The sequence below is a fragment of the Lissotriton vulgaris genome, chromosome 9, assembly GCF_964263255.1.
Source record: "Lissotriton vulgaris chromosome 9, aLisVul1.2, whole genome shotgun sequence".
In the NCBI taxonomy this organism is placed as follows: Eukaryota; Metazoa; Chordata; class Amphibia; order Caudata; family Salamandridae; genus Lissotriton; species Lissotriton vulgaris.
Window position 1 is genome coordinate 356,002,677 of NC_141697.1, and position 288,358 is coordinate 356,291,034.

A 288,358-nucleotide genomic window follows, 5' to 3' on the forward strand; every position below is an offset into this window, starting at 1 on the left:
TTTGGGGCCAACACCGGCTGTAACTTTTAATTCGACTGAGGAAAGGGACTGAGGAGTGGGACTGCGAGGACCACCAGTCTGTGCGCATCATCATCCAGCGCACCTGGGTCCTCTTCCAGCCCCCTTGACCTGTGGCTTTTAACGGCTCACGGCCCGCGCTTCGCGGGAGCCGCTCGCAGCCGTGATTTCCTGCTGCCACTTCTCCCATGTGTTTTCTTCTTTTTTAACAAGGACTCTTGCCTCGTCTTCCTGCCGATTTGGGGCCAAAACCTGCTGTAACTTTTAATTCGACAGAGGAGTGGGACTGCGAGGACCAGCAGTCTGTGCGCATCATCATCCAGCGCACCTGGGTCCTCTTCCCGCCCCGTGCCTTCTATATAACACTTGACACTCCTGCGGTACGTGGGACTCGCGCGGGACGAAGAACGAGGCGAAGCCAGGGCAAAGGGCGGGCCGTCTGAGGCCGTCCAAGGTCGGTCGAGGCCGGGCTGGGCCTTTGCCTTTTGATTTCAGGTTTTGTTCCCACATTGTATTACTATATATTTTATATACATTTAGAGCTTTTTCCCATTACAAGTGTTATTGAAAATTGTTGATTGGTAGTCATGGCCTTACGATCAGGGAAAAGTAGAATGGTTAATGTAAATACTAATGCAGGTATGGTTACAGGCACTTTGGATCAGTTTTTTAAATGGGCTACTGGAATTCTAGTGAAGGAAATAGCTTTTGCAGAAAAGCGTTTGTCGATAGATATTTTAATAGGCAAGTGGTCTTCTCTGGGTGTGATCGGGTCTGCCGTAACACCGGCCCACTCTAGCGACCCGGTTGTTCTTGTAGATACTAGCCCAATTCCTTGTTCTTTGGAGGAGGAGCCGGCTGGTTTTTCTACCGGCTCCATGTTTAGCTCAACCCCACTCAGTCTTCCTTCTAGTGGCTTGAGCCACAGAACATCTACACCAACCCCTCCAACCCCTCTTACTCAGACGGAACAAGATCAGGTGTTGAGAAGAGTAAATAAGAAATGTACTGCAGCTCATAAACATGTAAAAAAATAAGAGAGGGGGAGGCAAGAAGATGGGCGGTGGCATAAGACTTGCAAAAACTCCAGCCTGTGATCCTCCACAGGGTGTAGTTCAGTCTCTTATTTTAAATTATGTATTAATTAATACTGATCCACCTCTGATTCAACAGAACTCTAATGAGGATCTTCTTGCCAAAATGGAAACATTAGTTAGGTCTCTAATATTGCCCCTGATCAACCAAACGAAATTAATCAAAGAAAAACTAGATCAGTTAGATTTAATAGCAAAGGTGAACACTTCAACACTTGATGCACTAATTAAGAGCACAAAAAGCAAAGATGTCAGACCCCCTTCCACTGTATTCTCAGGAAATGTTAAACCTCCTAAAGCCGCTCCCATGGCCCAGAATATCCATTTAGCTACAAGGGAAAAAGTTGCGGCAAGTAGGAAGGCCCAAGGCACTGAGGTAGTTACGGTGGTTGCCCCTAAACAGGCTCCAAATCTAAAACAAGTGGTCAAACAGCCTTTGAGTAATGTATCTCAGGGTAAAGGAGTGCAAAGAAAGAGGCTTCCGTTTGTAAATCTACCCCCGGAATCCATGCCTCTGACTATTATCCCAACAGGGGTACTGGAAATTAACTTAGATTATCAAGAATCAGATAGGGAACTGAAGAATAAAGTTATTTTTTGGCTTAGTAAGAATAGGAGACTACCTCCGGGCTCAAACTCGGGGATCTTAGGAGTAAGGCGAATGGCATGGTTGGGCCATAGCACCAAGGATCTCGAGGGAGATTGCATAATCGTCAATTTTAGAAACACATGGGTTGTAGACCACATACGCAGGGAGCCAAGGTTTGCCAGATTAGGTGATAATCAATCGTTAGGTTTAGATTATTTTTATCCATATATGATTCCTAACTTACCTTGTCTACCACAGAACTTTGGCAGGGATAGACCCACTGGTGCCAACAGATTGTATTGGGTTGTACAGTATCTACCACTAAGAAATAGGTTTGACCCACTCATGGGAATGGAGGGGGTGGATTGACTCCGGAACGCCTGCAATTCCAATAGTGGGATCGAAGACAAATATAGGGATAGGGCTGTCAGCCAAATGAGGCAAATCCCAGATGAAGTAGCTGGAATCTGGGTAGAGACAGTTAGTAACATACATTTATCTCCTAATCCATTGACTGTCTCTATAGCAGCGGCTAGGGGAGAGAGAGACGGGGCTGAACAAATAGAAATGGCGCCCTTGGATCTAGATATTTCTCATATAGTGTCAATCAGGGTGGGAGAGTTAATACCAGACAGGCAGAATCGGCACCTTTGGATTCAGATTTTGAGCCGAAAGTAACAGCATCCCTGGGGGAAGCAGATGGTTTGGTTGAGGATTGTTCTTTCCGCTGATCTCATGGAACATACCTGGTCTTGCCCGGAGGCTAGAGGATCCGGTGTGGTTAAAATTTGTCGAATCTTTTGATATAATCTGCCTCCAGGAGACCTGGAGCAGAGGGGACCATAGTTTGGATGGTTACCAAATGTTTAATGTTCATGCTAAAGCCTCACATGCTGGAAGAGCCAAGGGTGGTCTTAGGACAGCTATCTCTGTGAAGTACAATATGATAAAAACTGTTACATTGGTGGAATCCCCTTTGTACCAAATGCTTATGATCAAGGATTTGTTTCCAGTGCCTCTGCTTTTAATTAATTGGTATTACAATATATTTGATGCCCATGAAACATCGGTTATTGGGAAATTACTGGAAGAAATTGTCAAAGTAACTAATATTGTATTCCCTCTTTTTGTCATGTGGGTGGGTGATTTTAATTGTACTTTGTGTAAATTTAGTGGAACTGGAGTTTGTACCTTGGTAGATTTAAATGACCAGCCACTGGCTCATTTTAAACACTCAAAACAAGGGGATGCTTTGAATAACATCATTATGATTAATGAACTTTTTGTCCTGGAAATGTCTAATTTCTCAAGACCCTTGGGCATACCTACCTTCCAAGGTACAGGGGGCCAGATGAGCATAATTGATTTTGCTATGGTCTCTAGTAGGTACACTCACCTTGTAAATGATTTTGAGATTGAAGTGAACCTTGCTAGTGACCATAACCCTTTAATTTTAAGCTTGAGTCCTGTTCTTGAGAGAGTTCAGACCCTGGAACACCCAATAAAATTTAGCCAGAATCAGGGCGTTACCATAAAGTGGGATAAGGTAGACGCAAGGCAATTGGAGGTGGAAGTTTTTAAAGCAAACTAATTAAGGATAGATGCTTGCCTAACCGCCACTAATGAGCTGGATGTAATAATTGGGAATTTCGAGGCCCTTTTAGGCAATGTAGCATCTCACCTATTAAAAACTGTGGGTGGAAAAAAAGAAAATGGATGTAAATGGTTTGATGCAGAATGTTCCAAAGCACAAACCAGACTAACGAAGGCTCTACACCAAATGCCACGGGATAGAGAGCTGGTTAGAAAGTCAGGGAATCTTTACAGAGACGCCATTAATAGGCGAAAATTAGAGTTAAAGAAAAAGGCATGGGAAGATTTAGGAAAAGCCTCAGAACTTAAGGATAGTAGGCTTTTCTTGGAGTTAATAAACAGCCCATTCCTTAAGAGTGACGAAAAGGGCAAAATGTTGGTGCATATACCAGGGGATACCTGGGAAGTACATTATGGAAGAATTTTTAACCCAAAAGGGGTGACGCTGTCAACTCCAAACGAGGGGGCGAGAGATTTCAACATGGAGTCAGCCCGAATGCTTAGCCTTTCGCTCACCATCCCAGAGGTAGAGGAAGCTCTTAAGAAGGGTACCCTACTAAAGGCCCCAGGGCCGGATTCGGTTCCTCTGGATCTTTTTAAATACAACGTTGAGGTGTGGGCACCACTTTTATTAGGTTTATTCAGAGCAGTTGTGGTAGGGCGTATTCCGTCCTCCTGGCAAGAGGCTGTAGTGGTACCAATATTTAAAAAGGGGGACAAAGCTGATCCGTGCTGCTACAGACCGATATTGTTAATAGATGCGTCCTGTAAGCTGATGGGAAGGGTGATATTGGCACGCCTGGAAACCTGGGTTGAGTCATCAGGTATTATTGTGGACTCCCACTATGGATTTAGGAGGGGTAAAGGCACCACAGAGCAGTGCCTTAATTTGGCCTTAATTATGGGTAAGAACATCAAGGCCAAGCGTGGTTGTATCCATTTGGCCTTCATGGACTTATCCAGTGTCTTCAACACTGTCTGTGGAGAGAAATTGTGGCAGATGATGGAGACCATGGGGTTTGAAGAACCGTTGGTCACCCTCCTACGCAGACTGCATGCCTCCACAAGGATCCGATTTGGCCCAGGTGGGGAGAAGACAAAGCTTATCCCATCGACTGAAGGTGTGCGCCAGGGATGTATCCTAGCTCCCTTTTTGTTCCTGGTGTACACCAACGGTTTGGAAAGCTATCTGTTGGAAAGTTGTGTAGACTTCCCCGAGGTTAATGGTAAACAGATACCAATGTTGTCTTATGCAGATGACACGGTGTTAATGACCCTAGCCGCCAATAGCATGCAAACATGTTTGAATGCTTTTGACGCCTTTATGCAAGGATTATATTTAAGGGTCAACTTCACAAAGTCTTTTGCCATGGTCTGCGGCCCTAAAGGGGTAAAATCTCGTAGGTATATGGTGAATGACTCAATTATTGTGAAAGTCGATAATTTTAATTATATGGGGAATTTATTTAATAAAACTCTGAGTTGGGATCCTCTAATATCAGCCGGTGTTCAAAAGGCTACGCAATCTATAGAGGCCCTTTTCCATTTCTCAAGTAAACTGGGTCAAAAGCCGGCTGCAGAACAAATTTTTTTATATAAAGCAAAATGCATTCCTTTTGCAACTTATGGCGCGGGAGTGTGGGGAATACAAAACTGCAACAAAGTCCAAGTCATGGAAAATAAATTCATAAAGCGCCTTTTATCTGTTCCATCTGGCACTTCAAATAGCTTTTGTCATACTGAGGTGGGTCTGGAATTTGTGAGTGATACTATCTATGTCTCACCTTTGCTGCTATGGAGCAAGGTTTGGAGGTCTGATGAAATGAAACTCACTCTATGGAGATTCCATGGCTATTATATGTAAGGGAAACCTTTCACAAGATTGGATTGGGACACATATACCTAAATCCCGAAACTGTTGGCAGGGAGACCAAACTATCAATTAGGGACGCCTTCCGTACCAGGTTAGGTATGTTAAGAAATAGTGAACATGCAATATATGAAGGGGGTAAGCTGAAACAGCAGCCTTAGCTATCATATAATATGCATGCCCAATGGCGTTTTTACTTGACAAGGTTTCGCCTTGGTACGTTGCATTTTCTTTTTGCTTTTCCAAAGCAAGCAGGGTGGTGTGAGAGACTTCCCACTTGCCCCTGTAATAACAAAGTTTCACAAAATACTCTGCACCTCATTCTTTTTTGTAATTTGTATAAAGATCCAAGAAATCGGTTCCTTAAGCCTGTTTTGTTAACTCTTGGTTCCCGCTATTACAAAAAGGGTTATGAATACTTATTATCTTTATCAACTCCAGCCATATGTAGTGCTGTGCTTAGCTTTATTAGACTAGCGCTCACTATAAGAAATCGATATTGAACAGCCTTATCGGATACTAACGATTATTATCTGACATACATCTAGCAGGTTTTTGTATATATTGGTATTCAAATGGAATGCACATGCAATTTACAATAATTTTTGTTTACATATATGACCCTTTCATAATGAATGTATTGTAAATTCAAACTGGATATATAATATGTATTTTGGATGTTAATATAACTGTATGGCTTCTTTTTTGTTTTAATTATATGTGTAATGTCCTTACTTAATCTGTTTATACTTTTATGATTCTATTTTTTGAATCGAAATAAAGTTCTTTGACTAACTGACATCACCATCAACAGCAGGCCTTTATTTAAATTGTACATGTTTTCCCATCGACCAGGGGAAAACCTCCCCTGCATTGAAGATATTATGGAAATCATTTCTTTCAATGTGGGGCTTCATTGTCCCCAAATCTTCCTCAGAGACTTCAACCTACAATGGAATGACTTGAAAGACCCGGTAGCGTCCACTCTAACAACCTTCTTGCAGACCTTAGTTAATGCAAATATGTGATAGTCCCACCGACATTCTGGGCTCGATCCTGGGCCTTATTATAGCTAAATCCAATGCTATTCAATTGGTATTGATTGCCCCGTGTGACTTGTCCGATCATCGTTATATCTCCTTTCACATCATTGAACCCAGGTCAAGAAAAGATCACAAGACAAGAATCCCTGGCTCTGGAAACGATCTCTCTGAAGCAAAAAAATTAATGACCTGATCTCCCTCTGCAAGAACACCTTGTTGCCACCAATTGACATGTCCGAGTTACAGGACCTCACGGAACATTATAACAGTTCTATAGTGAGTATTTTAGACTCTGTTGCCCCCTTACAACTTAAAAGAAAGTCCTCCAAAGACTTCAAACCTTGGTTCAACAATAGTTTTACATTCAGAGAGACTCAATCTGAGACTTGCTGAACGATTCTGGAGAGGATCCTCATCCCCGGAACACCTCCTGCTCCTGAGATCTAGAAGACGCTCTTACAACAAACATATCAGGAGGGCAAAATTAACTTCTTCAGAAGCCTATTAGATAATGCCAGAAACAGACCAAAAAAACTTTTTGAATTGATCAAACTTCAATCCAACTATCAACACACCCTCCCGCTATCTCAGGCACTTACACAGCCAACCTGTGAAGAGTTTCCCTCTTTCTTCCTTGAAAAGACAAGCTCTACTAGGCAAAGAACCGCTGCCTGCTATAAGTGTCTCACCCCAAAATAACTCCTGCTGGAGCCAACTCACTCCACCTCATCCTCTGCCTGAGGTAGGTCTCTCATCTAAAAATAACACCTGCTGGAGCCAATTCACTCCATATGATGAATTCTCTATTCTCTATTCTCAACCTGCTCACTACTTTGAAACCCTCAAACCACTTCAGTTACCTTTTACCCTCAATTTTTTTCAATGATATGAATGGGTCCTTAGTTCCTCTCTGAACCAAAATAGTAAATGCCTCCCTACGTCAAATGTGATCCCTAACTTTCTAAAGTCAGGATAGGTTACGCTCATTCTCAAAAAAACACTGCGGACCAAGAGGTACTTAATAACTTTTGTCCTATCACTTGCATTTCAACTCTAGCGAAGCTCCTTGAGAATTGTGTTCTTGTCCAACTATGTAACCACATTGATCAATTCCAGCTTTTAGATCAATTCCAATTGGATTTTCGTCGGGGTCATAGCACTGAAACGGCTATTACACACATAGTCGATGACACCCTACAAATGCTCGATCGGAATAAAGCCTGCCTTCTAATCTTCCTTGACTTATCTTCAGCGTTTCATACGATCAAGCATGACAACCTTCTTGATTTACTGGAATGAAGGATGGTTCTCTCTGGCCGTGTATTAAATTGATTTGCCTCCCTTCTTAACAAAACGCAAAGATTTAAAGTCAATCATTCACTCTCTAACTCTTTGCCTTCCATTCTAGGGGTCCCCTCAGGGATCTGCACTCTCTCCTACACTCTTCAACTTGTTCATGGAGCCTCTAATGGAATTACAAAATTCATCCAACATTCACTATCCCATGTATGCTGATGACACTCAACTGTACCCAAAAATCTCCTTCCCAGACGTCAACAATTCACTCAACCCAACCCTACCCAGTTAAAACTCAACACTGGCTAACTTCCCAACATCTTAAGCTTAACTCCTCCAGTACTTGAACCACCTAACAGCTGTACCCCACACATCATTGACTCTTCAAGGTCTCTTGGAATTATACTTGGCAAGTCACTGAGCGTGCAGGAACACATTAGCTAAGCCACCAAAGGTGCCAACTACCACATGAGTATTCTAAGAAAAATAGGACCCTTCCTCCTTCTGGACGACTTCAAGTTTGCTGTCCAATCTCTAATATTTCCAGGCTAGATTATGGCTGTGCAACACTCTGTGGGCTACTCAGCTAGAAGTTGGTTCTGCTCAGGGCGTCCCTGAACTCAGCGACAAGGCTCAACACAGGTTCCAGACAAATAGCCACATCACACCGGTGCTGAAACCCTTAAACTTGCTGCCTTCGGAGGTTAGGATTCATCTCAAGATTGTGTGCTTAATTCACAATGCCATTCACTTCAAAACCCCTCTGTACCTAGCCCAAAAACTGGAGCTTTGTGGTGGGAGCCGATCTGCTAGAAGTTCCTGCACTCTGCTGCTAAAACCTAAAAAATTACATAATTAGAAAACTTGTAATCGAGTGTTCTCAGGTATTGCCCTAAGAATCTTGAACTCCATTTCTCCGCACATCAGCCTGACTCCCTCTACGGCACCTTTCAAAAAAGAAGTGAAAGCTCTTTGGATGAAAGCCCTTGTTTGATGGCACCTACCCCCATCAGGTACCTCTTGTGGTTGTTTCCGCTACTGGCGGCTTTTCTCCTTCTCCACGGACTTCCTCGCCCTAATTAACGCTACTTCATAGTTTTTGGGGTGGGGGGATCCACAGGGGGGCCTATGCTTTTGACTATGTCTGGGGCTTTGGTTTGTGCTCAGCCCCTCTGCTGCACTTATATGCTCTTCTATTTCCTTTTGCGTCGGTATATTTTATTGCTCCTCTATCTTTTCCAGTATCTTGCTTCTCCCTGATGTTGTTTTTTATCTGCAACTTTGTTTGTACCTCAATCATCTGTAAAGCGATCTGATACCCGCTTGGGTCACGTCCGCGCTATATAACACTTTATATAAACAAGTACAGATATGTCAGTAATACTGACTTATCTGTAACTCATTGCGACATGATGTGCCGTACTGTAAATACAGCACATCAATAGTGTTGCAACGGAGGGCGTACTGAGAAGTGCTTTGTTGCAGCGATTCAACGCTTATCAAGAATAATTCCAGAAATCTTTTCGAAGAGGTTCACACCTGTGTGCTTTCTAGAGGTTAGGGGATCTCCCCTAAGCGCATTCCTACCTATATATATATATTTCTTCTGATTTGATTGGTGATAACGGGATGCCCAGCCTCAAGGGTTGGGGCTCGGTTCTAGATGCCTCCACAAATCTTTTCCACACAAAATCTTTTCATCAGAAGTGTCAGCGAAAAAGAGCCACTCCAGACCGGCGGAATCAAATTGTTTGCTTTATTTATATATTTAGATATAGATAGTATTTTCCATATTTCCCGGTTTGCTTTTATATATGAGTGTTTATATCACTGCTTTTTGTGCGATAACAACACCCAAACATGTCAAATACATATTTGTGCAAGGGCAGTGAAAATAAATATGGCCCTATAACACGTGATTTAGAGCAATTTTACTAATAAACACGCAGCGCACATTTGACCCCTTGCATTCTGTTTTTTCCTAAATACATTTGATAAAACAAATACAGATGAAACAATACTATGGTATAAATCATATATGCTGATGTGCAGAATATAATATGCTATTTATTATCTTTGAGGAGGGAGAGGGGCATCATGACTCACCTTAGACTTCGTCTCTCATGTCATGCCCCCTCCCCCCACTCGACATTACATAATAAATGGTATATCACACATACATATATATTTATATATCCACGAAAAAGGCTTCCCAATTTGAGTAAGCCAACTCAGAGAATATGCTTCTTATCAACAAGGGTTGCATGTTGATGGATTCTGATGCAAGCAGTCCAATCTTTACTTTTTACCCAATTTGGTGGTGCCATTGTTTGATGTTTATGCAGGTAAAGTCCACAGTGGGATGATGGGAAGTTGAAAACTGGTTCTGTAGGATTAAGTGACCCCTACGTTTTGAAATCCTCTGCTCCACTCAGTTCTCCAGTACCTGGATCCGTGGGGCGGGCTTTCCTCGCAAACGTGTCTGTGTGACAGTGCTCATTTTCATATACCTGGGAGGATTCACTGCCATATGGTCGCATCATGGATCAATCTGTAAGGGTGAGCCTCTTAGGTGTGCTTATAAGTTCTTTGAGAGCAGCAATGTTATTGTGAATGTGTTTTCTTTTTACCAATACTGAAAGAAATAAGAACAGCTTGTTTATGCATCCATTTAACTTTTAAAAATGTGTTTAGAGGAGCTAAATGTTCTGCAAATACAGTCAGTTCTGTGAATGGTAGAAAAATAGATAGATGGATAGAAGAACAAGAAGAGCCTAAAAAGTCACAGACAACACAAATTGTGCATTTTCTGCATAAATGGTTTATTTTGATTATTTTGAAACTGTATTGGTCATTTATGTCTTCATTTTGCTTAATTTTGCCCAGTGAACCGGGTACTTCTTCTGGTACTCTTTTTGTAAATATAGAAGTTTCATTTCAGACATTGAGCTAATATTACTTTTAATATTAGGAAGATCAACATTTTCTGATACTGAAAAGTAACTAAGGTTTAATGTAAATATGTTTAAAATGCTTTAATGGAAGTAGTTTTACACAATTGTAAATAATAGAAGAATATGAACATCTCCTAAATACATTTCCAGTGGAACTCTTTGCAAGACAAATCAATCGTTTCAGCTCCGTGGGCGATGTCCAATTCTTCTAAACATGTGCATAGGTAATGGTTGTGATCATTATAAAACAATGTCCGGAGTTGGTGATAGAAGAATGCTCAGCAGCATAATACATTGAGGGTGGGTTCTAGCCACATTCACTGTTCCATTGGATTGACCACTCTGCCTATGAAGAGTATAGAGTTCAGTACTTCTTCTATGATCATGAAGATAAATGGACGATCCACTCTTATAGTAGTGGGCAACGCATGGCCTATTATTTCTGAACCTGTGATGACTGAAGCCTCAGTTCCTTTCTCATTCACTTCAATCACTGCTCTTTGTGTAACCTGAAGGACAAGGGAAGAGAATTTCAAAGTTAGAGGATGACATTCTCAAACATTTCACTGTAGCTGTTTTAGGGCTGTTATCAGGTAAGTAGTTTTGGTCAGCATTTATAAGAAGTGTCTGTGTTATGAACAGTCTTGTGTAAACTGATCAGTGGTATTTTAATTTTTGGGGGTTAAAAGCTGTTGGAGGTATTTTCGTTTTCCTCACACATGGGTGCACAGGAAATTGTATTAACTGGTGACCTGGGAAATTATTAAACAATAAAATAGTAAAGATTCAGTCATGATCCTAAACAGTCCAAATGTTTAAGGGAATCAATATGACTATCTCAGTGACAATTTCCCCCCTGACATGCTCTCCTCTGTGCACAACTATCTGTCAGGGCAGCAATGTGAACCCTTCTGGAGGGACTGACAGAAAGCGGATTTTATTAAATGACCAGAGGCTATCATTGTGCATCATTCCTTTAATGCAACTTCAAGCAGCAATTTTAAAGTTAATACATCACAAAGCAAAGCTCTAGACTGCTCATTGGTTACATTGGCAACAAGAGTAGATAGATATGCCTCTTTTAAATGCAGCTTCAAGCAGATAAGTTCTGTTTTTCATTGCTCTATATACTTTCTTGTCAATGTTGCATTGTATTGTGTTTAATCATAATTATACCTTATATTATAGCTATACCATTTTCTGCTATCTGTGGTGACCTCTCCTTCCTTTCACTTACATATTCCCTGCTGCTCAACCAGGATGAGTGTTGGAATGTGTGGTGATGTCATGGAATGAATGGTTGCTTGGTTACCTGTGGAGTGCCAGTTGGTGGATGCAGGCTGAGCAGCAGAGAGACTGCTCCTGGTGGGGCTAACATTTACCATCTTACTTCCAATTTCATCTTACTTGGAACTGAATTATTAAATTACATTCTTGGAACCTACTACTTGGCTACTTTTGAACTTCTTTTACCTACAACACTATCATTATTTTCTGTTTAACCTTTTTACTTTGCTGTTTATTAGTATTTTGGGCTTCTGCTGCTCCCAACAGACCTCGGGGCTCCTCTTGCCTCCACCAAGCTTTCTACACTCTTTTGGAAGAGAGACGCCACTTTCCCTTTCCGATTTCTGTTTTTCTTTCACTTTTTTTCCTGACTACAAGAGTTTATAATTCATTGTGGTCCGAGTGCAGCCTTGCTCACGGTCCAATTTACAGTGCACCAACCGCGTCAGGAAACCTTTCTTCTCCGGTTTCATCCCGGTTCCTCCTTTCGGCCCATACGGTCTACTCCGCTTTTCGGGCCTTTGTAAAGCCAGGGTCTCTCCTATTTTAGAGGACAGTCCCATAGCGAGCACAGAGTGACGCGCTTTGCTTCCTTGACAAAGCGTGCTTAGGGGAGGTGCCCTGAAGGCATCTTCTTTCAATATTTACACTGCGTTGCCTAGCAACGCATACTCCTATTGCATACAGCTGATCGCTCGCGCTGTCTCTTGACGGTTGAGACGCTAGCGATCAGCTAAGTCAGATTTTAGTTTGGAAAGAGATTAGGCATAAAACAATTAATACTACTGCATTATTAGATTTAATACTGATCTTTTAATAGAATTACTTTAATACTTTTCTGAGGACTTCTATTTTGAAGACTACTGTAACAGAATTACATATTAACGTTCATTAAGCAGTCTATATTATCTAATGAAGCGACTAAACACTTGGAGCATACATTTTGTTCTACTATTTACCCAATAACTATAATAATAATAATTGGGTTAACACCCTTTTCAAGGACTTAACCCCCTGTGATTATATTTTTTACGTTGAATCAGACGATTCACAAGCCCAGGCCCCTACACCCAACCCTAATGAGGAAATTATTAAAACAAATGTACAAAAAGAAATGTGCTCATGCATGTGGGAGACTGTAAGTCAAATTGAAGCTGGAAAAAGACCTCTACCTGAATCGACTAACCACACTACTCTCCATGGAGTGCATATTGACAATTTAACCAAATGTGGGAGTTAAAGATCAACAAAAAGCAACAATTTAGATAAGGATAGCATATTGAGCACACTGGGAGGTCCAAGCACCTCAAACTTATTGGGAGGCTTACGCACCTAACACCCTCAAGGAGGACTAAGTGCCGCAAACACTAAGGGAGGCCTACCTGCCCCAAAAATATCTGGTGTCCATAGAAGCACAACCTATCCGGACACCCTAAGTGGTTCACTTTCTCCAAGTGCTCTATCTGACTCCCACTTAATTGATGATGATCAAGGAACAACAGAATCCCTAGACAAATACATCCTTGATCTGGATCAGGATGATAATGACCCCGATTTTTCTCTCTTAGAGGATGAACTCCCCTCTTCCTCTAAGGAAATGTTCTCCCCTTATAATATTCAACACCCTAGGAGTTCCCAATGGTGGCTCAAAACCATGTGGACAAGTTTATCAAGAGGTGGATAAGACACTCCCTTGAAAGAAACGCAAGGAATATCCTTAAAGCTGAATGCTCAAGACCTATGGTCCAAGATAAAATTTGTCTCACTCCAAACCTGGACCCTGAACTTATTACGTTCTTATTTAAACTGGACAGGGACCCTAGGAAGGGGATGGAGCACTCCCTCAAAACCTGCCAAGACTGCATGCTCGGTATGCTAGGTCCCTTGTGCAGAATGATTGATTTATTTGAAGAGAACCATATTTACGGCTGTTCATCAAACATCAATGTGTTGAGGAGTTGGAGCCAGAGGACACTAATCCTCCTCAGCAACGCTACTGCAACAATTAACTCCGAAAGAAGGAAAGTTGTTTTATCAAAAATTGACCCTAAACTCTATGACATTGCCGAAAAGGAGCCCTCTGTCGACCCAAACGGACTGCTTTTTTGGGATGAGATGATCAAGGGACTAGGCAAATACATGGCAACATTCACTATACTGGATAAGGCACAAACTAACATGGGCAGAGTTTTCAACCCAAGTGTTTTTACCAGGGACGGCAAAAGGGGTCGCTCTACCAGCCGTCCCTACCAAAGACCCTTCTACAGACAATGGCGTTTTGGCTGTCCCTATCCGTCCAATCCTAACTTCTACCCTCAGAGAGGAAGACCCTTCTATTCAGGAGGCTTCAGAACCAGAGGTCAGAACTCCTCAAATCCTCCAAGTAAGTAACTTTCCACCTCATCCTTCCTTTTCAATGGGGAAAGTGGTGGCTTGTCTAAAACTCTTTTAGCACACCTGGAAACAAATTATACAAGACCCTTGGGTTCTACAGACTGTCCAGGGTTTCAAAATATATTTTATAGAAAAACCCAAACAAGTTACAACACCCAGAGTGCTAACCCAAGAACAACATAGCAGAGGAAATAAACTCAATGTTGGTGAAGGGAGCAATTGTAGAGGTCCCCTGGGAATGCCGAAATTTCCTGAACAATATTTTCCTGGTGGAGAAGAAGGACAAAGGGTGGAGACTGGTAATAAATCTCAGAAAATTTAATACATGCTCACCTATAGATACTTCAAGATGGAAGGTATTAACTCCTCAGGGACATGCTTTTAGCAAAAGACTGGTTAGTGAAATTAGACTTAAAGGACGCCTACTTTGCAATTCAAATGGCTCAGGAATCCCAGTCCTTCCTCCAATTTGCTTGGAACAATCACCTATACCAGTTCCAAGCTCTTCCCTTCGGTCTATCCTCTGCCCCCTGGTGCTTCACCAAAGTTATGAAGCCCATTACATCAGTTCAAAGGGAAAGAAGTATCCACCTTACAATCTATCTAGACGACATTCTCCTCATGTCTTAAGACCATTCTCAAATTCTAAAAACTTAATAGAGAGTACAGGTTTTATTATAAACAAAGAAAAATCAATCATGACTTCCTCGAGGTCTCTAGAGTTCCTTGGCTTCACAGTGCACACTGTGAAGTTTATGCTGCTATTTCCCCCCAAAAATATATCCAAGATTCAAAAGGAGATATGTCATGTCCTCTCATTGTCAATCCAAGCTATTTTCCCTGGTCCTTTACACTATCGGGCCCTTCAAAGGCTGAAAGGCAGAGCTCTACAGTCTGATGTTTGGTAAGGAGACAAAATTTGCCTAGATTTGGAAGCTAAGACAGAACTGACCTGGTGGTTAGAAAATCTGGACACATGGAATGGCAAAGCAAAATTTAGCATTTCCCCGGACTTTTTCCTGGAATCAGATGCCAGCCTTCATGGCTGGGGTGCTTGCTGTCAGAATCAAAACACAGGAGGCTCCTGGTTCTATTTGGAGAGTACGAACCACATACATTTATGGAAGTTAACCACAGGCTTTATGCCCTTATGAGTTTCAAGCAATCGCTTCAACCGAGGTCGGTCATTCTCAAGATGGACAACATGTCATCCGTAGCGTACATAAATCGCCTAGGGGGCACCAAGTCACCAGACCTCTCCAACCTAGCAAAAAAGCTATACATTTTCTGCCTAGAACACAAAATATTGTTAAGAGCAGTATACCTTCCAGTATAAAACAATGTTTGAGCAGACCAGAAATTCCAGATTCCGAGTAGATCAGACCGACACAAAAGTGTTCAAATAAACTAGATGACCTTTGGGGTCCCTTAGAAGTAGACCTCTTTGCGAGCAGACTGACCTGCCAACTATGCAAATACTTAAGCTGGATGCCAGACCAGGGTGCTCTGGCAGTGAATGCCTTCCTTCAACCTTGGAAAGGAATTTGGGGATATGCTTTTCCCCCCTTTGCAATGATCCAACGTGCCCTGCAGAAATTGAGAACGGAACAATGTACAATAATACTTATAACACCCTTTTGGCCATTCCAATCTAGGTTTCCAATGAACTTGGAATTAACTTACAAAATACCCTTTCTTCTCCCAGCTTCACCAGACCTCCAAAGAGGCATAGACAGTTTCGAACATCCCCTTCTTCAGAACAGGACTTTGAACCTTCTTGCCTGGAAAGTGTTAGGCGAGCCAATAAAATCTCTGACCTCTCTGCGCAGGCTTCTTTTCTCCTACAAGGAACCTGGGCCGCCAGGACACACTATAGAAACAACAGTATCTGGAAAAGATGGGTTGGTTGGTGGTTGGAAAGAAACCTGGATTCTGTGGCGGCTCATATCGTACATGTAGCCAATTTTCTTGTAGAACAATTTGAAAGAGGTCTTACTTATAGATCGATTAACTGCTATAGATGAGCCATTTCTGCAGGTCATTCCCTTTTAAGTGGTAAATCTATTGGTAAGAATTCTATAATATGCAGAGTTATGAAAAACATCAGGCTTAAAAGACCTCCTAAACCTAAATACGAAACACTAAAATTATTACTTGACCTTTTTTGTAACTGGCTCAATATTAATCTGCTAGATAATAAAAAACCTTATGTTAAACTGGCTTATCTCCTATGTCTAATATCTTGCTGTAGGGTTTCAGATGTCAAAGCACTGGAAATAACCAATAGATCATATGACGCCTTTGGTGTCAGATTTGAAGTGGTGAAAAGAACTAAAACCATGTCTGGCATAATTTTTTACCCTAGGTTTGATGCTTTCCCAAAGTTATGCGTTGTAGACTTTATGAAGGCTTTATGAAGGAGTATGATGCAAGGATGAACAAACATTGCACTGCTGGTGTAAACCATCTTTTTATTTCCTTTGTTAAACCCTTCAAATCCGTCTCCTCTTCCTCTATAGCTAGATGGGTTAAACTAGCTAGCTCTTTGGAGTGTTGACCTCCAAAGATTTAAAGCTCATTCTTTAAGAGGCGCTATTGCTAGCCAATCTTTTTTGGAAAGGACGTAAGTTAGATGATATTCTTAAGACGGCCGACAGGTCCAGTCCTATACCTTTGCAAATGAATACTGCAAACCTGTAGAACTGTAGTGTACTGCTCAGCTAGGATGTATGACGTGAGTGAATGTGGAATGTTAGAATGTTGGATGGATGTGTTCAGTTGCTGAATGGGCTGAGCAGGACTAGGACCGCTCCTGGTGGGGCTCTCTTCATCTATACTAAAATAAATACTACATCATTTTAATTACTAAGAATGGACTTGTTTGTGTTCATTACATTGGCGACGATTTGGAAACGCCCTGCGCGTCAACTTTCAAGCTACCTCTACTTTCAACCATTCAGAAGCAGCAGCTCAACTCTCCTGGCACTACGAGCCGCACCAGTGACCTATCACCGGTCGCCCTCAACTCCAATAGTGCCACTTTCTACTCCTACAGATTCTGCTACCTCCCAGCTTGCCCACAACACCTGCCTGCATACCAGCTACTGCGACACCGATCGTCCTCTTCTGATGCCGTGTCTGCCGTGCTGTGTTTTCGCTGTTTCTACAGCTGTATAGCGCGAAAGGAGAATCTCAAAATCGGCAAGTTTAATGTCTTTTTGATGTGACAGCTTCTGTAGGAACCGCTTCTCAGGTGAGCCCACCCTCCTTTCAAAGTGACTGCCAGAGTGTCCCTTTTGCCTACTGCGACACCTTTTCCTCAAAGGCAACAGAGTTACTTAGGGCGTCTGATACTCAACCTTAACACTATCATGTGAGCACTGTCATTTTATTTTTATTTTATTTATTATTTTCCTCATGTTTGTCTACTTTATGGTAGTTAAACTGCCCTGCCAAATTCGAACTGCGCTGGAGCTCCACACCGAGCGCACGCTCTCAGCGCATGCAGCCTCACCTGTGTCTCATGCCACCCATCTTCTCCTATGACGTGGGTCAGTTTTCCTCACACCGAGCCATCTAGTCATCCTTCTCTATGACGTGTCAGCTTTCCTTCATTATGAATACTTTGCAGCTGATTTGAAGCACGCTGATTCCAAGAGCCACCCGGCATCTTTTACGTCGGCGCACAGCCATTTTGATTGGCATTTCACATCATTTCCTGTGCAGGCTATCCTTCCACCCACGTCATTTCAACATTCTCTATACAGCGATAGCCACACGTTATTTTTGTTTTGGCTATCGAATTTCAGCATTTTCTACAGCGATAGGCACGCTTTGTTTTAGACTTGCCTATCGCATTTCAGTGTCATCGTTACAGCGATAGGCACGCTTTCACTATTTTTCCAGCCAAGCATTCTACAGAACTTTGGCTTTCCTACCATTTACATATCGATCTTTATCAAGACCATCGGATCGTCTTATTAAACCTTTCACAGGTACTGTTTCATTTATTTATTTTTGTGCCATCACATGGATTTTGAGACAAGTCGTCTTCCTTGGAAACTCTCCTCATTACGTCGATCTGATGTTTCTCTAAATACAGTTCTTTATGTTTCAACACTGCCACCTAGCGGTTATTTTTCACCTCTGCACCTTCACAAGGATTACAGTTTTTCTCCGTTTTAATACAGTCTTTTCAGTGTTTCATTCCTCAGACCACGGTGACTACTTTATTTGTTTTATTTCATTATTTTCATTCCTCATTTTTAGCAGAGTGTCACCATGTTTTTGTGTACCATGCCCTTTACATTCTGCTATGTTAATTATCATCCATGATCAAAATGTGTACTTAATTGTATTTTTACTATTTTGTTTACATCATATTCACTTTCATATACATGTAATATTTACATCTTTTTTTTTTACTACTATGTTCTTTGCATTTTAACTTTTGCAAGTCACTGATTGTGATTCTTCATTATTTTTAAGTGAATTTCATTTCACTACATTTCAGCATGCACTTTTCCAGTTACACATGCTTATTCTTTCATGTGGTCATACTGCACATCCATTTTCAGCATGCATTTTTCCAGTTGCACATGCTTATTCTTTCATGTGGTCATACTCCACATCCTTTGTCAGCAACTTTTTGTTGCGTTCTCTCACAGTACCTCGCAGTACCCTTTTCACACTCCCTTTGCATGGGATTCATTACAGTTCGTATTTCACCTCATGTTTGCGATTATAACTGTTTTGTGGTTTCACTTTTTCAAGAATCCACCCAGGTGTATCTCACACACCTTCTTACATCTTTTCTTTCCATTTTCTCCTATTTTCACTTTTCATTTTCTCGTCACCTCCACATTGGTCTGGCCAACCGGTGTGCTCTGGTGGTGTTTTACTTTGTCTGTTTTTCATTATTCTTACCTTTGTGTCACCATTGTTGCGCAAGTCTCATCTTTCTTCACTTGTTTACCTTTACACCACTTTTCCTTTTTACCTTGCAACACTTTCATCTTATTCGCATCTGTTCTCTCTATAAGGGGGAAGAAGGGTTGGTTCCACTCATTTACATGTTTCAAAATGTATTTTTCATTTCTTCCCTTCAAGATGTTCCCTTCATTTCTTCCCTTCAAGATGTTTCTCGAAGAAATTTTGCTTGTAATTTATTGTACCAAGTTTTCCCTTCTCTTTCTAAAGAAGGGAGAAGATGTAGTGTACTGCTCAGCCAGGATGTATGACGTGAGTGAATGTGGAATGTTAGAATGTTGGATGGATGTGTTCAGTTGCTGAATGGGCTGAGCAGGACTAGGACCGCTCCTGGTGGGGCTCTCTCTTCATCTATACTAAAATAAATACTACATCATTTTAATTACTAAGAATGGACTTGTTTGTGTTCATTACAAGAACATATTTCTGATTTAGTTTTACTAGACTATCAACATGCATAATGGTAGCCTCCGGTCTTGTAATGAAATTGCAATTCTTCTCCTATTACCATGACCAGAGAATCTGGATTTCATTAAAGGCATGGAGGCTAACATTATCCCAACCCTCCCTTCCCGGGAGTGATCTCTTATTATATCATGTTATTAATTTATTGTCATTTACTTTATTGCATTTCTTTGAACATCAGAATTTTAAAAAAGAAAAAAAAGGGATGTATAATGAGGAAACATCCCAGTTATTCAATACCCTTAATTATCTACCTTTTCATATGGCTTATTAGTGCAATTTTTAATAATTTTTCCTTTTTCAGCTAATTCAACGTAATTGGTTCCTCCACAAGATGCAGGATCTCACCTGGAGTTCTGAGATTTCCTCATCTTCCCTCCTAGAAAGTCTTGGCATCATACCTTTTGTTCCTTTGGATTTCATCAGTTCCTAAAGAAGAAGCTTATCTTTTTCATAATACTTGAACTCTGACTTTCATTGCATTTAAAAGAGGCAGCTCTATCTAGCCTTGTTGCCAATGTAACCTATGAGTATTCTAGAGCTTTGCTTTGTGATGTATTAACTTTAAAATGGCTGCTTGAAGTTGCATTAAAGGAATAATGCATAATGTTAGCCTCTGTGTCTTTAATGAAACCCAGACTCTCTGATCATGGTAATAGGAGAATCGCAATTCCCTAAGAAACATTATTGCACACTTGCTGAGCTAAACAGGCAGTAGCATTCTATATGTATGAGTCGGCAAGTAAAATGTAGGTTGTGCATTCTCAACTGAAGTGCTACCTCAGGTACTTTGATGTGATGCATGAAAAAGAAGTAGTGTCTCCTCTTATGCAAGACTCCCCAGTACTTCCAAGAGCCAGCTCTGCTCGAAGATGAGCATAGCGGACATAAATCCGACCTCTAGCCATTTCCAGGCCAATAAGTGAATGCTATTCCCTTTTTTGCAATCCACAAAAAGTCACCGTCTATGAATGCAATTTGGCCACATTATGCACTCAACTACAGACATAGAGTAGATTTGATGTCACCATCCATAGGTTACCTCATGCATTTCTTAATGAAACTAAATACACATCTATTCAGAGAGCCACAACACCTGCATAAGTACCTACATATCACCAGATGTAAGGGGTATTAGGTCATCCCGTTGGGTTTCTCGTGTTGTTCAGTGCTCTGTTGCTCCCTAGCCATATTTGTGCTATGCCAGTACCTTTACATACTAGATACTAGACGTGTGAATATGGCACACAACTGCAATATGTGGGAGGATGTTTATCTTTCAATAATCATTGGGCAAAATATAACTAAAACCCCACACAATTTTCATTTCTTCTTGTTGCTTGAATCATGGCTTCTGATTCCAATTTTAAGGCTATTGATCTCTCAGTCTCATAGATTACACCAGATTTAGAATGAAAAATCCCCATTCATGGTTTGGGGTTTACTTCTTGATAGTCTAGTTAAGGTGTACCAGCAATTCATTTGTTGTTACAATGTTCATTATTGTGGGAAGAACAGTTCTAATATAGTGAATAACTGCATATAGATTAGTTGATGTATTATTTGTGCAGATGCTCAGTCCCAAACACTTCTCAGCGGTCTTCATTACACTTGGTGGTACTGTTTGTCACAGTGTTTGCTTCCCCTTTGCCTCACCCGTGCTCTTCTTAACTTTCCTATAGCCTTTGTTCCTCTCTCTTTGCCAATCACACAATGAATCTGTCCTGCCTATTACTGGTTTGTTTTGAAGAAGATAATTTCATTTACAAAGTGCCTGTTGGCTTATATTCCATCTTTTTCTCTCTCATTTTACAACTAGTATTTTGATGTGGCCATAAGCATATATACATATATAGACCTTCTTCTTTGAGAACGAATTACGCTGCAAAAAGTGAGATTAATTGAGGTCTGCACCTGGATTGATTCCGCCCTCCATTGGCGGAACAGGACTGTTGAATATATATATATATATATATATATATATATATATATATATATATATATATATATATATATATTTGGAAATAATAGCATGTGCATTCTTTAAATGTGCTTTTGTTTACGTTTTATATATATATATAGCACCGTACAAGTGAGCAATACAACATATGTTTCTGGGTTGGTTTAAATGGGTGACAGTATACGCAATGTGACAGCCATCTTTGAACTGTAGAAAATACCATTTCAAGATGTCCAACTGCCACTATTGGCTTAGCCAATTTGAACAGAGTTTATCAAGCATTTACGAAGCCAATAACAGCAAACAACAGGCATTGGCAAAGTCAGACCAATAGGCTTTGCCCATGCTTGTTTTACTCTGGCGATAGTGAGCTAATGAATGACTGAATTTTATACTCTGACTCACCATATCTCTGATATGTAAAGAAGGATGTATGACTTTCAAAGCCTGCATACATTGCTGCATGATATTTTTAGTTAATCAAATAACAGTTATAAAAAAACTTGTAATTTTCCTATTTATACTGGCTGCTATTATCAAAATTCATCAAATGACATAATTGCTATAGATGTATATAAAATGCAGGAGCTTTGATTTGCTTCAAGCAATCAGAAACACATTATTTAAAGCAAATCTTTTGCAAAAACGTATATTTATCCTCGGGTAATACCAACACAAACTACTTATTTTCCAGGCAACTTCTCCAAAAAGATAATTTTGAAATAAAAATCACTGAAAAACAGTTGTATTAATCATGACCCATAGATGAAATTGTGTCAGACAAACTTTACGATTTCTTGTAGATGTGAAGTTTTTCAACTAGCTCGTGGAATTTCAGTTTGCACAACTCTGGCTACATTCTTATGCATCCGAAGCAAGATCTTGCTTTATGGGAGACATTGAAATTGGTATTTTGAGGGTGAAATGTGGTGATATGGATATTCCAGAGAAGGGGAGTGGTTAGAGAAACTATAAAGCAAAACCTAAAAGGCTAACTGCCGGGTGTAAATTAAATATCAGGGTCCAGATTTACTAAAATTTGGTGTAACGCAGCAAGACAACATGATGTGCTGCATCAAACGGAGAGAGCAGGAATGTGTTATATTCATTAATATATGGCACATTCCTGCTCTCTTTGCACTGGTGCTCTATGTGCTACCTTGTACTAACGCAGGCACCCTTGTGCCATGGTGCAAGGGGGCTTGCATTCTCAGCAGGATTGTTGCAGGAAGGGACACCTTCATACCCAAAACAATCCTTGGATGCATTTTCATCTTTCTATGTGTACTGCAGAATGTATTACACATAGAACGAGGAAATACCAAGCAGGAATAAAGCTATTTCACTTTGATATGTCTCTGTAGGGATGGCGTACTGTTTTGACACATTCCCAGATTTACTAGTCTTAGTAAATCTGGTAAAGCAGTTGATGGAGCGGACTTTCAGATTTATTTCTAAAAAGTTCGTGGCAAATGAAACTCTCGTGATTTTTATTTTTACTAATGTATGTTGCATGATTTATATGTTTACTGACTCAACCTAGATTAATATACACCATCATGAACACGTGGGTTTAATCATTTGTGCTCTTGTTATGTTTGTCCTTTTGCTTTGAATAATACATTTACTTTGTCTCATGTTTGTTATTTGCTAACTGCAGCCGTTTTGGAAATAATAGCATGTGCATTCTTTAAATGTGCTTTTGTTTACGTTTTGTCGTCTCATGTGAATGTGTTTGTTTCTTTGTTTGTATGCAAAACTAGGTAACATAGCTAATGGGTTAAATTTAGTGGAAAGGGTGGGTAACAGAATAATTATTATTTCTTGAATTAATTATTATCTTGTGTTTCTTTGCATACTAGACACCCTCATTGCATTGCATGCAAAAGGCTTGAGGCCTACTTCTAAAATGGATGACAGAAAAGCCTGACCAGAGTGAGCCTTGCACAGCTACGCAGGAATGAAAAAATTATATCTTTCTACATTAATTCTTGGACAGAGGCTTGCAAACAAAGGCTGTGTGGAAGTTTAGGATATTTGGTTCAATTTGTTCCTTGGTCAAGGCTGTACTTGTCATTCGGCAGCGGAAAGACAGAAAAGCATGAGCGGACGAAGGAAGTTTTTGCTTTAGTTAAATGTTACTTTCTTCGGAAGCTGCCGGTGTCATACTCATGAACAATAGTACTTTTGAAAGTGACTCTGGCTATGTGAGAGACGGATGATGACCGCATCGAAAGACATTTAACAGCCAATGAGATTCAATTCTTCTCGAATATTTGTATTCTTTTAGTTAGTTTCAGATAGCAAAATACTATAAGAATTGCCCCCTTGCTAAGAGCACTGTTCGATCGATCCTGTGCTCCAGAGATGCTGCCAGTTTTCCCTTCCACATAAGACTTTATAATTTTGCTTACTTACAGGTCTCTTCTTTAGCTAAGTTAGGGAAATAGGCTATGGAGAAATAAATAAAAAACTGTTTGAACTCTTCTCATGCTGATGTTTGGTTCATTGAATTTCCATGACCTTTTGTGCCACTAATGATATATGATTGAAAATAAAATTGCTAATAAAAGTTTAAGCTTTCTTTATGAAATAAAATTAATAAAATGGATTTTTGAAATGACAAGCTGGCCTTGATCGTTTCTTTGTGTTACCATTAGTTAATCCATTGCCTTTATATGTGACTTAATTAATGTATATGTTAGATTTAAATAATTAGGTCATATGATTCAGTAGGTCAAAAATATAAATCTTTGCTAAGAATGGGCCTAGTGATAGATTTATAAATAATGGTGAGTATCTTGGTGTAGGGATTATATATGAGACTGAATTTCTTTAGACCCGCTGGATCAATTCTCTGGTAGCAGAGTTCGATTACTATGGTAACATACATGTTACATGGTAATTACATAGGATACATGTATAATACATGTTAAGTTTTGTCTACATGTTATATGTTTGTTGTTGGGTTTTTCCAGCAGTGTGAAAAAACCTATGAGACGGCCGATAGAGTAGTGTGACAGGTGAAGTTACACAGTTCATTTGTTCCATTTCAAAATAGTGGTACAGAATTATCACTAAGTGTTGTGGTCGTACAACACAAGTTTAGGGATTTAGGTATGACAGATTGCATGAATAGTGAGGATTAACTATGAAATCGTAACATTGAAGTATAGGGACTTGGAGCCCGTTTTAAAACTCAATGAAAAAAGAGTAGTAGGATTTTTCCGAACTTGTGTGAAGGGTAAGATAGCTTTTTCTTACTGGCGTAAGCAGGGATTCATTGGTTGGTTAAAGTCCAACTGAAGAATTCATGTGTGTATGGATAGGTTTCTTTTTGTATGAATACTGAAAACTTGTTTTAAATTAAAATAGCGTCGTCTATTTCATGTGAGTGGAATTTCTGAATGCTTGGTAAAACTATCACTTTGTTAGCGAATTGGACAAATGGTTTGTTTTATGTAGTTATTAACTGAATCTTTTCGAAAGGGATTGTTTAAAATGGCGCTGTAAAAATATTTTGTAAGGGAGGGGTAAGTTTACGGAGTGACACTGACAAGCGCAGCTTCTCTGCAGCTGCGTTGTACGTCACAGGGTTTGCACTGTGATTGGCTGACATACGTCATAGCGAGCGCACTGATTGGTTCACGTGATCAAGTTGAGCTGTTAGCTGATTGGTTGTTTCTGAAAACTAGGTTCTCATTGGTTGAGCAAGGTGGTGATGTAGCTTAACCTCATTGGATTGTTGGTGAGTTTCGCGCACGGATTGGTTGGAGTTGCTCCAACAAAGAAATTATTTACGATCTTTTTCGAAGCTTACAAACTCATTTTAAATCATGAGTTATTGGTATAAAGAAGAGAAAAAGCCTTCATGGGTTCAGAAAATGAAAAATTTATTTACTCCCGACAAGAAAATTAAAACGCGCGGTGGAAAATTACTTCATAAGTATAAAACACCTGCGGCATATATGGAAGGAGAATATGGTTATCATACTGTTCTCTGGTTTGAAAATTGGATGCAATATACAAGGGATGATGGAGTTTTAGCCTGGCCGGTGGATGGGTCATTTAATGTTAAAGTTTTAGGAAATTTGAGAGATAAAATGATGGCTCTTTCACCAAGACCCAGACCCACTCAATTTGAAGCATTAGTTGAATGGGAAATTGAAATGATGGAGCTGAAGCGAGAAAATTGGGGAACACCAAGAAGTTTATATAAAGAAACTCATCAGGAAAAAGTACATCGTTGGAGGATAGGAGATATGCAGGAAGGATTATATCCAGTATTAGAAATGGTTTTAGAATCTGATCAAACGAGTTCTCAAGAGAAAGGCAAATTAGAAGCGGGTCGCAATCTTCAGGAGATCGATATGACGGATAGGGAGCATGCAATGGGGAAAATACACACGTTGCTTTTGCCCAACTCGGTTATACCGAGGGATGCCCCACCTCTCCTCAAACTAGCGATAATTTATTGGCGAAAGGCATTAAAGTATACGTCCCCTGGGTCGACTTATGCACCCACGATCCCGCTCTTGGGCATCACGCTGGCCACGGGAACTCTAACGGCGGACTCGCTGGAGCAATGGCATGACGCAGGAGTGTCACATGTAGGTGACCTGTTTGCAGAAGAGCACCTGTTGTCCTTTGAAGACTTTAGAACCACCCATGGAGTCCCTGGAGGCACCTTCCTCCTACACGCTGGCCTTCGCCACTATATCGCACACAAGTGGTCCCCTGAGAGCCAAGAGCCAGCTACAAACCCTCTCATCATAATGCACTACCTGATGGGCACGGGCGCCCACCTGACAAGGTGGCTCACTGCTAGTATTAAGAGGGGAAGGGCATTTGATTTGTCACTACTTCGGGCAGCATGGGAGGGAGACATTGGTAGGCCCCTGCGAGACAGAGAGTGGGAACGTATCCTTCAGTTTCCCAAAAAAGTAGCTAGGAACCCCAAGATTAAGTTTATTCAATTGATGCTACTACATAGAGCCTACCTGACCGCATACATATGATGTTCCCTGATGCGAAAAGCAATTGCCCCCGATGCGACACCGAGGACGCATCACTGACGCACATGCTTTGGCAATGCCCCAAACTAGGATATTACTGGACCACGGTTCATGATTCGCTCAAGAGAGCGGGCGCTCTGTCCCGATCTCCTACACTGGAATGCACATTACTGGGGTTGGGGCCCTCACAACGCACCAGAACCGTGGCGGCACGTTTCTCGGACCTGGCCCTGTTGCTGGCGAAGCGTGCCATCACGATGAGATGGAAGTCACCCAAACCTCCCAACCCTGAACTGTGGAAACGGAGGTAGTGCGATGGGGTAAGGCGGGGGGAGAGGCTCTGCAGCGGGAGAATACAGAGGCCTGAGGAAAACGCCAATCTCACTGGACTGGATTACCACTCTGGGTATGTTTCAAACTGGGGACGATGGGGAGGACGGGGATACATGTGCCTCGCCAAATGTAGGATAAATGTGTACTTAGCCAGACTGTCATGCACTGGCACTGACTGTGGTGCGCTATGGTGAAGTGCGAGGAACCCCAAATCACTGTACTTGCCTCGTTCCACCTGTGTGTACAGACAGATGAAGCTATATGTTGTAATGCCGTAAGTGGCCCGGTCTACTGATCATTCAGTCATATGTTGTTGTGAGAGTGTCGGGTGGGTTGGTTGAGGGTGGAGGGAGGGATAGCATTGACCGGGGTTTGTCTATCGTGTGACGGTTATTGTCATCAACAAAATGAAAAATCAAGATAACTATGCAATTATATGTTCTAAGCGCACACATGAATGTATTACCCTGTTTCCTACTGGGACTGGAAATTTCTGTAACTGCTTTACCTACTATGCTAATAAACAGATTTTCAAAAAAAAAAAAAGGCAAATTAGATCAAGAATTTGATGCAGTTTTAGAGGACATGTTAAACAGTCCTCCGCCGTATCAGCAACCAGGTTGCTCACATTCAACTCCAAGAAGTTTTTCAGGTGTTTCTCCTTCTGCACCTAGGGAGGAAGTTGAGGAGTCACCCAGATTCATGAGATTACCTGATAGAGAAAGGTCGAGAAGCAAAACAAGGTCCCCAAGAGAAAATTCGAATTCTAGAAATAATGTTCAGAAAAATGATAAAATGACTTTGCCTGGTATTCCAAATATAACAGATTATCTGAAGGCAAAAGGAGAATTAATTCAACAATTGACAAAAGGCATGGAAGCAGTGAGAGTACCAGTTACAATTGGTCCTGTTGTGCCAGTTTTTGATGAAAATAAAACAAGGCAGTCGCTAATAGCAAATCCTTTGAATGTGGAAATTCAGAAAGTTGCTGAAAATTTTTATTCTGAATTCACAGAAATTCATAAAGATAAAACAATGCCAAATGTAACTTTAAATCAAAGTTTGTCAAATGTCACACCATCGGTTGCAGAATCAGATTCTGGCTCTGTAAATAGAACAGAGTTAACACAAATTCCTGAATCAAGACAGCTTGATATTGCTAAATTAAAAGCAGATTTAGAGGAAATGATTATTGGCACAATTGGTACTGATTGTTTGAAACAATATCAGAATGATGAATTGCTTTTTATATGTAAAAGCATTGAGTGGAAAACAAAGAATAAATATGATCAGTTTGAAGAGGTGGCTGCTGAATTGGAAATAGATTTAACTCGTCAAAAACAATTACAAAAGCATTACAGAGTGGATTTTTCTGAAAGGGACATAGAAAATCTTAATACTACAGGAAGAATAACTCACATAAAAGAATTAATTGTGCTCCTGAAAAGATTAGGTGACTTAAGTAAATGGAGAGTTTAATGGACAAAGAAAATAGAAGGAGAAAAGAAGGACAGGGGAGAAGTTTTTGGTGAATTTCCAATGAGAGAAATAGCTGGTGGAGGTTATGTTCATGTTCCATGGACAAGACAGGATATATTATTATTTACAAATGATTTTCCCAGACTCAGAGAAAAGCCAGTGGAATGGTATCGTCAGGTAGACAGGTTTATTAAGGTTTCCAAAGTTCTGTGGATTGATCTCGATGGCTTCTTTGACATTGTTGTCCCGTCAGATCTCTGGACAGAATGCAAAATTTCTGTGGGCTGGTCGAAAGAAGAACCACAAAGGCATAGAGTAACAGGCGCTCCTTCAGACACTGTCATTAAATTATTATGACAAAGTAATTGTTTGGTTAAAAGGAAAAATTCCTGCAAAGGAAGTGGATTGGGTTAAAATTGACAGAACTAATCAGGGGCCAAAAGAATCAGTTCACTCTTATTATGAAAGATTACTTCTGGTATTTAAACAATACAGTGGCTATGGAAAATTAAGTGAAAGTGACAGGAGTCACTTCATTTATAGATTTGTTTATGGCCTGAGGCCTGAAATAGGGGACATGATTAGGACAGGAATTGTAGGCTGGCAAGCTCTTTCAGTTGATGACATCCTGAGAAAGGCAAAATACTGCAGTGATAAAATAGATGCTAAACAGAAGAAACTCAAGGAAAAGGCAATGTGGGCACAAATGAAAGTAGCTGAGCAACAGATAGCAGCTTTAGAAAATACAGTTTTTCAGCAGAATCAGAATCCTGGCAAGTTTAAGGGAAATTTTACGAATAAGCCAAAATTTAATATAAACATTGAGGAATTGAAACAAAAGCTACCCTGTTTTAATTGCGGGGAAATTGGACACTGGAAGCGAGAGTGTAAAAATCTGCCCAGAAATTTAAAGAATTCATCATTAAATCCACTGATGCAGAATGATATAAATCAGCAGCAACAGCTTCAGCGACAGTTAAATGAAATAAGTCAGCAGCAACAGCTATAGCGACAGTTAGTGAATCAGCAACAGAATCAATTCATTCAGCAAGGCCAAATTCCACAGCCACCTTTGCCAAATTGCAGCAATTCACAGAGATACAATCCGGAAACAGGTTTCTGCGGAGCTGAACAGGTAAAAAGATCACAAAATGTGTCGAATGTTTCTCAACAATTCTGGTTTAAAGAAAATGAGAGCAGTGATTCGTAAGATTTTTCATGACGGTGCCTGAGAGGGGAAGAAGAGTGTGTAATTGGAGCCACTCTTGAGGTAGATCAGTCAGGTCCATTTGTAAATGGTAAAGTGAATGATAAAGATATCACTTTCCTTGTGGACACTGGTGCTACCCGTTCTAATGTTAGATCAGTGGAAATTGAAAATCTTCCTCTCTCGGGTGACACGATCCAGGTTGTTAGTGTAGCTAACCAGCATATTAAAACTACTTTGACAAATTCTGTAAATGTAGAAATATGAAACTACAAAGACAAACACAGATTTATTGTCTGTGACAGCAGTCCTGTTAACCTATTAGGTAGGGATCTGTTGTGCAAGATAAATTGCAAAATATACTGTTCGCCTGAAGGTATTGAGCTACAGACTCTAAAAGAAGATGGTCTGTATAAATTGACATTATTAATGTTTCCTGCTTTTGATAAAAATAATTTGTCAGAGGAACTGAAAGAAACAGTGAATCCAAAAATTTGGGATTTGACAGGTGATGAAATGGGTTTAATGAAACATGTTGACCCTGTTAAAATTACCGTGAGGCAGGGAATAGATTTTTCAAATGTTCCTCAGTACAAAATGAAACCTGAAACAATTGGGTTGGTTAGGGTCATCACCTAAAGAAATTCCCGGGGACCTAGTTCTAGTCAAATTTAGGGACAGGCACACAGCCCCCTACTTACGATCCTCCCAGCCCCACTATAATGACGGCTCCATCTCCGTTTGGGATCTGCATGATTTTTATCCGAGTACCCCTCCTATCCCCCCACCAAGACTAACAGCCCTACACAAACATTTGCTAGGTAGGGGTACCATCAATTCTCCTACCCCTATTAGATCAGCTCTTGCTATTAGAAACCGATAGTGAATGTTTATGAAAATCAGCATTATGTAAATATGTACCGTGGTTTTATTGTAGCTTGTGTTTTTATAATGATGTATACTTTTATGATTTCTTTGTGGAATCGAAATAAAGTTATTTGATGAATTTGATGATGAGTAATTCCTGTTATTGAAAAATTCATTAAGCAAGGAGTTTTAAAAGAAATTGAGAGCAGCCCATGTAATTCACCGATTATGGGTATTAAAAAGCCAAATGGAACGTATAGAATAGTTCAGGACCTGAAAAGAATTAATAAAATAGTTGTTCCTTGATGTCCAGTTGTTCCAAATCCAGCAGTAATTCTATATCAGATTCCTCATGATGCAGAATGGTACACGGTCATTGACCTGTGCAATGCATTCTTTACAGTTCCTTTGCATCCAGATAGCCAGCAAATTTTTGCATTTCGGTTCCAGGATCGAATATTAGCATGGTGTCGTATTCCTCAGGGGTATACAGAGAGTCCATCCATTTCTAATCAGTTGTTAAAAAAGTCCCTGGAAGATCTAAAATTGCCTGGAGAATCAACATTACTTCAATATATTGATGACCTTCTTGTCGCAGGTAAAACATGAGAAAACTGTGTGACTGACACTATTACGCTTCTGAATCGTATGGCAGATGAAGGGCATAAAGTGTCGCCTGTAAAACTTCAGTTTTGCAAGCAAGAGGTTAAATACCTAGGTCACAGGATTGCAAAAGGCATCAGACAAGTGACAATTGAAAGAATAAAAATGATTCGAGCAATACATCCACCAACAACTCAGAGACAGATCAGAATGTTTCTAGGAATGGTTGGTTATTGTCGCCAATGGATTTGTGGTTTTTCAGTTATTGCAAAACCATTACAAAGATTAACAAAGGCGGACATTAAGGATCCAATTGTTTTGACAAAAACAGAACTAGAGGCTTTTGAAAAGTTAAAGAAAAGCCTTTGTGAAGCACCTGCACTGGGCATGCCAGATTATGACAAAGAATTTGAACTGTATTGCAGTGAAAGAGAAGGTTGTGCTTTATCAGTTCCCATACAGAAGCATGGAAACATGAGAAAACCCATAGCTTACTTTTCAGCTGTCCTAGATCCTGTTGCAAAGGCTTTGCCAGGTTGCTTAAAAGCAGTGGCTGCAACAAGTGTAAGTCTTGAGCAAAGTGAAGTAATCATAATGGGATTTCCTGTAAAGGTATATGTACCTCATTCTGTTGAAACACTTCTTACTAGAAGTAAAACACAGCACCTGTCTAGAAATAGATTAACGAAATATGAAAAAGTTATTCTGGGATCAGATAATATATCTATTGCGAGATGTTTGAATCTCAATCCAGCCACACTTTTGCCAGATGTAACTCCTGGTGATGATGATGATGTAGAACATCAATGTCTGGATGTTCTAGAATATTGCACTAAACCCAGGAAGGACATTAAAGATGTACCTTTACTAGAATCAGATAGTGTTTATTTTGTGGATGGCTCATGTTTAAGAACAGATGAAGGCATCCTAAGAGCAGCATATGCAATCTGTACAGTTTCTGAAATAGCTGAAGGTTCAACTCTTGAAGGAATTCGTTCTGCACAAATAGCAGAATTGGTTGCTTTAATTCGTGCCTGTGAAAGAGCTAAAGGGAAAAAAGTTACCATAGTGACTGATAGTCAGTATGGATATGGAGTGGTCCATGATTACGGACAGCTCTGGTCTCAAAGAGGTTATTTAACATCTGCAGGGACTCCAATTAGAAATGCAAAATTGATTAAAAGATTAATTGATGGAATTCAATTGCCGGAGAAAATAGCAGTAGTTAAATGTGATGCGCATAAAAAGGGTTAAGATTACATCACTAAAGGAAATGCATTTGCAGATGAGACTGCACGTTACTGTGCAAAGAACAATCTTTCACTTAATCGGGAAAAGAACAATGAGCATGTAATGAATTCTCTCATGCTAATATATGTGGTAGAAACATAGAGGCTGAAGATGAGGAGAAAAATACTTGGCTCAAGGAAGATTGCAGACAGCGAGTGGAAGATGGAATTTGGGTTTACAAAGATGGAAGACCTGTTATGCCTAATTGTATGATTGCTGACATGGCACGATGTAGCATGGACCAGGTCACTTAGGTAGAGACACAATGATTAGACAATTCAGAGAGACTTGGTATAATCCAAAATGCAGGGTCATTGCAGAGTCACTTTGCCAACTTTGTTTGATCTGTCAGCAAATCAATCCAAACAGAAAGACTGTGGTGAGCATGGGAACCATAGGTCAGGAGGGTGGTCCTTTCACCAGATTGCAGATGGATTTCATTGACATGCCTCAACATAATAAGCTCAGATATGTGTTGGTAATTGTCTGTTTGTTTTCAAGATGGGTTGAAGCTTTCCCAACTCGTCACAATGATTCAATCACTGTGGCAAAGTTGCTTTTGAGGGAAATCATACCTAGATATGGTTTTCCAGTGTCTATTGAAAGTGATCGCGGAAGACATTTTGAAAACAGACTAATTGAACTGATTTGTGAAGCATTTGGCATCAAACAGAAACTGCATTGTGCATACAGACCAGAAGCATCAGGTGTTGTTCAGCAGATTAATGGAAAAATTAAAAACAGAATTTCAAAAATGTGTCTAGCTACAGGAATTAAGTGGACGGACGCTCTTCCACTTGTTTTGATGTCAATAAGAAGCACTCTAGATAAGAAAACAGGTCTTAGCCCTCATGATATACTTATGGGAAGAGTAATGAGACAGGCTCATGTTCCAGTTGGAAAGTTGCTAGCAATAAAAAGACAGTGCAATTTTAGACTACTGTAAGCAACTCTCTGACGTGGTAACCTCTGTATTCCATCAGGTGGGAACAGATGTGATTTCAAAGGAAAAGGAACAAGCTCATGATCTTTTGCCGGGAGACTGGGTGAGAACAAAGGTTCATTGAAGAAGGAACTGTTTGGTACCCAGGTGGCAGAAAGCAAGGCAAGTAATTCTGGTAACAACTAATGCTGTTAAATGCAAGGGCTTGAAAAGATGGCTGCATCTTAGTCATACCATTCGTGTACCTGCACCAGATAATCCTGAAGACAGTGACGAAACTTCATCAGATTCAGATTCTGAAGAAGAAGAAAATCCTGAAAATCCAGATTCTGAAGATCGACACAGAAGTCGACATCTGGAGGAATCAGAAGCAAGACAAGGATCTAATGAGAAAGATCTAGACATCGTTGTCGTTGATTCGGATAATGATGAAGATGGTCTAGAGAAAAGAACTGAAGAAGAAACCGTGTCAGAAGAGATTCAAGATCAGGAGAGTATTGAAAAGCAGATTGAAAGCTCTGAAAGCAGAAACGGAAATTCTGATACTGGGAAGCTAGAAGTAATTCCGGAGGAAGAAGAAGAAGATGAATTACCAAGTACCAGCTACAGAGATGTTGTTCCTAACGGAGTGAAACTGCCAAGGAATGAGGTTCCTAGATACAGTATTGAAATATCTGAAACTGACTCAGAAGACAGTGATGAAGAATCAGAAATAAGAAGATTCAGAAAAAGGGCTTGGAAAGCTGAAAGTAATGAAGTAGAGCCGAAAAAGAAACTCTTGAGAAAAGGTGATGTTTGGCCCAAAGAAAATTTAAAATTCAAATTGATCAACAAGTCAAAAGATCAAGTAAACAAAATTTCAAGTCAAAAAGGTGAAACAGACAAACAAGATCAAGTTGGAAAGAAAATTGAGGTAATAAACAGAAAAAGTAAAAGACCATTGAAACCTAATCAAAAGTATAAATCTCCAGAGTGGGCCTATATAATTATCCCACCGATAGTTGAAGTAAGCAGCAGTAGTCAGGAAGATTTGGAAGAAAACAGTGACAATGATTGAAGTTTAAATTTCAGTTAAGATTAGATTGATTTTATTTCTGGCATAAGGCTGAAGAAATTGTGTTAGGTGACACAAGGTCGAAGAAATTGTGTTAGCTGATTACTTTTTATGGACGTAAGGTCGAAGAAAAGCTGTTAGAAGGTTCTCTTAAAAAATATTTTAAGAGGAGGGTAGTATATTTTACATTATTTTACATATTTTTAAATTTTTTTGTTTAATTGAGTAAAATGCCTAATGCTGATAACTCTAGGTGTGCTATTCTTAGAAGATGCTGTAAAATGTCTTCTATTTGTGTTATTATGATTATTTTAGTTTGGTTAATTTTAGCAGTAATTTTTCCTTTTGGAATTGATAAAGAGCATTTTAGAGCAAATATAACAAGTAAAGCTGAATCAAAACAAGTTAATCATGATGTAGTAGGCAAAACTAATAGAATCATTGAGCATAAACCAGATGTCCATCAGGACAGATCAGTTGGGGATTTTTCTACTAACTCATTTTCCAGACTTCTTTCAGAATATGTTAGAGTCATGGACGTTAAAGACTGTCATGTGTGTGTTAAGCTTCCTACTTCTGTTTCTGAAGGGGTTAAGTACAATATGCTTCCCCTAACATATGGGATTACCTGTAGTGTTATATCAAGCTTGTTCTATCAAACTGGTCGTCTGGAATATTATTATTCAGACTATGACGAGACTTTTGCAAATTTGAAGGTTGTGAGCAGTCTGAACAAAGTTAAGACTGCCAAACAAATGAGAGAATTCTTTCTGGTTACTAATGAATTAACGTATGAGCATGCATTTAAGAATTTATTTAACTTGCAAAATGAGAGATGAAGAAAAATCATTTCTTGATCTGGTTGAGGAGAGGAGGGCAATTTATAAGAGGAATGAAATGTTGAAACAGACTAAGTCGAAGTTTTGGCAGATAGAGGACGAAAAACTTAATGGAGAAAACAGATTTGCTGCCATCCATATTGATGAACCAGTTAGTGGAAAGCTTTTTATCAGAAGAGATAATACACTATATGATAATTATTTTGGTGGTGCAAGTCAATGTAAAGATACTTATCGAATTATTGGGGGTTGGGGATTTAAAGGTGGCAAAGACCCAATTTTTCCAGGAATTTATTTTGTCTGTGGAAATAAGGCATATTTTAGTCTTCCTGACCATTGGTATGGCACATGTTACCTTGGTCTTGTTTTTCCAAAAATGTTCCATGTTGACAGAAACAATGAAGGATCATTCGAAATTGGCAAACACCTGAATAGAATGAAAAGGGAAAGTTTTTCAGAAATCATGGAAGATATATTTGGTGCAATCATTTCTATGGTGGGAATCACCCTAAATAAAGATGAGAAAAGTTTCCACAATTGTTGATAGATTGTCCACTGATACAGCAAGTGGTTTCCAGTTGGTCAACACAGAGCTTATTGCTACCAGAAGCATGGTTATGCAAAACCGGCTTGCCCTTGATATCCTTTTAGCAAAAGAGGGAGGAGTCTGTGGGATTTTGCATGTTCAGCACTGCTGTGCATATATCCCAGATAAAAGCCAGAATATTGAATCTTTAATTAAGAATATTACAAAATTTCACACTGAAATAGAACCTATGGAAGATGACAGTTTTTCTGAACGTTTGGCAAAAATATTTGGGGCAATTAAGGAATGGTTCGCTGACATTGGCAGTTCAATTATTGGCAAAGTACTCTATCCTGTTATAGTTATTGTTATAGTGACACTTCTGTTGAAAATCAGTTGCACGATTCACAAAAGAAAGAAGCATATGAGGGAAAAGAAGAGAATTTATAAGCTCAAAAAGGCTCAAGAGAAGGAGATTGAAATGGATGAGTTCCGTAGGACTCAAAATGAAAGACCCAGACAGAGACAGACTGATGAGACAGGAGTTTCGACTTACTAATACTGAGAGAACTCATTATATGGCATTTATAAAAGTAAAAATGTTAGTATACATTTTTGTGAGTTTTGTTTGGTGATTTTTAAAATCACCAGAGGAGGGAGTTGATGGAGCGGACTTTCAGATTTATTTCTAAAAAGTTTGTGGCAAATGAAACTCTCGTGATTTTTATTTTTACTAATGTATGTTGCATGATTTATATGTTTACTGACTCAACCTAGATTAATATACACCATCATGAACACGTGGGTTTAATCATTTGTGCTCTTGTTATGTTTGTCGTTTTGCTTTGAATAATACATTTACTTTGTCTCATGTTTGTTATTTACTAACTGCAGCCGTTTTGGAAATAATAGCATGTGCAGTCTTTAAATGTGCTTTTGTTTACGTTTTCTCGTCTCATGTGAATGTGTTTGTTTATTTGTTTGTATGCAAAACTAAGTAAAATAGCTAATGGGTTAAATTTAGTGGAAAGGGTGGGTAACAGAATAATTATTATTTCTTGAATTAATTATTGTCTTGTGTTTCTTTGCATACTAGACACCCTCATTGCATTGCATGCAAAAGGCTTGAGGCCTACTTCTAAAATGGATGACAGAAAAGCCTGACCAGAGTGAGCCTTGCACAGCTACGCAGGAATGAAAAAATTATATCTTTCTACATTAATTCTTGGAGAGAGGCTTGCAAACAAAGGCTGTGTGGAAGTTTAGGATATTTGGTTCACTTTGTTCCTTGGTCAAGGCCGTACTTGTCGTTCGGCAGCGGAAAGATGGAAAAGCATGAGCGGACGAAGGAAGTTTTTGCTTTAGTTAAATGTTACTTTCTTCGGAAGCTGCCGGTGTCATACTCATGAACAATAGTACTTTTGAAAGTGATTCTGGCTATGTGAGAGATGGATGATGACCGCATCGAAAGACATTTAACAGCCAATGAGATTCAATTCTGCTCGAATATTTGTATTCTTTTAGTTAGTTTTAGATGGGAAAATACTATAAGAATTGCCCCCTTGCTAAGAGCACTGTTCGATCGATCCTGTGCTCCAGAGACGCTGCCAGTTTTCCCTTTCACGTAAGACTTTATAATTTTGCTTACTTACAGGTCTCTTCTTTAGCTAAGTTAGGGCAATAGGCTACGGAGATATAAATAAATAACTGTTTGAACTCTTCTCATGCTGATGTTTGGCTTATTGAATTTCCATGACCTTTTGTGCCACTAATGATTTATGATTGAAAATAAAATTGCTAATAAAAGTTTAAGCTTTCTTTATAAAATAAAATTAATAAAATGGATTTTTGAAATGACAAGCTGGCCTTGATCGTTTCTTTGCGTTACCATTAGTTAATCCATTGCCTTTATATGTGACTTAATTATTGTATATGTTAGATTTAAATAATTAGGTCATATGATTCAGTAGGTCAAAAATATAAATCTTTGCTAAGAATGGGCCTAGTGATAGATTTATAAATAATGGTGAGTATCTTGGTGTAGGGATTATATATGAGACTGAATTTCTTTAGACCCGCTGGATCACACTACATACCATGGGTGGATTTGTTGGAACACCCACACTGCATGCAGAGTAACACAAGGCACAGACTTGCTTTCCCTTGAGTTATTCCAGATTGAGTAAACCATATAAGTTGGATTTACATGGCTTAGTATATCTGAAATAAGGGCTTGTGTTGCCTCGTGTCGCCTTGCGTGATGCTGTGGTCTTTGGACTATATCAGGCCAAACAATCCTTCCCTGAGTAAGAGCATTTACAAAAGCTGACTAGTGTCCGGCAGTGTGTTGGCTTTTGAAGACTGAGCTCTATCTTGCTCAATGGGGCTTGACAGGTCAACCAACAAGAAAAGGTTTTGTAAAATGATAAAGCCAATGGGAGTATGTTGGAAATGGTAGGCCTGCTGAAATTGTTTAGGGGCCAGGCAACTTGGTTGAGAAAGGAAGATAGGCAAGTTGATGTGTGCTTGAATGAGGCTGGAAGTATGGTATGAGCAAAAGAATCAGGGATTCCTCAGATTGCATGTGTGGGGAATCAGCCAGAGCTTTTGAATTGATGGTAGGGTCCACCACCACAATTCGTCAGGCTTCAATCAAGTTGGAGGAAAGGAAAGAGGCCGGCCCACAGTGGAGGTCATTGACTCATCTGCACTACTACTGATCCCGACAACAACTACCCTTATGGTAAACTGCCTCTACCTACTCTGTGGTACAAAAGGGGGTGGTGATGGACAGAGCATCTGAATCAATCAAACACTCACACCCAGTCAAAAGATCTGGGTTTATTCCATCACCGTTCTTTAACCCACTCTGCCAACCCAGTTCAGACATGGCTATATGCAAATCAGTCTGACCCTGTGCCTCATGGGAACAGTCCAGCCCGAACTGCCAAGCCATGTCTTCCCTGGACCGGAAACAAGCTTCCGAGGACCGGTTTCTGGCATTCCAGCCGTCTTCAGCCCGGCTTGCTTGAATCCAGTGACAAAGTGAGCAAGGGGTAGCAGAGTGGGCTAAAGAACGGTGATGGATTAAACACAGATCTTTTGACTGGGTGTGAGTGTTTGATTGATTCAGAAGCTCCGTCCATCACCACCCCCTTTTCTACCTACTCTGTGGCACAATCCTCATCAAGATGACAATTTCCTCTCTTTTAATTTAGATTTTGTAGCTCTGATTAAAATACATACACTTGGTCAATTTGGTGTAGAACAGTACATATGGGATAATATAGTTGACTCTGTGACTAAATAATAAAAGTTCGAGGAACAAGACAGTGGGTGTAATAATCATTTCACGTGATCTAATAAAAATACATAGTAATTCCCACATTGGGTGCTCATAGAAATAGATGTCAATATTTTCATTTTGTGAATTAGTGGTTAAACAAATGCACAATGTGAATATCATTTATATCTATTGTACGAAGAAGCCAATGTTCTGTAATTTTGTGGTCAAAATTACTCACAAATGTTCTACCTTTAGCCAGGGCTACAGCCCGAACGGCTGAACGGAATTACACCAAATTTGGCAAAAAGGTAGACTTTGTTTCGCAGATTTTGCTTTTTGTTAAATGGTGTAAATGCGATCATTAGTTCCTGAGAAAATCAAAAGTAAAATCATAGTAATATCTAGAGACGAAGTACCGTACTCTGTACCTTCTCGAGCACGAGCTGCATGGTCATTGGCTGTCAACTGTCTGTCAACACTCCAAACCAGGAAGTGTTGGCAGCCATCTTGTGCCTTGGTAAGTGCGGTGTGTGCATAACTGTATATGCAAGTAAATGGATGTTTGTTACTTTGCATGTGTGAATATTTGTGTGAGTAACTTTATGGATGAGTGTCGGTGTGTAAGAGGATGTATACCTGTATGAGTACATATGATGAGTGAGTACATGTATGAATGACTGTATAGGACTGTTGGTGAATGAGTGGATGTGTGTGTAGATCTTGGAATTACTGAATAGGTTGTTGTAACTAGTATTGGTATGTCCATTGTTTTGAAAATGTTAATTTCTAATTTTGAGTGTGTGTATCAAAGGTTATATTAGGGTGAGAGGAGGTCAGCCACTCTATCACAAGGATGATGTCATCAGTGATGTCACTGACCATGTCGTGAGTGATGTTATATGTGACGTCATCAGCAGTGCATTGCGGGGGGTGAGTTATATTTAGCTGAACTAACTATAACGGGGGAATTTCTATGGTTTTGTACGAGTGAAATGTCCAACTAACTAGAACGCCCCTGAAACCTATGGTTTTTTCAGTGAATTTCTAAGGTTTTTCAAATGCTAATTTCTAACTATTACATGCCTGAAACCTATGTTTTTTCAGTGAATTTCAAAGGTTTTTTTAAATGCTAGTTTCTAAATATGCCTACAGAGGTAGGACATGTGAAGAAAGAAGAAAAAAAGCACAGAAAGAAAAAAAAGAAATGCAGAAAGAAGCAACACAAGCCATCAAAGACGAAGAAAAGTGCAGGAAGAAGGAGAGATGTACAGAAAGAACCAACAGAGGAGAAGAAAGTCCTCCTGTGCCCACAACTTTTTCAGACGGGTACTGGTGGTAACTGAATCTGATTAACCAGGCCTAGAGCCAGTGCTATCCTAAAAGACACTTAGAATACAGTGAAAACACCTACATGCACTAGGGAACCCTCTGAATACCATGACCTCCTCTGTAAGACCCTAGTAAATAGGGCAGGGGATTAAAACTAGCTCTTAAAATGCGCCACAGGGTGCGTTTGCATACTGGTGAAGGGAGGGTGGGCCTTCGGTGACATGTGTGCAAACACGCCCTGTGGCCGTTTTAATTTGGGGGATAAAGTCCCCTTGAATCCTGAGTGTCCCTTGGGTCCAACTAGCCCACCATGTATCTCCAGTAAGCGCCACAGAGCTGCATTGCAGAGAGGTGTAAAAAGGGGCACGGCCTGTAACACCTCTCTGCAACGCAACACAGTGGCACTTACTGGAAGCACCTGGTGGGCTAGTTAGCCCCCAGGGGCCCTCAGGATTGAAGGGAAATTATTTCCCCAACTTAAAACGTGCCACAGGGCGTGTTTGCACATGTCACCTCAGGCCCTGCCCCCTCCCTTCCCCCCTGTGGCCGTTTTAAGTTGGAGATTAAGTCACCTTGAATCCTGAGTGTCCCGAGGGTACAACTAGCCCACTAGGTACCTCCAGTAAGCGCCACAGAGGTGCAATGCAGAGAGGTGTAAAAAGGGGCGTGGCCTCTGAACACCTCTCTGCAACGCAGCTACCTGGCGCATATCGGAGGTACCTGGTAGACTAGTTGGCCTCCAGGGACCCTCAGTATTCAAGGGGAATTAATTCCCCAACTTACAACTCACCAGGGGGGCGCGTTTGCACAGTGGTGAAGGAAGGGGACGGGCCTGAGGTGACATGTGTGCAAACACACCCTGTGGTGCTTTTTAAGTTGGTGAATTAATTCCTCTTCAATTCTGAGGGTCCCTGGGGGCCATCCAGCCCACCAGGTACCTCCAGTATTCACCAGGGAGCTGCGTTGCAGAGAGGTGTTCAGAGGTCACGCTACTTTTTACACCACTCTGTAACACAGCTCTGTGGCGCTTACTCGAGGTACCTGGTGGGCTAGTTGGCCCACCAATGCATCAGGCAATGATTCCAATTTTGTATTAGCATGTAGCATGTTTTTAATATCTATGAAGGTGAAACACTATATGTTAGACCTGGCATCAATGGCGTGGGTCTCCCTTCTATTTGTTTGCTGTTGCCTCCTGTGTTTTTGCACTTTTTTTTGCTGTTCTAGATGCTTTGTAATCCCTATTGTAAATTGTGTAATGGATTAGTGACTTATTTGATTTACTTGTCAGACCCTAGTACAGTGCTCCATGTGTGCTCAGGGCCTGTAAATCATATGCTGCTGGTGGGCTTGCAGCACTGGTTGTGCCACCCAATATAAGCAGCTTGTTAACTATGGCTAAGGCCTGCCATTGCAGAGCCTGTGCGCAGTCTGGGACTGCCATGTCGACTTGGCAAGTGCACCCACTTGCCAGTCCCTAAACCTTCCCTTTTCTACATGTTAGTCATCCCTATGGGCAGGGTGCATTGTATATAAAAGGTAGGACTTGCCCTGATGTGTGTGGCATGTCCTGATAGTGAATTACAGCCAATTTCGTGTTTCACTATTGCAAGGCTATAAACAAAACAGGTGATGGACCGAATGTGGATCAATGTCACCTGTTGTGTTTGCATATTCCGCCCTAAGTGCGCTGGGGATACCCAGACGTGGGTCCCAGGCACTCCACACCACTGGAGTCAAGCTAGCCGGGCTGATGAGAGGTGTTACCTCGAAACCGGTCCGGTCCTCGGATGCTTGATTCCGTTCTGGGAAGGACATGGCTTTTGTAGTTCGGACTGGACTGTTCCCATGGGGCACAGGGTCAGAGCTGATTTGCATATCGCCATTGTCTAACCCAGGGTGGTGTGGAGTGCAAAATAACAATGGATTTGGGCCCAGATCTTTGGACTGGGTTGAGTGTGTGACATTGATCCACATTCGGTCCATCACCTGTTGTGTTTGCATATTCCGTCCTAAGTGCGCTGGGGATGCCCAGACGTGGGTCCCAGGCACTCCACACCACTGGAGTCAAGCTAGCCGGGCTGATGAGAGGTGTTACCTCGAAACCGGTCCGGTCCTCGGATGCTTGATTCCGTTCTGGGAAGGACATGGCATTTGTAGTTCAGACTGGACTGTTCCCATGGGGCACAGGGTCAGAGCTGATTTGCATATCGCCATTGTCTAACCCAGGGTGGTGTGGAGTGCAAAATAACGATGGATTTGGGCCCAGATCTTTGGACTGGGTTGAGTGTGTGACATTGATCCACATTCGGTCCATCACCTGTTGTGTTTGCATATTCCGACCTAAGTGCGCTGGGGATGCCCAGACATGGGTCCCAGGCACTCCACACCACTGAAGTCAAGCTAGCCGGGCTGATGAGAGGTGTTACCTCGAAACCGGTCCGGTCCTCGGATGCTTGATTCCGTTCTGGGAAGGACATGGCTTTTGTAGTTCGGACTGGACTGTTCCCATGGGGCACAGGGTCAGAGCTGATTTGCATATCGCCATTGTCTAACCCAGGGTGGTGTGGAGTGCAAAATAACGATGGATTTGGGCCCAGATCTTTGGACTGGGTTGAGTGTGTGACATTGATCCACATTCGGTCCATCACCTGTTGTGTTTGCATATTCCGCCCTAAGTGCGCTGGGGATGCCCAGACGTGGGTCCCAGGCACTCCACACCACTGGAGTCAAGCTAGCCGGGCTGATGAGAGGTGTTACCTCGAAACCGGTCCGGTCCTCGGATGCTTGATTCCGTTCTGGGAAGGACATGGCTTATGTAGTTCGGACTGGACGGTTCCCATGGGGCACAGGGTCAGAGCTGATTTGCATTTCGCCATTGTCTAACCCAGGGTGGTGTGGAGTGCAAAATAACGATGGATTTGGGCCCAGATCTTTGGACTGGGTTGAGTGTGTGACATTGATCCACATTCGGTCCATCACCTGTTGTGTTTGCATATTCCGCCCTAAGTGCGCTGGGGATGCCCAGACGTGGGTCCCAGGCACTCCACACCACTGGAGTCAAGCTAGCCGGGCTGATGAGAGGTGTTACCTCGAAACCGGTCCGGTCTTTGGATGCTTGGTTCTGTTCTGGGAAGGACATGGATTTTGTAGTTCGGACTGGACTGTTCCCATGGGGCACAGGGTCAGAGCTGATTTGCATATCGCCATTGTCTAACCCAGGGTGGTGTGGAGTGCAAAATAATGATGGATTTGGGCCCAGATCTTTGGACTGGGTTGAGTGTGTGACATTGATCCACATTCGGTCCATCCCCTGTTGTGTTTGCATATTCCGCCCTAAGTGCGCTGGGGATGCCCAGACGTGGGTCCCAGGCACTCCACACCACTGGAGTCAAGCTAGCCGGGCTGATGAGAGGTGTTACCTCGAAACCGGTCCGGTCCTCGGATGCTTGATTCCGTTCTGGGAAGGACATGGCTTTTGTAGTTCGGACTGGACTGTTCCCATGGGGCACAGGGTCAGAGCTGATTTGCATATCGCCATTGTCTAACCCAGGGTGGTGTGGAGTGCAAAATAACGATGGATTTGGGCCCAGATCTTTGGACTGGGTTGAGTGTGTGACATTGATCCACATTCGGTCCATCACCTGTTGTGTTTGCATATTCCGCCCTAAGTGCGCTGGGGATGCCCAGACGTGGGTCCCAGGCACTCCACACCACTGGAGTCAAGCTAGCCGGGCTGATGAGAGGTGTTACCTTGAAACCGGTCCGGTCCTCGGATGCTTGATTCCATTCTGGGAAGGACATGGCTTTTGTAGTTCGGACTGGACTGTTCCCACGGGGCACAGGGTCAGAGCTGATTTGCATATCGCCATTGTCTAACCCAGGGTGGTGTGGAGTGCAAAATAACGATGGATTTGGGCCCAAATCTTTGGACTGGGTTGAGTGTGTGACATTGATCCACATTCGGTCCATCACCTGTTGTGTTTGCATATTCCGCCCTAAGTGCGCTGGGGATGCCCAGACGTGGGTCCCAGGCACTCCACACCACTTGAGTCAAGCTAGCCGGGCTGATGAGAGGTGTTACCTCGAAACCGGTCCGGTCCTCGGATGCTTGATTCCGTTCTGGGAAGGACATGGCTTTTGTAGTTCGGACTGGACTGTTCCCATGGGGCACAGGGTCAGAGCTGATTTGCATATCGCCATTGTCTAACCCAGGGTGGTGTGGAGTGCAAAATAACAATGGATTTGGGCCCAGATCTTTGGACTGGGTTGAGTGTGTGACATTGATCCACATTCGGTCCATCACCTGTTGTGTTTGCATATTCCGCCCTAAGTACGCTGGGGATGCCCAGACGTGGGTCCCAGGCACTCCACACCACTGGAGTCAAGCTAGCCGGGCTGATGAGAGGTGTTACCTCGAAACCGGTCCGGTCCTCTGATGTTTGATTCCGTTCTGGGAAGGACATGGCTTTTGTAGTTCGGACTGGACTGTTCCCATGGGGCACAGGGTCAGAGCTGATTTGCATATCGCCATTGTCTAACCCAGGGTGGTGTGGAGTGCAAAATATCAATGGATTTGGGCCCAGATCTTTGGACTGGGTTGAGTGTGTGACATTGATCCACATTCGGTCCATCACCTGTTGTGTTTGCATATTACGACCGAAGTGCGCTGGGGATGCCCAGACGTGGGTCCCAGGCACTCCACACCACTGGAGTCAAGCTAGCTGGGCTGATGAGAGGTGTTACCTCGAAACCGGTCCGGTCCTCGGATGCTTGATTCCGTTCTGGGAAGGACATGGCTTTTGTAGTTCGGACTGGACTGTTCCCATGGGGCACAGGGTCAGAGCTGATTTGCATATCGCCATTGTCTAACCCAGGGTGGTGTGGAGTGCAAAATAACGATGGATTTGGGCCCAGATCTTTGGACTGGGTTGAGTGTGTGACATTGATCCACATTCGGTCCATCACCTGTTGTGTTTGCATATTCCGTCCTAAGTGCGCTGGGGATGCCCAGACGTGGGTCCCAGGCACTCCACACCACTGTAGTCAAGCTAGCCGGGCTGATGAGAGGTGTTACCTCGAAACCGGTCCGGTCCTCGGATGCTTGATTCCGTTCTGGGAAGGACATGGCTTTTGTAGTTCGGACTGGACTTTTCCCATGGGGCACAGGGTCAGAGCTGATTTGCATATTGCCATTGTCTAACCCAGGGTGGTGTGGAGTGCAAAATAACGATGGATTTGGGCCCAGATCTTTGGACTGGGTTGAGTGTGTGACATTGATCCACATTCGGTCCATCACCTGTTGTGTTTGCATGTTCCGCCCTAAGTGCGCTGGGGATGCCCAGACGTGGGTCCCAGGCACTCCACACCACTGGAGTCAAGCTAGCCGGGCTGATGAGAGGTGTTACCTCGAAACCGGTCCGGTCCTCGGATGTTTGATTCCGTTCTGGGAAGGACATGGCTTTTGTAGTTCGGACTGGACTGTTCCCATGGGGCACAGGGTCAGAGCTGATTTGCATATCGCCATTGTCTAACCCAGGGTGGTGTGGAGTGCAAAATAACGATGGATTTGGACCCAGATCTTTGAACTGGGTTGAGTGTGTGACATTGATCCACATTCGGTCCATCACCTCTTGTGTTTGCATATTCCGACCTAAGTGCGCTGGGGATGCCCAGACGTGGGTCCCAGGCACTCCACACCACTGAAGTCAAGCTAGCCGGGCTGATGAGAGGTGTTACCTCGAAACCGGTCCGGTCCTCGGATGCTTGATTCCGTTCTGGGAAGGACATGGCTTTTGTAGTTCGGACTGGACTGTTCCCATGGGGCACAGGGTCAGAGCTGATTTGCATATCGCCATTGTCTAACCCAGGGTGGTGTGGAGTGCAAAATAACAATGGATTTGGGCCCAGATCTTTGGACTGGGTTGAGTGTGTGACATTGATCCACATTCGGTCCATCACCTGTTGTGTTTGCATATACCTCCCTAAGTGCGCTGGGGATGCCCAGACGTGGGTCCCAGGCACTCCACACCACTGGAGTCAAGCTAGCCGGGCTGATGAGAGGTGTTACCTCGAAACCGGTCCGGTCCTCGGATGCTTGATTCCGTTCTGGGAAGGACATGGCTTATGTAGTTCGGACTGGACTGTTCCCATGGGGCACAGGGTCAGAGCTGATTTGCATATCGCCATTGTCTAACCCAGGGTGGTGTGGAGTGCAAAATAACGATGGATTTGGGCCCAGATCTTTGGACTGGGTTGAGTGTGTGACATTGATCCACATTCGGTCCATCACCTGTTGTGTTTGCATATTCCGCCCTAAGTGCGCTGGGGATGCCCAGACGTGGGTCCCAGGCACTCCACACCACTGGAGTCAAGCTAGCCGGGCTGATGAGAGGTGTTACCTCGAAACCGGTCCGGTCTTTGGATGCTTGGTTCTGTTCTGGGAAGGACATGGATTTTGTAGTTCGGACTGGACTGTTCCCATGGGGCACAGGGTCAGAGCTGATTTGCATATCGCCATTGTCTAACCCAGGGTGGTGTGGAGTGCAAAATAATGATGGATTTGGGCCCAGATCTTTGGACTGGGTTGAGTGTGTGACATTGATCCACAGTCGGTCCATCACCTGTTGTGTTTGCATATTCCGCCCTAAGTGCGCTGGGGATGCCCAGACGTGGGTCCCAGGCACTCCACACCACTGGAGTCAAGCTAGCCGGGCTGATGAGAGGTGTTACCTCGAAACCGGTCTGGTCCTCGGATGCTTGATTCCGTTCTGGGAAGGACATGGCTTTTGTAGTTCGGACTGGACTGTTCCCATGGGGCACAGGGTCAGAGCTGATTTGCATATCGCCATTGTCTAACCCAGGGTGGTGTGGAGTGCAAAATAACGATGGATTTGGGCCCAGATCTTTGGACTGGGTTGAGTGTGTGACATTGATCCACATTCGGTCCATCACCTGTTGTGTTTGCATATTCCGCCCTAAGTGCGCTGGGGATGCCCAGACGTGGGTCCCAGGCACTCCACACCACTGGAGTCAAGCTAGCCGGGCTGATGAGAGGTGTTACCTTGAAACCGGTCCGGTCCTCGGATGCTTGATTCCGTTCTGGGAAGGACATGGCTTTTGTAGTTCGGACTGGACTGTTCCCACGGGGCACAGGGTCAGAGCTGATTTGCATATCGCCATTGTCTAACCCAGGGTGGTGTGGAGTGCAAAATAACGATGGATTTGGGCCCAGATCTTTGGACTGGGTTGAGTGTGTGACATTGATCCACATTCGGTCCATCACCTGTTGTGTTTGCATATTCTGCCCTAAGTGCGCTGGGGATGCCCAGACGTGGGTCCCAGGCACTCCACACCACTTGAGTCAAGCTAGCCGGGCTGATGAGAGGTGTTACCTCGAAACCGGTCCGGTCCTCGGATGCTTGATTCCGTTCTGGGAAGGACATGGCTTTTGTAGTTCGGACTGGACTGTTCCCATGGGGCACAGGGTCAGAGCTGATTTGCATATCGCCATTGTCTAACCCAGGGTGGTGTGGAGTGCAAAATAACAATGGATTTGGGCCCAGATCTTTGGACTGGGTTGAGTGTGTGACATTGATCCACATTCGGTCCATCACCTGTTGTGTTTGCATATTCCGCCCTAAGTACGCTGGGGATGCCCAGACGTGGGTCCCAGGCACTCCACACCACTGGAGTCAAGCTAGCCGGGCTGATGAGAGGTGTTACCTCGAAACCGGTCCGGTCCTCTGATGTTTGATTCCGTTCTGGGAAGGACATGGCTTTTGTAGTTCGGACTGGACTGTTCCCATGGGGCACAGGGTCAGAGCTGATTTGCATATCGCCATTGTCTAACCCAGGGTGGTGTGGAGTGCAAAATATCAATGGATTTGGGCCCAGATCTTTGGACTGGGTTGAGTGTGTGACATTGATCCACATTCGGTCCATCACCTGTTGTGTTTGCATATTCCGACCGAAGTGCGCTGGGGATGCCCAGACGTGGGTCCCAGGCACTCCACACCACTGGAGTCAAGCTAGCTGGGCTGATGAGAGGTGTTACCTCGAAACCGGTCCGGTCCTCGGATGCTTGATTCCGTTCTGGGAAGGACATGGCTTTTGTAGTTCGGACTGGACTGTTCCCATGGGGCACAGGGTCAGAGCTGATTTGCATATCGCCATTGTCTAACCCAGGGTGGTGTGGAGTGCAAAATAACGATGGATTTGGGCCCAGATCTTTGGACTGGGTTGAGTGTGTGACATTGATCCACATTCGGTCCATCACCTGTTGTGTTTGCATATTCCGCCCTAAGTGCGCTGGGGATGCCCAGACGTGGGTCCCAGGCACTCCACACCACTGGAGTCAAGCTAGCCAGGCTGATGAGAGGTGTTACCTCGAAACCGGTCCGGTCCTCGGATGCTTGATTCCGTTCTGGGAAGGACATGGCTTTTGTAGTTCGGACTGGACCGTTCCCATGGGGCACAGGGTCAGAGCTGATTTGCATATCGCCATTGTCTAACCCAGGGTGGTGTGGAGTGCAAAATAACGATGGATTTGGGCCCAGATCTTTGGACTGGGTTCAGTGTGTGACATTGATCCACATTGGGTCCATCACCTGATTTGTTTGCATATTCCGCCCTAAGTGCGCTGGGGATGCCCAGACGTGGGTCCCAGGCACTCCACACCACTGGAGTCAAGCTAGCCGGGCTGATGAGAGGTGTTACCTCGAAACCGGTCCGGTCCTCGGATGCTTCATTCCGTTCTGGGAAGGACATGGCTTTTGTAGTTCGGACTGGACTGTTCCCATGGGGCACAGGGTCAGAGTTGATTTGCATATCGCCATTGTCTAACCCAGGGTGGTGTGGAGTGCAAAATAACGATGGATTTGGGCCCAGATCTTTGGACTGGGTTGAGTGTGTGACATTGATCCACATTCGGTCCATCACCTGTTGTGTTTGCATATTCCGCCCTAAGTGCGCTGGGGATGCCCAGACGTGGGTCCCAGGCACTCCACACCACTGGAGTCAAGCTAGCCGGGCTGATGAGAGGTGTTACCTCGAAACCGGTCCGGTCCTCGGATGCTTGATTCCATTCTGGGAAGGACATGGCTTTTGTAGTTTGGACTGGACTGTTCCCATGGGGCACAGGGTCAGAGCTGATTTGCATATCGCCATTGTCTAACCCAGGGTGGTGTGGAGTGCAAAATAACGATGGATTTGGGCCCAGATCTTTGGACTAGGTTGAGTGTGTGACATTGATCCACATTCGGTCCATCACCTGTTGTGTTTGCATATCCCGCCCTAAGTGCGCTGGGGATGCCCAGACGTGGGTCCCAGGCACTCCACACCAGTGGAGTCAAGCTAGCCGGGCTGATGAGAGGTGTTACCTCGAAACCGGTCCGGTCCTCGGATGTTTGATTCCGTTCTGGGAAGGACATGGCTTTTGTAGTTCGGACTGGACTGTTCCCATGGGGCACAGGGTCAGAGCTGATTTGCATATCGCCTTTGTCTAACCCAGGGTGGTGTGGAGTGCAAAATATCGATGGATTTGGGCCCAGATCTTTGGACTGGGTTGAGTGTGTGACATTGATCCACATTCGGTCCATCACCTGTTGTGTTTGCATATTCCGACCTAAGTGCGCTGGGGATGGCCAGACGTGGGTCCCAGGCACTCCACACCACTGAAGTCAAGCTAGCCGGGCTGATGAGAGGTGTTACCTCGAAACCGGTCCGGTCCTCGGATGCTTGATTCCGTTCTGGGAAGGACATGGCTTTTGTAGTTCGGACTGGACTGTTCCCATGGGGCACAGGGTCAGAGCTGATTTGCATATCGCCATTGTCTAACCCAGGGTGGTGTGGAGTGCAAAATAACGATGGATTTGGGCCCAGATCTTTGGACTGGGTTGAGTGTGTGACATTGATCCACATTCAGTCCATCACCTGTTGTGTTTGCATATTCTGCCCTAAGTGCGCTGGGGATGCCCAGACGTGGGTCCCAGGCACTCCACACCACTGGAGTCAAGCTAGCGGGGCTGATGAGAGGTGTTACCTCGAAACCGGTCCGGTCCTCGGATGCTTCATTCCGTTCTGGGAAGGACATGGCTTTTGTAGTTCGGACTGGACTGTTCCCATGGGGCACAGGGTCAGAGCGGATTTGCATATCGCCATTGTCTAACCCAGGGTGGTGTGGAGTGCAAAATAACAATGGATTTGGGCCCAGATCTTTGGACTGGGTTGAGTGTGTGACATTGATCCACATTCGGTCCATCACCTGTTGTGTTTGCATATTCCGCCCTAAGTGCGCTGGGGATGCCCAGACGTGGGTCCCAGGCACTCCACACCACTGGAGTCAAGCTAGCCGGGCTGATGAGAGGTGTTACCTCGAAACCGGTCCGGTCCTCGGATGTTTGATTCCGTTCTGGGAAGGACATGGCTTTTGTAGTTCGGACTGGACTGTTCCCATGGGGCACAGGGTCAGAGCTGATTTGCATATCGCCATTGTCTAACCCAGGGTGGTGTGGAGTGCAAAATATCGATGGATTTGGGCCCAGATCTTTGGACTGGGTTGAGTGTGTGACATTGATCCACATTCGGGCCATCACCTGTTGTGTTTGCATATTCCGACCTAAGTGCGCTGGGGATGCCCAGACGTGGGTCCCAGGCACTCCACACCACTGGAGTCAAGCTAGCCGGGCTGATGAGAGGTGTTACCTCGAAACCGGTCCGGTCCTCGGATGCTTGATTCCGTTCTGGGAAGGACATGGCTTTTGTAGTTCGGACTGGACTGTTCCCATGGGGCACAGGGTCAGAGCTGATTTGCATATCGCCATTGTCTAACCCAGGGTGGTGTGGAGTGCAAAATAACGATGGATTTGGGCCCAGATCTTTGGACTGGGTTGAGTGTGTGACATTGATCCACATTCGGTCCATCACCTGTTGTGTTTGCATATTCCGCCCTAAGTGCGCTGGGGATGCCCAGACGTGGGTCCCAGGCACTCCACACCACTGGAGTCAAGCTAGCCGGGCTGATGAAAGGTGTTACCTCGAAACCGGTCCGGTCCTCGGATGCTTGATTCCGTTCTGGGAAGGACATGGCTTTTGTAGTTCGGACTGGACTGTTCCCATGGGGCACAGGGTCAGAGCTGATTTGCATATCGCCATTGTCTAACCCAGGGTGGTGTGGAGTGCAAAATAACGATGGATTTGGGCCCAGATCTTTGGACTGGGTTGAGTGAGTGACATTGATCCACATTCGGTCCATCTCCTGTTGTGTTTGCATATTCCGCCCTAAGTGCGCTGGGGATGCCCAGACGTGGGTCCCAGGCACTCCACACCACTGGAGTCAAGCTAGCCGGGCTGATGAGAGGTGTTACCTCGAAACCGGTCCGGTCCTCGGATGTTTGATTCCGTTCTGGGAAGGACATGGCTTTTGTAGTTCGGACTGGACTGTTCCCATGGGGCACAGGGTCAGAGCTGATTTGCATATCGCCATTGTCTAACCCAGGGTGGTGTGGGGTGCAAAATATCGATGGATTTGGGCCCAGATCTTTGGACTGGGTTGAGTGTGTGACATTGATCCACATTCGGTCCATCACCTGTTGTGTTTGCATATTCCGACCTAAGTGCGCTGGGGATGCCCAGACGTGGGTCCCAGGCACTCCACACCACTGGAGTCAAGCTAGCCGGGCTGATGAGAGGTGTTACCTCGAAACCGGTCCGGTCCTTGGATGCTTGATTCCGTTCTGAGAAGGACATGGCTTTTGTAGTTCGGACTGGACTGTTCCCATGGGGCACAGGGTCAGAGCTGATTTGCATATCGCCATTGTCTAACCCAGGGTGGTGTGGAGTGCAAAATAACGATGGATTTGGGCCCAGATCTTTGGACTGGGTTGAGTGTGTGACATTGATCCACATTCGGTCCATCACCTGTTGTGTTTGCATATTCCGCCCTAAGTGCACTGGGGATGCCCAGACGTGGGTCCCAGGCACTCCACACCACTGGGGTCAAGCTAGCCGGGCTGATGAGAGGTGTTACCTCGAAACCGGTCCGGTCCTCGGATGTTTGATTCCGTTCTGGGAAGGACATGGCTTTTGTAGTTCGGACTGGACTGTTCCCATGGGGCATAGGGTCAGAGCTGATTTGCATATCGCCATTGTCTAACCCAGGGTGGTGTGGAGTGCAAAATATCGATGGATTTGGGCCCAGATCTTTGGACTGGGTTGAGTGTGTGACATTGATCCACATTCGGTCCATCTCCTGTTGTGTTTGCATATTCCGCCCTAAGTGCGCTGGGGATGCCCAGACGTGGGTCCCAGGCACTCCACACCACTGGGGTCAAGCTAGCCGGGCTGATGAGAGGTGTTACCTTGAAACCGGTCCGGTCCTCGGATGTTTGATTCCGTTCTGGGAAGGACATGGCTTTTGTAGTTCGGACTGGACTGTTCCCATGGGGCATAGGGTCAGAGCTGATTTGCATATCGCCATTGTCTAACCCAGGGTGGTGTGGAGTGCAAAATATCGATGGATTTGGGCCCAGATCTTTGGACTGGGTTGAGTGTGTGACATTGATCCACATTCGGTCCATCACCTGTTGTGTTTGCATATTCCGACCTAAGTGCGCTGGGGATGCCCAGACGTGGGTCCCAGGCACTCCACACCACTGGAGTCAAGCTAGCAGGGATGATGAGAGGTGTTACCTCGAAACCGGTCCGGTCCTCGGATGCTTGATTCCGTTCTGTGAAGGACATGGCTTTTGTAGTTCGGACTGGACTGTTCCCATGGGGCACAGGGTCAGAGCTGATTTGCATATCGCCATTGTCTAACCCAGGGTGGTGTGGAGTGCAAAATAACGATGGATTTGGGCCCAGATCTTTGGACTGGGTTGAGTGTGTGACATTGATCCACATTCGGTCCATCAACTGTTGTGTTTGCATATTCCGACCTAAGTGCGCTGGGGATGCCCAGACGTGGGTCCCAGGCACTCCACACCACTGGAGTCAAGCTAGCCGGGCTGATGAGAGGTGTTACCTCGAAACCGGTCCGGTCCTCGGATGCTTGATTCCGTTCTGGGAAGGACATGGCTTTTGTAGTTCGGACTGGACTGTTCCCATGGGGCACAGGGTCAGAGCTGATTTGCATATCGCCATTGTCTAACCCAGGGTGGTGTGGAGTGCAAAATAACGATGGATTTGGGCCCAGATCTTTGGACTGGGTTGAGTGTGTGACATTGATCCACATTCGGTCCATCACCTGTTGTGTTTGCATATTCCGCCCTAAGTGCGCTGGGGATGCCCAGACGTGGGTCCCAGGCACTCCACACCACTGGAGTCAAGCTAGCCGGGCTGATGAGAGGTGTTACCTCGAAACCGGTCCGGTCCTCGGATGCTTGATTCCGTTCTGGGAAGGACATGGCTTATGTAGTTCGGACTGGACTGTTCCCATGGGGCACAGGGTCAGAGCTGATTTGCATATCGCCATTGTCTAACCCAGGGTGGTGTGGAGTGCAAAATAACGATGGATTTGGGCCCAGATCTTTGGACTGGGTTGAGTGTGTGACATTGATCCACATTCGGTCCATCACCTGTTGTGTTTGCATATTCCGCCCTAAGTGCGCTGGGGATGCCCAGACGTGGGTCCCAGGCACTCCACACCACTGGAGTCAAGCTAGCCGGGCTGATGAGAGGTGTTACCTCGAAACCGGTCCGGTCTTTGGATGCTTGGTTCTGTTCTGGGAAGGACATGGATTTTGTAGTTCGGACTGGACTGTTCCCATGGGGCACAGGGTCAGAGCTGATTTGCATATTGCCATTGTCTAACCCAGGGTGGTGTGGAGTGCAAAATAATGATGGATTTGGGCCCAGATCTTTGGACTGGGTTGAGTGTGTGACATTGATCCACATTCGGTCCATCACCTGTTGTGTTTGCATATTCCGCCCTAAGTGCGCTGGGGATGCCCAGAGGTGGGTCCCAGGCACTCCACACCACTGGAGTCAAGCTAGCCGGGCTGATGAGAGGTGTTACCTCGAAACCGGTCCGGTCCTCGGATGCTTGATTCCGTTCTGGGAAGGACATGGCTTTTGTAGTTCGGACTGGACTGTTCCCATGGGGCACAGGGTCAGAGCTGATTTGCATATCGCCATTGTCTAACCCAGGGTGGTGTGGAGTGCAAAATAACGATGGATTTGGGCCCAGATCTTTGGACTGGGTTGAGTGTGTGACATTGATCCACATTCGGTCCATCACCTGTTGTGTTTGCATATTCCGCCCTAAGTGCGCTGGGGATGCCCAGACGTGGGTCCCAGGCACTCCACACCACTGGAGTCAAGCTAGCCGGGCTGATGAGAGGTGTTACCTTGAAACCGGTCCGGTCCTCGGATGCTTGATTGCATTCTGGGAAGGACATGGCTTTTGTAGTTCGGACTGGACTGTTCCCACGGGGCACAGGGTCAGAGCTGATTTGCATATCGCCATTGTCTAACCCAGGGTGGTGTGGAGTGCAAAATAACGATGGATTTGGGCCCAGATCTTTGGACTGGGTTGAGTGTGTGACATTGATCCACATTCGGTCCATCACCTGTTGTGTTTGCATATTCCGCCCTAAGTGCGCTGGGGATGCCCAGACGTGGGTCCCAGGCACTCCACACCACTTGAGTCAAGCTAGCCGGGCTGATGAGAGGTGTTACCTCGAAACCGGTCCGGTCCTCGGATGCTTGATTCCGTTCTGGGAAGGACATGGCTTTTGTAGTTCGGACTGGACTGTTCCCATGGGGCACAGGGTCAGAGCTGATTTGCATATCGCCATTGTCTAACCCAGGGTGGTGTGGAGTGCAAAATAACAATGGATTTGGGCCCAGATCTTTGGACTGGGTTGAGTGTGTGACATTGATCCACATTCGGTCCATCACCTGTTGTGTTTGCATATTCCGCCCTAAGTACGCTGGGGATGCCCAGACGTGGGTCCCAGGCACTCCACACCACTGGAGTCAAGCTAGCCGGGCTGATGAGAGGTGTTACCTCGAAACCGGTCCGGTCCTCTGATGTTTGATTCCGTTCTGGGAAGGACATGGCTTTTGTAGTTCGGACTGGACTGTTCCCATGGGGCACAGGGTCAGAGCTGATTTGCATATCGCCATTGTCTAACCCAGGGTGGTGTGGAGTGCAAAATATCAATGGATTTGGGCCCAGATCTTTGGACTGGGTTGAGTGTGTGACATTGATCCACATTCGGTCCATCACCTGTTGTGTTTGCATATTACGACCGAAGTGCGCTGGGGATGCCCAGACGTGGGTCCCAGGCACTCCACACCACTGGAGTCAAGCTAGCTGGGCTGATGAGAGGTGTTACCTCGAAACCGGTCCGGTCCTCGGATGCTTGATTCCGTTCTGGGAAGGACATGGCTTTTGTAGTTCGGACTGGACTGTTCCCATGGGGCACAGGGTCAGAGCTGATTTGCATATCGCCATTGTCTAACCCAGGGTGGTGTGGAGTGCAAAATAACGATGGATTTGGGCCCAGATCTTTGGACTGGGTTGAGTGTGTGACATTGATCCACATTCGGTCCATCACCTGTTGTGTTTGCATATTCCGTCCTAAGTGCGCTGGGGATGCCCAGACGTGGGTCCCAGGCACTCCACACCACTGTAGTCAAGCTAGCCGGGCTGATGAGAGGTGTTACCTCGAAACCGGTCCGGTCCTCGGATGCTTGATTCCGTTCTGGGAAGGACATGGCTTTTGTAGTTCGGACTGGACTTTTCCCATGGGGCACAGGGTCAGAGCTGATTTGCATATTGCCATTGTCTAACCCAGGGTGGTGTGGAGTGCAAAATAACGATGGATTTGGGCCCAGATCTTTGGACTGGTTTGAGTGTGTGACATTGATCCACATTCGGTCCATCACCTGTTGTGTTTGCATGTTCCGCCCTAAGTGCGCTGGGGATGCCCAGACGTGGGTCCCAGGCACTCCACACCACTGGAGTCAAGCTAGCCGGGCTGATGAGAGGTGTTACCTCGAAACCGGTCCGGTCCTCGGATGTTTGATTCCGTTCTGGGAAGGACATGGCTTTTGTAGTTCGGACTGGACTGTTCCCATGGGGCACAGGGTCAGAGCTGATTTGCATATCGCCATTGTCTAACCCAGGGTGGTGTGGAGTGCAAAATAACGATGGATTTGGACCCAGATCTTTGGACTGGGTTGAGTGTGTGACATTGATCCACATTCGGTCCATCACCTCTTGTGTTTGCATATTCCGACCTAAGTGCGCTGGGGATGCCCAGACGTGGGTCCCAGGCACTCCACACCACTGAAGTCAAGCTAGCCGGGCTGATGAGAGGTGTTACCTCGAAACCGGTCCGGTCCTCGGATGCTTGATTCCGTTCTGGGAAGGACATGGCTTTTGTAGTTCGGACTGGACTGTTCCCATGGGGCACAGGGTCAGAGCTGATTTGCATATCGCCATTGTCTAACCCAGGGTGGTGTGGAGTGCAAAATAACGATGGATTTGGGCCCAGATCTTTGGACTGGGTTGAGTGTGTGACATTGATCCACATTCGGTCCATCACCTGTTGTGTTTGCATATACCGCCCTAAGTGCGCTGGGGATGCCCAGACGTGGGTCCCAGGCACTCCACACCACTGGAGTCAAGCTAGCCGGGCTGATGAGAGGTGTTACCTCGAAACCGGTCCGGTCCTCGGATGCTTGATTCCGTTCTGGGAAGGACATGGCTTATGTAGTTCGGACTGGACTGTTCCCATGGGGCACAGGGTCAGAGCTGATTTGCATATCGCCATTGTCTAACCCAGGGTGGTGTGGAGTGCAAAATAACGATGGATTTGGGCCCAGATCTTTGGACTGGGTTGAGTGTGTGACATTGATCCACATTCGGTCCATCACCTGTTGTGTTTGCATATTCCGCCCTAAGTGCGCTGGGGATGCCCAGACGTGGGTCCCAGGCACTCCACACCACTGGAGTCAAGCTAGCCGGGCTGATGAGAGGTGTTACCTCGAAACCGGTCCGGTCTTTGGATGCTTGGTTCTGTTCTGGGAAGGACATGGATTTTGTAGTTCGGACTGGACTGTTCCCATGGGGCACAGGGTCAGAGCTGATTTGCATATCGCCATTGTCTAACCCAGGGTGGTGTGGAGTGCAAAATAATGATGGATTTGGGCCCAGATCTTTGGACTGGGTTGAGTGTGTGACATTGATCCACAGTCGGTCCATCACCTGTTGTGTTTGCATATTCCGCCCTAAGTGCGCTGGGGATGCCCAGACGTGGGTCCCAGGCACTCCACACCACTGGAGTCAAGCTAGCCGGGCTGATGAGAGGTGTTACCTCGAAACCGGTCCGGTCCTCGGATGCTTGATTCCGTTCTGGGAAGGACATGGCTTTTGTAGTTCGGACTGGACTGTTCCCATGGGGCACAGGGTCAGAGCTGATTTGCATATCGCCATTGTCTAACCCAGGGTGGTGTGGAGTGCAAAATAACGATGGATTTGGGCCCAGATCTTTGGACTGGGTTGAGTGTGTGACATTGATCCACATTCGGTCCATCACCTGTTGTGTTTGCATATTCCGCCCTAAGTGCGCTGGGGATGCCCAGACGTGGGTCCCAGGCACTCCACACCACTGGAGTCAAGCTAGCCGGGCTGATGAGAGGTGTTACCTTGAAACCGGTCCGGTCCTCGGATGCTTGATTCCGTTCTGGGAAGGACATGGCTTTTGTAGTTCGGACTGGACTGTTCCCACGGGGCACAGGGTCAGAGCTGATTTGCATATCGCCATTGTCTAACCCAGGGTGGTGTGGAGTGCAAAATAACGATGGATTTGGGCCCAGATCTTTGGACTGGGTTGAGTGTGTGACATTGATCCACATTCGGTCCATCACCTGTTGTGTTTGCATATTCCGCCCTAAGTGCGCTGGGGATGCCCAGACGTGGGTCCCAGGCACTCCACACCACTTGAGTCAAGCTAGCCGGGCTGATGAGAGGTGTTACCTCGAAACTGGTCCGGTCCTCGGATGCTTGATTCCGTTCTGGGAAGGACATGGCTTTTGTAGTTCGGACTGGACTGTTCCCATGGGGCACAGGGTCAGAGCTGATTTGCATATCGCCATTGTCTAACCCAGGGTGGTGTGGAGTGCAAAATAACAATGGATTTGGGCCCAGATCTTTGGACTGGGTTGAGTGTGTGACATTGATCCACATTCGGTCCATCACCTGTTGTGTTTGCATATTCCGCCCTAAGTACGCTGGGGATGCCCAGACGTGGGTCCCAGGCACTCCACACCACTGGAGTCAAGCTAGCCGGGCTGATGAGAGGTGTTACCTCGAAACCGGTCCGGTCCTCTGATGTTTGATTCCGTTCTGGGAAGGACATGGCTTTTGTAGTTCGGACTGGACTGTTCCCATGGGGCACAGGGTCAGAGCTGATTTGCATATCGCCATTGTCTAACCCAGGGTGGTGTGGAGTGCAAAATATCAATGGATTTGGGCCCAGATCTTTGGACTGGGTTGAGTGTGTGACATTGATCCACATTCGGTCCATCACCTGTTGTGTTTGCATATTCCGACCGAAGTGCGCTGGGGATGCCCAGACGTGGGTCCCAGGCACTCCACACCACTGGAGTCAAGCTAGCTGGGCTGATGAGAGGTGTTACCTCGAAACCGGTCCGGTCCTCGGATGCTTGATTCCGTTCTGGGAAGGACATGGCTTTTGTAGTTCGGACTGGACTGTTCCCATGGGGCACAGGGTCAGAGCTGATTTGCATATCGCCATTGTCTAACCCAGGGTGGTGTGGAGTGCAAAATAACGATGGATTTGGGCCCAGATCTTTGGACTGGGTTGAGTGTGTGACATTGATCCACATTCGGTCCATCACCTGTTGTGTTTGCATATTCCGCCCTAAGTGCGCTGGGGATGCCCAGACGTGGGTCCCAGGCACTCCACACCACTGGAGTCAAGCTAGCCGGGCTGATGAGAGGTGTTACCTCGAAACCGGTCCGGTCCTCGGATGCTTGATTACGTTCTGGGAAGGACATGGCTTTTGTAGTTCGGACTGGACCGTTCCCATGGGGCACAGGGTCAGAGCTGATTTGCATATCGCCATTGTCTAACCCAGGGTGGTGTGGAGTGCAAAATAACGATGGATTTGGGCCCAGATCTTTGGACTGGGTTCAGTGTGTGACATTGATCCACATTGGGTCCATCACCTGATTTGTTTGCATATTCCGCCCTAAGTGCGCTGGGGATGCCCAGACGTGGGTCCCAGGCACTCCACACCACTGGAGTCAAGCTAGCCGGGCTGATGAGAGGTGTTACCTCGAAACCGGTCCGGTCCTCGGATGCTTCATTCCGTTCTGGGAAGGACATGGCTTTTGTAGTTCGGACTGGACTGTTCCCATGGGGCACAGGGTCAGAGTTGATTTGCATATCGCCATTGTCTAACCCAGGGTGGTGTGGAGTGCAAAATAACGATGGATTTGGGCCCAGATCTTTGGACTGGGTTGAGTGTGTGACATTGATCCACATTCGGTCCATCACCTGTTGTGTTTGCATATTCCGCCCTAAGTGCGCTGGGGATGCCCAGACGTGGGTCCCAGGCACTCCACACCACTGGAGTCAAGCTAGCCGGGCTGATGAGAGGTGTTACCTCGAAACCGGTCCGGTCCTCGGATGCTTGATTCCGTTCTGGGAAGGACATGGCTTTTGTAGTTTGGACTGGACTGTTCCCATGGGGCACAGGGTCAGAGCTGATTTGCATATCGCCATTGTCTAACCCAGGGTGGTGTGGAGTGCAAAATAACGATGGATTTGGGCCCAGATCTTTGGACTGGGTTGAGTGTGTGACATTGATCCACATTCGGTCCATCACCTGTTGTGTTTGCATATCCCGCCCTAAGTGCGCTGGGGATGCCCAGACGTGGGTCCCAGGCACTCCACACCACTGGAGTCAAGCTAGCCGGGCTGATGAGAGGTGTTACCTCGAAACCGGTCCGGTCCTCGGATGTTTGATTCCGTTCTGGGAAGGACATGGCTTTTGTAGTTCGGACTGGACTGTTCCCATGGGGCACAGGGTCAGAGCTGATTTGCATATCGCCATTGTCTAACCCAGGGTGGTGTGGAGTGCAAAATAACGATGGATTTGGGCCCAGATCTTTGGACTGGGTTGAGTGTGTGACATTGATCCACATTCGGTCCATCACCTGTTGTGTTTGCATATTCCGCCCTAAGTGCGCTGGGGATGCCCAGACGTGGGTCCCAGGCACTCCACACCACTGGAGTCAAGCTAGCCGGGCTGATGAGAGGTGTTACCTCGAAACCGGTCCGGTCCTCGGATGCTTGATTCCGTTCTGGGAAGGACATGGCTTTTGTAGTTCGGACTGGACTGTTCCCATGGGGCACAGGGTCAGAGCTGATTTGCATATCGCCATTGTCTAACCCAGGGTGGTGTGGAGTGCAAAATAACGATGGATTTGGGCCCAGATCTTTGGACTGGGTTGAGTGTGTGACATTGATCCACATTCGGTCCATCACCTGTTGTGTTTGCATATTCCGCCCTAAGTACGCTGGGGATGCCCAGACGTGGGTCCCAGGCACTCCACACCACTGGAGTCAAGCTAGCCGGGCTGATGAGAGGTGTTACCTCGAAACCGGTCCGGTCCTCGGATGTTTGATTCCGTTCTGGGAAGGACATGGCTTTTGTAGTTCGGACTGGACTGTTCCCATGGGGCACAGGGTCAGAGCTGATTTGCATATTGCCATTGTCTAACCCAGGGTGGTGTGGAGTGCAAAATATCGATGGATTTGGGCCCAGATCTTTGGACTGGGTTGAGTGTGTGACATTGATCCACATTCGGTCCATCACCTGTTGTGTTTGCATATTCCGACCTAAGTGCGCTGGGGATGCCCAGACGTGGGTCCCAGGCACTCCACACCACTGGAGTCAAGCTAGCCGGGCTGATGAGAGGTGTTACCTCGAAACCGGTCCGGTCCTCGGATGCTTGATTCCGTTCTGGGAAGGACATGGCTTTTGTAGTTCGGACTGGACTGTTCCCATGGGGCACAGGGTCAGAGCTGATTTGCATATCGCCATTGTCTAACCCAGGGTGGTGTGGAGTGCAAAATAACGATGGATTTGGGCCCAGATCTTTGGACTGGGTTGAGTGTGTGACATTGATCCACATTCGGTCCATCACCTGTTGTGTTTGCATATTCCGCCCTAAGTGCGCTGGGGATGCCCAGACGTGGGTCCCAGGCACTCCACACCACTGGAGTCAAGCTAGCCGGGCTGATGAGAGGTGTTACCTCGAAACCGGTCCGGTCCTCGGATGCTTGATTCCGTTCTGGGAAGGACATGGCTTTTGTAGTTCGGACTGGACCGTTCCCATGGGGCACAGGGTCAGAGCTGATTTGCATATCGCCATTGTCTAACCCAGGGTGGTGTGGAGTGCAAAATAACGATGGATTTGGGCCCAGATCTTGGGACTGGGTTCAGTGTGTGACATTGATCCACATTGGGTCCATCCCCTGTTGTGTTTGCATATTCCGCCCTAAGTGCGCTGGGGATGCCCAGACGTGGGTCCCAGGCACTCCACACCACTGGAGTCAAGCTAGCCGGGCTGATGAGAGGTGTTACCTCGAAACCGGTCCGGTCCTCGGATGCTTGATTCCGTTCTGGGAAGGACATGGCTTTTGTAGTTCGGACTGGACTGTTCCCATGGGGCACAGGGTCAGAGCTGATTTGCATATCGCCATTGTCTAACCCAGGGTGGTGTGGAGTGCAAAATAACGATGGATTTGGGCCCAGATCTTGGGACTGGGTTCAGTGTGTGACATTGATCCACATTGGGTCCATCCCCTGTTGTGTTTGCATATTCCGCCCTAAGTGCGCTGGGGATGCCCAGACGTGGGTCCCAGGCACTCCACACCACTGGAGTCAAGCTAGCCGGGCTGATGAGAGGTGTTACCTCGAAACCGGTCCGGTCCTCGGATGCTTGATTCCGTTCTGGGAAGGACATGGCTTTTGTAGTTCGGACTGGACTGTTCCCATGGGGCACAGGGTCAGAGCTGATTTGCATATCGCAATTGTCTAACCCAGGGTGGTGTGGAGTGCAAAATAACGATGGATTTGGGCCCAGATCTTTGGACTGGGTTGAGTGTGTGATATTGATCCACATTCGGTCCATCACCTGTTGTGTTTGCATATTCCGCCCTAAGTGCGCTGGGGATGCCCAGACGTGGGTCCCAGGCACTCCACACCACTGGAGTCAAGCTAGCCGGGCTGATGAGAGGTGTTACCTCGAAACCGGTCCGGTCCTCGGATGCTTGATTCCGTTCTGGGAAGGACATGGCTTTTGTAGTTCGGACTGGACTGTTCCCATGGGGCACAGGGTCAGAGCTGATTTGCATATCGCCATTGTCTAACCCAGGGTGGTGTGGAGTGCAAAATAACGATGGATTTGGGCCCAGATCTTTGGACTGGGTTGAGTGAGTGACATTGATCCACATTCGGTCCATCTCCTGTTGTGTTTGCATATTCCGCCCTAAGTGCGCTGGGGATGCCCAGACGTGGGTCCCAGGCACTCCACACCACTGGAGTCAAGCTAGCCGGGCTGATGAGAGGTGTTACCTCGAAACCGGTCCGGTCCTCGGATGTTTGATTCCGTTCTGGGAAGGACATGGCTTTTGTAGTTCGGACTGGACTGTTCCCATGGGGCACAGGGTCAGAGCTGATTTGCATATCGCCATTGTCTAACCCAGGGTGGTGTGGAGTGCAAAATATCGATGGATTTGGGCCCAGATCTTTGGACTGGGTTGAGTGTGTGACATTGATCCACATTCGGTCCATCACCTGTTGTGTTTGCATATTCCGACCTAAGTGCGCTGGGGATGCCCAGACGTGGGTCCCAGGCACTCCACACCACTGGAGTCAAGCTAGCCGGGCTGATGAGAGGTGTTACCTCGAAACCGGTCCGGTCCTCGGATGCTTGATTCCGTTCTGGGAAGGACATGGCTTTTGTAGTTCGGACTGGACTGTTCCCATGGGGCACAGGGTCAGAGCTGATTTGCATATCGCCATTGTCTAACCCAGGGTGGTGTGGAGTGCAAAATAACGATGGATTTGGGCCCAGATCTTTGGACTGGGTTGAGTGTGTGACATTGATCCACATTCGGTCCATCAACTGTTGTGTTTGCATATTCCGCCCTAAGTGCGCTGGGGATGCCCAGACGTGGGTCCCAGGCACTCCACACCACTGGAGTCAAGCTAGCCGGGCTGATGAGAGGTGTTACCTCGAAACCGGTCCGGTCCTCGGATGTTTGATTCCGTTCTGGGAAGGACATGGCTTTTGTAGTTCGGACTGGACTGTTCCCATGGGGCACAGGGTCAGAGCTGATTTGCATATCGCCATTGTCTAACCCAGGGTGGTGTGGAGTGCAAAATATCGATGGATTTGGGCCCAGATCTTTGGACTGGGTTGAGTGTGTGACATTGATCCACATTCGGTCCATCACCTGTTGTGTTTGCATATTCCGACCTAAGTGCGCTGGGGATGCCCAGACGTGGGTCCCAGGCACTCCACACCACTGGAGTCAAGCTAGCCGGGCTGATGAGAGGTGTTACCTCGAAACCGGTCCGGTCCTCGGATGCTTGATTCCGTTCTGGGAAGGACATGGCTTTTGTAGTTCGGACTGGACTGTTCCCATGGGGCACAGGGTCAGAGCTGATTTGCATATCGCCATTGTCTAACCCAGGGTGGTGTGGAGTGCAAAATAACGATGGATTTGGGCCCAGATCTTTGGACTGGGTTGAGTGTGTGACATTGATCCACATTCGGTCCATCAACTGTTGTGTTTGCATATTCCGCCCTGAGTGCGCTGGGGATGCCCAGACGTGGGTCCCGGGCACTCCACACCACTGGAGTCAAGCTAGCCGGGCTGATGAGAGGTGTTACCTCGAAACCGGTCCGGTCCTCGGATGCTTGATTCCGTTCTGGGAAGGACATGGCTTTTGTAGTTCGGACTGGACTGTTCCCATGGGGCACAGGGTCAGAGCTGATTTGTATATCGCCATTGTCTAACCCAGGGTGGTGTGGAGTGCAAAATAACGATGGATTTGGGCCCAGATCTTTGGACTGGGTTGAGTGTGTGACATTGATCCACATTCGGTCCATCACCTGTTGTGTTTGCATATTCCGCCCTAAGTGCGCTGGGGATGCCCAGACGTGGGTCCCAGGCACTCCACACCACTGGGGTCAAGCTAGCCGGGCTGATGAGAGGTGTTACCTCGAAACCGGTCCGGTCCTCGGATGTTTGATTCCGTTCTGGGAAGGACATGGCTTTTGTAGTTCGGACTGGACTGTTCCCATGGGGCATAGGTTCAGAGCTGATTTGCATATCGCCATTTTCCAACCCAGGGTGGTGTGCAGTGCAAAATATCGATGGATTTGGGCCCAGATCTTTGGACTGGGTTGAGTGTGTGACATTGATCCACATTCGGTCCATCACCTGTTGTGTTTGCATATTCCGACCTAAGTGCGCTAGGGATGCCCAGACGTGGGTCCCAGGCACTCCACACCACTGGAGTCAAGCTAGCAGGGCTGATGAGAGGCGTTACCTCGAAACCGGTCCGGTCCTCGGATGCTTGATTCCGTTCTGGGAAGGACATGGCTTTTGTAGTTTGGACTGGACCGTTCCCATGGGGCACTGGGTCAGAGCTGATTTGCATATCGCCATTGTCTAACCCAGGGTGGTGTGGAGTGCAAAATAACGATGGATTTGGGCCCAGATCTTTGGACTGGGTTGAGTGTGTGACATTGATCCACATTCGGTCCATCAACTGTTGTGTTTGCATATTCCGCCCTAAGTGCGCTGGGGATGCCCAGACGTGGGTCCCAGGCACTCCACACCACTGGAGTCAAGCTAGCCGGGCTGATGAGAGGTGTTACCTCGAAACCGGTCCGGTCCTCGGATGCTTGATTCCGTTCTGGGAAGGACATGGCTTTTGTAGTTCGGACTGGACTGTTCCCATGGGGCACAGGGTCAGAGCTGATTTGCATATCGCCATTGTCTAACCCAGGGTGGTGTGGAGTGCAAAATAACGATGGATTTGGGCCCAGATCTTTGGACTGGGTTGACTCTGTGACATTGATCCACATTCGGTCCATCACCTGTTGTGCTTGCATATTCCGCCCTAAGTGCGCTGGGGATGCCCAGACGTGGGTCCCAGGCACTCCACACCACTGGAGTCAAGCTAGCCGGGCTGATGAGAGGTGTTACCTCGAAACCGGTCCGGTCCTCGGATGCTTGATTCCGTTCTGGGAAGGACATGGCTTTTGTAGTTCGGACTGGACTGTTCCCATGGGGCACAGGGTCAGAGCTGATTTGCATATCGCCATTGTCTAACCCAGGGTGGTGTGGAGTGCAAAATAACGATGGATTTGGGCCCAGATCTTTGGACTGGGTTGAGTGTGTGACATTGATCCACATTCGGTCCATCACCTGTTGTGTTTGCATATTCCGCCCTAAGTGCGCTGGGGATGCCCAGACGTGGGTCCCAGGCACTCCACACCACTGGAGTCAAGCTAGCAGGGCTGATGAGAGGCGTTACCTCGAAACCGGTCCGGTCCTCGGATGCTTGATTCCGTTCTGGGAAGGACATGGCTTTTGTAGTTTGGACTGGACCGTTCCCATGGGGCACTGGGTCAGAGCTGATTTGCATATCGCCATTGTCTAACCCAGGGTGGTGTCGAGTGCAAAATAACGATGGATTTGGGCCCAGATCTTTGGACTGGGTTGAGTGTGTGACATTGATCCACATTCGGTCCATCAACTGTTGTGTTTGCATATTCCGCCCTAAGTGCGCTGGGGATGCCCAGACGTGGGTCCCAGGCACTCCACACCACTGGAGTCAAGCTAGCCGGGCTGATGAGAGGTGTTACCTCGAAACCGGTCCGGTCCTCGGATGCTTGATTCCGTTCTGGGAAGGACATGGCTTTTGTAGTTCGGACTGGACTGTTCCCATGGGGCACAGGGTCAGAGCTGATTTGCATATCGCCATTGTCTAACCCAGGGTGGTGTGGAGTGCAAAATAACGATGGATTTGGGCCCAGATCTTTGGACTGGGTTGACTCTGTGACATTGATCCACATTCGGTCCATCACCTGTTGTGTTTGCATATTCCGCCCTAAGTGCGCTGGGGATGCCCAGACGTGGGTCCCAGGCACTCCACACCACTGGAGTCAAGCTAGCCGGGCTGATGAGAGGTGTTACCTCGAAACCGGTCCGGTCCTCGGATGCTTGATTCCGTTCTGGGAAGGACATGGCTTTTGTAGTTCGGACTGGACTGTTCCCATGGGGCACAGGGTCAGAGCTGATTTGCATATCGCCATTGTCTAACCCAGGGTGGTGTGGAGTGCAAAATAACGATGGATTTGGGCCCAGATCTTTGGACTGGGTTGAGTGTGTGACATTGATCCACATTCGGTCCATCACCTGTTGTGTTTGCATATTCCGCCCTAAGTGCGCTGGGGATGCCCAGACGTGGGTCCCAGGCACTCCACACCACTGGAGTCAAGCTAGCCGGGCTGATGAGAGGTGTTACCTCGAAACCGGTCCGGTCCTCGGATGCTTGACTCCGTTCTGGGAAGGACATGGCTTTTGTAGTTCGGACTGGACTGTTCCCATGGGGCACAGGGTCAGAGCTGATTTGCATATCGCCATTGTCTAACCCAGGGTGGTGTGGAGTGCAAAATAACGATGGATTTGGGCCCAGATCTTTGGACTGGGTTGAGTGTGTGACATTGATCCACATTCGGTCCATCACCTGTTGTGTTTGCAATTTCAGCTACCTGGGCCAGGTCTGCTCTCAAACAATGCTGTCTCCACCTCCTGCCAGGACAGAACTGGTTTTGACTAGGTACAGACACTCTCTGCCTTCAGAGAACAAAGGATTTTGCAGTATAAATATTGGGGCCCAGACCCCAGAACTTTAGATTACTTCCGGGAATCAAGACAAACCTTTGCCAAGGAGAAGAACCTTTGAAGCTGAAGGAGGAGACTGCCCCTGCGATAGTGACTGTTTGGGGTTGGCCTGCAGTTGTTACTTTATTGCCAAGGAAAGGAGAAAAGGAACTTTGTGTGTACTTTAATCATCTTGAGGAAGATCTCCAAGGGCTTGAAGTTGAGCTTGCCTCATGTTCTGAAGTTTCAGGGCCACAAAGAACCTCCCTGAATTCCCTTGCCGCAGCTGTTCGCCGTTGCATCACTGATGAAGCGTTTCGCACCACCGGAGAAGCGTGCCACCGCCGCAGAGGTTGCCGTCGCATCACCGGAGAATTGTGTTGCAGGGCCTGTCGCGGCTCCAAAGTTCATCTATTTGGCCGCACAGCCGTAGGGCGTGCACGCATCACATCCACGTTGTCGCATCGCATCAAAGACGCCATATTGTTGCATTACACTGGATAGTCGCATCGCAGCGCCATCTTGTCGCATCATAACCGGAACGCAGTAAGAAACCGACGCATCACCTACTCTCCGGTAAGGAACCGACGCATCACCTCCCCTTGGCTGCAGTAAGGTATCACAACATTACCTCCCCGAAGCAAGGAACCGACGCATCACCTTCCCTGCGACCTTTTTGTTTGGTTTGCGTGACGCATCCAAGGTACTTTGGGAGTAAAGTGTTGCATTTACCATCTACATTAAACTAAGTCATTTCTAGCATTTTAAAGCCCTTTTTTGATTACTGTATTGTGGATTTTTGTCGTTTGGTCTTGTGTGAAGTCTAGTAAAGATTACTTATATTTCTAAACTGGTGTGGTGTCCATTTGTAGTATTTTCACTGTGTTACTGTATGTGTTCACAAATGCTTTCACACTGCCTCCGAGACAAGCCTGTCTGCTCGTGTCAAGCTACCAAAGGGTTGAGCAGGGATTATTCAGGAGTGTATCCCCCTTTCCCTGACTAGAAGCAAACATACCCAAAGGTGCAAACCATTGCCAACTAGAGAACCCCATTTCTAACACTATATATTTAAAGAAAAAAATGGCGCTTACCAGATTGAAAAAGGCAGTCGTTACAGCCAAAACGCGTCTCTCCTGGTAGATGGGTCATGTGAGACCAATTGCAATAAAGAAGCCTTATATATCCCTGCAATCCTCTTATGCGTGATCTTTTCCTTTTAGAGCAGGGATTGTTGTGTTATATTACTAAAACATCGCCGGTTGATGTTTTTCACGCACCACCAGTTGTTCTGGGCAGTCGAAATAAACTTTGAGGAGAAGTATGTGACTGTTTTACCGGCTTGCCCCCAGACCTAACATCGGGATGAGTAATAGAAGGCGTGGATGGCAAGGGAGACGGAGACTCAGCGTGGGGAAATCTTCCGATTTTCAGCATTGGAACAGAGTTTTTCCAAATATATATCCAAATATATATCCAATATTTCCTATATATATATATATATATATATATATATATATATATTCAATGAAAAAACCATAGGTTATAGGCCATATATAGTTAGGAATTAGCATTTACAAAACCTTATTTTACTCGCATAAAACCATTGAAATTCCATATATAGTTAGCTAACTATAAGCGCTAACTATATATCGCGCACCCGCAATCCACTGCTGATGATGTCACATATTACATCATTCATGACATGGTCAGTGACATCACTGATGACATCACTGATTACAACATCCAGTGACTGTATGTTTCTGTAAAGTTAAAATATGTTTCACATATTGAAGAATGAGTGGATGTATAAGTGTCTGGATGAAGAATTTAGTAGGTGCATGACTGACTGTATGAGTGAGTGATTAAATGTGTCTCACTGAGTACATGGGTTAGTGACTAAACTGTCTTAATTCGTGCATCAGTATGTTTGTTGTTGTGTAAGCTGCTGCATGTGTTGATCAGTAGCTATAAGAGTAGCCATATGGGTTATTGATTGGTTGCCCAAATATTTGAATGGGAGGCTGAGTGTGTGTGTGGGTGGCTGGGAGGTGCGTGACTCTGTGCATAGATGTGTAAGCAGTTGATTCACTAGGAGTATGAGTTCAAGAGTGCATGTGGAAACAGCTATATGAGCGGTTGACTGTGCATGGGTGTGTTGGTGAGTGAATGGATTTCTCATTGCTACATGTGCAAGTAAGTACGTATGTAAAACACAATACATGTGAGAGTTGAGATATATAAATAACTGAACATAAGAGCCAGTGAATGTGTGAGTGGCTGTATCGATCACTGTGAGCTTGTATCAGGGATTATATAAGAGAGTAAATATGTGTTATTATATGTTTGAATAAGTAAGATGTGTATAACTGTATAGTTGAGGAAATGGAGGTGTGATTGATTCTTTGCATGACTGACTAGGTGTGTGAGTAAGTCCATGGATGAGTGACAGTCTGTGAGTGTCTGTTTATACTGAGTGTATGTAAGGTTATATTAGAGTCTGAAGAGGTTCATTGTATTATCACATGAGTGATGTGATCAGTGATGACAAATGAGATGTCATCAGTGATGTCATTTGAGTTGTCATCAGTGATGTCATTTGAGATGTCATCATTGATATCATTTGAGTTGTCATCAGTGATGTCATTTGAGATGTCATCAGTGATGTCATCAGTGATGTCACTGACCATGTCATGAATGATGTAATATGTGACATCATCAGCAGTGGATTGCGGGTGCGCGATATATAGTTAGCGCTTATAGTTAGCTAACTATATATGGAATTTCAATGGTTTTATGCGAGTAAAATAAGGTTTTGTAAATGCTAATTCCTAACTATATATGGCCTATAACCTATGGTTTTTTCATTGAATTTTCAAGGTTTTGTAAATGCAAATTCCTAACTATATATCCACTATAACCTATGGTTTTTTCTGTGAATTTCATTGGTTTTTTAATAGCAAATATGAAAAGCTTTAAAATGTCAAGTACGTGATAGATAAAAACATTTTCGTATTTATGCACGCTGATGTGCTTTGAACGCTGCCCCCCCCCCCTCCCCTCTTTTGCCTTTGTTAGTACTCTCTCTTTGCAGATACAGAAGGGTAGTTAACGCAGGCCTTTACCCCCGTTGTAATCCGTCGTACCTCCTTGTCTCTCCATTTGATTGATTGTTGTCCAAGCATTTACTGTTTTAGAATTGGTTCTCTTTGGATCATTCTCTATTTACAAACAAGCACAAAGTCGCAATACTCTGTTTAGTCTTTGCAGATAGTGAAAAATCGTGTAAAAAAATAAAAGTAATCGAGCAAAATCAGTAGGCCACTAATTGGATCTCTTTTTGACCTCGCTAAAATAGAAATATTAGGAACAACCCTTCTTGAGAAATACGAAAATAGTGAGATGAACTGAGCTCCACACCATGAGGGCTGCAAGACAGCTCGGCTCCATCACCCATCCCGCACAAAATAATGACAAACCCTATGCAAATATTAAAAATATAGACAACACACCAGCAAAGAAATAGGGTAAAACATTTTATTAAAAAACTATTTACATAACGTTGGTTTATAAGATGATGTCAGTAGTGGACCGATGTGTGAATAGATCGAAAACAGCACAAGGCTCCAAGATCCGGATAGCAAGCTCCTGGATGTTGGGTGCCATAGTTTAGAGTTCTGAATTTCAGCCTTTTTCAATGCCTGTGCTTTGTTGAATGAAAATGGCGGCTTGACACAAAGCTGACTCAAGCGTTGTTACTGATGCTATGCAGACCAAAACTGGTTTTCAGTTTGTACATTTTTCTAGATTTTTCAATCCAAGTTTGGTTGACTTTGTAGAACGATGGCTTCAGATTTTCAACATACGGTGTGGTGGCGCTGACTGGGAGGGGGCGCTTCGCTCCTGCCCCCTCCCCAAGTAAGATTTTCATACGTGAAAGTACGTTAATGGTTTTGGTCCCCGAGATGCTTCGATGTCACTACCATTCTCAAATAGCATAAGTTCTGGATGTTGGGTGCCATAGTTAAAAGTTCTGAGCAGCGCTTGTAACACTGTCTGAAGCTTATTTCCTCCTACTGCAGCTTCACTATTCTCAAAGTAAGTGAGTGTCGTTTGTGGACCTGACTGCATTAGAAAACAATATGATATGTTACCTTCCTAAACAGCTTGACGGAGGCCCCTGAGGGGCGCTGTGATGGCCATGGACTCGGAGAAGACGCTTGGCTCCGACACCCTCCCCAAGTCTTATAGCACTGGTGTAGCCTGAGATCGCCCCCGACATAGGCGGCCGGCTCCCGGGATCCGGCGGTACTTTTTGCCTTTTGATGACTCTTCAATTCTGGACCTTGTCCCACAATCCGTTTGACCTGAAGACAAGCTGTAGTGAGGCGCCCCTTTATCGTTTTAGTTGCCATTCCGCCCGCTTTTGCTACACTGTGCCTCTTCCGCCATTCAGCTGTTTTCCGCCCGCTCTTGCGACTACAGCGTCTCGCTCACCATGTAGTTGAGATGCGCCCGCTCTAGCGGTGCAGCGATAGGCGGCTGCCACAGGACTCTCAAAATGGCGGCCGGCTCTTCGGTTTTGGGCCTGGTCCACTAAAATGGCCCTGGGACACCTTGGAACTCGAACTCTTGTCTGCTAGGGCTTGGATCCCATTCTCGAAAAGCGTCCCCTCAGCCGTGAAGATTCTACAAAAGTCATGGGGGCCTCCGACTCCCGCAGGCTTCTGGTGGGGAGCGGCTGCCATGATTGCTCGTGGAATGGCCACGACGGAGCTACGAGATGGTAGTGGTCTCATGCTGACGCCAGCTTTAGTCTGAAACATCCAGAAACACTGTAGACTACCAATTCGATCAGTTCCGGTAGCGCCCCAACATGACCCGGAAGAGAAGAACTTGCCCTCCCCTCTTTGACTGATGGTTCTTGTTGCCTGTCCCCTCTGTTGTCATTTAACAGAACTTTTTGGACTGCTGAAAGGGGTTGTGTTCTGAACGCTGGTTGGTGGAGACATTTAGACTATATTCTTGACCTACGTTGTCGCGTAATGCGTTTTATGACACGCCGCGTTAGCGCACCCGGAAGTGATCCGAGGCGCGGCGCGCAGCGCGTAACGTAAGCATAACAGGTCATGTGACTTGTTAATAAAACTTTTCATTGGTTCATTTTACTTTTGTTATTTAATGATGAAAAGCTTGGTCATATGACCTAAAAATTACGCTTTTTATTATTTTCGAACAATATTTTTTTTTCAAACATATGTTATAATATTCCAGGCTAATGTACTTTCCCGGAAAATTTACAACTGTCTGGCAAGTAAAATATATTCCTTTTTCGAGAAAAAGGGCGTTTCTTCCTTCCATGACGGAGCCGTTGAGTAAAAGAGATTCGGCCTGCTGTCTTAGTCGCCGATGCGCCTGATTATCAGATTCTTATCGATCACTTTATGTTGCAGACATGAAAAACACAACTGCCCTTGACCATTTATCTTTACTGCGTTCCTACATATTATACCTTTTATCCGTCATGTAATTGGACTGCTTTATTTCACTTGCCTTTTACTGATTCGAAAACAGTCACTAAAAGTAAAAACTTTACAAATGAAAATACTACTACCGTGTTTTGTTTTAAAAACCTTTATTGTGAAAATGTCAGTATACAAATACGGGCCTATAACCACGTGGGCCGGCCACGGAGCAAACTCAAATCGTATATGATGAGGAGACATTTACACTGTAGAAGAACGTAACGAGCGGGCCATTAGGTGACAAGAACAAAGGTGTCTAACAGTTGCGGAATCGGTGGACGTACATTTTGTAATTAAAATACGACAGGGCCACTTACAATAACATTTTCTAGATATACATTTGCGGGCAAAGAGTTACGAGTCCCATTTATACCGGCGCCATTTTGGGCGAGGCCGGGCAGGTCCAAGATATAGTCAAAATGTCTCCACCAACCATCGGCCAGACCAGAACCCCTTTCGGCCCTTTATGCTACAAGATGGTGTCTTCCATTCAGAAAATATTGGTGGCAGCATTTTGAAAGGAAACAGAAACAGCCGTTCTCCTAGTGAGTTTCACATTGTTACATTTAGGAAGAATGTTGAAGAGTAGTATGTGGAAAATCTGAAGCCATTTTTCTACAAACTCTCAATCAGACTTGGATGGAAAAAAAAACCTGAAGAATGTACAAACTGAAAACCAATTTTTGTCTGTATAGCACCAACAGTAACGCTTGAGTCAGCTTTGTGTCAAGCCGCCATTTTCATTCAATCAATAGCGTCCCCCTGCACACATTCAGGGACCTGGTCGTGTCTTTAGATGAAACGCATTGTAGGAAAAGAAGCAGAAAGGAAAAGGAAAAAAGTTCCGCCGGACCTAGTGAAGCTGCAGCAGGTGCAAATAAGCTTCAGACAGTCTTACAAGCACTGCTCAGAACTCTCAACTGAGGCACTCAACATCCAGGACTTGCCATTCGGATCTTAGCGCCTTGTATTTTTGTTTTGTTCTTGATGGAGGGGAAACAACAAAAAACAGGCATTGAAAACGGCTCAACTGGAGCAAAAAAAAAATTACTTCTTGGGTGCATTAGGGCATTTATGATTTTCGAATGCCGTATTCATCAGGTTGATGCTCATGTTGCCATAGGACAGCATAGCACCACAGTGTATACAAGTTAACTTCATATGTTCAGATGAGGCAGGTGGCATATTTAGCATTCACCTTCTTTGATCCAGGAGGGATGGAGAAAAACTGCCAGATGAAACTTGAAACTTGGCCATCCAGATCTCGGCGCGTTCGACTCACTGTACCGCAACAGTGACCGCAACTCAGCTGGACACGCCGTCTTTCGGCGCAGCATTGTAGGATGGCCACACCAGTGCGGCAATTTGCTAGACACCACCTCGGTGCCATCCGGATCTCGGCGCGTTCGAGTCACTGTACCGCAACAGTGACCGCAATTCAGCTGGACACGCCGTCTTTCGGCGCAGCATTGTAGGATGGCCACACCAGTGCGGCAATTTGCTGGACACCACCTCGGTGCCATCCGGATCTCGGTGCGTTCGAGTCACTGTACCGCAACAGTGACCGCAACTCAGCTGGACACGCCGTCTTTCGGCGCAGCATTGTAGGATGGCCACACCAGTGCGGCAATTTGCTGGACACCACCTCGGTGCCATCCGGATCTCGACGCGTTGTGCTGCCTTCGGCCTATTCGCACATCGGTCCGCTACTGACAGTGACCGCAACTCAGCTGGACACGCCGTCTTTCGGCGCAGCATTGTAGGATGGCCACACCAGTGCGGCAATTTGCTGGACACCACATCGGTGCCATCCGCATCTCGACGCGTTGTGCTGCCTTCGGCCTATTCGCACATCGGTCCGCTACTGACAGTGACCGCAACTCAGCTGGACACGCCGTCTTTCGGCGCAGCATTGTAGGATGGCCACACCAGTGCGGCAATTTGCTGGACACCACCTCGGTGCCATCCGGATCTCGACGCGTTGTGCTGCCTTCGGCCTATTCGCACATCGGTCCGCTACTGACGCCGCCTCACGTGCCAACGGATTTTCTACGCTTTTTGTAGCCCTATGCCGCAGAACAGGTCATGTGACTTGTTTATAAAACTTTTCATTGGTTCATTTTACTTTTGGTTTCCTAAAGATGGAAGGCTTGGTCATATGACCTAAAAATAACACTTTTCATTGGTTTAGAACATTTTTTTTCCCAAACGATGAAAGCCCCACCTTGTTTCTGGATCATTCAGACTGAAGCTGGCGTCAGCATGAGAGCACCACCATCTCGTGGCTCCGTCGTGGTCATTCCGCGAGCAATCATGGCAGCCGCTCCCCACCGGAAGCCTGCGGGAGTCGGGGGCCCCCAAGACTTTTATACAATCTTCACGGCTGAGGGGACGCTTTTCGAGAATGGAGCCCAAGCCCTAGCAGGCAAGCGTCCGACTTCCAAGGTGTCCCAGGGCCATTTCAGTGGACCAGGCCCAAAACCGAAGAGCCGTCCGCCATTTTGACAGCCATGTGGCAGCCGCCTATCGCTGCACTGCAAGAGTGGGAGCAACTCCACAACATGGTGAGCGAGACGCTGTGGCCGCAAGAGCGAGCGCAACTCAGCTAGATGGCCGCCACCTGGGGAGGCCCGTTCACGCCGCCTCCCCCCCCCCCCCCCCCCCCCGGGCCGCCGCACGCCAATTTTCGGAGCAGCATTGTAGGATACCAAAACCAGTGCGGCAGTTTACTGGACATCACCTGGGTGCCTGTCGTACATGTTGTGTCAGCCATGTGACACTGGACACAGACCGCTACTGACGAGGCCTCCCCCCGCACCACCCGGGACGCCCCACGCTGTTTTTCTGTGCTGCATTGTAGGATCCCTAAACCAGTGCGGCACCCAGGCGACATCACCTGGGTGCCGTCCAGAACTCTGCACGTTGTGCTGCCTTGGGACTATTCGCACAACAGACCGCTACTGACGAGGCCTCCCCCCGCCCCACCCGGGACGCCCCACGCCAATTTTCGGAGCAGCATTGTAGGATCCCTAAACCAGTGCGGCACCCAGGCGACATCACCTGGGTGCCGTCCAGAACTCTGCACGTTGTGCTGCCTTGGGACTATTCGCACAAAAGACAGCTTCTAACCATTGTTGCTTTTTGTGTTAATAAATGTTTAAATGTTTTTAGTTTTTGTTCTGTTCATTATCGTTAAAAGTTAATAAAGTTTTATAACCTTACTTTGTTGGAGTGTTATCTATTTTTTGAAAAACGGGTGAATGGGGCCTTGAATCGGGTTATTGTCATGTGTGGGCTTTGGAAGTGTGCTGCTGCAGGATCGGACATTTCAAACTCAAATGCACGTTCTTTTTCTTACCTTTCCGAAGCATGGAGCGCAATAGCAAGCAGAGAAAGGGTGATGCACGTGTTGAACACTACCTGACCTGGCAAGTTGCTGGCAGTGCCCCCCCGCCCGCTCCTGAAAGAGGGCACACACACACCGCCGCCCCGAGTACTTCAGAAATCTTTAAAAGACCATGCGCTTGTTCATGAGGCTTAAATGGTTTATCACCTCTTCTAGAACCCCTACATCGACCCTCTGACGTTTCATGGAAAAATTACCATGTAACACAATACCAAGCCCTATCAGCTGAAACCCCCAAGGAATCGTGGGGCATATTAGCAAGGGGGTTTATCTCCGCTTTTTTGGCTTTAAAAACCATGAAAGCGGAGATAAAATTATTTCCCTATTATCAAGCTGTCGCTAACACCAGTTAGTGACACCTAAAAGGAGATAGCGACCATCTTGGGCCCGGCTTTGCATGTCAGTGATACTTATCACTAATGACATGCAAAGTGGCGTGCCAAGATGTTAGCGACTGGAAACAGTCCCTAACATCGCTACCTTCTATTACCAACTTTTGGAGATATTCGCACTAAGCGCGAATATCTCCAAAAGCTAACACCTGCCCTGAGCAGGTCTTAGCCATGTTATCCAATGGGAGGTGGATAACATGGCTAAGAGCATTAGGTCGATAATACATGAATATCGCTGACTTTTCTGCGATAATAGCAAGGTTTATCTGCGATAAAAATCGCCGATGTGCGGCGATAATTTTTGTCTCTAAACAAGTTATAGACAAAAATTATCGCTAGTTGTTAGTAATATGCCCCCGGGTTTTTGCTTGCAGAAATCGGGAGGCGGGAGACTAGCACTGAAATCAGTACTCACACGCCTGAATCAGGAGAATTGGCATGTCTGAATTCTCTACAGCTGGGGCCATAAACTACATCCGCAGGGGTAGGTGATAGCCTGGGACCAGCCTGGCATCTAAAATGGCTGCCGTGCACGACAAAATTGTGGCATTCGAAAAAAGGCAAGATGGCGCAGCCGCTGGAAGAGATATATCAACATATATCAGCCTCCTCAGCCACCCTCAGGAAACATAGGGGATTAGGATATGTCTCCCGCACCCCCTTATACCTAGTACTTTAATTAACGAAGCACAAAATGGCGAATTCCCGTTTCGCTACCAGTTTGCGGCCCAGTTCGCGGCCCGTGAAGCGCTTCTACCGTGAAAAATCATTTTTTTTTTATTTTCCCCACGGGACCCTTTAATAACCCCAACAACATTCCTAGGGGGTCAAGAGGGGGATACCTTGCCCCCTTTCATTAAATTCCCCCTTAGTTTTTCACCTTTTCTTCTCTCTCGATCCTACCGAGAGACAAGATGGCGGCCGCTCCGGACTGTCACGCAGCAAAAAAAAAAAAAAAGCTCACGCACAGCCGCTGGAAGAGATGTATCAACATATATCAGCCTCCTCACCCACCCTCAGGAAACATAGGGGATTAGGATACGTCTCCCGTACCCACTTATAACTAGTAATTTAATTTACGAAGCACAAAATGGCGAATTCCCGTTTCGCTACCAGTTCGCGGCCGCGCTTCTACCGTGAAAAATCATTTTTTTTTTATTTTCCCCACGGGACCCTTTAATAACCCCAACAACATTCCTAGGAGGTCAAGAGGGGGATACCTTGCCCCCTTTCATTAAATTCCCCCTTCGTTTTCCACCTCTTCTTCTCTCTCGATCCTACCGAGAGACAAGATGGCGTCCGCTCCGGACTGTTTAGAATGTTGACAGACACCGGAGAGCCAATCAGCTTTCTGCGCGCAAAGTTCCGATAAGCGAAAAGTAAGCGGACCGGATCGCTGCCCAGAGCGCTGTACAGATATATATCTTGGTTTGAACGTTAATTTCTCAAAAACTACTGGAGCACATATATTGAGACCTAGCAAAGGCACATCGGGCTAACAGTCCCTACAATTTTGCCAAGTTTCGTGCAAATCCATTCAGCCGTTCGAGCTAAAAGTGAGTCCAACCGCCCTATGGAAAACTCAATGCAAAAAACGCGTTTTGGGACCCCCCTTTTTTCTCAGCCCCCCCTTGACGAAACCCCACCAAATTTTCAGGAGCTGCTCAGAAACAAAATGTGCCATTTTCCTGAAAATTTCAGCCGATTCCATCCACAAACGCCAAAGTTATTAGACATAGAATTTTCAAAAGTCCCATAGGGAAAAAATCCTAACTATATATACCTACTGGCGACCGCCAGTAGGTAATATACATATATATATATATATATATATATATATATATATATATATGTATATATATATATATATATATACATATATATATATATATATATTACCTACTGCCGGTCGCCAGTAGGTAGTTATAGTTAGGATTTTTTTCAATGTTAAATCTCAAAATTCTATTTGGAATAACTTTGGCACCGGTTGACGAATCTGCTTGAAAATTTCTTCAAAATGGCCTCGTCAAGTTCCGGTCTTTCCCTGAAAGTTTGGGGGGGATTCGTCAAGCGGGGGCCGAGATAAAAGGGGGGTCCCAAAACGCGTTTTCCCCATGTTAATTTCCATGGGCGGTCGATTTCACTTTTAGCTCGAACGGTTGAATGGATTTACACCAAACTTGGCAAAATTGTAGGGACTAGTAGCCCGATGTGCCTTTGCTATGTCTCAAGATATGTGCTCCAGTGGATTTTGAGTAATTTAGGTCCCAAAAAATATATATATCTATAGGCGCGCTCCGGTACGCGCACTGGGGAGCGCACCAGGCGCGACACGCAACTTGCGCGCAGAAAGCTGATTGGCTCTCGGGTGTCTGTAAACATTCTAAACAGTCCGGAGTGGCCGCCATCTTGTGTCTCGGTAAAATCGAGACACAAGAGGTGGCAAAAACAAAGGGGGGAATTGACCATAAGGGGGTAGGGTAGACCCCCTCCTGACCCCCTAGGTTTAATGTGGGGGCTAAAATAGGGTCCCGCGGGGCATTTTAAAGAAATATTTTTTTTTGATTTGCGCGGGGGGAGCGCCCGGTACGCGCACCGGGAAGCGCACCGGGGAACGAAGTAAGGGGAAAATCCAGGATCATATTTATGAAGGCCTTGCGCTGCCAGTTTTGCGCCGCCTGTGCGTCACTTTTTGTGACGCACCAGCGGTGTAAAAAAAAAGCGCCTTGTTACGCTATATTTAAAAAGTGACGCATCTAGGTAGATGGGTCACTTTTTAAAACCCTGCGCCACATTATACCTGCGTCCGGTATAATGTATGCAGAGGGGGCGTTCCCCCGCAAAAAGCTTGTTAATAGCGACGCAGTGAAATCTATGAGATTTCACTGCGTCACTTTTAGGATGCTGTTGCGTCAAAATCTTGCGCCTGCCTCACAGCAGGCGTAAGACTGACCCAAGCCCTTTCACATGGTGCTTTCCCCATGTGAAAGGACGCATTACTGGAGTTGCGTGACTTTTGTGACGCACTCCAGCAATGTGTCACTTTTGTGTTTACAGATACGTCAGAAATACTGACGTATCTGTAACTCCTTGCGACATGATTCGTCATACATTAAATATGACACATCTGGAATGCCGTAAGGAGTGCGCACAGAAAAGTGACGCATCGCACCAGCGGTGTAAAAAAAAAGCGCCTTGTTGCGCTATATTTAAAAAGTGACGCATCTAGGTAGATGGGTCACTTTTTAAAACCCTGCGCCACATTATACCTGCGTCCGGTATAATGTATTCAGAGGGGGCGTTCCCCCACAAAAAGCTTGTTAATAGCGACGCAGTGAAATCTATGAGATTTCACTGCGTCACTTTTAGGATGCTGTTGCGTCAAAATCTTGCGCCTGCCTCACAGCAGGTGTAAGACTGACGCAAGACCTTTCACATGGTGCTTTCCCCATGTGAAAGGACGCATTACTGGAGTTGCGTCACTTTTGTGACGCACTCCAGCAATGCGTCACTTTTGTGTTTACAGATATGTCAGAAATACTGACGTATCAGTAACTCCTTGCGACATGATTCGTCATACATTAAATATGACATATCTGGAATGTCGTAAGGAGTGCGCACAGAAAAGTGACGCATCGCACCAGCGGTGCAATAAAATGCGCCTCGTTGCGCTATATTTAAAAAGTGACGCATCTAGGTAGATGGGTCACTTTTTAAAACCCTGCGCCACATTATATCTGTGTCAGGTATAATGTATGCAGAGGGGGCGTTCCCCTGCAAAAAGCTTGGTAATAGCGACGCAGTGAAATCTATGAGATTTAACTGCGTCACTTTTAGGATGCTGTTGCGTCAAAATCTTGCACCTGCCTCACAGCATGCTTAAGACTGACCCAAGCCCTTTCACATGGTGTTTTCCCCATGTGAAAGGACGCATTACTGGAGTTGCGTGACTTTTGTGACGCACTCCAGCAATGCGTCACTTTTGTGTTTACAGATACGTCAGAAATACTGACGTATCTGTAACTCCTTGCGACATGATTCGTCATACATTAAATATGACACATCTGGAATGTCGTAAGGAGTGCGCACAGAAAAGTGACGCATCGCACCAGCGGTGTAAAAAAATGCACCTCGTTGCGCTATATTTAAAAAGTGACGCATCTAGGTAGATGGGTCACTTTTTAAAACCCTGCGCCACATTATACCTGCGTCAGGTATAATGTATGCAGAGGGGGCGTTCTCCCGCAAAAAGCTTGGTAATAGCGACGCAGTGAAATCTATGAGATTTCACTGCGTCACTTTTAGGATGCTGTTGCGTCAAAATCCTGCGCCTGCCTCACAGCAGGTGTAAGACTGACGCAAGACCTTTCACATGGTGCTTTCCCCATGTGAAAGGACGCATTACTGGAGTTGCGTCACTTTTGTGACGCACTCCAGTAATGTGTCAATTTTGTGTTTACAGATACGTCAGAAATACTGACGTATCTGTAACTCCTTGCAAATTGATTAGTCATAAATTAAATATGACATATCTGGAATGTCATATGGAGTGCGCCCAGAAAAGTGACGCATCGCTGTTTTCACGTAGCGATGCGTCACTTTTCAGAAATGAGGCCTCCAGTTTATTCACTGTGTCACCTCTACGACCCTTTCTTGCATCAATATGTCCCTTTTGCATACATCACACCTGACGTAGGAATAATGTGGCACAGGGGTTTACAAAGTGATGTATTTACCTAGAAACGCCACTTTGTAAATATGACTAAATAAGGTGCATTTTTTATTGGACTGTTGTGTCACAAAAAGTGATGCTTTGGTGGCGTTAAAGTGACGCATGGCTTCATAAATGAGGCCTTCTACCTTCAACTCCAGCAATGCATCTTTTCTTAACCTTCAACACTTCTGTTCCTTTTCAACATTTTCATTGAATATCAACATTCCCCATATTCACTCTTCTTCTCATAACTTTCTTTCCTAACACTCACCTTCTTTCAGTCCTCCTACTTCACTTCCTTTTTCCTCTCATACCTTTATGTTTTTTCTTACTCATTCTCCTTTCCATTATCAATGCACTCTATTTCACTTACTCTTTTTCATTTTTTTAAGAATATAGCTCTTTGATGAGAATTGGAGGTAGTTCTGAAAAGAACTTTTGGTTTTCTTCTTTTTTCTAAACAGGAACAAAAACAGGGAATGGAAACTGCTCAACAGGAGCAAAAAAACCCAAAAAAATTTGGTGTGGGAAGGGCAGTGATGGTTCTCCAATGCTCGAACCATGAGCTGGACACTTTGCTCCCCATAGGTGAGGAGTTGATTGCAGTATCTGCATCTGAGGACACCATGGTTAAATGCAGGTTGAATGTTTGGCACCTGCTCCTGTGATTGCCCCCTCCCAGAAGAAGTTGCTCCTCCGGTGGATGTAGAGGCCCCATCACTGGGAACCTCTTGTGCCAGAGCCCTGACACTTTCTCGGGCAAAATTCTCGGGGTGCTTCCTCTGCACATGCTGGATCATTGTGAAGTTCCCAAAAGAGTACTTTTTGAAAGGGTTACCTCTTGACAGCTCTTCTTTGCAGATCCTGCACTGCACTTTTGGAGCATTTACCTTTTTTTGTCCAGGTGGGATTTCAAAAAATTTCCAAATGAAATGTTCCTTTACTTTACGTTGAGGAGGCTCTTCATTGATGAATTCTTGGTCATCCTCACTGCTGGATTGTCTGGCAGCCATTGTAAAAGCAAGAAATATCCTGGAGCAAAAAGGCAGGTCTTTCAGTCACAAAAGTGAAAGAAGAAGTGAAGGAAATGGGTGGGGATTTCATTCTTTGTAAAAAAAACTGTTGGCAACCAATGAAAAGTGTTATTTTAAGGTCACATGACCCGACGCGCTTACGCTGCGCGCTCAGGAGCGCTTCCGGGTGCGTTTACGCGGCGCGAAGGTAGGCGCTTCTGGGGCGCAAACGTGGCGCGAACGTAGGCGCTTCCAGGTGCGTTTACGCGGCGCGAACGTAGGCGCTTCCGAGGGCACTTATGTTGCGCGCCGAAGTGACGTCATCAAACTTTTACAGAAATGCATAATCATTTTCCTTATAAAAAAAACTGATTTTATTTGTATGGTACGAAATGTTTTGCATTATTATTAACTTTTCATTCATATTTTTTTTCACGAACGAAAGTAGCGCTCTGGGTGCGCTTTCAGGTGAGCTCACCGGTTAGCATACCGGAAAGCTTACCGGAGAGCTTACCTGAAAGCTTCCCGGAGCGCGCACCCAGAGCGCAAAAGAAAAAAATATATAAAAAAAAAAGAATACTTACAAAAACCAGCAAATTGTAAAAAAAAAAAAGGTTAGAAACTCGATATAGAAAGGAATTAGCATTTAAAAAACCTATGAAATTCACTGAAAAAACCATAGGTTTCACACCAGTTATAGTTACCTGGAAATTTTACTGACATAAAACCATTGAAATTCCCACGTTATAGTTAGTTGGACTCACTATAACTCACTATAACTTGCGCGTGTAATGCACTGCTGATGACATCACATATTACATCACTCATGACATGGTCAGTGACCGAGTGAGTGGATGTGTATATAAATGGTGGAATTACTGAATTGGTTGTTGTATCTGGTATAGGTATGTCCACTTTTTTTTAATGTTATTTTTTATTTTTCAAAATGTGTTTTAAGGGTTATTTTACAGTGAAAGTAGGTCAGTCTCTCTGTCACAAGGATGGTGTCATCAGTGATGTCATGAGTGATGTCACTGACCATGTCATGAGTGATGTAATATGTGATGTCATCAGCAGTGCATTACACGCGCAAGTTATAGTGAGTCCAACTAACTATAACGTGGGAATTTCAATGGTTTTATGTCAGTAAAATTTCCAGGTAACTATAACTGGTGTGAAACCTATGGTTTTTTCAGTGAATTTGATAGGTTTTTTAAATGCTAATTCCTAACTATAACTGGTGTGAATGTATATATATATATATATATGTATATATATATATATATATATATATTTAATTTTGACGCAGCTAAGAATATTCCATGCCGAAATGTGGACCACAAACAAGGGATTGAGGAGAGACACTGCTCGCCGCGGCCCATCTGCTGGCTTGAAAGGAAGACAGAAATTAGTGCTACCATTGAGGGATGTTAATACCGGGACCACAGTTCCCATAATGCAGCAGTAAATAGACTGGCCAATTGAGGGCGTAATTATAGCATTAAAGGGGCTGTAACCGGACGCACGCATACAATTCTGAAGAGCCTCTGAAGAAGAAAACGAAACACGTCAGGCGGAGGAATTGGAATGTCATATGTGAGCGGGAAACAGAAGTCTTTCCATACCCGGATTAGAGACTTACCACCTCATGTTTGTGGTCGTGTGCAGACTCAACGAGTGGGAGCTGCTAGTTTGGAGCATATATATATATATATATATATATATATATATCACTTGGTGTTTGGTGGGTCCCTGCACTACATGGGTCCCTGCGGCGAACTACAGTATCCAGCATGCAACAGAGGAACAGGCACAGCGCAAGGAGATTCACACACCTGTGAGGCATAGAAGGGGCGTAACCACGTGACTTGGGAGTGGTCACAGCAAGATAAAACTTTACAGCAAAGAGCCCCTCAAAGGAAGACAAACTGAAACAGGCACTGAAGAGTCCATTTTAAGGACGAAACGCGTCTGCCAAGCGTTTCAGCAATTTCCTTTCAATGCTTGCGCAATTTTTAATCAAATAAAGCAGCTTTTCCAGTCCCCCGGAGCATGGTCACACTCTTTTCCAAGGCTTGGGAGAGAGATTGGTGTGGATGTGTAGGCTGGCTAGCAGGAGCTGGCCTTGGTGACCGCCCTCTCGTTCTGGTGCTACGCGACTTTCCTGCAAAAACTTGGTACTTTGTTGCACAACAGCAAATCGCGTCGCCCCCCCAGGTGCTGGTCTCAGTGCATGGGGAGAGAGGAGGCAGAACTATCTGCCTGAGAAGGGGACAGAGGAGTTTCTTTGTTACCTGCCCTTTGACTGCTGCGGGCTGTGGAGCGCTGACCGACGACTCGTTGGAGGCATCACTTGGTGTTTGGTGGGTCCCTGCACTACATGGGTCCCTGCGGCGAACTACAGTATCCAGCATGCAACAGAGGAACAGGCACAGCGCAAGGAGATTCACACACCTGTGAGGCATAGAAGGGGCGTAACCACGTGACTTGGGAGTGGTCACAGCAAGATAAAACTTTACAGCAAAGAGTCCCTCAAAGGAAGACAAACTGAAACAGGCACTGAAGAGTCCATTTTAAGGACGAAACGCGTCTGCCAAGCGTTTCAGCAATTTCCTTTCAATGCTTGCGCAATTTTTAATCAAATAAAGCAGCTTTTCCAGTCCCCCGGAGCATGGTCACACTCTTTTCCAAGGCTTGGGAGAGAGATTGGTGTGGATGTGTAGGCTGGCTAGCAGGAGCTGGCCTTGGTGACCGCCCTCTCGTTCTGGTGCTACGCGACTTTCCTGCAAAAACTTGGTACTTTGTTGCACAACAGCAAATCGCGTCGCCCCCCCAGGTGCTGGTCTCAGTGCATGGGGAGAGAGGAGGCAGAACTATCTGCCTGAGAAGGGGGACAGAGGAGTTTCTTTGTTACCTGCCCTTTGACTGCTGCGGGCTGTGGAGCGCTGACCGACGACTCGTTGGAGGCATCACTTGGTGTTTGGTGGGTCCCTGCACTACATGGGTCCCTGCGGCGAACTACAGTATCCAGCATGCAACAGAGGAACAGGCACAGCGCAAGGAGATTCACACACCTGTGAGGCATAGAAGGGGCGTAACCACGTGACTTGGGAGTGGTCACAGCAAGATAAAACTTTACAGCAAAGAGCCCCTCAAAGGAAGACAAACTGAAACAGGCACTGAAGAGTCCATTTTAAGGACGAAACGCGTCTGCCAAGCGTTTCAGCAATTTCCTTTCAATGCTTGCGCAATTTTTAATCAAATAAAGCAGCTTTTCCAGTCCCCCGGAGCATGGTCACACTCTTTTCCAAGGCTTGGGAGAGAGATTGGTGTGGATATATATATATATATATATATATATATATATATATATATATATATATATATATATATATATATATATATATATATATATATACATACATATATATATATATATATATATATATATATATATATATATATATATATATATATATATACATACATACATATATATATATATATATATATATATATATATATATATATATATATATATATATATATATATATATATATATATATATATATATATTTATATTTAGTTTTGTGTATTCTCCAGATGTGAGGCTTGAGGTTCAAAATTACAACACATATTCTGTCATATTTTTATGTATGATGTTTATCTCTATAGAAGAAACTTTGGAAATAAAGGGGCAGATTTGCAAGCCCCTTTCGCACCGGTGCATCATGCTGCGTGACGCAACGGCGGCGCAACCTGCTGAGTGATATTTACAAGCACACGTAAAGCCACCCTGCATGGCTTTACATGTGCTTGTAAATATCACCCCTTTTCATGCAACACTTTGTGTGCTAGGGGCATAACATGGGTGTTGCTCTGGGTGTTCCCACGCAACAATCATGTACACTGATGCATTTCCAGATTTAAGAGCAATTGTAAATCTGGAAATGCGCCAGAATACTATGCCACCCTAGAGGTCAGCAATTAATCAGGAACTAATGATAGATGGTGAGGCAATAAAACACAGAAAACACACCTACCGCCGTCACCAATGATTACATAATATATCACCAAGCTCTAGAAATAAATATGCAGGTGCATGAGTTTGAGGGTACAGCCACCACAAACCCTCTATCAAAGAAACTTCCAATCATCACCTAAAGTAGGCACCAGGGACTTCCTCTAAGAAGTAAGAAGAGGAGAGGTAAATAAATGAGACCTGAGCATTAATGAAGATTTAATTTATGAAGTTTGAGGTCTGTCAAACAACATAGAAAAACAACTGCATACATTTATGGAGCACAGAAAATTGACCAATGAGCCCTGGAAAAGTTCTTAAAGAGTGAAACACATGGGCTACAATCAAATTGTTTTAAATGAAGGTCTAATAAAGGATTGAAAACATGCCGGCCTAGGGACCATCTTTAATGTATTGAATGTGGAAGAATCACACAATTATGCAATTTAGAACAACTTCACTCTTGAGGAGAATTAATGTAATTAGACATTGTTATTATGAACACATGCAGAGTGATAATTATTGTAATTGACAGCAATTATCCGGTATGTGGTCAATGCTCCATCAAAGAGACACACACACAAAGAAGAAAGTGAAACCAACATGCACTGAATGCTGACAAGCAAGGAAAGGGGAGTGACGGTAAATCCAACCAATGGTAAGTATTGGGTGGGCTCTAAACCATTTAAAAGTTTTTTTAAAGTAACAACAGACTTGCAAGTGACAGGACATGCAAGACCTAAAAATTATGATTACAGGCTCTATAATGGCAAAGGAAATTGACAATTTGGTGATCTATGAATGTTAAAGTTTTTAATCTCATCAAGTAATTAAGTATGTGTGCCACGCTAAAACTAATTTATTACACCATTAACTTTCTGTCACTTCCAAACATCATTCCTAGTAGACAGAAGTGTTTTAGTGGGCCTCAGCTATATCATACAAAATATTTAATAGTTCTTGTCACCAAAATAGCTCTATCTGTTGTTCAGAAGGCGAAGAGAGCAGCTAAATCTGGAAAGATTGCAAATACATTTTTCCTCACGGAAAAAGAAAGCTTTGTTAACCCACTTTCAATATTCACATGTATCCCTTAGGATAAATAAAAAAAGATTGCTAGAAATATTCCATAAATGATTGGAAAACGTAAAACAAACAGCAAGGCAAATGTAGCCTTGGAGCACAAGGTCACAATGTTGTCTTTCTTTGAAAGAAATGAAGCTGATTCTGAGTTGCTAACTCTTGCACCCTGCCGATTATTTCTTCACACAAAATATACGGTCAGTTTCTAAAATGAAGTAACCCTCAATAAACAACATAATCATTGAAGATAAATTCATTCATAAAACCAATGCAAGTATTCCATCCGTCACTCGTCTGTAATGCTCAATGTGGCACCCTAAGTGCAACGGGTATGTCCAGACTTGGACTACGCTGCACCTGACTGATGAGGCCCAGTTAGCAGGAACCCGATTTTGGGTTGTTTGTATTCCTGTAGAGAGAGGACCTGCTTTGACAGTTTGGGCTGCACTGTTCCTATTATAGCAGAACCATGGCTAATTCATATATCGTTTGGTCCAATCGGAGATGTAAGGTAGGCAAAGAAACAATAGACTGAAATGAAGCCCAAGTAATTAGTTGTTGCTGAGATTATTTCAAGCATTGCATCTATCAATTTTTTGTATTCCTCATTTTCTAAGATGAAGCAACACAACACAACACAATGCAAAACATAATTCTTGAAAAGAAACAGACATATTTAAACACAAAAAGGGTTGAATAGCAAGCAAATTAATTACTTTTAGTTTTTTTTAAAAAACAATAAAAAAGGATGAGGAGATTAATCAAGGTTTACAGGGTATATGTCAGTCTGATAAGGCTTTCAATGGGAAATAGGTGGCACCACATCTACCTGGCATCTATTCTACCTGTCAGTCCATTAGATAAAATCCCTCTACTAGTCAGGTACCTCCCTGTTCACACTCTGCTTTTGAATGGGCAGTCAAGTCAGAACTATTGGAAACTAGTTTCTTGTGAATAAAAGAAAGTGAGAATAAAAAGAATAAAGCATGTGGTCCAGTTACATTATCTCACTTTCCAGCCAGCTTTAACAAGTATTTCAGAGCCTATGGTAGTGAGAAATTTAAATCGGAGTGGTAGACAGTTAACAAAATCATAAAAAAGAAAGCTTGAAAATATTCTGCACGAACTGAATGAGATACACCCATCAAGTAGACCTACGTTACCCCTGTCCCCGCACCATTTAACCTATTGCTGTGATGTGTCTTAATGGGGTGAAGTATAAGCAAATACATACTGCCTGTAAATTATCTTTTTTTTACCGGAGATAAATCATCATCATTGGTACAATATTTCTCTGCTCAGATTGGTCCATTTTCTTAGTTAATGCTGTCTTGCTTTGTTGGTTTACATTAAAACATGATGCAACAAATCATTTTCCATTCAATGACTATGTGAAACTTAACCTCTGGGTACTTTTGTATTTGTCTATTTTTGAGGACTCATGCTGATCAATAACAACATACCTCAGAAAGCCTCATATTCCTCTGGTCTGTTAACCCTGTGAGGTTCGCACTGCCAGAAAACAGATCCTGTATCCCCAACTCTTGAAGTAATTTGCCCATTTCATATCTATGGTCAAGTGTGAACTTGGGGAAAAAGAGATTTGTTTTTCTGTGAAAGAAAAGAAATATATCACAAGGTATCTGGATTTGACCTTCCAGCAGTTCAACGTGTAACACTTTGTAATTTTGATCACATTTACAAAACATTTCCCTGTTTTTAAAGGAATAGTATAATTTAATATCTTTTACCATCAAGCAAAAAGTGACAGTTATCCTACCTCAGAAGTGATGTCACTTCTGTTACTCTGACGTCAGGGGTCCTGGTGGCCCTCCTCGGTATTGCCGCCACTTCAAAGGGGGTCACATGACCATGTTGGGCCATGTGTGTTGTGACATTACCCTGGTCACGCGCAAGTCACATGCCCATGGTTCTACCACGTTGTTAGGGTGCTGTCACAATAGGCACGGGGCCCCTGCTCTGTGTCTAGGGCATTGTTACAGGCAAAATTGCAGCACTCTTGGGGAGCACAATCTGGGAGTCTCTAGCAACACAAGCCCGGGCATGTTCTGGCAGCTGCAGGCATGAGTCAGCTTGAGTCTCAACATGCTTTGTGCATGTTTTGGTAGATACACCCCGTTTATTATACATCTTTTAGAGGGGGCGTTGTCAAATAGGGATAAAGTGATGCATTTGTATTATGTGGCATTGCTGCCACCCGAGGTGGGGGATCGATCTGTATAGATGGCCTTAAAAAGAGTGGTATTAGGAGATGAGGGGGTGAGAACTGAGCGGTTGAGAGAGAGATAAATAAATAGAAAATGAATAGCAAAAAATAAATAGGCCTGTCTGTCGAATAGCCAGGGCTTGAATAGAATGCCACTGCAGCGACAGCTTTTATAACTCCCAGAGGCAGGGCACTTCTCCGGCTCATACGCTACATGCCAGAATCCTTGATGAGACAGATGGGGGCTCCTCAACGAGATGCGTGGGAAATACTCACAGTTAAACCCCTTAGCTCTGCTGTCTCCCAAAGCCATCTGTCTTTTCTTAGGTGGTACATAGTTGACTTAAACAGGTCTTTTGTTAGAAACGTCTAGACAAATACATAAAAGAATCAAGACTGATATGAAATGGAACCAAAACGCAGATGGGCCCCACTTTGAGGAGGGGTGACTAAGACCCATCTTGTCAACAAAACACAAGCATTTTCACTTAACTTGTTCTTTTGTTTAAAAGGTCTAGACAAAATTCATAGAGCTGGAGTGGCTTTGGAGGTGTGGAAAACTGCGCATATTTAGCAATCTCTACTAAGTATAAAATGCTGCCCCACTGCCAGACCTACCCTAAATCAGCCACAAAATGCATATTTTAAGTCTGTGGACAGAGAGATTCTTAATGAACATGGAGAAAAGCTTCGAGCTATATTGCTGTGAGCACTCAAGCAACACCGGACCAGTTCTTCTACAGGCAAAAAAATTATAGCTTTTACCTTTTAACAAGGTTTTTACCCTTCAGTGTAGTGCACCGCACAATGTCTGCTTTTTTTACAGTTTAAAAAAACATGTGCTTTTAAAAAAAAGTAAAAGTTACTATAATTTTGTGTTGGCTTAAAACTCATAGTTGTGAAAATATGAAAGTGTACAGGACACAATGTGAGTGTGTGTATGTGTGTTTGAACAGATTCATTTTAGTTGTCAACTCTTTTTTATTGGCATTTTTAATAATCATTTTCAACAACTTAGTGGACGCACCTTATACAGCAAATACAATTACAATTACAATTACCCCAGTGCTCCATTATCGGCACACTGACGACATGAGTCGCTACTAAGACGCTAGCATAATATGACATATACATGAGGCGACTGAGTTCCGGGCCTTCGTGTATGGCCGTAGCTCGTGTGAGTCTTTGTGTCTCCTCTCCATCTGGAGTGCCAGTTCGTATAAACATTATTCAGTTGCAACCACAACATTTATAGAAAAGAAACAGTGGTAACAAGATGCAGCTGGATCACCTGTGTACAATACATATCAGTCCCCCATTCTCCTTCCCAAAGCCCCCTTCCCCCTCCTTCAGCTAGTGGATGTGTGTTACACCTCTCGTCGTGTCTGACTGGCCACCCACGTCCCCCACTCCTCTGCCCTCCGCTTCTGGCGCTTGTGAGTTCTCCCCGTCCACTACACCCTCTCATCGTTTCGACTATGGGCTCCCGCCTGCGTGTTGGTGTCAGCGCCGCTACTGCCGCTGTTGCTGTCGTTGGTAGTCACTGTGCGCCCCTCTCCACAACGGTCTACTCCGCCCTCGATGCCCTCAGCTCCTTCCGCAGCCACATCAATTCCCTATACCTGGAGTGCGTTGAGCATACCCTCCCAACGGTCCACCATGGGCTCCTTGCGTAATCCCATCGTTGCCTCCCTCCTGATGGCAGTCCATTCTGCTCGGTCCCATGAAAGGAGAGACAAGGTCCACGCCCGCACACTGGGTGGTTCCCTCGCTTTCCATCTCTTTGTCAGAAGTCGCACCGCCGTAATCATTCCCAGGTGCAGGAATCTAGACGACGCTTTGGTAACAGGGGACCGTTTGAAATGGTGTAAGAGGAATTCCGGCCAGTCACAGGGGATTTCTCAGCCAGTGCATTGCACGAGCCGGGTATGTATCTCCCTCCAGTAATCGCAAAGCCCTGGACAGCGCCACAAGAGGTGGAGGAGGTCCGCAGCAAGCTCGCCGCATCTGGGGCAAGCTGTGTTCGCCCCGTGGAAATATTTATTGATTAAATCCGCCGTGAGGTAGGCCCTGTGGACTATATACACTTGGATCTGGCGAAAGTGCATGTTTCTGGGTATGCGCACAGGGCTTTTGAGTACCCGTTCCCATTCTTTGTCCGCCAGCGGTCTACCCATGTCTCGCTTCCACTTCCCACAAAGGGGGGGCCAGGTCTAGTTCTGTGTGCAGACGTAGGGACGCGGCAAACCATTTAATGAGATGCTTGCCCCTGCCCATGACGTGGAGATACTGGATCACCAGATGCTGCGTCGGCTCCTCCGCCATGTCACCCCACCCCAACGCCATCCGAGCTATGAGCGATCTGTGCATTAGGAATCCCCCGGGGGGGAGCCCAGCCTCTGCGACCAGCGACTCAAAGGGGATCAGGACTTCATCTTAGTAAAGGTTGCCCAGCGTCTGCACCGCCGCCTCCTGCCATTGCTCGAGCATGCGGCGTGTGAGGACTCCCTCGCCTCCCAGAGAGCCCTCCAGCGGCACCGCGGGCGCGTACGGAAGCACTTTCCTCGTGAGGTATAGTGCCCTACGGAAGCACCTGTATGCCACCCCTAGTAGGAGCGGGGCAGGTTTAGCCCTGTCCGCCAGCGGGTGAAACAGCGCGGTGATCCGCTCCAAGTGTAAGGCGGCTGACCTGTAGCGGTGTCCTCTCTCCCCCTGTCCGCCAGCCAGCGTGCAATACACTGGAGCTGCGCTGCCAGGTAGTAGTGCTCAAAGCACGGGGCAGCCAGGCCGCTCTTGTCCGTGGGGAGAAATAGCTTCCCCAGGGCCAGCTGGTGTCGGGACGTGCCCCACACAAAATCATGCAGGATCCCATTGAGCCTGGAGAAGAAAGCCGCAGGCACGAATACCGGGAGGTTCGTGCAATAGTATAGAAGGCGAGGGAGCATCACCATCTTGGCCAAGGCGACCCTGCCCGTGGTCGTCAGAGGAAGCGTGGACCAAAAGCCTATCTGCGCCTTGAGCGCAGTGACTGCTCTGCCTAGGTTCCCGTCCATCAGGTCCGCCGGCCGCCGATATATCTGGATCCCCAAGTATTTGAACGTATCCGCGCACCACCGCACTCTCGTACCATGGAGACTATACTCCGGATCTTGCGCATCGCTATTGAAGGCATAGAGGCAGGACTTACCCACGTTAACTCAGAGCCCCGAGAGGCCGGAAAATTGGCTTAGCAGTGGGGCAAGCTGTTCCGGCATATTGTTCACGTCCCTGACAAAGACCAGCAAGTCATCTGCATACAGGGACACCTGATGCATACCATCTTCTAGCGGGATCCCATCGACTAGCAGTTGCCTCATGGCTGCCGCCAGAGGTTCAATAGCCAGCGCAAAGAGTAGCGGCGACAGGGGGCATCCCTGTTGGGTGCCTCTGCCTACCGCCACCTCCTCCGAGACATAGGGCTCCAGGCGGACGCGGACCACTGGGTTCCTGTACAGGAGCCCCACCATTTCCAGGAATTCCCTGTCCAGCTCAAACGCCTCCAGCACCGCCCGGAGATATCCCCACTCGAGGCTATCAAAGGCCTTTTACAGGTCCAATATCAGGCATCCCGCTCTAGGCCAAGCTGTCATCGCCTCCGCCGCCACTCGAAGGTATCTCCTAAGGTTCAGGGATGTTGACCGTGCCGGTACAAAGCCATTTTGGTCCGGGTGGACCAGGTGGGAGACTAATGGCGCCAGGCGCTCGGCGAGCATCTTGGCTAATATTTTATAGTCCGTATTGAGCATCGCCAGTGGGCGATATGAGCCAAGGGACAATGGATCCCTGTCAGGCTTGGGCAGAGACACCAAAAACGCTTCCCTCAGCGAGGTCGGTAGTCGGCCCTCAGCCATCGACTCCCGGTACATCTGGAGCAGCCTAGGCGACAGGATGTCTCTATTCGCTTTAGAGTATTCAGCCATCAGGCCGTCGGGCCCCCGGCGTTTTCCCAGTCGCCAATGCCTGGATCGCGTCACCCACCTCCTCCAGCGTGAGCGGGACACCTAGCTCCTCTCTCTGAGCATCAGTGACTGTGGGCAATGTGACCAGCCCCAAGAAGGCGGCAACCGCGGTTTCTCGGCCAATGCTCCGGGATTTAAAAAGATCTCGGTAGTGCTCGGTGAACGCCTTGTGTATTTCGCGCTGTGTATATATCACAGTGCCTTTATTCAAGTGGATGGCGCCTATCGGCGCCTTGCGCTCCGTGGCCTGTATCAGCCAGGCTAGCAAACGACCTGCTCTGTCTGCTTTCTCATGTGTCCGGGCCGTGTGCGCTGCATAATTATGGCACCGTAGTCGTTCAATGAGGACCGCATGCTCACCTCGTAATCCCTCCAGTTTAAGAGCGTGCCTACCCGCACCCTCCCCCTCCCGTTCATACTGCTGCAGTTCTGATTTTATGCGGGTCAGGGACGCTGATACCTGCGCACGGATGTTCCACATGGTCCCTATGCAGTGCCCCCGTATAGTTGCCTTATGGGTATCCCACTCCACCAGAGGGTCACTCGCCGTGCCCTCATTTTCCTCAAAGTAGGAGAGAATGGCGCCACCTAGGGATGATCTGAGCTCCGCATCCTCTAGCGCAGCCGCCTGCTGCCGCCATGTGGGCACCGGAGATCTATCAGCCGCCCAGCTAATTTGGAACAACAGGGGGTTATGGTCGGAGTGCGTCCTGCCTAAGTATTCCGACTTGGTTATGAGCGGGCGCAGAGACTGAGAGCCCACTATCCTGTCTAGTCTAACATGCAAGCCATGCACTGGCGAGTAGTAGGAGTATAGTTTGTCTGTGGGGTGTTGTGTACGCCAAAGGTCCTGGATGTCCCAGTGTGTCAGTCAGTCTCTAAGCGCCTGTGCCATTGAGGTTGCAGCCGCTGCGTGCAGGGCTGGGCATGATCGATCTAACTGCGCATCCAGTACCATGTTGTAGTCGCCCCCTATTAACCAGGGCAGGCCCGCGTACTGCTGAAGGACTTGATTCAGAGACGCCAGGAAGGCAGGCTGCTCCGTATTAGGGGCATAAATGGAGCCCAGCAGTAGGTCTTGCCCATTGAGCGTCCCCCTCACGAATGTATATCGCCCTTCCCCGTCTACCTGCGTGTCTGTGTGTGTGAAGGGGACACCCACCATCACCCAGATCAGAGTGCCTCGCGCGTGCGCTGAGTAGGTCGTGCCATATGTTTGTCCCGTCCATCACCTGCGGAGCCTCTCTAGCTCCACTCTGTACATGTGTGTTTCTTGGAGGAGTGCAATCCCAGTGTGGTGGCGCTGCATGTATGCAAAAACAGAGTATCGGCGCGATGGGGTGTGCATGCCTCGGATATTCAAAGTCATGATATTAGTACACGCCATGAGCGGTGCTGTGTTGTGTTTGCCCAGGGGGGCAGGGGGTGTATCTTGGTAAGTCTGGGGGTGGGTCCTCTGTCGGGAAGCACTGATGGCCGCATCTGAAACATGTGAACTGTAATTAACTTCATAACGTTATGGGCGTACCCACAACGGGGGATGCGTCCAGACTGTTCAACCAAACTATGGCTTAGCTTATTGCGAGCGCAATGTGTAGCAACAGCCTAGTGTATTATGAACGCAATGTGTGTGCGTTTGGGGAGCGCGCAGTCAGTGATGCTGTCAGGGAACTCCCTCAGCAGGGCCCCATCCCTGTTGGGGTGTGAGTGGGTTGCCACCAACGGCGGAGCATATCAACCAGTGCGAGCTGCCCACTAGCGCCACCCCATGCAGCAGCGCATGAGCTCGTGTCCCAGATGGGAAGCGTGTCTGCGCAACTGCAACACTTTAACCCATTCCACTGCTATGTACCTGGGCCATTAGGCCGGCAACATTACCAACCTGTGTGGTACAATAGTCATTCAAAGGATACAGCGGGGCTGCGCTCAAAGACACCAGCCATGCAGTAGTCTATCTTGATTTCGCCACATGTCACACTATGTAGTCCGCTGTCTGGGGTGTTACCTCCGGTGGTAGAATGTCATCCGACATTGCAGTGGACGGCGAAGAGGACCCGCTGACTCCGCCTCCGTCATGTTGACCATGGTCCAGCCCTCCATGGCCTGTCCCCGCACCCAGCGTAGCCACTGCCTCCAATGCCTCTTGCCGCTCCTGTCGTATCTTCTCCGGGCAGGCCCCTCTCCTTCTCCACCTCCTCCTGGAGCGTTGTTCCTGCAATCTGCCGCCCTCCGGGGCCACCGGCCTCGTCCCCGACCACTGCCCAGTCTCCTCTAGCCAATCCCAGACTTTCGTTGGGGTGTCAAAGAAGCGTGTGCCCTCTTCTGCTACTACGCGTAGCCGCGAGGGGAAGAGCAATGAGTAGGGCAGGTCCAGGTCCCTGAGTTGTTTCTTCACTGCCAAGTATGAGCCCCTTCTCTTTTGTGTCACCGCTGTGTAGTCCGGGAAAAGCATTACTCGACTGTTACCCACCTGCAGGTCGTTCATCTTCCGGGTTTCCTGGAGCACCGTGTCCCGGTCTCTATAGTGGAGGAGCTTGAAGAGGAACGGGCGCGGTCTGTCACCCACCCTCCGGGCCTGCGCAGGCACTCTGTGCGCCTGTTCCACTACAAACTGTGGGGAGAGCACTCCGGGCGGCAGGATCGCCCTCAGCCATGCCTCAGTGTACCGTTCAGGCGTCGCCCCCTCTACTCCTTCCGGCAGGCCCACTACCCGGATGTTGTTGCGCCGAGAGCGCCCTTCCGCATCCTCGGCACGATCCTCCAGCTCATGGGCTCTGTCGATCAGGTCTTGCAGGGCTGCGGCGTGGCTGCGCACCACAGGTTGAATTTCCTGAACCATTTGGCGCTGCTCCGTGACGGTTTCCGCCAATTTGCGGTGGTCGGCGTGCAGCAGTGTGAAATCAGACGTCACTTTGTTAATCCGCCCCTCCAGCGACGTCTTAGTTTGCTCTAGAGTCGCCCCATACGTTCCACTGCCGCCAGAACCGTGTCCATTTTGGCCGCTAATGCGGCTGAGGGGTCCATGGCCACCCGCCTCTGGTTCTGCGACGCGTCGTGCCCACTCGCCTCCTGCTGCCTCAGCAACGCTTTGGTCTACCCATAGCGATTTGCTGCGCTGTGAGCATCCACACTCCCGACTACACGCCGGTCGCCGCCAGGCGGGTTTGATCTCTGAGGAGCGGGGTCCCATCAGCCAGGCTCCAGCTGGGTGTCCAGTGGTGGTCCACCCTCCAATCCTGCCCCAGAGTTCCGTGCGCGCGGCCATTTGCCCTCGCCCGTGGGCGCCGGCAGCCAACCGTCCCACGGTTGTTTCCCAAATGTCTGCAATCTACTGTGAGGTCCGCCCCAACTTGGATAATGACAATACACAAGCCTGCTCGCAGTTCGTGGCTCGTGGCCGAGTAACGCTGGATGGACCCCGAGCCAGCCAAGCTCCTCTGTCGCTGCAGTCCGCCCCCAGTATCACATTCAGGCAGAGGGTCAAGTACTGCACCATGGGGGGTGGGGTCGCTCACACGAGCACTGAACATGGCACCTGAACTGGGGTGGCGCCGCAGTTACACAACCTGATGCCAGGCGCCCCCCCCGCGCCACCCGCCCCGGACTATCGTCTCTCAGCCGTAAACGCCCCGCCAATGCTCTCACCGGGGCCCGGGTTGTCCACAGTTGTCCACAGTTGTCCCCAGGGGTTAAGATGGAGGCTATGATGATCCCCTCCGCCGGTCCCAACCTTGGTTTCCGCACCGATGCACACACCAGGTCGGGGTGCCGCCTCAGTGCCCCTTCTCCGGGGCTCCGCAGTTCACCTCCAAGGCCTCGGCGACCTCACTCTGTCAGTCCCGGAGCGTTGGGCGCTTCGCGGCAGGGTCGGGCGGCTCCGTGCCCTCCCGCCCCCGGGTCTCCTCAGCTCACATCGGGGGGGTTTGCGTCCTCCGGCTGCCGGTCACTGTAGGGTGTCTCCGCCTCCCACAAACAGCAGCGGAGCGGGTGTCCGTCTTCCCAGTAGCTGCTTCCAGGGCTCACCAGCAGTCAGGGGCGCACTCTCTCTCCGCAGCGCGGATGGCCACGAGTAGGCACAAAATGGCGGCTCACCATCCAGTCCCCGCTCGGGCACCTTCCTCAAACCAGCCAGCACCCCAGCAGGTGATCCGGAGCTATCGTGGCACTCCCCAGGCGCTCTCCTCAATCCACAGCCACGGGCAGGATTCCACCGCGCCAGTAACGGCAGGCCCCCTCCGCTACGGGGTTCGGCCGGGCTTCGCGCCCTTTACAACAGCCCGGCAGCAGCTCCCTCTCGGCAGCGGACTCTCGGCGCCCCGGCCCTTCCGCCTGTCGTTGGCTATACCTGCTGGGTCTCCAGGCGGTCTCCCAGCTTCTCCGCTCCCCGTTGGTGGGTGCCCACCACACAATACGGGGAAATTCAGGATAATTTGGGGCCGTGCTAGCGGAGCTCTAGCAAGTTGCGCCCGCCATGTTGCCCGGCTGGCCACGCCCCCCGTGTTTGAACAGATTCATGTGCTGATTAGAGAGAGTTAGTTGTTGGTGATGCTAATACTGTTGTAGCAGTGTTATGTAAAAGTGTAAATGATGACAAGGTAGCCCTTGGTTATAACCTGTAATTAGGAAAATGCGCGTGTAAAACCAGGCTCCTGCTTAAATATGATGGGGATCCTTTAATGCAAGGGACGCTTTTGCTAGCTGTCTGGTAGCATTCCTAGATTGAAAATCACTCCTTAGCACACATAGCAATATTGGTAAATATAAGTAGATAACGTGTTTCCACAAAGTTAAATGAAATAATATACAAGAAATAGTTTTTTTTCTTCTTTGTTGGTCACTTTATTCCTCTGTGATTTATCAGGAAGTTTTCCACAGCCAACACGTGTTTCGTCGTTTAAGGGAAATCGTCCCACGACTTTCTCAAGGCTGCAAAATAAAATAAAAAGACACAAAGAGAAACTGTATATGTATTGGACTTGCTCTACAGTCCTATATGCAACACAAATATCTATACTTAACATTATTGGTAAAGTCACCAAACCAGTGCATCAGAAAATTGTGGTGAGATGAGAATCAAAAATATGACAAGATATTATCAATAATAACCTGTTAGCGATTTAACACAGAAAAGTACCTCTGATGAATTCAATAGGTCTATGAACCTAATAGGACTGGAGAGACCATGTGCGTGCTTATTCAGCTATGGTCAGTGCTGTTTAAACGTGATCTGCTAGTTATAGTGGAAAAGGTTGTCAGTGGTGTGAAACACCCTTTTTGAATGAGATCGAATTTAAAATAAATAAAAAAGTAATTGTGGAGTAAAAGTGAGTCATGTGATTTTGTGAGAGGTGATATTTTAATAGATTCACTATTGTGAATAAATCTGTGGTGGGTATGTATAAATACCTAATTCCTGTTGGGCACAGTCTTTCTGGAAACCAAAATTTAGAGGGAATAATTATCCGTAACTTCATTATCTGTTGTGTTCACCTTATTTCCAGTAATTTGGGCTATTGCACTTACTTTATATGCAGTGATAATTCCAACCCGCATAGGGGTTCAATTGGAGGCGTTTTTAGTTTATGATCTGGCTTTTTATGTATTTGGGTTTGCTTCTAATAATCTTCTTCTGTGCTGTAATAAATATTATAAAGAGCAGCTGAGTCATGTTAGACTAATAATGTGCTTTCTGAATTCATTTTTAGACAATGTCACTAGTGTCGACATGGTTAATTTCCTATACGTTAAAGGCTGATAATTAGTCAGCTGGTGTCGTATATTGAGTTGGCAAAACCTTGTGTTTAAACAACATTAATGTCCTTATTGTAGTGTCCCAAATATTTGTAAATTGTCTAATCTTTAACTTGCGTGCTTAAAAATGCACATGCACATAGGTCGCGGGTCTGTCAGTATCCCACCCGTTCTAAGACTCTTATGTCTGTGCCATCGGAATAATTTCTAAACAGAAACATTAAAAGCCTCTCGGGTTTTAAAACAAGTTAAAAAGGTCCCATAAGTTATTCTCTCGTTGCCGATCGCCATTCTCTTTTGAGTGACATTGGCGTGTTTCTGTTTCGCATACCCCAAAGGATGCTGTCTGTCATTCTTAACTCCTCAGATTTCGTGCAGTAATCAAGACGCCTCCCGGAGACCTCGAGGTAGAGTACGCTCGAGTGAGAACTCCTGTGTTTCTGTTGAAATACTATCCGAGATCTGCGTGATCTCGTGGTGTGTTGCTTTCCTCCCTTGACTACCAGCGTAAAAATCGAGGAAGGATTTCTGATTTGTCGTATTTTACGGCGGCCGTCTTTAAGGACTACAAGTCCACTCTGTTAATTCTTATGGTAACTATCCATATTGTATCACCTCTATTTGCGCCTTCTTTGCCTAAGTAATCATTATGTTTATTTGTGAACTTATTTGACACTCGTATCTATAAATCGCTCATTCGCTTTTTGCGACTGTGTGACATTATGTGTTTTATGTATCGCATTATATGTAAAAATACGGCGGCCATCTTCTAAAGTCGTGACTTGGTATTTTCATGCCTAATTCTGCTTGTTCTATCCTAATCATAAATGAACCATCTGTTTGATCGCCCTGATTGCTTATACTAGATATAGATGTTCTTGTGTTAAGAATGCCAAATGTCCATTGATAAAGTGATTGTGCCTAAAGGTATCTCTCTACATCTATTAGAGTCAGTACAATGTAAATGACTAACAAACATTATTTATACTTGAATGATCAACACAATTATATGGGTACAATAATTATCAACAATCTGTAAGGAAGGTTGCAATCTTTCAGAATCAGATTCATTTGTTGCTTGCAGCAGTAGCCCCCAAAATCCTATATGTTGATAAACATTTTACACAGCCTATTGATAGTATGCATAAATTCATTTCTGTGACTTGGTGTAGATCTCATTCGCACAGATTCAGTTGCCCAGAAAATAGTGCAGTTCCTGGTCTATGTTTAGGCCCTGCTCTATACTCCGTTTTTTTAAAATCCATTGTGCCTCTCTTCTTAGTGAAAGTTCCCTGTTGCCCCCTCGTGTGTGTCTGGGGACATGTTCTATTCCGTAATAATCAAAACACCGATTGGTTGTTTAAGCTGAGCAGATTGAAATGTGTGCAGCTAGGGGGTACCTCATGCCCCCCTGTTTCACTACTCTTATGTGTTTGTTGATTCTTTCTCGTAGGGTTCTGATCGTGCTCCCTATGTATCTTTTCTTGCATTTGCATTCTATCGCATAGACTACAAACTTGGTGAGGCAACTGATGTTGGTGTAAATTCAGTATTTCCTACCTCCTGCTCCCTTGAATTCTGTTTTTCTTCTACAAGCCCATTTACATTTGTGCAGTGCCATGGCTAAAGAAACCCAGTGTATGTTTGTTTAGCCAAGTCTCTCTTGCTTCAGGTTTTGGGTAGCAAGGGTTCAGGATATTTCTCAGCGAGATCCCTTTCCTGTATGTTATAGTCAGTTTGTCAGAGATATACTCTTTCAGTGAGTTATCTGTTTTTAGCAACTGCCAGTGTTTGTTTAAACTTCGTCTTAGTACACCTGACCAGTTGTTATAGCCTGTGATCATTCTAATCTTTTCGTCTTGGCATTTAGGGCGAGAATTGTCTTTCAGTGTGTCAGACTGTTTGATTTTGTCAATTCTTAGCCCTGACTTGGTTAGTAATGTCTTGTCGTACCCCCTATTTTCAAATCTTTTGAGTACACCTTTTTTGTATATTCGAAATTCTTCATCTCTGCTACAATTACGGCGTACTCTAGTGAGTTCTCCATAAGGGATTGATCGTATTTGGTGTGAAGGATGTGCGCTGGACACATGCAATAGAGAGTTACATGCCGTAGTCTTGCAGTACAGTCTGCTGTGCATTCTGCTGTTGTGTATATAAAACTCTACATCTGGAAAAGGGATTCTGGTGTTGCTGTGTTACATGGTAAATTGTATGTTGAGTTCATTGTCATTAAGGTACTTGAGGAACCCCATTAGTTTTGCTAGTGTACCAGTCCAGATCATAATGCAATCGTCTATGTATCTGCCCCAGAACAATATTGAATCATTCCATTTGGATCCCTATGAGCCCCAGATTCTTGTCTTCTCGAACCAATCCATGAAGAGGTTGGCGTACGAGGGAGAGAAACAGTAGCCCATTGCCACTCCCTGTCTTTGCCTGTACCAATGGTCCTTGAAGAGAAACACATTGTTATCCAATATTAGTTCCACCATCTCTATTATCATTTCCGTATGATTCCAAGAGCTGGCTGCCCTTCTATTTTGCATCCTCTTCACAGCTATTAGGCCTATGTCTCTTCTGATGCTTAGACGTGTAATAGTGAGTTTTCTCTAGGACCAACTTTTGCTTAAAGGCTGAGATCATAGCTTTGTATCGATTTTGTTCTATAGAATCATAATATTTCCGCCAAGTTCTTTCTTGTCTTCTACATGCCTGATTATCTATCCTTAAGGCTTCAGAGAACCAAGGGGCCAAGGGTATTTGCCTATTTTTATTGATCTGAGTATTAAGGGCCAATTTATCAAAGCTGGTTTCAAGCCAGAGAGTGTATTTCTTTGCTGCCAGGTCAACATCTCTTACCACCTCCAGTACGCTCCTACCGAGTTCATAGACCAGGGTACTATGGTCTATTTTTGCCAGGCCCTGCTTATAATCTTTGGTTTCTCCTTGTTTGATTTATTAAAACGTAGCTGTTTATATTTAAAAAGCATTGCTTCATGGTCAGACCAACTCAGCGGGAGAGTAGTTACGTTAGAAATGGCTGTATCGTTAGTAAACAGACCATCAGGAGTATGACCTCCCGAATGTGTGACACCATGAATCAGCTGGATCAGGCCATATTCCGACATTAAATCCAACATTTCCTCAGTATCTCTATCCTGCGTGTTTTCTAGATGGAAATTCATATCTCCCAGGACTGTAAAGAATTTTGAATGGCGACTAAGGTCAAGCCCAGAGTGGATACTTCCAAAGAAATCCGCTTTAGGGCCTGCGGGACGATATATCGAAAGGCCTTTGAAAGTTTCTTGATGAGAGATATTAATTTTTAAAAGCAACGCTTCACAGGCTAATGATTCAAATTCTGAGCAAAAAGCGTCAAATTCAACTTTATGTATCACAGCAAGACCACCACCTCTTTTTGCCTGTCTATCTCATCTAAAATTATTGTAGCCTGGTAGAGTTGCTATATTAAAATCAAAGTTTGACGAGTCATCGCCCAGGTCTCAGTCACAAATAAGACATCAATTTCGTGATTTGTAATGAAATCTACAATTTCATATTTATGTTTCACTAGTGATCTAGCATTTATAAGTGCTAGTTCTAATTCATTAACTTTTCAGGTAGTTGGAGGCAATAAACTTTTTTGCTCCATCAGTAATTCGGGAAGTAGGCTGTTGCAGTCCTTTCCAGCGTGCCCTGAAATAGGGAGGGGGATAGAGAAGCTAGTGCGCTAATTGCCGGAAGTGAGTGTGAGGGAGAAGAGCCTTAAACTAAAACTAATGAGGTCCTTCCCTCTGCACAACCGGTATGAACCATGACGGACCGAAGAAGCCTCGTAACCCCAAGACATGTATTTACCCAGCCAGGATATAGGATTTTGGGGGCTACTGCTGCAAGTAACAAATGAATCTGATTCTGTAAGATTGCAACCTTCCGTACAGATTGTTGATAATTATTGTACCCATATAATTGTGTTTATCATTCAAGTATAAATAATGTTTGTCAGTCATTTACATTGTACTGATTCTAACAGATGGAGAGACATAGCTTTAAGCACAAATCACTTTATCAATGGACATTTGGCGTTCTCAACACAAGAACGTCTATATCTAGTAAAAGAAATCAGGGCGATCAAATAGATGGTTCATTTGTGATTAGGATAGAACAAGCAAGGCCCCTGTATGGCTTGCGTTACAAAGTAAGCCATTAGCTTTAGCAGAAGCACACTGAAGCACATTGTTTGTTTCATTGTGCTGTTTTGTTTTGTTTATGAGACTGCAGGCATTGTTGAAATCTGTGTTACAAAAAATCATAAATAAAACCAGTTGCTTAAAGCACAGGTTTGAAAGGGGTTAAAAGTCAGCAGCAGGGCTTGGAAAGTTCCTGGAAGCACTGAGCCACAAGCCTGTGCATTTAGAGGGGTGTGGAAACAAAGGGCTCCATGGCAGCTGACCTGACAGGGATGGAGAGAGATAGGAAAGGATGGAGTGGGAACAGGCTCTATAGTCAGAGCTGAGGTAGTCCTGGGGTTATAGCATATGTTGTTGAGAAATAGCACTGTGTATACACCAGCCCCAACAAGGCTAACCACAAGGATTTAAAACATGAAAGGGCTGTTTTGTTTTATTTATTTTTGAACAAAAGACTGAGGCTCTTGAATATTTACTTATAATTATTTAATGTTCTGTGTAATAATACAAATTTGCTCAGGCATAAAATGTGTATTTTCATGTGTTGCTAAACTGGGATATTTTGACTTTTAAAACACTTTGTACAGTTCTGTAAGGGGTTAAAGATATAGCACAGCCGTGTTATTAGAAGTCTGAACAGTTTATCACTGGTTCAAGGCCCCCTGCACTATTTAGCCCTGCGGGCTACGCAGTTTGAAAAGAATGCCGGTTCCAGCAACTTTAAATTATGTTTTCTCTACAAGGTATTGCATTGCACACTTTCTTATTTTTAGGGTTTGAAAATGTTTGTTCTTTATTAAAGGAAAAAGTTACAATCAAGTTTGTGTCAGCTTGAAGTGCTTAGTGGTAAAAATATGGAAAAGTTTACAGCCCCCCAAAGTTGATCGCCTCACCATGCAGAATAAAATATGTGTGTGTGTGTGTGTGTATAGATTCATTCACTGCATAAAGAGATTTAGTTATGGGGGAGTGCCATTACTTTTGTACCAGTCTTATGTGAAAGCATAAATGGTGACAAGGTGGCCCTTTGTAATACCCTGTAAGTATTAAAATACATGTGTAAAACCAATTTTCAGTTTGCCCCATTATTTTTTTTAACTGTGCCCTCTCAAGGCTCCCGGTGTGGTTTGCTTAACAAAAGGTTTGGCAGAAGAGTGCTGAAGCACATTGTTTGTTTCATTGTATTGTTTTTGAGGCTGTAGGCATTGTCGAAATCTGTGTTATAAAAAATGTATAAATAAAATCTGTTGCTTAAGCTGCTGCGTTACAAGGAGGTAAAGGACAGCAGCAGGCCTCCTCAAAGTACTGAGCGACAGGCCCGTGCATGACGGGGGGTGTCGAGACAAGAGGAGTGATTTCTTTTACCCCTCCAATTCTAGAGCTTCAGAACGGTGTTGGTGGGGTTAGCCAGAGAGCGGTGCTCTGAAGATTCAGAGTAATACATAGCCCAACAAAGCTGTACTAGGGTCATATATGAAAAACATGCATCAGGTTGTCAGAAAACTAAAATCCAATCTGAACTCTAATGCCATAAAGCTGTGACTGCAGCAATGGTGTGAGATAATCCAGAGGGAACAATGGTGTAGAAGCGAGGTGTTACTACTTGCAAATCAGCTGTTGCAGACGTAGAGGCTATTTCTTCTTGACGTGGTCTGCAGCGCTCCCTAACTCGCTGGTGTTACAACTTTATTAATAACCCAGCCCAAAGTTTCAGATATAAAACAAAGATACAAGACATCCTTATTGAAATACAACTGTTCTTACAAGTCCTCTTGGCCAAGCAGAAGTTAAAGCCCTACAGACAGGACCTAAAGGTTTCAAATACCATGACAGCACATCCTAAAATGGCATGTATTAGATCCAAGAAGGCTTAAAAATATGCTGCCTCAGAATCAGTCATTTCAAAATGATTTGCTGGAGATCTCATCATCCACCACAAACCCCCAATCTGAAGATTCAGAGATGGTGTTTTTAGAGAGTGTCAAAAGCTACTGGCAAAATGTAGAAATATTTAACGCTACAAAATATCACAAAGAATTCAGATTTTTTAACTTAGAACACAGAAACTCTTCTGATCATGGGCTTTTAGCTATGCAACAGGCTGTACAAATGCTCATAGAGTGCTTGTTACATGACATCCGTACAAACGATTTCTTTCAGCTCCACTTCCACGGCCAGGGTATGGTATAGCCCCATTTTCACCAGACGCTCACCGCATGATGTGTTTGACAATGTATAATTTTTAGAAAACATCTCTTAACTTCTTTTACAGAGTAAAGCAGAAATTGCAGCATTTGGGACCTTCAGAATAGTCACCCTCATTGTTCAGGTTCAAAATGGGCCGTGTCCAGATCTTTAAAGAGTATCTTTTACAGAAAAGTAATTGAAAAAAAATAACGGTGGTTGCTCAACTTTAACACCTTTGTGACCAACACCTGTCTTGCAACTAGCATCGCTGGGCCACTAATGTATCACAGCACTACCGATGCAGTCGTCCAGTCTACAGAGGCTGAAGCCCATGCTACGCTTGAAATACCACTTAACAGACGGGTAGGCTTTGGGGAACTTGGCCTTTTTGGGAAATACTTTGCTGTCATTGTAAAAGTTCTTTGCTATAGCGGATCGTGGAAGTACTTCACATTCGGAGAGCCTGTGAAAAGCAAGATGGTTTACATTCTCCATCATGAAAATCAGTTTTGCAATGTCTTGAACCTGAAGGGGTGTACCGATTACGATCACATTTACCACACACAGACAGCTTATCAGTGTGGAATGCATTGTAAAATGTGTAAAAAGGGACGGCAGCTTCATAGTCGAGGATCAGATGTTGAGATATCCTAGATATAATCTATTTAGTTGCTCCAAAACTGCTTGATTATACACTCAGGGGTTATTCAATCAATCAGTCATTTGTTAAGCGCACTACATACCCGTGAGGGTCTCAAGGTGCTGGGGGAGAGGTGGGGGCCGCTACTGATCAAACAGCCAGGTCTTTAGTATCCTCCTGAAGGTCAGCAGGTCTTGGGTCCGTTGTAGACTCAGTGAAAGGGTGCTCCATGTCTTGGCGGCGAGGTGGGAGAAGGATTTCCTGCCGGTGGTTGTTCTTCAAATGCGCGGGGCGGTGGCGAGTGAGAGGTCGGCAGAGCGTAACTGGCGGTTGGGTATGTACAAGGAGAGCTGTCTGTTGAGGTAGGCTGGGCAGGTCTTGTGGAGTGCCTTGTGTGCGTAGATGAGGAGATTGAAGGATATCCTCTTGTTGAAGGGGAGCCAATGTAGGTTTCTCAGGTGGGGGTTGATGTGGCCGTGTCGTGGTACATCGAGGATCAGTCGTGCCGAGGCGTTGTGGATGCGTTGTAGTCGATTGATGAGCTTGGTCAGGGCTCCTGCGTGGAGGGCGTTTCCGTAGTCGAGTCTGCTGTTGACGAGGGCCTGGGTGACTGTCTTTCTTGTATCTGTCGGGATCCATCTGTAGATCTTGCGGAGCATGCGGAGGGTGATGAAGCAGGAGGAGGAGACGGCGTTGACTTGCTTGGTCATTGAGAGCGTTGAGTCGAGGATGATTCCCAGGTTGCGTGCGTGGTCAGTGGGGTCGGGCTGCCCCCAGTGCCGTTAGCCACCAGGATTCGTCCCAGGCTGACGTGTTGGAGCAGAGGATGAGGACCTCCGTCTTTTCTGAGTTAAGCTTCAGACAGCTGATCTGATGGGGTCCTTGGTGAGGGAGAGGATCAGTTGAGTTTTGTCGGCGTAGGAGATTATGTTGAGGTTGTGCTTTCGGGCGACGTGTGCGAGCGGGCCCATGTAAATGTTGAACAGTGTCGGGCTGAGGGAGGATCCTTGAAGTACGCTGCAGGTGATCTCGGAGGCTTTGGAACGGAACGCGGGGAGGCGGACGCTCTGGGTTCTGCCGGAGAGGAAGGTGGTGCTCCATTCCAGAGCCGTGTCTTGGATCCCTGCGGCGTGGAGGCATGCGCATAGTGTGCGATGGCAGACGGTGTCGAAGGCGACAGAGAGGGTGTCAAAGGCGACAGAGAGGTCTAGGAGGATGAGTGCTGCAGTCTCCCCATTGTCTAGCAGGGTCCTGATGTCGTCTGTGGCATTGATGAGGGCGGTCTCGGTGCTGTGGTTGCTGCGGAACACTGACTAAGAAGGGTCCAGGATTCTGTTCTCTACGAGGTATCGGGTTAGCTGTCTCTTACTGATTTTCTTGATGACCTTGGCCGGGAAGGGGAGCAGAGAGATGGGTCGGAAGTTCTTGAGGTTTCTTGGGTCTGCCTTGTTTTTTTTTAGTAGGGCATTGATCTCGGCATGTTTCCAGCTCTCTGGGAAGGTTGCGGTCTCAAGGGAGAGATTGATGATGTTGCGGAGGAGGGATGCGATGGAGCTGCTTGCTTTGTTGAAGACGTGGTGCGGGAATGGGTCTGACAGTGAGCCGGAGTAGATTGTGCTCATGGTCTTGATGGTGTCATAGATGCTCATGCTGGTCCAGGCTAGCAAGGGGATGTGGTCGATGGTGTGCGGAGGGTCTGTTGTGTTGCTGTCTGTTGGGGCTGTCTGGGTGTTGAAGCTGTCATGGATATCTGCTATCTTGCAGTGGAAGAAGGTGGCGAGGGAGTCGCATAGGGCTTGCGAAGGGGGGATGTCGTTGGTGTTGGAGCTACGGTTGGAGAGTTTCTTCACGATGTTGAAGAACTCCTTGCTGTCGTGTGTGTTGTTGTCGAGGCGGTCTTTGAAGGAGGTCTTCTTGGCAGCCCTGATGAGGTGGTGGTGGTTGCCGACGGCATCCTTGTGTGCTGGGTGGCTGTCCGGAGTTTGTTCACTGTGCCATTTCTTCTCTAGTTTCTGGCAGGCTTGCTTGGAATCTAGGAGTTCTGGGGTGAACCAGTTGGTCCTCTTGCTGGTGTCTCTATGGGGGGTTTCTTCTATGGGGCAAGGGTGTTGGCGCAGTCCTCGGTCCAGCATCAGAGGTTGTGGGCAGCGACGTCGGTGTTGGAGGGTTCAGTGGGTGGGCTGAAAGCAAGGTTTGCATGTAGTTGGTCTTTGGTGAGTTTGCTCCAGCAGTGGCAGGGGATCTGTTGGGTGCGGTGGTGTGTGGTGGGTTTCTGGAAGGTGAAGTGGATGCAGCGATGGTCGGTCCGGAGGAGTTCGGTGGTGTGGCTGACGGAGACGTGCGGGCTTGAGGAGAAGACGGGGTCGAGCGTGTGGCCAGCGGAGTGGGTGGGCGTTGTGACGAGTTGTCTCAGTCCGAGGTTGGCGAGGTTATCGATCAGGGTTGTGGAGTTTTTGTTGTTGTTCTCAAGGTAGAAGTTCAGGTTTCCGAGGAGGATGTAGTCGGTGGAGGTCAGGCCGTGCGTGCTGATGAAGTCGGCGATGGTGTCTCTGAACTGGGGGCAGGGTCCGGGGGCTCGGTAGACGAGGGTGCCATTGAGGGTGGAGTTGGGGTCTGTGTGGATCTGGAAATGCATGTGTTTGGCGGTGCTGAGCGCGTCGTCAGTGCTAGTCGAGACCCTGATGCTGTTCTTGTGGACGATGGCGATTCCTCCTCCGACTCTGTTGGTGCGGTCTCTGCAGGTGATCTTGTAGCCATCTGGGATGGCTATGGCGATGTCTGGTGCTGTGCAGTTGTTCAACCAGGTCTCTGTCAGGAAGCAACATCAGGGGAGGTTGTGTTGAGCAGGTCCCAGAGCTCGACGGCTTGTTTGCATTCAGTAGTATGCATCGGAGGTGGTTGAGGTCTTTCTTGGCAGGTGGTTTGTCGGCTCTGTGGCTGGTATGCGTTTCGGGGCAGCCTTGAAACAGCTGTGGGTCCGTCTGGGGTTGAGAGCATGCAGAGTGCTGGCGTCATAGTGGTGGCGGGTGAATGGGCAGTCAGGGGGGCAGAGCCGCAGGGGACGCAGTTGCAGGTGAGGGGCGAGGAAGGAAACAGAAGGCAAAAGGGCACAACAATTCAGGGGGAAACGAGTGGCACAGAGGGCAGAAAGGTCACAAAAAGGGAAAAAAGGTCACAAGAATACAGGGGGAAACGAGTGGCACAGAAGGCAAAAAGGTCACAGGAAGGGCAAAAAGGTCACAGAAAACAGGGGAAACGATTGGCACAGAGGGCAAAAGGTCACAAGAAAGGCAGAAAAGGGATTACAAATGGGGGAACCGAGTGGCACAGAAGGCAGAAAGGTCACAGAAATACAGGGCAGCTAAGCAACAGAAGGCAAAAACGGGCAGAGAGACACGGGGGCCGCGAGGGGAGCAGTTGGAAAAACCGGGCAGAGAAACATGGGGGCATTGAGGGGAGCAGAAGGTAAACTGGGCAGAGAGACACGGGGCAGCGAGGGAGAGAACGGGCACAGGCGGTGCTGTGTGGATGGGGAGCAACCTACCTGGAAGGGTCAAGGGTCGCTCTCCTCACCGCGCAGTGGCCGGCCTATATGGGGAGGTGGGAGGAGCAGCTGGGAGGCAGGAGGTGGGGGCAGCGAATGGGCAGTCAGGGGGGCTGGGACGCAGCGGCGAGGGGCGATGAAGAAAACAAAAGGCAAAAGGGCACAACAATTGAGGGGGAAACGAGTGGCACAGAGGCAGAAAGGTCCCAGGAAAGGACAGATAAGGTCAGTGTATCCCTAAAAAAGACTGCGGGATGTGGGCACTACACAGCCGCTGATCATGACATGTATTGCGTGACTAAAGGCTGGCCTGAGACCAAATCAGAAGACTACATAGTTTTTGATATAGAGTGTACCCAAGAGACCGGAGTGCACGAGCCTAAGTATATTTCTGTGCATCATCTAGCTTTGAATGAAAACTGGGAGTTAGAAGGCCCTTATTGCGTTAATGAATTCCTTAAAACATTCATGCAGAAACAATTCAACGGCTATACCCTGATGGCCCATAACTCAAAAGCGTTCTATATTTTTCAAGATTTGATTCGTGAAAAGATCCCTGTAGAACTCATTAACTAGGGCTCCAAAATAATGCTGTTAATGTCTGTTTCTTTACATATAAGGTTCATAGATAGTTTGAATTTTTTACCCATGAAATTTTGCAAGATGCCAAAAACCTTCGGTTTTTGAGGTTAGAATGGTTATTTCCCCCACTTTTTTAACAACTGGGTAAATCAGAATTATAAGGATGTCATGCCTCCGCCCGACAGGTATGGGGTTGAGTATATGATGCCAATGGAAAAAGAGAGCTTTCTACATTGGTATGGTACAAATTGTGAAAAGTTGTTTCATTTTCAAACCATGTTGAAAGCTTACTATCAGGCAGATGTAATCATCTTGAGAAAATCTTGCAATCTTTTCAGAGACGTTGTTGTAAAGATGACAAAACAAGAAAATGCTCTGAACCCCAGTACTCCTGAAATGACAAAATCCATTATGTACTGGACCTTTTTCAACACTTCACACTGGCTTCCATGTGTATGTCTATCTACAAGCACATTTTTCCAATCTAAGAGCATTGCTCTAGTGCTGCCTGACCTCTATAACGGTAATCTGAAGCTTCATTCTACCCCCTCTACTCTGTGGCTCATGTACGTCTCTGACAAGCGAAACATCTTGATCGAACGCACCATGTAAAGCAGTGAATACCGTGTTGGCCTTAATTTCCTAGATGGATATGCTGTAATCAATGGCGTGGCAGCAGCCTTTGAATACAACAGATGCTTTTAACATGATTTCTCCCCACTGCTACAAACCTCACAAGTTTATTAAGCTTTGGGTACCAAATTTGAACACTTGCACATGCACTCTGTTGAAGTCTCAATATGATGAAAACTGTGGTTTTGTACTGAGATCCCTCTGGGAGCACGAGCGGCTAGATATGTTAACATCAGATTAAGGGTGGGCGTAAAATCCGTTTCGCGGGCGAATTTGCGGATTTTCCGCTATTTCGCGATCCGCGAATCTCGCGAAATCGCGGTAAAATCCGGGAATTAGCGGGGACAAATTTTCAGCCAAGCAAGGGTTACAGCAGCAGGTGCAAAAGTTGAACCTAATTTCTTTGTAACCTTTTACAAAAGGGTTACAAACAAATTAACTTCAACTTGGACACCTGCTGCTAATTGCTTCCTGGTGCCTCGTTGCTTACTTGCAACTATTCTCTGACCCTGCTCTGACCCTTGAAGCAGGGTCAGAGAATAGTTACAAGTAGGCAACGAGGCACCTGTCTAAGGAATTAAACCTCATCAGGAAGCACTTACAGATATAAAAAACAGGAAGAAGGGAGAGGATGGCAAATACACCCATTTTGTGTTGTCAGGAGGGGTTAAACCAAAAGAGACCTTTACAGCACAATTTTCATATGCATTTTGCTAAAAATAAAAAGCTGTATGTTCTCTAGGGGCAACTCAGGAATCTGGCCCTTCAGAGATCCGGCCTCTCTTTCTTTCTCTTGTTCTCTCTCTCCCTCTCTCTTTCCCTCTCTTTCTCTCTCTTTCTATCTCTCTTTCTATCTATCTATCTATCTATCTATCTATCTATCTATCTATCTCTCTCTCCCTCTCCCATAAACGACTGCATGGGTAACTTCACTATGCAAGCGGCACCCGAAGACGCAAAAATCCCCGCGAACATGCAAAAAACCCCACGAACACGCAAAAAACTCCGCGAACACGCAAAAAGACGAAAATCCGCGAATTCGCACAAATTCGCGAATTTTGCAGATCGCGAATTTGCAAACCCGCAAATTCGCGGATCGCGAATTTGCAAAATTCGCCCATGCTTACATCAGATGTAGAACTTGGCTCCTTCATTAAGAGCAATGAGTTATCCAAACATTTTGAGCCCTGCACTGCCTTATTTGGGGGGGTCATACAAATGCTATACAATTGTACAGGGCTGTGGGAGAGGGTGAGAAATTACATTACAACGATTTCACAATTCTTTATACGTTTGTGAACTAGACATAGTTATACATCTTAGGGCACCCTCACATCATATATAGGGACCTTAAAGCCATCGACAAATACTTTTGATTTGGATAAATGTCAAGTCTACCCACCCCACAGGATTTACTTACCCATACTACTGTACAGATTTGATAGTAAGCTAATCTTCCCCCCTTGTCGAACATGAACTGAAATATAGAGACAAGCGAGTACAGAGATACTGACGAGTAAAGGGTGATCCCTGGGACTTGGTGTAGCATTGAGGTACAGGCAGCCCTGGAGAAAGGTACAGACTTGGAAAAATGCACGTAATTTCGCATTTTTTCAGAGGACAAGCCAGCTCTTTTCTGAGTATATTTAAGTATATTAACGTATTTCTCAGTGATAAGCAGGAGGTGTCTGGGTTTCCAGAACGGTGTATTAACAAGGCCTCAAAGCAAAAGTACATCAATGATTACTACGCCATTGAGGCTATATGCTTGAGACCTGATTTCATCGAAGTTAACACTGTCTCTGCTCCAATTCCTTATGGGAAAAATTTGCACAACATACAAGCTTGTCAAACACTACAATTATCAAAGATCCTGACAAACTGTTTAAATGTCTCTTTGGGCTGTGTTACAAGGTGTCCAACTGCGAATTTATCAATGACGAAACCACAGCACTATATTGGAAATGTACTAAAGAGTACTCCAGAACTTGTAAGAATATATAACATCTTCATAGCCTGCTTCATAACCGCTCACGCTCATTTAGAGCTTTACGATGGGATGAATACATTTCAGGACTGGAGTCTATATGACAATAGTGAATCTGTTATTTTTGTGAGCATACTAGGGGAGAAAGATTCCCAACTCAGTGATTATTTAGCGATTTGACCAGCGAGCTAGAACATGATGAGTACATAGTTTAATTCACCCCAGCCGGTCCCAAGGCCTATTGTTACAGATCTTCTAACAATGTTGAATGTATAAAAGTCAAAAGCGTTACCTTAAGTGTTAACAACACAGTTAAAATCAACAGTTTAAAGCATCTGGTGAACAAATACTCTACCTCGAGCAACCGTGCAAACGATAAAATGATCATTGGAAAAAACAACCTAGCATAGACCGATCCAATGATGTATTCTTACCTACAGGGCTTGTATACATGGTGATTGTAGACAACCTTATGAGCGAATGTGGGGATCACCCTGAGATAGAGAAAGCTTTTACTCAACATTCACACCATCGCAATCTAAGCGTATGCTACATCATGCAGAACTTGTTTTACAAGGGTAAGAGCAGTCGACCTATAGCTCTCAACACGTCATACCTCTTTTTATTTGTTAGCCCGTGCCAAAAAACAGATATCCATTATAGCTAAAGAGATGTACTGGAAACACACAGTTTTTCTTGGAAGTCTTTAAGGATGATGCTGAGAAACACCATGTTTACTTACTGATAGACTTAAAACTCAATACTCAATGCTGGTATTTTCCAACCCAATCTTTTCATCATTTGCACACTTAACCCGTTGGCTGCTGCCGTCGGCCATTGACCGACGGCAGCACTACCTCGCTGGTGCTGCCGCCGGCCAAAGGCCGACGTGACCTTGGCCGGTTTTTAAAACTGCTGCACTGCTGCAAAAAAAGCGGAAGCAGCCAACGGGTTAAAACCCAGCCCAAAGCGCATAAAAAGAATTGTTAAAAGACTCTTGTAACTTTTACAAACTAGACCTTATAAAATCAAGTATTGACCATGTCAGCGTGTCTACACTGTAATCTAACTCTCCTAAAAATGCAAGTCACAGCTAGGCCCAAGCAAAAAAAGGCCATCTTGTATGCAGCTTCAGATGATTTAGTTGTCGCAATTTCAGAAATTGCCATAAACACCCTAAAACATAATGTCCCTATATCAAAGCACCAGTATCGTGTTTTGTAGAAGAAGTGTCACCTCATCAAGAAACTCAGTATTAATTGGGCTTCTCTCTTTTCTAAGAAGAAAATAGTAAAGTAGTCTGGACGTTTTATAGGTACTTTGTTAAGCATAGCTCTACCACTAATTATCAGCCTCCTAATCTGGAACTTATGGAGTATGCCAAAGAGATGTACCTGGGACCATAGCAACAGCTGGAGCAGTTGGGGACGTCTACGGGCGACGCTTGGGATATCCAGAAAAATGAGACGCAGCGTCTGGATGTCGAGATTAAAGACATTTTGAGCTGTACTTATTTAAAACCTTACAACAAAACAAGTCTTTACTCCAGGGTTCTTCAAAACATTTTAAACTATTACAGGCAGGGGACTGATGAGAGAAACAGGTTGACTTTATATGCCCCCTGACTCTGAACAGCTGCAACCACCCCCATCAATGCCACAAAAACTATCCCCATCCTCAGACATCATTGTTGAAGAACTTTTAAAAATATAAGTCAAAGGTACAGAGGTCCCATGCAAATGTTGCTAAGTAAATTTCAGCTTCTAAAGACCTAGGGGTATATTTACAATGGAAATGATGGAGCACGGCGTTAGCCTTCTTGGCTTAACACTGCGCTCCACCATTTCTGGTAACCAAATGCATGGCCTTCTGAAACATAGGTCTGCACCACATTTCCAACTTTTATGTGTGCTGCTTAATGATTGTCTATGTGCAAGAAGGGACCACTCCCTGCACATAAACAATCAACGGCATTTTGCTGTTTCCATGTGCGCTATTCAATGCAGCACACATGGAAAAAGCAAATACAAGGAGAAATTAAACATTTCTCCTCATTGCGCCATGGGAAGAACGGGTTTTCTCTGGTCTTAATTTTGGTGATGCTACATATTTATGCAACCTTTGTAAATATGGGGCAGCATCAAAATCAATGGGTGCGGCAGTGGAACGCCCACTGCAACACCCACTACCCTCCCTTTTCATGTCAAGTGGCTTAATGCTGCCCTGTATATGAAGCCTCCATCACCACCACAACGTCGTGAAAAGTGTTGTTGTGGTGGCAATAGAGGCTTGTAATTATGCCCCTGGCCTCTTGGAATTAGAAAGGTGAATTTCTCTACGAAGGTGAACTTGTTGTTGGCTGCAACATGCATAGCCTAGTCAAAGGTCTTACACACCCCAAAAAACTATTGCTCCAGAAAGCGCCCAGAGGTTGGAATTATTTTTTGGACAACTGTCTGTAATGCTAAACTCAGGCGGCTGCTTAAAAGTTTGAATGTATTTACAACAAGGGGTGGTGAGGGACAGAGTCTCTGAATTAAACAGAATACTCTCACCCAGTCAAGAGATCAGGGCTAGATCCAACACCGTTTTTTAGCTCACTGCACCATCCCAGTTTCAGAACCTGGCTGTATGCAAATTAGTCTGTTCCTGTCCCAGTGCATGATGGGAACAGGGCAAACCAAACTACAAAAGCCAATTCTTACACTGGGAAGGAAACAAGCTACCGGGGACCGGTTTCTGGCATTTCAGCCTCTTCGGCCCGGCTTGCTTGAATCCTGATGGTGCAATGAGCAAGGGACTCACATCTGAGTATACCCTTCCACGCTTAGGGTGGACAAAAATATTTACAACAAGGGGTGGTGAGGGACAGAGTCTCTGAATTAAACAGAATACTCTCACCCAGTCAAGAGATCAGGGCTAGATCCAACACCGTTTTTTAGCTCACTGCACCATCCCAGTTTCAGAACCTGGCTGTATGCAAATTAGTCTGTTCCTGTCCCAGTGCATGATGGGAACAGGGCAAACCAAACTACAAAAGCCAATTCTTACACTGGGAAGGAAACAAGCTACCGGGGACCGGTTTCTGGCATTTCAGCCTCTTCGGCCCGGCTTGCTTGAATCCTGATGGTGCAATGAGCAAGGGACTCACATCTGAGTATACCCTTCCACGCTTAGGGTGGACAAAAATATTTACAACAAGGGGTGGTGAGGGACAGAGTCTCTGAATTAAACAGAATACTCTCACCCAGTCAAGAGATCAGGGCTAGATCCAACACCGTTTTTTAGCTCACTGCACCATCCCAGTTTCAGAACCTGGCTGTATGCAAATTAGTCTGTTCCTGTCCCAGTGCATGATGGGAACAGGGCAAACCAAACTACAAAAGCCAATTCTTACACTGGGAAGGAAACAAGCTACCGGGGACCGGTTTCTGGCATTTCAGCCTCTTCGGCCCGGCTTGCTTGAATCCTGATGGTGCAATGAGCAAGGGACTCACATCTGAGTATACCCTTCCACGCTTAGGGTGGACAAAAATATTTACAACAAGGGGTGGTGAGGGACAGAGTCTCTGAATTAAACAGAATACTCTCACCCAGTCAAGAGATCAGGGCTAGATCCAACACCGTTTTTTAGCTCACTGCACCATCCCAGTTTCAGAACCTGGCTGTATGCAAATTAGTCTGTTCCTGTCCCAGTGCATGATGGGAACAGGGCAAACCAAACTACAAAAGCCAATTCTTACACTGGGAAGGAAACAAGCTACCGGGGACCGGTTTCTGGCATTTCAGCCTCTTCGGCCCGGCTTGCTTGAATCCTGATGGTGCAATGAGCAAGGGACTCACATCTGAGTATACCCTTCCACGCTTAGGGTGGACAAAAATATTTACAACAAGGGGTGGTGAGGGACAGAGTCTCTGAATTAAACAGAATACTCTCACCCAGTCAAGAGATCAGGGCTAGATCCAACACCGTTTTTTAGCTCACTGCACCATCCCAGTTTCAGAACCTGGCTGTATGCAAATTAGTCTGTTCCTGTCCCAGTGCATGATGGGAACAGGGCAAACCAAACTACAAAAGCCAATTTTTACACTGGGAAGGAAACAAGCTACCGGGGACCGGTTTCTGGCATTTCAGCCTCTTCGGCCCGGCTTGCTTGAATCCTGATGGTGCAATGAGCAAGGGACTCACATCTGAGTATACCCTTCCACGCTTAGGGTGGACAAAAATATTTACAACAAGGGGTGGTGAGGGACAGAGTCTCTGAATTAAACAGAATACTCTCACCCAGTCAAGAGATCAGGGCTAGATCCAACACCGTTTTTTAGCTCACTGCACCATCCCAGTTTCAGAACCTGGCTGTATGCAAATTAGTCTGTTCCTGTCCCAGTGCATGATGGGAACAGGGCAAACCAAACTACAAAAGCCAATTCTTACACTGGGAAGGAAACAAGCTACCGGGGACCGGTTTCTGGCATTTCAGCCTCTTCGGCCCGGCTTGCTTGAATCCTGATGGTGTAAATCGTTTTTGGCCACTATAGGTGTGGCAGGGTATACTCAGACATGAGTCCCTTTCTCACTGCTCCATCAGGATTCAAGCAAGCCGGGCCGAAGAAGGCTGAAATGCCAGAAACCGGTCCCCGGTAGCTTGTCTCCTTTCTGGTGAAGAATTGGCTTGGTAGTTTAGTCTGCCCTGTTCCCATGATGCACTGGGCCAGGGACAGACTGATTTGCATATAGCCAGGTTCTGAGCTGGGATGGGGCAGTGAGATAAATAACGGTGATGGATCAAGCCCTGATCTTTGGACTGGGTAAGAGTGGTCTGTTTAACTCAGACACTCTGTTCATCACCACCCCCTTTTGTAAATCGTTTTTGGCCACTATAGGTGTGGCAGGGTATACTCAGACATGAGTCCCTTTCTCACTGCTCCATCAGGATTCAAGCAAGCCGGGCCGAAGAAGGCTGAAATGCCAGAAACCGGTCCCCGGTAGCTTGTCTCCTTTCTGGTGAAGAATTGGCTTGGTAGTTTAGTCTGCCCTGTTCCCATGATGCACTGGGCCAGGGACAGACTGATTTGCATATAGCCAGGTTCTGAGCTGGGATGGGGCAGTGAGATAAATAACGGTGATGGATCAAGCCCTGATCTTTGGACTGGGTAAGAGTGGTCTGTTTAACTCAGACACTCTGTTCATCACCACCCCCTTTTGTAAATCGTTTTTGGCCACTATAGGTGTGGCAGGGTATACTCAGACATGAGTCCCTTTCTCACTGCTCCATCAGGATTCAAGCAAGCCGGGCCGAAGAAGGCTGAAATGCCAGAAACCGGTCCCCGGTAGCTTGTCTCCTTTCTGGTGAAGAATTGGCTTGGTAGTTTAGTCTGCCCTGTTCCCATGATGCACTGGGCCAGGGACAGACTGATTTGCATATAGCCAGGTTCTGAGCTGGGATGGGGCAGTGAGATAAATAACGGTGATGGATCAAGCCCTGATCTTTGGACTGGGTAAGAGTGGTCTGTTTAACTCAGACACTCTGTTCATCACCACCCCCTTTTGTAAATCGTTTTTGGCCACTATAGGTGTGGCAGGGTATACTCAGACATGAGTCCCTTTCTCACTGCTCCATCAGGATTCAAGCAAGCCGGGCCGAAGAAGGCTGAAATGCTAGAAACCGGTCCCCGGTAGCTTGTCTCCTTTCTGGTGAAGAATTGGCTTGGTAGTTTAGTCTGCCCTGTTCCCATGATGCACTGGGCCAGGGACAGACTGATTTGCATATAGCCAGGTTCTGAGCTGGGATGGGGCAGTGAGATAAATAACGGTGATGGATCAAGCCCTGATCTTTGGACTCAGTAAGAGTGGTCTGTTTAACTCAGACACTCTGTTCATCACCACCCCCTTTTGTAAATCGTTTTTGGCCACTATAGGTGTGGCAGGGTATACTCAGACATGAGTCCCTTTCTCACTGCTCCATCAGGATTCAAGCAAGCCGAGCCGAAGAAGGCTGAAATGCCAGAAACCGGTTCCCGGTAGCTTGTCTCCTTTCTGGTGAAGAATTGGCTTGGTAGTTTAGTCTGCCCTGTTCCCATGATGCACTGGGCCAGGGACAGACTGATTTGCATATAGCCAGGTTCTGAGCTGGGATGGGGCAGTGAGATAAATAACGGTGATGGATCAAGCCCTGATCTTTGGACTGGGTAAGAGTGGTCTGTTTAACTCAGACACTCTGTTCATCACCACCCCCTTTTGTAAATCGTTTTTGGCCACTATAGGTGTGGCAGGGTATACTCAGACATGAGTCCCTTTTTCACTGCTCCATCAGGATTCAAGCAAGCCGGGCCGAAGAAGGCTGAAATGCCAGAAACCGGTCCCCGGTAGCTTGTCTCCTTTCTGGTGAAGAATTGGCTTGGTAGTTTAGTCTGCCCTGTTCCCATGATGCACTGGGCCAGGGACAGACTGATTTGCATATAGCCAGGTTCTGAGCTGGGATGGGGCAGTGAGATAAATAACGGTGATGGATCAAGCCCTGATCTTTGGACTGGGTAAGAGTGGTCTGTTTAACTCAGACACTCTGTTCATCACCACCCCCTTTTGTAAATCGTTTTTGGCCACTATAGGTGTGGCAGGGTATACTCAGACATGAGTCCCTTTCTCACTGCTCCATCAGGATTCAAGCAAGCCGGGCCGAAGAAGGCTGAAATGCCAGAAACCGGTCCCCGGTAGCTTGTCTCCTTTCTGGTGAAGAATTGGCTTGGTAGTTTAGTCTGCCCTGTTCCCATGATGCACTGGGCCAGGGACAGACTGATTTGCATATAGCCAGGTTCTGAGCTGGGATGGGGCAGTGAGATAAATAACGGTGATGGATCAAGCCCTGATCTTTGGACTGGGTAAGAGTGGTCTGTTTAACTCAGACACTCTGTTCATCACCACCCCCTTTTGTAAATCGTTTTTGGCCACTATAGGTGTGGCAGGGTATACTCAGACATGAGTCCCTTTCTCACTGCTCCATCAGGATTCAAGCAAGCCGGGCCGAAGAAGGCTGAAATGCCAGAAACCGGTCCCCGGTAGCTTGTCTCCTTTCTGGTGAAGAATTGGCTTGGTAGTTTAGTCTGCCCTGTTCCCATGATGCACTGGGCCAGGGACAGACTGATTTGCATATAGCCAGGTTCTGAGCTGGGATGGGGCAGTGAGATAAATAACGGTGATGGATCAAGCCCTGATCTTTGGACTGGGTAAGAGTGGTCTGTTTAACTCAGACACTCTGTTCATCACCACCCCCTTTTGTAAATCGTTTTTGGCCACTATAGGTGTGGCAGGGTATACTCAGACATGAGTCCCTTTCTCACTGCTCCATCAGGATTCAAGCAAGCCGGGCCGAAGAAGGCTGAAATGCCAGAAACCGGTCCCCGGTAGCTTGTCTCCTTTCTGGTGAAGAATTGGTTTGGTAGTTTAGTCTGCCCTGTTCCCATGATGCACTGGGCCAGGGACAGACTGATTTGCATATAGCCAGGTTCTGAGCTGGGATGGGGCAGTGAAATAAATAACGGTGATGGATCAAGCCCTGATCTTTGGACTGGGTAAGAGTGGTCTGTTTAACTCAGACACTCTGTTCATCACCACCCCCTTTTGTAAATCGTTTTTGGCCACTATAGGTGTGGCAGGGTATACTCAGACATGAGTCCCTTTCTCACTGCTCCATCAGGATTCAAGCAAGCCGGGCCGAAGAAGGCTGAAATGCCAGAAACCGGTCCCCGGTAGCTTGTCTCCTTTCTGGTGAAGAATTGGCTTGGTAGTTTAGTCTGCCCTGTTCCCATGATGCACTGGGCCAGGGACAGACTGATTTGCATATAGCCAGGTTCTGAGCTGGGATGGGGCAGTGAGATAAATAACGGTGATGGATTAAGCCCTGATCTTTGGACTGGGTAAGAGTGGTCTGTTTAACTCAGACACTCTGTTCATCACCACCCCCTTTTGTAAATCGTTTTTGGCCACTATAGGTGTGGCAGGGTATACTCAGACATGAGTCCCTTTCTCACTGCTCCATCAGGATTCAAGCAAGCCGGGCCGAAGAAGGCTGAAATGCCAGAAACCGGTCCCCGGTAGCTTGTCTCCTTTCTGGTGAAGAATTGGCTTGGTAGTTTAGTCTGCCCTGTTCCCATGATGCACTGGGCCAGGGACAGACTGATTTGCATATAGCCAGGTTCTGAGCTGGGATGGGGCAGTGAGATAAATAACGGTGATGGATCAAGCCCTGATCTTTGGACTGGGTAAGAGTGGTCTGTTTAACTCAGACACTCTGTTCATCACCACCCCCTTTTGTAAATCGTAAAAGTTTGAATGAGCTGACTTACAGCACACCAAGTACTCCAACACCTGTTGCTTTAAACCCCCACCGTAAGATGCCAAAAACTCCAACTTTCCCCAGCTATCCCCTCATGGAGCAACCTTTGCCTCTGGAACCTAAAAAGACATTGGGGCATATTTACAAGGCCTTTATCTCTGCTTTTTTGGCTTAAAAAGCCAAAAAAGCAGAGATAAAACTATCACCCTATTTGCAAGAGAGTGCTAACTTGCATAATCGCATGTTAGCACCCTTTTTCCCATTTTAGCACATGTTAGTTTTTGGAGAAAACAGCTGTTTTCTCCAAAAACTAACGTCTGTTAAAAAGCAGACTTACATATCCCCAACATTGGGGTGGATTATGCTGGTACGACCTTTGGGTCCTATCAGCAAGGATATAGCCGTTTTGCAGGGAACATCGATGGAAAACCAGCGATGTTCCCTGCAAAAGGGTGATAACCTCGCTATCTCTGGAATTTTTATCGCCCTGGAGAAACGCGTTGTTAATAACGCACCACCAGGGCGATACATTCTAGAGATATCCTGCTATGACATAATTATCGCTAAGCACGGCCAGCGATAATTGTCGCTGACCGTTGATAATATGCCCCCTTGTTCTTAATGAATGCATGGTTCCTCCCTAATGTTTTGTCTGAATTTTGAACCATTGTATATGAGTGTGTGTGTTTCTGTGGATAGTTCTGCCATAGTTAACATTTTGATGCTTTTCTTCATTTATTTTCTTAGTAAAATGTATCAATGTGTCACTTGCACTAGAAAACCGGTTCTATAAATAAATCTTTTAACGCGATTTTTTAGCACCCTTGGGACGCCAATTGTTTTCACCTGATGGGAAGTAGACCACATAAAAGGGGGCTCATTTCCCCAGTACGATACCTCCATCCCAGCTTTGTTTTAGCGTGAGGTAATGACGGACAGGTAAGGGGCAACTTCTGATGAGAGTGTGTATTTACCTGTAAAAAAGAAACGATGTAACTCACAGTAAACAAAGGCTTATACTTTCTACCTACTGATTTGACTCCTAGTAGCGATTGTGCTTATAATAGACAATAATACAGGCTTGTATTGAACTCTACAAGAGGCACTGCAGACTATTGCGCTGTAAAGTTTTTTACCTTGTAAATAATGGCACTGTGCTGGGTTGGTAATAAACGAACTTTATTGTTTAAGTAGAAGTGACAGAGGAGCGCCGGCCGGCGCTTCCGATCATTATCTGCTCTTCGCGCGCTCTGCCTAGGCTGCGCGCGCACCTTCTCACACTGCCGTCACACGTCACGCCTACGTGACGTGCAACAACTAGACTGCGTATGCTACATATCTCCCCCTTTTTATTGATCAGGAAAGAGTCACTTACAGTTCATCGTCCAATTCAAAATCTCGGTATCTGGAAGGTCTTACCACCTGCCTTCCACTCCTTGTGACCTTGACTGGGTTCCCCATAGACTCTTGACTCTGAGTCCCAGGGATTACTGCCCCCTCATTCTCAACTCGTCCTTCCTGCGTGCTTCTCTCCAGCCTGTCCCATTCAAATCCTTGACTACCATTTTCTCCTTCTTCTCCGCTTTCCGTTCCGGCTCTCTCTACAACTTGCTGTTCCGCAGCTGCTTGATCCGTCTCCACTTCGGGGCCTTCCATGTCTTTCCCGTCGGCGCTCTGTTGTTCCCAGCCCAAAACTTTGTTGCACCTGGCCATGCGGTCTTGGGACCACACGTTCCCGTCGCTTAGTAGGGCAGTCCGATCATACACTTCTACCACTTGCAACGGCTTGCTGTACTTGCTGTCTCCCTTCTTCTGCAGGGTGGCCAATCTTACTCTTACCCACTCTCCTTGTTCCAGACCTGTGCCTTTGACATTCCTTCGTTTGTTGTAGTGGTTACTGTAGATTGTCTGTGCTTTCTCCAAGTTGGCCCGCACCACCGCGGGGGACCATTCACTGGTGATGAGCTTTTCTTTCCAAATTCTGTTGTCGTGGGTAAAGGGTTCACGTCCTCTCAGTATTTGGAATGGACTATACCCCGTTCCTGTAGGAGTTATTCTGTAGGCCCATACCATGTTCTCTAGCGCCTTCTCCCAGTTCTGTTCACTTGAGATGGCCGCTTGTATGGCTCCCATCACTACCCTGTTAAATCTTTCCACTAAACCGTTTCCGGCCGGATGGTAGATTGAGGTGTGTTTGACGGTGACGCCATTTCTGTGCATGAACTTATTCCATTTTTCTGACGTGAACTGGGGCCCATTGTCACTCAAGATTGATTTAGGTATTCCTTCCCTCGTGAAAGTCTCAGACAGAAACTTAAGGATGTTCTCCGTGTCCATGGCTTCATCTACTCTCAGTTCTGGCCACTTTGAATATCGGTCCATAAGCACACACACATATTTCTGTTTGCCTTGGTCGTCTAGGACCGGTCCCAAAATGTCTATGGATAGTTCTTCCCACGGGTTTGAAGGGGGGTCAAACTTTCCTATCGCTGGCCTCAATGGTTTTAATGTCTTGTCCGCCCGTTGACATTGGGGACACTCTCTGACATGCCTTTCAGCCCTTATGTCCATGCCTGGCCACCAGTAATTTTGTTTAGCGCGTGCCTTGAGTTTCCCTATGCCCAGGTGTCCCTCATGTAGCAAGTCCATCAGTTTGGAGGTGAGAGTACTTGGGGGAATCACCTTCTCTCCTCTGTATATGAAGATCCCTCTGTCTCCTATCGACAGTTCTTCCCGCATTTCGAAGTACGGCTTGAGGTTTGCTCTCACGTTCCTTTTATCCGGCCATCCATGTACGATGTATTCCTTCACTTCCTTTATGTCGGTGTCTTCTTCATATGACTCTGTCCACTCTTGTAGACTGATCAACTTCTCTTGGTCCTCTATTAGAGCTACCAAGTCCCCACTGCCGGCAGGGTCTTCCTCTCCTGGCTCCATGGCGGCTGCCCTGCTCAGATAGTCCGCTACTCTGTTCCGGCTCCCCGGAATGTACTCAACATCATACCTGAACTCGAGCAACTTTAGAGACATCTTGGATATCCGAGGGGTGGCACTGGCATGTCCGCTCGACGTCAGCACCTTCACCAACGGTTTGTGGTCTGTTCTGAGTAAGAAGCGTGTTCCCCACAGGAATTGCCGGAATCTCATCATGGCCCATACGACCGCCAGCATTTCTTTCTCGATCACGCTGTATTTGCTCTCTGTATCCGTCAGTGCTCTGGATGCAAAGCTGATGGTTTCCATCTCCCCTCTGCCTCTGTCTTGCATGAGTACAGCACCCAGGCCTTTGTCACTGGCATCTGTCGTCAGTATGGTGGTGCCTTGTGGGTCATATCCCTTGAGGGGAACAGCTCCTGCAACATCCCTTTTGATCAATTCAAACTCTGCTTGGGCTTCCGGTGTCCATTGGAACACTGTGCTGTCTCTGGTCAATAGCCTCAGATTGAGGGTCTTGGAAGCGAAGTGTACCACAAACTTGCTGTAGTACTCCGCCATCCCCAGGAACGACCTGACCTCTTCCTTGTTCCTGGGCGGCGGTGCTTCAGCGATGGCTTTGACATTTTCCGACTTGGGGGTAACGCCCTGTCGTCCGATCTCGTGACCTAGGTACGTCACCGATTGCAGTCCCAAACGACACTTCGACCACTCCGCCGTGAGGCCTTTGTTCTCTAGTGTCTTCAGCACCTTCCCCAGCTTTTGGTCATGATCTTGCTGGTCTCGCCCCATCACCAAGATGTCATCCTGGAAATACTGGACATCCTTGCAGTCTCTGAATAGTTGGTGCATCATTTTCTGAAACACAGCGGCAGCTGAGGCCAGCCCAAAAGGCATCCGACAAAATTGGTAACACCCAAACGGGGTGATGAAGGACGTGAGTCGTTTGCTGTCCGGGTGCAGTGCAATTTGGTGATAGGCCGAGGTCAAGTCGATGGTGGAATACCACTGCACCCCCCTGGTCTTGGTCAACATTTCCTCGATTCTGGGGAGGGGAAATTTCTCCACAACGATATTCTTATTCAGTTCTCTCAGGTCCACGCAGAGCCGGACCTTCCCATTTGGCTTCATTACGACCACCAGGGGCGCCAACCACTCTGCACATGTTATCGGCTCGATTATTCCTTTCTTTTCCAACTCTTGGAGTTCAGTTTGGACTGCTTCTCTCACCGCAATCGGCACATTTCTCACCTTGTGGGCTACCGGAATGGCCCCTTCCTTGAGCACAATCCTGTGTTGGAAGTTTTCCATCCGTCCCACTGTGCCACCAAATACCTTCGGGTAGTTCTCCTTCCATTTGTTCATGTCCGGCCATTCTTCTTGCTCTGTCAGTAAAATCTGCTCTTTCCCTCCTGGATCCAGTTTGATTCCTAGGTCTCCTTGGTCCAGCCATCCCAAGACCGAGGGTCCCTTTTCTGCAATGTACAGCTTGCACCGTGCTGACCGGCCCCTGAACTCAAACAGTAGGCGGCGGAAACCCAACATAGGAATTCGGTCCCCATTGTAAGTGACCGGTCTGATGTCTAGCTTTTCCAACTCCGGTCCCAACGTGGGTCTGAATATTTCTTCCCATACTGCCTGTTGGATGATGGTGAAGGGGGATCCTGTGTCCGCCACCACGGTGATGGTGATTCCTCCCATCGACATGTCCAGGATGGGTTTTGTGGATTTCCTCCCTTCTATGCTCATCACTTGGTCGTATATGCACAGGACCGTGATCACCTCTTCTTCTTCTACTTCTTCCGGATCTTCTTCACCATGCTCAACACATTTCACAGTTTCCTTCGAATGTTTCTTCCTACACACCTTTTCATAGTGGCCCAGGATTCCGCAGTGTAGGCACTTGGCTCTGAACGCAGGACATCTTCTGTCACGGGCATCGTGGGACCAACTGCCACATCTGTAGCACGATTTTCTGCTGTCACTCCCTTGTTGTTTCCCTTGCCACCTGCTCGTTCCTTGGGCTGCTGAGTCTTTTCCTCTTTGGTCCTTGCGGTGGCCTCCTTCTTGTATCCTGTTCACCATTGTCGGAGTGACCACATCTTTCTTGGTGGCTGCCGCACACCTCCTAGCAAGCTCGGCCCTTTTTACGATGACCATAACTTCTTTGAGCGTGGTGTCGCCGCTCGCCCACAGCTTATCCTGGACCTGTGCACTCGTAGTGTGCATCACGATCTGGTCCTTTATGAACTCATCCTCCCACAGTGCGTATTTACACGGGGCTGCTAGTTTCCTTAGGGCCCCTACATATTCTTCTATGGTTTCCCCAGCCCGCTGTTTCCTTTGCTGGAAGTTGAACCTGTCCACTGACACACATATGGTGGGGCGGTACCTCTCATCCAGGTCTTCTACTGCATGGGCATATACGTCCTTATCGGTGTCCTCTCTCTTCTTGGGCACCAGACTCTTGTAAATCCTGAGACCCTCCGGTCCCAAGTTCAGCAGCAATATGCGTTTTTTCCTTTGGGGGGTGAACTTCTCTTCATTTTCGTCCTCCAGGACCCCAATGAAATTATCAATATATTCCTTCCAATCCTCCCACTTCATCAGGGGTTCACCCGGTTTCGGTAGGAATTGCACCGGTGCGATTGCATATCCTGCCGGTGTGCTCATTTTCACCTCCCTGCTCTCTGTCGCTTTTATGGCCTTGCTAGTGGGGCTCCCAGGGGTGCTGTCTTTTACTTCTGTATCGGCGTCCTCCTGGGGACTCCTAGTGCCAGTCCCCCCTTCTTCCCCTTTGGCAGCCAGCGCTGTCCCTACCTTCCACGGTGTGATGGGAAGGTGTACGCGGTGATCGGTCTTCTGTGGTTTTCAGCGCTGCCTCTCTGGCCACTGCGCCGCCCCTCTGGTTGCTGTGGCACTGCCCCGCTCCTCTGCCTGTCTCCCTTAGTGGGTTCAGCTGTGCTCCCTTGTTCTCTCCACTGCTGGCCCAGTAGCGCCTCTCTGCGCAGTGTCCTCCGTGGTCTGGAGGTCGCCTGCTCTGCTGCAGCCCACGTGGGGGTGGTGGTTCGATTTTCTATTTTTTTTTTTTTTTTTTTCTGTAGGGTGCCGGTGGAGGCTTCCCGTCCTCGTCGCCACTGTAAAGTTTTTTACCTTGTAAATAATGGCACTGTGCTGGGTTGGTAATAAACGAACTTTATTGTTTAAGTAGAAGTGACAGAGGAGCGCCGGCCGGCGCTTCCGATCATTATCTGCTCTTCGCGCGCTCTGCCTAGGCTGCGCGCGCACCTTCTCACACTGCCGTCGCACGTCACGCCTACGTGACGTGCAACAACTAGACTGCGTATGCTACAGTTTATATTCTAGCGCCCGATAACACGATCAATAATGAGCGAGGACGAATACAGCAGCAAATAACTGCGCTTGAAGACATAACAGTTTGTTATATGTTTGAGATGAACTCTGTAGCATAGCAGAGGTTAAGACTGATAATTATAGAGTGCTTGACTTTCCCGGGTCGTGCTTGCAAACACACGGGCACAGAAACAGTTCCAAAAAGAGACACATAGAGAACAGATTAGATTATTTAAGATCTTAACAGGTTCATGCATTGCGCCCTTGAATCAGACTATTTCATGCCTGATAAGACACATAAGAGCAAGTAATCCTGTGACTTGCAAGACTTATATATACAGCAGCTGATTTGACATGTTAGAGCCATTCCACATGAAAACAATGTTAATAGACACTAGACACAAAGTACATTCCATAAATCTTTTGATTAGATTTATAGTAATGTACATGAGTAGAAAAGAGTGCTCATTGTGGCTTCACAATGATTGCCAGCTCCTGTAATATAAGCGGAATGAATACAATGATGATGATAGATAAGATAGATGACTGCAGTTCATCTAGGTGCCATCCCCTTAACCTGCCATTAAATAATAGCGGTTTTAATTGTCTTTGCTGTATACTCTACATGATATACTTTTTTCCAAAGCATGCATTTAATGAATAAGTGATACATGCAACAGTTGATACATGGACATAAACGCATGTTTTAAATATCATTTTTGTATCCCCTTTGTTCTGGGTACTTGGTGGATACCTTTTAGAGCGGCACCTCATTGACTGGAGCTGATGCTGAGTGAGGTGAGGTCTAGTCCTCATGCTCCACAGGTGAGCATCTGAGCTTCATACGATTGCAATGATTTCTCTGAATACCAAGCAGTTTTTTCCACCGTTAGAATGTGTCCAAAAATATTTTGATGCATTATTACTGAAATTGTAACCTTATTGTTTTGCAGATGTCCTATACATCTTGTAGATACAGAGGAGCAGAATAAGAGAACAAGGGTTTAGTGAACCCATACCGTATGTGTATTAAGAATTTAGAATTGATTTTCACGTTAAAAGTATTGCAGTAGCAAAGAACATTTTTGGTGAGGTCCTGAAGAAAGCCGGGGACAGATGTCCCATTGGCTGAAACATGCCCACCATTTATCAGCAGTGAACTCTTTGATCTGCTTTTTTTCCTGCACTATTTTTTAAGTAGGAATGCATTTGTGGTCATTAAAAAGAAAAGATTTTTTCCTTCACTTGCAAATCCTATTTTAACTATACACTTTTCAACTTCTCGCACTGCACTTTTCTAATTGGAACTATCCCAAGGGGGTAAATACAAGGTCTAAACCTTCCTCTATGCTCTCTTTTCCTTTAATAAGACCCAACAGAGGATACAACTCACTCAGTATTCCTCCGTGTTCTGCGAGGAAGGAGAGGAGGTTGGTTGGAACGCCAAATGATGACACTGGTCACTTTGGTGAATGATGGGACTCCAACAATCCTGAATGGGTCCTTCCTTTTCTTTAATCTCTATATCTTGTCTTGATCCTCTTTGGTTACACTCAGTTTGATAGTATCTTTTTTGCACTTTGTTCTAGGAATGTATCTAGATCAGCAGCTGGTTCTATAGACAACGGATTATTCATTTTGTTTTTGTGATAAATGAAATAGGGGGACTTAATCCGTGTTGAGTCTTAAAAATTCCCTCAGCCCACTTAAAGTGTTTTTTGTTCTTGTGCATTGTTTGTCTGCTGTGTGTATTGGACCGCATGGGTTGTCTGTGCACATGAAGCGAGGGTATTGCAGGGCTGTCTCTGGTTATCGTTGATTTTGGTGTCGCGCTTTGTGGCATAGCAACTTTTTTGGCATTTGTGTTTCGCATTTTTTGTTAGTCGCATTGAATTTTGCGCAGTATTTTGGCACGTTATCATGCTACTGTTGCATGGTGCTGCCTGGTTGGGAATTGGATGTTAAGACAGTGTTATTTTCTCATGATAGACTGCGATATGCACAGTTACGTTAAGTTACTTTTGCGATGGCTATCACACGTTCTTGAGAATATGCCCCGTAGAGTGTTTAGAACCCTCCATTAATATCGGGGCACGTAGGTTCAGGCGTTTCCCAGCTTTTTATATGTTGTACTGTGCCTAAAACTCTGCTTAATTTTCTTGGACGGCTAATTTCTATATCACAACTAGGCCTGGGCGGTAAATTCCATTCCGCTCGCGGAATTTGGGTAATTTCGCGTTCCGCGGAGAACGCGAAATTGCCCAAAATTCTGCGTTCTGCGAGTTCGTGAAATTTTTTGCTTGTTCCCGTTCTCAAAATGCGTGTTCGCAAGATATTTCCCCCGAGCAAGAAAACAGCGATTGCGAACTAGAAAAAAGCATCGCGAACAAGCAATTCTGCTTTCTTGCGGAATTTTTGCGTGTTTGCAGAGATTTTTTACCATTTCGTAACGCAGTTACCCAAATTTCGCCCACCCCTAACCACAACGTGGAATTTTAAGAAACACCTTCCTTCTAACGTTATCTTGTACTAGCTGAATATTCAAATAGGTGTTGGTGCTGGCTATGGATTTGATGATGGCATTGACCACCGGAGTGACGCCGGGGTAATAGTTGTGAGGAAAGCCAGTGTGGATTATCAAGGGGTCCTGATCATGTTTTATAGTAAATTTGGATCTTGAGAATTGTAAAAGGATTCTATGTTCTCAGATATTGGATTTTGGTAAAGGCTACCTCCTAGTCTCCTTTTAGGTCTACAGGTTTAGCCAGTTTCATGATTTGATTGGCGGGGAACATGTTCTTCAAAGCTCTGGACAACATGGTAATAAGAAATGACGGTGTCTCCATATTGTCATCTTCAGAGATCCCCTGCACTAAGACTCCCTGAAGGAAGATGACCAGGTAAATTTCTCAGGCCACCCCCTCCATTTGACAAAGGTCTGTCTGTTTGCACTGCTACCTTACTGGTTCAGAATCTTTTCAACCCTGTACACTCAGTGTGGATGATCCAGGACCTTTTGTAATTCCTTGTTGTAAATGGCATCCGACACCGATTCACCTTATAGTACTTCAACCTATAAAGATATATACCTTCTTCACTATAGATATTGTGTCACTCAAAGTCTGCTGGTAGCTTTTCGTGAAGACCCCTTTCAACTTTGACACCCAAACATGATCACCCTCTTTTAAAAAAGGCTTCTTTACCTTTGTAGCTAAACAGCTCATGTACACCATTCTCCACACTGCTAAAGGATTATTGGATTTTACCTCTACCGGAAACGTTTTGATGGTTCTATGATAGCTGGCATTATAAACATCAATAGATGCCTGTACAACATCCACATATCGGTAGGTGTTGCAGGTCTTAAAATATCACCAAATCTTAAAATGTAAAGTTCTGTTAAAATGCTTTATCATGGCAGATTTTACCTCTGTGTGTGTTAAAAAATGCTGAACAGTTTGTTGTTTTAATAACTTCTGAAAAACTTGTTTAAGAATTCTTTTCCATTGTCTGTTTGCAGTTTTTGAGGGGTTCTCCCATTCCTGAAGATGACTTTAAAGGCCCTATGGATCCTAGTGCTAGTTATATCACCTTACTGTTAACATATATCGAAATCCATATTATTCTTGGCTAGATCTTGAAGACTGATTATGTTAGCCTGCCATTGATTATCTACCTGCAAATTAACAATGGACAGTCTCCCCTTAGCACATCTTCTGGCTAGTTTGTGGAGTGAGTATACCTCTACCCCACATAACAGTTCTTCACCTGCGCTCTGTTTACCAGCTCATTTTCAGCTAGAGCCCTTCTAAACAGAACTTTGGCGTTTCCAATGCGTCAGACCCCACTTGTATTATAATAAAGCTTCCTTAACCTGTCCCCCAACATGTTATCTGCCTGGCATCCCATGAAATGATAGACAATGGTTTTGTGTGAGTTCATTTTATTTAAAATGAAGAATGTCAGCATACTTTACAGTTTCATAGTACAGGTCTTGTCATTGTTATGGGATAGCTTGCTGATTTTTACGACACACGCTACAGACATTACTGGAGGGTCAGCAGAATATTTGTCGGAGTGTCACAAGTTTTGATATCTTTACAGGTATAAACTCAAAGGCTCTTGACAGGACTTCACTGTCAACCCTCCTTTAACTTTGTACGCTTAGGATACAGACAGCATTCAAAACATCGTACAATTCTCTGTCCGAGAATACAAAAGCTTTTTTTCTGAAATAATCTCAGTCAAAAACTACAATGTGATATGTAAGATGGTCGTCGGTGGTAATATTAACTCCCCCACAGGGTATTTGTACGAGCTCCAATGTCGCTACACATTGACATGTCAGTTGGCTAAACATTTAGGGCTGTCACACTGCATCAGTGTGGGCGGTTCATAAAAGCTTCAGATAGGAAAGAGTTGAGGGTTGTATTCGGCGATTTTTTCTTTACGCAACACATACATCAACCTGATAATACATTTGTATCCTGGACGTCACTCAGAATGATTTTGCGCACCGACATTCTGATGTTTGTCCTAAAAGTGAGTTAGTACGTTACGTTAAATAATATATGAATGACACAATACTATGTGAGCTCATCATTATTAAAACAATTTCCATGGGGCTAAAGAGCCGACTCGTCGATTTTTAAAATACATATCACACATACGTCTTTCTGCAGCCCTTTCTCCCATCCTTCTAACAAAATACATACACAGTCCTTGCATACGGCCGAGTTTTGATCCTGGCTCGCCGAAGCTCTTTGAGCGTGGTCGACAAGACCTTAATCATATGATGGTGGACATTTTTCTTTTCTTCGCAAAAACCATGCACACGTCTTAACAGTTTATACACTTTGTGTAGGTCTAACAAGCTTCATATATGACGGATTACTCTTGATGTGTATGAGGCAAATAGACACTTGTGAGCCTCCTGCTGTGGATCATTAATTTTATTGCTGCAGAGGTTATAAAAGTCACGTTTGAGACATGCGTTCACTACACTCCCAGCAAAACCTCTAACAGGCGACATGTAGGGTACACCTGTGGCTTATTTTTCCAAATCTGTGATATTATAGGTTCAAACACATTTCTTCACGGCTCTTTGTTTTGGATTGTGAAGCTTTTAGTCTGTTTTGAACAGCTTAGGAAGTAATAATTTATGGTGTTAACTGTCAGCGGTGTCCTCTCGACCCCGACTGTTTTTGCTGATTCTTCCTATGGTTAAAAAAGACAAAATATTAGTTAAAAACGTTGCATTTTCGAGGGACTTGGCAGCTGTTATAAAATCTTCTCTCTCATATTAATCAAAGCTAATCCAGTGTCAAAGTTTGCACATGGCTGTTGCACAACGATAGCCTTCGGAGCCAGTAACTCCAGGCACTCCATATCTTTATAGACCGGTGAGTTAGGAGCTGTTATAGATTCTTCACCATCTTCCATTTCAATTACGTTGTTTCCTGCCATTGCTTCGTTACTCAAGGCTTCACTGTCGCTGCTGGAGCCCTTAATAGGTGATATCAGTTGCGAAAACTCCTTGAGGCTGAGTTTTTCAAGCTGGCGGCAGAGTTTCTCATAAAACCTGGTAACGTCATGACCACCCTCTTTAAAATCTTTCTTGTGCACACTCTGCTCCATCGTCGCTGGTTTCAGGCTGTGTTACTATCTATTAAGAGTGTTCAAATCATCATCAGAGGGCGTCTTTTGATGAGGTGCCTGTATCTCTTTATACGACTGAGCAAACTCTTTCTGGAGGGCTGCTCCTGGGTTTGGCATAGGCTGCTTAGGGGGCTCCTTATATGTATTCTAAGCATCAAAAAGAGGGCTTACGCCTCAACCTCACATCATGGTCACATTATCTCCAGGTGCTGTGGTTCATAGAGGGCTGCAGCACAGACTTATGTGTTATGACTAGCACGTGCCCAGGGTGGTGTCACAACAGAGTCATGTGACACTCCGTAAGTGGTGTAATTTCTGGGGAGGTTCCCCAGGGGCCCCAGAAGTGCCAGTACCAGAAGTGACATCACTTCCGGGCAAGATAAACTGTCACTTTTTGCTTGATGGCAAAAGGCATCCCGTTGTACTACTAAAAGGTCCTATCTATCACTGTGCTTGTGAAGAACTCACATAGAGGGAAATACCCATTCTTTAACAATGAACCCGAACCATACATTTTGGTACATTCTAAGGAGGCTGTGCTGTCAACTGTCTATCCCTTTTGGATTAAAAGGAGGCATGGCTGTTTATTTACATATTATTATTTGCTGTAAATATTGTGATTTTTTAAGTATCTCATTTGGTGTGTTAGTTATGGTTTCCATGGCTGTTGTGAAAGTTATGAATTGTGGCCTTAACCATAACTGCAGAGTAAGATTGGCCACAGGCCCTTCATCCAGCCCCGTGCAGGCAGCAACCCCCTCTGCACAGGACCTTTGGCAATGCGTGGTGTGGAGTTGGCCACAGGCAATAGCCTGAAGTCACACCCTGCATCCAACACCCTGCAGGCATCCAACCCAAGGCTGTGCACAGCATGGTGATGGCCACAAAGCTTGGCTGTGGCCAGGCCCTTTGACCAACCTCAAGGCCCTACGGAAAACCTCTCCCAAGCAGTTAACTCCACATCATGCACTGCCTTTAACACCAAAACACAAAACTAGGCGTCTTGGATTTATTTAGGGGTCAGCATATGAGTATGGAGAACCCCAGGTCTCCTATGGTCCCGCTGCCCCCGTATGTACCCATTCTGGGTGCATCTGAAGTCGGTAATACTCCTACCAGTTGGGAACAAGTACTTTTCACCTCTACCACTGGGTGGGAGCATTCTGACTTTCTCCGCCATCAAGAGCGTGGGCAGAGAAGAACAAGTCAGCTCCTACCCACCATAACATTTTTTAAAGCTCCCACCAGTTTGGAGAAGACATGCTGTCTATGCTCCTGTGGGCCAGGAAACTACTGTGTCATGGGGATGGACTCCACAGCTCACAGTTAGTGAGCAGGTTCTGAGGGATTGGGTCATCTGGGCCTTTTCAGGCTTGGAAGGGGGCCTCCATGACCCTTCCCTTTTAAATTGCATTTGGCCCTGGCTAAAGGGCCCCTGGAGCTTTTCGGACTTGGGAGAGGGGGCCACCCCCCCACTTTTTACACTTGATGTTGGCCCCAGGAGATGGGGTTCCCATGGCCTTTTCAGGCTCAGGGACAGGGGTTGGACGCCTCCTCCACTTGTTTCTAGTGTTCATCACTTGAGGTTTTTCAGGCTTTGGGATTGGGTTGTGAGCCCCCCTGCCCATTGTGATTATCTCAATAGGGGGGTTGGGGTCCCTATGGCCTCCAAGAGGCCATGTGCCCCCTCCCCTAATTATCTTACTCTGCCCCTCTGGGCCCTGGTCTACCCCTGGGGTATTATTTTGGCAGCACGGAAGCCCCTACTTTCTTTTCAATTTTGCTATGGATTCGCAAAGTTCTTTTTGTTTCTGTCCCTGCCAGCCCAGAGGGAGCAGGGTTTCCCTACCCTGTCCCATTATCTCTATTTTCAAAGTTTTTTCAAGGACTCAGTCCTGAGTACTAAGAGGGCAGCTGTCACATTCTCTGGAGATCGGTCAGTGCTGCGGATCCTTCGTAGCATGAAATATACAATGTTTTTGAGCAATAACTACTGAATAGATTTAAACCAAATCACAAAAAGCACGTTTTCCTGAACAAGATCTAGCTTTCTGCCAAATTTTGAGTAATTCCAGTTTTAGCGGCATGGCTGTTAAATTTTCATATAAAAAAAAGGGTAAAGCATGTTTTGGGACCCCCACCCTTTTTTCTAAGGAAACACAGAGATAATTATAATTACCCTGCATTTCCATAGGATTTTTTTTTTAGTTTTGCTAATAACTTTGGTTTGGTTTGACAAATCTACACAACACTTCCAAGAAATAAGTCTTACCCACCTCAGCTCCTTCCTGGAAAGTTCCAGGAGGATCCATTTAGCCGGGGCTGAGAAAAGAGGTCGAGGTCCCAAAATGTTTTTACCTATCCATTTATCAGTTGGAAAATCAAACATCAATACAGCAAAAACTGCAGAATGAAATTCCACCAAATGCGGGCAGAAAGCAAGAATTAGGTCCATAAGCGAGCTTTTTGTTAATGAGTGTAAATCCGTTCCGTAGTGTTTGGGAAATTAAGGCTCAGAACTTTGTGTATTTCACACCTTCGGTGGATCCGCACAGCAGACAGATACAATCTGGTTGGTTGGCACCACATCAACAAAGATGTGGTGGTAGCCATTTTAGGACTCAGGGACTGAGCGAGTGACAACAAGGATCATAGTTATCCTGTAGCTTGTCACTTTGAATCAGAACACAAGAGTACCTCCACAGGTTTTTCTGCATTGATCAAGTGCCGAAAGAGGAAAAGGAGGAGACATGTGAATCATTGTGAGTCTGACGTATTCCTCCATGGTTTAAATTGAAGATGATATTCGAACACACTGACATTGAAAAAGGCGTTGTGCCTAAAACATGTCTGTCAGTGCTTATGGCTTGTTATTAAACCATTATGTTTACATTAGACACATGAGTGCACTCAGTCTTTTGTAATGTGACTGTGGTTGCCAGAGTTGATCATATGTATATATGCATATTAAACAAAGATTAGAGATGAATCAGAGTTAGTATTACACTTGTTATGTTTGGTATACAAACCCAACTTAAACTACAAAAACTGTAAGTGTTATAGATATATCTTTAATTTCTCATTTAAGCACCACTTGCAAAGTTATATCTCATACTTATGGCTCATGTTTATACTTCCATACCACCTTAAAATACAGATAACTCATGCACCTCTGTGCACTGTATTCTCACCTCACTCACCACATTACATTAACTATAGGTCGCCACTGTACCATGCACTGTGTTCAGGCAAATATTGTAATTTGAGAAGTCATATGCAGTTATTAATGCAGTGATTTCACCTGCTCTAACTTCTGTAGTATGCAAGGGTATAGGTAGTGCATGGAGAAGTGGGTTATGGTTAATGTAGTGTAGCGAGTGAGATGAGAAGACTGTGTACAGAGATGCACGAGTTATCTGAATTTTAAGGTGGTGCGTAAGTATAAATGTGAGTTATATGTGGTTTTCCCTACGAGAAACAGCTCCCGACCCCTAAGCAGTGATGTAAAGCTAACCTATGGTGCTCCCTGCAGATTGTCATAAGAGGCCCCCAAGTCTCCAATATCTTACAAATATTCCTAGATTAAGACCTTTCTGACCGTGTGGACTTGTCATGTTTCTAGTGGGCATACTAGCTTCTGGAGGCAAGTAAATCTAATGGGGGAGCTTGTCGGGCTGAATGAGGAATAACAGGAGGAACCAGACCCGAGATTATCAATTCCCTGTCTCAGGCAAGGCTCACTGCCACTATTACAAGTGTCTATGTGTTCAATTATTGAAACAAATGTTAATCCACCACAGAAAAAAAGAGATTTTCAGTAAGATTTGTGAAAAATTGTGAGAAAGGGAAGAAAGCACCTCACTGTAGTAAAACCAAGGGGGGCTTGCTAGTTAGTACTCACTAGCACTCCCACTTATCATCTTTGGTAGATTTCTTCCAGTAAAGAAAAAGTGTGCGTTTCATCTTAGAGTTCTCAGTAGTGAGGAAAGAAAAAAGAAAAAAGAGAGTGAATGAAGTAGTGAGGAAAGAAAAAAGGAAGAAGAAAAAAGTCAGTGAATGAACAAATATAGATGCACTGTCAGTGCTAAGTGCCCGCCGGTCCCTGTGAGAAAAGAAATGCAATTCCCAACGTTTAAGTGAGCATCCTCAATGAAAAAAATTATTTATATTAAACCATTTTTAATTGCAGAAAGCCGACATGTTTCGTTGCCACCGATTTACACAACTTCATCAGGGCTGCCGGGGTAACCAGTATTCACCTTACTTGAGACTCACACTGGATCTGTGGTTTGAATGACATTAAAAAAGAAGAACGTGCCAAGGGTAAATACCACCTCAATACCAGATGCACTAAACAGTTGCCTTATAACTGCTCCTAAAATATTTATAATTACCGAGTGGTTGCGAGTGTCCCTCGTACCTGCAACCAACTGTCACATGTCAACAGGGTGAACGCAAACGTTCACGTCACCCTGCAAATATGCACATGTTGCAACATATTGCAATAGTCGAATACACGTCTCATTATATCCTCATCTCACATGCCCTTAGATATTCTCATTACCAATGTTTAAAATACTATGACTGATTCAAACACCACCACAGGCAACAATACTCTCCACACAAGGGCGTATCTCAATGTTCCAAACCATGATCAGGTCCTAACACTCGTTAGTGACCAAAGCAAGAGGAACCCTTTACACATGAGATAACTGTCCCTGTGCTAGCAACGGCACCTAAGCCAAGCGCTCAACCCCTTACCACTACCGAGTCCTGCCGGCGTCTTAGAGCTCCGTGCAATGATCTTCAAGGGATGTGGGCCACTGATATTTGCAACCCACCCTCTGCCACACGTCGTGACGGAACTGCACCGTCATTACTAAGTACTTCCCAGATGTCTCCAGGTTAACATGGAGGCCATATTGGAACGGGAACCAATGCCACATACCAGAAAGGATACTCATGGGCTTCAGGGATTTCTGACCTTTAAACCTATATCCCTACAGCCCTACATGTTTCTTAACTCAAAAATGTAAATATTCTGTAATCAAGCAACCCCACAAGGGGTACACCAATCAGCAATCCTTCATTTGAAATGCTTTAATATAAGCAAAACGCAGGAGCTCAACAGTTTTAAAAGAGGGAATAAGGGTTGTATGTGTTAATGGGAAGGCCAAGGGGGACAACAAGGGCAGACCATGGGGGGCAGCCTTTCAAAGGACCCTCACAAAATCCCTCACTGCTCCCCCTAAATGTCATGGCCTCATAGGGCGGCCAAAGTGTTCTCAAGACCCACAGCTATTATCCACATGGGCATAGCCACCAGCTAAAGATGACGGGGAACAGAGGGCATGCCAAAAACACCTCCTCACACAGCAGGAACTTTATTGTCTACCAACTTTATTCCATTCAATGGAATCATTCAGGCCCAATCGATCTGGTTTCTCAGAAAACAAATCCATTTAGCCTCTTTCCTAGCCAATATACTGTCAATATTGTGTGTTTCCCCCAACACCCTCTCAAGCAGCATCCACTTCAGGTCCCTGAAATCGTGTTGCTTCTCTTGTAAGTGTTGGAAAAGGCGAGTTGTCAATTTCCCTGCTTTAAGGGTACTGAGGTGTTCCTGTACGCGCACCTTCACCTTGCGCAATGTGAGTCCAATGTAATGTAACCCACAGATACAAGTAAGCCTGTAGCTGACGTGTGGTATTGCAATTGCCAAATTTATTTAAGTACCACGCTTTACCGCTCGTAAGAAGAACACTTTTGGTGACTTGTGTGAGATCACAAACTGAACAACCGCCACATGGGTAATGGCCGGACGACAAGTTGAATACCTTTTGCATAAGACTGGGCCGAGTGTGCACTAACTTATCTTTAAGATTAGGGGCTCTTCTAAAGGCAAACAGTGGTTGCAGTATCTTCTTAACACCTGTATCCAGTAAAGACCAATGTTTCCTTATTGTCTGTCTAACTTTTGTTGACAGTTGGTCAAACGTTGTGACAACAGGCAAACACTCATCCTTAAGTTTCACATTCCTCTCCAGTAGGGCCTCACGTGGAGTTTTCAAGGCACGTTTACAAGCCCTCTTGATCACTTCGGCAGGATAGTCCTTGTCTCTTAGTTTGGTCACCAGTTCTTCAGATTGCTCCATGAACCTATCCGTAGATGAACAGTTCTGGCGATACCTCAAAAACTGTCCCACTGGAAGGTTATTGCGCAGCGCTGTGGGGTGGAAACAGCGGTAATGCAGCAAGGAATTTCTGTCTGTGGGCTTCTGATGGACATTGGTGGATAACCTGTTGTCCATGGCTGTTATATCTACATCAAGGTAGACCGCGGAAGTATGACTGAAAGTCCATGTGAACCGCTAGCAACTGTCTAGCTCGTTCAACCAAGTCAGGAACGTAAGTAACAGGTCCTGCGATCCAGTCCAGATACACAGGACATCATCAATATACCTCCTCCAAAGAGAAATATTCTCTTTGAAGGGGTTGGAGGCATGATGGATCACATTATCCTCGAACTGGCCCACATAAATGCAGGCCAGACTAGGTGCAAATGTAGCCAACATTGATGTCCCTGACACTTCGAGGTACAGCTGGTTCTTGTATTCAAAAACATTCCTTGTAAGGGCCAGTTCGATGCACTGCAAAACAAAGGACTGTGGAGTGTCATGGAACCACTCAAGTGCCCCAAGAAAGCGCGCTGCTGCCACTAGCATGGCATCTAGGGGTATGCTGGTGTATAAAGATTCGATGTCTATGGTAATCAAGAATTGCCTCTTGGGGTCAAACGCCACTGTGTTGAGGATATTTAATATGTCAGTGGTATCCTGCACAAAGGAAGACTGTGTGATGACTGATTCTCTCAAAAAGAAGTCCGCAAACTGGGACCAAGGCTCCAATACAGATTGGACCCCAGACACGATTGGGCAACCTGGTGGTTGGCACTGTGGTTTGTGGATCTTCGGCAAGATGTAAAATGCTGGTACATGTGGTTTCAAGTTGACAAGGAAGTCCGATTCCTTATAAGTTATCCACTTTTTCTCCTTAGCACCCACGACCAGAGTCTTAATGATGTCTTGCAATTCAGGTGTGGGGTCACGTATTAATGGTTGGTAATTGGTGTGCACCACCAGGAGTCTCAGGACTTTCGTTTCATAATCTTGGGTAATGAAAACAACCACTGCCTCACCTTTATCGGCTTGTTTAATTGTTATTAATTTATTTTCTTGGAGAGATTTCACAGCCATTAAATCAGTACTGCTCCTATTATGGGGATGCAAGTGTTTTTGCGTTTGTTCCAAAGCCTCAATGTCACGGAGGACCCGCTGTTCAAAAACAGCCACCTCCGGCCAACCGCTGAACCCGAGGGACAAAACCCTGAAGGTCGCTGTAAATTAGTGGTAAAGATAGAAGGTGGTTCTCTGTCCTTGTCCATAAAGAATTTGTGAATTTTTATCTTTCGCATCCTTTCATGGATATCAGTGCGGCACTTAAAAGTGTTGTTTTGCGGGTGGGACAAACCTCAGCCCTTTATTCAATACTTTCAATTCTTCCCGGGACAAGGAATAATTGGACAGATTGACAGCAATATCATTCGCAAAAGAGATTGGGAGATGTTATTCAAACAGATGCTATTTCCAGGATAGTAGACTTGAAAAAGGCAGGGAGCACAAACTGTTTTATTGTAATGAGATTAACCAGTGCTGCTAAATGTGCTTTTGAGTAACCTGTGTTCTGTAAGAAAATTAGCAGTTTATTTTGATCAACATTCATATCAATTTACAAACAGTAAGGGGAGGGCTAATGGTAATATCCTTTTTGAACTTGGTGGGGGCCTGACACGGTTGTGGAAATGAAAGGGATAGTCTTATAGTTCCACTTTCATCAAGGCCATGTGCCCTGCCAAAACGCTCCACCATTTTCCAAAACTTTGGAGCATGTCTCCAGCCAGTTTCTGTTATCATAAACCAGCAGAGGTCTCTGCTTTTTTGCAAGATGTGAAACGGAGGTTGAGTTTGGGGGTCCTATCTGAAAATCATTGCAGTGCCTACTGTAGACAAGCAAGCGAAGAATATCGTAAATGTGAGCTGTAAAGCTGAAATATTTAAACGGGATTTTTGTGACCATATTTCTCCAAAAGAACAGTATTCACAAAATTGTCTTTTCCAGGCTATTGAGTGCCAAAGTTTTAGTCTAGGGGAAACAAGGAGGAACTAATGCAGTAGGATGAAAGCCAGAACAACATACAACACTTGAGTTGGCAAGAGCTCAAACAGGACAAGAAAGGGGCAGTTTTGATAGACAGAACAGTCATATTCTAGCTTCATATTCTTTATGGCGGGGGCTCTGCCTGGAGCAGATGTCGTACTTTAGAAATCCTTTATTCATGTGCATTCATTCATTTCTTCATTCATTATTCGCCTGTATTACTGTGAGACCAGGTGGTAATTTTTCAAAGTGTTTTATGGTATCTAAAAGATGCTGGTAAACACACCAATGACGTTGCAGCCTCATACTGCTGACTATTCAACATATTGATGCCACTAAACATGGCAGTAAAGCTTACTGAATGGTATTTGCAGTGTGGGACATTAATCACTTTACTGTATTTTTAACAGGCATCACTAGTCTTCTTAAACAAGGTTGACCTTACCTGGCTTCCATTTTTGCCAGCCACGCCTGCACAAGTTCACCTGTCAAGTTGTCTTCAATCAACCCATAATCCCCCTCTTCTCTTGGCAGGACCACCAGCAGGGCTGCATTCCCTCTGTAGGGCAACTTTAGCACTGTGCATTTAAGTTTTTTGTCAACAGTTGAAGAAATCAGGTCAGCTTTGAACATCGTGGGCACCTTGATCTTTTTATATTTGTTTATAAAAAAAGGGTTTGGTTCTGTGAATGCTTCGTTGAATGGATACAGCCACATGCCTGCAGGGGGAAGAATATTTCAATCATTGCTGTTCAGGAGAAGAAGGTTTTTCAAACATTTTGCTTTGCTCAATTTACATTTGTCTTTTCACTTCGGTTGTAATTACACGAATCTATGGCACTAAATGAAGCAGTGCCAGGGTGTGTGCCTAAAGCATGTATTACAGTAATAGGTAAAACCTATTGCCCAGCCACTTGCAACATAAGCTCACTTATAGATTCACAAAAAAAGTCGTACATTTACTCAAGTAGGCAAACTCCTACTTAGTGAGAAACCTTCCAACATTGTTGGAGTTCTAAAATACTTCAGGCTTTCTCCTGTTGCCCATTCCCAAGATTACTCACACGAGGAAATATTTTCTCATACAGAGTGTACTTGTGCAGATTTTAATGAGGAAGTTTCATACTGAAATGTATTTGCACCTTTAAGCTCTGTTTTTATTTCACCCTAGAGAACTGCCTTACCATACACCACTACCCATTTTGGGTGTAGTTTTTCTCCATTCTCCCCCTCAAAATTGATTTACTCTTCTTTTAAAATGATTAGATTTGAGGCACCCAAAATTGCACAGCCAGAGGCCTCCTTCCAGCCTTCCTAAAAAATATACCTGTAGCCCACTCGGGTCAGACCACATCTTCCCCTCCCCCCCAACACTGTTGTGGCTGACCACAACTCATCCTTTAATTAACAAGGAGGCAGGTGTACAGATTTCCCTTGTCTTTTTCTGATTCAGAATGCCTCAAACTAGGGACATCGTGGAGAAGGAAATGGGAATTTATTTTGCCTTGCATACATAAACATATCAAATGGGGGTCGCCTTCTTCTGTATTATCTGTAATTCCAGGATACCCCTTCGAGTGGCCCAACATTGTGATGATGTGAACAGTCTAGTAGTTGGGTTGGGAGGAGTTACAGGGTTGGAGGAAGAGGAGGGGCCGAGACAGGAAAAGGGTTAGTTAGACTAGGGACAGGGACACAGCAAGAAGCAAAGAATAAAGCTCCTTGTTACACATGGTTATTGTCTGTCGTTATTGAGCCCAAGACACGACAACTGGCGACGAGGGTGGGATGGTGCAGTCAGTCACCCACAGAACCCAAGAAGAAGCGTCTCTGTCCCCGGCAGCGTGAAAGAAGGAAAAACGCTGTCGAGCCACGTGTGGCTGAAGTAAGTCCGCCGCCCAGAACGAGATGCCAGCGATAGTTGCCCCTGCTCCGCGATCTGTCAGTCGCGTAGAGCCCCGAGGGAGAAAACGCCATCGATAGCTGGGGTTTTTTAAAGCGGTGCGCCGGTTCGCACGGAAACCACGGCTCACCCCTGATGCGTGCAAATCGGCACGCGCTTCATGAGGAGAAGTCGGGTGCCCACCCCGACTCTGCCTACGGCTCCGGTGATCAAGGAGCATCTGCGGTGCTGCCCAGGGTTCGTGGAAGCGTCCCGACGAAGAATGCCGGGATGCGTGAAAGGAGACGGCTCACCACCGATGCATGAGGAATGGCATGACAGTCATGAACTGACGCTACGAGCTTCCCTGATCGTACCTGGAGGTCCTCAAGGTCCAAGAGCGCAGGGACACTGAGGAAGGGATGCAGCGTGTAGATATCGGCTGCCGGTGAGTCCTGGAGAATGAGCATGCCCTGAAAGAGTGAATGAAAGCAAGTCTCGTGTGGACCTAGATCTTATGAACGGCGGCCATCTTAGGATCAGGCAACCATCAGGACAACCTCTATGTGTGAATCACAAGCGGCCATTTTGAAGTCAGGTAGCACAAGGCTGAAGCTAAACAAACATTGACAACTGCAAAACAAGCATTGATAATTGCACAACAAGCATTGGTAGTTGCAAACAAGCACTCGTCAGTGCAGGAACAAGCATTGGAAACTGCAAAACAAGCATTGGTAATTGAAAAAAAGGAAAAAGGGTAAGCTCTAGCAAGTGTATAACCGTGACACTAGTATATCAGTCCAGAAAAGTCGAACTCACCGAACCGGAATGGTGGCGGTGCAGCGGTGGCTGCCCCTGTCATGCCTGTAGTCTCACATCTGCGCCCCCCGAAATCACTGACTCTAGTGGCTGGTGGAAGCATGGGCCCCATATGGCAGGAGTGGTTGGAGGATTTCGAGGATTATCTTGAAGGATCAAAAGCCACGGGAGACAGAGACAAGCTAATTGCACTCCGCAATCTGGTCGGCAAAGAGGTTTGCAAAGTGATCAAAGAGTTGCCGACGGATGATAACGGAACCTATGACAAGGTGCGAGATGCTTTAAACCGAATGTTTGTGCACAAAAGAAATGTGGACTACGAGAGATATGTATTCCATCAGGCACGACAAGACAAGGAAGAAATGATGAGCACATTCATATCCAGACTACACCTACTGTCTCAATATTGCAACTTTGACGCATTCTCGACGGAGGATGCCATCCGACTAAGAGTTATCGAGGGCTGTCACTCAGAGACACTCCAAAGGCGGCTGCTGAGAAAAAGTCATGATCTCGACGAAATAGAGGAAATGACTAGGGTGTATGATCAAGCGGAAGAGCATGCCAAGAACATGGAGACAGGGCGTAGTGAGAGAAGAGAACAAGCATATTGGACGCAAAACAACAACACTCAGAAAAGGTCAAACGAGCGACAGAGAAGGTCTCGTCCAGTGTCCCGTCACCAACACAGAGGTCGTCGGCGCCATGAATCTGGAAGGAGAGACATGAAATCAAACTATGCCAGGAAGCCGGAAATGATATCGATGTGGGTATGATTTCCCGCATACAGATGTATGTCCAGCAATGGGTCAACAGTGCCGGAAATGTGGACGAAAGAACCATTTTGAGGTGATTTGTGGAGTGTATAGCAAGGAGAGAAGGAGAGAGACAACAAAGTCGTTTCGCCAAGATTATAAGCGACACCATGCCAAAGCTGTACAGGACAGAGCCATATCATCATCTGGTTCGTCGCATTCCAGCAGGGAGTCTCGCAGATCCCAATGGGCAAGAAGGTCGCTGAGAAGGTCACCGTCGAGGGAATCGAGGTCGACATCTCAGGAGTCAGTATACACGGACGAATATATCTGCATGGTGGCCGACCCGGACCAGCTAAAGAAATATCCGCCACTACACATCAAAGTGGGGACACATGCAACCAAATTTGTGTTAGACAGTGGGACATCATTGAACTACATGCCCGTGACTGAATATAACAAAATGCAGCCACCACCCATCCTGAGTCCAGCACATGTCAGGGTGTTTACCTGGATGGCGAAAAAAACACTTCCATGCCTGGGAAAGTTTGCAACAACGCTCAAGCATGAATCTACCTCAGTTTCAGCGTACATTCACGTCATCGAGGGTCCCGAGGCTGATTGTATCCTCAGTCTGCCTACAGCGGGGCGCCTCAGACTGCTTGAGATCCTATACCAGTCAGTGACAATCCAGACATTGTCCGTAAGTTCCCCAAGTTATTCACTGGGCTCGGGAAAATGGACAAATGCCTGATTCGCTTGCACATCAATGATCAAGTGCGCCCTGTTGCTCAGCATTCAAGGCGAGTGCCTTTTCATCTTCAGCAGGCTGTAGAGGATGAAATCCAGGAACTTCTACAAGCTGACATTATTGAGAAAACGGATGGTCCCACACCATGGGTGTCACCAGTGGTCATAGTTCCGAAGAAGGGCACCCCAGAAAAGGTACGATTATGTGTGGACATGAGGCTTCCCAATACACTCATAGAAAGAGAGCGTCACCCGGGGCCTCATCTGAGTGATATGATATCAGCATTAAATGGAGCCAGGGTATTTTCTAAACTTGATTTAAATGAGGGATACCATCAGCTGGAATTACACGAAAAATCAAGGTACATAACAACTTTTGCCACCCATCTGGGTTTGTTTCGATATAAGCGGCTGAGTTTCGGTATCTCCTCTGCAGCGGAAATATTCCAAGTGGTCATCCGTCAGACTATCAGACATATACAAAATTCACTGAACTATAGTGATGATATTCTGGTGTATGGGTCAAACACACAGGAACCTGACAAAGCTTTGGATCGAGCATGCCATGCTCTCCTAGAAGCTAATCTAACTCTCAACAAGGACAATTGTGAGTTCCATCAATCCACTCTTATGTTCTTCGGACATGTGTTCTCGGGGAATGGGATGAAGCCCGACCCTGAGAAAGTGACAGCGCTCAACACCACCAAGAGCCCTCAAGATGTGAGCGACATCAGCTCGTTTCTGGGCATGGCGAGCTATTGCTCCAGATATATAAAGGACTACGCCACGATCAGTCACCCACTCCGTGCCCTCACCAAGCAAGGACAACCGTTTGTGTGGAGCTCTCAGTGTGAGCGGGCATTCCAAGAAATTAAACAGGCGGTGGAATCAGCGGACAATCTAGCCTACTTTAACCCCAAGAGGAAGACGGAGATAACGGTGGATGCCAGTCCAGTGCAATCCTGGCTCAGTACGATAATGTCACCGATCGACGACACATTGTGGCGTATGCCAGTCACAGCCTATCAGACACCGAGAAGGCTTATTCTCAGCCTGAGAAAGAGAACCTAGCGGTCGTATGGGTCTGCAAACAATTCCATGTGTTTATTTACGGCAAATATTTCACCATGATTACGGACCACCAAGCACTTGTCACCATCTTCGGTAATCCCAAGGCCAAGATGCCACCTCACATTGAAAGGTGGGGTTTGCGCCTGCAAGAATACACCTACACAATCATTCATAAACCAGGAAAGGCAGAGAATCCTGCAGACTACATGTCCAGACACCCTCAAGCATCTCAAGCCTCACTCCCGTCGATAGCTGAAGAATACACACACTTTGTGTTAGGCATAGCCCGACCACCAGCAGTCCCCTTGGAAGCGATATAGGAAGCTACTGCGCAAGACAACATTCTTCAGAAAGTAGTGCGCCAACAGCGCACACATCGCTGGAGACATGACAGTGAGGAGGAACAGAGTGATCCGCAAATCCGGCAAGAGATGCAAGCCTTTCGACATGTCAGTGAAGAGTTGTCTGCTACCTCAGAGGGGCTCCTACTGTGAGATCATCGGATTGTCATCCCGAGGCAGTTACGGCAAGGTCAGGTTAACCTCGCCCATGAAGGTCATCGGGGAGTTGTTGCAACAAAGAGAGCTCTCCGGGAGCGAGTATGGTTCCCACAACTAGACCAAATGGTGGAGCTCACCTTAAAGGACTGCCCCCAGTGTCAACTAGTGATGCCTGGAGATTCCCCAGCTCCCCTTCAAATGACTAAACTACCCAGTGGGGTATGGCAGGAGCTTGCCATGGATTTTTATGGACCACTCCAGTCATGCAGATACGTAGTGGCCATCATGGATGAATACTCGAGATTCCCGATAGCCCAGTTTGTGTCTTCTACTAACACTTCCAGCACAATTGCCATACTAGACGAGGTGTTTGCCGCATGGGGTGTTCCCAAGGAACTCAAGACAGACAATGGCCCCCCTTTAACAGACATGAATTTAGTGAATTTGCAAAACATCTCAACTTTCGACATCGTAAGGTCACGCCTCTGTGGCCACAAGCCAATGGCACCATTGAACGATTTATGGCCACTTTAAAGACGACTTTTCAACAAGCCACCCTGGAGAAAAAAGACTTGCAAGTGGCTCTCAACGAGGTTTTAAGAGCCTATCAAACAACACCACATGCTGCCACCGGAAAATGTCCTGCCACCCTCAGGTTGGGGCGACCCATCAGAACAAGGATCCTGACATGGGAAGGAGCTCTGAGACCGGTGTCTCCGACACGCGTCCATCGAGAACTATCAGCAGCTGATCAAGCAGGCAAGAGCAAAATGAAACTGTAAGCAGACACTAGACGGAGAGCCAAGGCTCCATCTCTTCATACAGGCGATTGTGTGGTGGTAAAACAAGAACAGTCAAAGAAAACGGATTGTAGATTCAAGGAGGAACTATTGACTATCACTCAGCAGAAGGGTACCATGATCACTGCAGAGTCTGAGAACAGACGGGTCACCCGAAATGTGTCCCATTTTCAGAAATGTACCCCGGCCATGAAAGAGATACTTGACAGGGATCCGTTCCAACGAGAGGCCGAAGGACTTAGTCAACTGGGTCCAACCCAGAGACCTGATCGACAAGCAGAAGTTGCGTCTGCAGATTTTGGAATGAGTCTCCGACCATGAAGAGACATCCACAAGCCCAAGAGACTGATTGAAGAACTATAATCAAGTCAGTTGTTTCTTTTGTTAACAAAGGGGGAGAAGTGATGATGTGAACAGTCTAGTAGTTGGGATGGGAGGAGTTACGGGGTTGGAGGAAGAGGAGGGGCCGAGACAGGAAAAGGGTTAGTTAGAGTAGGGACAGCGACACAGCAAGAAGCAAAGATTAAAGCTCCTTGTTACACATAATTATTGTCTGTCGTTATTGAGCCCAAGACACGACAAACATAAACAGTGTTGCGCTAGTCTAAGTGAGTAAAATTGAAGTAATGCATAATACCTACACAATGGTTTGAGTAAAGTAGCAGGGAAATATCTCTATGCAGGTCCACCTGTAGTTTATCATCAATATCATTAATCATTATTAAGTAGCACTAATACCCAATCGAGATTATTAGAAAGCGGCAAGGATGAAAGAAATCAGAATTACGGTTTTAATATTTGTTGAATGGACATCTATTTTGTTGCACTTTTAACGGTCTGTAAATTGTGACAAGGGCATGTAATAGGCAAATAATTTGCCTTTACTTCTGACCTTATTGTTTGCGCGAACAAAGAAAGACCAAAGGAAATGATGGACGGAGCGTTGACAATACAAGCACTCACCCCACGTCAACTGATCTGGGTTTAATCCATCACTGTTCTTTAGCCCACTCTGCCACCAAAGTTCAGACATGGCCATATGCAAATCAGTCTGACCCTGTGCCTCATGGGAACAGTGTAATGTAATGTAATGTATGTATACTTGTAAAGCACACTGTTACCTCGTTACGTGGTGTCCTGGCGCTGTATACCGCTGGGGAACCCGTCCTGGCTTTCCCTGTGAGAGGGCACCCTCAAGGTGAAGCCAGGCATCCCCGGCGCTGCTAGGGCCGTTGTGGAGATTAAGCAAGCTATTGCCCAGAGTTGCAGAGTGGGACCCATGGTTAGCGTAGGCACCTAGGCGAGAATTATCGAGTCCGCGGACATTGACCCAAGACCCTGCCGCGTCGGGAATTGAACCCTGGTCCCGGGCCGACTTCTGCTTCAGGGTCTGCCGCTTCTAACCAGTGAGCCACACTTCTCCACAGTCCAGCCCGAACTGCCAAGCCATGCCTTCCCTGGACCGGAAACAAGCTGCCGAGGACCGGTTTCTGGCATTTCAGCCGTCTGAACTGGGGTGTCGGAGTGAGCTAAAGAACGGTGATGGATTAAACCCAGATCAGTTGACTGGGGGTGAGTGTTTGCATTGTCAACGCTCCGTCCATCACCACCTTTGGTTTTTCCATATTGTTTGTGCACCTTTCAAGAGGAGATCTGATATGTTATTGAAATAATTTGCCATCTGAAAAAATTATTAGCCTTTTATTCTGGTGCATGTTTGTATGGTGCGTATTGTGGCAGTGAGAATCATAAACTTTATTTTAATTTTGACATGTAACTCATATACTCTTCTAAGAACTGGTGACCCTATAAAAAAATCATGACAGCTCATGTTGCTGTATTCTGAAAAACCTGCGGCTTTCAGAGTCTTCTCCTAGTCTAGACATAGTACCTACATTATCTTCTAAAACAAAATGGCAACAGCATGCTTGAAGTTATAATTCAATGATGAAATGACTGCATTGATTCGAAGGTTCATGTACATCTCGGAGTCAAATAAAATACCTACATTTTTAACTTCCTCCTACATGAGAAGATTTCAATAATAAACAATTTCTCATGTGGGTCTTAGGAGTGGACAACATAAAAGACGATGTAAGCAGTAACAAATCGTATTTTGATTCTTTTAAAGCTAGCAAGTCGATCAATTTCTATGTGTTTACCATTCCAAAAATGCATTGACTATAAATATCCGAATCTTGAAAGTCACTGTAAAGTATACTTTCTGACTGTCATCAAGGTAAGTGTTGAATGTATTGAAAGCAGAAAAAGCAATGTATGGACATTTACAATTTGATTTAGAGGTTATTTAACACAGTGAATGATATACCATCGCATGTCACAGGGATGGGATCAGGTGTAAAGGTTTCACATTTGTTTAAAAAATATTTCATAAAAAATTCGTAGATCCCCACTACTTCATGGATCCTAGTTAGTAGCAGTGGTTGGTTAACAGGATTGAACATGTTGGATAATTTTAATAACATGATCATTACTGGAGATCTCCAATCTGCTATTTCCTTGATGAAGTATTGATCATCTAAAGTGGCAGTCCAGATTAATCTTTTTAGTTTGAACCACAATTGCTTTTCTCCTCGAACTGATCGTGGTTCCCAAAAAGCTTTCAGCTAAAGGGTGTCTGCCTTTTTCGAAGAACTGCAATAAAAACAGGACATTACATATTGGTCTTGGATGTTCCAGTGCCATAGCTGGTGCTTGAGGGGGCAAGTCGGTCTCCCTAGCAATTATTTGTGTCTAAAGATTTGACTACTCCTCCAGTTTGCTCAATGGCTAACTCACAAAACTGAAATGTGTCCAAGGTTTTCAGAATAAGGTTTCCTTCTTTTGGCATGATTGGTGATTAGATTAAATGCAGAGTTTGTCTTTCCGCCTGTGACAGCAGTTCTGTAGATGTTCTGTTGACATCGTTAGTGCCCCTGTGAACCACCTATTGATATGTGAACATAAAATTTCCTAAGAACCTTCCATTCTTTCAAGTCCTCTGTTCAATTATACTATGTATCTGTATATCATGGAGCCCCTACTACTGTGCTGAAGAAGCTTCAGCAAATCTAAAACGTGCTGCACAAAGTAGCTCTTAGAGTACAGAACTCTTCCTCGTCTCATCTGCTCTTATCTCTTTTCACTGGCTTCCAGTATCTAAAAGGAATTTTAAAAATCCCTTTGCATATTCCACACGGCTCTCCAATAAACTACTCCAATTTATCTGAGAAATACATTTCTACAGTGTTAACCAAGTGGGATCTGGGGGTAGGGCCCTCTCTCTGGCTGCCACCAAATTGTGGAATTCCATGCCTCCATTTTTCTGTAAGATATCGGCTTTGATTTAATTGAATAAAGTCTTAATGATACAAATTGATCCTGATCCATTTGTTTTTGGCTTTCTGACTATGATTGGTTCCCTCTGCTCAGCAGGAGAACACTTGTGCTCAGCCTCCTAGCACCCATATACCTTCCTAGTGTTTGTGCTCTCAATAAGACACATAACGTAATATAACTATGATATTTGCACATGGTGGTGCAAAGATAATGGCAAAATATTATATCCAGTTTATATGATAACCCACATATGATGTGTAAATTCATGATTGAAAGTATTCCCTCAAGATGTACAAGTTTTTGTTAACAGGATTATGTTAACAAAGATTCAAATCACCCAGTCTAATACCTCACTATTGGCATTGTCATAACATTCCTGTATCACTGTTAACCTTTTCACCTGCTCTACAAATCCATGCACAACATCCAAAATTCCTATACGTCCTCTTCATTTGTTTTTTTATTCGAAATTGACATACAGACCTGTAGTGCCCCAAAACCCAACCACTGCTTCAGTAATCGACCTTCACATGTTAGTTGACAACATTTCCCTTCAAATACCATCCCCACTAGACATTATTACTCAAGGCAAACCAGAAGATCCAAGATTACCAGAGCTTGGAAGGAGTGCACTACGGTGTGTTACCAAGCCTGGTGGTGAGTGGGAAGATGGCGGCCGAGTAGGAAGCTCGGTCGGAGAGCTCCCAACACACCCGTGAGAATAGCAACAGGGTTGGAAGACGGGACCCCAATATGCAGTGAAACGTGCAATGAAACATGGAAACAACAAGATAGTTTCATATTCATGGCGAAAAGATATTTTTGGACATTTTTGGAAGATGTAGCGGTTCAAAGTGGCTCATAGAGGTTCATATCGCTTCGAAAAAAATAAATAAAAGGTGTGATAATCAGAAAGTGCCGTCGCGTGTTAACAGAGCTTCTTACCGGCGGATCGTAAGGGTATGGTGCTTCTAGTTGGATTTCCTCCTTTTTCCTGGGGCCTCAGAGTGACGGGCGAAGCTTGGCGTTCCGCCATTGCCATTGTCGGCGGGGTCACGGAGGAGAGGGACACGCCTCTCCGGTTGAAGCAGGCACCTCGGAAGACTGAAGGAGCAACACGGAGTGATGGGAGACTCCTGATCGATTGCGGAGCGGGTCAAAGCTACAAGGTGAGCAGCAGAGCGGGAGCGAGTAAAAGCCCCACAGCAGAGAGGTGGGGCGCTGCAAGGAAAGCGAAGTCGCGCTGCCGACGGGCCTCCGGTAGACTGAGATTTCAGTTCCGGGGCACGAGCGGCAGCGACAGAGACAGTGAGCGGAGGCAGCAGCGGCTCGAGGAGGGTAGGGAGGGAAGTTCTGCTCCGATAATTTGCATAGCGAGTCACACCAGAGGGGAAAAAAGCATTTGGAGCATTTGGAGAAGCGCGCTAAAGCCAGAACTATTAAAAGTGTTTTCAAGAGAGACAGAACTGGAAAACTTACAATATAGTGGTGAGGAAAGAGAGACAAACAAACACTTAAGTACAGAAGATGTCTGGATTTTGAGAAACTTCAAAGGAACTCAAGTAAAATTATGTTATAATACAGATGCTAACTTCATTAATACCAACAGTATTGATAGTCAGCCATACCAATACCTCCTGCTGGGTCAAACTTACAAGCACTTTCAACCCTGCCAAGACATTAATATAATCACAGCAGAAAATAACTTAAAAAAACAGCATATGAGTGAAATCACAGAAGTAACACAGGAGGACATAGAGGAGAAAATACCTCAAGAGACAATAACCCCCTCAGAAAACCAAACTAAATCCGAAATTGAAGTAGAACCTCAGAGATCAGAGACCCAGACAAATACAGCGAAATCCTTTTACAGTTTACGGAATAGAAAGTTCTTGAGTCAAGAGCAGTTCCCGAAAGGCATCACTCCGAGAGTGAGCAGGAAAAAACAAAAAACATCACTCAGAGGCTACTTAAAGAGTAGTCAAGAAAAAGAAAAAGAAGAAAACAATTTGGAGTTTACCCAAAAATCCAAAATCAAAATAAAAGTCACTCCCTCTCTTAGGTCCTACTTTAAAATTCAGCAACAAGAGCTGAACTCAGAACCCCTTACCTCCCTAGAACCTCAAGGAGTATCAAAAATTCTGGAAAGTGAGAAAGAGGATACAACAACCAAACTTAAAACCAGACCACTGGACAATCGGTTCTTAAGAAAAGAGAACCAGAGAGCCGCTCCCACTCTAAACGTGAAATCGGTCATAGGCAGCGGAAAGAAAGGAAGAAAACCTCGTACTAAGAAAAAGAATGCAGGAGAAAAAATAAGTTTGGAAGAGATTTGGAAAATCAAACAAAACAGCTCAGAAGAAGAGAGAGGGGGGAGTCATATGGCGGAGGGGGGTGCAGACGTTTCTGCTGCAGCAAACACAATGGCAGAGATAAATGAAGAAGTTGTCTCTCCCGAAGCAGCAGCACTAAATATAACTGGAGAGGTTGAGGATGATGACTCAAGAACAGTAGAACCCAACAAAGATAAGACAAAAAACCACACAGATGAACTACTTGAAAAAATATGGATGGAAATGAAAGAGAAATTCTCCATATCCGAATCAAAACAAAATAAAATACAGGAGGTTTGCGAGAAGTTGGACTGCAAACTAAACGCACTAGGAGTCAGAGTGACAGCAGTAGAAAATGAAGTCACTAGTTTGGACAGAAGGGTGGAGAAAAACAGAAAGGAAATAAATTCCTTGCGATTGGAAAATAAAACCATGAACGAACAACTGGAATCCTTGGAAAATCAAGCAAGGAAAAACAACATAAGGATTTTAAATGTGCCAGAGAATCAAGAAGACAAGGACATTAAGGCATTTGTAATCGCACTTTTGATGGAATACTTCCCATGGGTAGACAAAGATACTCTAGAAAAGGACATTCAGCGAGTACACAGAGATCCTTATGGAAAGAGTAAAGAAAGGAAAAACCCAAGAAAGATCCTAGTCAACTTTAAAACATATATGTTGAAGGATAAGATCTGGGAGAGGCTTTGAAAAAAGGAATTTACAACAAAGACAGTTGGAACTTTAAAATAAGATCAGATATGTCAAAAGCCTCTCAGACCAGACAATGGGAACTGGGAAACTTAATGTCGGAGCTGCAACAACTAGGTGCCATGGTGCAAATGAAATTCCCACCCTCATTGCGGATTATGTGGAGAAACAAAATGCGAAATTTAAAAGAGCCGGATGAAGTGAAAAATTTGATAGAGCTAATTAGAGATCAAATACGTTCTGAAGAACCTTTGAGTTAATAACTTTCACAATATATAACGAGAAACATAAAGAAACATAGAGATACATAAAGAAACAGATCTAAATATAACTAGGGACAGGACATTGAACAGAATAGAATAAAATGTAGAAGCTGTAAATCCAACCAATAAAATTCTTTTTTGTACATAGATAAAATCACGGAGGTGTGATCGGGAAGCCAAAAGGGTTATGAAGATAACCGAAAGAGAAGAAGAGGGAGGCTTCCCCGGGGAGGGTAACTCTAAAGCACAATTTAGAAAACATAAAAGTATACAAAAAGGGGTGGGGAGCAAAATAGGGAAAAAAAACCAAAAAATTCCTCATCTGCGAATACTCAATAAACAAAAACAACTAGGAGTGAAACATAATTTCATAACAGCTAAACAGGCAAAATGGGGAGTGCATGTAGGGATGTAAAAATCCTATCTTGGAATGTAAACGGGTTGAGGACAAAGAGCAGAAGGAACAAAATTCTTGAGTATATTAGAACTGAGAAAAGTGAGATAATAATATTACAAGAAACCCACCTATTAAAAGATGAATGGGATCAAATTATTAAGAGTTTAGGGTGGGTAGACACATTAATATGCACAACACAACAGTGTAACATTAAAGGAATAGCGATTATTCTTAAAAAATCCCTAAAAGCTAACTTAATCAGTTCAGACGTGGATAATAAAGGAAGATGGGCTATAGCTAAGATCAGAATAGGAAATTCCCCTATTACTATTGCAGGGTACTATGGTCCGAATTTGGACGATGCTGATCCGTTGAAAAAACTATATTCACAACTGCTACTAGTCACCTCCCCAATAATATTGGGAGGGGATTTTAACCTGGTAATGGACTTAAAATTAGACAGATCACCACCAAGTAGACACATAAACTTAAAGAAAATGAGACAATGGATCGTGTCTTATAAAAGAGATCTGGTAGATATCTGGAAAAACAAAGGTGAAAAATCTCACCCATTTACACTACATAACAAAAAACTGGGTCATAAATCTAGGATTGACTTCTTTTTGGTCAGCAATGAATTATCTAAAAAAGTGAAAAAAGTATCCCATTTACCAGCTCATCTGTCAGATCATTCAGCAGTACAACTAGATTTACAAGTTACAGAAAACATAACTGAAAGCAGATTCACAGTTGAAAGAACTCTGTTGGAAGACGAAGAAATTATAAAGGAACTAGAAATAGAAACAAGTAACTTTTTTGAGTTAAACGCATCTGGCACCTCAGAACAAATAACGTGGGACACTTACAAAGCTGTCATAAGGGGTAAACTATTGAGTTTAGGGGCACATAAAAATAGACAGCTTAAGCACGAGATTTCAGATTTGGAATTAGAGATCAGTTCCTTAGATATCGTCATATCTAAAGAACAGGAGGTGGAAAAGAAACGAGATCTTCTTAACAAAAGACAGACCCAAAAAGAAAAAATAGATCAAATTTTAGAAGACAGGCTAAAGAAAAAATGGGATTCTAGCAAGTTAGCAAAACATGAGTTTGGTGAGGGTTGCGGAAAATGGCTGGCTTGGAAGCTTAAAACGGACCTAGCGAAAAATAAAGTAGAAAGTGTTATTCCCGATGACCAAACAACTCCTACCACTGATGAAAATGTTATTAGACATGAATTCTGGAAATTCTACAAAAATCTGTATACGGAAGATATAACTCCTTCGGATCAAATGATTAATTCATACCTTAAAGATGCAGCACTTCTTAAACTTGCAGAGAACGAAAAAGAAGAGCTAGAAAAAGAGGTTCAAGAAGAAGAAGTGGCTGAAGCTATTAAAAGTTTAAAAAAAGGAAAAGCAGCAGGGCCGGATGCCATTCCAAATGAACTATACATAAAATTGAAATCCACTGTACTCCCTCATATAACCAAACTAATTAATCTAATCTTAATACAGCAGAAAACCATACCAGACTCCTGGAATGATGCCATAATTACAGTAATTTTGAAACCCGGCAAAAACCCCCATAAATGCGAGTCATACCGCCCAATATCTTTATTAAATGCGGACTATAAAATATTTACAAAAATAATGGCAGCTAGACTAGGAAAAATACTTACAAAATTAATACATCAAGATCAAAAAGGTTTCATTAAAGGAAGACATTTACATGAAGTAACACAAGAACTCTTAACTGCAATAGATATCGCTACAACCGAGAAAATCCCACTCACCGTACTCACTGTCGACGCCGCGAAGGCTTTTGATAGAGTCAATTGGGCCTTTCTTGAGAAAGTTATGGTTAATAACAATTTTGGACCCCACTCCATCGGTATGGTAAGCCAAATTTATGAACATCCAAGATCAAAGGTCCTAATCAATGGCAGGTTAACAGAAAATATAAAGATAACTAGAGGAACGAGACAGGGATGCCCACTTTCTCCCTTATTATTCAACTTATACATTGAACCATTGGCAAACGAACTAAGAAAAAACTACAAAATCACTCCATTCAAACACGACGCATGGGAGAAAAAAATCGCGTTATATGCGGATGATTTAATGATCTTTACTAACGACTACTCAAAAACTAAAACAAGAATTGAGAAATCTTTAAAGAACTTCGGGATAGTTTCAGGCTACTTGGTGAATGAAACGAAGACAGAGGTCATGACATGGAACACGACTTTTCAAAGCAACTATATAAAAAACGAAATAAGATACTTAGGAATTTTAATCAATCATGATATCATGAAGATTGCAAATCGAAACCTATCCAAAGTTGCCGGAGAAGTAAGAAAACTCCTGGAGACATGGACCTCTTTACCGTTGAGTCTGATTGGGAGATCAAACTTAATCAAGATGTCCATCCTGCCAAAGTTTACATTCCTATTCAACGCGATACCAATGGAATTTGGAAAATCAGATTTAACTCGAGCACAGAGAGATCTAACAAGCTTCATATGGGCAGCAAAAGGTTCGAGAATAGCTTGGAAAAAAATCAGGAGGAGTAAGAAAGATGGGGGGTTGGCTAGCCCTGACTTGGTGGAATACTGCAGAGCTTTCCAATTTAAAAATATCAAAGTATTACTAAAAAACTACGAATATTATCCCGCATACTTCAAGGTAATCACAAAATCAGAAGATAATGCGCTGTATAAGTTTGGACACCCCAAATATTTCAAAAAAATAAAGCTAAAGATATTAAGGGATGCAGCAAAGATGTGGACACAAATTAGAGGTAATCTAAACATATCGTATTACAGTAAGTGGGCTCCTATCTGGGACTCTCCTGGAACCCCAGAATGCTTAAAAGACACTCTTGCATTGGCATTAAAAAGTGCGGACATCGTATATTGGGGACAAATTCTAAATGGTTCAAACTTAAAAACATGGACAGAACTACAAGAAATGTCAAATAATACTTTATCTAAATTTAAATATTACCAAATGCAAAGTTGGTCTAGAACTCTGCCTAATATCAATGGTAATGAAAAACTGGAAGACGACATGAATAATGTAGCACGAATACCTAAGGAAGTAGCAAAGTGGTATTGGTCTCTGATAATGGCCAATGATACAAATAATAACATGGAAACCCAAATATGGGGGAAAGATATTGCAACCACAGATCTGGACTTAATCTGGGAAAAATCAGTAGATAAATGCTGGACCTACTTGAAATCTGCCGCTCTGAAGAGAAATCATTTGTATACTATTCACAGGGCTTATTGGACGCCAAAAAAACTTTCCAAATTTAAAAACGCTGGAATAAAGAAATGCCCAAAATGTGGCGAGGAAAACTCAGATGATATTCATATGTTTAAAAACTGTCCTCAACTGAAAGAGTTTTGGGATCAAGTCGGTAAGACCCTGAGTACTATCATGTCCAAACAACTAACTGTGAGTATTACACTTATTCTTTTCGGGATATTGGACTCAAGTAATGAAGGGGGGCTTACCAAGGAGCAGGAAAATCTCCTTTTTGTACTGATTGTACTCGCAAGGAGAGAAATCTGTATAAAATGGATAGGAGCTTCTAGCCCTACTCATACAGAATGGCTGAACTCGGCAATAAGAATCAATAAACTTGATAAGCTAAGAAATGTGGGCAAAAGATTTAAGTTTTGGGATAGTTTTGAAACCTTTGTTAACTCAAATAAGATCTAAACTTAAGTCCAATGATTAAAGCGATACATCTTTTGGTATACAAGTACGGTACTTGCTGAGTAGTCAAGTTGGCTAGCTCCCCCCCCCCCGATCCAAGCCAGAAGCTTCAATATGCAAACGAGTAAAGGAAACTCCTCATACCACACCATCTCAAAGTCAAAACTCCCCAGCCAAGAGAGAACAAGGGGCAGTGTCGGAAAAGATTAATGAGGTAGACACCTGACACTCCACAAGCATACAGTAATCGCAAGATGAGGACAAAAAATAAATAAAAAAAAAATAAAAAATACCAAGCCTGGTGGTATGGTATCTGTTACAATCACAATTTAGGTTTGGCATTTGTCTCTCCAATTTCTTTAGCCATCAAGCGAGATTTTCTATGTTTACCCATAACAATTTTTTTAGGTATGTCTGCAAATAAAACAGGTTTTAATAACCCCCAAATTGAAGAAGTGCCTAAACCCCCATTAATACCTTTTCTGCTTTATTTATTGTGTTTACTATTCATTTCTGTTTCCTCTTACTTTCTGCTTTGCAATAATAATTATACAGTGGTTATGTTTATCATAATTATATACGATTTCCATTATTTCCTTTTGCTTATCTAGTGATTTAGCAATGTTTTATACATGGATTTTATCTTCTGTTCTTTCAGATTGTATTTTTATTTTCATGAATAAACTTTTTTCTTTAAACAAAAAAAAAATCAACTGGGCTTGTAGATTTCGACACGATTAACCTTAGGTGGAAACGTTTTGAGTTCCATCAGATTTGCAATATAAATCCCGTTCGGTGTCTAATTCATTATGGGCCTATAGAACTACATAGGTATGCTGTTTTTTATTTGACTTCTGTTTTTGCTTGCCTCCTCTTAAATTTGGTTGATTAATGGTGTATGGTTCTGTTACGTGGATTTTGTGACTGATATTGGCTTGCATTATTCTCTTGTATGCTGAAACTTTCTTCCTATTTCTTCCTATAAGCCCTTGGTTGACATTTTCTAGTCATGATTGTCAGTACCCCGACATTTACAAATGGTAATGCTTAAATTGCAGATTGTGTCTGATGGTTGCTTCCAAACCTTTACTTTGTATCCTGATGATGACCTTATAAATGGATATGTTTGAAACACGAATATATCATCCAGAGTTCCCACAACAAGGAATTTGTCAAGAGGGACCGGGATGTGCGACAAGGACAATTACTAATCAACCAAGAAACAATTGACAGATCAACAGGCACAATCGACCAGGAGGCGAAATCAATGTATTACGAATATGCTCATGGAACCTCAATGGGTTAAATAGAAAGCAGGCAGACCTGGACTTCATAAACTATCTAAGATAATTCCACAATATTGCCTTACAGGAGACGTGGTTAACTGCTCCGCCACACTTACAAGGATACCTGCGCCTCTTTTCACCCGCACTAAAAAAGGCAAGATATGGACATCTGCAGGGAGGCCTGGCAATCTATGTGATAAACACATGTACAACTTCAGCTCACATAGTTGGGTTGATAATACCAGAATCCATAGCAATAAAAATCTCCACCTCATTTGGGCCATCAGGGAACGGGAACAAGGAAATTGCAATAATAAACACCTATATCCACCCTAACAGGAAAATCAAGTATACAAAACAACTGACAAACTTTGTAGTGCTCTGCATGAGTGAGATCAAAACACCAGATCTAACACTCACAGGGGATTTTAACCTACATCTGCTTGGCTCATCACTAGCAGAGGAAGTAATGATACAGAACCAGCTATGGAACATCCCTAACAGCGTAACAATTCATCAGAACTACCTAAAAAACAGGCCAGAGCCTACTAGAGGAACTTGAACATCTGAACCTCAGAGCTGTGAATGGTAGACGCATAGGCAACACTCCTGTGGCATTTACTCATCATTCACGAACCAAACACTCGAAACTAGACTATACATTTTTGTTTTTAACCCTTTTTAATGATATTTTTTCATTCAGTATGGGTGACAAAGCAGACAGTGATCAACGGCCTCAGGAGCTCACTCTTCCCACAAATAAGCCAAAACTCATGAGATGGAAGGGTGAGCCAGGCACGACCACCACAATCAACTATAGAAAAATGCAATTTGTGCAAGTGATGCAAGATAATTTTAAGCAAGATGCAACACTTTTATTCAAATTCCCTGAAGGTGGCAATGAGATGGAGAAATGGACAAACTATACGAACTCCTTGGCAAAATCATTTGCTGCCCCAATTAAATCAAGGACACAGCAAAGCTACAGTGGAAATCCCAACTTAACAAGGATCCAAAAAGGGGGGGCGCTAGAGGGCGCCGGGCAAGATGGCCGCACTCATGTGAGGCGCCGCCAGACCGAGCTAAAATCCTTCCAATATCCTACACATTCTGCCTTTGCCACTTACCAGCTTGATGGCTATGCGTGATTGAAGCGACACGGCACTGATTGGAGCTGTTTCCGGATGTCGATCTTTTCTCCCGGGCCGAATACTGGCGGGTGATCGTCTTGCCGGGGCCCGGCCTCGTGGCGCTCGGGCCTGATCGCTGCGACTGAGACCTGGCTGCTGTGGTGGGGTCCTGCGGCACCTGGCATCGAGATTGAGAGCAGTGAGGGCAGCCGGAGAAGTTTGACGAGGCAAGCGGGGGAGTTCCAGTCTGAAGCAGCAGCGAATGGCCGTCCCCGGGGCTGGCGCCTGACTCTGCTGGTGGCGGTGAGTGGGGCAGCGGCCTAGGAAAGTCCGGGGCTGCCTGCGGAGGCAGCACTAGGTCATACTGGGCTGCTCCGCGCAAACTACGGCCGGAGGGGGCGGGGTGTGGTCCCGGGCGTCTGTAGGGGGACACCGGCGAGACGGCGGCTCCGTGGTGCCTGCAGAATTACCGCTGACTCTGTTCTGAAGCTGATACTGGGCCCCATGGCAGACTGAGGAGAGGAGATCGGCTTCCTGAGGTGGCGCGACCTGGGCCTGGCTTCGGCACTGCTAGTTGGCTGGCGATAGAGCCCGAGTGGCGCTTGGAGCTGCTTTGCCTCGGGTGCTGGTTCTGCATACACCCTTTGGTTTTGGATACTGGTCAGGCCTGTAGGCATTGCCAAATCACTATCAGATTACACCCTACTACTGGTGATATTGGATATAGCGGACTGGTTGCAGCATGGGCAGACCTGAGAGAAATCAGCCCAAAATACATTTTGAAACTAGAAAAACTGCGATGTCCTCCTCACAGGCACTCCCGGACACTGAATCCCCTGGGGCTACCGGCGGGACGCCGAATTTAGAGGCCACGCTCGTTGCAATGCAGAAAACACTGCAGTCCATCGAAGGCACCATGGAGGCAGTTAATCACAGACTTGATCATATGGCTACACAATTCGACAGACAGAATGAACGGATGGGAGAAGTTGAGCAGAGGGTATCAGCCACAGAGGATCGTCTTGCCACAGTGACTAATAAAGTTTTCAATATGGAGCGTGTTTTGGCGGTTATTCAGGCCAAAAATGAGGAGTTGAAAGGGCGGTCCCGTTGCAACAACATCCGCATTACGGGGCTGCCGGAATCCACAAATGTTGGCAAAATGGAAGATTTCATGGAACGATTGTTGATAGACATATTCGGGTCTGAACAACTATCCAGAGTATTCATAGTGGAACGAGCACATCGATCCTTAGCGAAACGGCCAGTGCCTGGGGCACAGTCCCGACACATCATTGCCTGCATACTTAACTATAAAGACAGAGACGTGATCTTGCGCCTGGCACGTGAGAAGGGCACCATAGAATATCAGGGCAACAAACTAGATTTCACAATGGCAGTGCAAACAGCATGGAAGGAATTTAATGTGGTGAAACAACTTCTCAGAGCGGAAGAAATACCATATGCCATGCTGTACCCGGCCCGCCTCCGGATCTGGGCCTCATCTGATAACAAAATCTTTACCTCTCCTAAGGGGGCCATGGACTATGCTAAAAAGCAAAAAAAGAGAAAACGTGACTCAAATATGGCGCAGGATAGGGGGGAAGACGAACACGACTAAGTAGCATGAGCCTTTAGACTTTTCAAGCAACTCAGTAATTCTCGTTCATCACAACGGGGGTGCTGCTGCTAATTGTCAAACCACTCTCATTCCTGACGCTTTGGCACTGTATAACTGGATCTGTTGGTGGTGGAACTGTGCATCTTTGCATGTTCAATGGTACGGCATGCACTCCAGCCACTCTTATACGACCTAAGCACTGGTTCAATTAACAATTGCTGAGGACATACAGATGGCCTTGTGAGACCACTCTTCTGTGTAAGGGATGGAATGGACAGCAGACATGGGCTGGTGGATGGCTGCCTGTTGGGAAAGACAGTTACTACAGTGTTTATAGTGTGCTAATGGTTGCACAATGGTGACACATGGGACATTAGTTTGAATAATGCCTTTCAGTGTGCGAAATATGCGAATGCTATGCTGTAAGCCATGGTGCTGGGGTTGAGGGAGTTGGATGTTCGTATAAATAGCTTGGTCCTCTCCCGTTTAGTTCACTAACGGGGGATGAGCCCCCCTACACCCCCACATATGGGAGATCCTCACAAAATGTTTGGAGCAGAGTTGGGATTTATGGGTTTGGGGGGTTGGGGAAGGCTTTGGCAGGTTGGGGGTGCTGAAGTGGGTGGGGGGAGGGCTAGGGGTTGCCAGGGATTTCAGGTCTGGGTAGTCAATTCAATTGTCATCGGTGGGAGGTTAAGAGGGGCAGTAAATGGGAATGGGATCTGTTGGTTGACATTTCACCTTGCTTCTAAGACGATTCCTGCAGATCAGTGTTTGGTCTGTTGCCTTGTATTCCACAACTGGTGCTGGGCGGTGAGCTCACTCTCTATACTTCAGGACACAATGAGTGAAGGGTCATATGGATAAGGGGGGCAAGATTAGTTGTATCACATGGAATGTAAGGGGACTGAACCGGCCACAGAAGACGAGACAGATGTTGGCATTTTTTAACAGGCATGGAGTACAGGTGGCCTTCCTTCAGGAGACGCATCTTAAGGGGAGGGCGGCTGAGACAGTGGCTAAACAATGGGCGGGCACTCGATTGGCATCCAGCTACTCATCATATGCGCGTGGGGTTATGATCTTAATGAAGAAAAATGTACCGTTTGTTTCACTGCATGAGGACATTGACAAAGAAGGTAGATATATTATATTGCATGGGAAACTGTGCGGTACGCTGATAACGCTGGTCAATGTATATGGTCCAAATATTGATGACCCTAAATTTTATGTCACTCTGTGAAATAAGATCTATACTCGGCCTCCCTCGGCAATTATCTGTGGAGGGGATCTGAATGTGACTTTGGATGGTGCATTGGACAGGAAGGATGAGAGACCCTATATGCACAAGAGGGCGGCTGACGCGATGCGTGATGGTATGAGTGGACTTGGATTGGTGGATGTGTGGCGGCTGGGCCATCCGGAAGTGAGAGAAGGTACTTGCTATACATCAGCGCATGACACATGGTCGCGACTGGACTACTGGTTGGTGACACGGGATGTTAGTGGCTGGGTTGTGAACGTGCACCACTTGCCTCGAACGCTCTCTGATCATGCTCCTCTGCTTATGGAGGTATGGCTGCCATCGCATGCTCCGGCTCCCTTCTCCTGGCGTCTACCACCGGGAACCTTAACAGACCTGGTACTGCGCGAGAAACTAAGAACAATTATTGAAGAATTATTTGACAAAAACGTAGGCTCTGTTGAGAACATGTGTACAGTCTGGGAAGCCTTTAAGGTGACGATAAGGGGAGCATGTATTGGGCTGCAATCGGGAGTGCTCAAGTCGCTGAGGGATTCCATGGACAAATTGGAGGGGGAACTGTTGTCTCTTGAACGACAACATGAGGTGCTACCGGAGGAGTCCCTATTAGCTACGATACGATTGAAAGTTACTGAATATAATGAACTGGCAGACCAAGAGGTTAAATTCTTGTCCAAACGTACTAGAGCGCGGTATTATGGTGAGGGGGGCGTCCGGGACGTGGACTGGCAGATAGAATAAGAGAACCGTGGGCTAGGCACTGTGGAGTACAGGAGATTGTGGATGGGGATATCACTGTGACTAGTGCGACTGGTGTCCTGGATTGTTTTGTACAATACTATGAGCAGATGTATGGGCATAGGGAGACGGCAAGGGAGGAAGAATTAGCCAATATTTTGAGGACATAGCATTGGTCTGGCTTTCGAAGGGACAACAAGATTTCCTAATGCATCACATAACAGAGGGGGAGTTTCGAGATGCGATTGGGGCTCTGCCAAATGGCAAGGGTGCCAGAACTGACGGTTTACCATCTGAATTTTATAAAGAATATGTAGATTTGCTTTTGCCACACTTGGCGATGGTTCTGGAAGAGGCATTGGAGCAGGGTCAATTGCCGGCAACGATGAGGGAAGCACTGCTGGTGGCTCTACCAAAACCGGGCCAGCCACGTAATAGGTGCGAGTCGTATCGGCCTTTGTCCCTTATGAATACAGACGTTAAGATCATTGCCAAGGTCCTCGCAACACGGTTGCGCCTGATATTGCCGGTTATGGTATTGCCGGATCAGTCCGGTTTCATCCCCCTCCGATCCACGACTCACAATTTGAGGGCTTTGTTTGCAGTACTGCACCTTCTCAAGCCAGACCTTGCAGCGGTGGCGGTACTTTTAAAATCTGCGAAAGCATTCGACTCTGTGGCCTGGCGATAAATGATAGCAGTGCTGCACCGCATGGGAGTACCGTTTTTCTTTACTTCCTTAATCACTTTGCTTTACACGAACCCAGTTGCACGTGTGCGAAGTAACGGTCATGTGTCGGCACCATTTCCTGTGCAGAGGGGGACTAGGCTAAGTATGAGCTTAAAATCCGTTCCGCTCGCGGATTTTGCGAATTTTCGGTAAATTCGCAATCCGCGAACTCCCGCGAATTTACCGAGAATTCGCAAATCCGCGAGCGGCGAATCCGGGGGCAAAAGTTGAAGCCTGGCCTGTTGTAACTATTTTACGATGGCGCCGGCAAGCTGCCAGCGCCATCCTAAAATAGTTACTAAGTTAGCTTCAACAGGAAGCTCTAATAGATAAAATAAAGCAGGTGCTCGATTTTATCTATTAGAGCTTCCTGTTGAAGCTAATTTAGTAACTATTTTAGGATGGCGCTGGCAGCTTGCCGGCGCCATCATAAAATAGTTACAACAGGCCAGGCTGGTGTGCTTTTATTCCCAAATGTACCGTGGAAAATCAGCTGTGATGCTGGATAGAGGCTTTTGCATCCTTGACTTTCACGAGCGCAATACCCGTGCTGTTCCTGTGACCAGGAGCTTTTTCTCTTCATCTGCTGAACTGATCTTTCTCTGACCTTTTATGCACACAAGAGGCATGTGAACTCGCATGGAAGCCCCGCACGTTTGGCCCCGCGCACACACTCGCGGTTTGCACCGTCTTCCCGCCATTCCCCCACTATGATGGACAGCTCACTCAAGGGACCCCTGCGCCCTTCGGGGAGATTGCATAGTAACACACACATGGTCGCTCGAACTAGTTGATGCTCAAATTCAGTGACTCATTCATTAGCCCAAAAACAATCGTGAGCGTCGTCGAGGCTGGACAGGTGTGCCTTTTTTCCCAACTCTACCGTGGAAAATCAGCTGTGATGCTGTATAGAGGCCTTTGCATCCTTGACTTTCACGAGCACAATACCCGTGCTGTTCTTGTGACCAGGGGTGTCTTTCTCTTCATCTGCTGAACTGATCTTTCTCTGACCTTTTATGCACACAAGAGGCATGTGCACTCGCATGGAAGCCCCGCCCCAAATCCGCGGATCCGCAAATCCGCAAAATCCGCGGATCGTGGATCCGCAAAATCCGCCCATGCTTGGACTAGGCAAGGTTGTCCCCTTTCACCATTGCTATTTGCTATCGTATTGGAACCCCTAGCGTGCATTCTGCGACAAAGGTATGCAGACACGGCGTTACGATTCCCTCTCCGGTCCCTGGCGGTATCCAGTACGCCGACGATATGGTCCTGTATGTAAGGGAGCCTGCTCAAAATTTGGAAAAAGTACTTCGGGAATTCATTCGATTTGGGCGCTTTTCGTGCCTGTCCATCAACTGGGATGAATACATACTGTTACCCCTCACGGATATCACACTGCCTTTCCCATTGGAATTTCCATTGGAGTGGGCGACGGAGCCAGTACATTATCTGGGGATCTGGGTGCACAGGGATTGCCAAGAAACGATTCGGGCTAACTACGGAGTGGCTATTTCGAAATCGGAAGACCAGGTTGCGCGGTGGATTCGGCTTCCACTCACATTTGCTGATCGGGTATCCCTGATCAAAATGGTGGTTCTTCCTAAATTTTTGTACTATTTTGTTAACGTACCAATCGCCCTGACGTCCCATTTCTTTACACAACTGCAATCCTTGCTAATTACTTTAACCTGGGCCGGGAAGAAGCCGTGAGTGAAGTGGGAGGTATTAACGAAACCTTACGAGTTGGGGGGTTTCACTATACTGGACATGAGACAGTACTATCTTTGTGCTCAGGCACACTTTGCCACTTACTGGCTATCAGCCCCACCATATACGCCACACGTAGCACTTGAGGCTAGCGCTGTCCTACCGCTTCCTTTAAAGGTGATGATAGTGAATCCACACTCAGTATTTGACAAGGGGGAAGTGGATACGGTGCAATCTACTTCCACGGCCTGGCGGGAATTAGGCAAATGATCGAACAGGTTGCCATTATATGCCCCGAGTATGCCATTGCTATATCATGCTGAAGTCTCAGTATCGAGCGAAATTGGAGCTCTACAGTTGCTACAGGGTGCAGGGATTAACACTACCAGAGATGTATTCCCGAGTGCAACGTTCCTACCGTTACAGAACTTGTTGGAACAGACCACTAATACCACAATGGCCACGTTTATATATGTCAGGCTGCGATATGTGCTTTATACCCTACCTTTCCGGACGAACCGCCAGTGTTAGGTGCCTCACAATTGCTGTATACCACGGCAAATCGAGTGAAATTGATCTCGAGACTGTACCGGGCCTCGCAAGAGGATGAGGGAGGGGGCGGTGTGCTGGCTAAGGCTAGGTGGGATACATGTTTGCCGGAACCACTGACCGATGAAGAATGGTCTGAATGCTGTTCCATGACTGGTGGATTTGTCGCTAATGGGAATTTTCGTCTCATTCATTATAAATTCTTACAACAATGGTACTACACGCCTGCACAGTTGGTTAAGTATGGTCTCCGTGATACGCCCAATTGTGTGCGATGTGGTGTGGAAGGCGCTGACCTTATCCACTTGGCCTGGGGGTGTAAACGTGTGTATGAGTTCTGGGTTGCTGTGGCTGCGGCGCTCTCTGAAATGACATCAGTTGACGTTGCTGTTGATCCGTGCTTGTGCTTGCTGGGTATGGCCTCTGGAGTGCCTGCCGGAATGAGACGATTGATAGTTCTGGCACTACAGATTGCTAAGCGCAGAGTGACTATGGCTTGGGGATCGAGGAGAGCACCAGATGTCAAAGTATGGTTGAAAGACATGGCATATTGCCGGGATCAGCTGTCCTGTTATTACGTGGAACTGCCTGTCACCTCACGGCCACGTGATATCTGGGGCCCATACACAGCATATATATTGTCGAAACTTGATGATGATTGATACATAGCATAAACGTAAGGACCCACTGACGGGCAACGGAGTCCCTGGTTGGTTTTAGCTGTGCAATGCCCACTATAGAGTGGTGACTATAGTACTGATGTTCTTCTCATCCACATATGAATATCTTTTACAAGATAGTTAACCGTGGTCCCTCGTCTTCACCTCCATATGTCTGTGGCACAGTTTTTTTTACTCTTTGGTCTACCAACAAGAGTCTCTCCAGCACAGATCAGGCTTGAGTTTGGTGTTCCAAAACAGACCCTAGCAAGACACGGTGTGACAGTTATTTTATAGGACAAAGTAAGAAAAACAAAACCAGGAACCCTAAACTGGTATTTGTGGTTAGAACTACAACAGAAAAAAAACATCACCGGCAAATAAGTACCTACTAGCAAGCCTGACCACCCTGGACCTCCTCGAGCTTTGGAAAACATCTATAAGCCACTGCCTTCTCAAAAAAATAACAAAGAAAACAGTTAAGAGACAATCCTGGATTGATGACAAGGCAGCCCTATCCAGAAGATTGCACGGCTGGATGATCCTGAGCTCCTATACCTCTCCCGCTGCTCAAAAATACCTAGCCCTGGGGTTTGCCAAACCCATTAAAATGCAATTCCTGAAGTACTGACTTGGTCTGTTACCATGCATAAAGCACTATCCACATTGCCTAAAAAACCAATCCGATTCCATCTGTCGCCAGTGCAGCACAGAGCAAGAGGAAACGCTGCATCTGCAGGTGCAAAGAACTAACACAGGAACGAAAACAGCTCTTAAAGCCACTTTTAAACCAGAAAGGCATCCGCACACTGAGGCAGGCTGTGCTGGCATGCTTTGCACCAGGGAACACGCAGCTGAACTGCCGCCTGGTAAAAGATTTGTGAAAAGCAGAGAAGAGAATGCCACGAAATCAAGATGCCGACCACTGGGCGCTAACTTTGGACAGAACAACATTATAGTCATAAGGAACTGAGTTGGATGCTGCTAAACAACTATTTTTGTACAGATTTTACAGATTTTTAGCAAATTGTTTTATACTATTTTATTAAAATTGTAACTTATAAATGAAATGTCATGAAATACTGTGTAGCAATGGTTTTAAGTAACTATGCTAAATAAAATACTTACTTACTTACCGTTGAGGTTCCCTTTGGCAATTAGGTGGAGTGTATTAAATGTACCATTGATCTTTCGATGTAGCTGACATTTTCTGCATCATTATTCCTCTGCCATTGTGTTTGTTTTCTTGTTTACATTGTAATTTGTATTACTGCATGTTTGTTATGTGTAACTTTATGAGCACCATCTCTATATGTTTGGACTATGTTTTGATATATTTTCTGTTTCATAATAATTTATCTCCATAACAGGAAACCTTTTCTAAAACGTTTTTGTCTGTGGGTATCTTTATATATTCTCTTTATATATTCACTTGCAGCTTTTCTCTCTTAAGTCTTTCCTTTACTTTTCAAATTTTCTCATGTGTTATGATAAACTTTTTTAGGGTGGATATATACACTTTTCTTATGTACATTCCTCCCTGAACCATTGTAGCTTCTGCGTTGACTTCAATTAAGACATCTTACAGGCATTTGCTCGTTTGCGTTCCCTTCCACATCTGCTTTGGAGCAATGATATTCTGAGTTGAGCAATGATATTTACAGTTGTTTTGATATTGTTCAAGATTATTTCTGGGTTCACATTTTTTGTGCATCATTAACAAGATGGAGAATGTAATTTCACACTCAATAAAATATGAATACACTGATATAGTGCTCTTGCTTTCAAAACAATTTCCCTATGTTGTGCAAAAATAACACATGTTGAGTTTTGTTAAGTAGGCATCAGTTTGGACCTAGCAGCCATATTATTCAAGATGGAGGTCACCCTTGTCATCTTATCCTTCTCCCTGCACATCTCAGTATTTACTATTTCTACAGCACACTTTCAAGCAGAGTCCATGTCAGTATATTTCCATTATCATTCTTCATGCTGTTTTTGATGTACTTTTCCCCGGCTCAGTTACACATTTTAACCACATTTTAGGGTCCCTCTATTAGTGCACTCTACCCTATTCATTCAAAATACTTAGCTGTTGTTCATCTATCAAGTTTTCTCTACCATCTTCATATGGTATTAGCAAAGAGTGGGCAGAATAATTATTCATGCAGTGGGATAGTGGTTAGGTGTAAAGGCAATATGACTTTTAATATTCCTGTGTTCTGATTTGTTAATGAAATAATATTTTTGCTCACACCGTGCTAATGGTAATTTCATATGTAAAAATCATGTACAAAAACCTCTGTATTGTGGGTGGGGGCTTAGATGTTGCTGGGGATGCTGTCCGTTTATCTCCTGATTTTGCTGCCCATTTGTATTTTAGAACATTTTAAATTTTGAACTTCTCAGTATGTCCTATTTGTTAAGAGCCTCATAACACTGAATCTGTTTTGACTTACTTTTTAAAATATTGTAATACAATCCTTTAAGTATTCTGCTGATCTAGAACTCAATTTTTGAGTGACCCCATTTACGTATTGAATATTTTCTGCTATCTTTGATGTGTTGGGAAGTGCCTTAGCTTGGGGGACACATTGCCTCATTAAATTAGGGTTTAACACCATCTCCTAGTCAGCAAATTGTAGTAATACGGGTGAGGTAAATTTTGAGGTTCTGTGATACCAGAACGGTAGCTGTGATTAATTGTTTGAGATGTGTAAAAGACACAATTGATGGATAGAACGCTGGACAATGCAAACATTCACCCCAGTCACAAGGATCTGGGTTCAATACATCATTCATTTGTTTGCTGTAATTGTTTGAGATAGGCACTGATTCGGGCAGGTGAACTGCCACTAAAATACCTTGTTTAATGCCCCAGATGTTAATCTGGTTGCAGGCTTTGTCGAGCAGGAAATTACATCTTGTCTTTTTTGGTGACAAACACTCAAATTATAGGACAAAGTAATTTCAAGTGTGTGACCAACGTTTTGGATTGAGTTGTTCAATAGGAGCACAGCCACTAACAACATCTCCTCCATGATCCTGATGCTTGTTTGTTTTTGTCATTGACCAATAATATCTACATGCCCAAGAAAAAAATACATTTTGGCAGTGTTTTGGAACTGCTGGCCTTGATTTTAGCAACAATGTAGGAATTGCCACCAGGTATCGTTTAGGAGATGGCTAACCCATTCAATACATCGGCATTAAATAGGAATTGGATGGGTGCATCAAATGGATGTCATTCTGGTAGGAGTTTGTGGCAAATGTGACAATTTTGTTGGATGTGAAAACTTTAGCACAGCTACCTAACTTCTCCTGCTGCCTCACTTTTTCACCAAGTACAATGTTTTAGTCTGATCCAGAGATAATCTTACCTAGGATAGGAGTGGGTTTGATAGATCCATTTTAGAGACGGCCTAGTAGAGAGAAATTGTGTTTGTGTTTTAGGTCCAAAATTATGAGGGAGCATGTTGCTAATTGCATTCATCAGATTAATCAGGATGAATTAGATGTTCTGTGTCTGGAGTTTGGCAGAATGTTCCTAGTTAATCATTCCATATCAATTTACCATCGAGACTGAAGCCTTTAATCTAGTTTCCAGGCATTTATTTGTTGCACACATTTTTGCTGCCACTGATTGTTTTCTATTTCATGTGATCAGCGAATTGGGCCTACCTGGGTGTGAAGAGATAAATGTGCATGTATGTGCACTGTTTCCAAACACTTCATGCACATATCCACGCACTTTCCAGACAAGGGCAGCACTTTACCTATTCTATTTTCTTTTTCAAGACATTTTTTGTGCAGAAAGAGTCCTCTCCCTGGGGTACACAGTGGAAATGGGTTTGGAGATCTGATTTTCAGTGGAGTCCACCCACCACATGCAGGGGAATGCACAACCAATCACCGACTCACAATATTTACATTAAGCACGATTCAGGATTCCAGTGGTAAGACATACACAATTTACATAGTTACGTAGCATAATGCATATATTACAAAAAATTACCTTTAAACAGAATGTAATTGATCAGGATGCATTTAGTTTGTGGATCCAGGGAATCGTAGAGTTTAGATATTTTGCCTCCTGTCAGTTTGCTGATGTATTGGTTAACGATGTCCTTCGCGGTTGTGGAGTTTTGAAAATCAACGGGAAGGACTTCCATGTCAAAATACTGCTTGGACATGTTAAGGAAGGACTCTTTGATTGGGAATTCCTCATGAATGAAGGCAAAGTTTCCTTGGTCGAGCATTAGCTCTTGATTATTTGTAATGAGGGCTTTCATGTGCTTAAACAAAGTGGGCACCAGGTTGGGCTGATCTTTGTCTTGCAGGAGATGCAAATCCATGCTTTGGAGAATTTCATCACGTGTTGCACCCTTGGTCCCAAACAGGATGGAGGCTAGAGCAAAGGACACGCATAGAGGAGAGAAGAACACATTGTCATCATGCTCGTTTGCAATCAGTCGGTACAGATTGAAGCCAAAGTTATTGTTTTTGAGGGCGGCATTGCGTATGAGTAGTGCTCCTGGTAAGACCCCCTCTAGATGGTCCTTGGCAGGCATAAAGTGGTACTGTGCTGCAATTATGGGTGAGTGGTTCGTTTCTGGATCATGTTTGATGTCTGCTGACAAGTCAGCCACAGTATAAAGTCCCAATAGTATAAGACAGGAAACAGCAACTTTCATTGTTACTTTAGAAGGTCTGCAGTGCTTCTTTGCATAACCTGGAATAGTAAATCAGACGTGTGATGTCACAAATAAAACATTTTTCCCATTTTGAATATAGAGTGCAGAGCACCAGTAGGGTAACATAATTTGACGGGCCTCCCCTGCAAAGTACATGGAAGAGCCCCCATCCGGAGTCAGTCAGGAGCTCTCAGGCCAAGGTACTGTGCTGAGGTGGCCCCTCCACACCATGGGGTTCATGGAGGCCTATGTTACATCACTGCATAGCACTTCTGTTATATTTTCCTCGCATGTTTTTAAACCATAAAAGAAAACGTATATCATTTGAATATTGATCAGAAAGATAAATGGAGCCAAATTAAAGAAATTTGTGCTGGTGAAAAAACACATCAATTTTTGCCATTTTCTGCTTGTGTTACTGGGAATGAAGCAACTTGGATTTGAACCTGAGCAAGTATACAGCAATTTGATTTGGCACTACGGGCCTGATTTAGAAATTGGTGGATGGGTAACTGTCACAAACGTGACGGATATCCTGTCTACAATATTACAAGTGCCATAGGATGCAATGGACCACTAATACGGCGGACGGGATACCCAGCACTTTTGTGACAGAGTAACCCGTCATCCCAACTCTAAATCAGACCCTAAGTGTTGTATACCAAACATTGCACCAATAACACTATTAGTGCAGCACCATTATGCATTATTTTGGTGCTTTTGTAACAAGTAGCTGTGCAAACGACTATTGCCACAGCCAATTTTACTTAAATGTTTGTTCTTGCATCATGAGAAAGAGTAGAAAATAGTTCGTGTAACCATTGCTGTACATTCTTTTTTAACTTTATTTTGCTTATAACCAATATACAAATATCATAGATATTTAACAAAACAATGGATGACCCAGGAACATTTTCTTTGATACTAGTTTTGTCAAAGACTCTAGGTCATCCTTGAGTATGCTAATGTATGCATGATGTACAATCTGCCTTTTCCTGTGCCTCCTTTTCTGTAGCTTACTTTGTATACCCACCATGTCCATGGACGTCGATTCACCAAAATGCCAGAAGTAGCAGAAGTAAGCTCAGACAAACTGACATTCCCTCTTCTTACATCACAGGAAGTGACATCACATAGGCTTTGACGTTTATGACATCATGGAAAGTTATGTCCATGACCCTTGATCCTGGTAAAATTCCAGGAAGTGATATTCTTAAAGATGCACTATAAAGGCTAGACAAAATATTTTAAAAAATCTACAGAAGTTAAAACTCTGTTGGAATTCCACCCAAATATTAACTGAACTTCAGCAAACCAATCATAGGCTAGAGTCAGACCCATTATTAATGAGGCCTAGAGCCATAACATTGCTATGTGCAGCTATCACATTTCCAAGTACTGCCTCAAATGCCCCGAAAACAACGTCTATATGCTCCGACACACCCATTATATAGCTAGGTAGAGCAACACAGCAGCACAATCATTATTTAATGACTGACCTGGATGGTGCATGAGTCTGAGTTTCTTTCTCGGAACCAGCATGCACACATGCTTCAAAATGAGTCTGTGTTTCACCCTTAACAACTGAGTGTGTGTTTTGGAAATTGTGATGTTACAGCTATCAGAGTAGTAAGGAAAGCTGCGTTTAGGTAGGAATGTAACTTGGTACTTCATGTTCTATGCAGTTTCTTCTGCAGCATTTTCAGTGTTAATCTTTAGAATTTCTGGTTTCCATGCCAGGTCGGATCACACAGTGGTATCAGTAATTTGTAGCCCTGACCCTCAAGCTCAGATAGTTAACACAGACACAACAGTTAAATAGACTAAAAATATTGAACTCGAACCACAATGAGTTATTAAGCACTACACAAAACTGGCTAATACAATTTAACACAACTCCCAAATGTATTCATCCTATGTCGTTTTTTCACTATCTGCTTCCAAGAAAGGTGTCACAAGTGTATTGCTAGGAACTAACCTTTCTTCCTTTCAGCTGTGCAACACAACCGTTTAATTACATAGCAGTACAAGGAGCCACTGTCTACATAAGCTAACTGTTCTTATATGTGTCAATTAACTTTGAACTGCTGTACACTCAAAATGTATGAATTGTATTATTAAGAAATTCACTTGTGTTTTAGCTTCTATGCTACCCTACATATCATTTCATTGTAGCAGCTATTGTTGGCACACATAAGGAATGTCATTGCCGTCATCTATCACAGGTAGGTACCTCTCTCTGTTGCACACACCTCTATATGACATCAGACTGATTAAACAGATCTCAAATGCTAAACACTGGGCAGACATTTCTTGCTGGAAAACCCACAACAAAGAGAGACACATATGAGACACTAGGCTATTGGTTAAATGCTTCCTGCTTAAATTCTTGACCTATTTTTTCAGGACTGCTGCAATGTGGCTGAAAATGAATCTGAAAGCTAGACCTTGATCGCAGCAGAGGGGTTCCATCTCTCTCTCAGGTGATAACATTTTGGTATAGCAGTTAAAAAATATTAATCTGGCTGAATGCCGTATACAGTCCTGTGCTGATGCATTTACTTATATTATGTTCAGCACATTCCACAAGATTTGTAAAATAAACATCACTGACCAGAGTTCACTTTCCGATCCTGGTGTTACCTCTAAGATAGGGGGTCACAAGAGCAATCCCATGGGTAGCAAAAGACAAGTAAGGGTTGGCAGATGTGACCCCTGGTAACGGCTACTTTACGTCCATGACCATGTCATGGCAGATCAAGATTTGTTTCGGAATAACAAAAAGATCAATATACTCGGCTGTCTGGCAGTTTCTCCCCAGTGCAATTTTTTTTGTGTGCCAGGGACCGTCATAGTTCATGCTGCACTCCTGAGCAGGAAAAAATCAATGCTGGAAGGCATGTCCGACTTCTAGACAGAGCTTAGCTTCCTACGTCATGAGGTTGGCTGTTATTCTGAGGTTGGGCCTTACAGCAAGTTGCTTCTAATGGAATCAGCTAAGGCTCTGCCATCTCAAATTAAGCGGACATCCCACATGTAGGTAAGGTGAGGAAACTTTGAGAGGGACAATCAAGAAATTCAATAAAGGAATATTTCCCTATTCGGATTAATCTTTAAATGAGATACTCAGAACATTTACAGTGGCTTTGGGAGACACAGCTGTTGATAAAATAGCTATTTAAGGGGGACATTCTCAAGAATGTTTGATAATTACCGCAAAATTAGCTTAATGCAATTCTTCACGTCGCAGTTTATCTCTGGAAAATAACGCTGTGTTACGTTGTATTCTCAACACTGCAGTACCATGTGATAGGCTCATAATAACGCGTCAAATGTCTCCGATAAAGTCAACACAATGCCGCAAAAATGCGAAGCGCGAATGCAAAAAAAGGTGCAATGAGGCCAAACGTGATACAAAAATCTGTGAAAAACAGCGACAGGCCTGCAATTCCCACGCGTCATGCGGGAAATGCACTATAAAAGCAACAACAAAAAGGGAGAAAAAAAACTGCGTAGCACCATGGATGCACCTGGCCCAAGTGCAGAGGCCAACACGAACCCCACAAGCCGCACAGACCACCAGCAAGGAACCTCGTGGTCGGGGAAGGCCAAGGAGAAGATAAAGAGGCAGACAGGGTGCAGTCCGTGGGCAAACCAGATCAGCATCACAGAGGGGACAGAACACTACCATCTACTGAACGTGAATTTGACAAACGTGAATGTAGTCGGAGTGTCGAGGAGGTCTATGGAGGAGGTCAAGAGGTGCTGGCATGATGTGAAAAGCCAAACCAAGCACAAACCCACTGCCAACAGGAAGGCAGCAACGGCGACAGGAGGTGGGAGTCCGGCGCCACAGGAGGAGCTGGAGGTAATGGAGGCCACAGTCATCAGTGTGGAGACGGTGCAAGTTGCTTGGAGTACGGACACAGCTCGATAGGACCTGACACAACATCAACAGGGTGAGTAACGACCAGGGACTGGGGTGATGAGAGAGATGGGCACAATGGCACACATGCCCACCTATGTGTAGCACACTGCACACCACAATGCCCCAGGAACATTTTCCTGATCCCCGTGGCACACTGCAGCACACACACATAGCAGTAACAGCACCTCTGACGACAATGTGGTACAAAGTGCAACATCGACACTGCAGAACAGCGGACACAACTAGGTCCGCTCATGGGCAGAAACAGGCCAATCACATCTCACAAAGCAGGAAACTGTGAGATGGAAATGTACATGTACAACCTCACATCCGTCATGTAGTCCAAATGCCCACTGTCCCGCATTAAATATTCAGCACTTCCCAAACAGTCACAATGTACATTGTCATACCGTCTGCATGTAAACTAGAACAATGTGCCAACATACATGTCAACACAATGTGAACATGCACCTCCCTTTCACATTGCAGCGGGACAAACAACACCTCCAGCACAGCAGACCAGACAACTCAGCAGTGATGCAGGAGAGGACCAACACACCATCAACACTGATGCCCTACAAAAGTTCATGGAAATCTTAGGCAACCCACCCCCAGGAGCAGGGCAGCCAAGCTACATAGAGGAGACCCCAGCCCCTGCACAGACCACACAGCAGGAAGCCATCAGCCACTATGGCTGGCTCACAACACATTCCTGAGGCACACATTGCATTCTGCCAGGTGTTGGAATGCCAAAAGGAGGTGGCCGAACAGGTGTGGGTGGGGTCAGAGCTCATGGAAGCCGAACTAGATCACATATGTGGGTGTCTAATTCCCTTCGGGGGCCACCTACACCCCACAAAGGAGACCTACACTGCACATGCATTTTTCCTGTAATGAACCATGCCCAGAGCCCCAGAATTATCATTCACGCACCCACGCTGGACCTCTGTACGATGGCCCAGTCCACTTTATTTATGTATTCAGTGGGTGACGACAAAGCTACATGTCTAAAGTCTTACCCGCTGCCCGAGGTGACATGGTTGCGTCCGCTCTTCACAGCACAATGTAATGTTGTAGGGCCCGGGACCCTCATGCATACATTATGACCACATGGACACAAGCAGATAGTTTGTGGAACTGGCTATGGGCACGTTTATTGGCAGGGTCACATGAGCAGTGACACCTGTGCTGGATGTGTATAGGGTGAGTGTAAGCCAGCCCATATGAAGTAGTTGCTGCTAGCAACAACTTGAACAGAAAACAGCAGCATTACAGAGACAACTGCGGAGCATCATGGTGGTAGCAGGAGCAAGTACAGAGGTCGCCCAATATGTAAACAGAAGTGACCGTGAGTTGCAGTGCACTGAGGTTGGGGGCGCTAGAGCTGAGCATACTCATGTGAAGAAAATATCTAGGGTTGAGTCCCTTTGGGATATTCCTGCTGCAGCTGCAGTGGGGTGTGTTACACCTGCATCATCTTCCTCCTCATTGTCCCAGTTCTCCCACACAGCCTGAGGTGACATTGCTGCGTGAGCTCTCCACAGTATACAACTCAATCAGAAATGATCTATGAGTTGTGGTGCTCTGAGTTCTGAGCAGGGTATCAGGCAGATGATGGCATCCACGATATGTGTGAGCAACTCCGTTAGTCTGCCAGTACGGCTGGTTTGACTCTGGCAGTTGGTGTTTGGAGGTCATTCTGGCAGTGGTGGTGTGTGCCTCCTGCAATGATGCGACGTCCGGGCCGGTCAGGACTCAATTTTATGTGTGAGCCCTGGTGGACTGCAGTTGAGGCTGGAGACAGCGTACAGCGCAGAGCCACAGACACATGGCGTTGATTACCCCAAGGCCATTGTCTCAGAGGCCATCCAATATATCATCAGACAGGGTCCCTGACTTGAGCTGCACAGAGTTAGTGGCCCTGGATGCACTGCGGCCAGCACAGGCACACTGCAACAGGACGGTGACTTGCGGTGCACTGAGATAGGGCCATGCGGACTTAGTGGGTCCTCATTGATGTCGAAGGGGAATGTGGCAGACGGTTGCAGGGGAACAGTGGAAGGTGTCCTCCAGGGCATAATGTAGAGGGTAGAAGCCATACAGAAGCAGCAAATTGAGGAGTGGAATGCTACATGAGGATCAAGACAACCCTCAGTCCGTAGAATCAGACGCCACCAAATTTCAACCAGAGAGTGTCCATGAATGTTGGGAAATAGACTTAGTGGCACCAGAGCTAAGAGGGGATACAGTCTGCGATGAGGCTGAGACAATGATATGAACTCCAGTGCTGAATCAAGACCCAGTCCAAATGTGTGACCTACTCGAGAGCAATGTGGCCTGAGGGCAGTGGTCCACGAGGGCCCAAACACGTGTGGTTGGAATGCTATACACAAACTTGGTGGCACCACATTGAAGGGAGTAAAGTGATATAAACTCTGCCATGAAAATTGTCCTCCGCCATAGTGTAATCAAGACTCGGTTCCAAATGTGTGACTTACTTGTCCGCTGTGTATGCCGGTGGAGTAGGTCAACGAGAACTGAGACCTGTGGGCCTGAAGGATTGAAGGCACCACCGCTCATGGGGACGGCGTCAGCCTTGTGGCGGGGTGAGAGGTGCCGTCCTGACAGAGAGTTAGGCATTCCGGAAGAAAACCATGCCCAGAGCTACATGTTTTTTATTCACACCCCTACGTTGGCCTGGCGTACTCCGGTCCAGCCCACTTTCCTCACGCTTACAGGGGGGGAACGTCACAAGCTACATTTCCGCGAACTTACCCACTGACTGGGGTGACATGGTTGTGTCCACTGTCCACTACACTCCATACACCAGCGATGTATGTCAACATGGATATGTGTGTGGTGTGCATAGTGCAGTTTGGCCATCACATCCATGCCACATGTGGCATTGTGTACATTCTAATTCATGGGTCACTTACCTCCTTTGCACATGCCTGGTTTCCACCTCTCCCCAAAATCTGCTATTGTGTGGCTGAGGTGCCATGCCGCTGATGGCTTATGCACATGGCTGGCCCTGGTTCCCACAGTAAGTTGTGCTATCGTGTCTGATGGGTGGGCCTGTTGTTTCGCATATTGTATGTGAGTTTGTAACGTGTGCATTGCCAGAGTTGTGATTGCATGTTTGTAGAGTTGAGGTGTGAGGTATGTTTTTTTGGTTCTTGACAATGAGGAGTGCATTTCCATGGGTGCCATCCTGGTAGTGCTGGTTGATGATGGACTGTCGGTAGATGTAGGAATCATGCACACTGTCTGGGTAGTTGGCGACGATGTTGGTGCAAATTCCCTGGTGGTCCACTGTTGCCTGCACATTGATGGAATGCATGTGGTTTCTGTTGCGGTAATTGTGTGCAGTGTTGCCAGGGGGCACAAGTAGGACGTGTACCCAATCAATTGCCCCCTAACACGTGGGGGAAGCCAGCCATGGGGTAGATGCCTTGCTTTGTCTCCAGTTGTTCCTGGGCAGTGTGGGGGAAGTATAGGTAGCTTGGTACTAAGCTGAAAATGACATACAATACAGTTGTGGGGAACTTGGATTGGGCTGGCTGTGAGACTTCTCTGACTCTGGTGAGTGTTGGTTGGAAGGTACCAGAGGTCAACAGGTACAGCACAGCCAGCAGCTTTGTCTGAGGTGGGATGTTGGTTGTCCGCTGTGCTGGTACCGTCAGCTTGTGGGCAGTGATGTTCAAGATATAGAGGATAGTTGTCCTTTTGAACCTGTAGTGAGCGCTGACATTCTCTGATGTTGAGTCTGTGAGGCTGGTGCATTTCCTGAAGGTCCACTGTCTTTGTCTGGGCTGCCTCTGTGGTGGTCGGGGGGGGAGGGGCGGGGCGGTCCGCGGGGGGCGGGTGTCCTGGGGGTGGTGACTGTGGGTGTTGTGGCCCTGTTGGTGCTCTGAGCTGCATGTTTATTAGCTCCATGGCATCTCTTGTTCTTCTGGTGTGGCTCTGGGCTGGGCTCCCTTTTCTGGTGCAGGCTGTCATCGGACTTTACACCAGGTCGGAGCAGGTGTTAATTTCCTGCTGCTAACGCGCCTTATCGCCTGTTTTGTGTTCTTATCGCCGATCTGGCTGGTCATTGCGAATGTTGTGGAGTGGTGTTTCCGAAAGTCTACTGTGCATCTCATTACGTTAGTTTCCGGGGTCATCTGCGGTGATGATTTTAGCGACTGCTATTGCAGGTAAACTGGTGATATGGGCTGTTAGCACCAGCTTGAGAATGGGGCAATACATTTATCGCAACTTTGTTGTGGTTAGGATTAAGATATGACATAGACTAAATGTTAGAATTGTCTGCATCCACCTAAACAATCCCTCGCAAATAGCTTCAGCCTTAACTGGCTCTGTGCAGATGAAGCAAATTCTAAGTGAATCAATCTCTTAAGGAATACCACACATGCATCAGAATTGGCATATATGTGTAGCCACAATATCCTTCTTTTAAGATCCACACACTGACTCCGGGGTCCCATGTAAGCACTCCCAACTTGCCTTCCAAGAATGCTGAGCTGACTTCACAGACAGTGACACACCTTCCTGGTTGCTAGTTGTCTTGTTTCCTTCATATTTACAATATTGTATCAGTGTGATGGAAGCTACCATTTCAGTGTGTGTGTGTGTGCGTGTGTGTGTATGTATGAGAGAGAGAGAGAGAGAGAGAGAGAGAGTTGCAGCATGTTCTGTCTTTATGCTGTCTCCTATAGTGAGAAAGTAAATAAAATACTTGCCTCCTGTATGAGATCGTTTAATGTGTAATGACTCTGTGTACTTTTGAGATGTAATATACTTTGCAGATTGTATTGTAGTGTAATTGCCTTTATATAGTGCTTACTAACCCTGATGAGAAGTCAAAGCACTTTTTGTCAAGTAGCATTTACTCGGGATGTCAGTTATTTGGTTTGAGGAGGATAGTGGGGAATAGAAGAGTGAAAAAGGTTTGCATTTATATAGCACTTGCTACCCTTGATTGGGTGTTGAAGCGCTTTTTTGGCGAGTAGCATGCTCCTCTGGAACCCATACACTGTTAGTGGTAAATTATTACAGTGAAGTGCATATTGCAATGCAAGTATTCTTTTAGAGGTGGAATGAAACACAAAACAGACAAAAACATGAGAGAAGAGATAAATACTCACCAGGGGGTAACTTTCTCCCCTTCTTTTCAATCTCTACATTCTTCCCCTTATCTTAGCTCTTCATAAACTGGACGTCACCATTTTCAACTACGCTGATGATCTTCAGCTTATATTTAATATCTCATCTTCTTCTTCTTCTATTCTCAACTTTCAATCTGTTATGACCTTTATCAGCGACTGGATGAGCACGAACCATCTCAAGCTCAATCCAGATAAGACAGAGCTGGTCCTTACTGGTGGTACTCCTAGTCCCTGGTCCTCTACTTCTGGTCCCCTTCTCTTGACTCTCCTTCCTCCCCTTCTCACACTGGTAAAAGTTTAGGCATCAAAGTCAGCAATGACATTTCTATGCATCAGGAAGTTAGTGCGGTGGTGTCCTCATGTTTTCTTAATTTGCATATTAATCGCAAGATATCCCATTTTTTTCTATTGAGGCGCTTAAATCGATCTTGCTAGCTATGGTTATCTCGCGTCTTGATTACGCGAATGCTCTGTATGTCGGTATACCCGCCTACGAGCTTTGTCGTCTTCAACTCATTCAAAATGCTAGTGTTTAAGCTTCCTAAATCCCATCACATTACTTCCCTTCTTAAATCCCTCCACTGGTTACCCCTCACTGAATGTTCTTTGTTTAAACTTGGCTGTTTGATCTTTAAGGCATTAGCTGGATCCTCCCCATCATTTGTGTCCATCAAACTTAAGCCTTACATTCCCAATCGTGATCTTCGTTCCTCCACTAAAAACCTATTGCATGTGCCCCGCTTTAAAAGGAAGAAACATGGTGGTCGGTGTTTTTCCTATTTGGCCCCTGCTTTTTGGGACTCCTTACCGCTTACTATCAGAACCGCAGCTTATTATATAGAGTTCCGCAAACTGTTGAAAACATGGCTGTTTTCACAAGCCTTTGCTGAGTGAGTAGTTCTTCCTTTACATCTGTCCTTAGCGCCAAGAAACTGCCTGGTCATTGTGCGCTCAATACATTCCTTTCAACTTCAACTTCAACTAAAGTTTACTCTGAGTACTCAACTTAAGAGAATAGCGACCCCTTCAACCTGAGCTGGTGCAGAAATTTGCTGCTCTAAAAAAGGTCTCACCACTCTTTCCCTCAAACTATAGACCAATAAGTCTAAAAACGTCAGTCGGAAAATCTTGGCCTGTGTGTTGCTGGACCGTCTACAGAAATGGATGGAAGAAAATAAATCCTCAGTACCTTCCAAGCAGGCTTTAGGGAAAAGTTGTGCACTACAGATCAAACCTTCAAGCTCCAACTTCTACATTGGAAAACGGTGATTTTAGAGGGTTGAAGCCCTTATTTATTTTTCATGGACTTAAAATCTGCTTTTGATTTGGTTCCTTGAGGCAAATTGTGGGGGGCGTTAAGTGATCTGGGGGTTCCAATCTATTTATGCCTCCCCTTAAAGCAGCTCCATTAAGGCAATTATGCCACCATTAGATTTGGCAAGCATGGAGAACTAACTGCCACAGATAGTGGTGTCCGACAAGGTTGTGATCTTGCACCCACCCTCTTTTGTCTATTTATCAACGCACTTGTCAAGACACTAAATGAAGGGAAGAACATTGATGCACCCAAGTTAGCGACCAGGAAAGTGCCAATAATGATGTTGGCGAACGATGCTCTTCTGCTTTCTAAACCACCGATGGGTGTACAGAGGATCCCTAACAGTTGTAATGCCTTTTGTAAATGCATGGAGCTTGAAATTAATACCCAGAAGACAACATTTATAGTCTTCAACTCAGGCAGCTCAACTTGACCAAAGCCTTGCCTACATGGGATTCTGCTGTAGAGGGTGGTGGTTTTTTAGTATCTTGGGGTTGCTTTACCTGAAAAAATGTACTGGGGAGCCCAAATTAACCCCTTCGCTGCTGATGACGAGCTCAGCTCGTCATCACCCACGGGTGGCGTGTGCTGATGACGAGCTGAGCTCGTCATGTAAAGCGGGATAATGAAAAACGCCGCACAGCGCAAAAATCGCCGCAGCAGCGATGCGGTTAATAAAGCTAGCCTAAAGCTAGCGCAGATCATGGGGGTTTGACAAAGTTATTTAGGAACTCCACCCATAAACCAATCTGCTTGTTAGAATCTATAAAGTGCAAGCAAGGGGTGCCCTCTGTATGGGGCTCTCAAATTTGAAGCATTGTTCACCACAATGCATTACTGAGATCGAGAACGTCTTTGTTAGACAGTTATTTGGCCTCCCCCTAAGTTCCCCCTCACACCGCTTCGTTTGGATATTGGGCTAAGACTAATTGCAGATGAAATTGCCCTCAGACCCCTTACATTCTGGTGCCATTTATGGGCTATCCCGGAATTGGCTGATTATAGGGCAGAGCTAAGGGAGGATCTGAGCCTACATGGTGTGGGAAAATTACCTTGGTATGCACATGTCAGGGACACACTTTTGGCCATGGGTAGAGCAAGCCATTGGAATAATGAATGCAGAGGCTTCCTGTCCCACAATTTCCAGGAAGGAACTGGCTTGGAGCTTTAGGGAGAGTACATTTGCACAGCTACAGGGGAGCCAAGCAACAGGCTCAATAACTGTGGTGTTCCCGAGAATTTAAGACCAGTGTAGCTTTTAGCTTATCTTGGATGACATTCAACTTGCCCTAACTAGGCAGTTATAGTTGCAATTCAGGCACGGGATCCTCCCGTTGCATGTCTTCACTAACAAATGGTCTGGCACAATTTCTTTAGGTTGCCTGTCATGTACACAGAATACCAAGTGCTCTTTTTCTGCCCTGGTTACAGGAAGGCTCGAAATCGCTGGTTGCTTCAGCTATACAGGAACCTAGGCACACAGCACTGCGTAAAGGCTTTCAGACTGCTGATATAAAACACACAATTGCCTATTGTATTCATGGTGTCAGGTTTTTCATTTTCCATGTGGTGTCTAGGCAAAAATGTTTCTGAATGCCAATTTATAGGTTTAAGATGCAAATATAGCGATGTTTTTACTGGATTCGTTTCATTTTATCTATCTCCATTTTCTGATTTTTTTTAAGTCCCTTTTTAATGTTTGTTTTATGCCACATATTTGTTTTTATTAACATTATAGATTTGCATTTATTGTTGTATAACGTATGGGACACAGGCTCAAAACAACAGTATCTATAAATGTGGTTGTGGGGGTTGGGCCCTCTGCGCTTCAGGATTTTCTTTACTGTTTTAATGAAATGCTGTTAAGAATATTAACTTTAGTGGTCTATTGACCTAATAAAAATTCTTTGAATTGAATTGAATTGAAAACACAAATACCTTTATATTAGCACACAATTAAAGTGATAAGTGTAAAAATCAGTGGCAGGAAAATGTAGCTTTAAGAGACTATAGCATAGACATATTTTATGGTGCATCGTGCGAAATTACAGACAGTCAAGGGTTCAAGGGAAACGTGGAAAATGAAAAGTGAATCGAAGAGCAGAATGAATTGCAAGCTTCCCCGGCGCACAAGTCTTATGTGAATTGCAAGCAGCAATGCATGCTTCCTTCTATACCCTGAGGAAATAAGCACTAGGGGGCAGATTTATGTTGGTAATGCGCCACGTTTGCGTCACGCATCTGTGGCATAAACGTGGCGCATCCCTACGACCCATTTACAACGTGACGCATCTAAGCAGATGCGTCACGTTGTAAAGCCCTGCGCCACTTGTGGGCGTTCCGGCGCAGGGTGGGCGTTCCGGGGCAGGTGGGCCTCGCAAAAGTGGCTGAGTGAAATCAATAAGATTTCACTCAGTCACTTTCAGGCCAATGCTGCGTCAAAACCCTGCGCCTGCTTGAAGCAGGCGTAAGGCTTGACGCAGCATTGGACAGATAGGGCACCCCCGATCCTTGCTGGAGCTGCGTCGCGCTTGGGGATGCGCCAGTTATCATAAATCTGCCCCATGGAGTGCAAACCTCCGGTTCACGAATAGACGTTCTTTGTGTGATGTTACAGCACCTTTGCCCTAGTGGTGGCTTCATGTTATTCTTACACATTTATGAGTATTCATTGCTTTTTAACTCTGCTCCACTCACATTACATACATATTCGCAGATAATGCATACATTTTATATGCACATTGACCCGGCGGACATTAACTCTTTTCATCACTCTGGAAGGTTTCGAGGCTGGGGTAGCCATGCCTGATGGAAATATGTGATGATGAGGCTACTCACATTCTGTTGTTACTTGTTGCCTTTCCCTGAATAACTCTCATGTACATGGCCAAAATATGTTGCTGACTACCTGGGAAATGACACTCGAAAGGGAAAGGAATCATATTAATTTTCTAATATAACGTTAAGTCTCAGGGCATCACATATTAGATCACAATATGCAAAGACTTGCTCTAAGGTGGTGATGGCACCTGAAAAGTAAGCACAGGAAAACCTCGAGGGTGAATAGTGTTAGGGTCCGTTGCTGAAGGTCTATAGCTGTGCAATTCTGTATTGCTTTGCTTTTGATAGGAGCACTGTTTCTCTGTAAGAACCCAGTCGAAAGCCCTGCATTAGACAGTGTACCGATTAAAACCATGTTGAATGCAGCCCTACCAGATACAGGTTAGTGAGTCAGGTAAATGGGGTGTAACCATTAATAGGGTACCGGCTCTAAACTGCCTCTTTGGGGGCAGAGGTTGCAGCACATACAGCTTATGTTTCAATATGTTCCCTCAGTACATTTCTTTGAATTGAAAAGTGCTGACTTAAGGATTCCAACTCTGTGACCACCTTCATCCTCACTGATCCTTTAAGGCACTTTAAGGCAATCGGCACTTTCATTTTTGGTAAATGTTTGCATAAGAAGCTTTCATAGGTATTGCTGAGCAATATCACAGCTGCCAGACTTCCACCATCTTACTAGTGCAATCAGCAGGTGCTGTTGCACATACACACTGCTTGCATTCAGTCTGCTCATTGAGGTAGAGAGATGTGCGGTCATGGTTGTCTCGTTGTAAAGCAGCTAATAGAAAAGTAGCTTAAGGCTTCTTCGCAGGTATTGGCTAAGAAACCTGTACTTTCAGTTGCTCAATAATACTCCGGATTCATCCCTGTGTTCCAAGTCTTTCACTACATCCGACAATAACCCAAGTAAACAACATTCGCATGGCCAATAGATGAGGCTTTTTCTCATAGCAAGTGTTTGGTAATAGTTGGGCATTTATGCTGGGCGCTTATGTCTGGGTTGTGCCTTACTGTTCTAGAAAGCAAATCCCATAATGAAGCGAAATTATTGGCTACAAAACTATAAAAGCTGGGGTAGGGTCCCTCTGAAAAACCTGGCTAAGATGTACCCTCAAAGAAGAGTCTTATGAAAAGGAACCAAAGGATGAAGTTTGTGTTTTAGGTAGTTGAATAAACTTGTATATATGTAGCAAAATATTGTATGCAAAAACAACAGGTGATGGACCGAATGTGGATCAATGTCACACACTCACCCAAGTCCAAAGATCTGGGCCCAAATCCATCGTTTTTTTGCACTCCACACCACCCTGGGTTAGACAATGGCGATATGCAAATCAGCTCTGACCCTGTGCCCCATGGGAACAGTCCAGTCCGAACTACAAAAGCCATGTCCTTCCCGGAACGGAATCAAGCATCCGAGGACCGGACCGGTTTCGAGGTAACACCTCTCATCAGCCCGGCTAGCTTGACTCCAGTGGTGTGGAGTGCCTGGGACCCACGTCTGGGCATCCCCAGCACACTTAGGGCGGAATATGCAAAAACAACAGGTGATGGACCGAATGTGGATCAATGTCACACACTCACCCCAGTCCAAAGATCTGGGCCCAAATCCATCGTTTTTTTGCACTCCACACCACCCTGGGTTAGACAATGGCGATATGCAAATCAGCTCTGACCCTGTGCCCCATGGGAACAGTCCAGTCCGAACTACAAAAGCCATGTCCTTCCCGGAACGGAATCAAGCATCCGAGGACCGGACCGGTTTCGAGGTAACACCTCTCATCAGCCCGGCTAGCTTGACTCCAGTGGTGTGGAGTGCCTGGGACCCACGTCTGGGCATCCCCAGCGCACTTAGGGCGGAATATGCAAAAACAACAGGTGATGGACCGAATGTGGATCAATGTCACACACTCACCCCAGTCCAAAGATCTGGGCCCAAATCCATCGTTTTTTTGCACTCCACACCACCCTGGGTTAGACAATGGCGATATGCAAATCAGCTCTGACCCTGTGCCCCATGGGAACAGTCCAGTCCGAACTACAAAAGCCATGTCCTTCCCGGAACGGAATCAAGCATCCGAGGACCGGACCGGTTTCGAGGTAACACCTCTCATCAGCCCGGCTAGCTTGACTCCAGTGGTGTGGAGTGCCTGGGACCCACGTCTGGGCATCCCCAGCGCACTTAGGGCGGAATATGCAAAAACAACAGGTGATGGACCGAATGTGGATCAATGTCACACACTCACCCCAGTCCAAAGATCTGGGCCCAAATCCATCGTTTTTTTGCACTCCACACCACCCTGGGTTAGACAATGGCGATATGCAAATCAGCTCTGACCCTGTGCCCCATGGGAACAGTCCAGTCCGAACTACAAAAGCCATGTCCTTCCCGGAACGGAATCAAGCATCCGAGGACCGGACCGGTTTCGAGGTAACACCTCTCATCAGCCCGGCTAGCTTGACTCCAGTGGTGTGGAGTGCCTGGGACCCACGTCTGGGCATCCCCAGCGCACTTAGGGCGGAATATGCAAAAACAACAGGTGATGGACCGAATGTGGATCAATGTCACACACTCACCCCAGTCCAAAGATCTGGGCCCAAATCCATCGTTTTTTTGCACTCCACACCACCCTGGGTTAGACAATGGCGATATGCAAATCAGCTCTGACCCTGTGCCCCATGGGAACAGTCCAGTCCGAACTACAAAAGCCATGTCCTTCCCGGAACGGAATCAAGCATCCGAGGACCGGACCGGTTTCGAGGTAACACCTCTCATCAGCCCGGCTAGCTTGACTCCAGTGGTGTGGAGTGCCTGGGACCCACGTCTGGGCATCCCCAGCGCACTTAGGGCGGAATATGCAAAAACAACAGGTGATGGACCGAATGTGGATCAATGTCACACACTCACCCCAGTCCAAAGATCTGGGCCCAAATCCATCGTTTTTTTGCACTCCACACCACCCTGGGTTAGACAATGGCGATATGCAAATCAGCTCTGACCCTGTGCCCCATGGGAACAGTCCAGTCCGAACTACAAAAGCCATGTCCTTCCCGGAACGGAATCAAGCATCCGAGGACCGGACCGGTTTCGAGGTAACACCTCTCATCAGCCCGGCTAGCTTGACTCCAGTGGTGTGGAGTGCCTGGGACCCACGTCTGGGCATCCCCAGCGCACTTAGGGCGGAATATGCAAAAACAACAGGTGATGGACCGAATGTGGATCAATGTCACACACTCACCCCAGTCCAAAGATCTGGGCCCAAATCCATCGTTTTTTTGCACTCCACACCACCCTGGGTTAGACAATGGCGATATGCAAATCAGCTCTGACCCTGTGCCCCATGGGAACAGTCCAGTCCGAACTACAAAAGCCATGTCCTTCCCGGAACGGAATCAAGCATCCGAGGACCGGACCGGTTTCGAGGTAACACCTCTCATCAGCCCGGCTAGCTTGACTCCAGTGGTGTGGAGTGCCTGGGACCCACGTCTGGGCATCCCCAGCGCACTTAGGGCGGAATATGCAAAAACAACAGGTGATGGACCGAATGTGGATCAATGTCACACACTCACCCCAGTCCAAAGATCTGGGCCCAAATCCATCGTTTTTTTGCACTCCACACCACCCTGGGTTAGACAATGGCGATATGCAAATCAGCTCTGACACTGTGCCCCATGGGAACAGTCCAGTCCGAACTACAAAAGCCATGTCCTTCCCGGAACGGAATCAAGCATCCGAGGACCGGACCGGTTTCGAGGTAACACCTCTCATCAGCCCGGCTAGCTTGACTCCAGTGGTGTGGAGTGCCTGGGACCCACGTCTGGGCATCCCCAGCGCACTTAGGGCGGAATATGCAAAAACAACAGGTGATGGACCGAATGTGGATCAATGTCACACACTCACCCCAGTCCAAAGATCTGGGCCCAAATCCATCGTTTTTTTGCACTCCACACCACCCTGGGTTAGACAATGGCGATATGCAAATCAGCTCTGACCCTGTGCCCCATGGGAACAGTCCAGTCCGAACTACAAAAGCCATGTCCTTCCCGGAACGGAATCAAGCATCCGAGGACCGGACCGGTTTCGAGGTAACACCTCTCATCAGCCCGGCTAGCTTGACTCCAGTGGTGTGGAGTGCCTGGGACCCATGTCTGGGCATCCCCAGCGCACTAAGGGCGGAATATGCAAAAACAACAGGTGATGGACCGAATGTGGATCAATGTCACACACTCACCCCAGTCCAAAGATCTGGGCCCAAATCCATCGTTTTTTTGCACTCCACACCACCCTGGGTTAGACAATGGCGATATGCAAATCAGCTCTGACCCTGTGCCCCATGGGAACAGTCCAGTCCGAACTACAAAAGCCATGTCCTTCCCGGAACGGAATCAAGCATCCGAGGACCGGACCGGTTTCGAGGTAACACCTCTCATCAGCCCGGCTAGCTTGACTCCAGTGGTGTGGAGTGCCTGGGACCCACGTCTGGGCATCCCCAGCGCACTTAGGGCGGAATATGCAAAAACAACAGGTGATGGACCGAATGTGGATCAATGTCACACACTCACCCCAGTCCAAAGATCTGGGCCCAAATCCATCGTTTTTTTGCACTCCACACCACCCTGGGTTAGACAATGGCGATATGCAAATCAGCTCTGACCCTGTGCCCCATGGGAACAGTCCAGTCCGAACTACAAAAGCCATGTCCTTCCCGGAACGGAATCAAGCATCCGAGGACCGGACCGGTTTCGAGGTAACACCTCTCATCAGCCCGGCTAGCTTGACTCCAGTGGTGTGGAGTGCCTGGGACCCACGTCTGGGCATCCCCAGCGCACTTAGGGCGGAATATGCAAAAACAACAGGTGATGGACCGAATGTGGATCAATGTCACACACTCACCCCAGTCCAAAGATCTGGGCCCAAATCCATCGTTTTTTTGCACTCCACACCACCCTGGGTTAGACAATGGCGATATGCAAATCAGCTCTGACCCTGTGCCCCATGGGAACAGTCCAGTCCGAACTACAAAAGCCATGTCCTTCCCGGAACGGAATCAAGCATCCGAGGACCGGACCGGTTTCGAGGTAACACCTCTCATCAGCCCGGCTAGCTTGACTCCAGTGGTGTGGAGTGCCTGGGACCCACGTCTGGGCATCCCCAGCGCACTTAGGGCGGAATATGCAAAAACAACAGGTGATGGACCGAATGTGGATCAATGTCACACACTCACCCCAGTCCAAAGATCTGGGCCCAAATCCATCGTTTTTTTGCACTCCACACCACCCTGGGTTAGACAATGGCGATATGCAAATCAGCTCTGACCCTGTGCCCCATGGGAACAGTCCAGTCCGAACTACAAAAGCCATGTCCTTCCCGGAACGGAATCAAGCATCCGAGGACCGGACCGGTTTCGAGGTAACACCTCTCATCAGCCCGGCTAGCTTGACTCCAGTGGTGTGGAGTGCCTGGGACCCACGTCTGGGCATCCCCAGCGCACTTAGGGCGGAATATGCAAAAACAACAGGTGATGGACCGAATGTGGATCAATGTCACACACTCACCCCAGTCCAAAGATCTGGGCCCAAATCCATCGTTTTTTTGCACTCCACACCACCCTGGGTTAGACAATGGCGATATGCAAATCAGCTCTGACCCTGTGCCCCATGGGAACAGTCCAGTCCGAACTACAAAAGCCATGTCCTTCCCGGAACGGAATCAAGCATCCGAGGACCGGACCGGTTTCGAGGTAACACCTCTCATCAGCCCGGCTAGCTTGACTCCAGTGGTGTGGAGTGCCTGGGACCCACGTCTGGGCATCCCCAGCGCACTTAGGGCGGAATATGCAAAAACAACAGGTGATGGACCGAATGTGGATCAATGTCACACACTCACCCCAGTCCAAAGATCTGGGCCCAAATCCATCGTTTTTTTGCACTCCACACCACCCTGGGTTAGACAATGGCGATATGCAAATCAGCTCTGACCCTGTGCCCCATGGGAACAGTCCAGTCCGAACTACAAAAGCCATGTCCTTCCCGGAACGGAATCAAGCATCCGAGGACCGGACCGGTTTCGAGGTAACACCTCTCATCAGCCCGGCTAGCTTGACTCCAGTGGTGTGGAGTGCCTGGGACCCACGTCTGGGCATCCCCAGCGCACTTAGGGCGGAATATGCAAAAACAACAGGTGATGGACCGAATGTGGATCAATGTCACACACTCACCCCAGTCCAAAGATCTGGGCCCAAATCCATCGTTTTTTTGCACTCCACACCACCCTGGGTTAGACAATGGCGATATGCAAATCAGCTCTGACCCTGTGCCCCATGGGAACAGTCCAGTCCGAACTACAAAAGCCATGTCCTTCCCGAAACGGAATCAAGCATCCGAGGACCGGACCGGTTTCGAGGTAACACCTCTCATCAGCCCGGCTAGCTTGACTCCAGTGGTGTGGAGTGCCTGGGACCCACGTCTGGGCATCCCCAGCGCACTTAGGGCGGAATATGCAAAAACAACAGGTGATGGACCGAATGTGGATCAATGTCACACACTCACCCCAGTCCAAAGATCTGGGCCCAAATCCATCGTTTTTTTGCACTCCACACCACCCTGGGTTAGACAATGGCGATATGCAAATCAGCTCTGACCCTGTGCCCCATGGGAACAGTCCAGTCCGAACTACAAAAGCCATGTCCTTCCCGGAACGGAATCAAGCATCCGAGGACCGGACCGGTTTCGAGGTAACACCTCTCATCAGCCCGGCTAGCTTGACTCCAGTGGTGTGGAGTGCCTGGGACCCACGTCTGGGCATCCCCAGCGCACTTAGGGCGGAATATGCAAAAACAACAGGTGATGGACCGAATGTGGATCAATGTCACACACTCACCCCAGTCCAAAGATCTGGGCCCAAATCCATCGTTTTTTTGCACTCCACACCACCCTGGGTTAGACAATGGCGATATGCAAATCAGCTCTGACCCTGTGCCCCATGGGAACAGTCCAGTCCGAACTACAAAAGCCATGTCCTTCCCGGAACGGAATCAAGCATCCGAGGACCGGACCGGTTTCGAGGTAACACCTCTCATCAGCCCGGCTAGCTTGACTCCAGTGGTGTGGAGTGCCTGGGACCCACGTCTGGGCATCCCCAGCGCACTTAGGGCGGAATAAGCAAAAACAACAGGTGATGGACCGAATGTGGATCAATGTCACACACTCACCCCAGTCCAAAGATCTGGGCCCAAATCCATCGTTTTTTTGCACTCCACACCACCCTGGGTTAGACAATGGCGATATGCAAATCAGCTCTGACCCTGTGCCCCATGGGAACAGTCCAGTCCGAACTACAAAAGCCATGTCCTTCCTGGAACGGAATCAAGCATCCAAGGACCGGACCGGTTTCGAGGTAACACCTCTCATCAGCCCGGCTAGCTTGACTCCAGTGGTGTGGAGTGCCTGGGACCCACGTCTGGGCATCCCCAGCGCACTTAGGGCGGAATATGCAAAAACAACAGGTGATGGACCGAATGTGGATCAATGTCACACACTCACCCCAGTCCAAAGATCTGGGCCCAAATCCATCGTTTTTTTGCACTCCACACCACCCTGGGTTAGACAATGGCGATATGCAAATCAGCTCTGACCCTGTGCCCCATGGGAACAGTCCAGTCCGAACTACAAAAGCCATGTCCTTCCCGGAACGGAATCAAGCATCCGAGGACCGGACCGGTTTCGAGGTAACACCTCTCATCAGCCCAGCTAGCTTGACTCCAGTGGTGTGGAGTGCCTGGGACCCACGTCTGGGCATCCCCAGCGCACTTAGGGCGGAATATGCAAAAACAACAGGTGATGGACCGAATGTGGATCAATGTCACACACTCACCCCAGTCCAAAGATCTGGGCCCAAATCCATCGTTTTTTTGCACTCCACACCACCCTGGGTTAGACAATGGCGATATGCAAATCAGCTCTGACCCTGTGCCCCATGGGAACAGTCCAGTCCGAACTACAAAAGCCATATCCTTCCCGGAACGGAATCAAGCATCCGAGGACCGGACCGGTTTCGAGGTAACACCTCTCATCAGCCCGGCTAGCTTGACTCCAGTGGTGTGGAGTGCCTGGGACCCACGTCTGGGCATCCCCAGCGCACTTAGGGCGGAATATGCAAAAACAACAGGTGATGGACCGAATGTGGATCAATGTCACACACTCACCCCAGTCCAAAGATCTGGGCCCAAATCCATCGTTTTTTTGCACTCCACACCACCCTGGGTTAGACAATGGCGATATGCAAATCAGCTCTGACCCTGTGCCCCATGGGAACAGTCCAGTCCGAACTACAAAAGCCATGTCCTTCCCGGAACGGAATCAAGCATCCGAGGACCGGACCGGTTTCGAGGTAACACCTCTCATCAGCCCGGCTAGCTTGACTCCAGTGGTGTGGAGTGCCTGGGACCCACGTCTGGGCATCCCCAGCGCACTTAGGGCGGAATATGCAAAAACAACAGGTGATGGACCGAATGTGGATCAATGTCACACACTCACCCCAGTCCAAAGATCTGGGCCCAAATCCATCGTTTTTTTGCACTCCACACCACCCTGGGTTAGACAATGGCGATATGCAAATCAGCTCTGACCCTGTGCCCCATGGGAACAGTCCAGTCCGAACTACAAAAGCCATGTCCTTCCCGGAACGGAATCAAGCATCCGAGGACCGGACCGGTTTCGAGGTAACACCTCTCATCAGCCCGGCTAGCTTGACTCCAGTGGTGTGGAGTGCCTGGGACCCACGTCTGGGCATCCCCAGCGCACTTAGGGCGGAATATGCAAAAACAACAGGTGATGGACCGAATGTGGATCAATGTCACACACTCACCCCAGTCCAAAGATCTGGGCCCAAATCCATCGTTTTTTTGCACTCCACACCACCCTGGGTTAGACAATGGCGATATGCAAATCAGCTCTGACCCTGTGCCCCATGGGAACAGTCCAGTCCGAACTACAAAAGCCATGTCCTTCCCGGAACGGAATCAAGCATCCGAGGACCGGACCGGTTTCGAGGTAACACCTCTCATCAGCCCGGCTAGCTTGACTCCAGTGGTGTGGAGTGCCTGGGACCCACGTCTGGGCATCCCCAGCGCACTTAGGGCGGAATATGCAAAAACAACAGGTGATAGACCGAATGTGGATCAATGTCACACACTCACCCCAGTCCAAAGATCTGGGCCCAAATCCATCGTTTTTTTGCACTCCACACCACCCTGGGTTAGACAATGGCGATATGCAAATCAGCTCTGACCCTGTGCCCCATGGGAACAGTCCAGTCCGAACTACAAAAGCCATGTCCTTCCCGGAACGGAATCAAGCATCCGAGGACCAGACCGGTTTTGAGGTAACACCTCTCATCAGCCCGGCTAGCTTGACTCCAGTGGTGTGGAGTGCCTGGGACCCACGTCTGGGCATCCCCAGCGCACTTAGGGCGGAATATGCAAAAACAACAGGTGATGGACCGAATGTGGATCAATGTCACACACTCACCCCAGTCCAAAGATCTGGGCCCAAATCCATCGTTTTTTTGCACTCCACACCACCCTGGGTTAGACAATGGCGATATGCAAATCAGCTCTGACCCTGTGCCCCATGGGAACAGTCCAGTCCGAACTACAAAAGCCATGTCCTTCCCGGAACGGAATCAAGCATCCGAGGACCGGACCGGTTTCGAGGTAACACCTCTCATCAGCCCGGCTAGCTTGACTCCAGTGGTGTGGAGTGCCTGGGACCCACGTCTGGGCATCCCCAGCGCACTTAGGGCGGAATATGCAAAAACAACAGGTGATGGACCGAATGTGGATCAATGTCACACACTCACCCCAGTCCAAAGATCTGGGCCCAAATCCATCGTTTTTTTGCACTCCACACCACCCTGGGTTAGACAATGGCGATATGCAAATCAGCTCTGACCCTGTGCCCCATGGGAACAGTCCAGTCCGAACTACAAAAGCCATGTCCTTCCCGGAACGGAATCAAGCATCCGAGGACCGGACCGGTTTCGAGGTAACACCTCTCATCAGCCCGGCTAGCTTGACTCCAGTGGTGTGGAGTGCCTGGGACCCACGTCTGGGCATCCCCAGCGCACTTAGGGCGGAATATGCAAAAACAACAGGTGATGGACCGAATGTGGATCAATGTCACACACTCACCCCAGTCCAAAGATCTGGGCCCAAATCCATCGTTTTTTTGCACTCCACACCACCCTGGGTTAGACAATGGCGATATGCAAATCAGCTCTGACCCTGTGCCCCATGGGAACAGTCCAGTCCGAACTACAAAAGCCATGTCCTTCCCGGAACGGAATCAAGCATCCGAGGACCGGACCGGTTTCGAGGTAACACCTCTCATCAGCCCGGCTAGCTTGACTCCAGTGGTGTGGAGTGCCTGGGACCCACGTCTGGGCATCCCCAGCGCACTTAGGGCGGAATATGCAAAAACAACAGGTGATGGACCGAATGTGGATCAATGTCACACACTCACCCCAGTCCAAAGATCTGGGCCCAAATCCATCGTTTTTTTGCACTCCACACCACCCTGGGTTAGACAATGGCGATATGCAAATCAGTTCTGACCCTGTGCCCCATGGGAACAGTCCAGTCCGAACTACAAAAGCCATGTCCTTCCCGGAACGGAATCAAGCATCCGAGGACCGGACCGGTTTCGAGGTAACACCTCTCATCAGCCCGGCTAGCTTGACTCCAGTGGTGTGGAGTGCCTGGGACCCACGTCTGGGCATCCCCAGCGCACTTAGGGCGGAATATGCAAAAACAACAGGTGATGGACCGAATGTGGATCAATGTCACACACTCACCCCAGTCCAAAGATCTGGGCCCAAATCCATCGTTTTTTTGCACTCCACACCACCCTGGGTTAGACAATGGCGATATGCAAATCAGCTCTGACCCTGTGCCCCATGGGAACAGTCCAGTCCGAACTACAAAAGCCATGTCCTTCCCGGAACGGAATCAAGCATCCGAGGACCGGACCGGTTTCGAGGTAACACCTCTCATCAGCCCGGCTAGCTTGACTCCAGTGGTGTGGAGTGCCTGGGACCCACGTCTGGGCATCCCCAGCGCACTTAGGGCGGAATATGCAAAAACAACAGGTGATGGACCGAATGTGGATCAATGTCACACACTCACCCCAGTCCAAAGATCTGGGCCCAAATCCATCGTTTTTTTGCACTCCACACCACCCTGGGTTAGACAATGGCGATATGCAAATCAGCTCTGACCCTGTGCCCCATGGGAACAGTCCAGTCCGAACTACAAAAGCCATGTCCTTCCCGGAACGGAATCAAGCATCCGAGGACCGGACCGGTTTCGAGGTAACACCTCTCATCAGCCCGGCTAGCTTGACTCCAGTGGTGTGGAGTGCCTGGGACCCACGTCTGGGCATCCCCAGCGCACTTAGGGCGGAATATGCAAAAACAACAGGTGATGGACCGAATGTGGATCAATGTCACACACTCACCCCAGTCCAAAGATCTGGGCCCAAATCCATCGTTTTTTTGCACTCCACACCACCCTGGGTTAGACAATGGCGATATGCAAATCAGCTCTGACCCTGTGCCCCATGGGAACAGTCCAGTCCGAACTACAAAAGCCATGTCCTTCCCGGAACGGAATCAAGCATCCGAGGACCGGACCGGTTTCGAGGTAACACCTCTCATCAGCCCGGCTAGCTTGACTCCAGTGGTGTGGAGTGCCTGGGACCCACGTCTGGGCATCCCCAGCGCACTTAGGGCGGAATATGCAAAAACAACAGGTGATGGACCGAATGTGGATCAATGTCACACACTCACCCCAGTCCAAAGATCTGGGCCCAAATCCATCGTTTTTTTGCACTCCACACTCCACTCCATATCGCCATTGTCTAACCCAGGGTGGTGTGGAGTGCAAAAAAACGATGGATTTGAGCCCAGATCTTTGGACTGGGATGAATGTGTGACATTGATCCACATTCGGTCCATCACCTGTTTTGTTTGCAAATACCGCCATAAGTGCGCTGGGGATGCTCAGACGTGGGTCCCAGGCACTCCACACCACTGGAGTCAAGCTAGCCGGGCTGATGAGAGGTGTTACCTCGAAACCGGTCCGGTCCTCGGATGCTTGATTCCGTTCTGGGAAGGACATGGCTTTTGTAGTTCGGACTGGACTGTTCCCATGGGGCACAGGGTCAGAGCTGATTTGCATATCGCCATTGTCTAACCCAGGGTGGTGTGGAGTGCAAAAAAACGATGGATTTGAGCCCAGATCTTTGGACTGGGATGAATGTGTGACATTGATCCACATTCGGTCCATCACCTGTTTTGTTTGCAAATACCGCCATAAGTGCGCTGGGGATGCTCAGACGTGGGTCCCAGGCACTCCACACCACTGGAGTCAAGCTAGCCGGGCTGATGAGAGGTGTTACCTCGAAACCGTTCCGGTCCTCGGATGCTTGATTCCGTTCTGGGAAGGACATGGCTTTTGTAGTTCGGACTGGACTGTTCCCATGGGGCACAGGGTCAGAGCTGATTTGCATATCGCCATTGTCTAACCCAGGGTGGTGTGGAGTGCAAAAAAACGATGGATTTGAGCCCAGATCTTTGGACTGGGATGAATGTGTGACATTGATCCACATTCGGTCCATCACCTGTTTTGTTTGCAAAATATTGTATAGCAGATACTTTTGGTAAAGTACAATTATTTCCTTTGCATCATTGAGGAAACGATTGTGTGTGTTCACATCTTGGCTTTGGGAACATAAAAGGTCTATATGACGGACCCTCGACTCCCTAAACCTAAACTAAAAACAATGCAGTCTTAACAACGACCACATCTTTTCCACGCACGTCTTTTACATCTATTTATGTTGTAAAGGTAATCTTGGTATAGGTTTATACGTGGTAAAGATCGCACCCCAGCCCTTCCGCCCTTAGCCCTAAAACCTGGCCCCATCCTTGTAATCTATTCGCCCCAGCCCTAAACACTACCCCGACCCCCCACCCTGAGCCCTAAAACCCAGCCTCCAATCCAAAAAACTACCCTGACCCACTTGCCCTGAGTCTAAGACCGGCCCCAGCCCTTAAAACTACACCAACCCCCCTCTCCCCCAGCCAGGCCACAGCCCTACTTACAAAGATGTGGCCTGGGCCTTACCCTCCTGATCCTTAATGTTCCTCTCCACATCCATCAGCTCTGCATCTAAAGTGCTGACTGCCTTAACCATACATATGTGTGGTTAAGGCATATGCATGGTTAAGGCAAGCATTGTTCCACTTGCAGGGAAAAGGGACGCGTGGTTAAGCCCGTGTTGTAAAGGCTGTTTCCCACATTAAAGCCATATCACCGAACAGCATATTATAGCAGCAAAGTAAAACAAATGTCTGAATAAATGATTGCTAAGGGGAGATGCTTTCTAGAGCCTGCTGATTACCTGCCTTTCGTTTTCCTGACTGGGGGAACTTTTGCCCAGTGAATCAACCTGCGCTGTGAGCACGTGGACGCTTGCCGGTCCCCCCCGCCGCCTCTCATCACATCATCCAGCGGCCCCTGTGTGGGGGGACTACACCTCCCAGAATTCACGGTGGGATTGTCCCGCCCACCCGCGCACACTTCCGCACCCGGATGCGCTGAAAACACCCGCGCTTCCTCCGTGTCGCGGGACATGCGCGGCGGCGCCGGGCTAAGCCGTCTGTGGCCGTCCAGGGCTGACCAAGGCTGGGCTGAGCCATCCCTCTTGCATTTGTCGTCCGGGACACTGGACATTATAGTAAGAGCATACATCCATTGCCCACCATATTTGGTAATATAAAGGTTTTATTGGTCCTTTTTCCTGTATATTCAGCCATATTCATACTTCATGACATGAACACCCGGCTTAGTACAGGTAGAAAGTCCCAGGTGGGTGGGTCTGTTAGAGGGACTTTAGACCAGTTTATTACAAGGGCTGCCTCAGTGCTAGAACGCAAAATTATACTCACTGAGCGGCGCCTATCCGCCGAACTGCAGAATAAACGCTCTTCCCTGGGGCTCATCCAGCTAGCGATTTCACCATGTCATTATGGCACTGGTAAAGAACAACTAAGCGATATTGGTATTCCGCCACAGCTTCAAAATCTACCTGAATTGCCAGCGAGAATGAGGGAACCTAACCCCATAGATATCAGCATAGGATCACAAACTGAAATTTCTTCTGAGGATGATATATTAGTGATACCTAGTAAGTCCCCCACTAAGAAGATTACTCCAAATAAAATACCAGGGTTAGGACCGCCAATTAAAAAAAAGCGAGGTGGAAATAGACAAAAAGGAAGCCGAACAAAAACATCTAAAGTGGTGACGACCCCCACAAATAATAAAGGCCCCGCAGAAAGTAAATTTGACCAAGAAAACTCGTGCATACATTCTCATTCCCATTGTTATCAAGACCTAATGATAAATATAGAGCAATTGGTTAAATCCTTATTGTTACCACTTGTCGAGAGGGTAAAGAGAATGGCAGAGCAAGTGGGGTCTATTCAAGAATCAAGTAATGTTAATACAGACCTACTCAAGGAACTGTTAGTTAACAGATGTGACTCGATCCCCACTGTACCAGTGACAGTCCAGAAAACAATTAATTCTGCGATGAGCGATGAAACGTTACCCCCTGTTGCTGATAACATCACGGCTACTCAAATTATGAATATAGTCCCTGAGCCTACGAAAACCAGGGAAGTAAGAGAATTAAGACACAGAGGGCAAGCAAGTAAGCAAGGTCATGAGTATGGAAACACTGTAAGAAGACCTCTTTTGGATAAAAATTTAAAAGGACAAGCTCACCGAATAGATCTCCCCCCCGGAGGCGGTTCCCTATGTTATAGTACTGACCGGGCTGATAGCAGGGAAATCCAAAGGATACCAGGACCTCAAGAATAAGGTAGTGCATTGGCTGAGGAAGAACAGGCCATTACCTCCCAACCTAGATGGGGAAATCTTACATGCTAGGTTGGGTGGGACAAAGACCGAAGGACATTCAGGGGGATATCATCATTATCAACTTCAGGGATCGTAGGGCGACTAATCACATCAGAGACTGATACCCAGAGAGTTATGAGGGAGGCATATCTACCTGTGATTTAAGTAATTTTTATCCACAAGCTCTGGTAGGAAATCACTTTAGACCACAGTACCCGAATAATCGCACCATGGTGGGTCCTATTTTTAACGTTGCCACCTCCAACCGATTTGCCTCTCTCTCTAGACTGGAGGGGGTAGACTGACTCCCAAGTGGGAATGAAGAGATTGTGAGGGATCACGAGCCACCTGCATATATTGCTGATGATGTGACAAATAGAGAAAAAGGCCCACCTGATAAAATAACTAACTTGGGAGAGGTTAACACTACTGAAAAGAATATCCTCAAAGGTCAGCTGATTTTGTCTTGGAATCTAGCGGGTTTAAAGGATAAAGTGGACCGCTCAAATTGGTTAGACATGGTAAATAAATACAATATTTAGTGTTTTCAAGAAACGTGGATGGCCAAAGAGATTAACTTATTGGGATATCAAACCTTTAACACACCTGCTATTATAACTCAGCATGGCAGAAATAAAGGAGGCTTATGCACCTATATCTCAAACACATTGGGTATAATAGTTTCCGATTTCATCTCAGCAGAATGTTACCAGATCCTGTTAGTCAGCTGGCCGGGTGTGCAGAATGTGGCCATTGTAAATTTTTACAATAATGCTCATGCTTCCTTATGGGAAGGACCATCACTAGTCTTGGAAGAGCGCTAAGGGAACTAGAAAAAACAGGGGAAGGGGATCTGGCACTCTTATGGGTGGGTGATTTTAATTGCTTCTTCTGTACCTGTAATGTTACTGGTATTTGTTGCCTGACAGGGAATGGGGAGGATGCATCAACTAATTTTGTCCATTCCAGGTTGGGGGATTTGTTAAATTCATTGATATATGAGTTTGATCTCGCCTACATCAACGAAAGCTGTTCACCGGCGGAGGAGTTCACGCCAACTTTTAATGGGAGATGAGCAAATTCTATAATCGACTTCACCCTCCTATCCTCCAGATATCGCTCATTGGTTTTGTCATGGGAGACACTAGACGCCGCCTTGAGCGACCATTATCCCATCTCTTTCTGTTTGAAAACAAAGGGATGTGAAACAATTAATAAGGTTACTTATCACGCCCCGATCTATCTGGCAAGCATTAATGGTTACTCCATTAAATGGGCAAAGGTAGATCCTGACATTTTTATGCAAAAACTGGTTACCAAGTCCACGACCACCTATAAACCTGCCTTTCTCTATCTGAAGGTAATCACCAAGTTCTTGATGCCTTCAGTAAAATCATGTGCAAAATTAAAATACAACTGACAAGAGAGTATAAAAATCGCACACATAATGTTAAGGGGTGGTCCGATAAAGACTGTTCAAGGGCACACCAAAACCTGAAATCCCCCTTACATGAAAACCCCAGATCTTTGGAGCTGGTAAGACAGACTCGAAGTTCTTACCGGGCAGCCTTGGCAAAAAGAAAAATAGATTTAAAGAATGAAATCTGGCAGAACCTTCATGAGGCATGCTTGAAAAATGATAATATAGCATTTTGGAGAGCAGTAAACGGCCCTTTCCTGTCAGACAAAGAAACATATTATCGACATAGTTGTGCCAGGGGGCATTTGGGTTAAGCACTTCTCAAATTTATATAAGAATCCAAATGTACCTGAGATTAATAACTTCATTGATAACCAGACAGTGTTACCTGTAGAGACGGAGCGATTAGAGACGTTCCCACTGGGGGTTGTATTTGAGCACGAGGAGGTTATTGAGGCAATTAAGGATAGTGCATCGGGGAAGGCACAGGGACCAGATGGTGTCCCGATTGACCTATATAAATCTGACTTATCGCTCTGGTCACCCGTGTTAACAAATGTCCTAAACTGCGCTAATGCTTCTGGCTTTATTTCAACTTGGCCAGAAGCAGTTGTTATACCAATCTTCAAAAAAAGGGATAGGAATAACCCCGCCTGTTATCGACCTATTTCTCTCTTAGATGCCTTAATGAAGGTGGCGGGCAGGATAATCCTTAACAGGTTGCAGGTTTGGGTGGAGGAAAAAGGTATTATCACTAACTATCACTAACCTACAATATGGTTTCCGTACTGGCAAGGGCACGATTGAACAGGGCCTAAATTTAGCACTTCTGACTCCGAAGTATATCCAAGCTAAGAGAGGAAGTCTATTTATTACATTTGTGGACTTAAGCTTTGATTGTGTGGACCACTCGATGTTATGGGAGACTATGACTGATATGGGCATAGACCAGCAGATCCTAACATTTATTAAGGAAGTGTATAGGGATGCAGGGGCCAGGGTATGGTATGGGAGGGGGGAGTTTGTTCCGATAAATTCAACATAAAAGAGGTGTGAGACAAGACTGCATTTTGGCGCCTTTTCTCTTTACCCTATATATTAACAGTGTGGGACAATACCTCAAGGATTTTCAGTTTGATTATCCTGCTGTGGAAGGAAAACCCATCCCCATCCTTTTGTATGTGGATGACGAGGCAATAATGTCATGTACTTTAATCGGCCTACAAAGGGCTGTGGTTGAATTTTCGGACTATATGAGTACTCGTGGACTAATAATTAATGTCTCGAAAACATATTCCATGACATGTAGTACCTCAACAAGATCGACTAAGGCAATCTTTCTGGGGAAGAACAAGATTGAAAAAAACAGTAGCTTCTATTAACTTTGACAACAGAGGGAGTTGGAAAGAGGCAGTATTTGCAAGAAAATTGGCCTTTAGCAGGGCCAATGGTGCCCTAATAAATATTTCCAGGAAACTAGGTGGGCGACCAGTGCGTGAACTCATTCAAATTTATAAAGCAAAATGGGTTCATACTGATACTTATGGGGCTGGGCTTTGGGGGATTGTCAAAGTGGAGCAGATACAAAGCACCGAAAACGACTTCATTCGTTATTTATTGGCAGCCCCTAAATCCATGTCTATTTATTTCAGCCATTGGGTAGTTGGGTTACCATTTATCGAGGATACAATTAAATCTTCCCCACTGCTCCTATGGCAAAATAATTTGGGTAACCCCAGAAACATCATTAAATAGAGATGTCGTTTTAGATTGTTTATCGCTAGACGGAGCTGTAAATATTAAATGGTTAAATTATATTAAAACCATGGCATCGGATATGGGGCACAAAGAATTTTTTGATAACCCGACCTGTCTAGAAAAAGTTCCAAAATGTACACTCAAAAAATTGACACCTAGATAAGAAAAGGTGGCACGTTGAAAAGGGTAAGCATACTGTCACGGCGAACCAGTCACTCTTTTCTTATGTAGGGATACAGCCTTATTTATTGCTAGATTCTAGTTCTTTTTCAAGAATGCTGTTGACTAGGTTTCGGGTGGATACTTATTTCCGTTTGGTGACATTTCCCAACTGTCATGATTGGGCCAAAGACTTATCGAAGTGCGCATGCGATGATTTATCCCATCAAACCAATATCCACTGCATCCTGTTCTGTAAATTTTACGTTACCCCTAGGAAAAGGTTTTTTAAGCCGATCCTCACTAAATGGTGAATAAGGGAACAGAGCAGCTTACTGTAAGTTGAAACAAATGGAAACAGAATTTGTAATAAAAGCAGTCTCCACCTATTTGAGGATACTCAATTCCCTAAGGAATACTATGTGATTGGGGTAATTAATGCCTAGTGCTTTGTATTCTCTTTTTTAAACCATTTTTGTAATAGAAGCACTCATGAATTAACTATTACTGTTCAACATTGGTCCCAAAAAATGATAGTAGTAAGGATGCTCATATTTGTATGATCTTATTAGTATTCTTTAATTTTTGATCTATAGGAGACAAGTTGATTGTTGCCAAACATGATTACTTTTTAGCCTTTTGAAAATATTTGTGATTGTCATTTTTAAACCTTTTAAACGTTTTATTGAATGTTTTTATATGTGCTTCTATGATTTTGCAACAAAAATCGAAGAAAGCTAATTTTGAACTTTTAAACCTTTGATTGCTAATTAGTACTTACAATGCACACACTTCCTAAACAAAAAGTCAGAAGTTGGCAATTAAAATGGAATTATGTCAGCAAAGTAAATACATCATATACAAGTTGACTCTCTATATGGAGCTATGCTTATGTCACATCCGTAGTCTAAAAAATAACAATTTGATACCCTAGCACCAAAACCGAATGCACGCATAAATGTTATGGTATAACCATCCTTGAAATACCAGATTTGAGGGGCAGCATTTCCAAGCAATGGCAAGCCATGAAAAAACACATGAAAGCCAATGATTGAATGTGACTGACCCAAAGCATTATCTCTCTGTCTCGTAAGACTGTGTTTAGCTCTATTTGAATGTTTAGGAGCACTTCAATACCACTGGCTTTGTTTACTGAAAGTGGTTATTTTAATTGTACGGCTTTAAACCTTCATTGAGTTTTCTGAGCCCCCTTAATGAAACATGGAATAAATATACAGTTAAGGGAAATGATCTGAATATCAAAATTATAATACTGTTTTTTACGAAAACAGTAAAAAACTTGCAAGAGTGTACCACTTTCCCACAGTGGGGCTCTCTCCCGATGCAGTATTGATTGGGGGAATGCACAATTTCACAATGAGTATTTAATTTGGAGAAGTAAAGCAGCCAATAAGAAGCATGCAACAACTCTGAGCATTCAACAATATTAGATTGTCCTGCTTAAATCATAGCGTAGGTGACCTGATGTATCCTTTGAAAGTAGGTGCAAAATATGATGAAGTACATTAGTAAATTCTGAAGTTTCTCTCCCTGCCACTACAGTACACTTCAAAGTATATCAGCACCTTTGCCAATTCACAGTGTTTGCAGAACAATTTTATACCCTGGGCCACCTTGAAAGAATTTCAGACTGTCATTGTGTGAATTGTATTTTAATTTAGTTGTAGGCATCGGATATAATGGACACTCAGTGCCGGTTTTAGGAGTTGTCTGGCTCTATCGACATTGGGCGCCATATTGAAAAGGGTGTGTTCCTTGTTTTATTCATTTTATTTGCTACTTTCTTACCTTCTTAGGGGAGCCTGTGTAGAATTAGCAGGGTTTGGGTCCTTGGTTTTACCTCTTTTTACTTTGACCAATTCTTTTTTAGGAGCACTCGTGCTCCAGCACCGCCGTGTAGACATGCCCAGCCTCACATTAATGGCCATTTAAATCTAACCTTGGTGAATCCGTGGTGCTGGCAAGCTGAAGGCAAGCCAGAGGTAAGGTCGTCTGTGCATGCAACTCCCGGATCGTATGGACCGCCAAAACTCCTGCTAGGTTCAACCCAGATTTCGTCAACATGATCACTTATTCAGGTAAAGAACTATGAATATTTAGCCCTGTTAAATTAAGCTATACCTGATTCAACATGCTTAATCTCTGCCCAGGGCTTAATGCTTTTGCACTCAATGTGGATTTGCCATCCCTGCACCGCCCCCACCTCAAGGATCCCAAATACCCCACTTTAAACGCATTCCAAAATAACTACAATCAAGATCTCACTGCACTCTTATCTTATAAACGCCCTCTCCCTGGTGAAATACGCAACTAAAATGGCGAATGACAAGTTGGACATTATTTTTGTCTGGGAATCCGGGGCCAAGAGCTGTTCCAGTCCTGACCTAATTAATGCAACTCCCTCGGGCTACTTCATTTTTATACATGACTGACCCTCTAAAGTTATTTATAGAGACTGTCTTATCGCCAGATTTTAGCCCACATCTAACAAGGAGTGCGAAGCACTATCATTCTGCTTCAAGTTAACCAAGAAATAATCCTTTAGTTTGGAGTGTCACTCATATATCGTCCACCCAGTTCCAGGAGTGGCTTTTTATACTCTATCAGCACCCTCTTGGAAAATTAGATCTGTAATAACGACTAAAGCACTAAAGCAGTTTTAGGTGATGTAAATTTCCATCTGGATATTCTTGACAGTAAAGACAATATGGCTATTTTAGAAACCACGAGCGAAAATTGTCTTCCGCAGCTGTTACATCAGGCCACTCTTTTAGCTGGCCACACACTAGATGAAATCTTTAAAATAATACAATTTTCTCAAATTTGAAATATGACCACTATTGATCTGACCACTCTGCCATTGCTTTTAATCAAATAACCCCTGTCTTATCCCTCATACAAAGAATTATGGCAGTTCCACCACTAATCATGCATGGAACAACCTCGATTATAACCTACTCCAGCAACAGCTCACTCGCTACCAGTCTAATTTCTTCCAAGACGATGAGCTAGCTACTCACAAATACTTGAACTGGCTAGACACTGCTTTTTCACACTTTGTCCCCACCAAATCTACCAAACCAGGAAGGAAAAAACCCTCGGCTCCTTGGCTTACAGAAGCCTTTCGACTTGAAAAGGAAGGAGAGGACATGGATGTCTAACTATGACTTTCATGAGAAAGAAGCATATAAAGTTTCTCTTTCTAATATAAAGGACTTCTTACTAAAAAAAACAGCATTTTGTACTGTACAGATTGAATCCTCAAAGAGCACTGCTAGCGAGCTATATCAAGTGATAAATAAACTGACAAAACATCCTGAAAATAAAGGAACCAACAGTAGTCAAGCTTTCTGTAACACCATAGCCCAACACTTTTGCAATAGGGTAGGTCAAATGTATAATCTGTTCACAACCGCTGACCCCTCAGTGTGTTGGAGTGTCTCTTCACACAATCATGCCTGTAACCTTACTACTCAAATAGATACCACTCTACCCTGTTTGACCAATTTTGTCCCAGTGTTAACTAAACAGGTGGAGGGGCTTATTCACTCAATAAAATCAGTATCTTCCAACGATCCATGTCTGCCATCCATACTAAAACAAACTCCAGAGTCTATAGCAATAACTCTGACTAGCATCTTTAATTCTATGTTTACAACTTGACTTTTCTCCCTACCATCTGGAAACCAAATCTAGATCCTGAGGATCCAGCCAACTATCCTCCTATCTTCTGGCTACCATTTCAAGCACAAATCATAGAGAAATTTATGAACACCCAACTGGCTCAGTATATTCAAGAAAACTATCTGCTAGATCCAACTCATTGTGGGTTTAGACCTGAATACAGTACCAAGATCACTCTGATTAAAGCCACCAATGAGCTAAAGATCCTCTTAGATAAACGAGGCATGGCTGCTCCCTTCCTACTTGACTTATATGTGGACTTCAATACAGTGGACCACACCATCTTGGTCCAACGTCTTGAGACACTGAGCATAAAAAGCATAGCTCTGGATAGCTTCATTTCTAACACATTCTCTCTTCCGATTGGGGTCCCGCAAGGGTCCTAATTTAATCCAGCGCTTTTTATTCCTTAGGTCACAGAACTGACCTATCTAACTCAATCATTTGATTGCTCTCTTACTTCCTACGCAAACAACACACACATTTTGTTGTCAGCCTTTAACGATGTAAACAACACAAGCTTTCAGCTACATAACTGCATGAGAGAAATTGGTGTCTGGATGCGCAAGCATTGCCTAAAAATAAATCGGACAAAACCGAGGTCATCATCTGCAGGAACTTCCCTCAAATTTGGACTGTGTGAAGAAAGGGAGAGCCCCATAGTCATTCAATCACACCAGCCAATGATACATTTAGCCCCTGCTGGAGCCCTTTTGACTAGGCAGACGGAACATCCTAACATGAAAAAAAAATGTACTTAGTTTCCGTCCATCCGGATTAGACCTCCAGGTGCCCGGCGACACCTACCCGAGTGCAGGATCATGATCCCCGTGGACAAAGGTTGTGATCCAGAAGGCTGGCGTGCTTCCATATCTGGAGAATTTTTTTTTTCCTCAGGTGGAGGTGTGAACTGACATAGCCTCCTACAGTCAGCTGTAGATGCCCACAAGGCACACAAAACCCCTCAGGCTTCGTCACAATGTTTAACACTACAAAGTACCTTGTGGTGTGGGTATAAGGAGAGGGAGCCAATGTCCTCGAACAGAGACAATGATGTCAGGCACTGTCATCCTCCTGATTTGGAGGTCAAAGACAGTCTCAACCCGCAGTTCAGCTTCCTCCAACACCCCTCGGACACCATACGCTCTGAAGTGCAAGCTAGCACATGTCCCCTTGGGTGCAAGCATGGGTCCCTCAGACTCTCCAAGCTTCCGCTGCACCCCTAAAACTCCTCATGTCTTGACATCTCGGTGGCTGATGAGTTTTACGAGCATACTCCTCTGCACAGTGTAATGGTGTAAGTCAGGGTGGTCTTTTTCTCAACCAACGATCACTTCCACCCATTTCCACTGCACCCAGTGCGGTCCTTATGATCTCAGGAAAACGGTGGGATCCTTCGTGTCCCTGGGATCTCATGGACGGTAGGCCAGCTAACCAGCCCTTGGAGAGTACTTTGGGACCCATGCCACAAGAGTTGGCACTTAGCCAAGCTGAGAAGTTTTCTCACATGACCGGCTGAGCCGCGCTGCCATTGGCCGCGGGCCCGATCATGTGATTAAAATCTCGCTATTAGAACTTCCGTTCACATACGCGGAATTTGAATCCCAACTGTGAAGACGCCGCTGCGTCCTGTTACTCGTAAGTGATAATGCTTTTGGTTTAAGCGTTAAACATGTGCTTTTGAGATTTGTTGGTTATAGTTTAATGCATTTGATGGTTAACTTTGGTAAAAGCATGTGAATTACCGTTGTTTTATTTTTACTGAGTTATCACTTGGAATTGCTTTGGTATCGCGTTGTGACAAAGTGTAATGTCTTGTGTTGTTTCTATAATGTGAGAGTGACTAATTTGGTCCTGTTTGCGCTTAATTTTCAGACCCCTGACGAAGGGTCATGTTGTCATGGACCCGAAATGCATTGGGTGGATGGAAACAGTTAAAAATCATGCAATGACCGCATAAGAATGGAATTATGTTTGTCAGAAACTTCAGTTTGAACGTATACAACGTATCAACTTCTAAAATTTGAATCACGAAAATTAAACTTATGAACTTGGAGTAGAAACTTGTTTTCTTTGTTAAATGAGTGCTCAGCCTCGAGGATAGTGTGTTCTACCCTCAACATTCATTGACATTTGTAAGGCACGTTCAGACTACGTGTGACGACCAGAGCACCGCCTTAAGAATCAACTAACTTTGTGTAAAATTCCAAAAACATTGAGTGCACCGGGATAACACTTTCTTTGCTTCAATCAGTAATGCACAGATATAGCTATGCCGCTAGCAACCAGATGTGAATTGGAGGCAGGCCAACAGGCTAAATGGTCACTTTCCCCAAAGTGACATTCCACACACGTAATGTTGGATCCACTCACACTACCCGAGTGGATTCGCAATTACAAACTCATCTACATCAAACATGATTAGTGCTACTATTCTGCCTGTAGGAAATACTGCCATTCCCTTCATTCCCCATGATAATCCAATGCAAGAAACAGGCCCTGTCGTACCGAACAGACCCCCCCGGTGCACTTTAGGACACTTTCATGTAACGCACACACACACATATGCTCTTCCTCATCTCAACCCCGCACTCTGTCACCATAGCATGAGACATGCCGAACCTTGGAGTGTAGCTTTTTAAATGTCAACACGAGTAACAGTAACCTGTGAACACAGGCCCCACCAGAACAGACTTGAGGCACAATCGATGAGCTGCCTCCGTGGATGCACAACGTAGTGCTACAGGTCCACGGAGGAGCACTTGTAATGCATGCCCTGGGTATATGTCTTGACAAGGGACTTACAGCTAACTCAAATCAGCCAATAATGTATATGATGCGCACTGCACTTTGACACTGATTGGTGGTGTCAAATGCGCTCAAATTCCTAAGCTATCAAAACAACGTCCAAACAGGAGGTCGGCAGCCAAAAAGGTCAGGGGAGACCATGCCAAAAGATACCATATCTAACAAATACTATTGTGAGAAGTCCAGGTGGCATAGGGAGTACTTCAGCATAGGATGCCAGATGGTCCCTGCAATATATAACATCTTCCAGCCAATTTGTTTGTCGTGGGACATTTCTACTATCCCAACATTGAGCCACTTTTCTCTTAGCCAGGAGCGGTGCAATTAGAACTAATCTCCTATTCTGAGGTTGCAAATGCCCTGCAAGGCCCACTTATCACATTTATGGTGTACATTCCACTGGTTCCATAATTATATCAGAAAGGGTCTTGGTAACCTGCTCCCAAAAAGCATATACTCTCCCAAAACACCAAGCTAAATGTATAAAATCAGCATCTTGCATTTTACATCTAGTACAATTTTCTGACTCTCCTAACCCATACCTCTTTAACTGCTTTGGGGTATAGTATTTTTGCTGTAAAATCTTAAAATGAATAATACGCAAATTACAATTTGCTGTCAGTAGCTTTGTGATAGAGCAGCTATAGTCCCAGTCTTTCTCCGTAAGTGGTGCATCTAGCACCATGTTCCATTTCTCCCTGGCTCTACAGCTTATTGGTGCAGTATCAGCTTGCATTGCATTATAAAGTCTTGTACTAATTTCAGATGGGCGGGACTAGCCAACATGACTTCGAGCGGCTTCAGAGTGAGCAGTTCTGCAGGGTGTCGTGAATTAAAAACTTTAAGGGCCTCCCTCAATCTGTAACATACCATCTTAAACCAGAATGCATTTCATTGATGGCAACACATTGAAGATGGTACCAGAAAAATACACTGAATCTAACTTTCCATATTGACTTCAACATTGCAGCAATATCAAACCATAAAACGGAGAACATTTAATCTGTCTTGACACAGTTTCTTTGCAACCACAGAGCCCACAGCAGCACATGTGATTGCACTTCAGAACCTCTGGTCAAAAGCCCCTAGTTCAGCGGTGCTTGAAATTTGAAGAAATGCCTCCTGTGGTCACTCCTTTGAGCTCCAGGAGATTTAGGTTAGGAAGATTTCTGACATAGTGTGAAGGGTCTGCCATTCTCTTGGCAGCATCCACAACATGTGCATACTCTTTTGGTGGTTCCCTAGCCCTCTTCCTGGGCTGCCACTACAACCATTATGAATTTGTTTTGTTGGCCCTCATTGGGCCTTGTGGGCAAGCCTTAGTGACCGCATCACTCTTTCTGATCCTTTCTTTTTCGTGTTAATTTTTTCAACTGTGCCACTTGAGTGCTAACTCCATTTTTTTTAAGGTGGGGGACCCTGCTTCTGTTCTGGAGCACCAGCGATTGACTTCACTCAACTGTGCAGGAGCCATGCCCAGCATACTCTTCATATGGGCAGAGAACTGTCTCTTTTCTACCCTTCACTCAGCCCTACTCTCCCCATGACAGGTCGAAGCCCCTTTAGACACATTGAGTCTTACAAAAATGCTACACTTGACAGCCTCTGGGAGTCCTCTTTCAAAGCTGTGTGGACTCTAACATTTCAGTGGCTTTTCCTGTAACTTTGTATAGACTTCTCTCCTTTGTTGTTGGATACCTTTGGCCCCCTGCCTTCCTGCCTCCACATCCTCATAGTCTACTGACTACAGACGTCCCAGGAGCCAAATCATGTGGCCCTCAGGCAGGCTACACTATCTGATTCTTCTCACTTTGCCCCAAGTCATCCTGGCCACTTAAGGGGCACTTGCGGGTCTTGAAGGAGTCTGGAGTGCCCCTGTCCAGGGCAACCACAGCCAAAACTAGTCCACAGAGCTCAAGGATATCCTCCTCTTTTAAGGGTCCCAGCAGCAAATTCCTCCTCCATGCTCCACCCCAAAAAAGTAGGGAGGTCAGTGCCACGGGACTGGAGGATAAATCCAAAAAGTCCAAGAAGTACAAGTGCAGAATGTATTACCATAGACAGCAGTTCACCAGCAAGCTGGTCCATCCTCCTCCTTTTCTTTCACTCTTCTGCCTGTTCCTTACTCTTTGCAGGCTTTTATAAGTGAAGTTGGTGTATTCTAGAAGGTGAGCATCCCTCCCAGAACCCGAGATGTTACATAACCTCCACACCCCTAGCTGACATGTACTGAGGTGAGCTCACAGGCTGGCACATAACCCTCCACAACCTTTTGGGATTTTCTAAGATGGCATCATCAAGTGTAGGTCTGCCATACCACTTCCCTTAGCCTGGTCCTGTCCACTAAATTTTACTGTAAAAATGTTCCTTTCCTCCAAGACTTAGAAGGGAACTTCTGATGTGGCTGGTGCTAGATTTATTCCTGTTCCCTTTTGAAACTATGGGAAAGACATGCCCAGGCAAGTAAGAGAGTGTTAGCTAATTGCCCTTCACAAATTCCTCCCTGACCCCTAACCTTCCCAGGAGAAGCCTAAACGATCTGATCAAAAGACCCATTGTCTAGTAAGAAGCTTTGAACTGTTAGCTGTCCAGCAGAGTAATTAACGTGGACCAGCAGGGTAGTTCAAAACCTGAATCTCATTATAGCTTTCTCAGGGATATATTGCAAATCTCAAAGTAAACTAAGTAACACATGCAAGTCGAAACTAATGTTCTAGATGCACTCAGGACCCAGGTAAAAACAGAACAAGTAGCATCAACCACTCTTCTACGTTACAATCCAAAACTGACATTGATACACATTTTTCACCCAAGGTGTAAGTATAGGTAAGCACTACAAACTTACTCATATAAAAGAAGGGGCTATTTTCTTTGTCATGCCAGTAAAATTGTGAGGCCTACAAAGGCCATAATCCTTTCATTCTTGGATCCACCGGGCTGCATGTGCAAAGATACCAGACTATGTCAGACAAAAGACTTTCTCACTCAGCCTGCAAACAAATTGGCACACATTTTCCTCTGTAACCAGCACAGAGCCTCTTGCCCAGCTGTAAAGCAGTGGAACACATTTCAGGTGTCAGGCACTACAAGTTAAACCTAAAAACATTTTGCCTGTAGGTAACTGTAGGAGAAACTTCATTCATGGGTGTCAGCTAGGGCAGATATCAAAAAATTAGGAGGTATAAAAATATTTAAAAGTGTCTTTTTTATGGATCACAACACACTTCATTTTATTGTAATGACTAGGACCACAGAGCAAACACCAAATTAACCACATAATGGATCATTGAAATAACGGGAAACATCCTTTACATCGCAGTGATTACGCTGCTATGCAGTTCCAACGCAGCCGTTACAACGGAAGCGGTACATCGACTTGCGCTGGATGGCGCTATAACCTAGGGAATAGTAAGATTTACTATTCGAATACCTTCCCTACTGTACGTTGACTGGTGTTGTAATAGTAAACCTTACTACTCCTAAGTTCAGGGCTCTCCGGGCCAAGCTGTTGTAACGACTTGTGCTGTAAAGACTATGATGTAACATACTGTGATCATTTTGATCGCGTTGTTACATCACATATTCGAAATAACACATTTATGAGTAGGCAATCAATACTTCAGTAATGGAATGCAACCGAAACATGCTTACAGGAGAAGCTGTTACACAAACATGTTTGCCAACACCTTCCTACAAGCCAAGTCTCTGGGGTGTTTGAAACCCAAAGACTAGGTAATGCTGCAAGCTTAGTGGATTACTCAGTACCTCTTCTTCAGACTTTGACTTTCAGGGACTAGTGAAGTTGAATAATCAAAGCTTACCCTAGGAGGGTGGTAGGGGTTCTTGAGTACATGCCATATATACATAGATTATTAAAGCTGTACTATTTCTTTTTTAATGCAAAAAAGAGATCATACATTTGTTATCATTTAGATTATGCCTAGTAAGTTAAAGATTCCTGACACTAACATTTAACTCTGGATGTATATCCCAGTTTAGTATCTGTCTGTGTAAGTGTTTGTCTAAGCATATTTCAATACTTAATTTGCCTGTTCATTGTACTTTTGATGCTGATGATCGCACATGGAATTCCGCACCAGCATGTGGGGGCCACACAAAATTTGAGGAATTCTGCTTATGTGGAGATGAGGAGGCTGTAGTCAAGGTCATGTGTGATGAAGCCTTGCCATTCAGAGGAGACTGGGAGATGGCTAAGGCAGGAGGTAGATGCAGTGTGCTTCAGATGGGTCTTGAATAATCACTAGTTGTAGCCAAAAGGTAGCAAATTCTTGGTGCCAAAACAAAGGCTACAGCTAGTCATTAGTTGCAAAAGAAGGGTGGCAGATGGATAGTGCTGATGCTCGAGCCCTTCAAGGTATTCAGTCACGGAAGAATGGTGCTATATGAAGAGTGTCATACCACTAGCCACAAACCATTACGATTCACAGAAAAAGGTTACCAGATGCAGGGTGACAAACACATGTTGTGAGCAATTACTGATAGCAGAGAAGGAGAACATTTGCAGTACACCAGTACACATCACACGTGATCACCACTCACAAAAAAGGGTACCACAGGTGTTTGTTCAGGTCGTTTTTGTAAGCCATAGTTAGAGGGTGAATATGAATACTTCAGGGACAACATCCAAGGGAGAATGTTGATCATACCACACATTGGTGTGCAAGCTCTTGCCGTTGGCAGGCTCAGTGTATCTGACCTCTTTATGGTAAGCTTCTTATTTCTTATCATTTTCTATGGATTAACAGGGTAGGTTCTCTCCAAACCAGGAAGGCAAACTCCTGCGTCCTTCAACATAAACAGAAAGTCTTCATACTAAGGATACTAAGGATATAGCATTACCCATAGAAGGAAAACAGCCAAAAATAAGCAATTCCAACACTTTATTTGTTTCTCAGACTCCTCAATGAGCGCATACTGTCAAGGCCACCCGGTTTACAGACCCAGGTGTTTCACAGAACATCCAGGGGATTGGTCCTTATGGGTTCATGGAGATGAGAAAAGATGGTTTTCAAAGCTTTGACGGCAGGGGTGAGTCATAAGGGTTAATATGTAATAGAACTGTAAAAAACACACATCATTTAAGAATGTTGGTAAAAGGAAAGAAGGTTGACAACCAATCACTTAGAAATAGACTTTGAAATCACGTTGCCATCTACATGGAATAACCCCGAAGGTTCGGGAACAATCCAGATAGTTCAGTAACAAACTAGAAGGTTCTGGAACAAGTCAGTAAATAGGCGTTGACAGTACATAGCAATCCATCTGGAACAAGCTAGAATGTTCTGGAACAAGCCAGAATGTACTCAAAACAGTGAAGTGATGGTGGCAACCATCGTTGATGTCAGGAGGGTATCAATACCACTTCCTTGGACCATATCCCTTTCTAGGCTATCAGAGGTCTAGTGAAGACATCACCTGTGTTTTTACCGCCAATGCAGCTTACCTGCGCATCCAGGAAATCTTTTTCCTCTGTGAACCTTGCGCTTCCTGGCGAGAGTTCTTGAGGATCTGCAATAGATAAAACAAACAAGAGAAAGCTAAGTATATTTGATGTTAACCTCCTTCTTGCTTGCATGAAAATCAAAGATTTTGAGACAAAGGAATCATAATTGAGCATCAGTAAAATAACTTAGTTGAAAAAATGCAAGATACTAGATTATTTACAAGATACTTCATTATTATTCAGTGAATTGCATAGTCTGTGCTAACCAGAGAGAGACATTAATGGAACCATGCAGCGGGTGCCAAATCCATAGACTAGATTAATTCTAGTGAAGAAACAGCTAGAAGGGAAAGAACTCATGTTTTGAAGGATTCGCACACAAATTAATAGTTGTATTAATTCAAGATTGAGAGAGAACATGTAAATGATTAAAAAGGCAACTCAAAAGCTGTAAAGGTTTTTTTTAAGAAAAAAGGAAATATTTGATCTTGTTATTGTTCAGACACTTGCGCACTTAAAGGCAGATAACAGACGAGCCTGAAGGGTGATACAAGGAAGCTGTCATACACTCAGCGGTTGGTTATTTTCTTATTTTGTCCCATTCCACTGTTGCCCTTGGTGTTCCTCCAGAATGAGTGCTGTGTGTAACTCGTTTGGTTGAGCATCAAGGGGCTTGGAAAGAGAAGCAATGTGCATCACTCCTGCCAGACCTGTCATCAGAGGTTAGTTATCTACTCAATAACTGGGGTATCTGACACATACAGAGAAGTTGTGGAGAAGTGTGGCTCACCGGTTAGAGGCGGCAGACCCAGAAGCAGAGGTCGGCCTCGGACCAGGGTTCAATTCCCGACGCGGCAGGGTATGGAACCAATGTCAGCGGGCTTGATAAATCTTGCCTCGGTGCCTCTCTAACCATGGCTCCCCCGCTGCAACTCTGGGCAATAGCTTGCTTAATCTCCACAACGGCCCCCTCGCTGCCGGGGATGCCTTGCTTCACTTTGGGGATGCCCCATAGGGACCATCTCACAGGGAAAGCCAGGTCGTGTTCCCCAGCGGCACACAGCGCCAAGAAACCCCAGGGTGAACGTGCGCTCTACAAATTCATACTAACATAACATAACTATCATACACGCAGGCAGGAAACTAACATGCGTAGCCTACCTCGCGTTATCCATGAACACGTAGTATGCTCTGCATACTATCAAGGGGAATGAGGGGGCAAGTCATAACCTACTAAACATATTTAACAGGGAGAAGTGATAGTCTTTTTCCAGGGGTTCAGGTAAAATGTTCTGTGTCCCACTACCGTACCAGTGCTATCACCTGTTAGTATGAATAGTCTGTCATCCATGTGAATAGTATCATGAGGGGTAAACCACAACAATCCAACAAAGCCAGTGTCTCTGCTGGAGCGCAACAGACCATGATCATGTAAAATAATGGATAGATGTCTTGTTACAGGGTGGGTTCTGCACATCCTACCCTTGGGGTTTTACTATCAGCCCCCAAGACCACAATGGCACACAGTGGAGGATAACAGAAGTGCATGGTCAAAACCGTATCCCCAGTTTCCCACTTGGTTTCATCCAAATCGTTTTGAGCCCTTAAGTGGTCTTGCAGATATAGACAGACTAACACCAAACTTGAGTGTGCCAGGGATTAACGTTACTTCATACAAAACCTCTAAGATTATATCCAACAAAGTAGATCGTACAGTTGCCCCCCTCTTACACTAGATCATGAGAACAGTCTATACTCCCACACCCACATATTGATAGCGCAGGAAATGCAGGGCTAGATTCAGATATTTCCCTTGTAGAGCCAGCTATTTGTAACACTGTTGGGGAAACCTCAGTGGCTGTGACCCTTGATATCCGCCCACTTAGGCTTATCTCAAGGAACATCGCAGGTATCTCCTCAAAATGATCAGATGAGGCATGGGTACATTATGTGAAGAAGTTTGACATTATTTGTGCATAAGAAACCTGGAGCAGGGAGGATGTTGCCCTGGACAGATATTGTTCATTTAACATCTAAGCATCACCATCACCAGCAGGGAGGGCAAAGGGAGGCTCAGTGACCTTCATTTCTGTCCAATATGAGTCACTAAAGATAGAGAATATATTAGACTCTCCTTGGTACCAGCTCATCTTGATTTCTAACCCAGTTGAGGCCAAACTCCTATTGATTCATTGGTACTACAATATTTTCGACCCACACACTGTGGGGTTATTTATACCCTCAAAGAGAAAATGTATAAAATTGCGGAGAGATGCTTCCCACTGTGCATTATTTGGGTGGGTGATTTTATTTGCACACTATGTCAAGACAGTATGCAGAAAGTATGTGGGATTGTAGACACCGCAGACCACCCTTTGCCCCATTTTAAGCATACCCCAAAGGGTGAAGCACTAAATACCATAATTTTAGTAAATGATTTAGGCATGATTGACACTTTGGTTAGCACTCCTTCTGTCCTGTGTCCAACTTATCAGGGTGTCGGGTGAGTTAGCTTAATTGATTTGATGTTGATATGTAAAAAGTATGCATAACTTTTTGGTTGAACCAAACCCGTCTAGCAACCATTACCCCCTTACGGTTTCGATGCATGTCATTACATTGAAGGGCAGGGGCAATGATTACACCTTAACACCTTGATTACGATATCAAGGTGTTAAGTTAAGGTGGAGCTCAATAAATCCTAAAAAATTTGAGGAGGATGTTATCAAAACAAATCTAAGCAAAATCACGGTATGCTTAGCTTTTGACTCACAGCCAGACGCCATAATACAATGTTTTGAATCAATTTGTGAAGATGTGGCTAAAAATTTGACTAAATCAGTGAGGAGTTGGGATTCCCCAAAAATAAGATGGTTCAATACTGAATGTTCCAAGGTGCAAAAAGATATGAAGAAAGCTTTGCATGCACTTCCTTGTGATAGGGTGCTAATCAAGACAGTAAGACAGGCCTATAAAAGTGTGATCAAGCATAGAAAGGAAGAACTGAGAAGACTGGCCTGGGAAGAACTTTAAAGAGCTAGTGCTCTAAAGGATTCTAAGAGCTTCTGGGAAGTCATAAATAGTATACTCTTTTCTAGTGACCCAAGGAGAATGGACTCGACCATAACAGGGGAAGCTTGGGAGTCTAATTTTTATTTTTAATCCAAAGGGCGTCTCATCACACGAACATAGGTATGAGATAGCTATTAATTTACAATCAGCACAACAACTTAGCTAATCTCTGTCCCTAAGTGAGGTCGAGGACGCCCTAGCAAAGAGCATTTCCTCGAAAACCCCAGGACCGGATGGGGTGCCCTTGGATTTATTTTAAAATAATCGTCAATTTTGAGGTCCCTTGTTTTTAAATGTTTTTAAATCAGTAATAGTGGGTCGTATCCCATTATCATGGAGATATGCAGGAGTTGTCACGATTTTAAAAAAAGGTAACAGGAATGACCACCACATGTTACAGGCTGATCTCTTTAACCGATGCTACGTGCAAGGTTATGGGAGGATAATCCTTGCATGTTTGGAGTCATGGGCTAATGCCTCTAGACTCATATCTAATACTCAATACAGCTTCAGAAAGGGTTAGGGAACCAATGAACTGTGCCTCAACTTGTCCATGATTATGGGCAAGTACATGAAGGCCAGGGGGATGTCGTTTCACCTGGCCTTCATGGGCTTGCCCAGTGCCTTCGATACAGTAAACCGGGAGAAATCGTGGACACTGATGAAAAGCATGGGTTTTGAAAAAAACCCTATTACCCTGTTCTGTAGGCTATAAGCATCTACCACTGTAGCTATCCGTTTTGGTCCTAGGGGAGAGAAGACTAGGCCCATTGCTTCTACTGAGGGGGTACGTCTGGGTTGCATTTTGGCCCCATTTTTATTCTTAATATACACAAACGGACTGGAACAATTTTTGTTTAAACAGAAATTGGACTTTCCAAGCAAAGAAGGCAAACAGGTCCCATTGCTGCCTTACGCAGACGATACAGTCTTGATGACCTTAATGGCCAATAGCCTCCAAAAATGTCTGAATGCATTCTCTGAATATATGTTGGCATTGAACCTACAGGTACATTTTTGCAAATCATTTATTATGGTATACAGCCCCAACCAAACAAAAACAAGGACATTTGCAGTAAGGGAAAAAGTTACTGAAAAAGTGTCAAAATGTACCTACTTGTGGAATGTTTGTAATAACAAATTAAACTGGGAACACCTAATTGTGGCTAGGATTCAACAAACGAGCAGAACAATAGAGGGGCTTTTTCACTTTGCTTGTATGCTTGGACATAAGCCGGTAACTGAAATGATAACTTTATATGAACTAAAATGTCTATCGGTAGCCACCTTTGCTGCAGGAGTATGGGTTACCACAAAAGTACCCAGGTTCAGATTTTAAGACGATACATTTTTTAAAAAGGATTATTGATGATTCCCCGCAATTCTCCAACATTGTTTTTGCCACTCTAAAGTTGGTTTGGATTTTGTGAAAGATTGGATAAATATTGCCCCATTGATTTTATGGGGTACAATTTGGACATCGGAGGACCTATTACTATCAAAGAGTATCCTTAGAGACTGTATGAATCTTGATAACACAATGACGCCCCCTGGCTTCGTTATGTTAAGGATACTTTCTACAAAACAGGTTTGGAAAATTATTACGATAATCCTGATGGTATCCAATCAAACATGAAACAGGTTATAAAAAAAAGCATTCCGAACTGAACTATGTACGTCTAATCAGGATAATGGAACACCAGATTGTGAATCTCAGAGCCAACCACAATTTTACTTGTCTTTCACCATGCACGTTCACTCGAGTTTCCTTATGACTAGACTTCGACTTTGCACATTACATTTTCTCGTGGCTTTTCCTAAACAGGGGGGTTGTTGTGACAGCGTAACCCCCTGTCCTTGCTATAATTTAGCCCATCAAAGTACAATGCCCTTTATGTTGTTTTGCACATGTTTTATCAAGCCCGTTTTAAAGGAAATTCGTCCCTGCTCTTACCATGATGGTTTTAATTATTTGCTGTCACTATCTACTGCTTTTGTTTGCAGTGCTGTGCTTAACTTTATCAGAATTGCTATTTTAATCCGGAAACACTATGAATCCTAAAATGAATTAAAGTTTATTTAGAGATTTTTGTTTTTTTTTATATTTTAATATTTTGTATTTTGTATAAATGTGTTGCAGAGTGGTAGGAGCTTCTTGTCCCTTTGCACATTTTCCTAAGCATTTTTTACCCTATTACTTAATGTATGTATGTAAACTTTTTTGATTCGATTGAATCTAATAAAGTTATTTGAACTGACCTGATGTTTGCTGTGCAGTAAGTGCACTGAAGTTATGTGATGCAGTTTTGTATGCCATAGCCTTCACGGTTTTTAGGTCGAGTCTAGCCAGTGCCCATGCACTGTCTGCAAAACCTGCTCTTTTGATGAAGGGCTTTGCTTCCACCTGCTTCCTTCCCATTGGTTTAGTGCAGTGTCACTTTTCTTTGCTGCTTTCTAAAAGGTTTATGCAGCGATGTGTCACTTCCATTTTTTTCACACAGGAGCATCGCTCAAGTACAGTTTCATTCCGCTTCAATTATCCTTGTGTTTTGGCAGACAACTCTTTTTTTTATAATTGTTCCACCACGGCGTGCCAAGTTGTATCTTCTTGCACAACAAAAGAAAGGCGCCGCTCGCCCTTCTCCCTTTTTTTAATACTTTCGCCATGCTTTATCGTTAACTTGCAGCTTCAGCGCTGGAGCCATCCTAGCATCAGGGCTTCCCTTACCCATCAGGGCTAGGATAGCAGAGCTGTGAGCCTGAAGAGTGAACGCCGGGATTAGAACAGAGACTCAGCATTCGGGCAGTCTTAGGATAAAGGCTATGGGGAGGGGCACAAGGATTAATACGCCCATTATACTCCAGTTTGGGCAACTAAAGTCCAAGGTATCTGTGCTGCGCTGTGCTCGTCGCAGCTTGTGTTCGACACAGAGCCAATGACCCCTCTCAGAAGTTTGCTCCTCAAGTGCCTGCCCATGCGAAGTAAGATTCTATACCCCAAAAGAGCTCTGCACCTCCGAGAACTTACAGCCCCTCCCTAAAAAATCCTATGGTCACAATCAGGGACTACCTACCCACTTATCATAACACACCAAGAGTGAGCAGACCTATTAGAAATAAATTATCCACGACCTGAGAATTCTACACCCTTTTCCAAAATCTGACTCTTTTTCCTGCACCTTAAACTAGTGCAGTTTGGGGCCCTCCCCCGGAGGCTATTACCTTACTCCAAAAGACTGTAACCCTGAACTTGTAGGCTTCTGTGTTGCATCACCTTCTGGGGTGCTTCTCGTGAGCGGTGTTGCCAGATGTGTTCTGCAAGTGCACTCCAGGGATCTAGGGGCATATTTCCAAGCAATAGCGATAATTATCGCTATTGCTTGGTTAGAGACAAAAATTTACCGCTGAGCTGCGGCGATTTTTACCGCAAATAAACCTTGGTATTACCAAGGTTTATCGCAAAGGCGATAAAAATCTCCGCAAATGAATGAATATCGCTGAAAAGTCCGCGATATTCATGCATTACCGAGCTAATGCTCTTAGCCATGTTATCCACCTCCCATTGGATAACATGGCTAAGAACTGCTCAGGGCAGTTGTTAGCTTTTGGAGAAATTCGCGCTTAGCGCGAATATCTCCAAAAGTTGGTAATAGGAGATAGCGATGTTAGCGACTGTTTCCAGTCGCTAACATCTTGGCACGCCCACTTTGCAGGTCATTAGTGATAAATATCACTGACATGCAAAGTGGGGCACAAGATGGCCGCTATCTCCTACTAGCTGTCGTTAACTGGTGTTAGTGACAGCTAGGTAATAGGGAGATAATTTTATCTCCGCTTTCTTGGCTTTTAAAGCCAAAAAAGCGGAGATAAACCCCCTTGATAATATGCCCCCTAGTTCAGTCTTATAATTCTGTTCCTGCTCTTCAGATGTCTCTGTCTCCTTACACCTGCCTCCTGCAGTCGCCCCAGGCAGCCTCGAAGTGGCAGTTGTGGGGCGCAGAGTAGTGTAAGCTCAGGCAGCATTGAAGATTATCTGAGTTTATCAATCATAGGGTTCCGACCTTTCTTGAAGCCATCTTACACGAGAAGCAGACCGGCGATCTCACATAAAAGCACGTGTATTACATTTATAAAGTTCCATAACTGACAGTTAATTTGCTATATAATTGCATAGCAAAATTGTACCTAGATCACACACGCTTCTGCTTTTTTATTTTTTTCCTTTTCCAATGTCTATGAGCACAGTAGATGGCCACGGGCATAAGCCTGCTCTATTTTGTGGAGTTTGAACATTTCCAGACACTATATACGTATGCTATCCAGGAGTTAGTTTGGATATATGCTTAATGAGCAATAAACCGAACAATCGAGGTATTGCTCCAAGCTTTTTTCTTGGCCTTTGAAGCTTCTTAGCAACCCAAGTAATATTCAGAGCAAAGGATAGATAATTCTTTTTGGTATGTTCCTGATAAATTTAACATATGGCACCATAATTTCCTTTGTCTTAGTGGTTGTTGAAATATTTCTAAATATCTTAAACATATTATTTACAAAGTTGTATTCTCCAAATAGTATAAGATAAATACCATGATGTTTATTGTAACAAAACCGCTAGAGAACATCATAGGGATCATTTCTCCAAGATAAACTTCTTCACTTGCAGCAGTGTGTCAGCTTATTATGATGAGATATGCCTGCAGTAGATCCCTTAATTGCTACAGAGAGCCTCCACATGAGAGATCTGTTCCTTCGCCTCCAGTAATACATCTCTAGGGATACTAGAATCATGTGCCAGATCTTTCCACAATGCCACCATTTTTTTAAATGCATACCATTTAAATAACTTACTGCCCAAACACTACAATGAAACACCCAATATCGAGGTACTGGATTTCCTCCGAGTGCCACCTAAGACATCAAGCATTCTTCTTTCATGGACATTTATCTTTTGGTGGGGTAGAGAACCTCATGTAAGCCTGGCATTTCTTTCGGATATGTCCCAGAATTGCACAGAGGCAAGACATTATTTGATGGTAGCTGGAGTGAACTGAGGTAGGGGTGTATTTGTTGTAAGCATGCATGTAGTGTACCATGTTTCTTGGGGTACCGCACTCCTTAAGGTGAGAAACGGTTTTAGTGAGTTTGAATTGGATTGTCTTTATCAGAACCACGCATGACGTTGCTGCCATACAGGTCTTTCCTCATTCTATAATATTTGTGGGATCAAAACATTCTGCAGAGACCGAGAATGATTGCATTCTGTTCGTCGTAGATTTGAGTTACTGCTCCTCAGATATAAACGTAATGACAACGCTTGTTTTATGCTGCTGTTCTTCTGAGGGAATTTGAGGGAGGAAAATCTTGTATAGTTAACATAGGTAATATTTATATGCAGTTTCCAGTATATTATACATCACTGCTGTGCATTACTATAATACTGGATGGTACCTAAAGCTGTGCCGCACTCCTGGGTCTGCAGAGCTCTACTGTACTATAGTGGCTGTGTTGAGACACCCCAGTGTGCATCAAACCCCCCCCCCCCCCTCCCTACACACGCTTTTTATAATGCGGGTGACAGGGTGAGCACCACCTATCAGTGTCCAAATCAACGCCACAGCACACGTCTGCTACCACTGAGATTGCCCCTTGTATACTGATTTCGCTAATGCTTTCAGCCTCCCCCTCCTGGATAACCCTCCAAGTCATCCCTCTATCTCGTACTCTCCCCAACCATTCTCACGCACTCTTACCGCCTCTCTCATATGGTTCACTTATGGTCTTCAAGCCGAATTTCTTTTCAAAACTTTCTCAAGGTTCTTGTCCTTCAAACCCAAGCTCTCCTCTTCTTAGGATTTATTCTGCATACACCGGTGCTCCCTCTTTATCTATCTGTAGCCGTCACTTCGTTCTCTCTCTCTCACATCCTTTATCCTCTCCTTTCTCTCTTTTGTTCACCACTTCCTCAGCAAATTACCTAGTCCTCTCTATCTTCCCTTTGTATGTATATTTGCAGCTCTCACAACTATCTATGCACCATACCACATAATACCAGTGCACAAATACTCTCCACGCCACACAATTCCACCCCACACAATTCCACAACGAACAATTTCAATGCAACCCACACAGTTCCACTTCACAACACATACATCCACTGTACTCCAAACCAAAACACATAGGTAAAAAATATTGTCAATTGCAACGCCAATAGCACTAACTCTCGCAAATGCGAGACCTATTGCATTGCAAATGCTTGTTTGACAATTTGGCTCTTTTGCTTCTTGAGATAAACCAGCTACCATTTTGATTTACTCAAAAAACTGTTCTCTGCAGAAAGGGATGAGCTACATGGGTCACTTGAGCTTCCACTGGCCTGTGAAAACATGGGTGAAGTTATTTGTAGGCTGAAAGGGTTCTCTGCAACAGTGCTCTGTGGGTGGTTTGGAGGTGGTAAGTCCTGCAACCAGTGGCAGCTCGCAGAGGGAGTGCTGCAGGCGGTGGCCCCTCCACGCCCTACCACCCCGCAGCACTCCCTCTGCTGCATCGCTGAGTTGGCGATGCAGCGAGCGCAACGTAATAGTTTTATTTATTTACTTACTTACTTTACCACTGTTTGTCGTATGTCCAAGTCCACTAACTCACCACCCTGCCCTGCCCGCAGCACTCCATCTGCGAGCCGCCACTACTTGCAACCTTCCACCATACCCTTTGTGTGAGCGAAATGTGTCAGAATGAGAATGTATCACTGTCAGTTGCTATATTTGAGTCTAGCAGCCCTGCAGCTAGCCTGTGTCACTTATAGCAAGGTTGCGTTTTTTTGTTGTGTATCAACTCACTGACCTACATGCATGAAGTACAAAACCAAGCCATTGTGCATGTAAGGTAGATCCATTCGTCTGGACTGTTCATGGTATCATAATATATGTTTTCCTATACACAAGGGTTCACGATTTCCATGTTTTTAGACATGTGTTGTTTGTCTTTGTATACTGTCATTTGACTGCTGGTTGTAGTTTGTCCCAGTGGAGGTGGATACATAAGAGAGGCTTCATGCAATGTGAACGTGATCACTGGTATTGTATTCTAGTTAGGGTGCGAATGGCAATGTCTAAAAACCCCTAGTGTAGAGACATGAGTCCTCTACCTCAGTGCCATTGTGCAACACTCTTACAACAAGGTAACTAGTCATATTACATTTAAGGACACGCATAGTTCACGCTTGTTGGACAACTGTATTTTTGCACGATTTAAGATTAGTAATATTTAAGTATAATCCAAATACATGGAATAAGCAATTTATATTGGTGGATGATTCGCAAGGATTCTCATTCACATATTGCAGAAAATGTGTACTGATGCACGACGTGCCTTAAAATGTAAGGGATTCTCATAAAAAGATGGCATGGCAAAACATATGAAGTCAAGACACTAAAACGATTTGCCTGGCAATTAGTTGATTTGAAATCAATGAACTACTTTTCTCATCCACACGACCTGTCTTCCATACATGTTTTTCAAACGTCATACGCGTCACCCCATTTTTCTCCCTACTTAGGTTTGGCCTTACAGACGAGTATGAGCGAGATAACTCATTTGTTTAGCTTTTTCAAATCCGCTAATCTGAATCTGGAATCTACTACTTTTTGGCCTTTGCCCTCATTGCATGGGAGTTTGAATCATCCTTGGGTCTTCCATTTTGCATATGCAAATAGCCAACTTGAACGCTCCACCCCTTTCCACCCCCCTTCATTACGCCTTTTCTCACAATAGATAGACGAATATTGTGCAGTTGTACCCTAAATTACGCAGACGAGACACTAATTTACACCCATGCAACTTGTTCTTTTTTACCTTTGTATATCATGTTCATTTTTTAACAAGCCCGCATTTTTCTAGCCAGACTTCTACGCGCACTTTTCTAAGCGACTGTGAATCTAGACGTTCCGTGTTGATTCCGTATGATTTAAAATAACGTTTTGAAAATAGTAGCTTTATTACCTAACAATTCACATTTAAAACATAGAATGCTGTTCAAGGAAAGCCACGCTGAATTCTGTAACATTTTAACCTAAGAATAGCATTTTTTTTTACAAATTAACAGGTGAGGAGAAAGAACTACATTTGAAATTTAAACTGTACACTAACTCGTTTAAAATATAGTCAATCGCGAATTACTCCTTATCCTATTTCAACTTATTTCTTTCTTTGTTCACCATTTAACTGATTATTTTTGGGTTAACATCATGGAAACAAAACCTAATTCGAAAATTCTTGAAATCAGAAAATAAAGTAGAATGTTAAATGTTCATTCTTACCAATCTAAAGCCCCCTGCGTTTCTTGCTGAGTCTTCGAAATTGGTAAACTGCGTAAGGCTAATGTCCAACCTTGGAGGCTTTGGCAAATATTGGCCATTCCAAAGTGTAGGGAACACTTCTGATTTGCTCGGTTGTTTATTAACTGATGGGTACACGGTGAAGAAGGATCCCACGCAAAGTAAACTTGTGAAATGTTTTAAACCAAATTGTCTTGCCTGGAAATGGTCTCCTCGTCAACCTGTATTGCAGTAGTACCTTTACTTTTACATCCGTTACTTTGATCAAACGTTGCTCATTTACAGTAAACTTAACACAATCTGAATGAATTATGTTGTAACAATCATGAAAAAGATCACTATGAGGACTGGCACATGTTCAACACCAGTGCAAAATATTTCTCAAATCCTCCATGAGGGCATCGTTAAGAGATGGGCACAGCTGTATCACCCTGCACTATTACAAGTTTTATGTGCTCTGGACAAGCACCCGATAACACCAATGTTGTGTCGATCATTTTCATTCTGCTAAAATGACAGCTGATTCAGACTGTACTATCAATACCCAGTGTGACATATATATGACATATATATGACATTGGTACTAATAGGATAGGTAAGTCGTAATCCAACCAACCTAATTAATTTTCGTTGTTTAAGGCTCAATTTGCGACTCACTCCGATGGAAAATAGTCAGAGGGATGGTAGCCTGCAAGGATCAGGAGACCACCACCATCCTGGTGACTGCATTTAAATAAAGAAAAAAACTTTTGCTAAGCACCTGATTTCATTAAAAAAAAGTTTCTCTTCTGGACCACTGCCAGCTCCCCCATAAAGTTCTTCCACAATTCACAAAGTGGAAAGGGTTCACTGGTGACCCCCTTCATTTTGGTAATGAATTACCATCCCAGCTTCGGAGTCAGTAGCTTTTCAATAGTTTTAATTAAGGTCTCAAACCATTGAAACCTACAGTACAAATTTGGAGGCATATTAACAAGGTGGCGATAAATACAATATCGTCGATTTATCGTCCGTTTTTGGGTGGTGGGCGACAATAATTTTTTTGCTGTATCAACAAGGACACTTAGTGTTGGTTTTCAAAGCTTGGCGACCAGATTTTTTATCGCCTAGCCTCTCATCGCTAATGAGATGCAAGGTAGGCATGTGGAAGGCCTGGCTAGGAATACTTCAGGGAAATCTATCACTAACGGGGCATCGCGATATTAACAACGAGGCCCCGTCAGCGTTAACATTGCGATTTATGTCGCTAACAGGGGCTTAATTCAGGAATTTAATGTCTGCTAAATTCCTGGTTTAGGCATACCTGTCATGGGGGGTGTATGATGTGGCTAAGACTACAGGCCTTATCGACAAGTTTATCACCATTTTCAATGGAATATTGCTGGAAAACCAGCGATATTCCATTGAAAACTGCGATAATTCCATCTATCGCTGGGATTTTTATCTCCATGGCTTTAAGCGTTGTTAATACAACGCTAACATGGAGATTATCGCCAGCGATAGCAGACGATAGATTTTCTCACACTAACAGCGGCTAGCGATAATTATCGCTGCCGCTTGTTAATATGCCCTTGGTATTTGACCAAACTCACCTCATCCACATACCTAATTGATATCCAGTCACAATCTCTATTTTAACGTTTATAAACCTTTATTGACTCCTAAAAGGAGACTAATACATAGAAACATCCTTTTGTTGAGGTCACAAACTCTAATTCAGAGTGTTTTGTTTACAACCATTAACAAACTTTTGCAATGCAATCCGTCTCGCAATTCTCAAAGTTAGAGCTATTGGCTTTGTAACTGATAATGTTTTTTTACTTCTTTTTTTTTCTTTCCAGTGGAGTAACGTAACAGGTTAAGAAGATGACTCTGCAATTAGTGAAGTAAGTTTGAGGTTTAAGATTCATCAACCGTATATTATTAGCAGAGGGTGACGACATCATGCAGTGATTTATTTCTTCTGCTGTTATTTCCGTAATTAAGCTATCTTTTTTTCTCCTATGATATAGAAGGACAAATAATGCGATAGAGCCAGGCATCCCCTGCCTCTGCTGAGATGATATGCGGATCGGAATAGAGCTTCCTATAATGATCCTGAAAAACGGCAGAGATTTCCTGGGGATGTGAAGTATATCTACCAGTAACTGGGTCATTTATCTTTTTGATAGTGTTCCTATTGGCCCTACGTTTTGCTGACCATGGAAGATATTTTCCTATGTGTTCATTCTCTTCATACCTTTTCTGCAGGACTGCATCATGCGCAAGAATTTCCTTGGAAACAAAGAAATCTTGTAAATTATGTTTAATTAAAGCTTTATTTTATTTTGCCTGGAGGGTGCTGCTACATATTGAGTCTTGAGATTCGAAAACTGATTCTCTAGCTAAGACTTTTCTTCATTATCTTTTCGCCTTTTATATGTATTATAATGGATTACTTCCACTCGAAAAAAATGCCTTCAGAGCCCCCCAGACTGCGAAGATCAGACTGTATTTTTATTGCATTTCCAGAAATCTGCCAACAACAAAAGCATTCCAGCCACCCATTGCTCGTCCACTAAGAGAGACTTGTCCAATGACCATCTACGCTCCGTTCGAACTTGGGTTCGAATTTGAAATTGGAGCGAAATTAACACATGATCAGAGAAAGGATGTTCAATAATCCCTGATTTAGTGCTTAAAAGAGCATGTGAGACGAGAAAAAGGTCAATTCGTGAAGACGAATGATATCTCTTTGAGTGGCAAGTAAACTTCTTCTCTCTGGGTAATTCGTCGCTCCAGCAGTCAACCAATCTTAAATCCGGTATCAACTCTTGACACAGCCTGATGGATTTTGGATTAGTCTGTGATTTCTGGGGTTGCGGGGAGTCAATGGTTGGATTAATTAGTGGATTAAAATCCCCCCCAATAAGCAAGTATCCTGCTTCAGCAGTGGCAAAATCATGTAATGACTGGAGCGTCTCTCGTGAGTCTTCTATTGGGTCATAAAAGCTAGCAAAATTCAATAGTTGGTTGCAGATCTTCATCTGCAGCCAAAGTCATCTTGCACTATTATCCCTCTGGACCATTATAATATCCCTCTGTATCTTTTTACTTACGAATATGGCTACTTCTCTAATAGCCGCTCTTGCGGAGGTAAAAGATTCCTATTGAACAAAGGCAAAGGTTTTATCCCTTGGCGCACCCTCCTTGTAATGCGTCTCCTGTAAAAAGATTATGCCGGCTTAAAAGGTCTTAAACCAGGCCAACATGGAGCAGTACTTCAGTCTATTATTGAATCCGTTTACATCACAGGAAATAATCTTTAATGGTCTAGCAGTATTTCTATCAGAATTTTGCTACAATTTATTTTTTCACTCCATACTCTGTGAACCCAACTCCCTTCCCCCAACCCTTCGTGAAACCTTCCTCCCCACACCAATGGATCGCCTCCATATTGAAACATCTCTGTCTAGCGGTCCCTGAGGTGACTCACCCCAATGGACCTAAAACCCTCCCATCTACCCCATGTGCCCCCACCCACCTCCCATTGAGGTGCTGTGCCATGGCACCCAGGTGGTGAACAAGTAGCTGGCAGTCCAAGAAAACCTAAAAAAATAGAAAAAAGAAAAAGAGAAACAGACAGCACGAAAAAGAAGAGAGAAGCAGAAGGATAAGTACCTAGTTCCAGCTTCATTCAATTAAAATATTTCTTTTACCAGACTTGAAAGACATTTTAACCCCTTCACCCCCCTGAATGTTGCAAAGAATGGTAGAGCTCCTGCGACTCTTGAACTGATTGAAATATATGGACTCTCCCCTTATAGAGAACTTTCAACTTTGATTGTTGGACTAATCCTACAGGAGCCCCAACTTGTTGGAAACTGTTTTTCATGCCTCTAAATTCCTTTCTGCGCTTAGCTGAAAGCGCAGACATAGCTAACATTTTTTTAAAAGAAAAATTGTCTCTTGTCTGATACACTTTATCACCGATTACACAGACTGTAATTTTCTCCTTTATTCTAAAGTCTCAGAAGTTCACAATAATCGTTCTCGAGTATTTGGTGTTTGGATACTGAACTGCCGGATCTCGGTGTTCACGTAAGATCGTGAGATCCCTCTTCTGGACAGTGGCTTCAGGTCATATATATTTGGTGACAAGGTCAGTTATAACTTTGTCCATTGGTTGCCCCTTCTCTTAGCCTTCTGGCATCCCTGTAAAATGTAAGTTGCGTCTTCGAGCACGATATTCCACATCGTCTACCTTTAGTTGAAGATTTGCTAACTCAGTTTGCAGTTTAACTACCTGATCTGGCTGCCGGGGAGGGAAGTCGTCAAGATCAGATATACGCTGTTCCGATTCCGAGACTCGACATATGAGCTGCTGAACATGAGACTAGATTGAGTTCAGTTGTGACTCTGTCCTATTCTGAGCTTCTTCTTGGGAGAATGTAATATTTTCGAACTCTGTTAAGATCTGGAGAAGAAGGGTTTGTGTAGAATCTTTTGTAGCAGACATGCTCCTTAGGTCTAATGACTTTGAATCTAATCTCTGAATGATTGGATTCTGAATCAAAATCTTGTCTGACGTTGCAGTTGTGGCTTCCATTGCCGTAGTAAAATGGGACGCGCCCAAAAGCTTGGGGGTCCCCACATCCTGAAGTGCTGGGTTAATATTAGGTTCAGATAAAATGAAACCTTTAATGTTAGTCTGTGTCTGACCCTTCACGTTGGGTCTCACGGAGAACGGGCAAGGAGCTACGAGGCACTCTGCTGTTGAAACCACTGGTGTTGGTGTTGTCAATGAAGACTTGTCTGAAGACTTGATTGATTGATTGATTGCATTTGAGAGAATATAAGTTATCTGGATTGAGAGGAGGCTTATCACTGTTACTCGCATCTCTTAAATACTTCGTTGTTGATTGGGACAATATTGCTTGATGGACTTCTTGGCACTGGGGAGCATTCATATCTTGCTTATTATCAAGCTTCCTTTGAAGACCAGCACCTCCCAGACCTAATAAGCCTGCAGGCTTATTAGATGAATCTTTTCATACACATCCCCTTCCAGTGAACAGCTTTAACTCCACGTATTTAAAGGATGGGCTCTTACTCTTGCGACGTGTTCTTGTGCCCCTTGCAGAGTTTGCCATCTGGCTAATCTTACATCTGGGTATGCATTGACCTAATAAACTTCGTAAGGTACGATTATGAGAATATGTAATGCAGAGAACTGCGGGACAAAACCAGGATAAACTAAGTCACAGAGCATTGCCTGCTAGTAAAACCGAAGTAGGTGTTCATTGTAAATTTCCCACGATGCATAGTAATGGAAAAATAGACATAAGTGGGCTCTTCTTAGACAACGGTACACACACAAACATAATCAGGGCCGGGTTTAGCACTGGCGGCGCCCAGTGCGACAATCAATGTTGGTGCCCCGCGTCCCATGACCACCTCCTTGATTCTCTCACTACCACCTGTAAAAGTGCCCCTCATCTCTCCTATCATAAGATATTGCTTAGCACAGCATCCCCCTGAGGTCACAGCGCCCCCTCCACAGGTCAGTGCCCAGTGCCGCCGCACCAATCGTACTGCCTTAAAGCTGAACGGAACATAATAAAGGATTGATAACGTTGTAAATCAAAATAAACAAGTATCCCTAGCATTATCCACAAGAACTAGTGGGCCTGCAGCACCGGCTGTGGCACCTACACAAGTAACCTTTTAGATCTGTTTCAGGTTATCACTTGAAGGGTCTGTGTGCGCAGTTTAGGACCACCTGGACCTGGCATTTAAAACCATTTGTCAAGTCTTAAACTGCCCTTTTATTACACATGGTCACCCCTAAGGTAGGCCCTACGTAGCCCTATGGGCAGGGTGCTGTGTAACTAAATGGTAGGATGTGTACTTTTAAATTTTACATGTCCTGGCATTGACAAACAGTTACATTTGTTTTTCACTACTGTGAGGTCTACTCCTCTCATAGGCTAGCATTGTGAATTCCTTAAAACAATTTTAAGATGTAATTCCTGATTAGAAAGTAGTTTCTAAGGGCCATATGTATCATTCCAAATTGCGTTCGCAAACACCAAAATTCGCAGAATTTTGGCGTTTGTGATCACAATTGGACTTAGTGGTATGTATTAATGGAAAACTGTCTCGCAAAATAAGGAATTTTGTGATTCCCTATTTTGAAATTGCATTTAGGAAATTGCAAATTGCAATGTAAGAAGCACAGAAAAAGTGCAATTTGGCCTTAAGGAATCGCAAATTAACACCAACTTTAAGTTGGTGGTAATTTGCGATTTCTTTGAAAAATGATTTTTTTTTGCATTTTTCAAAGTGCAATGTGGCGCACATACATGTCCTTTGGTCATGTATGTGTGCCACATGTGCACCCATGCTTATGACAAGGATGCAACAGGGTGCTCTTTGATACCCTTACAACCTTAAAATTGCATTCTCAATTTGCGATTCTCTAATTTCTAATCACAAATTGAGAATGTCTTCCCATTCATTCCTATGGCCTCTAGGCCTATAGGAATGAATGGGGAGGGTTTCCTTAATTGCCAATTGCACTTGTATGTAGGATTCGCAAATCTTTTTGCAAATCCTACATACATCTCGTTTTGCAATTCTCAAATAGCGATTCTCTAAAATTCTCTATTTGAGAATAGCAAAACCAAACTTTCATACATATGCCCCTATACCGGCAAATTCAACAGTAATTTTAATGAATGTGGGAGAGCCAGGGGGGTTTAAAAGCATAGTTTAGAGCTAAACAGTCTAAAATAATTGATGTGGTAAAGTATGTTTCAGCTTTTGCCCAGATGGAATACCAGAATAGTATAGTTTTCAGCAGGAGTGAGTCTTCCAGGTAAGTTAGCCCAGCCTCCTTATGAACAATAAAAGTTAGTCTGGAAGGCGGGGTACTTAGCAAATGCCTGATGAGGGCTGCTGGTTGTATAACCCATAAGTCTCCTTCAAACATGGCACTTGACAGTGCTCTTGCCCTGTATATAGTGATAGTTTTTTTAACTGGATGGCTGCCAGGTTTGTGGGAGAACCTAAATACTTCTTCACATACTGAGTTCATTTATGAACTGGCATTTTGTGTCTGATCCAACCATGAGCCATTATTAGAAAATAAAATTACCAAGTAATATAATGAATTGCCCACTTCCCATCGATTAGGGAGCCTCCAATATAAAAGATCCTACACGTTTGCATTTTTTCCCCACATACCATTGTTTATGTTCTTGACTTATTAATCTTCATTTTACAGGCCCCCATAAAATCACCAAATGAGTTTATCAGTCTCTGCAGGCTGACAGGTGTCATTGATAACAGCACAGCTTTGTCAGCGTACAGCAACACGGGGGCGAAAGGCCAGTGACAATGGCCGCATCTGCCCGCAGATCATGAAGGACACCATCAACCTCATTAAAAAAAAAGGAAAACAGAAAAGGTGCCAAAACACAACCTTGTCTTAGCCCCCAATTGATTTTAAATGAAGGGGAACATTCTCCATTGGGCCATATTGGACTTTGACAGACAAGTTCTCGTACAACCTTGATAGGAAATAAACTATATTCACAGAGGCATTGAGAGAAGTCAGGGTAGACCAGAGAATCGAATGGTCAAACAAAAAAGGCTCTGCTAAGGTCAGGAAAACATAGATATAGAGACCCTTACTTGGCTTGTGTGTATTTCCCAATGACCAGATCAAGTTTCACACACTGCTCCACTGTCCCCAAACCACTCCTGAATCCGTAATGGGCATCCGACAGGATAAAGTTATCCGCTGCCCACTCCTTTTCCTCTCTGCAGAAGAACCCTACCTGTCAATTCTGCTGATGAATCCAGGAAAGAGATGGGGTGGTACCATGTTGGGTTAGATTTGCTCCCCTTCTTCAAGATAAACACTATGATAAATCAGCCCAGCTAGAAGGGAACATGCTCTTAGCAGCCGCATTAAACACCCAGGTCAAAATGGGGCCCCATAATTCCCCCATTGCTCTAAAGCAAACGACCGGGACCCCTGCCACTATTTTCTAGGGCAAGGAGAACCTCATCCAAGATAATATGCAAGGGACTGCAACATACGTGTTTAGCCCAAAACTGGGGGAATGTTATTTTTAAGGGAATTGAAAATTCCCTTAAAAATTGGCCCATACTTGCTGGGAAATAAATTTGGTAATTTCAGGTATTGTATCGCTTTTTAGAGACGGGGCATTGATTGTGACTTAAAACAGGGGGACATTTTTCATCTCAATTGCCTAGGTCCAAGTTCACTAGGCCTTCTCTGTAAGCATCTTTTTCCTGGCAGTCAGTAGCAGATTACCGTTCTTTATTATTTTCTTAATGGGTGTGATAAGTACAGGCCTCAGCAAGGCCCGTTAGTGCAAAGGGTTCCCCCTTCTGTGCACGAAGTCCTTAGACTATAGGAAGAAATTGGCACGGAAACTGTAAATACAAAAACATAGTTTAATAAACCTTTAAAGGTGGTACTACAACCTACACAACACTCTACAGCATTGTACAGAGTAGCGCACTGAATTCAAGCACATGGCTCCTTTAATACACAAAGAAGGGGTTCATAAGTAGGCGGGTACAACTCAGAGCATGATTTATGACCATATATGGTTATTTCTGAACATGATCAATACATGGGTGGAGTTAACGGTTCTTGAGACCCGCGAAAAGGCACATTCCTATCTACGCTAATTAAAGACAGATGTGACTCTTACTGAGCATGCGCTAGACGCACAATGGGCTAATTATAGACTGTTGCTGGGCAGATCTCAAGGGCGACTAGTGAAGAGGTAGGACTCGTTTCATGGCAGGCACATGGCAATATGTAGCATACAAAATGGCGGACATAAAAACAGGATGGAGACCGAACAATACTCGATATAGAGCGGGAAAACGTAATTCATATGCCACAATATCATGTCTTTAGCTAATGCTTAACACTATCGCTGTTTTATTTACAACAGGTGACCTTTTCAGCATTAGCTGAAGACATTCGGTTTCCTAGTATAATCTAAATACTCATCGTTAATATTGATGCTCATCATTTCAGCTATCTCTCTAGTCATGCTTTTCTGGTGGACAGCCTAAGCAACAGCTCTTTTATTAGGTACACAGAATGAAACACATAGGGAACATATTATTGGACTACATTGGATACATATACAACATGTAAAAATAATTGCGACAATTATACAAAGGCCAGTAAGAACTTTCCAGCCCCATGTAGAGATCAGAGTCCAAAACCAACTTGAAAAGGTCCAGGTTCCATTTTCAACGTGTATATCAGCAGCAATCTTATGTAATTTATTGATTGCTTTGTATACAGAAGGAGTATAATCAGGAATAAATACACAGCAGCTACTTCCGATAATTCTACAAGCACCACCTCTATCTGCTAGCATAACATCTAACACCATTCGATTTTGCAAAGCAACAATTCTAGTAATTTGCAGTTCTTCAGTGAGATTTCCAAGGGCTGAAGCAGTTTTATTCGTTACAGCTTCTACAACTCTAGTTAATTGCCATATCTTTCTACTATTCAAAGCAGCTCCAACGAAGAAAAATAAACCTAAATTAAAATCTAGATATTGTTGCAAACTAGTGTTGGTTTGGTCTACATCATCAATAGACAGAGTTCACTTATATCTGTTCACAGTTACATTATTCAATAATTTCAAGTCTTCATGATGTGATGCAGGTGTTAGGAACACAGGCGGCAGTAAAAATGCTACATAACACACTCCAGACCTTCCGGCTGGTAATCGGTAATAACCTCTATTACCACATACGAAATAGGTATTGTGAGAGGCCAAAAATGTGCTGTTGTTTAAACAATCAATATTCAGTACAATAATACAGTCGCTAACACCTACAGGGATATAACCTACACTCTGAACACATAAATCTGCTTGTGCTTGGGCCACTGAAATCACAAATTTCTCATTTCCAACAATATCTCTAGTGTTCGTGAAAATGTAGGTCGTTGAATCATTGTCCAGTCGATACTTTTCCCACTCCCATATAGTTCCATTGGCTTGTGGATAGCCTTCTCTGTCCTGATGGCATTCTTTATTCAGTCTGAAAAGTAATCTGCCCACTGTAGGCTTCCTTGTGGCAAAAAGCAAAGTGTACCATGCTCGACAAGAGCCATTATGAGAGAAAGGGAGAGGTATGAACGGTGTTCCCCCCTTCTTCTGGTGTGCTGGCACCATACCACATATCCAACAGTTTGTGGCATAAGTAGCAACATGGGTATGGTGCAGCATCTGGATGAAAGTGTTATTCAAATATGACTGTCGGTGCTTCAACTCTTGATATGGAAGGGTGTAGAAGAAATGCTCATCTGGCACTGGAGTGGAAACAACATACAACTCACGTGCAGGAATTGCATCCTCAACAAACCACGTGATTGTAGCAACAACTGCTACAACAGCAATGAACCCTACAGCACAGAAAACTTTCTTCTTCTACATTCGAACAAATGTAAAAGCAATATCTTCCTGAAACTAAAAAGGTTGTCAGAACTCTTACCCCTAGGCGGCCGTTGTTTTCTTCACCAGCGGGCCAAGATGGGTGTCACTACACTAATGCAGAGCTGACCCCCCCCCCTTGCCTCATCGGCTCTCCGTTTCACTAACCTAGGGGCTGTTCTGACAACTTATCAGACAACTGCAGGTTTCTTCCTAGGTCGTAGATTGTATCTCCTCGCTCCAGGAACTGTCGGGTCCGGGAAGAACTCCTCAGATTCGTCAGGTACCACAGCACGGCCTCTCTCCGTAGGCAGGATTTCTCGATGGCCGGTCAATACAGCAGGCTCCACCAATCCGGGTTGCACCTTCCGACAGTGTACGGAATGTATCCAATTCTTCCGGTTGCTGACTCGGACAGCTGTTCTCGTCGCCAGCAGAACCTGCTCGGAACCTCACCACCGTGGCTCTAGACTGCTCAACCTCTCAAATGATTTTATAAGGACGAAATCTCCGGGTCGGAGATTATGGCCTTCATCTGTGGACCGGTCAGGGAGTGCTTCTCGAACCTGTTCATGAATAGAAACCAGACTGTCAGTTAATTGTGCCAAATAGTCATTCATTAAAACACAAGGTACATCATACACTGAGCTTGGCTTGGGCCCTCCCCATATATTCATGGGACGCCCAAATACAATTGCATAAGGAGTAAGACCTGTTCGAGAGTGTGGTACTGATCTAATAGACAATAATGCCAAAGGCAAAGCATCTGGCCAAGTCAGAGAAGTAGAAGCTTGTATCTTTGCTATTTTAAGCTTCAAAGTACCATTATATTTTTCCACCAAGCCTGCTGACTGTGGGTGGAACACTGCATGGAATTTCTGTTTTATTCCCAATCCTTTCAGGACATATTTGACAACGTCCACTATAAAATGAGGCCCGTTGTCACTCCACAACACTCTACAAACACCATATCGAGGGTATACTTCAATCCATTTGCTGAATGCACAAACCACAACTAAGACATATTTCAGATTATTGCAGCGTTCAAGCTGAATATAATCCATTGGAGTCCATCTGGAGTTCGTGTCCCTTTTCCTGGATTGTACTTAAGACAAATCATGCAGGTCTGTACTACTCTCTTAGCCGTGCTAGCAATCTCTGGATGCTCCCAAACTTGCGTAAGCAATTTCACAATTGCTGAAGCTCCAACATGTGCTAGCCCATGTGCCATCTGAACCATAGGTTGTACAAAAGCTATGGGTAACTTCCACTTATCCATCTGCTTATTTCTCCAACAACCTTCATCATCCAACTCTCCATCTTTAGACCATTGCTCCCGTTCTTTATCAGAAGCGGTCCTCTGTATCTCTAGTACCTCCTTCCTAGCATCGTGACATCGCTCAGCTTGTGACTTCACGACGTACATTGAAGTGGAGTCAGGCTGCATCGCAGTTTCTCGTGCTACTCGATCTACAAAAGCATTTCCTTCTCCCACTTTATCTGTTACTTTCTTGTGTGCATTGCATTTCACTATAGCTATTTTCTTTGGATACGTCAATGCAGTCAAAAGATTATGTACTAATTCTCCGTACATTATCTGTGCTCCATGTGATGTCAGAAACCCTCTTTCCTTCCAGAGCAGGCCGAAATCGCGCGCTACTCCAAAAGCATAGCGGCTGTCCGTGTAAACATTCACGCATAACCCTGCACTAAGCTCACATGCTCGTGTCAATGCTATCAGTTCCGCTGCCTGAGCTGATTTCTGCGGTATGCGTGCTGTCTCCACTATTGTATGTAGTGTGGTAATTGCATATGCTGCTGAAGTCGTACCATCTGGCAGCTTTAGGCAAAACCCATCTACCCACAGATGTCCATCTACATCTAAAAAGGGCGTATCCTGCAAGTCAATACGACCCTTTGTCTGTTCCTCAGTCACGAAAATGCAATCATGTGCTTCTTGCCCCTCAGGCTGAGTCGCCGGAAATGGCAACAACGTGGCTGGGTTTAGTGTTGCACATCTCTTCAATGTAATATGAGGAGCCAAGAATGTCAGCTCATATCCTGTTAAACGAGCGCTAGTTAAATGCTGCGTCTTTGTCTGATTTAAAAGAGCATCAACAGCATGAGGGACCAACACGAACAACTTATGAGATAACAAGATCCCCTCACTCTGACGTATTGACACAGCTGTCGCTGCAACCGAGCGAAAACAACCAGGCAACGCTCGAGCAACAGGATAAAGTACTGCCGAGAAGTATGCGCAAGGGCCCTGCTTATCACGTGCATCTGCACTAAAACTGATAATGCGCACCCATCTCTTTCATGTACAAACAATGTAAAATGCTTCATGTAATCAGGGGTACCTAACACTGGTGCTGAACAAAGAGCCTGTCGTAAATGCTGAAAAGCATTCTCACACTCATCTGTCCAGGGAAGGGGAATTGGAGTTTCTTTCGTCAAAAGTGCCAACAGTGGTTTAACTATGTGTGAAAATCCCAGTATCCATTGCCTACAAAAAGAAGTAAGACCCAAAAATGCTCGAACATCCTTCTGTGTAGAAGTTGCTGGTGTGTCCAAAATTGCTTGAATCCGATCCGATGTGAGTGCACGCCCCTCCTTAGACAAAAGGTGACCTAAGTAGGTTACCTTTGGTCTACAATATTGCAGTTTCTTCGTCGATACTTTGTGATTGTGTGATGCCAGAAAAGAAAGCAAAGACAATGTACACTTCTCACATTGCTCAGGGGTATTGGCCGCCAACAAGATGTCATCGACATATTGTATAAGCGCTACACGTTCAGGCAGAACAAACTAATCCAATTGTCGTTTCAATGCTTGACTGTAAATACTAGAACTCTCAGTGTAACCTTGAGGAACTCTACAAAATCTAAACGATCGATTATTTAAAGTGAAGCCGAAGAGATATGGGCTATCAGGATGAATAGGGATTGAAAAGAAAGCATCTTCAAGTTTATAATGGAGAACGTTGTTGCTGTTGGCGGAACCAGAGTAAGAAGTGTTGTAATGTCAGAAACCACTGGGTATTGAGGTATCACTATCTTATTCACCTCCCTCAGATCGATAATAAATCGGTAAATACTAGTGTCAGTGTCTTTCTTCAGAATCGGTAGGATAGGACTGTTACAAACATTGTATGGAACCTCTTCTACTACCCCCATTTTAATGTGATCCTGCACAATCTGTATAAGCACCTCCTCCCCCTCCTGTGAAATACGATATTGAGGTAGGCGTGGCAACACAGCTCCCTCCTTTACACTAATGTGCACCGCGGGAATGACCATCTGTTCCACATCAGTATCTGGAGTAGCCCACAAAGTACAAGGTAAAGAGGCCAATGCAGTATCCTCTGCAGTATCCTCTTTAACCATACACACCCTCTCCATTGTCTAATAGTTGTCGTTTAAAATAACACGTACTCCTTCAGGGGAGCAACGTATTGTGGCTCTGAAATGCTTGAGCTTATCCAAACCCACAATGTTATCAGGCGTGTGTGGGGAAAGCAAGAATGGACATGGTGCAACAAACTTATCTACGTGAAATGCAAGGGGTTGTGACAATGGGCTAAGGGAAGGTGCTCCATCGAACCCTATCGATGTAATCGTTAAGCCAGACAGGGGAGCCCTCGGAACCAATTGTTTAGACAAAGCGCTACGAGTAGCTCCTGTATCAACCAGAAACCGATCAGTAGAACCCAAAACATGTGCTGTAACATAAGGACCCCTCTGATCTACTGGCACTTCAACTGATTTCTTACCCCATCCTACGCAATCCTACGCATACTGTGAATCATGATATTCAGGGCATTCGTAATCAGACATTTGATACTGATTTTGTCGATCAAAAACATTAGACCCATCTTGCGGTCACATATTAGTATCAAACCTAGCACGATCATTCGTGTTTCCCCTGGGGCCTGAAAAGCCCCCTCGATTTTTCATCAGTCCTTGACCACGTCCTTGTCGCTGTGGACGCAACAATGGACACTCCTTAGCCCAATGGCCCATCTGCTTACAATATGCACATTGATCCCTAGCCAAATTCAGACGAACAAAAGAAGAACCATAAGATCCTCGACCACCCCTATCGGTACCCCTATGAGGCGTGTGTTATGTGCTAACATAACCTTCGTTTTCAAATCTTTAGGCTTCTTCTCTTCATTACCCTTCGCTTCTAATTCCTGACGCTCATAATACTGAGCCATCGTCAGGAGGGCTGCCGGAGATGAAGTCGTCCAAGAGCTTTTACTCGCTTTTAACCGAGCTGCCACTCCTGGTAATAAATTCGAAACATACTTATCAACAAAAAGATGTCGGCCCGTGTCGTCCGCAAGCGACTGACCACTAAAATCATGAAAAGTTTCCTCAAACCGTGTAAAGAAATCTGAAACTGATTCATCTACCTTTTGCTTACACAACGCTAACATAGTCCAATCAATCTTTTTCGGAGGGATAATCGTTTTTAATTTAGTCAAAATGGCAGCAGGAAGTTCTAAAATCGACTAGGGTGGCTTCTGCGCAGGTTTCCTTTCGCTATCCTCATCCTCAAGGTCCGCCCATTTTGCCTTAAAGGTTACAAGATCGTCCACTTTCCGCACAGATCTCCACATATCGGGGGGTAATATAAGCCCAAAAAATAAATCAATATCAGCTAATGTCATAGTACAAGAATTTAGAGCCCCCTCTACTTCCTCATAAAAGGCGACAGGATTCTTTTGTGGATCGGGTAATGCAGCTTTTAATGCCAAAACATCTGCTCTATTCCAGTGAGTGTAAACCCAATTATGAATGAAATACCCTCTAGAATCGGGAGAAGATTTACCTGAACTAGTACCCGCTCCTTTAGGAGGAACATACAAAGGCGCTGCTTCTCGCATAGGCTTAACATGCACTAGCTCGATCTAATCTGACTGGAAGATAGATGACTGCTTCCCGTCACCGCTCGTATTTGTTTTCTCCTCCTCCGCTTTCTTTTGGCGCGCTTTTCCCCATAGGTGAAGCCTCTCATCCCGCAACGCAAACAGCCGTCGAACAGCGTTGGGCACCTAGGAAGGAAGAAAAAGACCTTTACGCAATCCTTTAGAATCTGTCCTGTTCCCAGCAGAAGCGGTCGCTCCTCACGCCGCTCCCCGCCCTGCCTGCAGCCTGGTACCATAGCGCTATACCACCAGACTGCTGTCTGCTACCTCGCCTCGCTCCCACATCTGCTATTGGCTGATTGATTTTCACAATTATATCGTAGCGCTAGATTGCCTGATTGTTTATTCATTGATTTTCATTATTATATTGTAGCGCTAGATTGCCAAAGTGTGCTTTTACTATCTTTTCAATTGTGCTGCGCTGCCTGTAGATTTGATTTGTGCCTGATTGTGCCGGTGCCACTGCCATTTGCATCGCGTTTACGCTGATTGTGCCCCAATCCTGTTTCGCTTTTGGCTTGCTGCCATTTTGGTTGTTGTTGTTGTGCCTCCCTGCCCAGATCTCCACCCCGCTCCCGCCTCCCATCTGCTCCTCCCTCCCACTGATACTGTTAAACCCGCTCTCCCGCTATAGCGCTGTGACTGTCCTGTTCCCAGCAGAAGCGGTCGCTCCTCACGCTGCTCCCCGCCCTGCCTGCAGCCTAGTATCGTAGCGCTATACCGCCAGACTGCTGTCTGCTACCTCGCCTCACTCCCACATCTGCTATTGGCTGATTGATTTTCACAATTATATCGTAGCGCTAGATTGCCTGATTGTTTATTCATTGATTTTCATTATTATATTGTAGCGCTAGATTGCCAAAGTGCGCTTTTACTATCTTTTCAATTGTGCTGCGCTGCCTGTATATTTGATTTGTGCCTGATTGTGCCGGTGCCACTGCCATTTGCATCGCGTTTACGCTGATTGTGCCCCAATCCTGTTTCGCTTTTGGCTTGCTGCCATTTGGGTTGTTGTTGTTGTGCCTCCCTGCCCGGATCTCCACCCCGCTCCCGCCTACCAGCTGCTCCTCCCTCGCCCCTCCCCTTCCACTATTTACATATGACAGATGCCTCTGCGCGCAGCATTCACGCGCAGCGGTCGGGCCCCATGCGCGCCAAAGGTGCGCCAAATGTAAGCCCGTCTATGCCCGTCAGCGCCTGGACCGCCCCCAGCGCCAGACCCCCCTGCTCCCCGCAAATCCCCCTCCACCCGCATTACCTACGACGCCGCAACCCTCTCAGCCCTTAACCCCGGCCGCCTACCAAACTGCTACCAAGCCGCCCCAGGACACACCCATGGACCCTTCACATGCCACTCCTGCAAGTTCGACTGCATCAGGACCCACACCAAACCCACAATCTCCAAACAGAGCTCCGACACTAACTACCTTAAATGCTTCTTGCTCAATACCCGCTCAGTCCACAGACACTCCATCGAACTCTGGAACTTACTCGACACTACATCGCCGGACGTCGCCTTCCTTACAGAAACATGGATGAACGCCTCATCAACCCCCGACATCGCCATAGCCATCCCGGACACCTACAAGATCATCCGAAAAGATCACACCAACCAAACAGGAGGAGGCATCGCCATTGTCCATAAGAACACCATCCGCATCACGACCAGTTCCGACGTTAACCTCGCTACCGCCGAACACTTTCACTTCCAAATCCACACCGACCCCAAAACCACACTCAGAGGCACCCTCATCTACAGACCCCCAGGACCCCGCACACAATTCAGCGAAGACATCGCCGACTTCATCAGCCCACATGCCCTCCCATCCGAGAACTACATTCTACTGGGGGACCTCAACTTTCACCTGGAAAAGAAAAACGACAACAACACCACCACCCTCCTGGACAACCTGGCCAATCTCGGACTCAAACAACTCGTTGACACCCCCACCCACTTTGCCGGACACACGCTTGACCCTATCTTCACCTCCAGCAAGCACATCCCCTTCGATCACACCACAACTCTCCACTGGACGGACCAGAGCTGCGTTCACTTCAATTACAAATAGTCCACGACCCACAACACCCCACAACCTATTCCCCGAAGAAACTGGAACAAAATCACCACCGACCAGCTCTTCACATCGCTTCACCAAAACCCCCCTGCCAATTCATCGGACCCTAACCAAGCAGCCACCAACCTCACACAATGGATCACCCACAGTGCCGACGAAATAACACCCTTGAAAAACCATCTAATCAAGCAAGGTAACAAAAAAGCCCCCTGGTTCAACGATGACCTTAAAAAATCCAAGACGTTCTGTCGTACTGTCGAGAAAACCTGGAGAAAAAACCCAACCACTTGACAACAATGCCCAAAACAGCAAGGAACTATTCAACATCGTCAAAGAATTCACTAACCCCTCCGCCGGCACTAACGACATCACTCCCTCCCAAGACCTCTGTGACTCTCTAGCCTCATTCTTCCACAACAAAATCGCTGAAATACATAACAGCTTTGAAAACCTGTCCGAAGACCAGTCCACTCCACCCACCTCCGAACCAAAACCGCACTCTAACAACCTTTGCGCTTGGAACCCAATCACCACCGAAGACACCATCCGCTTGATGAACTCCATCCACTCAGGATCACCAACCGACCCATGTCCCCACCACATTTTCAACAAAGCAGACTCCATCATCGCACCCCATCTCCGCGATGTCATTAACTGTTCCCTCAACTCCGCTACCTTCCCGGAAAGCTGGAAACATGCCGAACTCAGCGCCCTTCTAAAGAAACCCACGGCAGACCCAATCGAACTTAAGAACTACCGCCCCATCTCGCTCCTCCCATTCCCTGACAAAGTCATCGAAAAAGCCTTCAACAGTCAGCTCGCCGCCTTCCTCGAATCCAACAAATCCTTCAACCCTTCACAGTCCGGCTTCCGAGCCAAACACAGCACCAAAACCGCCCTCATCGCTGCAACAGACGACATCCAAACACTACTGGACAACGGAGAAACAGTCGCTCTCATCTTACTCGACCTCTCCGCATCCTTCAACACAGTCTGTCATAGCACCCTCATACAACGCCTCAGCAACGTAGGAATACAAGGAAATCCATTGGACTGGATCATCTCGTTCCTCACTGGAAGAACACAGAGAGTCCGCCTCTCCCCTTTCAAATCAGAGGCCACCGAAGTCATCTGCGGCGTACCACAAGGATCATCACTCAGTCCCACCCTCTTCAACGTATACATGAGTCCCCTCGCTTCCATCGCACGCCAACACAACCTCAACATCATCTCCTACGCAGATGACACCCAGCTGATCCTCTCCCTCACCAAAGACCCAAACACCGCCAAAACCAAATTACACAAAGGAATGAAAGAAGTAGCCGAGTGGATGAAGAACAGCCGCTTAAAACTAAACTCGGACAAAACAGAAGTCCTCATCCTAGGGCCATCCCCCTCTGCCTGGGACGACTCATGGTGGCCTCCGGCCCTCGGAACCGCACCCATACCTACGGACCACGCACGTAACCTGGGCTTCATCCTGGACTCCTCCCTCTTGATGACCAGACAAGTCAACGCCGTCTCATCATCTTGCTTCAACATCCTACGAATGCTCAAAAAAATCTTCAGTTGGATCCCCACCGAAACAAGAAAGACGGTCACCCATGCACTGGTCACAAGCCGACTGGACTACGGAAACACCCTCTACGCAGGAACCACAGCCAAACTTCAGAAAAAACTCCAACGCATTCAAAACACCTCAGCCAGACTCATATTGGACATCCCTCGGCAAGCTCACATTTCCGGCCACCTTAAAGACCTCCATTGGCTCCCTGTCAACGAGAGAATAACGTTCCGTCTCCTCACCCACGCACACAAAGCCCTCTACGACCTAGGACCCGAATGCCTCAACACGTGTCTATCCTTCTACACCCCCTCCCGACAACTACGATCGTCCAATCAAGCCCTCGCCGCAATTCCGCGCATCCACAGATCCACCATGGGGGGAAGATCCTTCTCCTACTTAGCGGCCAAAACCTGGAACTCTCTCCCCACCCACCTCCGCCTTACACAAAACCACCTCTCCTTCAGAAAGCAACTAAAAACTTGGATATTCGATAAGTAAAACATCTCCCTCCCCCAAGCGCATTGAGACCCTCTGGGTGAGTAGTGCGCTATACAAATTTTGGAACTTGAACTTGAACTTGATACCTTATCATCAGGTTCAAGAACATCGGAATATTTCCGAAAAGAAGCAATCACTTCATCAGACAAAGATTCAGTAAAATATATTTTCTCCCTATCATGCCATCCTTCAAGAGACTGTAATATTTCAGGAAGAGAAACAGTAGCTTTAAGTGCACGAGAAGCGATCTTCCGAATTTCAGCCATACGATTATTCGATAACGTAGACCGTGTGTCTACCTTCTTTGGGGGCGATCCAGAATCCTCACCTCCCCCTCTCGGAGCGGACGGACGAGCGTACGGAGGCGGAGAGCGATCTAATAACGAAAAATCATCAACAGTTTTAAGAAGGACAGGATAAAGAGGCTGTAGAACAGCATACTGGCCAGATATCTGCAATCTGCGCTCCTTTTCCTGTTTTTCTTCCAATTCCTTTGCTTCACACTTTCTCGACTCTTGCGCTTTCTCATGCTCACTCTTTCGTTGTTCCTTCTCAATCAGCGCTTTCTCACGTTTCTCGCGCTCATGCACTTCTTTCACCCACATACGCACACATTCAAACATGTCTAGCCTCGATCGTCGCTTACACATACACTGTTCCACATACTCAATTTTACACAAATCAAATGATCCATACAAAGGCCAACGTAACTCAGGATCCTTTTTCGTGTATTTCCTCCACAATGTGCTGTACATTATAGGGGAAAGACCAAACTTCACATACATGTCCCTATTAGGCGTCCCCTCTGGGGGAGCCGGCTACGATTCCTCAAGTCGTAACCGGTTACTTCCAAAACAGCATCACCACTTACGGAGTGCGATAAAAGCAGGCATGTCAAAAATAGTGCAAAATATGCAATATCATAATCAAAATGGCACTTAAAACGTTGTGCCGCTCAAATCCAAAGTTCAGGAGCAATATCTCCACATTACCTGCCTATATGTGTTGCAACGCATATAACCCAAATCCAAAACCAAATATGACTAGTCCCATCAAACCAAATAGCCGCAGCAAGCGCATCCTAAAACTGCCTTGCCAATCCAGGCTTCCAAAAGCTCGCAGCAAGCACCGTACAACGGTTCTTACCAATCCAGAGCGTCCAGATTCCAACTGCCAAGTTCTGAATTCGCCCAAACGGCCACTGCACGGCAAACCGACAGAAGAGGTCTCAGTCGAGGACCGGCGCCACCCAGATGGTCAGATCGGAAGGGAAGGAAGAAAGCCTCGTGATACCAGGACTAAAGGCGCCTCTGGTAATGTAAATGTAAATGTGGCGTATTTGTATAGCGCGAACAGTGACCCGGAGGCATCCCGGCGCTTGTACTCCTACCACAAGGGAACCCCTCCTGGCTTTTCCTTGTGGGGTGTCCACTCCTGGGCATCCCATGGTGAAACCAGGCATCCCTTGTGTATCAGGGGGCCTTTGTGGAGACTAAGCAAGCTATTGCCCAGAGTTGCAGCGTGGGACCCATGCTTAGAATCGGTACTGAGGCGAGAATATCCGGTCAGAGGAATTTAAGCCCGAAACCCGCCGAGGCGGGAATCGAACCCTGGTCCCTGGCCAGCGTTCTGCATCAAGGTCTGCCGCTCTAAGGATTGAGCCACACTTGAGCCACACTTGATCCACACTTCTCCACTTCTCCACTGGTAGTGATCACGTCCCCGGCAAGGTTCCAATCCTTCATCACAACCAGTCCTTCGAGTCGCCGATGAGCCCCACGTCCCGGGCACCAATTGATAAGTACAGGCCTCAGAAAGGCACGTTAGTGCAAAGGGTTCGCCCTTCTGTGCACAAAGTCCTTAGACTATAGGAAGAAATTGGCACCGAAACTGTAAATACAAAAACATAGTTTAATAACCCTTTAAAGGTGGTACTACAACCTACACAACACTCTACAGCATTGTACAGAGTAGCATACTGAACTCAAGCACATGGCCCCTTTTATACACAAAGAAGGGGTTCATAAGTAGGCGGGTACAACTCAGAGATTGATTTATGACCATATATGGATTTTTCTGAACATGATCAATACATGGGTGGAGTTAACGGTTCTTGAGACCCGCGAAAAGGCAAATTCCTATCTACGCTAATTAAAGACAGATGTGACTCTTACTGAGCATGTGCTAGACGCACAAAGGGCTAATTATAGACTGTTGCTGGGCAGATCTCAAGGGCGACTAGCGAAGAGGTAGGACTCGTCTCATGGCAGGCACATGGCAATATGTAGCATACAAAATTGCGGACATAAAAACAAGATGGAGACCGAAAATTACTCGAGATAGAGCGGGAAAACGTAATTAATATGCCACAGTATCATGTCTTTAGCTAATGCTTAACACTATCGCTGTTTTATTTACAACAGGTGAATAGTCCCTGGTGAAGCTAGGCATGGTAGTCCATAGAAGCATGGATGCCTGAGTACATGGGTGATTGAACCATCCATGCCTCATTGAAATTCCAGGTCTAAAAGTTCTTTTAAGTAGTGCCTTAGGAGACCTGGTGATGTTTCTAAAAGCGTGCAACAACCTGTCATGCTTCATCTCACCTTCCAGGCAATAGTTGAAGTCATAGATAATAGCTTCTGCAGTACACAGTGAGGGTCAACCCATGTCTGTTTAATACGAACATCGCTGGGCTTAACTGGTGAAGCGCTGGCAACACAATACATTTCTATGGAGCTTTTTGCCAAGAAAGGCATAGATACAACTGGTGAGCTGTGATCACCCACAGCAGTTGGATTCATTAAAAAATTGCAGACCAGTTCAATAGTAGTAGAAGGTATCAGGACATGGTCAATTGTGGTATTGGCATAGTTTCTAATAAACGAAGGAATCTGTTCATTTTCTCCATATTACTAGTCTCTAATAATACAAGATCATACTTTAAAATAGTGGAATTCAGTGATTTACCATAAGCATTGTGTGGAAAGTGTAGGATTCCTGCACCTGCTAAGTCATTTGGGAGAGGGAATTTTTGTATCTTGAAATCCCCAGCCCAAAAAATGAAACATTTAGAATGAATTGGGCATAAAAAGGCTTTCAGATCAGCATCAAGGACTAGGACAACATAACTGCTGGAAGAATCTAACACCACCAGATCAGATCCACCCTTAAATGATAGCCATAAAAATTGAAAATTAGGAGAAACAGAAACAGACTTCCTCAAAGTGACCAGTAACATATAGGATGTTAGAATCTGCAGGCCATCTTTGGCCCGACCTGCTACGGACGGTATGGCTGCTGTGAAAAAGAAAAAAAAACATTGATATTAATTGGGTCCAGACGCCAAGTTTCCTGAAGGCAGATGCTGTCTGAAACTGTAATAATATAGTGCCAGTCCGGGGAACTTTATTCACTTTAAAGCCCCAAAGCATTCCCTGAAGTGAGATGGAAGATTCCTTTATAGTCTAGGTGCTTTCATTTTAAAAGAAAAAACAGGAAGGCTGATTAAACCTGAATTGACATGCTTAAGTGGCAAATGGGATTTGTTAGGGATAAAACTTGTAGATACGGATATGAGCACTGGGTCAGGACATAAAGGCCGAATGGCCTCGTCAGTCAAATAATCCATGCAGCTAGAAGTGGAAGATTTCTCAGTAGTGTAGAGTTAATCAATCTCTTGCAAAGTGCTGAATGCCTGGAACCTATTGACCAGAGAGATATGAGATGGGCAGTCAGCAGGGAATGACTGGTTGTTTGATGGATCGTAGCACGCTTTTGGGGGTCGATGCAGATGGCAATAGAAAAAGCCCAAAGGGAGAAGCAGAATGTTCCCATCAGTTGGTAAAGTGGATGATCACCTAGACATGGATTCTCCTGCAGATCTGGGTTGTTTAAAATGAACACTAATGCAATGCCCCTTTAACTGCATCACTGCAGCGGTTATTTTCACGCTACGCTGCTTTTTTCTAAAAGCTGCGTTAGATGACGAGCTCAGCTCGTCATCCGCACACGCCCCCCGTGGCTGATGACGAGCTGAGCTCGTCATCAGCATCGAAGGGGTTAAGAATTCCTTTGTTTGTTGGACCTACCAACCCAATTCATATCGTCAGGAGGATTTGGACAGCTTTAGAAATTGTAAAAGTAAACTTAGAATGAAGCCAGTGGAGCACTTTGGGGCATATGTACAAAAGAATGCCAGAGCATGGTGTTAAGCAAAACTTGCTAACCCCACACATGCCATTCTGAAAACGCAGGGATTCACCATATGTACAAAGATATGGTGCATCCCGGCGTTTACCCTAGAACTGGCGCTAAATTTAGCTACCTAATGCCAATGCAGGAACCCTTGGACCATAATGCAAGGGAGCCTGTATTTGGGGGGAATGATTGTTTATTTGCAGGAAGGTGTTCCTTCCTGCACATAACCAATCAGAAAATGGTGATTTTCAACTCCTATGTGTGCTACATTGTGAAGCACACATAGAAGTTGCAAATCGCCATTTTTTTTATGATTGTTTATATGCAAGAAGGGACACATACCTGCACATAAGCAATCCTTTAGAATGCTTTGTTGTTTCTATATATGCTGCAGAATGCAGCACACATGGAAAAAGCAAAACGAGGAGAAATTCAGCATTTCTCCTCGTTTTGTCATGTTAAGACCAGGTTTTCCCTGGTCTTAATTTGGGCGCTGCTCCATATTTACCCCACCTTTGTAAAAATGGGGCAGCATCAAAGTTATTGGGTGCTGCCGCGGAATGCCCACCACAACACCCATTGCCCACCCCTTTCACGCCGAGTATAGTATGAAACAGTGCCTTATTTACGGGGTGGCGTTAAGCCAAGTTGAGTGGCTTAACACCACCTTGTAAATAAGTCAAAGCCCCTATGGCCACAGGAACGTTGTAAAATGTGACATTACTATGGCAATAGAGACTTGCAAATATGACCCTTTATATTCCTTCACTGGATAGATGATTCAGTTATACCAGGAAGCAAGGGAGGAATGTTGGCCATAACTGCCACATTGGGGCAGCAAACAGTTGTAAATTGATGGTCACAGGGTTAGAAAACCCCTCTCATTACTTTGTCTCCTCATAGTTCACAGGTTTGGGGGATCACTAAAAAGAGGTTCAAACGGTTGCATAATGTCAGAGTTCCTTGCCATGCTGTTTGAACCAATGGTTGAGGCTGGAACTGGTTAAACTGAATCGAATCATACACCAAGAGGCCCAGAGGCTATTTGATTTTCGCGGCATTGGAGGGGGTCATGATGCAATGTAGAAGGGCAGCTGACTGAATGAGTGTCTTTAGTACAGGTAAGTGAAGTGGTTTGGTTTAGGTTATTTCCAGGCATATCAGGAAACAAATACTGAACGTTTGAGTGTGTAAATTGAACCCCATCCCTAGCTGAGCCGACAGTAGACATGGTCTTAATGCTGCATAAGAGGTCTTCAATCTGCCCCAACCATTTAGTAAAAGGTAAGAGTAAACTTTCTATAAATCCCTTTACACTGTCCAAAAGTCTTCCCTGAGCAGAAGGCACAATAGAAAGTGCTGAACCAAAGTCAATGACAGTGCTGGATTGAGGGTCTGACGGTAGATATGGTTTCCTTGTCCCCTTGCATCTTTTATGTTTAGCACTATTATGAGGCGAAGATGAAAGCAAACTCTTCTACTGGCCATGGTCGACAAAGTCAATAGGAAGCACTAAATGTGGAGAATGTGGTACTGACTCAAACAATGTGACCTGGGTTGAAGTGGAAGTAAAGCCATTTTCATTCTGGCGCACTGTCTCAGGGAGTATTGTTGACCCAGGGACTGTTGTCATGGTTACAGATAGACAACGCTCCAGCGACGTAGCAAGGGGGGAGGTGGTCCCCTCCTAGGCGGCATGCATATTGGGGGCGGCGGCCTCCCCCAGTTCTTACATGTTGTCTCTGGCGGCAATCGCAAGCACCCCCTCAATGCACCGAAGCGGGGGGAAAACAGAGCTGTACCTCACCTGCACCCCCGCTCATCAATCCGGCCACCGCAGGTGGTAAATGCTGGTACCGCCATGGGCGGCCACAGGGCTAGCTACACCACTGTGACGCTCTGCACGTTTGATCTTGTTGGTTCCCTTCTAATATATTTCCATACAGGGAAGTTGCTCAGGAGGACCTTATAATCCTCGCAAAAATAAATCAAAGGGTGATGGCCCATGCCAGCCTCCTCAAGGTGTCCCGCCCCACAAAATCGTTTAGTGCTTTTGAGCACTGTGAAGAGAGAAGAGCCCCTCTTCACAGGACTCGCAGCAGTCTCCCTTCGCCTCCTGGGAGATAGAGTGCTCAAAATAAAACATGGGAGTAAACCTATGAATTGCAAATAACTTGCATGGGGGCTTTCCAAAAACACATGATAAATCATATTACTCACTGGACAAGTGGGGGCAAATAGCAAATGGGTCAATTCTACCTGTGGAAACTGAGTCTTTTTCCTCTGAAATCTCCATGAACCACTTCTTTGTTCATTTGTTTACTCTGCGCACCCTCTATACAACTCACATTCTTTTCTTTTCAACTACAGCTATAGTATTCAACCAGAATATTGACCAGAAAATATTGTGGGAATAAAATATCACATGCCTACATATCAAGAACGAAAATATCATGTAGTTAAGTATATATAGGTAAGCAAATGCACACCTGCTAAATTAAATTTACCTATATGTAGTTTCACGAGATATTAGTTATCTTTGAGGTACTAGACCTGCCCACATAAGTGAGGTACTATTTTTCTCGAAAGACTTGGGGGAATGCAGGGGTGGGTGGAATTGTGTGGATCCACGCAGATTCCATAACTTTCCACCACAGAAATGTGAGGAAAATGTGTTTTTTTAACTTAGTTTGAGGTTTGTAAGGGATTCTGGGTAACAGACCTGATGAAAGTCACACATGTCACCCCATCCTGTATTCCTTTTGGGGTGTCTAGTTTTCAAAAATGTAAAGGTTTGCTAGGTTTCCCTATGTGCCGGCTGTGCTAGGGCCCAAAATCCACAGGTAGGCACATTGCCGCCCTGGGAGGGAATCAGGGAGGGGGCTTTCCCCGATATGCCCCCAAGGGTGGCAGAAATACTGTAGCTATTTTTTGGGGGGGTGGGGTCATTGGTATGCCCATTCTGGGCAGCCCCCACTCCCACAACCAATGCCCCCACCCCCACCCCCACGCATAAAAAAGCCAACATAATCGCTGGCACCTAGTGTGCTTTCTGCCCGCCTCCCCACCGGGAGCAAATCAGGGGTCACTGGCCCATCTCCCTCCGGGGGGCATAAAGACTGGAATTTCTCTGGGGGTATTGTCATGCCCATTTTGGGCAGCCCCCCCCCCCCTACATGAATACAAAAAAATAATCTCTGGTTTTTAGTCGGCTTATTGTCGTCTACTGCCCAGGGGGAGCAGAAAGACTGGAATTTTTGCAGAGGATTGGGGCATTGGCATGTCCATTTTGGGCAGCCTCACGCCTAATTCAAATTGGCAAAAAACATCCCTGGCGTCTAGTGGGCTTTTTGCCCCCCTCCCCTTCCGGAGGGGGGAGGCAGATTGGGGGCTACTGCCTCCAGGGGGACAAAAAATACTGAACTGAGCCAATCTTTGGGGGGGGGGAGCAAAGGCCCTTGCCCAGGGGGCCGCTCTCCCCTCCTAAAGGGTTGTTTCAGTTTTAGTTTCTATTAAGTGTGAGCTGATCGTCATTTTACAGAAACCGAAGGGGGGCCTCGGGAGCTGGGGAAGCTCTTCCCCAGGTCCCGAGGCTTTAGGGGAGACAAATTAATCCCTCTGGTGCCTGAACTAGAGGGATTTCCGGTGCCGTGCGCACACCAGCACTGTGGCGCACGATGGCTCCAGGCTGTTGTGCGCACAGAAGGAGTTAAATGTGAGTGCTTAATTCACCCAGCTCACTCAGCTAGTTTAGAAGCTTAAATGTTCTTGCAAAAATGTGTGACTCAAAATAAATTGCATTTACAAATTCCCAGAACAGGAAATTGTTCATGAACATGTTCCAAGTGAACAATGTTTGTTTGATCATTACACTCACAAAAGCAATAACTGAAGGGATGTTCATGTGGAAAAAACATATAGAAGGTAATTATTATTTGCTGAACGAAATTCCTGGATCATTCAAAGTTCGAAGAGATATAACTTGCTGCTAAGATAACATAGCATCATATAGATTCCTACTGTTTTGGATTGTATTCCCACAGAAAGTGAGTTACGGAAATTCAGAATTATGTATCTTGCTTTTTTATAATTGTGGCACAAGCACATTTTACACTTGGCCGTAAGCTTTTTATGGACACAGTTCCAAAGCTCCGTACCATAAACTCTCTAATTTATGCATGTTCTGTCAATTGTCATGGGATTTGTTTTTGTTTTATGTCAGACTTTGTATTTAATTGGCTTTAAATCATTATGCTTCAACGTACAGAGCATTCTTATTGCCTAAATTCAATATTTTAAGAGAATGGAGCCTTAGAACAAACCCATTCTTTATCCTGAACATAGGATGTGTTGCTTTGGTCATTTAATACAAAAAATATATGGAAAGGAATGTCAAGTTTTCTGAATTCATATCATAAGATGTGCCCTCTATTCAATTAGATATGTGCCTGTTTGTAATTATGTCATTGTGAGCATTATGTATAAATGAGGAAAGATCCTTGACCGTGATTTATTGTTTTAAGTTTTCCTCTATCCCCTTTTGTCTTTTTGAAAATTGTCAAAATGGAGGTATCAGTAGTAGAGTGGCTTATCTGCTGATGAGAATTTAATGAACTTTTGTAAATCACTTTACATCAGAACTAGTGTTGCCCGCCCATCCACCTTTCCCCAATTCCTCAAAACCTTTGGCCTTTGCCACTCGGCTGGAGGGCTGTCCTTCATAGTCAGAAATCCCTACCTGCCCGGTAATGATCTGTCAATCCTCTTTGCAAACACCAGTGCAGCAGTTGCAGTGAAGGCTGTGAACTTTGGTGAGCGTGTCTCACGTTTGATACGCTGATTCAGCAAATTATTTTGTTTTCCATAAATATCCCTGACAAGGGGTTGGTAGTTGTTTTTGGGAATATAAACATCTAATAACTGTGACTATCAGGGATTAAATTCTTTGAGAGTCAGGAGAAATAATGTATTACCTTATTTCTGACTGCCACTTCTTTGTAGGGTGGCCGACCATCACTTGCGGCCAGCTGATTCTAATCTGATCTTCTCTCAATTGGCTGGAGGGACAAAGGCTGATATTTGGTAGTGCTCCCGCTTCACTAAATCCTGAAATGATCACCCTTGTCTTTTATATGTGTATCTACAAGTATATTCAGTTTAACTAAAAAAAGTAAGAAACGCTTTACTTTACACCACCTACATCCAGAATAGCACTATACTGTGCACATATAAACAATTACAGAGTTAACTCAATGTAATTTATAGGAAGGAAAACGACAGCAACTTTCAATGAAACCAACTCTATCACCAGCTTTAATGGCTGAAATAGTGCAGATAGGAAGCTACACCTAGAAATTTGGGGGATACTAAGATTTTGCATCAGGTTTGCTTCACATTTTTGGCCCATCCCCAATACAAAACTTTTTTGGCACATCCAAAACGCAAAATTTCTTTAGGGATTTACAAAGCAACACAAAGCCTGATTTGTGTGGCTTTGCATGGCTTTGTAAAACGAAAGTGCATCAGGTAGACATTAAATGGGTGTTGCATGGACGATGCTGTGCTTCTACTCATGTATTGTGGCACAAATATATATTTACAAAGATTTGCAAGCATGGGTTTGTGCCAAAAGGCTGTGCCTACCCTGAGCTGTTGTAACTAAACGTAACTTTATTTCTCCTTTTTACTTGTTCTTTGCAAGTGTGTTGCATTCTGCAGCACACACACATAGAGGAATGATACTTTATGCAGACACTCTTGCTCCATGGTGCAATGGTGCCTGCATTGACACTAGTCAGACCAAAGTGTGACAGTGCAAGAAGAGTGCTGCTCTGCTCCATATCTTTGTAAATATGGTACTTTGTCGTATCATGCAATGCAGCACAGCACAGCAACATCCCTTTTCTCAAAGCCCAGGATCGCCTAATTTACTTCCACCGGCTGATGAAGTTTGTGAAAATATTCAGACCACAACCTACCGGTGTGAGTCTGGGGTGCCGGCTGACACCTCCATGCACATAGCTTCCAGTTAAATGCGGATTGACCAGGATCCACTGATAACAACTGTCATCCCTTCCCCTCCCGTCTTGATGAAGACCCGCTTTGGATAGCCATTAAACCGCACAATTTTTTTATAGGTCTAAACGTTGACGTTACCAACACTACTGGTCCTCGCAATCCTCCTGACCTGAACAGGAAATTATAATCCCTGTTGGAGGGTTATGCTTTTATTTTGGACCTGACCATAAAGGTTCCTTCCGTCTGTTTGTATACACATGTCATCCATGTCACTTTTTGAAAAGCACAACTGTCACTCATCACAATAAGTCACTTATTGTACACTTGAGTCCTTTGTAGTTCTGTTTTTTTGTATTATGCCTCAGACAGCCATTCTATTATATTTTGAAAGGTAAAGAGTCCCATTAACTGCTTATCTAAGTTGTGTTCTCTTGGTGTGTTTCTTGGCAATGTTTTTAATGTATTGAATACCATTTACAAATTATTTGACCTACCCGACAAAAACATTTCTTTCCTCATATTGCACTTACCCAGGTTCTGAGGGACACAGGGTTACCCCATTATCTTTAATGGCACACATAGAAACAGCAAAAAAAGGAGAAATACAGCACTACTCCTCATTTCACCAGGTTTTCCCTGGTCGTAATTTTGGCACAGCATCCTATTTATGCCACCCTTGTCAATAGGGGGCAGTGTCGAAGTCAGTGGGTGTTGCTACATAACGCCCACCGCAACACCCATTGCCCACCCCTTTCACGCTAAGTAAAGCGTGAAAGTGTGCCTTATTTACAAGGTGGCGTTAAGGCGAAGCCCCTATCGCCATAGGAAAGTCATAAAAAGTGAAGTCCCTGTGGCTATAGGGGCTTGTGAATATGCCCTGGTGTTTTTACGAATTTCCTAAATGCAAATATTTTGTAAATCAAAATAGCAGCTAGATGGAAATCACTATTAGAGTTCTTGTGGTTTATATTGCAAAAATAGGAAATCAGTAGATAGTCGGTGAGGTGAGCAACTTAAAAAAACACCTAGAGAGTATTCATACATTGCGTACCACAAATCTAGCGGTATCTAACCAGGTTGTAACTGGTTACTAACTTGCCTACCGTTGTTAAATCAGGCACTAAGAATCATTTGTGTTCATATATTTGTACTATATTCTGGTTGGTGTTCCTTTCTTTTTTGTGGAGCACTTGGAAGTAAAAGTCCAAGAAAGTAAATAAATTAAATCCTGGTAATACGAAGGGCAGTCCAAAATCCACTGTTAGTGAGATAGAAATGGAAGACCAAATTAAGGCTTAGGAGTGGAGGACAGAAAGTAGCGAAAAAAGAGTGGAAATAGCAAAAAACTAAAACAGATGATTGATCCTCTAAAAAATGTAGAAATTGTTTCTTACAAAGGATACAAACAATAAAAATAAACAATTGATTTTCAGCATTTTTTAGTCCTAAGTATTAGATAAATATTTTAAGAAAGTTGAAATAGCATTTGTCTGCGATTGAACAGAAAAACACTGACATGCAATATCAAACCTGATTTGTAAATTGTGACTAATCACCTGCGACGGTAATCAGGTCCAGAGATCACTGATGAAGGGAGACTCAATGGAACAGCCATGTCTTAAGTCCTTTTCTGAATTGAAGCAGAGAGGATGAGGTCTGGAGGTGAAGTGGGAGGCTCCTCTAGGAATTAGCAGCAAGATATGAGAAGGGGCGTCCTTCACTATTGCTGCAGCAAATGTGGGGAGTACGGGCGAGGGAGAGGGAGGCGGAGCACAGGTGTCTAGAGAGAAGATAGAAGTTCAGGTGATGGTTGATGTATGCTGGTCCTAGGTTGTAAAGTGCGTGGAACGTGTGTATAAACACCTTGAATGGGTGCCAGTGGAGCTTCTTCAGGTGGTAGGTGATATGGATTTCCTTGTAGAGGTCTAGGATGAGTCTGGTTGCTGAGTTCCATATGAGTTGTCCTCCCCTGAGGCTGATTCCTGCTTACAGTGTTTTGCCCTAGTCCATTCGACTGAAACCAGGGCTTGGGCGACTGTTCTCCTGGTGTTGATGGGGAGACAGTTGAAGATCTTGTGGCACATGTGCAAGGTGAGTAAGTAGGTGAATGAGACTGTGTTAATATGTTTTCTCATGTTGACCTTACTGTACAGGAAAATGCCAAGGTTGATATCATGGTCGGTAGGAGCACCTGAGAGTCCTAGTTTGGAAGTCTACCAGGAATCGTTCCATGGGGAAAAGTTGTTCCTGAAAATCAACACTTCTGTCTTGTGTGTTAAGTTTTAGGCAGTTGTCTCTCACCCAGTCTACGATGCTCATAATTCACCTGCGGAAGTTGTTCAGTGTGGTGGAGGGATCTTCTGAAGGATGAGCTGGGAATTGTCAGCATAGAATATGATGTTCAATCCATGTACTCTGCCAACATTGGCTACTGGATGCATATAAGTGCTGACAGAGCCAGAACTGGAGGAAGATCCATCTCCTACATCACAGCCCAGACCGGGAAAGAACTCCCCCTCAGCATTAGACATACCCCTACACTGCAAGCATTCAGGAAGAGTACCAAGACCTGGCTCTTCAGATGAGCTGGAGCTGCCCAAAATCCTCTCTTCCCCCAGCACCTTGAGACCATCAAGGGTGAGTAGTATGTGTACAAATCCCTGATTGAACAGAGTGGGGTGAAAGAACTAACCTTGAGGGACACTGCAAATGGTGTTCTTGGGTTCCGAGGTGAAGGGCGAAAGGCTGATTCTCTGGGTTCTCAGGTGAAGAAGGAGGCCTTCCATTTGAGGGTGGCTCCATGGATTCGAATATGTTGAAGCCTTTTGATCAGGGTGTGGCGTGACACTGTGTTGAAAGCTGCTGAGTTGTGAGGAGCATTAGGGCCGCCGCTTTTCCATGGTCAAGGAAGGATCTGATATCATCTGTGGCTGCAATCGAGGTGGTTTCAGTGCTGTGATTAGTGCGGTACCTGGATTGAGAAGTTTGCCAGATGTTCTATGAGTTTGCGGTCGATGGCCTTCTCAAGGACTTTGTCAGGAAAGGGAGGCAGAGAGATGGGGTGGTAGTTCTTGAGTCTTGAAATCCACTGTTACTGACTGATGACCAGATATCAAAATATGAAATGGAACAGCAACACAGAACCTGGATCAGCAACAGTAGGTTGTGTACAAATACGTGGAGTTGTTGCTCGTTTGGATGGAGTTGGAGTTTTCAAGGTGCGTCATACAGCTGCTAGAGGCTGGATTTTGGCTTACAGAAAAGAAAGACTTGAAATTTCTTTTCTGTACAATTTATGATAAATTCAACAATTCCAAGTTGCTGGATTTATCAATACCTTTCCAGTCAGTCGTTGAATGATATTTTTACACTCTCTTAGCAATATTTATGCATCCATAACATATTGGAATGTTAGCCTACTATCTTCAAGGGGGAAACATTTAATGTGCAATTTCTTCCTCACCAGAGTTTAATCTTTTATAAAGACCCTACTCATAATTAAAGGACCCACCATCACTGAAAAACACCTATTGGAGAGGGAGACCTGGGGGTTCCTAACATGCAATAAGGATTTTGGTTTTTATTGCACAGTGCCCATTGCACCAACGTTGAATTTCTTGTGAATTTTCTAAACTGGGTAAAAATAAAAAAAATGGGCAGCTTTCACTGACTAGGGTTTATAAGAACTCTTTTATAGGGGCCATGCTTATAGTTACATGACCCCCCACCCCCACCCATAGGCACCTAGGGCAGACATTGGTGGTACTCACAACATATAAAATAAGGTAGCTTATCACTTTTAAAAGGCCCATACCAAGAAGTTGTGTTTGAAGTGAATTTTACTTTTAAAAGCAGTGCTACAACACTGGGCTGCTTTTAAAATTACCTCAGGCTCTCAGAAGTCCACACATTCAAGTGCAACAAAAGCTGCTGGCCTATAAACTGCCATGCCCTATTACATACTACGGACCTATAGGTAGTTCAGTTCAAAGTACTTTATTCGGTTAAAAATAATAACCATAAAAGCATACAAAGTACAAAATTCATTTACATTATAGGTAGTTTTCATCCCCTGGAATTGGATTGTCAAGTCAAGTATTAGTGTACCTCAATGAATGTGTTTGTGTTTAACATAGCCCTGGCCCTGGGCATGACTAGCAGAGCCTAGGACACAGTCAGAGTCAGCTACCAGTTTCATTATGCACCAGAAAATGGGGTTGATCAGGCCAAAAAGGGTGACTTTCTAACACATACCACATTTGATACTAATTGATCAATCATCACTAAAGTTATAAGCAAATGAAAATGTAATGCCCCCCAAATATGCCCCCCTTTATCAATTGGCACAAAACATGACTTCCAGTAAAAAACTGATCCTTTCTAGCGTCTGCCAAGTTTTGAGCAGATTCATCATGCAGTGCCAATCCTATTAGCAAATGAGCACTTTTTGCTTTCCAGTTTTATTTGGGCCGCTCTTTATAAGTATAGTAATCTAAAGATATTAGGTTTCTGCTACATTTCAGTCACAGTTGGCCTAATGGCTAGGGCATTCGACCTCAGACCTGGGGAACTGGGTTCTAGTCTCGGTAACAACGCTAAACATCCTGTGATTCTGGGCAAATCACCTAATCTCACAGTGCCCAACAACAATGAATGATTGTCCTCATGTAACATAACTGGAGCTATGTAAAGTGCTCTGATACCCGAGTTGCGGGTCAAGTTTGCGCTATATAAAACTCTGCAAAAATAAAAAAGTTATGTGCAAATCAACCCTTTAAATCCAGCTGCCTGTTTAAAAAAAGGGAAAGATGTTAATAACTACTGATAAGATTTACACCAAATGAAAAAGAACACAAAAAGAGTGCAGGTGCATAGGAAAAGTCGGGAATGCGCCATACTGCTATAAATACCGGGCATTCCTGCCCTTTCTCTAACACGCAGTGCAGCACAGCAAGTTGACGTGATGCACCGCATAACTTTTTCATTCATAGGCCCCCAAGTTCATGGAACCAAAATGAGATGATACCAGGAGAGAGTTCATAGCAAGAAACCAAGAGACTCTAGCATTGATTTCCTATTACAAAACCTGATTAGTCTATTATAGAGTTCATATCACAAAACCTAAAAGGTTTTGCAGTGTTATCTCATATCCCTCTCTTTATCCAACACTCCAGCATGAAGATCTATAACTTAGCATGATGGCATAAAGAAGTTCAACTGCTGTCAACAACATTCTCAGCTGCAGCGACAAGTTACCAAGCAATGAATACCATATACCACAAGGAATTCATACCCAAAGGGTCAATTCTTGAGAAAATTCTGCGGTATCTTGAGATCTGTAGTTCACCTTTGTTCTGTTGCATGTTTTATATAGTCTAGAAATTAAAACTTAACAGTTTCAGTCCAAGCGGCCCTACATTCAGCACAAGCCTATTTTCTTCTAAGAAAGTAGGAACTTGCATGGTCAAGAAGGTCAGGAGATTACATCTCTAGGTGAACTTGGACCATGTATCCTGACAAGACGAGTTTACAATGGTCCAATCTACATGCCCCTTCCACCTATATAGTAGTGTACAGGAGTATAGTCTTAAGCCTTGAGAGGTTCCTGCAACCAACCTCAATCCTATTAAGCCCTGGACATGAGGGCCTAAACAATCCTCAATGATGTAGCATTTGACTCTGCTCTAGAAACCTGTGGGCAGAACAGGCCAAACTATTTGTTTGCAGGTTATTAGCCCTTGAAATTGGGAGACGACTATTCCAGGGTCTGCTCAAAGAATTCTAGATAAGCTGAAAAATGTCTTGTCTTGAAGAAGGTGATGATCTAACATATATTCACTGAAACACTACGTCAACAGTTTTCCTTTGCTATTTTAACAATGGTGATTTTTTAAAATTCATATTTGCTACTTTTTTCCTCTTGAAATTGGATTAAGAAAAGTATACTAAAAAGTGTCAATGAAATTGATGTTTTGTGACTAACAGATTGTGTTTGTTTCTGGGTCTTTCGACATCAACTATTTTGAATTTTTTTTTAACTATGACAAAAGATTTTTATAATAAAAAAATATATAGTTTCTTATATGTTTGAGTTTTTTGGTCTCTTTGTAACACATTACATCAACTGAGGTCAAGTGCTCTCTAAAATATGTTAATTTACCTTGATGATAGGTCTCGACTTCAAGTGCCTACAGCATATGATCCAAATGGTCGTATGCAGGTATACTTACCTTGCCCATTATTTAATCTGTCAGAAAGGGATATTTTTCCTTAGTTGATGTTCATATGGAAAAAGCATAAACACAGTAATAATTATTCGCTGAACTAAATTCCTGGATTATTCAAAGTTTGAAGAGATATAAGTTGCTACTAAGATAACATAGCATCATATAGATTCCTACTGTTTTTATTTTATTCCCACACAACGTGAGTTACGGAAATTCAGAATTATGTGTCTTTCTTTTTTATATTTGTGGCTCAAGCACATTTTTCGTTTACCCCTTTGCTTTTAATGGACACAGTTTCAGAGCTCTGTACCATAACCTTTCTAATGTATGCATATTCTGTCAATTGCCATGGCATTTGTTTTTCTGTGTGTCAGATTATGTATTTAATTGGCTTCAAACGATTGTGTTGCTGCCTTTAGCCAAATCGTTATGCTTGCACGAACAGAGCATTGTTATTAAGAGTATGGAGACTAAGAACAAACCCATTTTTTTATCTTGAATGTAGGATGTGAAGCTTTGGTCATTTAATACAAGAAATATGGAGAGGAATGTCAAGTTTTCGGAATCCATATAATAAGATGTGCCCTCTATTCAATTAAGTATGTGCCTATTTGTAATTATGTCATTGTGAGCATTGTGTGTAAATGAGGAAAGATTATTGACTGCGATTTATTGTTTTAAGTTTTCCTATATCCTATTCTGTCTTATCAAAATCGAGGTATCAGTAGTAGAGTGGCTTATCTGCTGATGAGAATTTAATGAACTTTTGTAAATCACATTACATCAGAGCTAGTTTTGCCCGCCCATCCCCTCTCTGCTTTAGGGCTGTCCCTCATAGTAAGAAATCCCTACCTGCCCAGTAGAGATCTGTCAATCTTCTTTGCAACCACCAGTGCAGCAGTTGCAGTGAAGGCTGTGAACTTTGGTGAGCGGGTCCCACGTTTGTTGCGCAGATTCAGCAAATTAATTTGTTCTTTGTTCATCATAAATATCCCTGACAAAGGGGGTGGGGGCCTTTTTAGGAAATATAAAAGTCTAATGGCTGTGACTATCAGGGATTTATTTCTTTGAGCATCAGGAGAAATAATGTATTACCTCACTCCTGACTTTGTAGGGTGGCTGACCATCACTTGCGGCCAGCCATTGCTAATCTGGGGCCTCATTTATTAGGCTGTGCGTCTCTTTTTCACCGCTGGTGCGTCACTTTTTGTGACGCACCAGTGGCGTAAAAAATGCGCCTTGTTGCGCCATATTTACAAAGTGACGCATCTCTTTAGATGCGTCACTTTGTAAACCCCTGCGCCAGGTATAATGTATGGAAGGGGGGCATATTGACGCAAGGAAGGGTCGTAAAAGTGACGCAGTGAAATCTATGAGATTTCACTGCGTCACTTTTAGGACACCGTTGCGTCAAAATCTTGCGCCTGCCTCACAGCAGGCATAAGACTGACGCAGGCCCTTTCACATGTGGCTTGCCCCATGTGAAAGGACGCATTGCTGGAGTTGCGTCACTTTTGTAACACACTCCAGCAATGCGTCACTTTTGTGCTTACAGATACGTCAGAAATACTGACGTATCTGTAACTCCTTGCGACATGATGCGTCATACATTAAATATGATGCATCAGGAATGTCGCAAGTAGTGCGCACTGAGAAGTGACGCATCGCTGCTTTCACGCAGCGATGCGTAATTTCTCATAAATGAGGCCCCTGGTCTTCCTGCACCTCTAGATGGGGAAGGGCAAGATTAGGTTTTGGTTGGAGGGACAAATGCTGATTTATGGCAGTTCTCCTGCTCTATAAAATACTTATGTGATCATTTTTGTCTTTTATATCTACATGTATATTCAGTTTAATAAAATAGATACAAGGACGCCATCCGCAACCACCACCACCTCATCAGGGCGGCAAAGAGGACCTCCTTCAAAGACCGCCCTGACAACAACGCACACAATAGCAAAGAGCTATTCAACATCGTGAAGGAACTCTCCAACCCCAGCTCCTACACCAACAACATCCCGCCGTCGCAAGCGGTGTGCTACTCCTTCGCCACTTTCTTCCCTGCAAGATAGCAGACATCCACGACAGCTTCAACACCCAGACAGCCCCAACAGACAGCAACACAACAGACCCTCTGCACACCATCGATCACGACCCCCTGCTAGCCTGGCCCAGCATGATCATCAATGACACCATCAAGACCATGCGCGCAATCCACTCCGGCTCTCCGCCAGACCCATTCCTGCACCACGTAATCAACAGAGCAAGCAGCTCCATCACACCCCACCTGCGCAATGTCATCAATCTCTCTCTTGAGACCGCAACCTTCCCAGAGATCTGGACACACGCTGAGATCAACGCACTACTAAAAAAACCTAAGGCAGACCTAAGAGACCTCAAGAACTTCCAGCCCATCTCTCTGCTCCCCTTTCCCGGCCAAGGTCATCGAGAAAACCGTCAACAGACAGCTAACCCAATACCTCGAAGAAAACAGAATCCTGGACTTTTCCCAGACAGGGTTCCGCAGCAACCACAGCACCAAGACTGCCCTCATTGCCGTCAACGATGACATCAGGACCCTGCTGGACAGCAGCGAGACCGCAGCACTCATCCTCCTGGACCTCTCCGCAGTCTTAAACACCATCTGCCACCGCACACTATGCACACGCCTCCACGCCGCAGGGATCCGACACAAGGCTCTGGATTGGACCACCTCCTTCCTCTCCGGCAGGACCCAAAGCGTTCGCCTCCCCCATTCTGTTCCAAAGCCTCCGAGATCATCTGCGGCTTACCCTAGGGATCCTCCCTCAGCCCAACGCTGTTCAACATTTACATGGCCCCGCTCGCACACATAGCCCGACAGCATGACCTTAACATAATCCCTTAAGCCAACGACACTCAGCTGATCCTCTCCTTCACCAAACAACCCCCTCACCACCAAAGCCAACCTCCACAAAGGAATGAAGGCCGTTGCCTACTGGATGAAGACCAGCCATCTGAAGCTGAACTCGGACAATATGGAGGTCCTCATCCTCGGCTCCAACGCTTCAGTCTGGGACGACTCCTGGTGGCCGACAGGACTGGGGGCAGCCTGACACCCACCAACCACGCACGCAACCTGGGAATCATCCTCAACTCAACGCTCTCAATGACCAAGCAAGTCAACGCTGTCTCCTCCTCCTGCTTCAACACCCTCTGCATGCTCTGCAAGATCTACAGATGGATCCCGACAGATATCAGAAAGACAGTCACCCAGGCCCTCGTCAGCAGCAGACTTGATTACGGAAATGCCCTCTATGCGGGAGCCACGACCAAGCTCATCAATCGACTACAATGCATCCAAAACTCCTCGGCACAACTGATCCTCGACCTAACCTGCCACGACCACATCACCCCCACCGGAGAAACCTGCACTGGCTCCCTGTCAACAAGAGGATATCCTTCAAGCTCCTCACCCACGCACACAAGGCCTTCCACAAGACCGACCCAGCCTACCTTAACAGATGGCTATCCTTCTACATCCCCAACTGCCAGCTACGCTCTGCCGACCTCTCACTGGCCACCGTTCAGCGCATCCGAAGAACAACCACTGATGGGAGATCCTTCTTCCACCTCGCCGCCGAGACATGGAACACCCTCCCACTGAGCCTACGACAGACCCAAGACCTTCTCACCTTCAGGAGGATACTCAAGACCTGGCTGTTCAATCAGTAGCGCCCCCTCCAGCACCTTGAGACCCTCGCGGGTATGTAGTGCGCTTTACAGATAATTGATTGATTGATTGATATTGTTTCAACTAAGTAAGAAACACTTTACTTTACATCCCCTACGTCCAGAATAGCAATATAGTGTGTACATATAGACAATTACACAGTCAACTCAATACAATTGATGGGAAGGAAAATGAGAGCAAATTTCAATGAAACCAAATCTATCACCAGCTTTAATGGGTGAAATAGTACAGGTAGGAAGCTACACCTAAGAATTTGGGGTTACTAAGATTTTGTGTCAGGGTTGAGTCACAATTTTGGCTCATCCCAAAGACAAAACTTTTTTTGGCACATCCCAAAAGAAAAAACTCAATTGGGATTTACGAAGCCTGATTTGTATGGGTTTGCATGGCTTTGTAAAAAAAGTGCATCAGGTAGGCATTACATGGGTGTTGCACTGACGTTGCTGTGCATCTACCCATGCATTTTGATGCAAACTCATATTTACAAAGACTTGTAAACGTAGGCTAGTGCCAAAAGGGGGTGCCTACCCTGGGCTGGTGTAACTAAATGCATCTTTATTTCTCCTTTTTACTTCTTTTTTGCAAGTGTGTTGCATTCTGCAGAACACACACAAAAGGAATAATCCTTAATGTAGACGCTCTTGCTCCATGGTGCAATGGTGCCTGCATTGGTACTAGTCAGACCAAAGTGTGACAGAGCAAGAAGAGAGCTGAACTGCTCCACATATTTGTAAATATGGTCTTTTTGCACTTTCAAGCAATGCAGCACAGCAAACTCCCTTAATGCCCTGTGTTGCATGAAATCTTAGTAACTTCAGGCCTAAAGCTTTTACTTTATTCAGGTATAGAAACATAGAGACGGGAAATATTAAATATTATGAAGACTCTAAGCGATAAAAGAGCTACAGCATTTTTGCAGTTCCCAGAGTGATTGAAAGCCATGATTAACAATCACATGATAATTTGATATTTGGTTTCTACAACTGTAGAATTTTTCAAACGTTTGGGCCTTATTTCCAAAAATCCAAATGACAGTTTTCTAATTTGTGACTCTGCTGACTTGCAAATTAGGAAGTGATAAATCTGATTTACGTAGCTTTACTTTATGAAAATTAGGATTTGTTATAATTCAGAATTTTTAAATACCAACAGGCACATGAGTCTCAGAATTTGCCCCTTTGCGACCGGTATTTTTGCAATTAGGATGCATCACCCCTAATGCAAAAATTGCAATTTAAGGAATCTTTAAATTGCGACTCCTTAAAATGCGATTGCATTTAAGGAATCCCAAATTGAGATTCCTTAAATGCAATGCATTCAAGTAAAAAAAATATCGATTTTGCTAATAGGAGTAGCAAATTACCATGAAGTTGAATTTGCAAAAACTTTGAAAAATGCACTTTTGTGCATTTTTCAAAGTTTCATGTTGTGCACACACATGCCTTTAGGGCATGTGTGTGTGCAACATATGTGCACAGATCAATTTCAGGCGTGCAACAGGGTGTCATTTTGACACCCTTGTACCCTTGAAATTGCATGAGAATTTGCGAGTACTTACTGGTACTTGCAAATTGCTCATGCAATCACCAATACATTCCTATGGGCCTGGAAGCCCATAGGAATGAATGGGACAGCATTCTTTAATTGCTTCTAGTAATTTGCAAGTAGCAATTAAGGAATGTGTAGGAATCGCTATTTTTATAGCGATTCCTACATGCATAGGCTTTTGCGATCCCTAAATAGCGATTCCTTAAAAATCGCTACTAGGAATCGCATTTAAAATTGTTAGATGCGATTGGATATGAATTGCAATTTGCGAATGTTGCACCTGGATGGAATGTGGACCACACCCAGCACAGAAAGTTAATTTGTTTGCCTTCAAGCCTAGCACTACTAACTTGGAAGATGTTAAGGCAACAGCAACAGAAGGAGCAGGGGAAGAAGAGTAAATGAAAATGTAATGCTGCTGAACTTGAAATGTTGTTGGAAGCATGTATGAGGGAGAACAACAAGTTGTTTTGAAAGGCATTTTTTGAATGTTACCTGAGCTACTAAAATGCGGATATAGTCCAGGATACAGGACAGAATTAATGCAGAGGGAATCACCTAAAGATTGCTTGAAAGAAAACTGCAATAGGTGGTACGCTCTCTGTCCCGTACCGAAGAGAATATAGCAAACTGAAAGAAGGATGCAGCATCTACTGCTAAAGAACCACCACCCCTAAGGATGAAATGATGGGATCCACCTTGCAGGCAGAAGCCATTTTGGGAATTTGTACAATTGATACTTCTGTCCCTGCATAAGCTACTCAAGGTTAGTTGACATCTTCTGTTTGAACATCACAAAGAAGATATTAAAATTTACGAATTTTGCTAATTTTGAATATAAACAAAATTAGATGAATCATAGGAAGTTTAGACAACATTGTGTGGAAAATACATATCAGAATTTCTTAGGGTTGAATGAAATGAATTATGGGAACTGAAGATCACATGGTTTTCATTTAAAAAAAGACAGTAAATAAACATTGACGTTTCTAGGTTTATGGAGTTCCTTAAAAACTTCATTGTTGAAGTTTATTATTATTTTTCTGGAAATGATAAAAAATAGCATTAATGTAACCCTTACAACTTTGTGCAGATCAATAACATTACTATAAAACAACACTTATTTATATTGTCTTTTGACTTGTTACAGATTAGACTACTAACAACACCCATCATGAAACAGAAGATATTGGTCAAACATCATGTCCCACTGAAGATAGAATCAGGCATTGACTTCCCACTGACACAGACAGTGGAACAAACAGTCAGATCAGAACAACAACTATAGTATAATATATTGACCCCTTCGCTGCTAGGCCTTTTACCCCTCTTTGCTAAGCCTTTTTTGGGTATTTGGGGTAGTTCGCGCTTAGGCCCCTGTAACTTTTGACCAGATATGGTATCCACGTCAAATTTGCGTACTTTTCTTTCAACATCACGGGGAGTCTAAAAGTCCCCTGGGTGTGTGGATTTCCTTGGAGGGGACCCAGTGCCTTATTTATGAAGGCCTTGCGCCGCCGGTGCGTCACTTTTAACATGGGAAAAAGTGACGCAACGGTGGCGCAAGGCTTTCATAAATGAGGCCCCCAGGAATTAGCCAAAATACAGCAAACTTGTTTTTGGGGGGTGGGGGGGAAATGGGAAAGAGTGCTGCAAATGAGTGTCTGTTTTTTCCCCTCAAATGGTATGTGGGGCTGAAATCACAATTTTCCCAGCGTTCAGGGACTGACAGACTTTTCTCAGAAAACCTACACTTTTTCTGCACAGTTTTGGAATTTTACTGGGACATAGCCTATATTTGTTATTTTTTGCGCTTTCAACCTTCTTCCAGTTAACGGTAGAAATGAGTATGAAAGCAATAATGGAACCTGGAAAGCTATACATTTAGAAAATAAGACAATATTATTTATTCAGAAAGGGGTCATTTGTGTAGGTCCTTCAAGGTTTCTTCATAGAAACTAACAGTTGAAAATTGGAAAAATTGAAAGTGAGTTGAAAACAACAGCCATTTGTGCCAATGTTTTCACCTGCAACTTCTTCTAATTATGACACATTTTTTAAAGCAATATACTGTTACATCCGCTGGACCTCTCTGGTTGTGGGGATATATAGGACTTGTAGGTTCAGTAAGAACCCGACGAACCCAGGGCCAATAGCTGAGCAGCATCTTGCAATGTTTTTTTCTTGTGTACCGGGTATATAGCAATTCATTTGGAAAATATATACAGTAAAAAAAATTGGCATGAGAGACACCTATGTATTTCTAAAATTGGAACAAAATATATAGTTTAGAAACTGTAGCTATTTGCACATTTCCGAAATTGTGAGTACCCATACTAGCATGAGAATTAAAGGACATTTTTCAAAGTGCATTCTTTTTTACACATTGTCTTTCGTTTGGGAGGCAGAAATGCATCAAAAGTCAATAGGTAATAAGAGTTGCTCTACTATTCTGTGTTACCCTAAGTCTCCAGATAAAAATGGTACCTCACCTGTGTGGGTAGGCCTAGTGCCGCGACAGGAAACGGCTCAAAACACAATGTCGACACACTTCATTTTTACAGTGAAAATTGACCCTTTTTTTGCAAAGCGTCTAGTTGTAGATTTTGAACCCTAGCTCTGCCGGCACCTAGGGAAACCTAGCAACACTATACATTTTTGAAAACTAGACACCCAGGGGAATCTAAGATGGAGTGACTAGTCTGGCTCTCACCAAGTTATGCTACCCAGAACCCCTTGCAAACATCAAACTTTGTAAAAAAAACAAATTTTCCTCACATTTCTGTGGTGGAAAGTTTTGAACTCTGCGTGGATCCAAAAATTTCCTACCACCCAGCCTTCCTCCAAGTTTCCCGATAAAAATGGTACCTAACTCGCGTGGGTGGGTCAAGTACCCGTGACAGGCAAGGGCCCAAGATTTATTGAGGAGACATCAAAATTACCTATCACAAAACAACCTGGTTTTGCAAGGGGGTCACCTGGGTTTTTGGCCCCGGCTCGGCGGCCATCTTGGGAAACCTATCAAACCCATACATTTCTGAAACATAGACACTCGGGGAGTCCAGAAATGTATGACTTGTATTGGGACCCTGACGTTTTCCTAAACAGAATCCGATGAAAACCTCATATTTAGCTGAAAAACAGTCAATTTCTGCAAATTTCTATGTGGGAAAATTCTGGAATCTGCATGGATCTACAAATTTCTTATCACCCAGCGTTCCCCAGAGTCTCCTGTAAAAATGGAACCTCACTCATGTGAGTGGGTCAAGTGCCAGCGACAGGCAAGCGCCCAAATCATATTGAGGAGACATCAAAATTACCTATCACAAAACAACCTGGTTTGGCAAGTGGGGTCACCTGGGTTTTTGGCCCTGGGCTTGGCTGCCATCTTGAGGAAACTACCAAACCCACACATTTCTGAAAACTAGACACCTGGCGGAGTCCAGAGACCTATGGCTTGCTTGGAACCCCCAAAGTTTTCCTACCCAGAATCCCCTGCAAACCTCAAATTTAGCTGAAAAAAATCAAATTTTTCTCACATTTTTGCGTGGGAAAGTTCCTAGAATCTGCATGGATCCACAAATTTCCTACCAACTAGTGTTCCCCAAAGTCTTCCGAGAAAAATGGTACTTTACTCGCGTGGGTGGGTCAAGTACCTGTGACAGCCAAGGGCCCAAAACGTATTGAGGCAACATCAAAATTACTTATCACAAAACAACCTGGTTTTGCAAGGGGAGTCACCTGCGTTATTGGCCACAGGCTCCGTGGCCATCCTGGGAAACTACCAAACCCACACATTTCTGCAAACTAGACACCATGGGGAGTCTAGCGAGGTATAGCTTACGAGGATCCCCCAATGTTTTCCTACCCAGAATCCCCAGCAAACCTCAAAATTAGCTAAAAAACACATTTGCCACAGATTTGTGTGAGGAATCACTGTGCCGGCACAAATGATCTACCCCACAGCATTACCCTCAGTCACCTGAGTGAGAATAAAACCTAATTTTTGTAGTTTTCCAATGCAGAATTGGCTAATAACGTATTTGAAAAAAAATGTAGTGCTTTTCATTCTCGGTGCTATACCCTTAATCCCTATGATTTTGGCTCTTCCCAGTCACAGGCCTTTGCCCCACCCTCACAAGTGAGGTATCATTTTACTAAGGAGATTGAGGGGAACGCTGTGGTATAGGACATTCATGCCGGCATGCTGATTCCACACAAACATATGTGGACAATGTGATTTTTTCAGCTAACTTTCTGGTTTGCAGGGGATTCTGGGTAGGAAAACGTTGGGGATCCACGCAATCCATACCTCACTGGGCTCCCCAGGGTGTCTCGTTTTCAGACATGTGTGTGTTTGGTAGTTTTCCAAGATGGCCTCCGAGCCCGGGGTAAAAAACCCAGGTGACCCCCTTGCAAAACCAGGTTTTTTTGTGATAGGTAATTTTGATGTTGCCTCAATACGTTTTGGGCCCTTACCTGTCGCCGGTACTTGACCCACCCAAACTAGTGGGGTACCATTTTTATCAGGAGGCCTGGGGGAACGCTGAGTAATAAGAAATTTGTGTAAGCCAAGTGATCCCATAACTTTCCCACACAGAATTTGAGACAAATTTGTTTTTTTCAGCAAAATTTGATATTTGCAGGGGATTCTGGGTAGGAAGACATTGGTGGGTCCACACAAGCCAAACCTTTCTGGACTCCCCCGGGTGTGTAGTTTTTAGAAATGTGTAGGTTTGGTAGGTTTCCGAAGATGGCCGCCGAGCCCGAGCCAAAAACCTAGGTGACCCCCCTTGCAAAACCATGTTCATTTGGGATGTATGTTGTTAGCACGCATACCATTAGCACGCAATTTTTACAACGCAAAATCCCTTACAACGCATACATTTACAACGGAAAACACTACAACGCATATACTATTACAACGCATACTATTACAACGTAAGTATAGGTAAGTATATAATTTTTTAAAATAATGTAATTAATAATAATTAATAATTATTTAAATAGTTTAATTATTTAAATTAAATTTTATTAAAGAATATGTTAATATATATGTTAAAAATACATGTTAAAAATGTAGAAAATACCCCTGTACCCCATAACCCAAACCTCGCCCTAAAACCTAAAAATACCCCTGTACCCCAAAACCCAATCCCAACCCTGAAACCTAAAAACACCCCTGTACCCCCAAACCCAAACCCAACCCTGAAACCTAAAAATACCCCTGTACCCCAAAACCCAAACCCAACCCTGAAACTTAAAAATACCCCTGTACCCCAAAACCCAAACCCAGCCCTGAAACCTAAAAATACCCCTGTACCCCAAAACCCAAACCCAGCCCTGAAACCTAAAAATACCCCTGTACCCCAAAACCCAAACCCAGCCCTGAAACCTAAAAATACCCCTGTACCCCAAAACCCAAACCCAACCCTGAAACCTAAAAATACCCCTGTACCCCAAAACCCAAACCCAGCCCTGAAACCTAAAAATACCCCTGTACCCCAAGACCCAAACCCAACCCTGAAACCTAAAAATACCCCTGTACCCCAAAACCCAATCCCAACCCTGAAACCTAAAAATACCCCTGTACCCCCAAACCCAAACCCAACCCTGAAACCTAAAAATACCCCTGTACCCTAAAACCCAAACTCAACCCTGAAACCTAAAAATACCCCTGTACCCCAAAACCCAAACCCAGCCCTGAAACCTAAAAATACCCCTGTACCCCAAAACCCAAACCCAGCCCTGAAACCTTAAAATACCCCTGTACCCCAAAACTCAAACCCGACCCTGAAACCTAAAAATACCCCTGTACCCCAAAACCCAAACCCAGCCCTGAAACCTAAAAATACCCCTGTACCCCAAAACCCAAACTCAACTCTGAAACCTAAAAATACCCCTGTACCCCAAAACCCAAACCCAACCCTGAAACCTAAAAATACCCCTTTACCCCAAAACCCAAACCCAGCCCTGAAACCTAAAAATACCCCTGTACCCCAAAACCCAAACCCAATACCCCTAATAAATGTTTTTAAAAAAAGATAAACTTACCTATACTTACGTTGTAATGGTATGGGTTGTAATAGTATCTGCGTTGTAGTGCAATGCGTTGTTAAGGTATTCGTTGTAAAGGGTCCTGCGTTGTAATAGTTTCGTTGTAACAGTATTTCGTGCTAAAAGATGCATGGTAACAGTTACATACGGTTGTTTTGTGATATGTAATTTTGATATCTCCACAGTACGTTTGGTGTTTCCTGTTATACTAGGCCTACCCACACAAGTGAGTTACAATTGTTTGGGGGATACTGGGGGAATTGCTGGGTGGTAGGAAATTCATGGCAGTCCAGTGATCCTACAACTTTCCCACCCAAAAAAGAGAGGAACACTTGATGTTTTGAGCTAAATTTGAGGTTTACTGGGGATGCTGGGTAGGAATGGTTGGGAGATCCATGCAAGCCATACTGCCCTGGACTCCTCTAGGTGTCTAGTTTTCAGAAATGTCTCGTTTTGGTAGGTCTCCCTAGATGGCTGCTGAGCCTGGGACCAAAAACGCAGGTGACACCCTTGAAAACCAGGTCATTTTGTGAAAGATATGTGGACACCTGCGTTTTTTGGTCCTGGGCTTGCAGACTTCAAGGGAACCTAAATAACCCAGACATTTCTAAAAACTAGACACCCGTGGGAGTCCAGGGAGGTATGGAATATCTGTGTGGGAACGTTGGGGGATCACTGTACGGCACACTTTTTTACCATTCAGAGTTCCTCTCAGTCTCCCGATAAAAATGATACACTACTTGTGTGGATGGGCCAAGTGTTTATGAGATGAAAGGGACAAAAATGTGTAGAGATTGAGGGGAGGCCAAGGTGGGTCCAGAAGGGCTATTTGTTTATATGTTTTTAGGCTGAAGCTACCTACCTACACAAGTGATGTATCCTTTTTCTCGTCAGACCAAGGGGAACGCTGGGTGGTAGGAAATTTGTGCAGGAGCGGTGATCCTACAACTTACCCATACAGAAATGTGAGGAAAATAGGACTTTATAAGTAAATTGGAGGTTTGCAGGGGATTCTAGGTAAGAAAATGCTGCAGGATCCATACAAGCTACACCGCCAGCCAAGTCAGTACACGCACACCACCATCCACGCACACCACCAGCCAAGTGCCATTCACGCACACCACCAGCCAAGTGAAATCAACGCACTCTACCAGCCAAGCGCCATCCACGCACTCTTCCAGCCAAGCTCCATCCACGCATTCCACCAGCCAAGCGCCATCCATGCATATCATCAGCCAAGCAGTGGTCCAAGTACACTGCCAGCCAAGTGCCACTCCACACACAACACCAGGCAAGCGACAATTTACACACATCGTCATCAAGCGCGAGTTCACACACACCGCAAGCAAAATGCCAGCCAACGGTCAATACACGCAGACCGCCAGCCAAACATCAGTTCACACACAAACTCTCCCTGGTCTCTAGTGGTTTTTGGGCCCCCGCTTGGGGGTAGACGAGACTAAAAATAAGACTGAAACAACCAAAAGCCATGTCTAAAAAAAAGGGGAGTGAAGCGTGCCTATGGGGCTTCTCCCTGACATGGCCAGAAACATATCCCTGGTTCCTAGTGGGATTTCTGTCCCACCTGGATGGGCAGATAAGGGGCTATTGCCACGATCTGCCTTTCCTGTGGGGGGCAAAAATAGTTTTTTGAGTGTGGGGGCATTAGCATGCCCATTCGGGGCAGCCTCCACCTCTATGTATTAAAAAAACATAATCCCTGGTACCAAGTGGGCTTTCTTCCCACCCCGAGGGCAGATCAGGGGCTATTGCCCCGATCTGCCTCCCAGGGGGGACATAAAGACTGTGGGGTTCTGGGGGGGCAGGTGGGGGCAATGCCAGCCCCCGCCGCTACAGTCGTAAAAACGAAAAATCCCTGAGGCCTTGTGTGCTTTCTGCCACCCCAGGGGTAGATTGGGGGCTTTTACCCCATCTGGCTCCCAGAGGTGGAAGAAAGACTAACATTTGGGGAGCGGGGTGGCAGCATTGGCATGCCCATTTTGGGCAGACCACACTACTACAATGCATAGTGGGCAGAAAGACTGTCTGTGCCCAAAGTAATGGGGGGAGCAAAAGCCTTTGCCCAAGGTGCCGCCCCCCCCGGTGCCTAGTGGGCGGATCCCTGCTTGGGGATCGTCCTCCTGTGGTAATCCCCATGCAGGGATCCACTAGGGAGGTGTACCATTGGAAAGGAGAGAATCTCCCCTTTCCAATGATACCTCTCCCATCTACCTCGGTGCTCAGGGGGCTGGGATAGCCCCCTGAGCACCGAGGCAGTGAAACTGAAACTGAGTTTCAGGTTCTCCGAAATGACGTCAGCGCGAAATGTGTGCTGACGGTCATTTCGGAGAAATATTCAAAACACCATTGGGAGCTGGGCAAGCTCTTCCCCCGCTCCCAAGGGTGTTTTGACAAAAAGGGAATCCCTCTTGTGCCTGCACCAGAGGGATTTCCTGTGCCGCATGCCTGGACGGCCGGGAGCCATCTGACCTACATGACACTGGTGCGTCGGACGGCTCCCAGCCGTCCGTTGCACCGAAAGGGTTAAAACTCTGAACAATTCAGCTGACAATAAAAATCAATTGCAAAAAGAACAATTCATGAACAGAATGCAGAACAATGTCATACATTCACCCCAGTACAGAGATCAGGGCCTAAATCCATCGTTTTGTTGCGCACCATGCCATTCCAGTTTGAACCCAGCCACATGCAAATCAGTCTTGCATGTGGGCACAGTCTTGACCCTGTGCCCAATGGGAACAGTCAAGCCAGAACTGCCAGACCAGGTCCTCCATGGACTGGAAACAAGCATCCTAGGACTGGTTTTGGGGTTTCATCCCTCTTCAGCCAGGCCAGCTTGACTCCAAATCAAAGCACGCCATCAGTATCTGTAGTACATAAAGAAGGCCTTTAAGAAAGACTACTAAGAAGCAAGACATCCATGCAACATCACCTCCGGGAAGAATAGAGAGAGCAACTAGAGAAGGCAATTATGCTATGAGAGCAGGCTCTGAGGAATAAACTGTGGCAATAAGATATCTGGATCCTCAAATGGCACAAGATTCTGCTTCACACAGGCATACACATGCATCAACAGACACAATAGTCTATACACATTTGGATGTTCTGTAGAAAGCTTGGCTTCTGTAGCATAAAAAATGTGTAGAACAGCGAACATGCAGGTTGAGTTAGTACACAACAATGGTGATATAGCAAATAGCCTAGCACAAGTAACTAACACCCTGTGAGTGGTTTGTCTGTGGGTGAGCCTGCTACATCTATGAATACTAGAAGCCACAGCTTTAAAGCGCTTGAAAGGCACAACCAGAATTCTTCACAAAGGTCAAGTAGTGGATGACAAAGGCATAAATAGTCCCCTAAACGTTAGCAAAACTTATATTAACAAAATTAAGAATTGCTTTATTTTACAGTATAAATTACAGAGAAAATGTTTGTTGGCACAGAAATGAATAATGGATGTTTTGTCCATCTACTGCATAATCTGCGAATAAATACAATATTTTTTGATTATTCATCAAATTTCGAGTAATTTTCTTCTTTACATGTGTAACAAATGTTTGATTTTCCTTAAAATAGACATTAATCAGATTATCTTAACATGCCAGTCCCTCCACTGCTCTTGAAGCATCTGGTCCAGGATGTGGCATCTAAGGAGGAAATTCTTTATTCTCCTCTTCAGAGTCATCATTTACGGAATCTATGGGCTAAGTTGTACTGCATAACACTTGTTGCAATAATAATGTTACAATACATTGTAGGGCCATATTCCAGGGTACCCACACTTTTATGCAGACTTCGAAATCCACCTGTAAGTAAGCCAAAAGTTCTTTATACAATTTTGATTGTTTGTCTTTGACATGTATTATATCTCCTTTGTCAAGGCTTTATTCAAAGTAGTAAGGATGGAGACATTATCCAAGGCCTAATAAAGTGTGCACTGTCATCTAAAAATGAATACAACTGACTGAGCATAGGGGTAGAAATTACTATTCACACTCCAGTGAGTGTAACAGTAGGGAAAGTGTTGAATAGCGGAAGGGAAAACATTACTATTCCCATTCCAGTGAATGTAACAGTAAAGAAAGTGTTGGATAGCAGAGAGATAAAAAATACTCTTCCAACTCCAGTGAGTGCAACAGAACGGAAAGTGGTGGATAGCGGAGGATAAAAAATTGGTATTTCCACTCCAGTGAGTGCAAAAGTAGGGAAAGTGTTGGATAGTGGAGGGGTAAATATTACGATTCCCACTCCAGTGAGTGCAACAGTAGGGAAAGTGTTGGATTGCAGAGGAGTAATAATTAATATCCTCATCTTCAGTCAGTCAATTAAAAACAAATATAATTTTAACAAAAATATTTAAAAAACAAAATAAATTAAAAAATACATAAAAATGTTCAAAATTAAAACACAAATATATTTAATATTAACATAAAAAGATATTAGGATGTTAAATACATATGAAAAATACCTACATATATTATAATAAATAAAATAAAAAACAATTTCCAAATAAATATTTTTAATTAGGAATTATTTAGAAACACAAACATTAACTATAAGTAAAAGTAATTTACTCCCTACACTGTACCCCTATAATAATCAAACCCACACACAAAAAATATAAACAAATGCCCTAATGAAGTGTACCTCAATGATCAACTCATTTTTAAATAATTAAACTTAATTCACTTTCCACCCTTTACCCCTATAAACCCCACATCTGCACCTAAAATTAATTACACAATTTCTATAATTAATTTTCAATCAAATAATTGATATAAATTGAGAACTAATTATTAATTAACTAAAAATGAATTGCTTCCCACTGTTTACCCCATAAACGCCACAACGCAGACCTAAAAAAAATTACACAATTACCATAGTTAATTATCAATTTATTAGTTAATATAAATGAACAACTAATTATTAATTAACTCAACATAAATTACTTCCCACCATTTACCCCTATAAACTCCACAACCCGCACTTAAGCTTAATTACACAATTTGCATAATTCATTTTCAATCAATTAATAATTATAAATGAACAACTAATTATTAATTAATCAAAAAAATATTACTTCCCACGCTTACCCCTATGAACCCCACAACCTGCACCTTATTGTTTTTCACAATTACCATAATGAATTATCAATTAAAAAAATACTATTAATTCACAACAAATTAATAATTAATTACAAATAAATTACTTCTCACAAATAACACTATAAAATCTAAATTAAATAAATAAAAAAATCATAAATTTATTCTAATTAAATTACTTCCCAACCTATTCCCCAGTAAACCCACAAACCGCTATGGAACAAAAAAAATCCGAAATTTAATTGAAAGAAAATTCATAACTACTAAAAATGTGACACATATATGAACAACATAAACAATACTTATACAAGAAATATACATCATTTACATGTAAAATATAAACTAAAATATATAACACTAATTTAAAAAATCTATATTTAAACAACTATATTTTTGCAAACAAAATGAATGACTTCTATATGTTTACAAACAATATTTCTTACCTTAAATTCAATATTCTTGACCACAATATTCTTGATTTTGATATTTCTGAATCACAATATTTCCAACACGATATCTGTGTAAGTCAACATTTCCAACTCGATATTCTGTCTCAACACCAAAAAATGTCACCTGCCATGGTGTGTTAGGAGCTACCAGAAGCTAGAAGATGTAAACTACACAATACCTGAATATATGTAGGCATTGCTACTCTGCACAGGTTAGGCATCAATCACAATTGGCGATTTGAAACATCTATGTGTGCTGCTTTGTGCAGAACCCATAAAAGTTGCAAATTATCATTTTTGTTATGATTGTTTATGTGCTGTAAGGGATACCTTTCTGCACATAAACAATCATTCATGACATTTTCGTGTGCTGCGAAATGTCGGGGTAAGGGCAGGAAAGGAGGAGGCAGAGCACAGGAGTCTTGAGCAAAGGTTGAAGTTTAGGTGATAATTGATGTATGCAGGTCCTAGGTTGTGAAGTGCTTTGAAGGTGTGGGGAAACACTCTAAACTCGTGTCTCTTCTGAATGGGGAGCCAGTGGAGCTTCTTCAGGTGGGAGGTGATGTGGGTTCCCTTGGAGAGGTCTAGGATGAGTCTGGCTGGTGAGCTCAATATAGGTTGTCGTCTCCTGAGGATGTGCGAGGTGATTCCTACATAGAGTGTTTTGCCATAGTCCAGTCGGCTGGTGACCAGGGCTTGGGTGACTGTTCTTCTGGTGTTGATGGGGAGCCAGTTCTTGTGAAGCATGCGCAAGGTTGGAAAGCAGGCAAATGAGACTGTGTTAATCCGTTTTCTCATGGTGACCTTACTGTACAGGATTATGCAAAGGTCGGTAGGAATATGTGAGGGTCCTAGTTTGGGAGGCCACCAGGCATCGTTCCATGGGGCGGGGTTGTTCCTGAAAATCAACACTTCTGTGTTAAGTTTTAAGCAGTTGTCACTCATCCAGTCTACGGTGCTCATCATTCACCTGCAAAAGTAGGTCATTGTGGTGGAGGGATCTTCTAATAACAAAAGGATGAGCTGGGTATCGTCAGCATAGCATATGACGTTCAGTCCATAAACTCTGACAAAATTGGTTACTGGATGCATATAGGTGTTGAACAGAGTAGGACGGAGGGATTAACCTTGAGGGACATTGCAAATGGTGTTCTTCGGTTACGGGGTGAAGGGCAGAATGCTAATTCTCTGGGTTCTTCCGGTGAAGAAGGAGGCAAACCATTTGTGTGTGGCTCCTTGGATTCCAATGTGATGAAGCCTTCTGATCTGGGTGTGGTTTGATATTGTGTTGAAAACTGCTGAGTTGTCGAGGCGAATTAGGGCCGCTGCTTTTCCTTGGTCAAGGAAGGATCTGATATCATCTGTGACTGCAATCAGGGCAGTTTCAGTGCTGTGATTAGTGCGGAACCTGGATTGAAAAGTTTGCAGAAGATTGTTGTTATCCAGGTGTTCTGTGAGTTGGTGGTTGATGTCCTTCTCACGGACTTTGGTGGGAAACGTCAGCAGAGAGATGTGGCGGTAGTTCTTGGGTCTTGAAATCAACTGTTACTGACTGATGATTGGAAATAAAAACATGAAATAGAACAGCAACACAGAACCTGGATCAGCAACAGTAGGTAGTGTACAAATGCATGGAGCTTTAGCTCGCTTGGATGGAGTTGGAGTTTTCAAGGTGCATCATCCAGCTGCTGGCATTGGTGTATCCACGTTCCATGAGTATGCCCAAGAAGCGTAATGTGTTGTAACGTTGGGCGAGCAACTCAAGAGGGTTGAGAAGACGAGGTTTGGAGAGCAAACCTAGCTGCTCATTATCAGGTAATGCCATGAGGACAACACACTTGCCCACTATAGCTCTGCTATTACCTGAACTGCCAGGGAAGTGGCACTTCCTGTGCTCTCGATCAGTTGAATGATTCATACACCAATGGCTGCATTCGGTCCCCTATAGCCCTGACACTGGAACCATCAAGGTCCTGTGCAATTTTAATAGGTCAGTCCTTCATGACCTGAAACGTGAAGACAATAGTCTTCTTCATTTACTTGGCACATAGTAATTTTCTTTTATAAAATTTTCCTATTTTGAATCCATGTTTGCATATAGTTAGCAGGCTTTTATTGTTGCCTCCCTTGTCTTCCTTTACTTCTCTGAAATGATTCTTTAATATTGTTATGAATAATTATTCCAAACAGGTGAAGGCATTTCGTAAAAAATTTGAATCAATTTAACTTGACCAAAATTGAGAATATAACGCACAGATGAGTGTCTATGTAAAACAGACAACATATATGTTTCATGTACTTCCCATAATAATAATGTCGGGAGATGATATAACGACAGTACCAGACAACAGCATTGCCTGAATTACACAAGCCAAAATGGCTCTGTTAACACTTACTAAAGAACATGCAATATGTCCTGGTATAAAGTATTTCAGTTCACTCTTTCTTTGACTGGTATTATCCTTCAAAAGAACGATCAGCGTATCTGTGTGTGCTCAGAAGATCACTCAACAGTAAACATGGTGTCAAGGTTCACAAATAAATCAATGCCTGGCTTAGGATCTTACCCCTAATGTCATTCACCCTAGTGTCCATCAAACTTGTTTTTCTAACTACAGATTGCCAAAATCGTGCAAGCTTTGCTGCACATTACTTTGGGAGAAGCCGAGACAACCTGTAGACACTTAAGCTGCCTTTAAATAATATTTGCAGCAGTAATTCACCTTTTAATACAATTGTGGGTGATAAAAAGACACTTCTATATTTTTAGGGTTCAGAAGATGCAGAGGCAACCGTGTCTTAGTATTACTGATTTTACCATGCTGCATTGACGCTTAGAAGAGGGGTGGAGCTAGGGCTTCACAATGGAGTAAACATTAAAAAGCCACGTAATTTCCTGCTGTTGTAGTCCACATTATTGTGTAGTAGGGCGCCAGAGTTAGAAGGGTCTGGAGAGAAAATCCGGAGCGACGATCATAGGCTGGAGGTAGCTATATGTCCAATGGTAATGCATGGATGTTAATAGGTGTTGTTCAGGGCTACCTCAGCTTTTGTGTATCTCATATGTCCCTTGCCATAAAACTGAATTTATTTTTGCAGTGCTGTGATGGATAAGGACAATTATAGGTGTTTGGCACGGGAATAGCTCCAGGCCAACATATAGTCCACACAGATGTTAGGGCGGGTGTGACCATGTGTAGTAGCAGAGAGGCGGAGGGGAAGGAATCTGCTCTTCCAATGGCACAACATGTGTGATAAGTAACACTCTAGCTGGATAATGTCCAAAGAGACACGATCTTGCTGATCAGGATGTGCATTTCAAAACAGTCATGCTATCTTCCTTGCCGGTTATGATAATAAATTGCTTCCAGATCACAAATGCCACATAACAGCTTCTCACCATCCATGCTAGTGCCAGGGCACCAACCCTCATCACATTCTGTTAGCATCATCTTTCTGTCAACCCATCACTGCAAGCTTGATCACTCTCTTCCACTGCCTTCTTTCTGTTAAGGTGTCTTTAATTAATTAAGCAATCTTATCACTGGGACAGGAAGGCAAAATATTTCAATATATGTTGTTTGAAGCCCGATTTCAATTCACCACTGTTACAACATTTGGAGCGGCTCATGATTGGATTTAGTGCTCAGCAGTATTGCACATTCTGTTATTCATTGTGTTAGACTATCCAAAGTAGGAGGTCTATTAGGATGGTGGTCGGAAAACCACCCGACCACCATGGTAGAGGAAATCAACCATCCCCTGGTACAGCGGCAAAACTGGCTGTCCGATTAGGATCAACCGGCCAAAAATCCTGACCGCGGCAGAGCGACGCCACGAAAGACTGCCAGTAGCAGGCGGAGGCGGTGAAAATCCGTCCGCGGCAGTCAGATTCATGGTTGAAACACACTAAAACGCAGCAAGGCCAGCCGAGTGACCGCACGTAAAATTAGGATCCCCTTGATCTGACAGCCGGACGTGCCACTGTTTCCGACCGCCGTGATCACAAACAGTGATGACTGGTAGAGCCCGTGGAAGGGCTGTTGAATAGCCACCGTTGCGGATGCTCAGTGAAAAATATTGTGGTCAACAAAAAAAACACACTACAAGGCCACCAAGTGCACACATCAAAATAGCTCTGCCCCCAAAAACACCTAGCACACCCCAAAGACACACCCACATGGCAACTTCAAAAATACAAATCCCAGGACAACCCACACAACACACCCAACAGCAACTCCCCATTTTGACACACCCACATAGCTGAGTACAAAGCCAGCCCCTTCCCTGACCAGAATCCTTTGCACTATTCCAGCCCTGAAGGAACCAAACCCTGGAGCAGATTGTATTGGCAAAACACCACACATCTCACCAGCACAACAACAAACATAGACACCCCCACACCACCCCACCACCCTCACAACTGCACCTCAAAACATTTGCACATCACACACCATGGCACAAAAGAAAATGCCCAAATTCACAGAGAGTGAGTTGTCAGTCATAGTAGATGATATAATCAGAGTAGAACCAAAATTGTTTAGTACCCTGGTCCAACAGACACCATTAGCAACAAGAGCACAAAAGTGTGAAAGGATAGTCAACAAGGTCAATACAGAAGGGACCACCCCACGATCCAAGCAGGAAATCATGAAGTGGTGGCATGACCTGAAGTGGATGGTGAAAGAGAAGAGCAACAAGAACCGTCAGCTGGCTCAGATAACTGGCGGTTGCCCTCCCATTCCACCAAGAACATTCACTGCATGGGAGGAGAAGGTGCTTGCCATACTGCATCCAGGGAGTCTCACAGGAATAACCGGGGGAGTGCAGGCTGGTAAGGACAAACAAATGTATACCTGGGTGAGATGAAAGGGGACACGTGAATGCAATCCACCATGAGATATGTCCAATATCTTAGGTTTTGACTGACACAACGCCAACAATGACTGTCATCACAGTTCAGCTTACAGCTCAACTAACATGTACGGACACCTTCAGCTACACTAGTCATACACTTGTCCACTTTTCACACAGCGAGTACCTCCAAAACAATATCTGACAATGTGAATGCCCAAATGCATATGGCCACATCGTGCATGAGCAGCCCTGTGAGTAATTCATACAGCATATGTGTTAAACAGCAATACTACTGCCTCCTACCTCGCTGCTGTACCTGCCACACCTTCTTGCGTAAGTCAAACAGGGTACACATCAACAACACAATGATCACAGTCTGTGCGTAAACAGCAAGTGTGTGCATGAGCCAAGAAAAGTAGACAGGGACATATGCACAATGTATAGTCAGACATTCATCACTGTGACATGTGTACCCATTGGAGAGTCCATCACAACACTGTTCTGTGTATGTGATGTATGTGTGTTTGCTGAGGTGCTGCTACCCGTCCTGAGTGTGATGTTGTCTGTGTGCTGTGCTGATATCTATTGTGGGGGTTGATGTTGTGGCACTCAGATATGTGTGCTACTGTTTTGGTTGGTGTGCACACACTGCTTGTTTTGCATGCAGTGCTGTGAGTGTATGTTGCCTTGTAATTGCCCGGTTTGCATCCCCTGATGGCCAGCTGTGTTTTCAATCTGAAGGATTGGCATGTGCATCTGTTGTGTGTTTGCTGTGGATGTGTGCCTGTGTTATCTCTTTCAGCTGAGAGATGCTCTGTGTGTGATGTTCTATTTGTCTGTCATTGTGTGTGAGTTGTTTGTGCATTGTGATACATTCAGATGTGTGTTGCAAGTGTAGTGTGCGTTACTTGTGTGTCAGTCACATGCACTTAGGAGTATTCTAGTTCTTGAGCTTGTTTTGAGTGCACCTTGGTGGTTTATCCTCTCATATTTGACCTGTCACTTGTCAGGATTTTGCATGTGCATGCATGTGGTACACTATTACACCATGTTGACTTCATGGGTGGTGTGGTTTGTTTGTCTGTGTTTTCCTATTGGCTCATTGCTCCCAGTTTGTGTCTATGATTGTTTTGAGATGATGCACTTCTTGTCTGTGTTGGGTTATGGTGTCTGCACATTGTTTCTGCCTGTGATCCCATTTCCTTTCCACTGTTTGTCTGCACATGTATGGGCATGATGTACTTCAGTGTCTGTTGTTTGTGAAGTTTGTGTTTGCTTATTGTATTTTTGCCAGTATTGGTTCAGGCATCCCCGAGTGCGTGTGTGATGTTTGTAGATGCACCCCAGGGAATGTGATTCTTTGTCAGTGTAATCATAGGGCATTTTTTGCACCATTCTGTGTGTTCGACACTAGTTTTGAGTGGTGCAGGTGTGAGGTGGGTGGAGAAGGGGTATGTGTGAAGGGTCCAAGTTGTTTTTGACAGTCATGGAGTGTTCTCAATGAGCCCTGTGTGTTGTGCTGATGACATACACATGTCAAGTAAGTAGGTACAATTGTGTGACTGCTCACTATTTGACTTCAGACACTTCCTATCATCCCTGGGTGTATGCATGGTTTGCATTGCTGTCTCTGTGAGTTGTTGCACAGAGATCACTTTGATTTGATTTCACTCACTGTGCCAGCCATGTGTTATTCTTTGGCCTTAGGGTGGTGTGATCTGTTTCTCTTCTTGCATGTGATGTACAGAAGCTTTGTGGCTAGCTCATTTTATTCCCATCACTGTCCACCTCACTTTTGTCTTGTCCTCCATTGCTGTTCGCATCTGGTTTGAGCATGTGGCTGTGTGTCAGTGTGGGGTGTGTCTGGGTGGCTTGACAGGCAGTGTGTACAGTTAGGGTATTGTTCATATTCATCAGTGTGAGTGTTCATTTTGTGTTTGGACACAGTTTGCTTGACATGATTGGAGAGTGGGGGTAGGGTTGCCCTGTCCCTGAGCTCCTTGCTGTGTGTTCCTCTTCAGCCCCACCTGCTGCGACTGACTCCCTGGTTGGTTGGTGTGTGTGGTGCAGGGTCTGGGTTCACATGGCTGGTTAATTGCGCAGGTGGGATAATAGGAGGGGTGCACAGCATGTCCCTGATGGGTGTGGGGGGCCTAGTGTGTGAAGGGTTTAGTTGTGGCCCTGTGAGTCTTTGTGGACTGCCCATGCCTGGAGCTGGCCCTGCCT

The 288,358-nt window shown here is 45.0% G+C and overlaps 1 protein-coding gene and 1 pseudogene across 2 annotated transcripts; both read right to left on the reverse strand.

Moving 5' to 3' along the window:
* Positions 1-9,550: 9,550 nt before the first annotated feature.
* SERPINA10 (serpin family A member 10) lies at positions 9,551-228,494 on the reverse strand. 2 transcript variants are annotated; one of them, XM_086937725.1, is made up of 6 exons: positions 228,340-228,494; positions 216,953-217,017; positions 172,718-173,434; positions 142,113-142,386; positions 88,893-89,040; positions 9,551-10,138 (listed from the first exon to the last, which is right to left on the reverse strand). In XM_086937725.1, the coding sequence occupies exons 3-6, from the start codon at positions 173,394-173,396 to the stop codon at positions 10,130-10,132; spliced, it is 1,110 nt and encodes a 369-aa protein (XP_086793851.1). In that variant the 5' UTR covers positions 173,397-173,434; positions 216,953-217,017; positions 228,340-228,494; the 3' UTR covers positions 9,551-10,129. The 2 variants fall into 2 exon arrangements, with proteins under 2 accessions (XP_086793851.1, XP_086793850.1); XM_086937724.1 differs by having other exon boundaries at positions 9,551-10,966; positions 228,340-228,493.
* LOC147690124 (uncharacterized) lies at positions 132,398-133,429 on the reverse strand (annotated as a pseudogene).
* Positions 228,495-288,358: the final 59,864 nt, after the last annotated feature.

Excerpts from the sequence above, each read along its gene's own strand:
- SERPINA10 (XM_086937724.1), bottom strand. The coding sequence starts at position 173,396 with ATGAAAGTTGCTGTTTCCTGTCTTATACTATTGGGACTTTATACTGTG. Across the intron at positions 142,387-172,717 it reads CAATTACATTCTGTTTAAAG|GCATGTGGCTGTATCCATTC; the intron begins GTAATTTTTTGT and ends TTCCCCCTGCAG. Across the intron at positions 10,967-88,892 it reads GGAATATGAGGCTTTCTGAG|GTTACACAAAGAGCAGTGAT; the intron begins GTATGTTGTTAT and ends CTTGTCCTTCAG.